General features: G+C 34.1%; 37 protein-coding genes, 4 long non-coding RNA genes and 1 pseudogene across 70 annotated transcripts; 21 read left to right on the forward strand and 21 right to left on the reverse strand.

Annotated features, from left to right (window-relative positions):
• Positions 1-847: 847 nt before the first annotated feature.
• LOC145726333 (scavenger receptor class B member 1-like) lies at positions 848-7122 on the forward strand. Its single transcript, XM_081975389.1, is given in 10 exon segments — positions 848-1599; positions 3005-3338; positions 5217-5335; positions 5338-5471; positions 5527-5629; positions 5632-5821; positions 5875-5993; positions 6049-6059; positions 6061-6297; positions 6356-7122. Coding segments are annotated over 10 exon segments (1665 nt in total). The 5' UTR covers positions 848-1394; the 3' UTR covers positions 6569-7122.
• Positions 7123-7405: 283 nt separating this feature from the next.
• LOC145726304 (scavenger receptor class B member 1-like) lies at positions 7406-14774 on the reverse strand. Its single transcript, XM_081975345.1, is given in 12 exon segments — positions 7406-7915; positions 8160-8288; positions 8353-8471; positions 8576-8716; positions 8771-8803; positions 8806-9013; positions 9071-9271; positions 9323-9464; positions 9522-9666; positions 9761-9871; positions 11311-11484; positions 14380-14774. Coding segments are annotated over 11 exon segments (1527 nt in total). The 5' UTR covers positions 11480-11484; positions 14380-14774; the 3' UTR covers positions 7406-7786.
• A 1974-nt stretch (positions 14775-16748) lies between these two features.
• On the reverse strand, positions 16749-24514 carry LOC145726302 (scavenger receptor class B member 1-like). The gene is given in 14 exon segments (XM_081975343.1): positions 16749-17677; positions 17790-17915; positions 19620-19741; positions 19985-20151; positions 20211-20238; positions 20241-20282; positions 20285-20435; positions 20496-20702; positions 20758-20798; positions 20801-20868; positions 20870-20896; positions 22323-22483; positions 24208-24299; positions 24358-24514. Coding segments are annotated over 14 exon segments (1572 nt in total). The 5' UTR covers positions 24452-24514; the 3' UTR covers positions 16749-17431.
• Positions 24515-37707: 13193 nt separating this feature from the next.
• Ald1 (fructose-bisphosphate aldolase) lies at positions 37708-41863 on the reverse strand. Of its 2 annotated transcripts, none has more exons than XM_081975355.1 (7): positions 41703-41863; positions 39656-39859; positions 38875-39181; positions 38659-38817; positions 38376-38596; positions 38189-38321; positions 37708-38117 (listed from the first exon to the last, which is right to left on the reverse strand). In XM_081975355.1, exons 2-7 carry the CDS (start codon positions 39832-39834, stop codon positions 38022-38024), a joined length of 1095 nt encoding a protein of 364 aa, XP_081831481.1. In that variant the 5' UTR covers positions 39835-39859; positions 41703-41863; the 3' UTR covers positions 37708-38021. The 2 variants fall into 2 exon arrangements, with proteins under 2 accessions (XP_081831481.1, XP_081831482.1); XM_081975356.1 differs by lacking the exon at positions 41703-41863 and adding an exon at positions 39909-39927.
• A 306-nt stretch (positions 41864-42169) lies between these two features.
• Positions 42170-52215, forward strand: LOC145726312 (calcium release-activated calcium channel protein 1-like). Of its 6 annotated transcripts, none has more exons than XM_081975360.1 (7): positions 42170-42377; positions 42468-42621; positions 50362-50516; positions 50761-50997; positions 51048-51254; positions 51313-51547; positions 51604-52215. In XM_081975360.1, the coding sequence occupies exons 3-7, from the start codon at positions 50382-50384 to the stop codon at positions 51852-51854; spliced, it is 1065 nt and encodes a 354-aa protein (XP_081831486.1). In that variant the 5' UTR covers positions 42170-42377; positions 42468-42621; positions 50362-50381; the 3' UTR covers positions 51855-52215. The 6 variants fall into 6 exon arrangements, with proteins under 6 accessions (XP_081831486.1, XP_081831487.1, XP_081831489.1 ...); XM_081975359.1 differs by lacking the exons at positions 42170-42377; positions 42468-42621 and adding exons at positions 43527-43812; positions 44843-44936; XM_081975361.1 differs by lacking the exon at positions 42468-42621.
• Positions 48680-53637, reverse strand: LOC145726309 (uncharacterized). 2 transcript variants are annotated; one of them, XM_081975353.1, is made up of 4 exons: positions 53480-53637; positions 49711-50008; positions 49401-49658; positions 48680-49343 (listed from the first exon to the last, which is right to left on the reverse strand). In XM_081975353.1, exons 2-4 carry the CDS (start codon positions 50000-50002, stop codon positions 48769-48771), a joined length of 1125 nt encoding a protein of 374 aa, XP_081831479.1. In that variant the 5' UTR covers positions 50003-50008; positions 53480-53637; the 3' UTR covers positions 48680-48768. The 2 variants fall into 2 exon arrangements, with proteins under 2 accessions (XP_081831479.1, XP_081831480.1); XM_081975354.1 differs by lacking the exon at positions 53480-53637 and adding an exon at positions 52945-52959.
• Positions 53638-55293: 1656 nt separating this feature from the next.
• On the forward strand, positions 55294-57810 carry LOC145726320 (peptidoglycan-recognition protein LB-like). Of its 5 annotated transcripts, none has more exons than XM_081975374.1 (5): positions 55294-55336; positions 56671-56867; positions 56917-57067; positions 57255-57368; positions 57431-57810. In XM_081975374.1, the coding sequence occupies exons 1-5, from the start codon at positions 55309-55311 to the stop codon at positions 57598-57600; spliced, it is 660 nt and encodes a 219-aa protein (XP_081831500.1). In that variant the 5' UTR covers positions 55294-55308; the 3' UTR covers positions 57601-57810. The 5 variants fall into 5 exon arrangements, with proteins under 5 accessions (XP_081831500.1, XP_081831502.1, XP_081831501.1 ...); XM_081975376.1 differs by lacking the exon at positions 55294-55336 and adding an exon at positions 55700-55745; XM_081975375.1 differs by lacking the exon at positions 55294-55336 and adding an exon at positions 56434-56598.
• A 494-nt stretch (positions 57811-58304) lies between these two features.
• On the forward strand, positions 58305-66424 carry LOC145726298 (uncharacterized). 2 transcript variants are annotated; one of them, XM_081975333.1, is made up of 15 exons: positions 58305-58548; positions 61306-61504; positions 61616-61705; positions 61868-61948; positions 62045-62175; positions 62229-62345; positions 63281-63447; positions 63499-63679; positions 63748-63894; positions 64000-64224; positions 64963-65131; positions 65196-65335; positions 65388-65534; positions 65589-65881; positions 65941-66424. In XM_081975333.1, exons 2-15 carry the CDS (start codon positions 61330-61332, stop codon positions 66023-66025), a joined length of 2148 nt encoding a protein of 715 aa, XP_081831459.1. In that variant the 5' UTR covers positions 58305-58548; positions 61306-61329; the 3' UTR covers positions 66026-66424. The 2 variants fall into 2 exon arrangements, with proteins under 2 accessions (XP_081831459.1, XP_081831460.1); XM_081975334.1 differs by having other exon boundaries at positions 63748-63888.
• On the reverse strand, positions 64231-67539 carry LOC145726322 (zinc finger matrin-type protein 2-like). Its single transcript, XM_081975378.1, has 2 exons — positions 67281-67539; positions 64231-64936 (listed from the first exon to the last, which is right to left on the reverse strand). Exon 2 carries the CDS (start codon positions 64919-64921, stop codon positions 64319-64321), a length of 603 nt encoding a protein of 200 aa, XP_081831504.1. The 5' UTR covers positions 64922-64936; positions 67281-67539; the 3' UTR covers positions 64231-64318.
• A 343-nt stretch (positions 67540-67882) lies between these two features.
• LOC145726323 (zinc finger matrin-type protein 2 pseudogene) lies at positions 67883-68694 on the reverse strand (annotated as a pseudogene).
• Positions 68695-69740: 1046 nt separating this feature from the next.
• Positions 69741-70463, forward strand: LOC145726327 (putative NADH dehydrogenase [ubiquinone] 1 alpha subcomplex subunit 12). The gene is made up of 3 exons (XM_081975383.1): positions 69741-69941; positions 69994-70112; positions 70177-70463. Exons 1-3 carry the CDS (start codon positions 69850-69852, stop codon positions 70383-70385), a joined length of 420 nt encoding a protein of 139 aa, XP_081831509.1. The 5' UTR covers positions 69741-69849; the 3' UTR covers positions 70386-70463.
• On the reverse strand, positions 70451-74147 carry LOC145726296 (uncharacterized). 2 transcript variants are annotated; one of them, XM_081975328.1, is made up of 14 exons: positions 73741-74147; positions 73554-73680; positions 73310-73488; positions 73119-73246; positions 72880-73052; positions 72716-72832; positions 72461-72639; positions 72283-72403; positions 72043-72227; positions 71560-71774; positions 71293-71457; positions 71052-71237; positions 70811-70993; positions 70451-70754 (listed from the first exon to the last, which is right to left on the reverse strand). In XM_081975328.1, exons 1-14 carry the CDS (start codon positions 73882-73884, stop codon positions 70583-70585), a joined length of 2274 nt encoding a protein of 757 aa, XP_081831454.1. In that variant the 5' UTR covers positions 73885-74147; the 3' UTR covers positions 70451-70582. The 2 variants fall into 2 exon arrangements, with proteins under 2 accessions (XP_081831454.1, XP_081831455.1); XM_081975329.1 differs by having other exon boundaries at positions 72716-72826; positions 73741-74142.
• LOC145726336 (uncharacterized) lies at positions 71674-72223 on the forward strand. The gene is made up of 2 exons (XR_014177561.1): positions 71674-71799; positions 71859-72223. It is a non-coding gene; the product is annotated as an uncharacterized LOC145726336 (long non-coding RNA).
• A 1176-nt stretch (positions 74148-75323) lies between the features above and the next one.
• Positions 75324-77147, forward strand: LOC145726314 (uncharacterized). 2 transcript variants are annotated; one of them, XM_081975366.1, is made up of 4 exons: positions 75324-75611; positions 75977-76387; positions 76439-76532; positions 76585-77147. In XM_081975366.1, exons 1-4 carry the CDS (start codon positions 75432-75434, stop codon positions 76851-76853), a joined length of 954 nt encoding a protein of 317 aa, XP_081831492.1. In that variant the 5' UTR covers positions 75324-75431; the 3' UTR covers positions 76854-77147. The 2 variants fall into 2 exon arrangements, with proteins under 2 accessions (XP_081831492.1, XP_081831491.1); XM_081975365.1 differs by having other exon boundaries at positions 75325-75611; positions 75977-76532.
• A 184-nt stretch (positions 77148-77331) lies between these two features.
• Sms (spermine synthase) lies at positions 77332-80708 on the forward strand. Its single transcript, XM_081975357.1, has 7 exons — positions 77332-77755; positions 78847-78958; positions 79015-79137; positions 79194-79280; positions 79334-79491; positions 79547-79738; positions 80125-80708. Exons 1-7 carry the CDS (start codon positions 77489-77491, stop codon positions 80278-80280), a joined length of 1095 nt encoding a protein of 364 aa, XP_081831483.1. The 5' UTR covers positions 77332-77488; the 3' UTR covers positions 80281-80708.
• Positions 80709-80787: 79 nt separating this feature from the next.
• Polr2I (RNA polymerase II subunit RpII15) lies at positions 80788-81586 on the reverse strand. The gene is made up of 3 exons (XM_081975385.1): positions 81330-81586; positions 81139-81267; positions 80788-81075 (listed from the first exon to the last, which is right to left on the reverse strand). The coding sequence occupies exons 1-3, from the start codon at positions 81401-81403 to the stop codon at positions 80886-80888; spliced, it is 393 nt and encodes a 130-aa protein (XP_081831511.1). The 5' UTR covers positions 81404-81586; the 3' UTR covers positions 80788-80885.
• Positions 81587-81676: 90 nt separating this feature from the next.
• On the forward strand, positions 81677-88427 carry LOC145726301 (apoptosis-inducing factor 3-like). Of its 4 annotated transcripts, XM_081975339.1 has the most exons (9): positions 81677-82030; positions 82084-82164; positions 83339-83617; positions 83699-83893; positions 83949-84097; positions 84149-84321; positions 86844-87061; positions 87125-87391; positions 87529-88427. In XM_081975339.1, the coding sequence occupies exons 1-9, from the start codon at positions 81955-81957 to the stop codon at positions 87861-87863; spliced, it is 1773 nt and encodes a 590-aa protein (XP_081831465.1). In that variant the 5' UTR covers positions 81677-81954; the 3' UTR covers positions 87864-88427. The 4 variants fall into 4 exon arrangements, with proteins under 4 accessions (XP_081831465.1, XP_081831466.1, XP_081831468.1 ...); XM_081975340.1 differs by having other exon boundaries at positions 81677-82164; XM_081975342.1 differs by lacking the exon at positions 82084-82164 and having other exon boundaries at positions 81678-81965.
• LOC145726337 (uncharacterized) lies at positions 82311-82635 on the forward strand. The gene is made up of 2 exons (XR_014177562.1): positions 82311-82450; positions 82514-82635. It is a non-coding gene; the product is annotated as an uncharacterized LOC145726337 (long non-coding RNA).
• A 677-nt stretch (positions 88428-89104) lies between the features above and the next one.
• sti (citron rho-interacting kinase sticky) lies at positions 89105-99996 on the reverse strand. Its single transcript, XM_081975309.1, has 24 exons — positions 99589-99996; positions 98812-99045; positions 98619-98756; positions 98404-98567; positions 97982-98155; positions 97690-97924; positions 97339-97598; positions 97050-97282; positions 96312-96422; positions 95651-96251; positions 95439-95597; positions 94728-95003; positions 94505-94671; positions 94290-94446; positions 94046-94235; positions 93122-93252; positions 92867-93061; positions 92654-92811; positions 92204-92467; positions 91121-91259; positions 90899-91061; positions 90563-90756; positions 90331-90507; positions 89105-90023 (listed from the first exon to the last, which is right to left on the reverse strand). The coding sequence occupies exons 1-24, from the start codon at positions 99848-99850 to the stop codon at positions 89232-89234; spliced, it is 5574 nt and encodes a 1857-aa protein (XP_081831435.1). The 5' UTR covers positions 99851-99996; the 3' UTR covers positions 89105-89231.
• A 709-nt stretch (positions 99997-100705) lies between these two features.
• LOC145726305 (chymotrypsin-like elastase family member 2A) lies at positions 100706-108761 on the forward strand. 2 transcript variants are annotated; one of them, XM_081975346.1, is made up of 9 exons: positions 100706-101024; positions 101588-101853; positions 106060-106223; positions 106833-106973; positions 107068-107209; positions 107378-107591; positions 107645-107854; positions 107914-108075; positions 108287-108761. In XM_081975346.1, exons 2-9 carry the CDS (start codon positions 101638-101640, stop codon positions 108493-108495), a joined length of 1458 nt encoding a protein of 485 aa, XP_081831472.1. In that variant the 5' UTR covers positions 100706-101024; positions 101588-101637; the 3' UTR covers positions 108496-108761. The 2 variants fall into 2 exon arrangements, with proteins under 2 accessions (XP_081831472.1, XP_081831473.1); XM_081975347.1 differs by having other exon boundaries at positions 101608-101853.
• ktub (Tub domain-containing protein ktub) lies at positions 101879-105922 on the reverse strand. Of its 2 annotated transcripts, XM_081975350.1 has the most exons (5): positions 105710-105922; positions 105442-105645; positions 105128-105384; positions 104807-105068; positions 101879-104734 (listed from the first exon to the last, which is right to left on the reverse strand). In XM_081975350.1, exons 2-5 carry the CDS (start codon positions 105635-105637, stop codon positions 104280-104282), a joined length of 1170 nt encoding a protein of 389 aa, XP_081831476.1. In that variant the 5' UTR covers positions 105638-105645; positions 105710-105922; the 3' UTR covers positions 101879-104279. The 2 variants fall into 2 exon arrangements, with proteins under 2 accessions (XP_081831476.1, XP_081831475.1); XM_081975349.1 differs by having other exon boundaries at positions 105442-105921.
• Positions 108762-109247: 486 nt separating the features above from the next.
• On the reverse strand, positions 109248-112232 carry Rab7 (RAS oncogene family member Rab7). Its single transcript, XM_081975377.1, has 5 exons — positions 111896-112232; positions 111106-111272; positions 110590-110684; positions 110324-110536; positions 109248-110060 (listed from the first exon to the last, which is right to left on the reverse strand). Exons 2-5 carry the CDS (start codon positions 111267-111269, stop codon positions 109906-109908), a joined length of 627 nt encoding a protein of 208 aa, XP_081831503.1. The 5' UTR covers positions 111270-111272; positions 111896-112232; the 3' UTR covers positions 109248-109905.
• An 815-nt stretch (positions 112233-113047) lies between these two features.
• Atg8a (GABA type A receptor-associated protein autophagy-related 8a) lies at positions 113048-114823 on the forward strand. Its single transcript, XM_081975386.1, has 3 exons — positions 113048-113275; positions 113802-113999; positions 114269-114823. Exons 1-3 carry the CDS (start codon positions 113186-113188, stop codon positions 114344-114346), a joined length of 366 nt encoding a protein of 121 aa, XP_081831512.1. The 5' UTR covers positions 113048-113185; the 3' UTR covers positions 114347-114823.
• Positions 114824-115682: 859 nt separating this feature from the next.
• On the reverse strand, positions 115683-119139 carry ATPsynbeta (ATP synthase, beta subunit). Its single transcript, XM_081975344.1, has 8 exons — positions 118968-119139; positions 118451-118608; positions 117503-117617; positions 117102-117419; positions 116837-117038; positions 116405-116780; positions 116021-116182; positions 115683-115953 (listed from the first exon to the last, which is right to left on the reverse strand). Exons 1-8 carry the CDS (start codon positions 119068-119070, stop codon positions 115837-115839), a joined length of 1551 nt encoding a protein of 516 aa, XP_081831470.1. The 5' UTR covers positions 119071-119139; the 3' UTR covers positions 115683-115836.
• Positions 119140-119274: 135 nt separating this feature from the next.
• Positions 119275-119906, forward strand: LOC145726328 (uncharacterized). Its single transcript, XM_081975384.1, has one exon. The coding sequence runs from the start codon at positions 119404-119406 to the stop codon at positions 119806-119808; it is 405 nt and encodes a 134-aa protein (XP_081831510.1). The 5' UTR covers positions 119275-119403; the 3' UTR covers positions 119809-119906.
• Positions 119892-122255, reverse strand: TSG101 (tumor susceptibility gene 101). Of its 2 annotated transcripts, XM_081975352.1 has the most exons (8): positions 122105-122255; positions 121664-121784; positions 121524-121608; positions 121215-121444; positions 121045-121156; positions 120766-120992; positions 120389-120699; positions 119892-120211 (listed from the first exon to the last, which is right to left on the reverse strand). In XM_081975352.1, the coding sequence occupies exons 2-8, from the start codon at positions 121700-121702 to the stop codon at positions 120022-120024; spliced, it is 1194 nt and encodes a 397-aa protein (XP_081831478.1). In that variant the 5' UTR covers positions 121703-121784; positions 122105-122255; the 3' UTR covers positions 119892-120021. The 2 variants fall into 2 exon arrangements, with proteins under 2 accessions (XP_081831478.1, XP_081831477.1); XM_081975351.1 differs by lacking the exon at positions 122105-122255 and having other exon boundaries at positions 121664-121951.
• LOC145726313 (sodium/bile acid cotransporter 7-B-like) lies at positions 122144-127663 on the forward strand. The gene is made up of 6 exons (XM_081975364.1): positions 122144-122255; positions 126249-126421; positions 126480-126699; positions 126778-126928; positions 127012-127381; positions 127437-127663. Exons 2-6 carry the CDS (start codon positions 126307-126309, stop codon positions 127598-127600), a joined length of 1020 nt encoding a protein of 339 aa, XP_081831490.1. The 5' UTR covers positions 122144-122255; positions 126249-126306; the 3' UTR covers positions 127601-127663.
• On the forward strand, positions 122602-124115 carry LOC145726316 (uncharacterized). Its single transcript, XM_081975368.1, has 3 exons — positions 122602-122803; positions 122893-123416; positions 123517-124115. Exons 1-3 carry the CDS (start codon positions 122710-122712, stop codon positions 123766-123768), a joined length of 870 nt encoding a protein of 289 aa, XP_081831494.1. The 5' UTR covers positions 122602-122709; the 3' UTR covers positions 123769-124115.
• Positions 127619-128840, reverse strand: LOC145726319 (uncharacterized). The gene is made up of 2 exons (XM_081975371.1): positions 128170-128840; positions 127619-128115 (listed from the first exon to the last, which is right to left on the reverse strand). Exons 1-2 carry the CDS (start codon positions 128473-128475, stop codon positions 127702-127704), a joined length of 720 nt encoding a protein of 239 aa, XP_081831497.1. The 5' UTR covers positions 128476-128840; the 3' UTR covers positions 127619-127701.
• A 2404-nt stretch (positions 128841-131244) lies between these two features.
• On the reverse strand, positions 131245-143872 carry LOC145726292 (uncharacterized). 4 transcript variants are annotated; one of them, XM_081975312.1, is made up of 24 exons: positions 143640-143872; positions 143492-143579; positions 143188-143406; positions 142931-143121; positions 142722-142882; positions 142533-142666; positions 142343-142473; positions 141447-141679; positions 141331-141392; positions 141218-141280; positions 140641-140692; positions 140534-140583; positions 139510-139608; positions 139386-139452; positions 139098-139184; positions 137130-139046; positions 136882-136908; positions 135504-135593; positions 135101-135427; positions 134881-135036; positions 134601-134733; positions 134350-134542; positions 132050-132167; positions 131245-131918 (listed from the first exon to the last, which is right to left on the reverse strand). In XM_081975312.1, the coding sequence occupies exons 2-24, from the start codon at positions 143543-143545 to the stop codon at positions 131779-131781; spliced, it is 4704 nt and encodes a 1567-aa protein (XP_081831438.1). In that variant the 5' UTR covers positions 143546-143579; positions 143640-143872; the 3' UTR covers positions 131245-131778. The 4 variants fall into 4 exon arrangements, with proteins under 4 accessions (XP_081831438.1, XP_081831437.1, XP_081831436.1 ...); XM_081975311.1 differs by having other exon boundaries at positions 136822-136908; positions 140641-140677; positions 143640-143871; XM_081975310.1 differs by having other exon boundaries at positions 136822-136908; positions 143640-143871.
• On the forward strand, positions 132717-133968 carry LOC145726335 (uncharacterized). Its single transcript, XR_014177560.1, has 2 exons — positions 132717-133558; positions 133616-133968. It is a non-coding gene; the product is annotated as an uncharacterized LOC145726335 (long non-coding RNA).
• Positions 143873-144710: 838 nt separating the features above from the next.
• On the reverse strand, positions 144711-156669 carry Cnot4 (CCR4-NOT transcription complex subunit 4). 5 transcript variants are annotated; one of them, XM_081975323.1, is made up of 14 exons: positions 156521-156669; positions 155597-155738; positions 151808-151924; positions 151500-151749; positions 150888-151064; positions 150373-150777; positions 149198-149695; positions 148949-149139; positions 148174-148320; positions 148029-148118; positions 147832-147976; positions 147663-147770; positions 146242-146376; positions 144711-145516 (listed from the first exon to the last, which is right to left on the reverse strand). In XM_081975323.1, exons 2-14 carry the CDS (start codon positions 155702-155704, stop codon positions 145164-145166), a joined length of 2724 nt encoding a protein of 907 aa, XP_081831449.1. In that variant the 5' UTR covers positions 155705-155738; positions 156521-156669; the 3' UTR covers positions 144711-145163. The 5 variants fall into 5 exon arrangements, with proteins under 5 accessions (XP_081831449.1, XP_081831453.1, XP_081831452.1 ...); XM_081975327.1 differs by having other exon boundaries at positions 150373-150774; positions 156437-156593; XM_081975326.1 differs by having other exon boundaries at positions 144711-145513; positions 156437-156593.
• A 156-nt stretch (positions 156670-156825) lies between these two features.
• On the reverse strand, positions 156826-157471 carry LOC145726332 (U6 snRNA-associated Sm-like protein LSm8). Its single transcript, XM_081975388.1, has 4 exons — positions 157299-157471; positions 157191-157231; positions 157012-157139; positions 156826-156948 (listed from the first exon to the last, which is right to left on the reverse strand). Exons 1-4 carry the CDS (start codon positions 157327-157329, stop codon positions 156858-156860), a joined length of 291 nt encoding a protein of 96 aa, XP_081831514.1. The 5' UTR covers positions 157330-157471; the 3' UTR covers positions 156826-156857.
• A 134-nt stretch (positions 157472-157605) lies between these two features.
• LOC145726331 (myotrophin) lies at positions 157606-159086 on the forward strand. Its single transcript, XM_081975387.1, has 3 exons — positions 157606-157814; positions 157900-158010; positions 158365-159086. The coding sequence occupies exons 1-3, from the start codon at positions 157743-157745 to the stop codon at positions 158533-158535; spliced, it is 354 nt and encodes a 117-aa protein (XP_081831513.1). The 5' UTR covers positions 157606-157742; the 3' UTR covers positions 158536-159086.
• Positions 159087-159415: 329 nt separating this feature from the next.
• Positions 159416-170495, forward strand: Prp40 (pre-mRNA processing factor 40). 3 transcript variants are annotated; one of them, XM_081975330.1, is made up of 13 exons: positions 159416-159630; positions 161309-161377; positions 163047-163268; positions 163325-163565; positions 163661-163765; positions 163820-164037; positions 164101-164445; positions 164499-164624; positions 166628-166790; positions 166844-167073; positions 167132-167326; positions 169816-170058; positions 170206-170495. In XM_081975330.1, exons 1-13 carry the CDS (start codon positions 159628-159630, stop codon positions 170305-170307), a joined length of 2262 nt encoding a protein of 753 aa, XP_081831456.1. In that variant the 5' UTR covers positions 159416-159627; the 3' UTR covers positions 170308-170495. The 3 variants fall into 3 exon arrangements, with proteins under 3 accessions (XP_081831456.1, XP_081831457.1, XP_081831458.1); XM_081975331.1 differs by having other exon boundaries at positions 163673-163765; XM_081975332.1 differs by lacking the exon at positions 159416-159630 and adding an exon at positions 159904-159925.
• Positions 170496-172330: 1835 nt separating this feature from the next.
• On the forward strand, positions 172331-173703 carry LOC145726339 (uncharacterized). The gene is made up of 2 exons (XR_014177564.1): positions 172331-173295; positions 173333-173703. It is a non-coding gene; the product is annotated as an uncharacterized LOC145726339 (long non-coding RNA).
• On the reverse strand, positions 173390-176942 carry LOC145726306 (uncharacterized). The gene is made up of 3 exons (XM_081975348.1): positions 176403-176942; positions 176192-176344; positions 173390-174353 (listed from the first exon to the last, which is right to left on the reverse strand). The coding sequence occupies exons 1-3, from the start codon at positions 176599-176601 to the stop codon at positions 173479-173481; spliced, it is 1227 nt and encodes a 408-aa protein (XP_081831474.1). The 5' UTR covers positions 176602-176942; the 3' UTR covers positions 173390-173478.
• Positions 176943-177012: 70 nt separating this feature from the next.
• LOC145726318 (mitochondrial potassium channel-like) lies at positions 177013-181363 on the forward strand. Its single transcript, XM_081975370.1, has 4 exons — positions 177013-177918; positions 179841-180062; positions 180595-180750; positions 180809-181363. The coding sequence occupies exons 2-4, from the start codon at positions 179853-179855 to the stop codon at positions 181238-181240; spliced, it is 798 nt and encodes a 265-aa protein (XP_081831496.1). The 5' UTR covers positions 177013-177918; positions 179841-179852; the 3' UTR covers positions 181241-181363.
• Positions 181361-192691, reverse strand: LOC145725972 (uncharacterized). The gene is made up of 8 exons (XM_081974897.1): positions 192333-192691; positions 190182-190399; positions 189866-190122; positions 188790-188903; positions 188430-188719; positions 185335-185546; positions 184904-185274; positions 181361-181653 (listed from the first exon to the last, which is right to left on the reverse strand). Exons 1-8 carry the CDS (start codon positions 192441-192443, stop codon positions 181385-181387), a joined length of 1842 nt encoding a protein of 613 aa, XP_081831023.1. The 5' UTR covers positions 192444-192691; the 3' UTR covers positions 181361-181384.
• Positions 186018-187966, reverse strand: LOC145726326 (uncharacterized). Its single transcript, XM_081975382.1, has 2 exons — positions 187025-187966; positions 186018-186962 (listed from the first exon to the last, which is right to left on the reverse strand). Exons 1-2 carry the CDS (start codon positions 187385-187387, stop codon positions 186888-186890), a joined length of 438 nt encoding a protein of 145 aa, XP_081831508.1. The 5' UTR covers positions 187388-187966; the 3' UTR covers positions 186018-186887.
• A 7999-nt stretch (positions 192692-200690) lies between the features above and the next one.
• LOC145725978 (uncharacterized) lies at positions 200691-201533 on the forward strand. The gene has a single exon (XM_081974903.1). The coding sequence runs from the start codon at positions 200691-200693 to the stop codon at positions 201531-201533; it is 843 nt and encodes a 280-aa protein (XP_081831029.1).
• A 1223-nt stretch (positions 201534-202756) lies between these two features.
• Positions 202757-208613, reverse strand: LOC145726317 (brachyurin-like). The gene is made up of 5 exons (XM_081975369.1): positions 208404-208613; positions 208149-208342; positions 205574-205800; positions 203611-203772; positions 202757-202976 (listed from the first exon to the last, which is right to left on the reverse strand). Exons 1-5 carry the CDS (start codon positions 208458-208460, stop codon positions 202801-202803), a joined length of 816 nt encoding a protein of 271 aa, XP_081831495.1. The 5' UTR covers positions 208461-208613; the 3' UTR covers positions 202757-202800.
• Between the last annotated feature and the right edge of the window lie 1157 nt (positions 208614-209770).

Genomic DNA, 209770 nt, shown 5'->3' on the forward strand with positions numbered 1-209770 from the left:
GCAAGCTCAGCTCATGTAACACAGATATTTTTTTTAGAGACTTATAAAATTAACGGAATAGATGCTTTTACGGTAATTTTTACTAAATGATAATTAATCAAAAACTAACATAAATTAACAAGAAAGAAGTTTAAACTTCTAAATAAATATATTCAACATAGATAAATCTTGTCAAAAAGAACAAAAACAAACAAACATAGACAAAATATTGAAAATGAAAAGCTGTTTATGTTTCACCTATACATTATGAACAAATAATACCTTGGAAACGGTGTAGATGTGTTCATAACAACCTGAGGGCATTATAGAAATCTTTTTTAATATTAGCAGTGGAATTTTTTATCTTCCAGTCATAGAACTACGTATTTCCTATCATAGGATGCTCTTTCCTTTTAGGTAATATATTTTCGTTACTTTTTGCTGCACTTTCTTTTATATTTTCTAAAATTTCGTCTAGCTTTGGCCATTTTCACTGACTGGCAGGACTATCAGAGTCACATCATTCAGGTAAAATAATACCTTACTTTTAAATGCCAGAAACAGTAAATAATTGCTGAATTAGGTGAAACATAAAACATTGTATGCACCACAAGTGTTAGGGAGAGTATGTGTATAATGTCCATCAGGCCAAAACCGATCCTTCGGGCCATAGGCCCTGTGGCTGTTTTGGCCTTCAGGACATTATGTTCTCTCTAACGCCCTTGGCACATAAATAGCTATTAAAACGTTTTGTTTTAATATTATTGATAATTTTGTACGCTTCTAAAACAATACCCTATCGTGTACGTTTAAGCACAGTTTAACACAGGGATATCCTCAGCTATACACTTCTACTGCTAAAGATTGGTATACGCTAGCATATTGTTTATTAACCAATTTTTACAGACATTATTACACACTAATTTATTGAAGTAAACAAATTAATTTACTCTATACATTTCATAACAATTAACTAGAAAAATCGTCTTCATTGATCTTCTCCTCGCTGAACCTGTTATCATAGCTTTGGCTAGGTTTATACGTTTCCTCTTAAACGCACTTACAACAAAGTTTACTGATGTAAATCCGTGGCAAATGCACGTCTAACTGAATTCATTTGTGTAAATATGGTATTGTTGTTTACGAAGCAATGCAGTGCAAAAAGGTCAGCTACTCAGAAACTAGTTTGACTGTCGCTGGTGTAAACCGAGTTGTCTTTCAACATCGCCTGATTCTTATAGGGCGCGATCGTTTCGTCAAATGAAAAACTGATAAACCCGTCGTTCTCATTGATAAAAATTCGAAAATATCACAAACATATACATCGTATATAATCTTAGAACCGGCTCAAACCGAGTTTAGTCTTAGACAAGTTAGTGTCAAGGAATTTTTGGCAAATTGTTTTTTATGTCAACATGTTGGACGAGACCAGCACGAGTGTCGCGCCTAGTTTCGAGACGAGGAGTCACTCAAACCTGTCAAATCTGGAGAAAAACTGCAATCAAATTTTCGTGAAAGCTCCTGCTATTACAAGAGAGTTTTTCGAGAAAATCAATCATGAAGTGGTGCCGCAAAAAACTGCTTTTTTTGGGTATCAGATGAACACTAGAAAATTGATGGGTATGTTAAACTTAATTAAATTATAAATTGCAATCTTAAAAACATTTTAAATTACCGTTAGTGTTAGTAGAATTAAACATGTAGTTTAAACACCGGAATGTTTAATCTTTTTGTCGAGAAAGACATAGATATGAATTTATTTTGAAATTGTCCAAGATTGCTAAGTATTAAAAAAGATTAAGAAAATAACTTGTAATATTTTTTTAGTGAGTGGCAAAAAAATGTAGTGTTATCAAGTGAAACTCTGTTAAATGTTTTACAGAACATTCAATCAAAACTTTTTATGCAAATAGTAAAATGATTTCTCAAAATATACTGAATTAAAAATATTAGCAACCCTAAATTAAGTTTGAAAAAATACACGACTTAAATTAATATTTCTATTCATCATGGTAGCACTAGAAAAGCTGTTTAAGAACATGTTGCATCAAATCATAAACTAAATTAAGATAAAAAAAAAATTTAATGGTATATTCTGAAATAAAAAGTAACTTGATTAACTTTTGATATTTGAAAACATTATATTTTCTTGCAAAACACAGTTATTTAAGTTTTCAATTTAAAAAATACTTAATTGGTAGTTAAATGGATGGCCCAGATGGCTAGTACTGAACTGACCTTCCAAGAAACTCTAATCAAGCCGCTAATTAAATTAAAAGCACGTTTTGCAACCGATTTACCTTCTTATCAATTAATAAAACCAATAAACAATTACAAATGTGTAGGTTCAATGATGTAGGTCAGGTTTTCCAATCTTCGAAATGCATCTTCGCATACAGAAGTTAATTTCGGACTCAAAAATTTTTGTTTTCTATAGTTCTGGCGCCGAATATAACATTTGCCAATAAAGTTTGTCTTATCAGCTATTCAATTGGTTAATATTTAAAAAATAATGTTATCTATAACAAAACCTCGAAACACGATTGGTTAAATGCGAATCGCATGATTTCTAATATTTTTTCAACTATTGGCAAAGTTTTGCAATTCGTTTGATCAAAACAAGGTGGTTTGTTTACTTAGTTGAGCTAATATTGCACGCATAAAAAGGTCTTGAAAACCCAAAAACAAAATGATTTTAAATGGTCCCTGAGCTGCGATCAGTCTTTATGGTTGCTGTATGTAATTGACACTTTTGATAACCTTTAACAAGTCTAGACGCATCGTAAACCGTTTCTTCAAGTTTATTGGTGATAACTAAGAGATTCTCTAAAAATAAGTTCAGATGTATTGGAAATTTTGGTGAATTTAACAAACTCGAATGTTACATCTCTTTTACATTGATTACTTCTCAATGAAGGAGAGTAATCCTAAAAGTAAACATGACCACTTCTTGGAGTTGTTTATAACAATAATGAAACGACAATTTTACAATTTTTACAATGCGTATTTCTTCTCGCAATTTCAGTGATAACAGGATTGATTCTCCTTTTCATCTTCAGTACCATGGGTACCATCACCATGTGGTTCACTGATGCATTCCGTAAAAGTATGGAATCTTATATGATAATTTCCGAAGATTCACCAGCTTACTCTTTGTGGAAAGCGCCACCGTTAAAACCCTTAGTAAAAATCTATCTTTTTAATTACACTAACGTGAAGGAGTTTGAGTCAGGCGTTGTCAAGAAGCTAAACGTCCAAGAAACTGGACCGTACGTGTATTATGAGGAGTTGGAAAAAGTTAACGTAAAGTTTAGCAAAGTGGATGGGACGGTTTCCTACCAGGAAAAACGGAATTACCAGTAAGTTGAGTTGTTTAATGATTATATGAATTATACAGGGTGGTCCAGTTTTAAATGTCAATAATTCATCAATCGATAGCCCATCAAAAAACAAGTTGACATGCATTATGTCATTTTCCTGAAGAACGCTTCCTAAGGAAGGCACAGACCTCCAAAGTTCAGTTTAAAAAATCGTTTTTTTGCTACAACTGTCAGACCAATTTTGATGAAATTTGGAACAAGTAATTAAGAAATGAGTACTCGTTATGTTATGTGAATGACATTCTTCAAAATTGTTTATATGCGTCGATATAGGGGGATAGTCTTTATTTTCTACGCTCCCTGGATATTATTCAAAATTGACAAAAATATCTACTTGGGTTATTGTATTTTTTACTTTAAAATGGTTCAAAAGGATTCAAATCTGGTCATCTGTGAGATTAACGAGTTAATTTTTGACACTGAAAATAGTAAAAAAACAGGATTTTTGGACTAATGTTTACTGGCGTTCAATTTTTTAGACTATAAGTAGTGTAAAACTGATCATTCAATCAATTTTTTTATTCATTTAAACGCTGGTAACAATCTGAATTTTCGAACTATTTTAATTCTAAAAATTAGTGTTCAAGACTAATATCGTAGCATTTATGCCAAAATTGTTTACTTTCATCAATGAAGAGTCTAAAACTTAACTTTTACTATAAAAATAGTTTAAAATTCGATTTTTCAGTCTTAAAGTACAGTGAAGCGTCTACCAGTCAATTTAATACTGACAAAGCGTGAAATGGCATGTTTAAGCCTATGGAAAATATAAAAACAGTTTTTTAAGTCTGCTATGTCAAAAACTTGATTTTCTAAGCTGAAGCCCTAAAAATAGTCCAGAGTTATAAAAAATTTAAAAGCAAAGTAAGAAACTTGAAAAGTTAGTCTTCAAGTCAATTTTCATAATCTAATGTCAATATCCTGTATTAAGAATATTTTCAAGACTAAAATATTGAAATGTATTTTCAAATTATGAAACTTACCTCAAATCCAAATTTTAAGCTTTTGATGTCACTTTTCATTGGTTCAGAGTCACTTTTTGGTGTCCAAGAATTTTCAAGGTTGAAATGTTTGAATTTGTAGTAAAAAATTCTCGATAAAGTAGTTTTTCATGGCTACAAGTCAATTTTCACTACTAAAGTTTTTAACTTATCTGAAAACTATAACGACTCACTGAAAGAGAGTTTTTAAGCCTCTCAAGTCAATTGTCAAGGCTAAAGTCTTTCAATTTGTCTGAAAACTGGTTACAAATACAATTTTTAAGCTTCTCAAGTCAATTTTCACCGTTTAAAAGTAAATTTACTGGTTTCTAAGTCAATTTTCAAAACTAAAGTCTTTCAATTTGTCTGGAAACTATGAAAACTGGCTTCAAAGACATTTTTAAGCTTCTTAAGTCAATTTTCACCATTTTCAAGACAATTTTTAAGTTGGGTTGAGTTGGTTTTGGGCCTTTGAACGTAATAACTCAATTATCTCGTAAACGAAGTTTTAAATCAGAATTTTATAAGAGATACTTTATTTGTCAAATTGAACAAGTAAAGTAAAAAAAAAAACTGAAATTTTTGCAAAATATCCAGTGACATAGAGAATAAAGCAGAACAATGAAAACCATTATTGCTCCAGCGGTCTGACAGTTATGACAAGAAACCGATTTTCCTTGGGAAGCATTTTTCAGGAAAATGACATAGTGTATGTTAACTTATTTTTTTGATGGGCTGTCGAATGGTAAATTATTGACACTTAAAACTGCACCACCCTGTATAACCAATTAGGATAAGAAATTCGACTTTATGTAACGAACCCTGTTCCGCTTAGAGGGTGAGATATTTACATCTTTAAGATATTTTGTTTTTTCAGATTTAGTCCAAGCTTGTCCAAAGGGTCCAAAGACGATTTGATCACGGTGCCAAACATCCCATTATTGGCTGGGGCTGCCAAGGTTAAAACTGCCAACTTTATGGTACGTTTAAGTTACCAACCCTATTAAACCTCTTGTCGGAAGAACCCTTTACGACTCAGAAAATGGACAATTTTGTAAACGGATACGATGATAAGCTCTACGACTTGTCCAAAAGTTTATTAAAGTTTGAAGACAAACGGGTGTTTGACAATTTGGTAAGAACTAGAAATGTTTTGGTGCGTTTTATCTGCAATGTTTTGGTAATAATTAGGGTTGCTGGTGTGGAAGAAAGGCATCCAACCTGAAGTCTATACAGTAAATACTGGAGCGCACGACATTAACAAGTTGGGCCAAGTGGAGAAGTACAATGGAACACACACTACGATATTTGGGAGTCAGAGTCATGTAACAAAGTTCAGTCTTCTGATGGAGTGTTTTTTCCTTCGGATCAAGTGAAAGCGAAAAAGAATATTTCCTTTTTTATTCCTCAAATTTGTCGTAAGATTCCTGCACTATTTGTTGAGGAAACTCGTATGTTAGATGATAAAGTGCCTGTATACAGGTAAGGGTTGCTATTTTAGCATGTTTTGAAAAATTTAACGTTGGAACTTTTAGATACAAAGTACCTTTTGATGTCTTTGACAGTGTGGACAACAAAGATAACAAATGCTTTTGCGAACACGGTGTTACTTGCCCACCTAAGGGCTTGTTTAATGCGTCTTCTTGCACTTTTGGTAAGTCGTTTTCACCTCAATGTTTATAAAAGTTTCAATTTTTTTTTCTATGCAGGAGCTCCACTGTTTTTTCTCTTTGCCTCACTTCTTCAATGCTGACCCAACTCTCAAAGAAGCAATAACTGGACTAAACAGCCATCCAGATGTGCGCGACACCTACCTAGATTTGCACCCCAAGTTTGGAACCATGCTCAGGGGCAAAATCAAGCTTCAAGTTAATGTTAGGGTGGAAAAAAGTTATGGTGTTAGTGCTCTGAAAAATTATCCTGATGGACTGATGCTGCCCCTAGCTTGGGTAGAGTTTGTAAGTTATACAGGCTTCATAACATAAAATCAAAGCATAATTTTCAATACCCTTGCAGAGTTTGGACGATAAAGACCTTCCTGATGAAGTTATCCAGATGATCTATCAAATCACATTTACAATTCGGAACTTGGAATTGGGATTGAAGTACGGGTGTCTGTTAGGCAGTATGGTAACGTTAACTGGAATACTACTGGTGCTAAAGAAACATCATTCATCCAGATCTAGAGCCCACAGTATGCTGGAGCAAGTTGAAAGGACTTATTTGTAAATGTTGATTTTAACCGACAGTTTTCTGTGATAACTTCTTTCGAGTTCAAATCGGGAGAAACCTTGAAATGAGCGATATTCGCTCGAAGGAGTACCCGGATTTTTTGTTAATCTAAAATCGTTGATAATTAACCAAGAATTAATTGTTTTGTCTTTGCCACAGCCTATTGCATAAACAAATTATTTTTGCGATTAAAGTTAGAATCGGCCATGTTGGCGCCATATGCAAGACGTTATCTGGATTCTTTCAGAAACTGCTATATTCGTACGTAAATCAAAATGTTGTATACTTTTGATGGTGATGGCGGGGTTATCTTTATCAAAGTTTTCGTGGCCTTTTTAGTCACTTGACACCTGTTGCCAATCGCTGATAAGTATTGTTTTATCTTTATAGGCGGGTCTTGGTGATAATTATATTAATTTATCCTGGACCGTTTCGATTTGGATGGAGGTAAACAATAAGGCAGTTTAATTATGATGCAGACTGTTTTTGAGACTGAATTTAGTATCTAACAAAAAAGTTTTCAGAAAATTACTGAAACACCTGGTATAAGTTATGTATTCAGTTATTTTATAAGGAATAACTTTGATACATAACTAACTAAGACAAGTTGTAAGTTTAGCTCTAATGCCCATTCATTTTATTAATAAATATTGTTAAAAATGCTCAAGCAAGTTTAAAAAGGCATACTAAAATTGATATATTTATGTATATTTTTATCATTGGTGTTTTTTATATAATTATTTATATTTGATGTTAGATTAGTACTTTTGAATTAAAAAGTGTATTTAAAAGGAAACAATTTATTTTATTCAGGGAATTATTCAGGACTAGATCTATTGCATTTTTTTTTTCACTTTTTATTATTGGAACACCAACACAGTATAATATTGTATCAATTGCAAAAATAAATACCTAAATTACTCTCTTATAAAGATATTAAGGAAAATATAACTTGATTAGGCAACTTTACACCAACTTATACTAAAATCTACATTTGCATATGGCCGCTCTAAGATTTAAATTCTATAAATAAGAGAGGCTATGGACTCTAGATCACAAGTTTAACAGTCTTTGGTTCTCAATTGTCTTAAACAAGCACCTTCAAAGAGGTTCAACACGGCGAGACGAACTGTTCCATCTGGTCCATGTTGTCCTCTTTGACTAATTGACATTTGTACAGTCTAGGTTTAGGAACTTCTTTGATCAGGAGCAGCCTTAATAATATGTAAAACATACGAAACCTATCACTAAACATAGTATGGTGATGGGTAATTGGATGGAGGGTACTATTACGGCAGCGACGTAAACCAACCATTGCATATACCACGGTAATCCAACTTGGTGCTACAAAAGTAGTAATGTTGTATTTCTATTTTATCAATGTATATTGGAAATATTGGTCTTTTTTAAAAAATGCTGAAAACTGAAATGCAATATCGAAATAATAACTTGATTTTCTTCTGTTTGTTCTAAACCGTGACAATAACGCAATGTTTCTAGCCTGTGACTTTGTCAATCATATTCCTGATACGCTGCATTATTTTTGATTATTTATTTATAGGATAGTTACGTTTCATTGTATACTTACGTATTCAAACCAACCAGTAGGAATTACTGTATTTTTCAATTTTTTAAAAGGGGCCGTAAACCCGTCCATGTTTTTCATCATCAAGCTCACCTGAGCTCTGGCTTTCCCTTCCAAAGGTAGTCCAGTAGTCTAAAATGTAAAAAAATAAAACTCTAAATCAAATTATTACAGTTTAGCCTAGACTTTAACCTACAGGTTCGATTATCACATATGAACCGTGATCATGTTGGTTGGGGTTCAATCCCTCGTACATTTGCCACACTTTTTGGTCAGCGTTTAAGTAGTGTGGAAAACTCACAACCATTGGAAAACCTACAATTACAAAATGTGAAAAACTGTTTCAAGAATTCGTTTTGCATCAAAACTAACTTTGGGGAATGACCATCAATCAACCTGATCTCAAAAAAAGAACTTACCCCAATAACATGGAGAAGCATCTGCTAAACCATCAGGCAATCTTGGTTGCCCAGCAAAGCAATCTTGGTCACCTTCCCTGTTGTATGTCCAGTTGGCCAGTTCAAACCTGTAACCATTTACCCCATACCGCGACTCGTCTCCTGTAAAACTACAATTGGAAAACACGTCCTAACTTGAGATGTTTAAATACTCACGGACATATCGGATATCAGATTGTTTACAAACAGTTTTCTCCAGTAAGACAATTTGGACTCTTTGCTGATCATTTGAGGATAGCACAGTCCTTCCGATGCGTTCTTAAATGGAACCTGACATTTGGGGTTAGAAAAATGAGGTAGAAACTCGGAACCATCAAATTTGTCCACAGTGAAAAACTTTGAGTTACCATGTTTCTTTCCTATGAACACTGTAACAGTGTTTTCGAACCCCATATACACCTAAAGATTTCCATTTCTAATAAACTAAGACAATGAGTGAGATTATCAATGACTTACAATATTTAACAAGCCAGCATTTTTGGTGGGAACCAACGAAGGGGCAAATGTCTCAGCTGCTGACAGAATAGGATCACTGGAATTCAACAAGTAGTTTCGAATTGTCATATTGACAAAGGGTTTAGCCTTGTAGGTTTTTAGTATAGTGTTTAGTCCCCACTTCACAAAGAACGGTGAGTTTTGAAAGTATGCAGGAATTAACTATGATCAACTTGTTTAGTTAGGTAGACATTTAAAAGTTACTGAACTCACCAGCACTCCTAGATTAGGAGCTATAATAGTATCTTCTAAATTTATGGTGTTCATTTCAGGTAAATACTCCACGGATTTGTTGGAAACGTATGTTAAGGTTCCATTAGGGTTATGATGGGGGTATCGATGCGAAATTACCTCTCTGTTGAGTCGACGTAGTATTCAGCGTTAACAAATCTTATAAATTAAAATGCGTTACCTATAGATAATAGGGCCAATTTCTTGCAGCTTCATTTTCTTGTCAGATCCTTCAAGAAAACTTTCGGCGTTGGTAACATTGAAAATGTAAGCCTTAAGCAGGGCTACTTGAGGTGGATTAAACCACCATTCATACGGGGGAAATCCTGGAAACTTAGTTTAGTCTATTTGCAACTAACATTTTAGAGGTTCTTTAATTTTGGAGTATCAACCAATATAGGTAATATCAAAAGTAATTACCAGGAGTCATTTCCAGTCGAAAATTTAGCAACATATCCAGAGGAGTGTGAATGGATGTTAGTAAACCCCATCCTACGCACAGCGTTGTAACGAATAAAAGAATAAAGCTTTCTGAAAAAAGTTTCAAAAGATTCAATTTATTAAAAACAGAGTAATTACACACATACGCTGAAATTAGCATAATTAAAATTAACAAAACGTCAGAAACGAAGCAGACTGGAATTCATACAAAAAGTATCATTGTGCAATTATCAAATTACGCAGATGAACACGAGTCAACAGTCAACATCTCAATTAATCAAAATAACAAGTTAAAAGATCGTATTGTTATTACAATGCAAGTGAATGGCAGGTTTCACATGAATCTAATTTTCCCATACAACTGGGTTGTGCGGACGGGAAAAAAATTATATTGACTAATCTAGAGCAAAGGCTATTCAAATGCACTTTTGCTATAGGTTTTCAAAACGAATACAGCCAACATTCACCTTGAAAACGTGACTGTTACACCGCAACAAGAATGGTTTTATCAATAATGAGAATTGCCACCAGACCAGGGTATGTTTATTATTAGTGTAGGCAAGAATAAATTATTGTGTTTTGAAACTAATTGTATAAAACCTAAAAGTTTGATACAGACTGAAGAAGACTTACAGGCAGTATATAGAATTTACTTGAAAAAAAAGTAACGCAAAAATTCTAAAACCCAAAAGTAACTGGTTTATTTTTTCTTGTTATACAGTGTGGAACAGCCAAATGGAATAAATTCGATAACGAATAAATGAGAGCGTGTTGGGAAAAACGCTTGGACACGTCGATTTGTATTTTTAGATGCGCATTTATTAAAAAAATAAAAATTATATAGGGTGTGTCATGTGACAGTGGCCGATACCAACTTTCTTATTTTAAATACAACCCCCTGTATATTATAATTTTTTTGGATTCTTCCGAAAATTCTAGACATAATTCATGTACAATGTCCCATACCTATCTTCAACTGTTTCGGAAATATTAAGTGTTTTCAGATGTATTACTAAAATTAATATTAAAAAAAGAAAATTATTTTATTTCACAAATAATGTAAAAAAAAACAAAAAAACATTAATTTCAATGTAAGAGATGTTCAAAATGTTCGTGAAAATAAGTATTGAGTGTAATGTAGCGAATTTGTGAAATAAAATAATTTTCTTTTTTTAATGTTAATTGTTGTAATACATCTGAAAACACTTAAAATTTCCGAAACAGTTGAAGATAGGTATGGGACATTGTACATGAATTAGGTCTAGAATTTTCTGAAGAATCCAAAAAACTAATAATATACAGGGGGTTGTATTTAAAATAAGAAAGTTGGTATCGGCCACTGTCACATGACACACCCTATATAATTTTTATTTTTTTAATAAATGCGCATCTAAAAATACAAATCGACGTGTCCAAGCGTTTTTCCCAACACGCTCTCATTTATTCGTTATCGAATTTATTCCATTTGGCTGTTCCACACTGTATGTATATTAAAATGTCTTGTAAGATAAAAAGTAGGTCCTACTTACTACATCTGGAAGCTCTGTGATTTATCCTTAGACGTCCATTTTTCCAACTAATCAGTGTTCGAGCTTTTGTTAGGATACTTGCGGATTGTCTAAAGTTAATATCTTCTAGTTTAGAGCCCCGTCTTGACTGGATGGTAGGTAAAACCACTATTTGTTTTTTGAGCACCATTGTACCTGCAACGAGTACCTTAATAACACGAAAGCTCTCCAGCTCGAATGAACATTTTAAAGTAAATTAGGTAATTAGGTGTTATCCACGATCATAATAATAGTTTAATTAAGTTTACGAATAATTACGCTGTGTTTGGACTGACTTTTTAATTTCACGTTTTTGGATACTGCTTGAACTCAAATTTTTCAATGTTTGCTTATTGAATTACTGTAATTTTGTCACGAGTTTCAAAATAGGTGATTGAAACATGGTACACGTAAATGTCTAATTGATAGTAAGATGTTTATGAGTGTTAGTTTTCACTTGTAAAATTAAAAACTACCTTAGAAATAGTGTTATAGTAAAAAAGGTAAAACTTACTTCAATATTGTGAACAAACTTTATACTTTTTGATAGTGGGCAAATTTACTCAAAAACTACCATCTATTTATTACTTAGCAAATACAGTACGCCGTACAGTTAAGTGATTAAAGTGGGAAACTCTTTGATCCGAACTGAAATTTGTATTGAGTTGTAATTTTTACATTTCAATCCTGATGCTATAATGCAAATTTAGGTTGTTTGTGTGTTGCAAACGCAACCCAGTATAACAATAACAATTTATATTATGCAGTTTCTCAACTGAAAACTCTGAAAAAATTTACTAATATACAAGGTGCGGTTAATATACCAAACAAAATTTAAAAAAAATTAAGATTTATTCTTCACTTTAATCAAAGTTTTAGAAAAAAACCGATTTGACAAGCGCCCACGCTGTTCTAAGTGGACACGCTGTATACGAAGTATACAGTGAAGTTGGAACTAAATTTTTTCATTAACTGATAATGTTTACACTTGGTTAAAGTTTAAATAATATCAATCAGAACGGAATAATATGAGTAATCCCGGTCTTCCATAAAAATGATAAGTTTGCTTATTAAGACCTTGTTGTACAGCGTGACAAATATTTTATTTAGATTTCTGGATTGATATTCTGTATAATAAAAACTGTAATATTTCACCATTAGAAATTATCCTAAATTTTTATTTCTGTACAAAGCCTGTCATTATACTTGTTGGTGTATCAGAAATAATGGCTGATTTCACTACATAGTTATCTATTTGATTGAAGGTACTTGTATTTTCTAGAAGCTTTATTAATGTACCATTCTATTTGCTCTTCAAGCTGGACTTTTATATTCACAATACGTTTTTTTGTCCTGTTTTAATACGACTTTCACTGTTTGAAGCAGGTTACATTCATAACAGAAAACGGCACTGATGAATGGCAAACGGAATTTTTTTGCAAATTCCTATGTCGTCAAATAGCTTTTTTTTATATGGTGAAGTCGTGACCTAACAGCACGTCTAGCATTTTACGGTTTCTAATTATCGATAGTAAATTTACGACCTTTTCTATGAATATTCTGAAAAGTTGCTACTTTTTTCGTTCGCCAAGATGAGCGTTTATTATTAAATACGAAATAACTGCTTATTTTCGTTGACCATCAGGAAATCATCAACAATAACCTTAGGTTTAGGTACCGCATCAATGGGCTTCAATAACTTACTGTTCTCGATCTTAAACTCTATAATCTTCATAAAGATAACTTTTAAAGTGAACAAGTTTAAATTTTAATAATAAAAATATAAAATACATCGTTCAGGTCAAGGTAAGTCTTGAATGAGTAACGGATTATACCCACTGTAGTTAAAAAAATAAAATAAATAATAAACACAATAAACTGAATTAAAAAAAGCACTACAACATACACCTATATGAAGAAACTTATAAGATTGCAGGAAATTTGGAACATATTTTTTTATGTAACCAATCACAGAAAGTCCAATTTTTGTGTAATGAATTAGTATTGTAAATTTAAGCTTTACACCTTGTATAAAATTTGGAAACGATATGCAGATATGAAAATTAGAAAATCATATTTTTTTACGACTATGTTATCACTTTTTTGGTACTACTATACAATTCTTCTTTATTGAAATCATTAATATTTCCTAAAAGCCATCCTTTTTGAAACAAAAGGTGTGGTAGAATATAATTATTATTATTTTGAGTGAGTGTTTTGTTATTTTGAGTTATCATCTCGAATGATAGTGAAAACGTCATTCTCAGAGCATAAAAGTCATACTTTTTGCGCATAATACATAAATAACTATTATGGCTAATATTTATTTCATGAATAAACAATTACGGAGTTTCCATTATGTATTAACAGAGTTGTTTTACTAATGATTATTATGTGTTTTACGACGTACAATAACAGTCATTATACCTTAGATCAATCATGACACTTATTTTAGGCAGACTCTTCAGACTTCTAAGTGCTCTAAAAATTTTTCAATAAAAAGAAACAATCGCAACAACAAAAAAAATATTTTATAATTTACAATAAGTGAAGGTAAGAACTGAAAAATTAGTCCACCGCTTCTAAATCATGTGCAAGCCAATTAAATTAAAAAACATACATTAAGTCATCCAAATTTTAGCATTGAGCATTAATTATTCACTTTTATCGATATTTTTAATTAACAAGTCAATAAACTTTACACAAAGCATTTAATAATGCTGGTGCAATTCTATTTAGTATACAAGGTGGCCAAGAAAGGTCGCAGTTAATACGTTATTACTGCGCTATAAACGAACGTTTACTAGAGTTTTGTAAGTCCGTTAATCATTGCAATGAGTTTTTATTTGACATTAATGGTTGTTTAAAGTTTGGTACAGAGACTACAAAAAGGGTAAAAATTATACGTATAAATCAAGTTAAATAATATGTAATTGAGTATTAACAGCACGTTTATTTGCGTTCACGTAATTCAGAGTCATTATTTTAGCTATTCAAAAAAATTTATGTAAAATTAGATGATAAAAAAAAAATCAAAAAAACAATACTTACAGACTGTATGTGACAGGAATAATTAAAATCACCAGAGAGCGTTAACGGTCATCACAATCAAACCCGGCAAATGGTACTCGCTTAACTTCCTCGTCGGTTTTATGGTTGTTTTAAAGCGACGCTTAATAATTTAATCCCAATCCGAGAAGTCAATAGTACCACCGACACCCACTGTTACCTTTCTGCTTGTAACGAACTTACATCAGTAACCTTCGGTCCCTGCCATTGGCCGTTAATTCTTAATAGTCTGAGGTATTGATTGGGCAAGACCTAATAATTAGCCACGACCAAGAACACTTAGCAAACTGCAATTTTGCTGACATAGAAAAAAAAAACTTGAATGCATTAAAAACTTTTGCGACCTCGTCAAACAACAGAAAGTGCGTGCTATTGTGATTGTTTATGACTTACAAGTGGTTTTGTGTTATGTAAAATACTAGTAAAACTAGAACCGATTGAAAATCTTCGCAGAATCAGCTTTGATTGTTTTTTTAAGCCATTAACATGTTATAAACTTTTGGCAAGAGTATTTGTCCATACTCGACAAATATTAGCGCGAATAAGTACTAGCGAATTTGCTATGTTGGAAAAGTACTAATTGTTTGTAATGTTTGTTATTTATTCTGTTCCGTTCAAAAGATACTTTAACATTATTTGGTATATTTAAACCTCATGTAAACGGCGGATTAGAAGAAACCTTTCCTTATTGACAGTAAACAGAAATGACTTTGTTCTGTAGATATTTGTCACATATCGCCTAATCAAAATTTGTGACGTTATTATTGTTATTAGTGTCAGTACAAACTGTATATCGTCTAAACACTAGGTTTGACTTGTCTAACACTTATTGCTTGTAACCAGTTTTTTTTCAAATTGCCTTTACGTGTTTTTGTTAAGTTTCTGAATACCTACTATATCAATATGTTGCTCAGACCTTTTGTTAACCATAAATTTTATCGACATATACAAGTCATACCAGGATTAGTAATATATTAGCTACATTTTCAATTAATTTGCGCTTTGCGAGAAATATTTTTCTCAAAACATTTGTTCTAAACTTGACTGGAAAACGGATAATTGCATTAAACTGTTACTATAATTGTTACCTTGTTGAACGTTTTTAGAAATAAACGTTGTCTTACCGCTTTATGAATTAGGTGACGATATCTGACAATTGAGGGCCAGATAAGATGGCTCATTTATCATACAGCAAATTTATTATCATCAGTCAAATTTCGTTCTGTCAATTGTGCTTTTGACACATTCTCTAACCTGATAAGAAAATTACAATAGCAAAAATCTAAACCTATTTTTAAAGCCATTGGACATTGTTTGTAATGTGGTATGTGGTAAAGTGATGTGGACACAATATAATAAAAAACCATTTGACTATGTTTCAGTACTTTGCTCGTTAGACAGATGGCAATTAAATTACAACCAAGATGGCTATGTTCTGACATTAGTAACGCAAGTTAAACTCTGAAAAGTACATACTGGCCGCATTCGTTTTCACGCTCCATGGAGCGAGCAGAGCGTTTTTGACGTCACGATGACGTAATTTGACAAAACCATAATTGGACCAACTGTCAAATTACGTCATTCTTACGTCACATCTTTGTTTCTCGCAGCTGACGACTCCTATTTCACCAACATTTCTAAGAAAATGTCGGTCAGTAAAACCAAAATAACCACTTTTAGGAAAAAAAGAAGTTGGTAATGTTAGTATGTCAAATTACTATTTTTGCTTTATTGTGCAAAGCACAATACACAACACAAAATCAATGAACATTAATAATATTTATGTTATTAGGAGTAGAAGAGATCTTTAAGTGAGTGCAAGCACACCTATTCACTGAATGAATGATGATTAAACTGAAACTCTCATGATCACGTGATTTTCAAGGCACAAGTTTCCAAAATTTTTCAAAGCATTTGTAGGTTAAAAATTTGTGGTCTAATTCCAGGCATGCGTGTTTTTTCACCTGCTTGACGTCATTCTCAAAGGGTAAAATTTTGACTTAGAGAGTAGTTTTTCTGTTTTTACCTCTTATATACAAGGCGTTTCAAATTATTCTATGATCTTTAAAAATTGCAAAATTGCTTCATTAATGAAATACAGGGTGATCTTCTTCTGTGAAGTGAACTGTGACAGATACAAAAAAAGTTGACAAAAAGAAGACAAGAAAAAAAAAAGTTTGGAAAGGAGAAAGGGCTCTCCTTTCTTTTGATATTGCTTTTAACAAAGTTATTTTGAATGTTCTAAGCATTTAGTCTTAATAAGTAACTATAAATAACACTAAACATTGATTTACTAATATATTCATAATGTAAAATATCATAAAAAGTAATCAATAAAATGACTATAACAACTTACTCAACTTAAGTAAAAAGTTAATGGTACTTGCTAAAAAAAATTGCTCTCCTTTTTGTAGCTTTTGTCACTTAAGGAAGGAAAAAAATTTTGAGAACATTTTTATAGACTTTTTCCTCAATTCCACACTGCGATTATTATTATTATACTAACAACCTAACTATACAAAATTACCCAATACTAGACGTCTATGACACTATTCACACACGTAAAGTAGATTATATAAAAAAAATATTTACATGTTTTTACTACTCTGAAGTAGTTTGTTAAGTACACCTACACCTAAAATTCAGCTTGTTCCTAAAATTTTACTTTGTCGTTGTTTTAATTATTGTATTATTACATTTAATTAGCTGTTACAATGTTTTGTTTTAAGTAAATAAATCCCCTAGGTTATTTGACTAACCAAAGAGTTAATGAAATTTATTAGACTAGAATTTTTATTACCCAAAAAGGGACCAACAAAAAATTCTTGCTACTTCAAACTATTGTTCAAAAAAATCTATCACAGAAGTACCTTCAATTTAGCCTATCGCAAAAAAATTTTGTTTTGGCTGTGTTGCCGATTACATCGTAAAAATTAAATTACAAAGAATTTGTCAATTGAGCAAAATCCACTCTTTTAGCGGAAAAAAGTGAATAGAAAAACAAAAAATAAATAATAAACTAGTCGGCGTAGTCTCAGTATTTAGGCACGTTTCCCAATTGTACATCTTTGCCCTTATTGGGCGGGGAGCCCACGTGACCGGTGGCCAATTGCAGCGAGTTTAATCGATTGGCACCACGTACCAACCGCCAGATGGCCACGATCAAAAGAAGAATACCGGCGGCAAATAGCACACCAGAAAGGGTGGCGTGAGCAATGGGCGGCACTGATGTGGCCAGTTTCATCAGTCCAGTCATTTCTTCAGGAAGTTCATCCAAACCCTAAAAAACATATTATTTTAAAAGTGGTTCCGACGATTTTCAAAAAAATGTATTTATACCATACTTTTGCAACATGCTGTGTAATTTTAATGACTTATTATTTAAATATTACCTCTTCGAACCACATAATGGGGAACACAATATCGGGGAAGGTGGCCACTTGCTTAATATCGACAACCTGAGATACGGCCAGGTTAATTTGGATTCTCGCTTTGGCTCTCATTGCAGTACCCATTAACTAAACATAAACCACAAATGAATTTGAACTTAATACTTTTTCCGTCGACCATGATAACGAATGCAAAATGCATTTTTCAATTTATTTAATTTACTTTAATGCACGATTTTATCATAGGCAACCAATTACGCTCATAGTATCCATCCTTCTTTATTTGATTAAATAGAGAGAAATAGACGCACATTATTTAGTTGGCATCCACCACCGCCTACTATACTAGAAAGCCTAGAAGGTGTTTGTCAAAAATTCCAATATGGCGGAAATAGTAGTGACAGTTTGCATTTGTTTCTATTGTGGAAATTGAGTTTTTTAGGATTAGATGAACTTTTACGGTTTAAAATCAAAACTTGAGCTTATTTGCGTAAGTTATTTTTGTTTGCTGCCGTTCATAAGTTTTTCAAGCCACATTCTAACAGCAATTCAGGATAAAGCTCAACCGTGTCAGTTTTTTACTTTACAAAAAACCGGATCTAACTCAACAGTGGTTGAACACTTGAAGTGGGATGATTTTACTCCAACACTATATTCAATGGTAGGTACAAGTGCTTTCGTACAGTAAACTTATTAGGTACTTGTTACATGCACAGGTATGTGAGTTACATTTTAAAGCATCCTTCATTGTGAGAGCAATAAAAATAATTTTGAATGAATGTTCTTGGTAATGACATAAGAACGATTTACCAGTTTTGCTTACCTAGTTTCAAAGATTTACAGATTTTCTTACATTGAACAGTGTTTAAACTAGTTTGCTGTGTGTTGTACTTTCCAGGACAAATGTTCTAACCAATTTGTTTAGGCTGGACTTGATTGTGTATAAAAAAGCTATCTATACATATCTGGATCAGGAATGAACCTTTTTTGAGTTTTCACTCACAACTTGCAATCAACTACACGAAACAATTAAAAAAAAACATTTTTTACCGAATCCGGATACGTTTGTGTATAAAACGAAAACCGCTAACGCCGCCATTAAAGCCGGATTTATAGATTTGCGTAGCGTAACACAACGCAATCCTAGCGCATCGTAAGAAAGTTGAATCATCCAGAATATGTTGATCAATTTATAGATGCACAAGCGTAGCGTAGCACAACATAAGTACAACGCAGCGCATCGCAAGAGTTGGTAATTTTCAACTTTTACGCTACGCTTGCGCTGTGCATTCAAGAAAAATGTCACTTGTCGCTTGTCAGTCTTTGTTTGACGCGCATGTATTCAAAGGAACTCACATCTTAAACAAATGAATCTATAAATTGCACTACGTAAGAAAATTGCGCTATGCTGTGCTACGCTGCGCTAGGATTGCGTTGTGTTACGCTACGCAAATCTATAAATCCGGCTTAAAAGTGACATTTTAGGCTTTCTAGTATAGAGGGCGGTGCATCCACCATTACCGACAGAACTAACTGTCACTGTCATTGTCAAGGGTGCCTATGATGGCCTATGGTTGCCGTGTTGCGTATACACAAAGAACAACTGACAATTAGTTTTTCAAACTTTCTAGGATAATAAACGTTCATTATAGAGTACAGTCGACGGAAAAATTTTGTAAACTCTTATATTAATTGGCGATTAATAATCTCAATTTTATTAACGCGTTCACTGCGTTCATGCGTTAAACCATTTCGATCATTAATTCATTAATACACTAGTTGTTTAAATAACTATTAATACAAATTGACAAAAAATTAAGAGAAAAAACTTACGGGCTGCACGTCAATGAAAAACTTATGTTTCTCTTCACTGGGCGGACTTATTCCTTCCACTGCCGTCCTGTAACTGTCATTGGCCATATAGAAATGCGGGAATGACAAGAGAATTGGAGAATCTAAAATCAAAAAATTGTTAATTGTATAAAATGATTTTACCAGCTTTAATCAAGCTTTTATAGCATTTTATAAAAAAAACGTTATTATTAATACTCAGTACTATAAGATATTTTTAATATAAAAAATAGATAAGGTAGATTCAAAAAGATCGTGAACAGCCTATAGAGTAGAAATTTCACTGATTAAAATAAATATATGCTACAGTTTAATCGAATATCAGTGATTATGTTGTCAATACTTACCATATTGGCAAAGAGAAACATTGAAAAACCCAGAAGGGGCACAAGGGGGTCCCTGAGGACAGAAACACAAATTATCCGGATTTTCTTCCACACTTCCGAACACATTTTTCGGTGGAGTGAATCGATAGGCTGGCACGTCGTTTGCTCCCATAACTTCTTTTTCGAATCTAAAACGTTCAGGTTTAGTATATGTTGCCAAATGTTGAAAAATATAAATCAAGCTTACACTAATGGTAGTTTTCTGCACAGATCTTGTCGAAAATGTGAATAGTCGATTCTTTCGTAATGTGAGGGGGAAGATGGACCCATCGGAAGCCATAATATCGTTGCATCTCTCTTCGGTATAGTGCGATAACTGGGAAGCGCCGTTGAACTTGTCGATTAATCCATATTTTGTAATGTCACCGGAGCCAGTAAACATAGTTACCGAATCTTTTGAGGTACCGTTTTTCTACAAAAAAACACTCACATTACTCACTTACCAAAAACTAATCTCAACCCAGAAACTTACATTATACATTAGTCCAAACTCCTCGTACGGTAATTTTTGTTCTTTTGGCACGACATCCTTGGCCAACTTCAGCAAAGGATCCTCGTAGCCCCATAACAGCTGACCGACGGACACTTCGACGAAAGGCTTAATTTTCAAAATGTCCATTATACTGGCCATGGCCAATCTAAGAAAACGTGCAGCATGTTTAGACTGTGACGTTGCGCTCTAAAAAACCCAAGTATAAGATCGTATTGCAAAATTTATCGAATTTCAGAACTACCAGCATTGGAATGTTAGGCACCACAACCACGTCATCTTCTGACCTACAGAAAGGGATTCGTCGAAATAATAGATCTTCTCCTGGTGGAAGGTTACAGTTTCGTTATCGTGGAATGTGTGTTTTCTTTTCCCATTTTTCCCTAAATCGAATAAAATGTTTAATTGGAAAATGTGTAAATATAGTGCTTATTTTTAACATGTGAAATAATTCTTGAAAAATGGCACATGACTTGACAAACTGACAAAGTCTATATAAAGAGATATTAAAAAAAGTAAATACTGTTAATGCATGAAGGCAATTTTTACTTTCACACTTAAGTATAAATATTTAAATAATCAGTTATTGAACTTAACTGTAAAACTTGTTCTGCTGTATTAATATTTTAAAGTCAAGTAAAAGTTAATTTCAAATTAAACAAACAATTCAAACTAAAAATTTATTTAGGAATCATTGAAAGTTAATTTTTCTTAAAGAACTGACTGGTAATTTATTTCAACCTCAAATTTAGTAGGAAATCACCAGTCCATATAAAAGCCTTGATAAAAATTTAACCGATATTTAAATGTCGGAAATGATGAAGATTGTAACCTAAAAAAAAGACTTTTGTGTTCAAAGTGTGTGTTGGAATTTACCGTATTCTTAGGTTGCAAAATTTAATAGAATATGTAAAACATCTGAGAAGGAAAAATTTGTCACTATGTGGCATAACAGATGAGTGAAGAAAATATTGCGTCAGCAGCTGGTCGAATGGCAAATTGTTCACATAACTGTCGGTGTAATTTTCTTCGACAACCCATATTATTGGGTAATCGCCATATTTGAAGAGCCATTACAACACACGTGTTATTTTATCTCTTTACGCGATATGTGTGTGTCGACTTTTTAGCTAAAATAATAATCCCGTAATAATTTATAAATAACACACTGGTTCAGATGCGAAGAGAAAGCCACTCGTAAGTGGGATAAGTCGGTTCACTTATGCTATTTCCATACCAGCAACTGCCCACTTACCGTCATAGTTGCATAATTATTCAGTATTGACTTGTTCTGATTATGTATTGATAGAGTGCCAATACTATGGTGTGTGTAGAATTCAATCTTATTGAAACATTTACTTATTCTATCATCTCTATTATAATAAACTTTCTAGTTAGTGGTGATTTTAATAACATATTAATAAATAAAATTTACGTAGTGCTGCACCCCGCAAACAAGAGTTCAGCGTGAAGATCGGTTTCATATAGCGAGTGTCGTTGGTTAAGTAACACATTTTAAGAAGAAAGTTATGGTTACATACGATCTTAACTGGTAAAGATGATGAAACAGATTTTTAGTTTTCATCTTTTATAATACCAGCCTAAAGGCTAGTATATGAGGAAACAACCTTTACTTGAGTATATTGACTAAGCGAAAGAGGGTTCAGAGAATATAATAAAATATACTAATGACGCTTTGATATATCAAAACAACATGTTAATTAACACATTCTGCCCTAGTCCATTTTGTTAACTAGCCCTAGTTAACTTTAATATTGAATCTATAAAAAGGAATTTATAAATACTTACACGTAAACATAGGGACCTAACTCGTCTAGAATGGGTTTAGTACCATTATTTAAGAACTCATCCGCATTGGTAACGTTATAGATGTAGATTTTGATCGTTGGTACCACCGGAGGTTTCGCCCACCATTCTGTAGTTTGCGATCCAGCCCTCAGTGTAACTTCCTAGAAAACATATTGCCTCATTCATTATTGTTGTATCAACTGCAAAATTCTTCTAATAACCTTCAAAGAATGTAAGTAAATAAGGTGGGTCCACCTGCTCCACAATTATTATTACTCACACTCCAACCAGGATTCTGTTGTAGGTATTGTGTTGATCGAAATCTTTAGCTTTTTTTTTCTGCTCTTCAGAAGAATAAATGTGCTGTATATTATTAATAATGAATTTACGGTTACCTCAGTTGTAATTCATGCTTTGGCGATACGAAAAAATGCCAAGGTCGCTTTTAGCGCCTGTGAATTAGACAATCTTACTATTAAGTATACATTATAACACTGTGTGACTGGAAATTGTGATTCTAGTATAAAGTTAATTTACATTATTTAACTTTGGTACGTTTTTCATATATAGAATAATTTGGGATTTCGGCAGAAACGAGTCGTTTAGACGAAAACAAAATTTGCATTTTAGATTTAACCACAAAAGTATGATGTTTAGTAATATACCAAAATAGTATACAGGAAGTAAAATCATGTAGTTTTTTTAGTCTCTGTTTAAATTGGTTCAGTTTCCGATATAATTATCACACAATATAATTATTAAGTAGATAAAGTATCTAAAACATAATAAAATCAACTTAACTTTAATATTATATTGATCAACTACAATTTTTGCGGATGGTAAAATAAAAACTCGGGTTTCTTCTGTTTTATATTGTAAATGAGCATTAAACTATTAGGGATGTGAATTAGGAGTTAGGCGAACAACCTTCTCTATGATTAAAGTAGTATTTCATTTAGCAGGCTGATATTTTATTTATTTTTGTCTTTACTTTCTTGGAACAGTTGACTTTAACCACTATCCGGTAATACCAGCTTTTTTGTGTATGTTTGCAGCATTGACAATGCCTTAGAAAAAACAATAATGTTAATTCCGTAACAAAAATTGCGGATTTCAAGTCTTCTGCTTTCACTTTCTTTTCGAAAAAACACAAAATTCTTCACACTGACTAGTCGAATTGATTCTCTTTTAATCAATCAAAGCCACAAGCGTCAACAGTGTAATTTTATTATAAAGCACACTGTTCAGTTCAGGTAAAGAAACCCGCCTTTTCCATACCGGTTTCAAATTTACTTTCACACAACCTATTTTAATTTTGCCGCTATTTAGTAAATTATTTTAATTAATATAATATTCCATATTATTATTATGTTTTTCGAATGTACTCGTGTGCTTGAGTTATTTAATCAGTAGATTGCTAATCACCAAGGATTTTACAGGCTTTGCTGTAATAGTAGTATAATGTTTTCTCTACTAATTTAAAGACCAAACTGACCAAACAAAAAACCATTCCGAGTCTTGTCTCGTGTAAAAATAAGGTTAACGTAGAAAACGCAAACTTCACAATAATTCTTGATTGCGGCGAATTGCGGAATGCGATAAACCTTGCGATTATGTATTTGTAACAAGCCAGATTTCAATTACATAAACAATCCTCACGGTTCTGTACAGTTATTATTAGCAATTCCAATTCAGTTTTTGATGAAAACGAAATACAATACCCCTTATTTGTTGATATGATTAACAGAAATAAGTCAGGAAGACGAGAATCATTCTTATTGTATTGCGTATATGGCAATTTTCCTTATATTGTATAATCACTGCCGTTTAAGTTGCAACAGCACTTTTAGAGTCTAATAGTAAAAAAAACATCAAAATTACTTACATGATTTACTACCAGATTGACCCAGTCCATAAAGAAAATGGCTACAATAACACCGAAGAGGATTATACCCACTGAGACTGCTACAACAAACCCTGAAATAAATAATTTTTATTAATGAGTTAGTTGTCACCATGAAATGGGTATGACAACCCCATTTAAAAGCATGCCGGGTCATTTTAGGGGACACGGTAAAAATTTCAGTTGTAGATTGGCTTATTATATCGATGCAACCAATCCATGCCATAGTATAAATTATTGTAAAGAAAGAGTATAAAAAAATAAAGCTAGTTAAAAGTCTAACTGACACGAAAATCATCCGTCAAGAAGTTTATTTTTAAACTTCAAACCCTGCAAATCAAAACTAAAATAAGCTGTTTTGTAGTAATATAAGTTTTCTACTAAACATGCTTAGAAAATCAAAAATTGAAAAGAAATATGTCAAAGTACGATAATAATTATTGATGTCGACTACTTAGACTACACATTTACTGCTAGTTTTTCGAACCGTTTACTCAGGTACTTAATATTTAAAACGTAAATTTTCCTTGTAATTACTTTGCAAATAACTAAATATCCTACGATTAGTGACCGATGACAATCATTAACTGGTTAATGAGCGTTACGCAATTAACAGCGCATAATTACGTGCAGTTTTTGGTAATTTTCAGAGGCAAAGTTTATATAGAAAGAAACCGCAAATCAATTATGTATTTTGACAAATTACACTTTTAAATACTCATTATAACTATCATTCGCCTTTGGTCAGGGCATCAAAATTTCTGCAATGAAATCAAGGGTACCTACATACATTTGGAATATTTGTGTTGCTTTGCCAAGTCGATAGTTGGGTGGCATTGAATTTTACGCACGACATCTGCATAAGTTAAGTGTACCAAAACCAAAATTAACCTTGTATCATCTAATCAAGGATTTTTACAATTTAATGAGTTTACATTTCAAACTGAATGACAAGACTATGAAACATGACAAAAATAAATTTTCGACCACCAACTCGCCTGTTGACATTCAAGACGCATCAAAGCAACGTCCGCTAATTAATCGAAGTTTAATGGTTTTCCTTGGAAATTGTATTTGGCTACACTGAAAAAGTATGTCTAAATGATACATCGAACCCATAATGCACGAGGATTTTTTTTGTAAATTATCGCTAACGTGTGCGCAGAATGTTTAATTTGCTAACTGATGGCTAAACGGTTTCAAGGTTGATACGAGCTTTGCATCAATCATTATCAACTGAACTTTTCTATCAAGAATAGTATTATCTAAAACTAGAAGAGTACAATGTCTTGGTTTATTAACCACCATTAGCATCGTACTACTTACAACTTAATTCACAACAGTTACGCAACTTTTTACTGTAACTTTCACATTCTGCTAGTCACGGTGCATCGTTTCATTGTAACAACTAAAACGTCCATTTGCCGCTTTAATTGCGTTGGATCCAGCCATTTTAACTAATTAATACTCGTATCTCGATTTTTTTGTCAATAAGTTTTATATTGCAAATCGTTCAAAACAAAAAGTAATGGAAATCAAATGTATATCAGGAAAAAAATAAACTGAACCTAGAGCAAGTTCCATTCCATTTAATTGAGCATACTGGTTAATGTAGTACCACATAGTACTGTAATGTCTACCAGAGTGCAGATTACTGCACCGTGTCGTTACTTCATTTGCATTTTTATACTTTTTATTTATGAAAGAATCTGTGGTGTTTTAGATTTTGTTGTTTAAATCATAAATTAGGTCACCATAATTGTGGTACATAGTAAGTATTAGGAGTACGGGTACAGGTACCTTTATAAAGTTTTCAAAAATCACTGCACGATTGGCTAATCAGCATTTCCATCAAATAAAATAAGGAAAATACTTTGGGAAGTTAAAATTATTGTGCCCCTGCTGATTTTTCCTTACTCTTCCAGGATGTCCATAACAGTTGGACTGATGAAGCCAATAAGCAGAAACACTCTGTTTTAGGCATTTTTAATAAATTCTTGTATACCCAATAAATCTAGCAATTTATTAACATTCTTAAAAACTCATTTTTTACGTAATTCTCAAAACATATAAATGCATTTTACTTGATTGTACTCTGTGCACAGTTAAAGCAATAGATTACTTTTGTTACGTGGATTGTAGTTGCTTCCAATAATGCGATCTAGTGGACTGTATTCAACTCAAAACTTTATTTCTACGGTGTTGCCGACGTTGCCACTAATTTGTTTTTAAATTAGGGAAACCCTAACAACTTTTTTGTTACATTGTCTAATAGTCAGTCAACATATGACGATCATTCACATGCCTGTGGATAATTCTAATTGTTGTGGTAGACTTTGATAAACTGAAAATCTGGTATAACTGATTTTTTTAAATTAATTAACCATGGAGCGGAATCTAAAATTAAGGTCACGAGGAAGTTTTTTGAAATCAAGCAACCTTTAATTTAAGATCCATGGACGTTTGTTTTTCTGTTGCAACTTTTATTTAAACATTTTTAACCGTAATTTTTATGAGTATCTAAACGGTTTTGCTGACGAAAATTGTGTAGTTTATTAGTGCAGAAACCGTTGCAATTATACTGATTAGTGCTCTCCATGTTACTACATGATATCGGACTGGTACGACAATATTATCAAAACATGCTATTAACTCACTACATGATATAATTTTTTAGTATTACCAACACAGTAATTGTTGATGAACGCAAAACCAAAATAAACGATTGCCTTGAAGTGGGTATAGTGAACGCTTATTGCAAAAATTGGAGAGTGTTTTCATAACAATAGTATGTATGACCATTGCAAGCTTTTAATAAAAATTAGATAATGTATGCAGAGACATTGGTCAGTAATTGAACATTCTGCTACGTTAAATTATGATTTCATTGCAAGTAATATCCGGTAAGGAATTGTACAACTAACGACACGGAAGCTTTTCTATTTCATTCTATACCTATACGAATAACTGGTAAAAGCTCTTTACTATTGTTTTATAACAGCTTAATATCAGGCATTTTTTATAATGGGTGTGTATGTGAGTGTGTGTGTATGATATCCTTGGTAATTGCACATTCTTTTTGATTGATCAACAGGAGATGATTTGCATACGTTCGTCATGCTTCTGATGACTACCAGCTTTTAACAGAAAACGTTTTAATTAGCAAAATTGGCATATTTCAATAAACCAATATAGCAGACTTATTCATATGTTATCACGCATTGTTCCTGTTATTCATATCTAAAGACAATAGTCAATTTCCACTGAGTTAGTTATTAGTCACTTGCTTTTATTATTGTTTGATTAACCGATGTTGAATGCAGTCGTGGACATATAAGTAGGTGCATTAGCGAAAGCTTTTTAAATTATACATTTATCTGGTTTGTGTAAATAAATTCTTAAAATAGACACAGGCAATTTTCAAAGTTTGAGCCCATAAAATAGTTCTGCAAATTTACAAACTGAAAATTTAAACTTTCTCCAATATTCAAGCCAAGTTTACTAATGTGTCCGAGTAAAACTATAACTAAAAATGTCTATTAACTGAAATCTGCACCAATAACACTATGACATGCTTTCTTCAATTTATTTTATCTTTGTCGTCATCCTCGAACGTAACAATGAAGTAACGGATTTGATATGCTGAAAAGGAAAATACTTACACCACTTTCTCAAAAAAGCACTCGACAGTTTGGCGCACAACTTTTCCCTTCCTTCATTGTAAAATCGGATTTTAGTTTACCCGGTGAACCAATAAGGCACTAACACTTTATCTGTTAAGACACTGGTTAGAACAAAAGCATCCTCAAAGTGCAGGCTGCTGAAATAGAATTACAAAACGATGTTGAAATTTGCTATTTAAAAAGTTTTATACAGCTGAAATGTGGATTACCTTGAAGAGTCGAATAAAGATGTTTTAGGTTTTCTTGACAGTAAATTTCGAGTCCGAGCTTCCTCGAGGGAAACTGATAGACTTAAGTAAAGGTCGTAATTAAAAGTAAATTATCGCGACTTCAAGGTTTGTAACCACTTTACTCAATAAACCAGTTTTGTATAAGAACTGGTCATTCACACATGCGACGTCATAATTATAGTTCAATATACATATTAAATTTCAATAAAAATAACTTAAAATGAACGTTGCTATAATATTTCTGGTTTTCGTAACATAAACGACCCAGATGAACACGCTCTTCCTGGTTGTTGCATTGAAACCAGTTCCACGCTCTGTCTAACTAAAGAATAACTTTCGTCTTCAAGATTCGAGATACTTTTAGAAAATTTCGCGTCACATCAATTAGCAAATCAGTTTCATGTGAAAAAATAACAAAGAATATTTGCAACAGAACCCACGATACATTCAAAGATGCTATAGCGGCGAATTGTCGTAACTTTGACCCAGATTTCTACATTTAAATCGTTATTAACAAATAAAATTTAATAACATGCTGATGCTAGTTAGGTGTCGAGGTTGACGGGTTATTGAATGAACCCTGGAGAAAAATAAACTATTTTTCATAAAACACAGGTTTTTGTAGTTTTTTAAAAGTTCTATGGTTGATGCCGCTGACTACTGCAAAGCTAAATTTTTATAGAATTTTTTCTGTAATAAGTTACCAGCTGAACACTAAAAATTGTTTCTAAGGTTATGTTCAAAGTTTTTAGAATGTGATTATATTATTGAAACAGATCCAAATTATTTTATAAAAATTGAAAACACAAATTAGAGAGTTCAAAGGGTATTAATTTCTAAAAATGGTAAATATCTGAGTCCTTAGTTACCACAGTAACATAATAAACCAACAAACTAATTACCCACATACAAAGCAATTTAATACCACCAGCCTACTTTCAGACTTCCTAAAGATTTCACTTTAAACTGCCATATAACCAATAAGGATTGTCTACTTGCTGCTGATCCAAATTAGGAGCTTTCTCATCAGTTACCATAGAATTGCTACAAACATAAAGAGCCTTTAATGCTATTAAAATTACATTAATAAAACCTTACAATCTTTTAACTACATAAGGTATTTTCTTAATCAAAAATAGCAGCTTGAGCATTCGCACAAGTTTCATGACCTCCACATTGCAATTTGCAATGCAAGCAACAGCCTCTGGGTCATAAAATATTCCGATAGTTGCTTCACGGGCTTATTATGTTGATTTCCCTGTTTTATTTAGAATATTTAGATGAAGACGATATTAAACTTTGATTAAACCTCGTGGTCGACAAAGAGGATCCCCAAGGAGACTTTGGGTTATAATTTCTGAAGGTCATAAGTACGACCAATTCATCTCGTCCTGAAGATCCTTAAGATAACAAGATTTGAAACCACAGCAGAAATAATTAATGGGACATCAAAGAGATGACGTTTATATACCTGTTTTTATAATCGTTGGTTAATTGAGCAAGTCTGTATGGCACTAATAACTTTTGGATATTCAAAAATGTGTTTAATAAGCCTTTGAAGTAGTCTTAATGTCAAAATAATGATGTCCCAAATTCTGAGTCTGATTTGTTATTTATTTATTTTGTGTATGGCATTAAATACAATGACAAACAATTATTACAAACTTTTAAAGAATTAATATAAGCTGGTTGCTTTTGGAGTCGCTGTCAGTAAATCTTTGGGTGTCCCTTCATAGGCTATTATAGGACATTCTTCTGTTCCAATAAACGCGGTTTTTTGGAAACTGTAAACTTCTATAATTTATATTTGCTCAAAAAGACATTTTAGCCTTAGAAACACCTTAAAAAACCAATTTACTAATTTACTACGATATTGATCAAGAGTTTCGTTTTTCATGTCTTAAAGGTCGTATTTTGGTTGTCTTGAATTGAATATTTTTGAAGCCTAAAACGTCAGCGAAGTACATCAAATAGTGTATTGTGCACAGCTCAAACAAGCCTTCTAGAATAGTATAAAAATATAAATATACATGATGCCGTTAGTGCTTAAGAAAAATTAGTAAAAGGAGTTCGATTTATTGAAAAAATAACTTCTGACACTCTTATTTTAGTTTACGACTCCTCTGTATACAGGGTTTTGATGCTGGCCCACCTAATTCACTAAGTAAGGGTTATGTCGTAAAAATATTTCGTAATGGTGAAACATCAAAACCAGCTTTTAGATCCGTCATTTAGACCAAGATGTAAGCTAAAGTAAAGTAGAGAAAGTTGCATATAAATAAGCGACTAAAGGAAACACATACGCACTTAACATGATTTACTTTTGCAGTTAATTTCCATGTCTGTTGAAACTATTAAAAATGAACTGACCATAGTTATAATAACTAACAAAAAACGGGTTAGTTACGTCAATTGTTAAATGAATTTAGTACATTTGGAAATTACTGCGTTTGCCTAATTTGTATTGTTGATCAAGATTGAAATAATAATGTCATCCTCATTAGCAATTTGTGGTTTTCTGTCAGACTTTGGATCTTTGATCACTGAACTGGTTTCTGAAACCTGTTAAAAACGACATCATTAACGTAGATATAGATATCGCAGCTTGAAATAGTCGTTTAGGAATTTCTCAATGCCTTCGACTTCTTCAAGCAATCAATAATGCAAAAATTAGTGTAAAAAGTAACACATTACAGTTAACAAATTTGTTGTTCAAATGTTATTTTAACCGCATTTTATAGGTGGTGTTACTTAAAGATAATATTTAGTCTATAGGTTGAAAATTTCGAATTTCAGGGTTATCAATACCTCTGAAAGCGTAGCATGAAACGTAAAAGTGCACCAACCAGACTAATTATTAATAAATATCTTACGTCCACGTTGAAAACGTTATCAAGCAAATAAAAAGGTTAACCCACATTTCAGCTGAACTTCTGCAAACAGTTTCCCAATTAAGATAAACATTTACAAAGAAACTTAAACGGGTAATACACTTACTTTCTTTTTCGAGCTCTACCAATCCAATAACGTAATCACCAATAGCACACCGTATTGCCAAATCCACTTTAGGCGACTCGCGACGTTTCGAATACCAGTCACCGTCACCACACACTTTCTTTTCAAGATGCGTATGTGTGTGTGTGATTACAATAATAACAAAAGACAAAAAGCGTCAAAGTGCAAACGCACGACCGCCTTCGTTGCTACCGCACTAAGTTACACCTGATCGAGTTGAACAAGTACCACCGAAGAGTGAGTTAGTGGTACTCCCCACCCCGTTGGTAGGTAAATGGGTGCTAGTACCGATAGTACGGAGGTTCTTGGGCGCCAAGCTACGGGGGAGACCGGAAAAGTACATTTAGATCCACCCGTTTTAAGTGTTGTGTTTAATTAACTCTCTTAGAAATGTAGGTTCTGCTTTTTATTTTGCAGGCTTCTCCTTTCTAAAGATATCAATAAAAGCTTCCGGATACAAAGGATCATGACCCTTTTTTTTAAATTCGGAAGTTTTATACTTAAGATAAGGTAACACGAAGCAAAATAATGTAAACGTAAAAGGATACTTCCGCATTTGAAGGAGATTTGGAGTTGAAATTCAAATTTTCCCACACAATAAATCACATGTTAACCGAGTTATATCATAGATTGCATTATTCGAGACACGCTTGTAGTTTGTAGTTGAATTTAATATAAAAATTGCCCCAAGAGGAATCTTTGATAATAATTTAATTACTTGCACGTTATATAATGTATAACATAGGTATACACATACATGCAGGTACGATGTAAATTTCCGTTGAAATCGAGGTTTGAGGTTCAAAAATGGTTGCCCTGTAGTGAACATAGTTGATTTTAACTACTTGTAACAAATATGTATGCAATAGGTATGTGTTGTGTGCGTTAATTAATGCAAATTGATTGTTAAACTACTTGGTTAAATTGAAGCTTCTAGTCTATTTTGATGTGTCACTGATGTGTCACACTGTAACGAGCAATATAAGAAGGAAATGCCTGAAAAATTCCACATACAAACGCAAGCCGTAAAATTAAGCAATCGTTTAATATTTTTTTATACTGTCACGATTATTATGTTGATATCGCTGTTTGGTTCCAAAACTTTCATCAGAACTAACGTTCTTGACACGTTTTCCGGTGGCATGAACACGTAATAAATGACTATCTTTTTTAAATTCTTTAAGGAGCTACAATGAATACCTACTTTAAGGTATCCCAAACAAGGTTTTTGTATTTTTAGTTGTCTAAAAAAAGTACAAGTTACAGTTCACTCATAAAGTAGCATATTATGAGCCTAGAGAAAAATGTTTAAACTTTTAAATACTTAATGTGACTTAATTGACTAGTAATATCGTTATTAACCATCATTGTGTTAAAAGCCATAAATCACATTACGAGTATGTAGTCAAAAATTATGTTACCAATTTTTATTCAGTAAATGAATAGCATTATTAACATAATGAGACGAGTTCACCTGATTAAGTTTTGTCATGTTTTCAGGTTTTTCATGTCCAGATGTATGATAAAAGCTACGAAAACACAAGACGTGCATGTGAATTTACGTCATTACCAACCTCGAACCTTACACGAGTAAATAGCAGTTTTCGTGACATCTGAGGAAATTTCCTCAAAAGATTCTTTAATAATAATGCTGCTCTATTGCATAATTTTCTTTGATCTCCTTGAATCTATGCTTTATTTAATGTTCATAAAACAAGGATACTTTGTTTTGTGGCTTGTGTGGTATTACGAATATTTATACTTATTCTAGCGTCTATCACTTCACACACATTGTTTATGCATTTTTTACTGGATTGTGCACATTAAGAATTTTCAATTACTTATGTTAATCACAGTTTTAATATTATAATAATTATGAAGTTGATTGGGGATAGTATACCTTGAAACTCCGTAATTAAACTAATGAAACATGATCTGTGTACTGTAATTAAAATGCAGATAAAATTTTTAAACATAGGACTTGGAACCAAAAGACAGAATAAATATTTACCACTATAAATTTTTATACGCAGATTACATTCAACTAAACTAAATGTGCAAAAATTAAATAAACCCTAAAAATATCACCCCCTACATTCCTGAAACTGTAATACACATTGAATACAACTATAATGAAGCTTACGTTTGCAACTCTTTGTATCTCTTAAAGTTTAAACATAATTTTTACGGTGAAAAATGAAAGAAGAAATAGGTATAGGAATAGACGTCAAAGTTTATGCCAACGTAAATGAACAACAAGAAAAACATTTTTTGTTGAAAAAATGTAAAACCTCAGAAGCGCTTCTCACTACATCTTTTTTAGGTAAAAATAAATGCCACTGAAATAATAATACAACCTCTAATATTCTTGATTTGTGGTGAATGCGCTGCTTAATAATAAAACTGATAAAAAAGGAAAACTGTATAATACTAAGTGTAATCACTAATCAGTATAAAAAAAAGTGAAAGACAACTGAAAAAAGAAAGGTAAAACCAAACTTACTTACCCCAAAACCGTTTTCGTACAGAGTAATGAAAATCATAACGGCAATCTCTCTGATGCTTTAAAGTTGATATCCCAAAAACAGACACACTATCACTAATAGGCAACTCACAAAGCACTCCGATTAATTGATTTTAACAATTTTGAATAATAAAAAATGTACCAACTGAAACTAACCAACAGAGTCTGTAGAGCTACTGTACGTCGGGACACACAATGATGCAGTACTTTCCAAAATACGTTCACTTCATGGTCCAACCTGCATTAAAAAAGCATTTAGTTTACTTTGGTTATGTAACAATATAGATACAGTTCGATGCGGTTAGAGAATTAAGAAGGTAATTAAATTTTGAAGGTTGCACTTGAAGAAATCTATAATTTGCGCATAAGAGTAAGTTATTACTGCAGTTTGCATAAATATATGTATAGAGAAAGCATGCCGTCAAAAAAAAAGATTTTATTTAAAATTTCAATTCTCTTTTACTGCAAAACTTTGAATCCATGGCGTTTTGCTCTAGTAATTTCCGCCAGGCACGAGCGTTGGTCCAACGGCCATTTTCCGCCACTTACAAAGTTTTATGATTAGTATTCTAATGAGAAAAAGCCGGACGTAATTTAATGTATTGCTATATCCAGTTGGCTGCGTTTTTCTTGTAGTTTGTTATTGCCAAACATTGAGGGAACAAGACCATAATTAACTTATCAAAATAAAATACAGAATAGAGCAGTTAAAAAAATGACTTAACTGTTTTAAAGGGCATTGTTAAATTTTTAAGTGCAAAATAAAGCATATATATAAGAATAACATACAATAATAATAATAAGAGAATCGAAAGAACAATGCGTTGAATATTCAACGCTTTTGAATGTAGAAGCTAAATAATAGATATACCAGGTGTCCCAAGAGCACCCTGGACATAGAGATTAACAGGAGAAAACGCGTAGTATGTAGTCCAGGGTGCTCTTGGACACCTGGTATATATACAAACGTCAAGAATTAATTACTATATAACCCATCTGTATAATGAAACTATTTTAGTTGGAGAACGTATTTCTGAGTAATAAAGAATTTGCAATCCAAATAAGTATGTAATTATAGAGGTACACTTGTATATTGGGAATAATTTTGAGATTTTCTAATTACATCAATAGTATGGTCTCGCAACTGAAAAACGAAACAATTGCAAAATTATTTAATACTGGTAACGCTTATTCGTTATTATATCTATACTATAATACAATATACATACTTTCACTCTACTATATGTTGAAACCGTAGATTATAATGTATAAATAGCTGAACTTTAATAAATACTGCAATTATACTATTCACTAACCATTATAACCCTTACTTAAAAAATGCTCTGCTTCATCACATACTTTTGAATAAAATCATTTTCCTATAGTGCGAATAAGAATTATAGCGTTTCCAACTTTGAAAATTGCAAGACTAATGAAGGTTTTGGGACAACCGAGTAAAACCTATGTTTATGAAGTTTTCTTCTAGTTTTGTAACCCTCTCACCTCTTCCTCTTTCATCTAAATCCATAATCGGCAGAGCCAATTTAGTAAATAATTTTAGAGTACCTATACCTACCTGTATTTTAGCTTTATAACACAACAATACCCAATAAAATAAAAGAAGCGTTATTAACACATTTGCAGCAAAAACCTAATAAAACTGAAATTTATTTAGTTTTCAGTTAATAACATATTAACCATTCAGGCACATCGATAAATGTAGGAAAGTGGTGTAAACCCACATATAGAAGGCATCAAAAGCGTAAAAAGTACTCGGCAAGCTCTAAACTCGTAGTATTCCACATAACTTTTTGTACTTTTATCTACTCCTAGCAGGTAATCATTCATTACATAGCTCATTTTGAGTTACGTAATGAGCGATTTACCGCACTAGTGCGATAATAATCGATTTTTATCGCATAGTGCGATAAACACTTTAAATGAAAATTTCTGCTGTTAATTGTTATTGACTTTAAACAAACTTTGATACATTTTTTCATATTCTCCTTCGATTGGCAGGCAACAAGCAGATACCAACGTTTGCGGGCAGCTTCTTCAATATCTGACGGAAGTTCTTCAGACATGTTCATAACGAAATGCACTTTTAAAAATTTGGGACTGACACTGTTAAATGTCGCTTAAGTAATATGTGGAAACAAATGGCCACCATAGCAACAACACCAAAACAGTACAGCGTAGATGACAAATTTAAGGGTAACAAATAACTACCCGTAGCAAGCATATACGAGACGTTCCTAAATAGTTCACATTGCACAAAATATGAATTTCTTCTTACTTTACGCTGCTTCTGATGGTCGTAGATAAAATGTTGTACATCACCCGGGGGTATGGCAAATTAAAAATAAAAAAAAAATGCTCATACCCCACTAGTAATGTAAATAACTATTAAATGTTGTAAAACTGTTTACTGAAACTTTACCTCCAATAATAACTTGTTATACCACAGTTTTTAGATAGTAAATTAACTTGAACATTAATTACGGGTACTCAGAAATCACAAACCATCACGCATAAATAAAAATGTTAGTTTGGTGAGACTTCGTCCGACAATAATTATTTTGTTCTGCGGTACATTTGTTTAAACACAGTTGTTAAATCTTTGTTAGCCAAAGACCTTCAACCGGATTAGTTTAAACAATAGTCATAAACATAGTTGGCCATACAAAACCATTAGTTACGTGTCAATCTTTGTTTTATTTAACTATTTTAGCTTATTCGCCTAGTGATACTTATTTAACCTTGACTTCCTAAAAATGCTCCAAGTTTACATAACAAAAATGCATTTTCCATCAGTATAGGTACGAACTGTTCGAAACATTAGCATTCAAGTAATATTGGATTCGATGAATTTATGACTCGTTGGACACTTAGTGGAAACACAGCACGTAAAACTTAATTATGCCAGGGTGAATATCGAACAATAGATACATATATGGTTTCAAATTATGGTTCATTCAAAGTCACAACCTTCAAAATTTGGATAAAAGTTGCCAAGTAATAATAATTGGTTAATAACTACAAATACTTACAAAGTTTCTGAAAATTCCGGCAACGGTACCACTATAGACCCAAAAAATCGCAAACCGACCGCGGCACACGTTAAATAAAATTCGATAACATGCAGAACTTGACCAACACCGTAAAAATCTGGTTCGGTCACCTATTGCCGTACCGCACGATGGTACCGTGCTATAATATTGGGTTTATACCGGCGGTACCGCTGACCGACAATGGTCTATTATAAAGACAATCTCCCTTGCGTTTTCGTTTTAAACGCTATAAATTCCTAATACACGATATTACAACACTACAGGTCTGCGAAAGTGGATGTTTATAATTACAAGCTTAAAATTCACTGTGCGTAAAGTAGTCATACAGTACATCATATACTTTACGAAGATATAACAGGTAATAATTATAGAATAGAGGAATTAAGGATAGCATTTTGTTGATACCAAATTATAGTAATTTGTCAGTTACAATTATTTGTTCTAGAGCATTTTGAAGTATATGTCGATATTTTTGGTTTTTAATAATTAGAAAACTGCTTTCATTGCTTTCTGCAGAAGAAAACTTAAATGCTTTGTACTCATATTACTTATATATTCCATTGAACATTTTCTTATTTGAAAAGTTCTATTTACACTACATTACATTTTTCTGAAGTTAGTATAGAAATATTGGAAAAAAAAATTATTCAATTCTCTTGGAAAGACTTTTGAACAAAATAACATACCAAAAGCAATCTTGTAGGTTTATTAAGGGGTAGTAAGAAATTCCTTTCTGGTTTCCCCAGGGATATTTTCTAGCTCTGGAAAAAATCTGACCCCATATTTGGTTGCCGCTCTACCACTACCACCAAAACGCATAAGTTTAAGTAGTTTTAGCTGAAAATATTAAGGGGTATACAACCCTCAATGGCAGCTTCTTTGTGTTCCCACAATACCGAGGTTGTCACAAAAAAATTACTTTTTATCTAAATAGGTAGAAGGACATTCTAACTAAGAACTTTTTATGGTAATTTTCCAAGTTTATTTAACTTCAATATAATATTACCAATTACACAATAATTTTACAGTAAAATGTAATCATTTAAAAAAGTCTCTAATGCGCATTTCCGCCCAGCATTTAAAAATTTAAAAAGATAGTAAGTAGGGACAAATCCCTCTTTCAACTGTCCGAAAAAATAAACGACCACCGCACGACTACATAGTGCCCCTTAAACTCCTGAACGCGTCAGACTAGCTTAAAGGACAATTAATTTAGCGAGTACGTAAATCTAAGTGCTTGAGAATCGGCTTAACCTCTGATAAAGATGGAAATCTAATAGGCGTGGTTTTTCACGAAAAGTCCTGCGTCGCCAGCCGTGCCCTGAATCGAACCGGGCTGGTATTTACCCAATGAAGCTTCGCTGTTGGCCTGGATGGTGAAAACAAACCCAGTTAGAATACTGAATGAAGAGTGGGTAAGTAAATGAAGGTATGTCTTACCTTAGCACGCTTTAAAAGTTCATCTTGTCCTTGTTTGACTTGTTCGTTTTTTCCTCCCCAAGCACGCAACACGGAAGCTTGCAATGCGCGACCATAACTGAAGGTCAACGCCCAGGGTTTCTTTCCTTGGTAGCTGCAAGATAAAAGGATATTACAAGTGTAACTGTAATAGTATGGGCTGACTTACGCATTAATCGCATTCAAGTTAACACTGGCCTCCTCTTCAGACTGTCCACCAGACAAGAAAGTGATTCCAGGAACGGCAGCGGGAACGGTACGTTGCAATGCTGTGACGGTTGCTTTGGCAACATCCTCAGGTGAAAACTTGACGGGGTGCGACTGGCCAGCAGTAACCATGTTAGGTTTCAACAAAGTTCCCTCGAGGTAGACGTTGTGGTCAGCCAAAGCCTGAAAATGTATATAACAGTCAGATGCGCTAAAGGGTTTGACAACTTTTAAAACAAACCCACCTTGTAAACAAAAGCCAAAACAGTTTCGGTGACTTTCTGCGCTCTTTCTAAGTCGTGAGTTCCATCAGGTAAAACTTCAGGCTCGACGATAGGAACAATCCTATTAGCCTGGCAGATAGAAGCGTAACGGGCCAGAACGTTGGCATTTTCAATCAAAGACTGCACACAAATAAAATATTACCACTGGAACCAAGCAATCTTTGACTTGTAAATAACCTGAAAAGATGGAGTGTGCTCGTTGATCTTAAGCACACAACGCCACTTGGCAAAGTGGCATCCGTCCTTTTTGTACTGGGCGCAACGTTTAGCCAAATCGTCCAAACCTTGGGTGGTGCTTTCATCGTTGCTACCGAACAACGGTACCACCCCAGTGTCAACCTTAATTCCGGGAATAATTCCTCTTTGTTTTAAAAGCTCAGGGAAAGGGGTGCCGTCGTCGGCTTTTTGGTAGAGAGTTTCGTGGAAAAGGATCACTCCTGAGATGTAGTCACCAATGGTGGGGCATGTAGTAAAGAGAAGTTGTCTGGAAAGTATGGTAATTTTAGATCAAGAAACCATCATATTTAATTTAGTATTTCTTTCCCATTTCTTGAACGAGCTTTTAAGTGTTACTCTACCTAATTAACACTTCAGTAACACACGTGATACTTGAACACACAAAATACTTGAATAATTAATTTCTCAAGTGTCTAGTCTAATTAAACTAGCACTAGAGTTCTGGTGTTTTCACTTCAGCAAACTATCACCATTACATCCCTATGGCAGTAACCAATATTTATCTATTTTATTTAGTTTAGTAGTTATTTACTCCAACAATCAGGTTGTAAGAATCTATAAATTCATTTTGGTAGTATTGTCACGTTATGAAAGTTGAGAACTTTCTAACGTTAGGTAGGGATCTTGTTTCCGAGGTAGAATCATATCACTTGGTAGAAAACACAGACTCAGAAAAGAGCAAAACTTGAAACTTCAAACTTTCAAGGTGGATAGTTTTTACCTGTATTTACGTCTGTTTTCGTCAGTATTTTCAACTCCAATATCAGTCAATCTTTTGCCCATTGTCGAGACAGATTCATCGGCGGCCAAAATACCTTTTCCGGGAGCCACAATGGCGTTGGCAATTTTCCGGAGCTCATCTTGAAGAGCTGGGTCGGGATAGTTCCAGTGGGTGGTCATTTTCTTTGATAAGCGATCTGGTAAACTGCAAGAAAATGTTTAAAATAAATGTACAAACATTGACCATAAAGAACCTGTAGCAAAATAAAAATATGCCAGGCAGACGGTTAGACCAATCGGACCCGTTAAGTACAATAACATATATTTATAAGCCTCAAGATTTTTATTATCTTATCTTATTGTGGTAGAGCATTGGTGTCCTATCCAAAGTAAATAGTATACCAATCAAGTGCCTATAACCATACGTCATTTAAACTTGAGATAGTATAATCAAAAGACAATATTTTTTACAGCATTGGAAAAGCATGTCACCATGTAATCTTGGAGGTTTGGCCCCAAATGTTAGTGTTCTAAAAACGGATAAATGTTTTTAATAACCAAATTGCGGATTACACCTCTTATCAGCAAACCAGGGAATCTCTTTAACAGTAAATAACTCCTGACAAACACTGTGGTGGAAGATTAAAGTTCAGAAATACCAATACATCAATGATAATATTTTACAATTTTCAAGAAGTTGAGCTTTGGAATCTGTTATGTGGAAATGTCCACTAACCAATACCGTCATTAGGACCATAACATAAACATTGACATTTTACATTAGACATTAGTTTGAAACTTATAATGCCAACCAAAACCTCTAAGTCTTTTAATCAATTAGAAGGTGATTACATATTGTAGTATTTTAAATGTATCACCTTTTTACTAGTTATTCTGAAATAAGAAAGTTATCCAGGCTTATAAGCTGTGGTCCACTGATCTTGAGGGTCCTTTCTATAATGTCAAACAGCAGCAAGGTGACCTTAGATAATTCTGGACAATACTGGAGTATTATGGAACTCTAGATTATTTAAATACTTAATAAATTTGGAAATGCTCCAATACAGTAAAATGGAAAAAATGTGTGGGCTTAGAACGTAAGTACCTAACAAGTTTAGTGTGATGTTTTATTTATTGTTGATTAGGCTGTAGGCTGAAATATTTAAGAATCAATCTAAGCTCATTAAATGGTACTTAGTTGCCAGAATTCCTCTTTACAGTTTAGCTATGTAGTTGTAAAATAAACTACTTTATATTTATATTGATTATTACTATAATGTGACATCTTCACAAAACTAATAATAAAGCCTCACATTAAATAAGGACATGCAAATAAAAATCACTGTTAATCCACACCCTTTTTTGACCTTCATACCAAAAATCGTCCTTGAAAAACAAGATAATATTGAGACAAAATTTTGTTTTTCCTAGTGCTACTCTACTTACTATCAAAACTATACTGAAGCAAAAAGTATGCAGTGAGGTACTTTTTACTTTTAAAAAATCTATTTTATTGACATCCTCACTTGCTAATCTTATTAAATCAAAGTAGAAGACAGTACTATAATGAAAAATCAAAGATTGTTACAGATCACTAGATTCATAAGTTTGTTACTAATATAGGTAAAGATTTCTTTAGATTCCTTAAATCCATAAATTACTTTGATAACTGGCTTGTTTCAGCACTTTGCACTTTTCCAGCTTATTGTAAACATTTCAAAGTAGGTACCTAATACAGGAAGAACTGGTTTAAAAAAGAAAGTGGAAAATTTGAAATCCTATTAAGTCTCCTTGAAATGTACCTTAATACCAAAAATGTCTATTAAAATCAGGCAAAATAGATGAAAAAATTTGTAATTACGTAATTTCAAGATACAACTAGAAAATTGGTTTTATTAGTGCATTTTAGAGATTTTTTTAAACTTTGCTCCATATCAAAGGTCAACTTCTACAGAAAACACGGTGAGGTGAGGGCAACACAAAACATTATACAACCAATTTTCCAACGTACATAAAGCTGAAATAAAGAAAATAAAACTACAACTTACGTTTAAAAACTGCAAATTTGTAAAAACTCAGCTAATCACACCCGGGAATGAGCTGGGACTGATTTCCAGAGGACGTTTGGAGGACAATTCAGTCAAACAGAAAACGACAATCGGTAAACGTCATAGAGAGTCGTGTCAGTTTTATACATAAAGTCGATTATTATACTCTCTCTTTCTGGCACGTACGCCACTTGATTATGTGTCATAATTAGACTAGTTCACGGGAAATTAAACCTAACGGATAGGTAAAATAAAGACGAAACTGTTGTGTTACATAAAGTTGCACAAGCTTGACAAGACAGGCGCGCACAGCGCTACCTGACAGATTTGAACTGTACTGAATTGAGCCTTCTTACAGTAATTTACCCAGACGAGTTTCAAAGTACTGGTAAGCGCTCACAGATGCCTCTAGGAGCGCTGTGCTTATGGCAACTCCTCCTTGAAAATGGATAATTTTTTCTATATTTTTTGTTCTTGTTTTGTGACTGTTCTCATTGAGGCTTCACTTAAGGAGGATCTGGACAGTTTATTTATTTGCTATATAACTTTTTACGTTGAAAATCAGATAGGAATGCAATAAACAGCAGAAAAGTGAGCCGGTAAATTAGCGACCACCAACTAATATTTTGTTTAAAGCAGCTTTGAAGCATCACAAAAATGACGATAATTACATAGGTAAATATAAGTGAGAAATAATAAACATAATGCTTATGGTACATCCGCGACAGCTAAACAAACTCTTCTACCATCGCTTTTTGATTTAAGGTGGCCCTGCATGTAAATATACAGGGTATCCCATAAATATACTAACAAATTTACAGAAGCGCAGAAAACGTCAAAGCAATCACTCTTTACCATATACTCATTATTTGTTAAGTATATTAAGTATAGTCCAGACTGTGACACGTTGCAATTGGGGGTAAGTGGAATTTAGTTTAGACTGTGTTATTTTGCAACTGTCACATTCAAACCAACTTATATAAGTTGTACTTAAAATCGACTTGAAAGTGTCGGGATAACCGGCATTAGAGAAACTATTAGGACTTACCTAAGTTGGTTCTTCACAATTTATTAGGAGCATGTATTTATACGATGATTTATAGACACTAATAATATCCATCAGCTCTAGCGAAATCATTATGCAATACCAACATATCCTGTGCACAATAGCAATATGTTAATATAATTTCAAAAATTACTCTAATAATTGGAAATCCCATAAAAAAATTCTTGTACCGATAAGTTTAGAGTGAGTTTATATTCTTGCAATAAATTTGCGTTGCAAACATTGATTTTCAAGATGCAATAGATCATTTTTTTTTTTGTCAGTTTAAGTTAAAGGATGTGTTTATGTATTTGAATATAAATACTCAAATTATTTTTTCTTAATCTTTATACTATTACTATTACTTATAAGTTTTTTAGATTTATAAAAGATATTATTGGACACTGGTATGATGAATGGTTACTAAACTCTAATTTGTAAAGTAATTTTTTATTTCGGAGGCGTACCTAGTAGAAACCTGATATTTAAGCTAGATGTGAATTTTATGATATATGAATGAATAAGGCCTTTTATTATTAGTATTATTATTATTATTATATCAAACAATCTACAAAAATTATTTAGAAATAACCTTCATGAAACAAAGACCCAGTTAATAATGTTAAAATTAAAAAAAAAAGTAAATATTCAAGTGGGTTTCTAAGTTGAAAAATAATCAATTCACAATAGTATTTTTAGGTTGAAAAAACCCACGACCCATCCAAACATCATGCAAATTAATAACCGAGTACCACACCAAGTACATACAATCATCGTGAAATTCAAAATGTGGGTACGTAACGTACCGTGGCGAATTTCGTGGGGAACCCAACAGCAATGGTACCCGTGCCGCACCATCAGTCGGTCGTACCTTGTCTCACGCTAAAACATTGGCGAGTCACACTTGTTATAATTTATTGAGTTTAAAAAAAAATTATATATTTTCGTAATGAACCGTGAAGTGGTACCGTTGATGAACTTGTGAACGTGATTGTGCCGGGTCCCTTTTACTTATTAGACACTATACACAAACCGAAAAAGAACCCAACGTATTATAGGAAAGAGGTAATAACACAGAGTTTCGTTTTGAATTTGCAGTGATATCAAATATCATATGATTGTTTTTCTTAAATTATGGAGTGTGTGTGTTATGGTCGCTAATTTAGAGGTGGCCTGTTAATCTATGAAGGTATTAGTGCGACTTTTAGCACTTTTACATATGAGATATTAAATATTTTTGGTCACAGCATAAAATTTACAAATATTCACAAAGTTTTCCATAGGAAAGATATTTTCATAAATAAAATTATGGGTCTGATACATATCAAAAATATTCTGGAAATTTAATAAGCAAAATAATATTCCTGTTGTCCATGTGCTCTAATATTACACAGAAAAATTGGCAAAAAAGCAAAAATTATACACCACATTTAGCATTAAAATGTTGCCTCAATAAAAATCCAAATTTTTAAAATTGTTCATACGTACTACCAAAGAGGAACCACAATTACACCAAAAATTTATTTATTGAGTTTTACTTTTATGGTTTTAAGGTTCAATGCACAAAAGACCTGACGTTGTTAATTTGAAAACTTATTTCCATATCAAAATGATCTATTGTTTATTATTGCTGCAGGATGTATAATGAATTGACATGTAGACGGCCTCTTCGACTAATTAACGTGAACACAACAAATACTGATATTTGGATAATTTAGAAACTTCCAGAATGAATCAAATGATTAAATATATCTCATGAAATTTGTAGTCTGACCATCAAAAACCTTAAAACCAAATTGGATTTTCCAGATCTAAAAATTTGATTTTATCAAGATATACGACCGAATTTATAATTTGACTACTACACTCCAATCATAGTTGAATTTAAATACAAAAGATTATCTATCAAAACAATCAACATATTATCAATATAAAATTTAAAACACAATAATTTAAAAGAAAGCCTTTCTATATTTATAAAATCAGGTACAGAAAAGGTAAATAACCTTTCGGTCTACTATTCTGATTAAACATACATACTTGCGCGATAACTTATAATGGTGAATAAATTCTAATATTTCCATTTTCCTTATAGGATTTGTAAACCCACCTTAACCGATTTGCATCAAGCGGAAGAAACAGCTAACTTGACAAGCGTTGCGCCAGTCTCGTGTAAAAGTAATTTTCAAGTAGGTTATCCCACTTAAGTTTGAAGACACGTACTTTTACAATTAAAATCTGGTTGGATTACATTAAAATGTCAATGCTTTAAATGTTAAAATAAAAATTATTTTAATGGTTTCAGGACTGCAATATTAGCAGCTCCAAAGTTGCCGATTTGTGACCCATAAATAACGGATTTTGCGAAAGGGTTTTCACTTTACATAGTTATGTTATTATACTTGTAGTCGAAAAGTTCAAGTCAATTTGTATACTGATATTCATAGAACATGAAAATACATTATTTGGTACTCTTAACCACCGAATTTGGATAAAAAATGTGGAAAACCTTTAACTTTTGTCAAATGACAATACATAATGGGTAAGGTTGTCGAGTCTTTAACATGACCTTACATCAAATTTAATGTTACAGTATGATCAGATCGATTTTATCTCCGATTTTATATCTGTACCAACAGTGTTCAGTATTTATATTGTAATAGCTTCGTGACATACCTGGCCATTTAGATCATTTTACTGCATTTTATAAATACCACAACGATCGTAAAACTGTTGTAATTAGGGGAATTACCTACCAAATTTAAATAAGTGGTTATAGTAAAAGTATAAATATTCATCACTTTTCACTTTGATTTGTTTGATTAAAAATTTTGAAAAAATTGTATTTGCATCTACAGTAAATGTACACTAGTTAGTTGTTTTTGGGTACCTGTTTATTTTACTTAACTCTATCATTAAATTTCGTTTTTAGACTAGAAAACCACCCTCAAAAATAGTCACGACAAAAATGTAAACATATACAGAATGGTCCAAAAAAATATGATATGTACATTACCTTCATATGCCTTCAATGCACTGAAATATGTAATGGGTTACTCCTGTATACTTATAGTATAGTGCTTTGGTACAAACTTTACAATTAAATTTATTAGTTTTACAGAATAAATATCCAAATACTAGTGTCTTTTTAACCAATACACACTAATGTTGCTTGAAATTCACGTACCTATATGTCTATAGATTAAACATCCGACAGCAATAAATTCAAACAATTGTGCATGTAATCAGATTAGTAAATGTGTAGTTACTCTACTTCTATTATTAACAACGCAACACGACGGTATTGTTTTGTAAAGTAAGGAACCTCAGACACAATTTCTCTTAAATTTTAAACAAAAATCCGCAAAACCCTTTATGTTGGTGTATCCAATTATACCTATAAGTTGCTACTATGGAAACTTTTTTGTCATCGCTAATTATTTAGAAAATATGCATTTGAAACTAACGAGGTCATGCTAAACATTCTTGACTATTATCTGTATTTTTACGTTTATAAAAGTCGCATGCCCGCAATTCCATTAGGTACATTATATGAAGAGCAATATCGAAATCAGTACCTTTGCCTTCTTATCAGAAAAGTCCGCTTGTTCAGCAACTTGCCAATCGTTGTGTCCAATTCACCCAGACAATGTTTGATTTTTTCTAGTCGTTCATTTAAACTATCCACATCACAGGTCTGCATAGCACTCCATTTTTTTTAGACAACAAAAATGTACTCTTTTTATAAAAAAAATATGACATTACTGTAAAAGTGACGAATAACGATATATTGTAGGTTAAATTAAAAGCAAAACATTACCAAGACAGACGTGTTTCAGCTTGTACTGTGGGAGTCAGAAGGCTTTCCACAATTTCCCTCTTCATTAAATTGATTATGCACTGGAAATTTTTACTGTCCCCTGAATTCATTATTTTTTAAGGCTTAAGTTTAAAATGTGTAGTTACAAAACGTTATAAATGCCAAAATGTCAATAAAATATGAAGTTTTAAGCCTAGTTTATAAAACAAAATTGTGTGAAAACCCATGTTCTATTTTTTTTAAAACTAAAATGAGCGGTAAAGTTACTTTTCCACACTTATTTTTTCTTCGCCTGAACATCTCATGAAAAGGTTGGTGCACATGGGTATTTTTGCTCTACACATATAAACTTCAAAATTGCAAGTATTATACATTTAGTGTAAATTGATCTTGAAATTTGGAAAAGTAACTTTACCCCACTCAATGCGGAAAAGTAACTTTACCGCACCCGAGTAGGAAAAAGCTAATAACATCATATGGAAGCTATCATTTTTGTGATAATATTCATCTGTCAATGCCGGTGCGAAAAACTCAAAAAGATTTAATTTTAGTATATTCTTACTACTAGTGCTAATACTAAAAGTTAAATATTGTTTTATAAACCAGGCTTTATTCTTTCTAAATTTTAAATTAACTATATTTAGGTAACCATTAGTTAAGAAAAAGTTCGACTTTGTGTAATGAAGAGATATTTTGTAAAAGCTAGGTGAGTTACATAAAATGGTAATTTTCAAACGATAATATACCAACCTACAAACTAGATTAGTTTCCAATATTTTTTAAGCAAAGTAATGAGGCACCCGGAAAAATATGAAATGCTACCTTATTATAAAGGGAATAATACTAATAAGCAGGAGGGACCCAAGAGGAAGAAGAACATCGTGGTTAAAGAATTTGGGGGCGGTGGTATATGGGAAATCTAGAGTTCAGCTTTTCCAAGCCGCTGTCATCAGAACAATTATCGTTAATATGGTTACCAACATGATAACCAACGATCGTTGAATGGTCATGGTACCAAAAGAAGAAGAAAGTAATGAGTAAAGAAATAGCATTAGTTGGCTTTCTGTTAAAATGACGTAAATTAACTTCCAGATAAGCTTGAGATAAGAGTTTCCAAAGTACTGAAATGTGGAAAATGCAATTAACATATTACCTGAAGTGCTTATTAACTTTTCTGTCTAATAATAGGCAATTACGTTAAAAGTATAATCAAGTTGAGACACTATAAGCAATTAGTAAAAGTCATAGACGTTATCTATTTCCCACTGACACAATAAATTATCAGAAACGCAATAGTTATGATAACAAAAAGTAAATTCGCAAACCGTTGGTGTTGAAATTGGACTGAACAAGCCTTCTTCATTTGGGTATAAATGATGGCAACCCGGCTTCTTGTCCTTGATAATTGCACTGGCATATCGAGTTCAATAGTCCAAATAAATATAAATGGACTTTGATTTCGCCGGGTATTTCCCGGCTTCAAGAAAATCAATGTAAATCAGATGGGGAATGGAATCTTCTTCTTGACTAATTAACATATTTGAGAATTTATGGAGCTCCAGGAAAATCGCACATTATGAAATTTTACCCAACCCAACCATTATTCTATTGTTTAGCAAATAAAAAATTCCCGGACTTCAAAACCGCGAATTCTTAAAATCAAATAAACTTTAGACTCTAGGTCGCTCTAAAGTAAATATAACTGTATGTATAAGAATAAATGTTGGTATCGTTATTAAATCGGTATACGAAATTTGCATGTGGCTGAAAAATAGTACTAATCGATCTTTGAATCTTTTCTTTGTTGGTTAATTAGCGGTTTTGAATATTAATCCCAATATGTAGAGAATATGCTGATGATAATTTATGAGTAATGACGAAGAATAAAATTTTTATGAGTAATTTGTTTTTTGATGTAAATCATTATACTACTGTAATTTGATAACGTTATGGCATTGCTGCTAGAACATTTCTTCAAAAGAACTGAACTTTGACATACAAACGTACACTCTGAATAAATTAAGAATTGCACATTTTGTACTAATTGTATGGGTTTCTCTAAGGAACTTTATCTCAACTATAAATATGCAAAGAAAGCACCAAAAAAAAGTCTCAAATTGTAAAAAATTGTATTTACAAAATGTCCCGTCCAGTGTCCAGACACTAGATCACACAAAAAAACTGCATGCGCCAGAACTAAATTAATTATTCATCTCGGCAAGTCTCTCCTGTTTCTCCCGATTCACATACCATGTCTTATATATTCGTAAGTATCTATCTTCCGGCTCGACCGAAAAATCTCCCAAGCAAAACATCCTGAATGCGTCTTCGGCGTACTTACCAACCCCGTACAGTTCCCCCACTTTGGTCCAGTCTTTGTGAAGAAAATCGTACGACATTTCCCACACTTGCTTCGCCCTCTTTTTTTGTAATCCCAGATAACCAAAGTAACCTTCCAAATCTTCTACATTCTTAGTCAGAACCGTAAAAGGATCGGGGTTGTCTTCCAAGAACCAGAACACGTAAGGCCTAGCTGCTCTTGCAGTAGTTTTATTGAGAAATATTGCCGCTATTAACACCGACCAAGGGTCTACGTAGAGTTCCTCTTCTAGGAGGTGATGGGGCGACTTTGGGGGAACAAATTTGGGCAGGCAAAACTCCTCCTTGACTTGAAAAAACGGACTTGTTTGCAGTATTGCCTGTTCTGATGCCGCTTGCTTAATTTTGCGTAGCTCGCTGAGCTCTTTATTCAGTTCCTGGATTTGTGAGATTATTGCTGCAAAAAGAGTTAATAAGTTGCAAGAAACTTAGAAACATTAAATCTATAAAGTACCATGTTCCCGATTTAGAGTATCTGATTTAGAACCATCTTCGACTTTAATTTTACACTCTACAGAGCACTTGTTTTCTAATTTAGTTTTAGACCAATTGGGAGCCCAATACTTAGACCGGACTACCTTCTTATCAGAGCTGTATTGTCTCAACAGTTTTCTGTTTATCTGTTTGTATAAGTCATATTCAAGTTTATGACAAATACTGGAGAGTGCAGACTGTCTCTCAATAGCATTTTTGCTTTGCCCAATGTTAAATCCTGCAATTAATCTTTATTCACATTACTTACAGACAACTAAACTCAAACTTACCTAAAAACGAAAAAGAGATAGCTGGTCGAGATATTTGATAAAGTAATTCTTTACTTCTTCTCCATGTTCCATTGGTTTGTTCATAGTCGTTTGAAGTAAATCCCCGAAAAGGTTTGCGCCAACTTTGAACACATTTTCGCCGAATATTTTTAGAGTATATTCCATTAAATTTGGTAAACCCTTTAAAATAAGGGCTAACTGGTCTGAACTGGTCAAAGTCTAAGTCCTGGTTGTGCTGTATGGCAATATTTGAATTGCCACTAAAGCATCTTTCTAAAGAATCTTCAGACATATTGACCTTAAAACCAGGTAGAAGAAAACCAAAATAAAGATGAATAATCTGACCGGTTGGATGGGTTAAAAATCTGGGTTAATGTTCGAAGTGTTATTTTGTATTCTATTATTATTATTTGTAAATCGAATGCAACCATATTACAATGAATCAAATGTGAAATATTTTTGTTATACCCAGATTACATATGAAAATCATAACTTGGTCCAATGTCATTAACAAAACATTTGCAAATTATATTATACGATCACAAACATCCGGAACGCTTTGTGTAAACTGTACAAAAAATTATGGGTTACAGGTCGGCGCAGAATAGAAAAATTAAATTTTCCGGTTTTGATAAAAGCTAGTAATTTCAGGTAATCGACGTGTGGAAAAAATGGATCAGTCCACGCAAGTAAATTTTTCCTCGATGGCTAGGAATCAACACGTCAAAATGAAACGCCACAATACTTCAGGCGATCTTCTATATGCGGCACAACAACAAAGAGCTCTTACACTCAGTCAGTCTTGGGTAAGTCATTTTTATCATTAAGGTAGGTTTACACAACAGTCAGTTACGTAATTTTGTTCTCCAATTAAAAAGGGAAAAAGGTCATCTAAATAAATCAATAAAGAAATATGTAGTGTCAATAATACGAATACCACCTGACGCCAGTCAGTAACCAAACGATTTGCCCAAAAGTAGAGAATTAAACTATTTGTAATAACATGATATTCTAGTAAACCAATACACACATCATTATTTCGTTGAATAGGCTACATTAAGACCTGTCAACGCCCGTCCCAAGTCCACAAACCCAACAGAAACTTTTAACAGACCAAAAATACTTTCAATGGAGACTCCATTGTGTTTATTAACTACTCCAGGCCTGGACTCACCATTAGGTTCAATATCAAGAGAGAGAACGCCCCCATTTTCGTGCAACTCTAGTACAGTATCATTGGGGACAAAACCGCCCCCTGTGTATTTTCCATCACCACCACTACATAGGGTAAGATAGTTATTTTGGCACCAGTTAAATAACTAATCTCTTTATTGTAGTTTCAGTCCAGCATTGACGAAGAAAGCACTGTAAGCTCAAAGTGCCACTGCAAATGCTATGATATAGAAACCAACCGAAATGGGTTCAAAACTGTTGCAAACACCCCTGAAGGTTTGTCTTGGAGAAGATTACACAAGTCAAGAGCTAAGCTAAAAGCCACCGCTACTACATCAGAATTGCTCTCTGGATTTGCCATGATTGCCATGGTAATAGCTGTTAAGCATTGTTATCTATTTACACATTAATAGTGCTAAGAAATTATAGGTGGAACTACAAATTAACAGCCCCACAAATGTACCAGAATGGTTGTTTGTAATGTTTGCAGTTTGCACTACAGTTTTGGTTGCAGTTCATATTTTTGCTCTGATGATTTCTACCTACATCCTACCCAATATTGAGTCTATTGCAAAGCTGGAAGTCTGTGAGCTGGTTGGTGAAAGTCCCCATGAGAGAATGAGAGGCTTCATTGAGCTGGCATGGGCTTTTTCCACAATTTTAGGTTAATATTTTATGATCAAACTTATGAGTGTATTATTAAGAACAAGCGATTTTCAGGTTTATTTCTGTTCATGTTAGAGGTGGCAATTCTTTGCTGGGTAAAGTTTTGGGACTACAGCTTTACAGCAGCAGTGGCAGCTACTGTGATTGTCATTCCTGTGCTGATAACATTTGTCTTATTTGCAGCACATTTTTATCATAGTTTAGTTGTAGACAAGTGTAATTCTTCAGTAAGTGACATGCAAAAATTGGAAGAAATGAAGCAGAACCTGGATGAAATTACCAAGATAAGCCACTCTCAGGTTTAGACAACATGCTCATTTAAATGCACATCTTATACTTAATGTATATTGTGTCATAATGCTAAACTAACTAAACCATGTCTTTATATTCAATAGGTATATGGGGTAAACTATGTAATCACCTGAAACCCTAAAACAGACAGATGTGATATTATGCAGTATTTCAAATAACATACATTTCTACTGATGTATATTTAGTTAAGTTTAAGATTATTGTAAAAAGTAAATGCCTAAATGTTGACTAGCTTTACTATTAAGGATATACCTATGGATGATTTTTCTTTAGTAAAATAAGCCATGTGACAAGCTCTGCAGCTAATTTTATCTTTACATCTTTAATATTTCTTGAATAAAGTCAAATAACATTTTTAGCAGTTTTATTTGAAATGTTCCTTGATTAATAAAAAACAGAAAGAAAAAAAACTACAACAGTAAATAACAATAAGAGCCTTGATAATCTTGTATCTGTACATACATATACATAATACATTCTCAGTAAAACTTTCAGGGTATTTTACAAACTTAGGTAAAGCAATTAGGCAACAATAGGTAAAGTGTTGACTTTACCTAATGTTAGATACATGTTTTGCATGGGTTCATGATTGTGAACTGTTCTGAGAATTATCTTGTACTGGTTTGGGTCATCTGCATGGATGGGATAAGTATTGTTGTGTACTGATTTACAAGACTATATTCAAATTATTATGCAAATGGTCCAAATCCATATTTGAAACCCTTCAGAATCAATAACCCAAACAAAGCTACAGAGTACTGCTGATGACTCAATATGACTTCTCAATTAATTTCAGGAAGTTGGTTTATGAGTATGTAGTTGTTGAATTAAGATTAAGTTGGAAAAACTTTTTCAGCAATATGTACAATCACAATGAGGTCATGTATAAGGGTATTTCCAGCAGCATAAGATTTTGGTTTTGTATTAAAATAAAGAAACTTTAATCTGAGCTTCAATTAATAAAAGTGTTGGTAATAATCAGTTATAGTACTAATTATTCATTATAATTAATAGGTGAAAATATCAGAATGAGAAATTGTACCCTAGATGAATATGGTAAGTGATCTATTAGGCAAGGGTTACCTACTGTGTGTGTGACCTACATGTTGGTAAAATTGAACAAATTAAATATCTTTGTATATAAAATCAGAGTTCACTCTATAAAAAATCAATAGAAATAATAAAAAGGGGTATTACAACTGTAAATCACAAAAAAGTGAAAAATATTACTTAGTGTAATTGTCTTTACAATCATGCAATCATAAAAACTAAAAACTGTTGGTTCTGTTGGAAGGTCTGATTATAGGGGATTATATATCAATTTCTCTTTTTATTCCTATTGTAAGTATATGACAATTAGCATATAGTTACATAAATCATTCAATCTTCATAAAACAACTGTGCAACCAAAGATGAACTGAAATTTATTTGGTATGTAACTATTCATATTTATGGTGTACCTTCAAAACACTTTATTATTTTAACATTATGGTATAGAGTATTTACTTTTATTTGGTGTGCTTTTCTTCAGTTCAGTTTGGAGGTGCATTTTCTTTATAGGCTATTAACCAGTGGGAAACAGAAACCATACAGATAAAGAAAACTTATTTTACGTTACCTTATTCAATCTATAGCATCAGTTAATCATTTATCCGGTCAGTCTCATTTGTAACATTATCTTACAATGATAAATTTACATCAATTAACTCAAAATTATATGTATTTAAAACACGGGTTTTTTTATTCTAATGATAACCTAAAAACTAAAGTTAAATGTTTACAATTTTTATTTTTAAAATATGTATTGTCAAATGTCAAATGTCTTTCATATAATACGTCAAAGGCTTTGATCACATGACCGTCTGAACTTTTCAAATAGAAGTACCATGTGATAAGAGAAACCTTAAAAGGCTTTATAATTTCATATTTTCTTATGATTTTTTTATTTCTAGTTTTTTTTTCTGGCAGAAAGTGTCATAAAGGACAAAGGGCCTGGCTGGATCAAGGACGGTAAACAGTACAGGAGTGCTTAATCCCATAAGCGCAATCTTGCCGGTATCGGCTCGGGCCGGTGACGATTTTTACGTCACCATGGGTCTCTCGCGTTTGCGCGATTGTTTTGCGCGATGCGCGATTGCAGTCGATCATTCACGAACATGATCTCGTACATAGCATCTCGGGCGAATATTTAGCGTATTGTGCACCCGAAGGCCCACTGTGACGTCAGAATTCATTCGCCGCCGGGAAACAAAATCGGCCGATCGAGCAATCCTGTACTGTTTAATATCCTTGTGGCTGGATATGGTCATGATAGTCTTTTAGCAAACTAATATTTAGAGTTTATAAAAAATTGCTAAACCCAGTAACATACAAAAAGGACCACTCAAAATATTCGATTATATTTTATTTTTGCCTTTAGATTTATTTATGTCAGTTTCGCCAACATTTCAAGTAAATTTTAAGTACAACCAGGTACAACTTAAGTTGAGGTTTGAATGTGACAGGTCAGGTGCAAAATAACACAGTCTAAACTAAACTTATTTAAGTTGTCCTTAAACTCAATTTAGCTGGGGAAACGGACATAAGATAAGTTTAGTTTAGATGTGTAATTTTGCAACTGATCTGTCGAATTCAAACCTCAACTTACCTTATTAAGTTGTAGTTTTAAAACGACTTGGATGTGTCGGGAAAATAGGCATTAGATTTTAAGCAATAGATTCTTAAAATAAATATAAACTGACACATCAACTTGGCACTGATGGCTACCACGCTACCAGTTTAAAAACCTCTTTTATATTATTTACTGCTAATAACAGAATATGAAGGAAATAGCTGAAAAGTAATTCCCCGTATCCGGCAATTAAGCCATCCTCTCAGCACCACATGTTCAAACAAAAATTATGGCAACAATAACAACTAATTCTTACTAATAACACAAAAGTAAAAATTAAGAAGTATTGTCGTTTTCTACTATAGACTCATAATAGCGAGTTTCTTTTTTACTGAAAAGATAAATGTAATGTAGGCCAATGTGATTTATGGCTAAGAAGTTCATTGAAATATGTATATTATGTATACATAGGTATGTTCATAATTGTTAACTAAACTAATGATGCAGTGTTATGTTATACCCTATAAACACTCTAGAGATTTATTTGTGAGGTCAATGATAGTGTAATAATGACCAGCGCTTTTTTGTACAAGTAGAGTGATTCCCCAGTTGTAATTTGCTCCCTCCATGTCTTCATGAAAAGAATTATCGTTGATATATAAAAATAGGTGTATAAAAGAGGTGTACTGTGAATTTGGTTAAACATATTAAAAGTCTATATGTTATTATAATAATTATATATGGATGTGTGTGACAAAGAAGCTATATAGTGACATAAATCTACAAAAAATAATTAGCAATTTTCAAACATGTTTTTGTCTTATGGATGTTGTACCATGCTAACTGGAGCATTGTTAATTCTAGGTAAGCCCGCCCCTTAACTTTTATTGCAAAACGATCAAATATATTAACGTAACCATATAGCAAATTACAAAAGCAAATGTTTAAACACAACGACTCATCAGTTTCTAAAAGTTCCTATTAACTAAATTTTTGTGTTTGAGTTTAATTTAGGAACATTCATTTAAATCGACAGTCCCAAATGTCTAATCTAGAAAATCCTCATTAATACACCGTTGGATGGATTTACAGTATATTGCAAGTAACTGAAATTTCATGGGGAATTACACTAGTAGAATGCATTAAAAATACTATATACACTCACATTTTGTGCCAATCCTATCCATATTTACTACCAGTATAATAAGGATTTGTTAGTATTGAAGGTATAAGACCCTAATGATGCACATCGATCAGTGGTTTATTAGAACTGGTGAGAGTTTATTGTTATTTACATTTTTGAAAAAATTTACAACGTAAGTATGTTTTTCTTCACCTGCTTCTGATGCAATTTGTTCGTTTAAATGCTTAATTTATTAAAACGGCCTTACTTGAACATCTATTTGCAGTGTCCACTGGTACACTTAAAGCTACCTCTATTATCCCAACCAACACACTCATGTTACAAAACTAAATTCCGATATTTTTTTAAAAAAGTATTTTATATCCAACTAATAGGTATGTTATTTTTTAAAAAGGAAACAAACACATTATTTTTGCATCAATAAATATAGAATTAAACTTATCATTCTTTAAGGGGAATCACAATAATTCTGTAACAAGGTTATTTTCGTCGCTAGAATAATCATATCATATAAGGTGTGAATATGGTTCAAAACCATACATATTTTGAAAATGTTATCAAAAACAATATAAATTATTGGCTTCTGGCTCATCGATTAAGATAATTATAATCAAACCATAAACGAGTATTTAAAGATTTTAATTTGATAAATATGAAACTGTTCCACATTCCTCACTACTAAAAATTAAAATTAAATAGGAAAGGGTATATCTTCTCTAGCTCCGTCTCTTAATTGACGAGCATCATTAATATTTAAAATAAAAATAGGTACGTAGTAAATGAACACTTTATTGATATAGAAACTTAGATAACATTATCTGGTATCAACCACACTTGTATAGGTGTATAATAACACCAAGTCATTCATATTATGATGTTCATACCTCTGATGGTCAAATTTACACAAAAGTTCTGAAACAGTTTTCTAAAATGCATAAGTTTACTAAGTGGGCTGTAGTGATTTGTTGTGCTGTTGCAGTTGGTAAGATTTGTATCATGTCGCTTCAAGTACAGTAGTTGAAGCAGTCAGTGTAATTAGAAATGCTTTGTGCAGGTGTCAGCAAAGGACTTTGCATAGCTGAGCCTGAAATTGTCACTAGAGATGAATGGGGAGCTCGACCACCTACAGCGGTGGAAAATATGACCAATCCAGTTCCTTTTGTTGTTATTCATCACAGTTATATACCGGCCGCTTGTGAAACTAAAGAGGATTGTATTGAAGCAATGCAGTGGATGCAGGATTACCATCAGGTAATGTACAAAAACAAAAATTTCAATCACAACATGTCTTTGTTTAAAGTTCAACCAATCTTGGAACGACATAGGATACAGCTTCGCAGCTGGGGGTGATAATAGAATCTATACAGGAAGGGGTTGGTCTGCTGTGGGTGCTCATGCCCCTGGTTATAACAATCAAAGTATTGGAATTTGTGTTATTGGTGATTGGACTGGTAAGTTGTAGAATCAGTTTATTTTCTCCTGATGAAGTTGTTGAAGTACGGGTACAGTAAAAACACAAATAGATATGAATAAAAACACGCATTTGATCTTTGAGTAGGTGTTTTGGCTGATGAACTGAAAACACAATATTATCGTCCTGATGTTGTGTAAATATCAATAGCATTTTTTTTATTATAGAATCGGTACCCCCAGAAGGACAACTTAAGGCAGTAAACTTGCTTATAGAAAAAGGGGTTCGTGAAGGATTCATTCAAGCAGACTATAAACTAATAGGACATCGACAAGCTCGAGGTAACTTTGATCATAATATAAAACTCACTTATCCAATAAGGTAACCGATAAAAATATTATAGATACAGAATGTCCAGGGGATGCATTCTACGAGGAAATTCAGACGTGGTCTCATTGGGTTGAAGACCCCACCGCAAATTCCACAGCAGCTCCTATAAATTATCTTTTGAACGTGAATGACTCAGAAAATGTCTCCGACGAAAACAATCTACTTAAGAATTTGTTGATCTAATTTGATTAAACACTGAAAAACACTACTAAAAGATCTTGTAAATGTGATATATCAATAGTTACAGTGGATATTTCTACACAGTCATCAATTGCTATACACGTTTATATGCTTGCAGTTTTTAAGCCTATTATACTCTACACACAAAGAAAAATGTTTTGAAGTTGACTTGAACAAACGTAGTGTTAATTGTTATTAAACTCGTGCGTTTTACAGGTTGACTACTTTTTATACGGTTACATTCAGAAAGTTTGAAAAAAGCCATAAAATGGTCCTAAAAGCACACGAATTCCCTTCATATCACTATACTACTACTTTTTGTTATGCGGTTAAATGTTTCCCATATGTATATGAAGGTATTCTTTTCTAATTCTAACTTAGGTAATTAATAAAAATAAAAAAAAGTTTTAAAAAAATCGGAAACTAAAATCTTCTTTGCTCAGGCTGTTCATATATTTTTGATAATATAAAAAGTTATTATAGGTCTCGTAATCTCGAATTAAAATTATAAGACGCAATTCATAAAGTGACGAGAGAGCGAGAATTGCAAAATCGCCATAATTACCCCCCAAAAGGAGCCCACAATCCACGAAATAGTAAAATTCGGCTAAAAAGAACGCCAAAAGTCGACGTCACGACGCCGACGACGCTGGCCAGAAATAGACGGCAGCTATTTTCGTGGTTCGCAGCATTCTCAAAATGTGAACGAGACCCGACGACCAAAATATACGCGCGAGACAAAAAGTCGCTCAATTTGCGAAAATAGTACGAAAATTATTAAAAAAAAACTGCAATTACAGTGCTTTTACGACGTCTAATCCTGACCGGAAGCTGCCCTTTCTGTATCGTTTCATTGACTTATTAGTGTTTCTTTTTTTGTTTTCTTTCGCTACAGCCAGAAAGGATAACTTAAAAAGTGCAGTTTTTGCTTGTGTCGTTTTCTTCTGTTAGGTAAGTACCACAAAACCGCTTTACTAGTTCAAAGATTGCATACCAAAAGCTCTGGCTGCAAAGTTCACAAAATATTATCATAAAATTACGGGAGACGGTAGAATTTCCGAAAAGTGGACGAATTTAGCGCAGATAAATCGAAAACAAAAATAGAATCGTGCGGCAGGTAGTCAAACGTTATTCAGTTGTTTTTCAGGTCTCTAAGCTTATTTATTTTAAAAATTGTTTCATATTTCCTGCTCAAAGTTTTTTTTGATTCTACAGTACGGCTTTATTTTGTAAAATTTATTTTTGTTACAAAAGTACCACAATAATCTAATTTGAAATTAGTATAAAAACCATAGTTAGAGATATTGCGATATAAACTGTTAGACAATAAAAAAAAATGTAAATTGAATCTGCCCAAACAGGATAAACTTGAAAAACCGTATCTGCAACTTCTTGATTGACAATATCATCTTATAGAGTCAATCCTAGAACAATCAAAAACACGTTAACAATATGTTATTTTGAACATTACTCACCATCGAGTAGCAAAGTTTTAAATACCAGGTGTCCAAGAGCACCCTGGACATAGGAGATTAACATGGGAAAACGGTTTTAATTTTTTTGCGCCTGTACGGTTGATTTGATTGAAAAATCGTATTAATGAAAGTTGTAGTACCTATCACGGACTAGTTTTCTGTATTTTTTTCGGATGTCTAACTTGAGCCCTTTCGTCGTAAAACACGAGCAAAAATGCGCAAATTTCAACTTTTTACCTGCACTGTATAAGCGGTTGTCGAGCAACCGTACCAGCAACAATGATTTGTTTACTCGTTGCCCGACAACCGCCTATACAGTGCAGGCCAAAAGTTTAAATTTTCTCATTTTTGTTCGTGTTTTACGACGAAAGGGTTCAAGTTAGAGATCCGAAAAAAATACAGAAAACTAGTCCGTGATACGTACTACAACTTTCATTATTACGATCTTCCGATCAAATCAACCGTACAGGCGCAAAAAATTCAAAACCGTTTTCCCATGTTAATCTCCTATGTCCAGGGTACTCTTGGACACCTGGTATGTCTAAATTTGAAGGTTTTAAAAATAATAAATTCCTCCCACGAGTACGGCTTACGGCATTGTCAAGTTGCCAATAAAATGTCAAATTAAACACGCGATCTTTCCAAATAAAATATAAAATTCGCGATATTTTCGACGATTACATCGCAATATTTGCCAAATAACTACAATTCCGAATATGCGCTCCCGCCAATTGCAAAAAGGAACAAAGTCATACAAATGACGATAGTAGAACAATAACAATTATTATAGTTTCAACCTGAAAGAAAAAAAAAACATTGTTGAAACAACTACACGTTTCCTTCATTTGTTCTGGTCCAGTTCAATAATGGCTGTTATTTTTACGATTATTTTCGGTGCCAATTTCGCAGTTCATCAGCCGTTCGCTTGCACATCTGGATTATTTGTTGACGTGTTAATTATGTGCATTTGGTTGTTCTTATCCCATGTCGGTCATTTTTGTTTCCAGTTTAAGCTGATGGGAACTTACTAAAAAAGACGATATAAGGATAACGTCACAAATGTCAAAATATTTATAAATAAACATAAATACAATGTGTTTTAGTTGTTCAAACAGTGAAGGAAGAATACGTTCAAGATTCAACAGAAACACTGTGTATACTGTTTGACAGAAAAAAACACCCTGTAAATAAAAATAACATCAGTTGTGTGCCTAACCATGTATAGGTTCTATTAAGGACTTGTAGTTGTGTTCCAAATTTGAACTCAATATCTCAAAAATTGATGAAACTCAGCCGCAGTTGCCTTTTCACAAGTTTACTTTTCAGTCCTATAAACCACGGCTGGCAATTTTATAAAACCTTTTGCCAAATTGGTGCAGCTGTTGTCCCCGTTAAAATAATATCTTACAGATTTTTAAGTAACATTTTTTGTTTGGTCAAAATACAACGAGTTTCAGCTTTAGTAAACATTGCCTAAAGCGAATCTGTGCCAGGTTTATCATAATTTTAAATTAATGATCTTATCTGCAGCGAATTCTATTTTTGACACCGTAAATCGCAAAGATCCATTATGTTTCTCTGATCCGAATTTAGTATAGATTTTATGACAAAAAAGTTTGCTGCTTCAACGCTTGCTGTTACGTTTTTTTTTCTCAGGAATTTGACGATTTGAATATTACCATATAGGTCTAATTGCAAGCAGATAAAACATGAAGACGCTTGAAAACAGAATTAGATGAGACGTAACTAAAGAAAGCAAACCTGGCGAACACAATATTTTCTAAAACGACTAACTGTCGGTTCAGCTTACTTAAATATGAGCATAAGTCACCCACACCATCTAAACATACTTTATTTCGAATGATATTCGGCGTTAAAGCATCAATCCTTGTCCGCACCTCCAAGAGGCAATTTACAACGACTACTCATAATCATCAACGTTCTGAAAATTGGGCCTTTCCACATACTCTTGGCATACTTCAATTTATCAAAACGAACAAATTAACGGATTAAGCGAGGGACATTCCGAGAGCTAACACATTGCCGCTACGTTTACTTTTCTCGATCCAGAAATAGTACCGCGATCCGACATAACACTTTGTATTGTAAACACATAGACGAATTGCTTACTCAGCCGTTTTACGGCAAAAAATAGTCCTTAGACTGAGTTGTTAAGTTCCACCATTCTATGTTTCTGCTTACACTGCTTACAACAACAGATGGACATTTTCAGGTAACCAACAACAGTAAATAAAATATGCCTGTCGGAGGCACCGCCAAAAGCTCAAATCCCTCAGGAAGAACGACCTTCAGACCTCCTTGGGTCAAAGAAGGTTCGGAGGTGACTGACGCTCTAATTAATCTTAAAAGCGTACCCAAAAAAATGGAAAGTCCACCAAAGGAAGATGATGATGGAAATAACAACCCCATAGGTAAGTCTAATGCATACTTAAAGTTTCAACTTCAAGCTTCTTTCACTGTTTGATCTATGTGTATCTAATCAATCACCCTCTTTTCAATTTTCATTGAAAAATCCTCAACAGCTGGTGTTCAATTAAGGAAAGTTCCAGTAAAAGAGCCGGAGCCTAAAGACGAAGATGATATTACACTGCCGGAAAAAGAAAGTCCGTTAGGTAAACCACCACATAAACTATGTGTTACTAACAATTTATCTTTACTAAAACACACAACTGTTATATTATGTACCATTTTGATATACAGAAGGTACAAACTGCCCAGTTATTGAACTTAACGCACTGCATGTTATCATTCATTAAGATCGTAAATTTTTATAGATGGGATTCAATTAAGGAAGGTGAAGAAGAAAGATTATGATAAGGAGAGCTTCAGAAAAGAGAAGGAAAATAATCCATTAGGTAATGTTCCATTGTCATTCCAAACTGTTTTCTTTTTCAAAATTGACCATCATATAAGCAATTTAAGTAAATAGCGATTAATGAAAAAATTTACAGCTCGCGTTAAGCTCCGGAAAACGTCAGTACAAACCAAGGAGCCTCAACAAAATGGCGAGGAAAAGGAAAGTTTTTTCGTTAAACCACAACTTAAACCGGTACCTCAAAGAGAGAAAACACCTCCAACCAAAGTAAATATTCTGGTTCCCCATGAATTAAATTTTAATGTATTTTGGGTTTACAGGACCATAAGCTACATGATCTGCCAAATCTAAAGAAAGTGGAAGACAGGAAATTGCCAGAAAGACGACCATCGATGCTGCGAAGAGAAAGTACCATAGAAGATCTAGAGATAGACAGGGTAAGGATTGTACAATGTATTGGTTTTATTAGTGATTTGTTATTCTTGCATACTTATTTTGATGCTAACCCCTTAATAGTCAAAGTAATGTATCAAGCATACGTTTGTATTTATTATAAGAATTGCATATTTATGAAACACAAACACTTTGAAGGAGATTTCAAGAATAATCTTTGGTGGACTATCAAATGCAATCAAACATAGCTCAACATGGTGAGACTACACCAAAAACTAATGTAGTGTATTTTTGTGTATATATCTATACACTTTAATGATATGTTTGGCAACAGTGAGCTATTTTAAAACAAATTGTTAATGAAAAAGCATTTTAACAAAATTCAAAACATATAAACAGGATGTTCCTATTAAGCGGGTTTGAATAACGACTTTCAAAACACAAGTGATTTTAAGTAATACAGATATAATAAGTTGGACAAAGTATGTGCCATTATTGAAGTTGTACGTTTGACAAAGTTTCTTATACACAAATATATGGCTTTTCTTTCTCCCTTTTGTGGGTTTATGTTCTTTCCAGATTGAAATGAAAAAATGTCTTCAAAATTTCTGAAGCATTCTAGATCTTTATTTGTTATCTTTCAGATGAAAGACCGCCTTTCAAAGGTAGGTTAACTACTATATGAGGGTCAATTGTTTTTTACTAGGTCTAAATTTAAACGGGATTCAATCAGTCCAGACAGCACAGGCACTTGAAGAACTTGTACGTGTTGATTCATCGATATCCTTTGCTATTTATAGACAATATTGGCTGATTTCTACCGTTTTGCAGCAGTTACGCTGTACGTTTTCAAACATGTGTTTGTGCAAATGTAGCTTAATAAACTAGTGACTAACCTTTAAGTTAAGGTCAGTAGAATCGTAGAACAATCCAATTAAAACTCCTATTTACTCTTATTCTAATGTACCTTTACCCACAGGAACTTCCAGCAAAACGAAATTCAGTAGTGAGGGCGGAATCTTCAAGGCGACTGTCTCAACAAGGACCTGCACCGCCACCAATGCCACCCCCGCCCCCCACCATGCCCGGGGCAGACCCAAAGAAACCTTTAAGTGATAAACAATCTAAACGGCTGGAATCACTAAAGTTAATTTCTAAAACTGTAAAGTGAATAGCGTTAACTATATCTCGTTACAGAGCTCGACCTAAAGTACGGCCAGATTGGTCTGCAACTTTAAAAGAAATTGAAGGAGGCAAAAAACTCAGACATGTGGAGTGTAACGATAGGTCTAGTCCTCTTTTGCCTGAAGGTAAAGCCCAAGAACACTATCTATATGACAGTGAAAAGCCCAATGTACATAACGAGTTATTGAAACAGGTAGGCATCACTCACTATAACTGTAGCATTACATAACATAGTTTTCTGAATTAAAATGTTAATTGTAGATTGAAGGCGGAATAAAGCTAAAGAGCGTAAAAACCAATGATAGGAGCAGGCCCATGCTTGATGGTTTAAGAAAGTTTAGACGCCAAATGACAATAGAGGAACAAATACAAAAATCAATATCGATGGCCAGTATACCACCGGTAAGTGTAAGTACCCAAATATCACACATAAAAAAACTTAATCAATTAAACGTGTACGCTTAAAAGCGCAAACCAAAGTAACAGATCATTCACAAAACGTCTACTTACTAGGATGAAATCGCTCCAGAAGAAGTCGATGAGCTAGACGACATCGATAAAGTCCGCGATGACCTGCAAAGCACCAAACAAATGCTCGCCTTAGAATTAAGGAATAAGGAAGCTCAGGAGATGGAAAACAAAAGGCTGCTCGCGAGAATAGCCAATTTAGAGGCTGAGTTAGAAAAAGCAAAATCAGGAGATAGCAAAGGAAAAACCACTGGAGGAGCAGATGACAAGGTAACCGTCATTTAACAAGTTTTATTCTACATCGTCTTCATTATACATCATCACAATTCATTATACAAGATCATCACAGTAACCACTCATTTATTCACTTGCTCTTTTTTGAGCCACCAAATCCTGAAAAACCCATAATACTCGCCATCTCACTAGGCATATCCAGCTCTTCTTCTCTCATTTCTTCGTGCTTTCGTTTCTCCTTCCTCTTCTCTCTCCGGTACTCTTTTAACTTCTCCTCTTCTTCCGCAATTTCTGACAGTCGCGCCTGTAAATCATAGTCCTTCTTCTTTTCCTCCATCTTTTTTTTATTCATCTCGAATCGTTTCTTAACCGAATCCAAAGAGCTACGTTCCACTTTCATGGACATACCCAAGTTTCTCTGGTGCTTCTTTCCATTAATGTGATCCAGAAAGTTAATCGAGTCCTTGACAACACAGTCGCACACATTGCAATAGTACCCGCCCGATTGTGAAGTTGGCGTATTTTTGTTGATTACTATACTTTTTCCCAACTTTGAATCAAGATCTACTTTATATTCTCGAGTTTTTAGCATTTCCCGTTTTACAGCCGGTCCTTTTTTCTTTTTTTCCGCATCATCTTTTAAATCCTTTTCAGCTTGTTTTCGTTCTTCAGCAAGTTTTTCGTACTCTTCACGGTCCCATTTACGTCTGTGATCGTCGGGTCTTTGCGTCATGTTGGTCAGGAAAGTCTGAAACAAATGATAACACTTTGCAGGTTATACAATCACTAAAAAAAGAAGCTGAACAATCAAGGAAAAATTCCGAACAAATCGAAAAGAAATACACTGAGGCCATGAAAACCTTAGACACCACTAAATTGCAATTGGAAGATTATAAAAGAAAGAACATTGAACTTGAAAAGAAACTTATAGATGCTCTTGGAGGTAATGTGTAACATACTTACTTACTTACTGTTCATCTTTTCCCTATTTCGACTTTTGAATGCAGGTAAACGGGTTTCCATTGGCGGTTCAAGACAAAACAGTGTAATAAACGGTGATGCAGACGATGAATTTGAAGAAGAGAGTGAAGAAGAGAGTGACGGCGAAGACACTCCAGAAAAAAGAGAAAAAAAGATGCAAAAAGAAGTGAGTATTGAAAACAATCCCCACTTTTATGAAACATGGTTATGTTGTGTAGGTCAAGCAGCTAGGAAACAAATTGAGAAACTTCAAGAACAAGGAGGACAATGCTAAGAAGGAACGGATAGCACTGAAGGAGATCATCAAAAAACATCAAGCTGCTATCAAAGAAGAGAAAAAACGCTACAACAAAATCAAAAAAGAGGTACCTTCAAATATAATTTCTCCCAATTAAACACATTTTAATTAATTAATTTAGGTTGACAAGATGGCAGCTTTACTAAAGGATGTAAGTGAAGATGAAGATGAGGATGAAGAAGAAAAGGAAGATAGTGAGGAAGAGGAAGTGGAAGAAGAAGAGGAGAGCAGCGAAGAAGAGTCTGAAAGCGAGAGTGAAAGTGATGATAGTGACTCAGAGAAAAGCATAAGTGAGCCTGAAGATGCTCCTTTGGACAAGAAAAAGGCTAATTTGTCTAGTAGGGCAAAACGTCATGAGGCTAGGCTGGGAGCATTAAAAAAAGGCAATACCATGCTTAAAACAAATGCAGAAAGGTTTGTTGATTTACTTATGTTTTCCATCTTGGACAGTTTGACAGGTGGACTATTTACAGGCTGCAAGATGATCTCAACAAACAGAAGGAAATGACAGCCAGTTTACAAGAGGAACTTGACTCTGTATTGTCAGAACTAGGATAAAAAACTTGAGAGTTTTAGGCAAAAAGTGAAAGTTAAGTATATGTTATACAATACTCATGTCTTTGTATTTTGTCAATTTGTATTATACCACATAAATAATTTTTTGTAATATTAAATTGTTGGTGCTAGTCAAATTATAATTTCTTTTCTAAATGAAACTTATTTAAAATTAAATATGTAAAAAAAATATTTAACTAGGATTGATTAAGTAAAAAAAGAGCCATACTTTTTATATTAGATGTATTTAGCAGCATCTTTTGCCACTACTTGTACATAACACAGATATTAAAAAAAGAAAACAATAAATTTAAAAACTTACAGAATGTTTCAAGCATTTCCATTTAAACTGGACATAACCACCCTTGTTATGATGAAATAATAAAAGTGTGATACAATCAATTTTGTTTTATTTTTCTTTAGCTGTATTATTTAGGAAGTACTTTGTAATAATTATAGTGTTTATAAATTTACTTTTCAATAATTATTGGTAGCGCAAAAATTTGTCAACCCACATGCAAAAAAAAAACAAATCAAATAGACATGCAAGACATAAAATATTGACTCCTTAGGACTTGTATAACTTTGAGTGATTACAGCACCTGTTTTGAAGGCAGGAAGGACTACTTCCTGTCTAGTTTCTGATTGCTAGGGCTTACAAACCAAGAAATTTTCAATTTATTTAATAATTAGGATGATTTTGTTGACCTCCTACAAAAAATAGTGTAAGCATCATGAACAGTAATAGCTTTACTGATCTGAGACAAACTAGAGGCTTTGCTTCCTTCGCTCAGCCTCCAAACTTTGTTATCCATCAGTAAAGCTTAGGTACTTACTGTTCTTGATACTTAATATACTATAATTTTTTAGTGCAACAAAAAGGTTATATGGATTCTAATAAAGAAAAAAATATAATAAACATTTGCTTAGATACTGCATAATACGCAGATGTAGAACATACAAAAAGATAGTAGGTATGTCATAGTAGTTTCTTATAAACACATGAAGGCAATATTATTAAATTTAGCATCCAGTTCTACAGTTCTCAGTTCTACAACAATCTTCAAGGATGCGTGTTGCTAATACCTACTTTAAACAAGTCTGATTTGCAAAATAAAATCAAAGACATTGGTAGTGGTTCAGATCAGGTGAACAGTTTCACCAATTACTATTTTTTTCTTTTTTCCATTCTGTAGAAATAACAAAACTTTGCAATCCAGAACAATGTTCAATCAAAATAAAACAAAAGAAAACATACCTGCTTATTTTTAGTTCTCTATGTCAAAATTCGATTTATGAAGAAAACCTTAACAAAAGGTTAACAAACAACGACGTATTTTAACTAAATTCACTTCATTTTTAAAGTAAACTATTATATTACTAGTCAAGACATGTGCAATTTTATATTTAACTAGACTTTTGTAGTTGGGATTAACCAAAATAAAAAAACTCAAACTTCAACATTCAACAACATAAAACACAAAACACAACGCCATGTGCACAACGCAACGCAACTTCTAACTTTTACTGTCAAGTGTCAAGAGTGTCAGTTGTCAGTACTCAACTGATCAAACTGATATGATAAGTGTCACTAGTCAGAAAAGCCAAGGCAGCATGCAGCATTCGTGTTCACGCGCGATGGAGCAAGCAGAGCAAATATGAGGTCACAATGACGTAATTTGGAAAAACTTTTATTTGACCAACTGCCAAATTACGCCATTGTGACGGCACATTCATAGCAATGCGAAAATTGTGGACTAGTGAATGCCAATTTAGAATTAGACTTGCAAGTTGATCATGTGGCAGCTAATAAAACCAATTTATGAATGGTCACGTGAAAAAGTTGTGTTGTAATTGTCATTAGTTTCATCCTTTATTTACAATTTATTTTTTCCATTCTTACAAATTTTAAACAATTATCCATCACTTGCTCTTTTTTGAGCCACCAAATCCTGAAAAACCCATAATACTCGCCATCTCACTAGGCATATCCAGCTCTTCTTCTCTCATTTCTTCGTGCCTTCGTTTCTCCTTCCTCTTCTCTTTCCGGTACTCTTTTAACTTCTCCTCTTCGTCCGCAATTTCTGACAGTCGCGCCTGTAAATCATAGTCCTTCTTCTTTTCCTCCATCTTTTTTTTATTCATCTCGAATCGTTTCTTAACAGAATCCAAAGAGCTACGTTCCACTTTCATGGACATACCCAAGTTTCTCTGGTGCTTCTTTCCATTAATGTGATCCAGAAAGTTAATCGAGTCCTTGACAACACAGTCGCACACATTGCAATAGTACCCACCCGATTGTGAAGTTGGCGTATTTTTGTTGATTACTATACTTTTTCCCAACTTTGAATCAAGATCTACTTTATATTCTCGAGTTTTTAGCATTTCCCGTTTTACAGCCGGTCCTTTTTTCTTTTTTTCCGCATCATCTTTTAAATCCTTTTCAGCTTGTTTTCGTTCTTCAGCAAGTGTTTCGTACTCTTCACGGTCCCATTTACGTCTGTGATCGTCGGGTCTTTGCGTCATGTTGGTCAGGAAAGTCTGAAACAAATGATAACACTTTGCAGGTTATACAATCACTAAAAAAAGAAGCTGAACAATCAAGGAAAAATTCCGAACAAATCGAAAAGAAATACACTGAGACCATGAAAACCTTAAGGTGCGTACAGACTTAGCGAGACGCGCGGGAGACGCGCTCGTGACGCGCTCGTGACGAGCTTCGTACGATACTTTTGACTAAAGAGCGCCTCGCGAGACTCTCGCGCGCTTTTTACAATTCCAAAACTTCGACGACACAAGGAGTTTATTTTCCATTTAGAAGTTGATTTATCCACATATTTTCACTTCATCCCAAGTTTTATTTAAATTTAAAGCTTGGGTTATTTCAACCCAAGCGTCAATATTTTTATTTTTTTCTGAAATAGTTCGGATCAGTTGGGTTCCAGAGAATTGGTTTCGATTCATACAGCTCAATCATACGGAGCTGTAACTCATCATTCCAGTCATCCATGTTTTAATAAAATCCTTAACTTTCACACAACAACAACACAACTTCAAATTCAGACAACGCTACCGCCGTTAAAACAAACCAAAAATGCAAACTTCCCGATTCCGTCCAGACTAAGCTCCTGCTTTCCTTTGATGTCTCGCGGAAAAACCGACACGAGACGGATAGCAACGCGCCTGCAACGCGACACTCGCGAGCCCCGTCCACACATTGAGAATTGGCATGTCTCGCGCGCGTCTCGGGCTCGTCTCGCGCGCGTCTCGCTAAGTCTGTACGCACCTTTAGACACCACTAAATTGCAAATAATGCAAATTGCAATGCAATTGGAAGATTATAAAAGAAAGAACACTGTCAAGTGTCAAGAGTGTCAGTTGTCAGTACTCAACTGATATGATAAGTGTCACTAGTCAGAAAAGCCAAGGCAGCATGCAGCATTCGTTTTCACGCTCGATGGAGCAAGCAGAGCAAATATGAGGTCACAATGACGTAATTTGAAAAAACTTTTATTTGACCAACTGCCAAATTACGCCATTGTGACGGCACATTCATAGCAATGCGAAAATTGTGGACTAGTGAATGCCAATTTAGAATTAGACTTGCAAGTTGATCATGTGGCAGCTAATAAAACCAATTTATGAATGGTCACGTGAAAAAGTTGTGTTGTGTTACGATAAATATCTGGTTATGGTTAAACCATCTGTCAGTTCTGTCATTGTCATTGTCATTAGTTTCATCCTTTATTTACAATTTATTTTTTCCATTCCTACAAATTTTAAACAATTATCCATATCCCTAATAATTGTTGGCTGCAGGCTCCAAAATGAGCTATTTCGGCATTGACCGTATATTCCAAGTACTCAAAACTATAAAGCAGTATGGAGGTTTAAAGGCCTCTTTATACAAAATCTACAGGTCAGTTTGGCATTATGTAATAACAATCCCAATTTCAAACTCTTTTTTACAGGATGGACTCACTGAGACCGGGCACTTTAGTGGGAACGGACAAATTAGGAAACAAATATTACGAAAACAAATCTTACTTTTATGGAAGAAACCGTTGGGTTGAATATGCACCCCAGTTTGGTATAGTCACCTAAAAACCACCAATTTTTTACAAAACATAAAATATACCTACCCAAAATTTTAGGTATGGATTATGATGGGAGTCAAGTTTCTGCTGAATGGTATGGTTGGCTGCATTACAAGACAGATTACTTGCCCACAGAAGATCCTAACAGGCCACATTATAAGTGGATGTTGGACCATACGCCAAACATGAGTGGCACACCAGAGCAGTATATGCCCTACTCAACAACTCAATCAAAGATTCATGCATGGGTACCACCAAGAAAGTAAACCACTTTATGACAGTAAGTCAAGGAATTGTATATAAAATATAATATATAGGAATAAAAGTTACATTAGTGGTGGAAATGTTACTATATTTCTTTCTAATTTTGAGAACCTAGACAATCTTCATAGGTCATATGCCCTGAAATGTCACATTTCAGAACCTCATCTTTATTCACTATAAAATATTGTCCTAGACTCCTTTATTGACCAACATGTTCTATAACCTCTTCAAGAAGTTCCACTTCCTGACATTCACTTACTTCATTAGTAGCTTCAGGTTCACTGTTTTTCTTCATTTGATCCAAGTGACATGACACTACATGTCTAGTTAGTGAGGATATGTAATGATAAGAACAACTACAGATAGCACACCTAAAAATGTTTCAAATCAGGCATAACAGTAGAATCATATCAAAAACCATTCATACTGATACATGGCTCCTTCTCCTTTATGAATTTCTATATGTCTCTGCAAATTAGAATACCTAGAAAATTGTCTGGAGCATATATGACAACAAAGGACTTTATGGTTGTTGTCCTGTCCTGTTGGGGCCACACTTAACTTTGAATGCCACTGCATATGCTTTTTCCATTCATCTGAATTGGCTAAGCTAAAATAGAATACCATTTTGAAGAGTCCTACTTAAAACACAATAATTGGGTTCATACACTTTTTTACATGTGGAACAGGTCTTTTTAGTGTTATGCACCTCCATGTGTTTTCGGATATCAGCTGATGTGATAAACTGTTCATTACACTCTGAACATTCAAACAACCCTCGTTTTTCTAGAACTAAATCTTCTGAAGTGGATGCACTCAATCTTTTATTAGTCTTCTGCATTTTTAAGATAGAACTGTATTTTCAGCTTTGTTAGAGTGGTCTTTGCATATTGTCAATTTGATCCTTACCTTTCTTGAGGGTGGCTGTGAATTGTGTGAAGTCTCAACAGAGTGCTGGTTTGGAAGCCTTTTGTGCACATTTTACACTGATAAAGGGCAGTAGGGTTAATGATGACTCTAGGAATGATTACGTTATCCTTGTTTTTTGTTATTTCAATGGTTAAACTGGCATATCTGCAAGTAAAAATAAGTTCAATATGTTGTATTTTATAAGAAAAATAATACTCTGAAATTTCAAAAACCATTCAATTCAAGTTTGTATTCATACCTACTCACTTTTTATAGTTTGGTTGCTGCTCCTGTTTACCTCCATCTTCACTGTTATGATTGCCGAAAATAGTTTTTCTGGTATTCGAGTCGGGAACAAAGTTCCAAGTCTCGGAAAAAATTCCTTGATCATCCGATTTGAATTCGCGCTCCATAAAACCACTACAGTATGACAGGGTTTTCGTAAAGTTACAAGTGTTCTCGTTAAACGTTTTTTGAACAACCTTGATAGAAGAAATACAATGTCAGGTGTATATTGAATGATGGTGGTAAAGTAAAATAATCGTCAAGTGGTTTTGTGGTTCTAGATGGAAAACATAAGTCCCAAATTGGAGTCCCGAATCAGGGCTAACAATAAGGGAACATCAATAGGGCAATCAGAACATGACCAATCAAATTGTGCCCTTTATTGCTGTACTATTATGTAAATTAACCAACTTGACAATTTTTTTAATCAAACACCAAAATGTACTCCTAGTTGAGCTGAATTACTTTAATAATAATAATCCTATTTTTTAATTTCTTAACCACACTGTCCATATTCATTAAACCTTTTAATGTTCTTGTTATGGTGGCAAAGCAGTCCTTGGAAACAGTTTTTTCATGTATAAGAATTTTGGAAGGTTCACTGCTGGTCGTTTTTTTTACTTCATCTCTTTGTTTGTCAGCAGCATTACCTTAAATATTATATCTCTTTGCTGATGGTAAAACTGTTAAGTATTTATTACTCACTTTGTATATTAGGCTTTAGGATCGGACGTGTCGTTTTTGGTTTACTATAAGTGTTAAAATTCTTTGCTTTGGTTAACAAGTTTTCATTTGGTTTATGCCTTGACTCTGAATTAGTCTCAATCTAAAAGTTACTTTGTTAAATACTACACTTTGCAGAAACTAAATCTATACATGATACCTGATTAGGAGTTGGAATTCTTTGAGTAACTTTAGGTGTATTTTTTATTTGAGACTTAACTGGTTTGGACACTATATTAATAATTTTTCCAACCAATTTTTTTCCCTCATTAGTCCGCCCTAACGGAATTTTCTTATTAATAAGTTTCATTAAGCTCTTATTAACCTGACTAGTCTTTTCTATAATAATAAAAATTTTATGTAAACTATAATCAATATACTCTTGGTTAAACAAAATCAAGCAGTTTATTGTTACCATTATTGGGTGGCAATTGTGTCATGACCTGCTCTCTGTGCTTATTATTATTTAAAGTTTTGTTCAAGTACTTGTACAAGTTTATTACTTGGCCAGTTTTAATATTCTTCCCTAAAACTTAATTATTAACAATTAATAAAATAAGTGGTTTACTACCTGGTTACCTTTAATGTCAGTTAACTTTAAGTCACTGCTTTGTACAGGAGCCTCATTACAATTTGAAATTATGTCACTGTCCTTATTTATACTTAGAAGACTATCAGACAGATCATCAGGTGATGCCAAGTCCATTAATTGAAGGTGAAATTTGTCATCTTTTAACACTGCATATTGAAAGCTTAAAACAATTATTGTGATTGATAAAATGCTGGTTTTTAAGTTATTGAAAAAAATATAATAGTACTTAGATTGCAGATCTGTTGTATTTTGATGCTGTAAGAACTGGTTCAAGTCAATCACACCATTAGTTTCACTATATCCTTCTAGTTGAAAAGTTTGTATTTGTTCAGAAGAGTCTTGGTCATGTATACCCTTTATAATAACAAAAAATCAAAAAACATGACAGCCTAAAGTTATAATATGCAAAGGACTCACAGAAATTGGCAGAAACATATGTGTGTCCTGTAAGTAAAGCAATTGTTGATCACTAATTGTAGGAGAAGTTATAAGAAAGTCTGAATTTCCCCTATTGATGTAGTTTGTTTCGTTACTCTGGTTTTCATTTAGGTCAGAAGACAGTACTTGCAGGTATTGTTGGTCATAGTTTTTCAAAACTAATTAATGTGTTAAAAAACTATAGTTAATGTTCACTCGCACTTCTCACTTTCATAACACAAACCTGTTTTGTGATCAATCATAAAATGGCTTAAGTTGCCATCATCATCTTGTAATAGTATAGTTTCCCCATCAGATGTTAGTAATGTGCCATCAAGAAGCATAGCTGTAGTACCATCTTCGAGAATTAACTAGAAAAGAGTTAAGAACAAGTTTGCTAGCGCCCACTACTTGAATGACCCTATACGTACATTTGTAAGATCAATTTGACAATTGTCTGCTAAAGGCAATTCATTATCATCACACTGTATATAGTGGATTTCCCCATTTTTATCCAGCTGCACATCCTGCAATTTTACATATGAGGTTCCTTCTTCTTGCAGGGTGAAATCCATTGTTGTGGTTTGTAGTATTTTTACAGGGTTTATCGGGTAGATTAAACGACAACCTTAAATTACAAGTGTATAAAAGGTACTCAAAATAAACATTAGACCGGGAAAATTTTAAACTGAATGGAAATTTAAATTTCAATCGGTAAAAATCTCATTTCCCAATCGGTAGGACCCTGTCGGTAAGTAGGAAATAAAAAATGGCGTTGGCGACAGCGTACTGCGTACCCCAATGAATAAACAAATATAGCAAGAAGGAGCAATAGCAATCAAAGAGAGGGATAAAAATCGTTCAGTATGGCGGCCGTAAACTGTCAGAAAATCAGTGACGATAATCAATCTGCTGTTGCCCACTAGAGCTCGAATCAGATGAGAAAAGGCCACCGCATCATCAATGACGCAGTTTTTAAAACTATTTCTTTCTCCTTCTACAGTTGCCGTCGCATTAGATATAATCAGAGGCGTCCTATTAAAATATTCCCGAAAATATATTGTTAAGCGGTCAAAAAGCCACTTGGCAACGTAGTACGGTTTTTACTTGGACACAATTAAAACAGATGCGGCAGCGGCCAGGGACATTTGGACCTTTTTATATGCTTTTACTAGCAGGCACTCTAAACGGTGTTGCCAAGTTTAAAAAAATGTAGTGGCGGACAGGGAGACTTAGGGGGTTAGGTTAGGTTCCGTTTTAGTCTGGTGTTTTGGTTGTATTGTTGATGGTCGCAGTTGAAGTTCACATAGTGTTATGAATAAAAAACGTTATTTTGTCAAAATGTCTTTCAAAAAGGTTGGAAAGAAAGGTGTTATCATATACAGCCAAGGCCGTGAAATCGTCAGTAACGTCTTACAATTTATGAAGAAAGAAGCAGAAGGAGTTTCCATTCCTTTAAAAAACTTGTTGTCTTTTATTTTCTTTATTAAAAACGACGAAAATGTTTCATTTTACTGATAAAATAATAGCACGCCACTGACTGGCTGCAACAACTTGGAAAGTAACGAGAGCAGCAATATTTAAAGCGAGACGTACAGAGATCGTGACATCATCGTTTGATGACGCCTGTGGCCTTTTCTTAGCTGATTCGAGCTCTACTCAAAAATCCACTCGTCAATACTAATTCAACTAATTTAAGTTTGCAAAAATTAACCTTTAACGGACCGAAAAGCAAAACAAACAACAACAAATCCTTGCGGTTTTTAGCTAACTTCACATACCACCAAATATAAACAAAACTATTTTACGACTAACTTCGGAAGTTTCATTCAATTGCGCAGTATACGAATGTGGGGGACAAAGATGGCGACTTCCTTCTCGGACGCTTTTAATGCACAAACGGGGTTTTGCTACCTCCTGATCCTTTTTTGTTCGAAGGTTCGATCAATTTTTTAATTACGTCATGGTGACGTCAGATTTGCTCTGCGCGCTCCATGGAACGCCACTGCGTCAAACCTGTCACAACCCTAACCTCAAATTTACTTCCATAGATAAGTTTACTTCAAAATTCAAAAATGTACATCTAATATTCCTAAAACAATAATAATAATTAAACAAAATAATGAATCACCTAAAAGTCTCGCAAAATTACATTTTTAATCTACTAGCTGCTGATGAGTATGAGTATCCTCTATTACAAAAAGAGGCTGTTGAGAAAATTACTAAGAATATTACTGATATAGTGTACACAACACTTAAACAGAAAAGTACTGCCAGTTCTGTAAAACGGTGCAATTTATTGGTAAGGTGACTAAATTCAAAATTGCATAATGAAGGGGTTTGAAGCAAAAGGGCAGCTTTGCAAGTGACATTGCAAGAAAATGTAATAAATGTAGGTATTTTTGTTTATTTGAATTGTACATATTTTATTGATGATTTCGTTGCTTTCTTTCAGTTTATTGTTTGTTATTTTCAACAACTTAGAATGTATATTTCTAATTTCTGTATTTACATACAAATTGGGAGCTTAAGTAAGTACAGCAATTTCTCCATTTTTTAATTGGCCACTTGCACCCATTCCATTTGTTTCTGATCCTTTCATATATGCACATTTATGGTATACAAATCAACCTAACACAGAGCTTGTATACCTATTTCTTTTTCTAGCACTTAATTAACATCACATGTGAAACTCCAGAATCTCATATAATGGAAAACAGCCCCCAAATCTATTTGAACCATTATGAACAGCATGTGTGTAACTCAAGTAGTCCCCTTACAGATTCACTGCTTAGCTCAATAAACAAAGAACAACAAGTATTGAGTGCTGAAGACATACATACTGAAGTACTACAATTCTACAAAATAAAGAACACTAAAAGAAAGGAATTTGTAAAAAGATTAGAGCTAATAAAACAAAATGATGTGGAAGAGTTGCAGAAAGTTAACATGTCTTTGATTAAGATGAGTGTTGCAAGTTATGAAACAGATCAGAACTTAATTGACAAACTTTTGAAAGTTGCTGCTCCTGATGTAGGAGTTCCACAAGTTGTTTCATTGGAAGTTAGAAAAAAGCAAGTGGGGTTTCTGTATTCTATAGTTAATATTGATAGTGATCATGCTAGGAAGAAAATAGTCAACTACATCCTGGATAAACTGGAATCATATGAAACACTACAGAAATATGAAGTTCAATTATTAGAAGATTTGTGGATGAATGAAGGTAAGAACAAGTTAAATTATTTGGTAAATTGGTAAAAATAATTCTATTCTAGAGTATACAAAATTGATAGTACAGAAGTTTCCATTTGTAATGGAAAGGATAATCCTAAGATTTTGTCAGGAAATTGTAACACTTGCTGCAAGTTCTGAAGTCAGTCAATACTTTTTGTCATTAACAGACAACTTGACCATTCACAAATTGCAAACAGTGTGTGCTGAAAACTTAGTGTTGTATGGTAAATTGAAAACTTTTATATTTGAGCTTTATGTGCATAGTTATTGCAATGAAAATGTTTATAAGTTTGTCAATTACATTATTTAAATTAGTTATTTTTGTAAAATTATATTTTCAAACAAACAAAAAATAGGTACTGGAAAATCTGGGATTGTATTGACCATTGTTTTTGTACATTGTTAGCCATCAGTGTTATTAGTGCTAAATTCATGAAGTGTCCCCCCCCTGTGATACTAGACTCGTAGATAAAACTGGACTGACTTGAACACTTAAAGGGATACCTTGGGGCCACTTTGTAGTAAAAAATATATTAGAAAAAGAAAGAGAGAAAATGTTTTGAAACATGTGGAATGACAGTAAAATAAATTGTGGTTAAGTTAAGTACTCTTCCTTCATTTACCACTCTGGATTATGAACTGTCAAGTGAAGTGAACACAAGCCGCATGGCAAAATCCTAATTTGACCAAGTGTCAAATTTAAAATTACCTCATTCTGTGCGTCAAAAACGTTCCGATCCGCTCACTCCATGGAGCGTGAAAACGAATGCGGTTTGTGTGTGTGTTCACTTGACAGTTCATATTAATTTCATTTCAATTGCTTGAATTTGAAGCTGAAGTCAGCTGAACTGAGAACCAACCTCAATCATTTTCAAACTGCTTTTACTGCTGCTCACTTCTAGTTTTTTTTGTTGTAAAATTCGTCCTATTCAAGGCTTTGGTAAAATGGCAGTTCTAGTTTTAAATTTCAATTTGCTTAATACCACATCAGAAAACGAGGGGGTGGTGGCAACACTCAGTAATAAACTGGAGCAAGCCTTAAAAAGTACTTTATCCCAAGTGAAATTGGTATCTTCCTTCAATGTAGAAGGAAGCTTGGTGAACATATTCACTGCTGATGGTGGGTCTGTGATAAATTTAAGACTCTTTCCTGATGGCTTGGTGTCCTTCAACATTGACTATCACCAAAGCAAATCAGGGACAGCTTATGAGGTAAGTATCTCAATCAAATTTGATTGAAGTCAATTAGACCATTTGTCTTTATAATTGTTTATTTAGATTTTAAGGGAAATTCTTTGTGGTATTTTAATTTAACAGTTAAGTCCATGTTGCCTTGCTATTGTTGAAGAATTCCAACCATATCCCTAAAGTTTTCAGCAAAAAATTGTTATTTTGTCCTTTTGCATACCTGCATAGTGATAGCAGCTTATACACAGCAAATTGAATGTTGGACTGGTTTTGGCTATGATGAAAATTTCAATTTTATATGAACACCATTTTGTGTAAAGAATTATTAACTTAACAGTTAACTACTTAATTATCAATATACTTTTATTATATTTTTGATAAAAAAAGTATTATTATTACAGCTATAGATCAAACACTGTGAAACAGTTTATGACTACTTCTATTAGTACAAATACCAAAGTATCTAAACCATTTGCCATGTGTGACTTTCAATCCCAAGAAACACTAAAAATGCTTAATGTTTGATCTGCCAGAATTTTATGAATAAAACAAATTTAATTAAATATTGCTACTGTTATTAGTCATAAAATTTTAGTGATCAAAGTAAAAAGGTAAAATCATAAATCACTATATTACTTCAGTAATAAAAATTAATGTTTCCTTCATTTTTTTAGAAAGGTGTAAAAAAAGGAAATGGGTTATTGTAAGTAAGTATTACATCACAAAGTTTTCACAGGCTGATAGGTCAGGCATTATAACAAGTTTTTTTTTGTCATACAGGTAGTAGATAACGTAAACAGTAAAGCTACTTTCTCTTGGACCAACAAGGAATGTTTTTCTATTAGGTATATTAAGAGTTTCAATTATACCTACCCTGTTGATTTAGTGTGATAGACCAGATAGAAAATTTTAGCTTGCCTGTTTAAATGTAGTAAAACAAACTTTATCTATTAAATAGTTGCTGAAAATGTATTGGGACAGAATTAACTACATATTAACATATCATTTAAAATTCAGTTTTCTATATATCTTTTAACTATGCATTTAGAAATAGTTTAGCATTTAAAGAAAAGCCAAATACCTGCTTATTATTGCATTTATTACAATTATTTTAGATAATTGAAAAACTAGAGTCAACGATTACTAAAAGCGTCCCTGATTTAAAATGGTCCCGTTCTTTGCCTGGCATAAAATCCCATGAAACTTTTAGATATTACGTCAGTTCAGGTGATAATCATCAAAATTTTAGTGGTAGAGTCATTTAATTACCAAGTCAATTTCAGATTGTAGATTACTAGAATATGACGTGGACAAGGTTGTCTTTGAGGCGGTTACACGCTACCAAAAAGTGCAGATTGTCCATTCTATCACTTTAGGGAACATTCTAGTTCTTGACAATCTTCAAAGTATGCTTTTTTATTATATTAAAGAAAAATAGTAAAACCCAGGTATATTGTTTTAGATCTTAGCGAAGCTGATTTAGTTTACACAGAGACGCTGATGCAACGCGGAAAAGAAAACTATAAAGATAAAAGTATTCTAATTTTAGGTATGTATAGGTTAACTGTTGCTTAGGAGGCTTTTAACTGATTTTAATGTCAGGAGGGGGCGATGGAGCTCTGCTCTATGAACTCCTGAAAGAACAACCTAAAGAAGTGATTATGGTGGAAATTGATGAAACGGTCATGTCTGCCTGCTCCAAGTATATGCGTTCAGCTTGTGGAAATGTTCTTGATAAGTTAGAAGGCCCTAATTATAAAGTAATCAGTAACTTAAAAGTTATATGTGGTTTGCTGTCAATTAAATCATTTTCAGATTATTGTTGAGGATTGTATGGTGATTCTGAGAAATGCCGCTAAAGAAGGGAAAAAATTTGATTACATCTTTGGAGACCTCACTGATGTACCTATTTCCATAGATCACTCCACTGAATTGTGGGCTTTTATCAATCAAGTTCTGGATCTAAGTTTTAAGGTTTTGCAGCCAAATGGAAAATTTATGACGCATGTAAGTCCTTATCTTTACCTGTACAAACTTAATAGCAGTGGCGACAGATATGAGGTATATCTTAGCTTGTTTATTGTTTTTTTCTCAGAGCTAGGTAAGTTGTCTCTAGTCTAACCATCAGTTTATGTGTCATTTTTACATACATATACATCAAAATAATGGAATTTTAACAGAGAAACCGTTAAAGCCTAAGATTTTCACTTTCTATAACTTCTTACCCCCTGCAAGTAAAAACTTGATATTATTTCCAGTTTTTAAGAAGGCAAAATTCAAACGGCAAGGGAAGTTTTGTAAAGTCTTATTTGCTAATTTCATTACGTCTTCAGCTCTGTCGCCATTGCTTATTAGATATTGATAGAGTGAAATATAAAACCGTATTTTATTAGGTGACAGGTACTAGTTCCCAAAGTGCCTTAGAATCCTACAAAAAGCAGCTGGAAAAAATCAATCCACCAGTAACTTTTACATTGGATCAAGCTTATGTCCCATCCTTTTATGAAGAGTGGATCTTTTGCCAAGTCAGTTTTGCAAACAAGGAATAACGCAACGCCCCGCCGGGCGCTGAAATTGTCATCGATCTGTTAGTTAGGCTTAGAATTAGGGCAGTTTTGGCTTTTTTCTTCTTACAATGCAAGCTGTCTTATGAACCAAAGCGGTGATTTAGGTTAGTTGGCTCTTTTGCTATGGTGTTAGAGCCACAATCAGGGCAATAATAGTATTAATTTTATCTACCTACACAAGGAGTGATTCAGGAATTTATCATACTGTTTTCATATTCAGAAGTATTCTATCTCAGTTGAAAGGTCATTTATTTGTTTGTACCTATTGGTGTTAAGTCATTTAAGTGTTTGTAATTAGTTCTGTTATTTAAGTAACAACTTCAGTAACAAGTTACATTGAGGATAGCCAAGATTGAATCTATTGTAGAATGTATTATGAAAAAAGTAAATAAATAGTTGTCACATACCTATTTGATCTTTTTAATAGTCTTATTTTTAAAGCCAAAAGAAGTTTTTTATTTAACTCTAACATTACGAAACCCAAACACACTGGTTTTCAAAACTTATATTACAAAATGTTTATAAAACAGGGTGAATTATTATATGAATATTGAAAGGAAAACAATAAACTGAGAAAAACAAATATTCTACTCAGTCCATCTATGTGCACAATGTGGATTAGTACATACATAATATAATCTCATTTCCTCCTCAGCCCTTCGAGTTTGAGCTTGGAAAAATACAGCTTCTCTATGTTGACACACTGGACAGTGATGATCCTCAGTTCTAGGCAGTGTTGGATCAGATATAACATCTGGATTAATATGGGTTAGTTCACTAAAATTATGTCAGATTGCTTAATTTCAAAGCTGTTTAGAAATATAAAGCAAATAGACTTACTCAATTTCGTGCATAATTTTGTTGACATAAATGCATTTGGAGTCAGCATGTTGTTTGTAGTCACAGTTTCTGCAAGCATACAGTAGGACTTTATTTTCCTTGTCTTCTTTAGGGTACAACATATTATTGCTGAAATATTTTTCATTGTTTTGTAGTGTGTTTTAAAACATCATCAAAGTGAATTAAGTTACCATTCTTGACAAAAACGGATTCCCACAAAACCTGGCCCCTCACTGTGGGATTCATAACCAGTGGGCTTGGACATACTTGAGAAACACTACCTATATTATGTTATAAGGATATTTAAACGTATTTTCATACGTTACAGCTTGTGTAGTTTACAATATTATTTATAATTATTAACGTTAATTGTTTTGTTTTTCTGTTTTTCCAGAAACCAAAAAAACCTACTTAAACTTAACCTAACTTTGTTGTGCCCTCTTGCTTGACATTCTTGACAAGATGATTTTGGGTTCTTCTTCTTCTCTTCTTTCTAAATAAGAATAGGCAAAGGACGTAAGACGTGCATTTATCTTTTGCAGTTTTTGCCATGTTTTTGCACTATTTTAATTTTAAGTTTTTGGTCTCCTGCGCTCTTGCTTTTAAACTTAAAACCCTATTGGACTAGATTGGTAGGAATTTTACCATCATGTGACTATACAAACTACAATCTAGTTAATTCAATCCTACAATCGTCTGAAAAAATAATTTACAGTATTCTGTATACACAGTCCCACCTACCCATTTCTTTTAACCTTGTTAACTTGCCGACGTAGAGTAGTCGAGTGCCGATAATCAAGATTGAAACCCAATAAAATGATTTCAAAGTTAGTATTACTGGAGATATTACAAAATTCCTTTTCCTTTCGCTGCTCGCACAGTAAACGCAAAGGTTTGCCTTGAATTGGTTCCGTGGAATTCATGTGTATAGGATTTCTTATAAAGTTAGTGTATCAATAGAGATAAACTACTGGCTGAAAATGGGGTGCAACTCTTCCAAAACAAAACTCAATGTAACCACCACAGGTAAATGTCTATTTAAAATTTTAGTCAAAATACCACCTTGTCTTTGTTTTGCTAATCACTAATCAGTGTCAGTATAGTATAGAGGGCACATTAGTAAATTAGTAATCTCCAAAATGTGAAGAAATATTCGGCCTGTTCAGTGTTCAGTAGACATATCTCTACATACTTAATTTCAAAGCCAAAAAGTGTGTCAAGGCAACTCAAAGAACTTCATTGTTGTTTGCTGTGTGGGGTCGATTCTGCAGAGTGACTGAGATATTTCTTCACATCTAATAATCCTGGGTTGGTAATATACTTCTTGTTTTTTAAATTATAAAGTTTATTGTTTTGAAATAATGCTTATACCTAGGCATTCATTCAAATCCATTCTACTCTCAAGTTCATATCCACAATGATGTTAGACTAAACATAATTTCTCTTTTTTTTTATACTTCTAACAAAATATGTAAGGGTAATAAATGTTTCACTGTTTTTCTTGTAGTCATTCCATACTCTTTTGTTATCAACCAGTATAATAAAACAAACAGACTTTTCCTTACTGCCCATTGCTTCATATAAGCAGGTAACAAACAAGTCAAGTAAATAAGCTTAATCTGCAATGCTCATGGAGACAACATCAGTTGTTCATTAGACTTAGTTGATATATAAATTACATAATTTGGATTACAATAGATGACATAATTATTGCAGGACCCTTAATTATAGCAAAAATCCTTATCATCCTTATCAATCATTTTATTATCAATCTAGCCACTTGATTGATCATAATGATCATTTTTTTCATCAACTACCTGATGATATTCCTAGACCTGGCAGTGGGATTTAATGTACTGCTCAGTCAACACCCACTTTTGTTACTTGGCGCCATCTGCCGCCAATTACAGTAATTTCTTGCACAATAGATATAGAAGAGAAGATATCAATTACTGAAAGATACGTTTTTCAACATGATATTTTATTCTATTTCAAATGAACAAGTAGGTATACCTATGTTATTTCCGAGGTTATTTCCAAACCGATTGACCAACTAAACTAGTCAAAAACGTGCATTGCCAAATATTAAACTTGATATGTGACGGGCAATTAAAATAAGCAAAACTTTAAGCACTTTTAACTCTTTGTGTTCTATCAGTGATGTGAAATTTACACTCAAAAAATTGAAAATTACTTACAGCGACTGCAGCGCAACCCTCAAACGACTCAGAAGATGAGTTCGTCGAAGACGTGGTGTGCGTCGTTCAAGACATCAACGAAAACGAAATGAAAACTTTCGAATTGGCAGAAGAAAAGGTGCTGTTGGTGAGACAAAAGGGAGAGATCAAAGCGATCGGGACCAAGTGCACCCACTACGGCGCACCTTTAGTCAATGGGGCTTTGGGAGACGGTCGGGTGCGATGCCAATGGCATGGAGCTTGTTTCAACTTGACTACCGGTGATATTGAAGACTTTCCTGGTAGGTCTAAAACTCAAATAGGTTACAGATTGGGTTATTAATCTTATTATGATTTTTTACTGGCCTGAAAATCATTATTAGGCTTGGATTCCTTGCCATGCTACCAGGTTACAATAAAAGACGATAACGTGATAGTAAGAGCTCGCAAATCAGAGCTGACAGCCAATAAAAGGGTGAAACCCATGACAAAAAAACTAGCTGGTTCTAGAGATCGGTACATTGTAATTGGTGGAGGACCTTCTGGTGCTGTTACCGTCGAAACTCTTCGTCAAGAAGGTTTTTACTAGTTTGCAAGTGGTTACAAACTTTTTATGTACATTGAATACCGCAGGTTTTACTGGTGAAGTCGTGATGATCACCAAGGAAAATTATCTACCATATGATCGGGTTAAAGTGAGCAAGCAAATGGATTTTGAAATTTCCAAGGCACAATTCAGGGACGATCAGTTCTATAAAGACAATGGAATAGATATTTTGAAGGTAAGTTCTGCTTCAAAAAATATCTGTGGTTACTATACATAGAATCTATAGGGTGTAGCGGCAACTTCTGTCGATACCGCAGCTAATATAGTATCGTTGTCCAATGGGTCTGAACTCACCTACGACAAGTTGTACATCGCTACCGGATCCAATCCTAGAAAGCCCGACGTGCCCGGTAAAGAGTTGAAAAACGTTTGCGTACTAAAGGACTATGACGACTCCGCGTAAGTTTTACATTAAAAAAAAAGAAGGGGAGAACTTTACCAGTGTAGATGATTTTGATTTTTTTCATTTTTTTTTTTCTAAAAAAATCTACAGTAAAATCCGACCCTGTGTTAATCTTGCAACCAATCAGAATAATGAAATGCTATATTTCGATTGTTTTTTGTGCATCTCTTTAACGTAATTAGACAGTATGGTATAGCGTACTGTAGAGGCTAGTGTGCCACGAACAGCCGCGATTCATTATGGAAAATGATGATTGACCATCATTCTCAAAATTTAGTTGATGGGGGCAGTTTATTTAAAATATTTTTAAAATTATGGCATTTCCGGTTATTCCTAACACCTTGTATATTGATTATTTTTTGGATTCAAAGTCAAATTTTAGACATATTTCATATACAGGGTGGTCCAGTTTTAAATGTCAATAATTCACCAATCGATAGCCCATCAAAAAATAAGTTGACATGCATTATGCCATTTTCCTGAAAAACGCTTCCTAGGGAAGACACATACCTCCAAAGTTGCTACAACTGTCAGACCGTTTGACTAATTTTGATAAAATTTGGAACAAGCAATTATGAAATGAGTACTCGTTATGTGATGTGAATGACATTCTTCAAAATTGTTTAGACGCGTCGATATAGGGGGATAGTCTTTATTTTCTACGCTGACTGGATATTATTCAAAATTGACAAAAATGTCTACTTGAGTTATTGTATTTTTTACTTTAAAATGGTTCAAAAGGATTCAAATCTGGTCATCTGTGAGGTTTACGAGTTAATTTTTGACACTGAAAATAGTCAAAAAACCGGATTGTTGGACTAATGTTTACTGGCGTTCAATTTTTTAGACCAATCCGAATTTTCGAACTAATTTAATTCTAATAATTAGTGTTCAAGACTAATATCGTAGCATTTAATGCGAAAATTGTTTAATTTTATCAGTGAAGAGTTTGAAACAACTTTTACTATAAAAAATAGTTTAAAATTCGATTTTTGAGCCTTAAAGCACAGTGAAGCGTCTAGAAGTCAATTTAATACTAACAAAGCGTAAAATGGCATGTTTAAGCGTATGGAAAATGTAAAAATAGTTTTTTAAGTCTGCTATGTCAAAAACTTGGTGAAGATAACCCTAAAACTCGATTTTCCAAGATGAAAGCAGTTTTAAAGCCCTAAAAATAGTCCAGAGTTCTAAGAAAATGAAAAGCAAAGTAAAAAAATTTGAAAAGTTAATCTTCAAGTCAATTTTCATAAATCTAATGTCAATATCCTGTATTTATGACTAAAATATTGAAATGTATTTTCAAATTATGAAAATTTACTTCAAACGCAAATTTTAAGCTTTTGATGTCACTTTTTGGTGTCCAAGTCAATTTTCAAGGTTGAAATGTGTGAATTTGTAGTCAAAAATTGTAGATAAATTAGTTTTTCATGGCTACAATTCAATTTTCACTACTAAAGTTTTTCAACTTATCTGAAAATTATACCGACTGACTACAAAGACAGTTTTTAAGCCTTTCAAGTCAGTTTCCAAGTCAATTATTGTCAAGGCTAAAGTCTTTCAATTTGTCTGAAAACTGTGAAAACTGCATAAAAGACAATTTTTAAGCCTCTCAAGTCAATTTTCATCGTTTCAAAGTAAATTTACTGGTTAATAAGTCAGTTTTCAAAACTAAAGTCTTTCAATTGGTCTGGAAACTATGAAAACTGGCTACAAAGACATTTTTTAAGCTTCTTTAAAGTCAATTTTCACCGTTTTCAAGACAATTCTTAAGTTGGGTTGGGTTGGTTTTGGGTCTTTGAACGTAATAACTCAATTATCTCGTAAACAAAGTTTTAAGTCAGAATTTTATAAAAGATGCTTATTTTGTTAAATTGAACAAGTAAAGTAAAAAAAATTGAAATTTTTTAAAAATAAGGACAAGGTAGAAAAATTAACACACAGAGAAAGTTTCGACAAACGTCATTAACATCGCCTAATTTCATATTTATTTGTTCCAAATTTGATTAAAATTGCTCCAGCTGTCTGACAGTTATGACAAGAAACCGATTTTTTAAACTGAACTTTTATGGACTGTATTTTCCTTGAGTAGCATTTTTCATGAAAATGACATAATGTATGTTAACTTATTTTTTGATGGGCTATCGAATGGTGAATTATTGACATTTAAAACTGGACCACCCTGTACATATTACATTTACCATTTTATGTGAAACTTATTGACGTTTGTAATACCTAAAACAACTGTAATATTCGCATATCAGAAAACGTTTTTCTCTTGATTTTTGTACTGCAAAAAAACGTCAAAAATAATTATACAAGGTGGTCAAAAGTTGGCCTCAAAAAATGAATTTTAAAAAGTGTAAAAAGTCAAGTTTTTTTAAGGGGAACACTCCTATTTTTAAAATTGTATCTTGTTCCCGGTCTAAAATTAGGGCAAGTTCTTCGGTATTATTGTGGTATTATGGACTACCCTGTATAGAGTGAGCCCAACTTGAAGTGTATTAAAGACATTCAACAGATATGCCTACCCCCAACTGAATCCAGAAATCGACGTCGTCGTAATTGGTTCGAGCTTTATCGGAATGGAAGCGGCCAACTTTTGTCTTGGCAAAGTGAATAGTGTCACCGTTATTGGTCGCGGAGCCGTCCCGTTCCGTTCTATATGGGGCGAACGAATTGGTGCTGCCATATTAACCATGTTTGAAAATAAAGGCGTCAAGTACATACCTAATAACGGTAAGTAATTGAAAATGTACTAATCAACATGTGAAATGTTGCTGTTATTCCGCATTTTTACAGGAATAAAGAAAATCAACGACAACGGTGCCGGTTATGTGTCGAGCGTGGAACTGAATGACGGCCAGATATTAAAGTGCGACATTTTGTTCTGCGGTATCGGCAGCACCTACTTTACAGATTTTTTAAAAGGATCCGGCATTGCTATGCAGCCGGACGGCTCTGTCGAAACTAACGAATTTCTACAAACCAACATTCCTAATGTTTACGCGGGCGGTGATATCGCGTACGCCCCAGTTTGGTCATATCACAATCGCAAAGTAGCCATCGGTAAGTTTTCGTTCGTTTTGTTACCAAATGAAAACTTCATTTTATTCGTGTTTTGTAAAAAAAAACGAATAAGAAATGACTGTTAGTATTTGTATACCTATAGGCGGTGAAATATAATATTATTTTTTTTATATTAGGCCATTATCCACTGGCGCAGTACCACGGACGAATGGCCGCATTGAATATGCTGGGCAAAAACACCCCAATTAAAGCGGTTCCCTATTTCTGGACGATGCTTTTCGGAAAAGGGTTCCGATACGCCGGTCACGGTGCATACGACGATGTCATTTACCACGGTGACGTAGAAAATCTGAAATTTATCGCGTTCTTCCTGAAAGATGATGAAGTGGTGTCGGCCACTTCGTGTGGGATGGACCCCTACGTGTCAGTATTCGCCGAGAGACTGGCTCAAGGCAAAAAACTGTACAGAGTGGATTTAAAAGACGACGCGATGGCTTGGACCAAAATGTGATACGCTTTATTGCCAATCTATAATTGAAACGGGTATAGTACTTTAATTTCCCGTGTGTATAACTATTTCACATAGTTAGTTATTGTTTTTATTAATATTTATTTATTTTTTGCTGTTGTTGAGATTGAGAATGATATATTTATATTTATGTATTTACATACTAAAAATTTATGTATTTATAGATATACAGAATTTATTATGTATTTTTGACAAAAGTTCATATTTTTTGTACAGTATTCTAATACTACCTTTCTCTCTCTCTATTTTATTGTTGTTGCCTTTTTTATGCAGTATTAAATATGATGTATTATTCATGAACTTAGTTATGTAGAGGTACTAGAATTTCAAAACTATCCATACGAAAAACGGTTATAAGAGAGGATCAATTACAATCCAATGCTCTCGACAAAATAGCTATTTATGTACTAGGGGTGTTACTTAATGTCCTGAAGGCCGAAACAGCCCGAAAAAAAATCCGAGATAAAAACATAAAATTATCACATTAAGTAATCTAATACTAGGTGTAGGGTATACTACAGTTAATAAATAAATGTTTATAAATCATATTGTGTTATATTTCAGTAGGTACTTTACTTTTCAATCAATCCATTCTTCTGGCAAAGACGACATTAAAAAAGTGCTTTTTAACGTCTTATACCATCAATTTTAGTAATAGTTTTGTGAAGGTATATTTTAATAAGTGTCACTTTGCGAATTTCTATATCTGTAATCTGTAAGTCCACATCATGTGCAGCTTTTGCTGACATCCGCAGCACTGTTCGTCGTTTCTGATTGGTCAAGAAAAAACAGTAAGTTACAAGCAGAGCTTTTTTAAACAAATTACAAACTACGAAAGGTGCTGCGATTTAAGCAAATGCTGTACATTTTCTTAAATAGATACATGAATAAATTATTTAAAAAAACTTGCGACTTGTATGAACTGAAATGGCCTTACTACGCTGAGCACTTCAACTTTCATGTTTCATCAGAAAGAATATTACATACTTACCCTAAAAATATACTAAATGTCTATTAAAATGGCTTTAAAAAAAAACAAATCTCTGATTTTTGGAAGATCAATTAAAAAAGTTTATTAAAATTATCTTGTAACACGTTGCAGGTGTTGATAGCCTAGAACACCCTGTACATGCAATTTGAATCCTTACAGAATGATTGTTTTTAGATATTTAACATTTAGCACATTTTCTTACACATGTTTCAAACCCACAAATAATGGCACATTCAGTTTAAAACACCCTGTATTTTTTATATATAACAAAGGTGAACAAAAACATTAAATAAGTATGTAAAAATATGATTAAGCAGTCAAATATGGCATAAAATAAAAACAGAATAAGTTAGGTGTCATTATAAATCAGTCTGATCAAATCTGGCCTTAATGCAGTCCTGCCGATCACAATTGTCGCTCAGGTTACCATCCAAACTGCGCACCATTGAACTGGTAAAACTAAACTGGCTACTGTTCGAATCGTTGTTAGTAACTTCGGTGCTGTCCGAAGCAACAGACAAGGCGTCAAAATCCGGCAAGTTCTTGACAGTGAAAAACTTTACTTCACCAGTTGCTTCCACAAAAATTCCTTTGGAATTCCCGCCCAGATACTTAAATTTGGTCAGGACCACTCGATGCAGTTCCGGATCTGTAGTTACACAAAGCTCCGGCGTGATTTTCAACACTTCAATGGCTCCAAACTGAACAATGTACAAGTAACAGCGATCAGCCAGATGAACAGCCAATGGCAGGTGATGATTGGAGATATCCTTATCGCGCGAGGCTCGTCCGAACTCGTCCACAAACACCAGAAATTCGTTGAAAACTAACAGGTACTCTTTGGGATTACTACAAGTTTCCATGATGGCAACCGGAAAGCTTCCGATCTTATGGCACTTGAGAGCTTGTTTCAACTTGATGTCAGACGCGTCGAGAAACTCTTCGGCTTGGAACAAGTTCAAGTCGATTTCAAAAAACTTGTCGGCGCCCACCAGAAGACTGTTTTGAGTAAACAAAAGACATGCGGTCGGTTGGGCGGTATCCACAAGTCTAACCGGTAAAAACTCGTTAGTATCACTGTAGTATTCTAGGATTAATAGCTGTTTAGGAGTGGCCACGGCCACTTTCTTTTGCACACGATGTTTGGATACCTAAAAAAACAAGTTTATTCAACGTAGTGAACCAAATATTAGAAAACACACAAAGGAAGAAGAAAGGCCAAGTAAAATTATACCACTTAGTTTGAGTATTTATGATATTTTCTCCCTATCTGCTCAAGCTGGCTGCTCTTCCGGTTTTAACGGAGATAAGTGCCAACTTGCTTATTTTAAATTTAATCTGCTCTATATTACCACAATTTTCAATTCTTGATCTAATTTTACGTGTACTTCTTATCTATTAAGATTAAATTTGGCGTTTCTGCAATTTACGTGTGAGTGCTTTTTGAGTCGTGTATACCTGTAGAATATGAAATTCGTTCAAATTGTTCACGTTGATCCGTTTGAACTTCAACGTAGGCTTAATACAAGAGGCACATTTGGACAGGTTTATCAGGTGATTAGTGTCGCACGCGATCAATGTGGATTTTGAACCTTCAATCATTAAAACTGCATTGGAAGGTTCAAAAATGGAAATCTACGACATGAAAAAATATTTTCAACCACGTAACCACAATATCAACTGTACCAACCTGTTCAACATTTTCAACGCCCTCTATATGTAACAAACTGTCTTCGTAGTAAGAAAATAACCCGCGATCAGTGCCCAACACTTTAATATTATCGTCCAGTTCAATCAGACAATTCACAACCACATTGGATGGTGATTTGAACAACGTCTTAAATTTCGAGTCCACCTGAACCGACGCAAAACACTTTTGCAACGCTGCAAATTCATTGAAATTTTTAGTTGTCTGTATTCTATTTGGTATGTCAGTTAAGGTGAATTTAGCGACACAGTCTTATCACCGTCAACACAACTCACTTGACCGTGAACAGACTGTGATTAACGTTTCTAAGAATTTAACCTGCAAACCAGCTATCCTTCTCTTTGACGCTCAGTGCCATTATAACCAAATACTTTGTGGGCCAACAAGTCGTTTTAGGGGTAACTTCCACTTTTATTACGAACGGTAAGTCGCTACTCGCTACCGGAATTCCAATTTCGGATGGTAATGGTTCCAATATTACCTAGGATTTTTAAAATCCACAGAAATAACACATGATTGAACTATAATAAGATTGCTTACTTTTCCGTGGGCTCCTTCTGGAGTAAACGAAAATCTATCAATTGGCGATTGAATTTTTCCAATAGGATTTTCTGTGTAAATATCCAAAGAGGAATCAGTGAGTCTGGCGTAACGTTTTACCCATGAACCAGACATCGTACTGTAATATCCATAATACTTTTTACAAAAAATTCTTATTCTGATAGTCAAAATAAACTAGAATAACGTCACAGCCCACAAAACTGTGTTCTTGGCATATTATAGTTGGATTTTTACCTTTTGAGAATGACGTCATCTTTTTACATCTTTGTTTCTCGCATATCAAACATGTGAAATAAACAATTTTAGCAAAAAAGGCACGTTGTTAATTTTGTCGTCCTGTCAAATTAAAAACGTTGACATTTACTGTCACTTTGATTTAAACGAATATCAAAGGTATAAAAATGCTGCGCTACAATGACAAGGCCCAAATGCTAATTCTAAATGTGCTGCTTTTTTTCGAGTACGAAAAGAAACAGTTTCCAGATGTCAACTGAAACTCTCATGATCACTCATTTTTCAAAGCATTTGTAGGTTAAAATTTGTGATCTAATTCCAGACATGCGTGTTTTTTCACCTGCTTGACGTCATTCTCAAAGGGTAAAAATTTGACTATAGCGTACAAAAGTCCTTGTTTAAAAAATGTGAGTTACTTTGGTGTCCTACATTTCAATTGCGAATATTTCTGTTCCAAAGCAAACAGAAATAACGACATTATTATATGTTACGTCAGATTAAAATTTACGTATATCAGAGATTAGTTTTAAATATTTTCTTCAACACAAAACTTATATCTAGTATCTAACCATTTAAAATTGTTTATTTTTCTGGAATGACAGAAATTTTAATTTATAAAATTAATTTATACCGCCAAAACCACTTGTTTTTCATACAGGAATTGTTGTTTCTGTTGTCGTTAATTTTGACACAAATTATTGAAATTTGTATTAACGGTGACGTCATCCTAATATATTTTGCCTTTCCATATAGTTTAAGACATTATAATGATCTATGTACATACGTAAAGTTAAACAACAAAACATTAGACAGACACTAAATACATACCAAACCATTTTAATCCACCCTTCGCAAAGCGCACTGTCCGATTGATCGTTTCCTATCGTATCCGACGCCTCAACATCCTTTAAATTCGACTTGTAGTGATCGGCCAGCTGCTTAGGCAACCCGCAAACTTTAGGTAAACTTTGGGAACACGTCACATGAGCAGTGACGTGACACTCCTTGCACACATGATAGTTTCGTCCCAATTGGATTTGATTGTGACACTGGTGGCATTTTTGCAACGTCTTGTTGAGCTTTGTTTCAAATCTACAAATAATGGCAGTAATTTAATCACCAGCGAGCTAAATCCGAAATAAAAGCTAATTTCAAAACTATCCATAGCAATTCAATGGTCCCGACAAATATGAAGAAAAACTTATAAGTGTCAGAAAATATCAATGATCAACTTTGTAATGAAATGGTCATCCAATTTTGTTAATCCGCTTGAGTTACCTGTGAGGAATATTGTGGTGCATTCGAATGGATGCCGATTTTTGGCGGCTGGGCGATGTGACAATCTGATCTATAGCAGCTTTGCTTTTCGGCGTCAAAATTTCCGACTTGGATTTATTCATTTTGCTGCCGGTTCGTTCCAAAATGTTTGAGTTCACCTAGAAACAAAAATGTTATCCAACCGACCAGATTAGCAAGTAAAGTACAGTTTACCTCGCATAAAGCTGACGCTTTCAACTTGAACACCTCCTCCTTCAATTTGCGATTATTTTCCTTCTCTTTGGTCAGTTCGGCCTCCAAATCTTTATAGTTCAAGGCCAGTGAAATGGGCGGTTGGTTCTCCTTTTTGTTAGAGCTACCAAACAACACTTCGGTAATGGTTTTTTTCTTATGGGACTGTTCCTCAATCTGTAATTTATATCAATCAGTTCAATAGTCTAATTTGGTCCAGTCCAATTACAGCTACACCTTAGATTGCAAATAGTCGATCAGTTTCAGATGCTGCTTGTCTCTGGCGTCCGCCTTCATTTCCCTCTCTTTATAATAGTTTAATTTTTCGTTCAGAGTACTTTCCAGTAGAATGTATTTATGTGAAAGCCCTAATTTGTTAAAATAATTACACTTCTGATGTACAGTGCGTTTTTTTTAACGCGCAACATAGGATTTTACGTGTTAAATTTTTAAGCCCATGTTAGACCATGTTATTTTGGAACTACAAGTATAAAACTTGACGGGTGTGTCTTTAGTATCCTGAAGCTTAAGTAAGTCTACCAATTTGGTCTAAAAAGTGATTTAAAACTGGAAAAAAATCTTTTTTTTTTCGAAAAGATTTTATCCTTTCATACTCCCTGTATGCATTGTTGTTCCTTGTTGTTTTTGATACTGGCAGGGCAGGTAGCAGGTAAAGTGACTTATTTTGACTGCATCACGACCCGACAACTTTTGAACGTCAAAAGGGCATTTTATGATTGTTTGGAATATACTGTTTGGCTTCAAACGGAGGTCAATTTGAACAATTCACTTATAAAAATACTTCTTTTGTTCTTAACTTTCTTGATATAAAGTTAATGATCACCCTGTTTTACTTTCTACGCCAAATTTTACCTGCTAGCTGCCGTGCCAGTATCAAAAACAACAAAGAACAAAAATGCATACAGGGAGTATGAAACGATAAAACCTTTTCGAAAAAAGATGATTTTTTGCAAGTTTTTTAACACTTTTTAGGCCGAATTGGTAAATTTACTTAAGCTTCAGGGTACGAAATAGCCACCCGTCAAGTTTTATACTTGTAGTTCCAAAATAACATGGTCTAACATGGGCTTAAAAATTGAACACGTGAAATCCTATGTTGCGCGTTAAAGAAAACGCACTGTATATGCAAAATGTACTTGCCTTCCATGGTTTTATTCAAATCTGACATTTGATGATTGAGTTTGTACTTGGATTCCTTTAAGTGATCAATCTTCGTGATATAATTAGACAGTTCTTCTTTTAAAGCGTTATTTTCCTTGGATAATTTTTCTATTCGTCTTTCATGGGTTTTTACTGTCACTTCTGCGTTGCTCAGTTTTTCCTCCGAAATCTACAACGACCAAACCTTAATATTCTTCATCGTGAAATAGCCCAATAAACGCACGGTTAATTCATCGGACAAACTCGCCATAAACTGTTTATACTCAGCGCATTGCCTCTTGTACTCGTCACATTCTTTTTCCAAGCTCTGCGCGTCTTCCTCCAACTTACGAACTTTTTGCTCCACCATTGCCCTTAAAGATTTCTCTTCGTTGACGTGCCTGGCCAATTTTAACGTTTTAAAACTGCATTTTATTACTTTAATCAAACCTAAAGAACCTTTTAGCTTCCTGAGTTTCTCTACGAGCGTCGCACAAATCGCTGATTAATTTTTCCGTGTTACCGCTCAGCTCGGCTTGTTTAACTTTACTGATTTCCACCAACTTTTCGTATTCGATCACTTGTCCTTCCAGCAAAGTGCAGGCTTCACGTAAAGCATCTAAGTTCTGTAAATGACAAATTATTAGTCAAACTTATGTATAAATGATAAAGTAAAACTTGCCAGCTTCATGTTCGATATTTCAGCTTGTCCTTTTCCAATCAACTCATTCAATTGCAATTTTTCTTTCTGTAGCTGCTCAATAGTAGCAGTTAATTTGGCCTTCTCCAATTCCTCCTTCTGATACTTTGAGTTGAATGTGGAGAGGTCAGTTTGTGCGTCACGCAATTGATACTCTAAATTACGAATGGCGTCTGCTTTGCTTTGCAAACTACTTTTTAATTCTTTAATAATCGCCTTCTCATCTTCAATTATATTGTTTTCGTTTTGTAGCTGTTCCTGAAAGCAAACAAAGCACTTATTCTAAATTTTTGATACTATAGCAAATAATATTTATAAAAATTAATCACTCTACAGGGTGATTCAGGTGAAGTGTTCTATTAAATGTTAGAGAATATTTCACGTCGAATCCAAATATCAAAAGAGTTGTATTAAACGTTTTAATTTAAGATAAAACAATAACGAAGTTAGAAAGGTGATCAAAATTCAAACAAATTACCCTGAACGTCCCCAGCCTTACTAACAAAATTAAACATTATGTCTACAAAAATGTAAAACAATATTTTTTTTTAACAAGTGAAGAAAATTATATTTTTTAGAAGACGATTCTCATTGACCCGAATAACGCGAGACGGATTTGGACACAATTCCCAGGAACTTACTCAATAAGAAACTTTTCTTGAATCACCTTGCTGGAATATACATAACAATCACCTGCAAAGTTTTAGCGCACTGCTTGGCTTTAATAAGCTCCAGTGAAAGATTCTCATTAATATTGGACAATTCCAACATGGCAGCCTCTTGGGTTTTTTTACTATCATCAAACACTAACTTTGATTTTGCCAGTTTATCTTCCAATTTTTTAATTTCCCCCTACAAGCATTTAATTTATACTTTTATGTGGAAAAGCAGCTTGTATGATTTACCTTGGCATCTTTCAACTCCCTCTCTAAGATTCTCTTGTCAATCTTACAGTCTGAAAACTCCTTTTGCAGTTTGTAAAACTCCAACTGTTTCTCTCTCAGTTCTTGCGTTTTGGTTTCGCACGTTTCCTTCTCTTCCAATCTTTTTTTTAATGATTTACATAGTTCGCGTTCCTGTTCGACTTCCTTCTCCAATTGACAGATCTGTTGCTCGAGTTCTCCCGTTTTTCGTTTTATTTCGTAGTTCTCCTTCTTGGTCTCCTCTAAATCTTTGCACTCGTTTTGCAACACTTGGTTTTTCTTTTCCAAACCTTTGATGGTTTTTTGACTGTTTTCAAACTGGTCACGCAGTGTCAACACTTCTTCTTTGTACTGGTCAATTTTTTGCAAGTCGCGTTCCAGTTCGTTTACTTTAGCGTTGAGCTTTGCAAGCAAACTTTCATTCTCATCCAGTTTTTCTTGAACCACTTTGTATTGGGTTTTGCTTCTCGACAGTTTATGGTGTATACTGTCTACTTCGTTTTCTTTATGCTTTAACACGGTCTTCAAATGCGCAATTTCGTTTTGGAGATTGGTTGTATTACTAACTTCCTCATTTAGTTTACTAGAAGTAAATAGGTATATGAATTAAGTGTGATATGTAATATGTATAGGATGTCAGTACCTTTGTAGTTCGGTTACTTGATTTTGACGATCAGCGGTTACTTTATCTAGTAAGTTTTCCAGACCTAAAACGCTGCGCCTACTTAGGTTTTTTTCAGTCTCTAAAGATTGCCTGAAAAAACAAAAATCACCACTACATAATAATGCAGTAAACTAGTGTTAAATGTTTTGAAACTTCCGGAATTCAAATAAAATGGATATGACATCACAAATACCAATAATTTTTGCCAAGATAAACGCGTCGGTAATAATGAACCCAAACAAAATGTCAGTGCTTTGTTTCTCTCAAACATTACAAAACCTCCTGCAATTTTTTGACAGTTTTTAGTAGTATTCGGAGAATTCCGGCGTTTCCAAAACGATTTTAGACATATCTGGGAATAAAAAAAATTGTAAGGTCATTCATCTAGAAAGCTTTGGTATTTCCCAAAAAGCTCTCTAAAAAGAAAAAAAAGTGAGAGATTGAAGAAGTTTTGAATGACTTTTGGCTTGGGGGTTTTATTTGTTTACAATTTTCTGTGCACTTTGGAAACATTGAAAATGTTTTTGGCTTCAATGTCATCATAATTTTGTTTGATTCTCGCATAATTAAAGCAATCTTCAATAAAATCTCCGGGTTATTTTCATAAAAAGGACTAAAAATACTTTTGCCATCGTTTTCTTTTTACAGATCTATTTCTACATGTTAGACCATTATAACAAAGGATAAATTAAGTGTAACTGAAAAAAAAACACTTACCGTTCTGACTGTTGTACTTTAATAGCATGTTGCAATTGCTCATTCAAAGTTTTATTTGTGTTAACCAGCTGCTCATTTTTCGATTTTAGTTGCTGAATTTCTAAATCGAGCGCTTCAACTTTGACTTTTTCAGCTCTCTCCCACTTCAATTTAGCTGCTTTGATCAAATCCAGCGCCTTCTTTTCCAAATTGGTGCGTTCTTTGCGTTCCACGTCCAAAGTTCGTTTGACAGCCTTAAACGTAATCACAAAGCTAACAATATTTCCACTGATTATCCTGTCCGACGTACACTTGATTCAGCCAAACTTTCTGCCAGTTGTTGTTCCAGTTTGTCTCTGAGGGCCTCGACGCTTTGCAATTTAATGGAACACTCATCCAGCTTGCGTTCTAAAGCCTGCTTTTCCTGCTTAACATCGTCACTTTTAGAGGCTTGCATTCTTAAAGTATCCAATTCGGTTTTAAGATTTTCCAGGTCGATTTTTTGATTTAAGGGTACCGTAAAGGGCACACCTTCCCTGTCGACAGCCGGCTGATGAGTGAATGTGAAACCTGACAAACGATAACGCAAAAAACCGTGTAAATAAGCGGCAAGCGAGAAACATAAAAAACTGGTATAATTCTAAACTACAACAAATCTTACCAATAAATGGCAAGTTTCGTCCACTAAACTGCGACCGTCTTTTAAAGTTTTCAATGCTCGGGTGTTTCTTTTTGACCTGAACGTCGCTAAAGTTTCTAGTGTCTTCCATGGAATCGATTCTAGGCACATATGGGGGCACTTGGTCTCTTAACGTATCGAAATTGATACCCTTAAAGACTGCATGATTTTTAACTTTATTCGGTTTCAACCTGTATTTTACGTCTGTAATTAAATCCTAAAATTGATCGGTTCAAATTGTTTGGTTTGATGAGAATATCTCCCAAACACTCACCTTGATAAAACTCACGTAGGCTAGACTTAAACTTATATCGGAAGGAAATTTCAAACTGTTGCGATGATTCATGATTTTAGAGTAAATAGTGGTGGAGTTTTGACCTTGAAATGGTGGATTGCCTATGGTCAGTTCGTAAGCCAGAACCCCCAATGACCAGTAGTCGCAAGACACCTAAAGTTTGAATTTTTCAAATAAAAAATCAATAAGTCTAGTCTTTTTTCAGACTACTTAAACAGTCAGTCCTATGTTACTACAGCTTAAAACTCAGGTTAACACTTCGGCTAAAATACGCCTATTGTAATATTAATACTATTTTGAGACTTTTTTGTCTTTGATATCCATTATTTTACTGTATTTGAGGCACACAATTATATTTATTAAACAACCCTCACCAGAACCAGGAAAGAACTGAAACTTACCCCATATCTTGTAAACTGTTCACTAGACTTGTTGTCTAAACATTGCAACACCTCAGGAGCTATATAATCTGGTGTACCAACCGGGAGACCCACTTTCACTTGTCCGTCATTGTCTAGCCGAGTCGCCGAACCAAAATCGGCCAGTTTGATGTGTCCGCACCGATCTAATTCACTTGGCTTGAATCAATCAAACTTAATTTCCGTTTTATTCTTACCTATCAGAATGTTATCTGGTTTTATATCCCGATGGACATAACTCATTTTATGCAAGTCTTCTAAAGCAAGAGTAACTTGGGCAATATAAAAAATGGCGGCACTTTCGGGCAGAGTACCTCCTTTCCGATACAAAAGACCTGAAGAGACACAAGGTTATAGCAAACACTAGAAAGGTTTTGTCCAAAAATTTACTCAAAAGATCTCCTCCAGGATGATACTCCATGACATAGAACAAATAGGAACTATCTTGAAAAGAATACTGTAACTTGGTTATCCAAGGTGAATTTGAAGAAGCCATAATGTTTCTTTCTTCCTGGAATGACATTCGTTTTGTGTCCTGAGCAAACTTTCTGATGGTTTTCATGGCATAAATGTCACCTGTTTGTTTTTCTTTGACCAAGTGCACCTCACCAAAATGACCACATCCTGCATATATTTTAATAGCAATTTTCACAAATTTTATTTATTTAAAAAGTTATTTATAGAGGCAAGCAAAAAGTGAAAGCTGGATGTTTGGCACCTTTGAAAAAAATTAACTTTAAATAAGTATATCTGTAACTAGCCAATTGTTTTATTTCAACATAAAAAGAGAAATCATGTAAATAAACAAGGCAAAATCTACCTTGTGTAAAAAATATCAGACATTAGAGTTAAATATAAAATTAATGTAAGTATGTACACAAATACTATAGGCATTACTGAATATAAAAAACTGCTTCATATAAATCACAACTAAAAAAATACCAAAAAATCAGCCATCATATTTTAAGCTAAGCTTAAGTTTGGTCTAGACTCTTTTTACCTGTATTGGAACCACACTTAGCTTAATATAGGTAAGTGATGGTGCAAATGTGGGGGTAAGATATACACTATAGATCTGGCATGGATAAAATGGCTGAGGCCCAATGAGGTGACCTTAATTACCTAACTATACCAATTTCTACTAACTAGTACCTAAATAAATCTTACCAATAATATTCTTTATCTCAAAGTCACTGGTGTTAATTCTAAGACTCTTGATATTCTCAATGGCCTCCTGATACTTTTTAACAAATTCAGTTATGTTGGAATCACCTTTCATACTTTCAATGTTACACTCATCGTACAGCACCTGCAAAACGTCCAGAAGGACTTCTCTGTTCAAAAGTAGATTATTTCCATTGGATTTTCCGATAATCTCAGAGTTTATACGCGCCACTCGTACACTGATAGCCTCTTTTAAGGCTTGCATCTTTCTTACCAAATAGAGGCCACTCAACAGTCCTCAGATATTATGCAAATATTTTAAAATTACTAGTTATTTTTTAATGCAAACTTAAAATATTGTTATTTAATATGTGCATTATTTCATGTCAGACCAGAGACGTTTTGAATTTGGAAACCGAAACGAAACGACCAATATCAACATTCAAGACTGTTGTCCGTTATACGTTAAAATTCCTGTAAACAAAACATTTAAATTTCTAATTTTGAAACATCTGCTGAATGACAGGTGACAACTGACAATAGACAATCCATCCGACGTTGCCGGATAAATCGACTCCTAATCGAAAAAGCATTACATAATCCAGAGACAAGCATAAACCGCATAAACGTCATTTTGTCCATCGGATTTAAAATCCGATTTATCGATTGCTAATCAATTTATGCCATTACCATAAATTTAGTCATGTCATGACGTTGCAAAACTAGAAAAAAGTAAAAAGAACAGAGGTGTAGAATGCAAGCAGAGCCCGTATAGATTCAATTACATATGGCATCAAAAGTATTTAATTATTTTAAATAAATTTTCTTCAGGAAATTGAAAGACTTTTATAAGATGTATGGGAACACATTTTTACACGCTTTTTATTTTATTCTAAATTTATATAGGTATTCCTTGACTGACTGGAGTTTCCAATGAATGTTCAAGAACCTAATTAAAAACTCAACCTATCTAATAAAGTATTTTTATTTTAACGAAATTATAATTACTACACAAATCCGGGGATTCCATATTATTGACCATGCATTTTTACATATTATTAACTATAGGTTGAAATCCTGCCCGACCTGTTTTGCCCATCGTTTTGTACATTCTGGTTTTCAAACTCATCAACCAAGGAATCGGAAAGTGCCTACCAAAAATTTTATTATTTGTATTGATTCATCCAACGAGAATGAATAAATCTTGTCAATTTTTATGTAATTGAACAGAATCTTAAGTTTATTAATTCTCAGAGTGTTTTTACCTATATGTAACGTTTTTTATTAAACGTATACCGATCGATTACCTAAATATTAAATATTAGTTGTAAAATAAAAATTACATTTAATTTCAATTAATCGGGTAGTATAAACTTTAAAAAGTGCAATAATTTAGTGGGTTTATGCTACTTAGTGTATAGGGACACATTTGGTGAGGGGTAAGTACCTATTTCGATCCAACATCAGGCTCTTATCAATACTATCACAGTAAACGGTTTTGCAAGATTTAATCTGTCAATTTACATTCAATAAATTAACTTTCTTATCGCTAAGTATTTCACGTACGGTTTACATTAATAATAATTTTTTTGCAGTGACTGTACTATCGAAATCTGTATAGGAATTTCAGTAAATATTTAAAAATATAGTCGGAATAAACCACATGCGCTTTTGATTTGACTTGACCGCAAAAGGTCAAAAGTTAACTGCAAGTAAAAAAGAAATGTTACTAATGCTTCTATAGTTATGTATTTTTATTAATATCAGAGGAATTAAATGAGACAAAAATTTGTCATGACAAACGCTGTATACTCGTATGTAAAAAAAATATTCAAAAATAAACATTTCATGTTAGCATCACTTATATTAGGTTAAGTACCTTTTGGAATCATTTGTTTATAAACAAGTATACTTTATGGATCCGTTCGCACATCACTTTTGCTATCAAAGTTTTGCGATGCTTATTTGATAAGTAACATAGACAACGATGATACTATTCTAGCACACCACCATTATTGATAGAGGTACCTACATCTATAGAACCAGCTAAAAATGGAGCGCTTAAATTACTGGATTTGCTGGATTTTCCTAGCTCTGGATTTTAGCAGAGGTCAACAGCTGATTTCACCTTGTCCCAAAATCTTCCAGTATGAACAAAAACCCAACGAACCGGACCGATGGTATGGTACTGCCACTGTTATGTCGCAACAGGAATTGTCTGGGGTCTGGTTCCGAGTACTGCTAGATTCTCCTAGTATTCAATTAGGGGTAAGTTATCATTTAGGCCAAAAACTGCATTTAAATGCTTATATATTTACTTTATTTCTGATACATCAAACATTTCAGACAAGGGTAAGAACCTATGCTATAATAATTATCTGGTCATAAATATATTACAGGGTAGTCAAATTGGGAAGAAGGAAAATGTAAAATTTCAGAATGCGACTGTAATGATGGAAGTATTATCTTATGAATCTCGTCAAATACTTGGATTTTACAAAACATGTACTTCTTCTAATCTTTTTTCACAGAAATTTACTCTAACACCCTGTATACTTGGCGCAATGACCAACCATGTATGTAAAGCATATTGACAAATTTCACTTTTTTATTATTACATACTTTAGAATAATTTATGTGGTTAAGGCTAATAGTAAACATCACCAGATATCACTTAAAAATCTAACTTGTCACTGATATATTGTAATATTTAAAGAACAAAATATCTCCAAACATTAAATTAGCATACGTACGTATTATTCAAGATTTTGGCATATTGTATCGACGACGACGGAATATTATTAGCATTTACCCTGGTTACTCTGTATATGATTATGACTTCGGACTATTATTGTTTTTATACATACCTATATCCAATTTTTATTGAGGGCAACAAGGTGTGTGCTTACTTTTACAAGGTGGTAGCTAATACTAACCATTAATTATTATTGTGCATGAGTGATCGTAGTAAGCAACGATCACTAAATACATATTGAGCAATCACTGATGATGTGTAATATGCTAGTCAAAAATGAGATTGTAATAAATATAATTAATAAAAAAATTTTGTTTGTACTTGAAAATGTCAAGTAAATAGTCAATCAGTCAACTTTAAATACAAATTACTTAAAACTATAAATAAAGTAGAAGGCACAATTACTAATAATAGCGATTCAACACGGTCCCCTTTACGCTATTTAATATAAAAAATTAATATTAAATATTTACTGATTAGGAACTTAATCTCAATGAATACCTTTTTACCACTAGGATGTCAAGTACTGATACATAAGATGTCCCAAAATTAATCTTCTACACATAATAAGTTAACGAAGTAGTTTAGGAGTAAAAGTTTGACGAAAAATGTATATAAATAAAATATTCAAAAAATTAATTAAGCAATAAGTCAGTGTATTTAGACAAGTACAATGTGAATTATCTCTTTATTTATGTCAGTAAAAATGCCAATTCAAAGGTAAATACTGAACTAGGAATTATTTATAATTTTTTTCATGTCCATAATTATGTTGATAAGACTTTTTTCCTCTCTTGCGTACGCTAATTTTGCAACATCCGCGGTATAAGTTTAGCTATTGAACCAGATTAAACTGATTGCAGCTTACCTTAAGCCAATTCTGCACTTGACAGCAGCCCAGTGTTGATTTTAAGTTCAAAGTCTGATAACGTCAAACAATGCGAAATAAACGTTTTATTAAAAATACACAAAATACATCACAAAATAAGTTCAGACCTGTATAAAATTCGACAGTTTCATAAACCATTATAATTAATAACTGCTAACGAAAATAATCGAGAGACATTGATAAACAAAAAAGTTTGATTACGTGTGAATAAAAATGATTTCTTCATCCTTATATAGGATATTGATCCATCCACTGCATTTGCTAAACACAATAAGTCCAGAACATTCTTTCCATAAAATGCAAAATGGGCTTAGATGATATCTCGGAGCTCGATGCATGTTTAGCGGTTTATCAATATTTGCTCTAAAAAAAAATGATGAAGTGTTTTGGAGAAAATTCAAAAATTTGCTGGGCCGATTATTTCCGTTAGCAGTTTATTTAATCATAATACAGGTAAGTCATACTCGTCATGGAACTGAGTAACTTCAATCGACATAGGAAAAAGTTTATATAAATTGTTTAAAATTGGGCAACATAAAGAACAGCATGTCAACTAAAATATTTTAAAGATTATGACACTTCTGGTTACACCGGAAGTCAACCAGAACTTTGCTATTTTAAATGGAACACCCCCTATACAGGTATAAAATTTTGATAAATTGTCCATACAAAATCAAGGGTAAGAAAACAGAACCACTAAAAATCAAAATAATAAAGATATGGTCGACTTCCGATATTAACCCAAAATGACCTAGAAAGTATTTTAGTGGAGATGGCCATGCCATTATTATGTCCTCAAATTTTTAAAACCATCCTTTGTATACTTTTTTTTAAATAAGTCGATGTTTTTTTGCCATGGGACAGGCTCTATAGAACAAGGTCAATATCAGACTAATATACTATTTTCTACTTTCTCACCTGATTAACAATTTTTTTTATGATGGTTTGTCAGTAGACACCTGCATAGTATTTGAAATAAGAGTGACAATTTTTTTTATTAAATAATCGCAACGCTCTTTTTTCTCAATAGAAATAATCCGTTAACCTAAATTATTCGCAAGCCAGCTTGCCGTCAAAACTACTCAAAGCGATCGCAAACGCCTGCAAGGCGCACAACGGATACCGATAGTCCATGGTAAATGCGTCGTCTGCGATTCGTCCGAATTGCATCACGACATAGTCTGGATCGCTGTCATGAACGATTTGAAAATTTTTAACGGACGCCTGAGTGACGCGCCCGTGGAAATTGAGCACGTACGATTGCGTGTCGTCGTTCCAAACGGGTGTCTTATTGCGCAGGACTACCAATCGATCGGTGCGACCCGACTTCCAAGCTTCCACCAGCGGTTCATCCGGACCTGCGCGGTGTCCTTGGGCCAGAGCCGGAATTACTACAGTCATCCGTCTAGGCCCTTTGAATCCCAAAACGTTAGCGTCATAGAGCACGGTGGCTAACTCTTCTTTAGGTGGTCCCTCTGTGTTATGTTCCTCTACTTTGTTTCCAACTGATTGTCGTCGTTTTATTTTGTCAAATTAATCAGTAATAATTAAATTGCATTCTATCCTTAAATAATTACCTCCACTTTTTCCTGCCCAAGCTTGAAACCGCGTTCCCAAGGCATTACTGCGTAGCTTGCCCACTGCACCAGTACCTTTACGGGATAAATCAGTGGGATCAGCACTTATTACATAGTGACTAGTAGCACTCTTTTTTCGCTTGCGCGCAGCCAGCAACAAGGCTCTTCTGCCTCGCGGTCTTTCTAGTTGCAAAAAATAAGTGGGAAATAGTCCTCTATCGACGCCACGTCGATCTCGAGCTATACGGCATCTGTACAGTACCTACAAGACAAGTGTTTCCTAGCACCAAAACTATGACTTAAAAGTTAATATAAATTTACCCTAGGTATAGCAGGTTCCAAAACAAAAGCAGCAATATCATCATTTGTTAAATCTCCTTCAATTTCCAAACTATCTGGACTGTTCTTTGCACCAGGCTGGTTGTCATTTGCAATATCACCATAGTCACCCAAAGGGTTTACTGCTATTGATAGATTACCATTGTGATTAGGAGGAACTGGGGAGGATTCATCATCCTCAATATCAAGTAAGTCACTGCTTGAAATATTATTGGTGGCAAAATCTTGAACATTATTATCTAGAAAACCACTTTTTCTTTAGTTCAGTCAATTTAATAAGCTGGCAAAACTCTTACCTAAACTGTCTATGCTGGACATAACAACAATTTGGTCCGGATTGTTATCATGACTCATTGCATACTGTAGAGGCCCATCATATCCCCGCAACTCTTTTCTGCTGGTGCTGTTTCCACTACTATCTCTGCTTTTGCTCGAACTGTTGCGAGCGTCTGTAGCTTGAACCATACCCGAAACGAGTCTCTTCTGCTTCATTTTCTGTTCTAAAATTTGCCGTTGATGTTCTAACTTTTGCGTCCTTCCCTCCATCACGACGTATGATCATACCCTCGCTCTGTCTCCTCACTATTTGTAATAAAATGTTTGTTGTTGCTCAGGGAGATACGACAAATCGATATTTCTGACGACGGTATAAATTGGTATCATTTTGGTTTGTATTTCCACTGCCCATTAAAACCTATATCAAATATCAATATTTTGATTATTTTTAACCTGACTTTTTTGTGATGTAACAAAACGAAATTGGATGTCATCTGTTGGATGTCGGCTGTCAATTTGGCCACTACCTCCGTTAGGTGGTTCTACTCACGTTTGGGCGTATACAGAGTTGCCTATTCGCGTTCGCGACTGTGGCTTAACTTATCCTACAATCTATAAAATGTATTGTTTATTTACAGAATTGGTTTGGAGAAGTGGAAATAAGAGACAACAAATATGGTTACCTGATCAAGAACCCCAACTACAAGCTGAAAGCCAACACTGCACTTCAAATCAAGTTTTATATACGTTACAATCCCAATCAACCCCCGCCAAAAGTAGTGTCTCTTCGCCTAAACGCTGTGTAAGTTCCTACATTATAAATATTGCAAAAACTCAAGTTATTTTGGTTAAATTATATGTTTGTGAAAATATCTATACATAGGGCAAATTTTGGCAAAAATATATACACACCTATTATACTCACCTAACAAGTGCGAAAAGTGTTACTTTACTCTCGCAGGAGATTGCAATTAAAGAACAGGAAAGACGCTTTCCGCCAGTGTTAGGTACAACATTTTTCCTAGGAGTACCAATTTTCATTAAATTGAACGAAAATGTATAGTAAAATTACTAAAATAAAAGTCTTTTTTTGCAAAGGTGTTTAATACTATATTCTTAATTGAGACATCAAATATACAGTTATTGTTTTTTGATTTAAATGTATATTTATAATTAAGTGAGTGCGAAAAAGTGCACTTTCCCCCACCCGAGTTGGAAAAGATATTGTCAAAAAATTAAAACTAATAATAATTTTCAATACAGCGGCGCGCACAGCGATGCGTTCAGAAATATCGCATTGCACATTACTCGTATAATAAGACATTACAAAGAGCGATATGTTTGGACAAATATCGAATGGTCTTATGGTAAAATGTAAACGAAAAACTAGTATTCTTCTCTATTAATTCAGGACAAAGTGTCCAGAAGAAAACACAGTCACCCCGGAAGCTTCACCTGTAGGACAATTATTTACCAGTGAAGTTGAAACGGATGCTTTGTCCGCGGGACAAGCTGCGGTTATACCTAGTGTGGTAGCACAAAACAGCAATCCGTAAGTTATTTATTGTAAATTTTATAAGCAAATTTATCTCTAGAAGTCTTGAACGCATATACCTAACTAATTACAAGACTTTTATTGCTTGTAGGAGACCAGGAGCAAGTGCAGAAAAAGATGATCACTATCCCAATGATTTTGAAGCCTTTTTACTTCATACTCAGACAGGGCAACAGAAACCTTTAACCAAACCGTCAAATATTCTGGATTCGGCGGTGTGCGGTACGATTGTGGTAAGTTGTCAAATTAACTTTATGTACCGCTGATCATTTAAGATAGGACATTTTAGAGCAGGCAATTTTGTCCCAATTTAAACTTTTTCGTATCTCTTGTAGTTTCCGAGATGAATTTGAATTATCCTGTATATATAGGTATATGTTCATTATTATATTACATTACAGAAAAACCCCAAACCTTTGATAACCTATGGTCAGGTGGCCCAAGAAGGACAATTTCCCTGGCATGCCGCTCTTTATCATTCTCAGGGAATCGATTTAAGTTACGTATGTGGAGCGTCTCTAATAAGCCTGAATCATTTGCTAACGGTGGCCCATTGCGTGACTAAAAAAAAAAGCCAATCAGTGATCAATCCCGACAATTTGGTAGTCTACTTAGGTAAAAATACTTATTAAGACTTCAATTTTATAATACACGCGACATTATTGAAGGAAAATTTTACTTGAGAGTTTGGAGAACCCCAGGCCTACAAGACAAACGGGTAGAGAAAATTTTCGTTCATCCCAAATATGTACCACATAATTTTTCCAATGACGTGGCAGTGTTAAAACTGACAGAACCTGCTCATTTGACCAATTTCGTTAGGCCAATTTGTTTGTGGGAAGGACCTTCGCAACTTGAACTGATTGTCAAAAAAGTGGGTAAGTGTCGTGTATTAGATAATCCAAAAAAAAAGTGGTTTATTTTAAAACAATTGCAGGAACTGTGGTTGGCTGGGGTTTTGACGAAACGGGTAAAGTTACTGAGCAGCTGACTAAGGCCCATATGCCTGTCGTATCCCAAGAAACTTGCATTTATTCGTTTCCTGATTTTTACTCCAGATTTACAAATAGCAACACTTTTTGTGCTGGATTCATTAATGGTAAGAGTAACTATAACAAAAAAAACTATCCATACCTTTTCATCAGTCTAAACGTTGAGTATACTCGTCCATCAAAAGTTAAAATTATTTGGAAATATACATAATTAAAATTTTGACTTTTTCATTAATTTTACAGTATATAAGTCACATTTTTGAATCTGATATATCTTACAGGTGAAATATTTATTGATAATATCGTCTATTTTTTAAGGTACCTCTGTATGCAACGGTGACTCTGGTGGTGGCCTTGTCTTTCCCAAACCAGGCTCCGACAGATCTAATCCCGTATGGCAAATTAGGGGGTTGGTTTCCCTCAGTGTAGCTACACGCGACCATTTCAAGTGCGATTCCACACATTATGCTGTATTCACGGACGTGGCCAAATACTTAGACTTTATTAATAATGCCATGAGGCAATAGTGATTATGTCCTCCACAAAAATATAGGCAATTAAGTTCGAATAATCGGAATAGACAAATTTTCTAACCCTCATTTGCACCGTCGTATTTTTTTAAACCGCAATTAACTTGAGTTTTGTTTTGGATGTGGCAAAAACGAGTGAAAAGTCACAGTCTGAACTGCGCTCAACTTAAGCTTGGCTTAAGTACAACGACGGTGCAATAATAACCCTTAATTTTCATATTTTTGTATTGTTTATATTATAATACATGTGTATTAACAAATTGTATGAGCGTTGTTATTTTAGTAAAAAATTCTCCTAATAAAATGTAGACTAGCTGAACTATCAAACTGTCAGGATGACATGACAAATTTTAAGTTAGTTCCAACATAAACGACTGCTTTAATACTTTCGTCGATTTCAAATATTTTTTATGTATCACGCCCTATATCTATCTGCAACTGTTTTCGAGACACTAGCGATTGAAATTTTTTTAGATTTTGTAGTGGCATATAGCTCCTAACCAGAATGAGATTGAGCAAAACGACCTGCATGTTCTTTATCTCATAACTTTACGAGATCTATAATCAAAAATTATATAACAGTAAAAAAATTGACACCTGTCAAATTCTCCTATGTGTGACTTTTCAAACGTCGATATCTCGAAAACCGTTGCAGATAATATATAATACATGAAAAATATTTGAACTTGATATAAGTATCATCCCATCGTTTCAGTCATAAAACTTAAGCCAGTTTATTAAAAAAATAGTTGATTTGATTATTATTTTTTATTAATTCCATGTTTACCATAATAATCTATAATAATGTACAAGTTTAAATATTATAAAGGATATAAGTATATTGAAGCTAATTGAAATTCATAGTAAATACGTATATGTACAGGGTCTGTTAATAAAAGAGTTCTGTAGATAGCACACCCGAAAGCATTTTGTACCTACATAACAGGCAAATATACTCAGCAGCTGTTGGTGTGGTAAATTTTTAATTTTTTCCTTCAAGATAGTCCAAGTACAAAAACTCTTGATGTTTGCGTAATCTTGTAGCACTTATTATTACAAGAGTGATTCCTTTAGCTCAGCAACTTAGTTAAAACCCATTGAAATGATATATTTATACACCAACTGTTTTTTTTTATCACTTTTTCTACTAGCTACAGAAAAAATACCGTTAAATACAATAAAACGGACTTACTCTAACGAATTACTTTAGCAAATAATAAAAATTAAATATCTATTATTATTATTACCTCTCCTTAAGCTGTTGGAACAAATTGGTAGGCGCTATACATACAACAAAAAGATCTAGAGTGCGGCTTCCATAAAAGTAAAAGTCGAATATTGAAGTAAAGACCATTGGATTATTTTAAACCAAACAAAAATACAAAATAAGCTTAACCCTTCAAAATCCTAGCACGCGCACGAATCGGATCCACCGCTAGGCCTTTGCGTGTTGGTTAGTTTAATCTGGTCGGGAAATTCGTTGTACAAGTCCACTGCCTGATTTTGTTGGGCTAAGGCATTTTTAGCAATTGCTAGAAAGGCTTGTTCAACATTAAGACCCTCTGAAATTTGATTTAACCAATATTAACATTAACTCATCATATGTAGCTGTAATCATATGATTACCACACAGAAACAGTTACTTTAAAGTGTCTAATATAACAAACTTCAAGTTTATCATTAAAAAAGGAAAATTCAGAATAAATTTTAATGATGATATTAAGAATATTTTATCTTCTTCCAATATTTCTTTTTTTAAAAAAGGTATTGCGGTTTTTACTACCTATTTTTACAGTTAAACAGTACAAAGGGTTGATCTACTCACCTCTAGCTGAAGTCTCAAAATAAGGGATGTTATTTTTGCTTTGGCACCACTGTTGTGCTCGCTTTGCACTGATTGCTCGAGGCTCCAAATCCACTTTATTTCCTAACAAAACAAAAGGAAAGTTGTCAGGTTCTCTGGGAGCAGCTTGAATCAAAAACTCATCCCTCCAGCTGTCCAAGGACTTGAAAGTGTTGGGAGCAGTTACATCAAATACTAGAAGTAGATGTTAAAATTAACATTGTGTTTAGTTGTATGTGTATACATACCTAAGACACAGCAATCTGCTCCTCTATAGAAAGCTACACCCAATGACTGAAATCTCTCCTGGCCAGCAGTGTCCCAGATTTGCATAGTAACCGTCCTGCAAGCCCATTTACATTATGTTTATTATTTTTATTAGAAAATGTTTAGCTTTTATTAAATGTAGAATAATAAAAGGCTGTCTGGCTTTCTAAATTGTGAATATCTGTATAAAAGAAGCCATTTATCTTAAAAATCTCTTGTTGCCACTATAAGCAACCATTGCATTTGTATATTAAACTGAGTTCAAATGTGCAGCGAGTCACAGATAAACAACATTACTTAAGTTACTTGGGGACCTTGGAAATGGTAAGACACAGTTTAGGTTAAAATATTGAGCTACTGCACTAAATGTGTCAATCTCAATTGAAAACAGTATTAGGGAATGTGGCCATCATTATCTATCCAAAAACAGAGCAAGATGACAAATTCAGTACCACAAACATACAAAAATAGTCTGTTATATAAGCTATCAAGCAAACCTGTCATCAATGGTGACTTCTTTTGTTAAGAAGTCTGCTCCTATTGTAGCCTTATACTGGTTGGAAAACTTTCGATTCACATACTGATTCATTAATGACGTTTTCCCAACACCAGAGTCTCCAAGAATGATAACTTTGAGGAGGACCTTTTTATTAGAAGCCATTATCTGGAAAAAAAAAATCTCTTAAAATATTGGATCAAGGTAGATGATTAGAAACATAATTTCTTCACTAATACCTAACACACACATTTGGGGTAAGTAAACATGGCAATTAATTTGGTAGTTGTTGAAACTTCAGCTGTCAAATTTACAAAAAAATAATATTCATAGGTAACTCAGACAATATCTAACTTTGGAATAAACTTAAGAAAGGTTACTTTAAACTTTAGCAATTCATTTTATCCCTAAATAAATTGTTGGTACCTATCATGTAAATGTCATATAAGTACCTAATGCTTTTCAATATTGAGTTTTCCAGTCAAAATCAAGTAGGCATTTAAAAAAATTTTAAACTAAAAACTATAAATAGTGGAGAGTTGAAATGTTTCATATTTTCCCAAACCAATATAAAAAGTAGTCAAACAAAGTACCAAAAGTCATATAAACAAATTTTACAAGGCAATATTAAAAAAAAAAAAATTTACCTACATTAGGGAGAGGAGCCCAACTAAAGATTGAAAATAGTAAATGACAATACAAGCATGCAGAAAAAATGAGTCATAACTAGCAGAAAACAAATATAACACCACAGTTTGGATAAAGAAATAATCATATAATCAGCTGATTACCTTTGAACCTTAAATAATCAATCTGTATTAGGTGTGGGTGATTAATAATAATAAATATTTAACTATAATCACAATCTCCACCAAATTAAAAGGCAGAACTAAAATCAACTCAAAACAATGACAATTTTTAACTACGTAGTAATGTAACATGTAAACGTAATGACACAGATACACACTACACAGACACTAGCTCTGACACTAGACACTAGCTCACTAGCAAAATAAGCAAATCCAAAATGGCGACTGCTTGTTTTCATAAATTTGTTGTGAGGAAAGTGAGAATTCTTGAAAGTTTTTTTAGAGCAGTTAAGAGTGTAGGGAGGGTAGCAGACTGCAGACTGATGAACTACACTTATTATCTTTTTCTGACGCATAGAAGAATGAAACAAATACTGATGTCATTTGTACAATGAATAAAAAAATATAGCAGGAAGGAGCAATAGCAACCAAAGTGGGAGACAAAAATCGTTCAGTATGGCGGCCGTAAACTGTCAGAAAATCAGTGGCGATAATCAATCTGCTATTGCCCACTATGCACAAATCCAGTCGTTAGTAATAATTCAACTAATTTAATTTTGCAAAAATTTTCCTTTAACGGAACGAAAAGCAAAACAAACCAAAACAACAAGTCTTTGCGGTTTTTAGCTAACTTCACTTACAACCAAATACTGTTTTACGAGTAACTTGGAAGTTTCAAATTCAATTGCGCAGTAGGCAAATGTGGGGGACACGGATGGCAACTTCCGTCTTCGTCTCTTAATGCACAAACGGGGTATAGGTAAGTATTGTTACCTCCTGATACTTGTTCTTTTTACTCGAAGCATTTGTATGTCCAAAATCAGCTGATTGTCAAAAGCACGTGATTGCGGGAGCAGCTACCATTGGCCTACAATCAATCATTAACTGTTGACCAGTTGTCAATGTTGTAATCCATTGTTTTAATTCGAACTAAAGAAACTCCTAGTTCCCGTTTACGTTAAATTTGTATTTGGTTTACTGCTGAGCATAAAAAATACATTAAAATCCGTAGTTGTTGTCTAAGAATAGCAAAAAGTAAACAAAACAAAGGTAGTTTCTGACTAGCGCCGTCTTGTAAACGTCATATATCCCACCAATCTCGTCGCCACCATCGATTGTTTTTGTTTCCCAGGCGCCTGTCACTAACAACACCAAACAATCAGAACCACACCAGAACCAGCCATTTTATAAGAAACGTCAGTCGTTGATAGTACAGTTTTAGCGTAAAAACAGCTAACTTTTGATAAATTTAAAGTGCAAATCTAGTTCAAAATGAGGTTCATGTACAAGGAAGAGTTTCCATTCGAAAGGAGGAAAATTGAGGGTGAAAAAATCAGACGAAAATATCCTGACCGTGTGCCTGTAAGTTCCATTACCTTTTCTTTTTATTTGAACAATGGCTGTCATAATGCAACTACATCGCAATTTTTCTATTTCAGTCATATTATTTATATTTGATGCACAATTGATTTATTGAGACATGAAACTTAATCACTATCAACTGTAATCAAATTTGGTCTGTAACCACCTACCTAATACCCAAGTATTTTTCAATTTTTCTCTCTAATTTCTATGGTGTCCGCTGTCCAAGGTCACCTGGAGTTAATAGAAATCTATTTTTTAAAATCCGTGTTTTGGCTCTCTTTACCAGATCATGGATGAGTTAATTGAGTAGGTATATGTCCCAAGATTGGATGTACTCCAAAATTCAATTAATCACTCTTAATTGCTTCATTCACATTTAAACTGTAAAGTATTAGTCAATTTTTATGAACTCTGTTTTCCTAAGCTGATGTTTTGTTCTTCAATTGTTATTTGCATTCACGAATTTATGTTTTAACCTTTAAATAATGAAACACTCAGTTGTTACACTCAAAGTGTTTTTCAGGTCATTGTTGAGAGAGCCCCACAAGCAAAAATTGGTGATGTTGACAAAAAGAAGTATTTGGTGCCTTCTGACCTAACAGTTGGTCAGTTCTATTTTCTTATTAGAAAGAGAATCCACCTAAGACCTGAAGATGCTTTATTTTTCTTTGTCAACAATGTGGTTCCTCCCACATCAGCTACTATGGGTTCTTTGTATCAGGTATACTTTACTGATTATGTACAGTAATTAGGTCAAAATGCTGAATATGTTTTAAAGCATAACATGTCATTTTGTTCTCATTGTTAATAATTTTGGATTTAATTATTGGCATACCCTGGGATTTTTTTTATTGTTTAGAAACAGTAACACATCAACAAAACATGAGTTTTATTATCTATTATAAATAGAATAATAATTCAGCACTATTTCCTAATTCCTGAATCATTATTTGTTTAATGATCTTAAACTGATTAAAACAATAATTTTAGGAATATCATGAAGAGGACTCCTTTTTGTATATTGCTTACTCTGACGAGAATGTTTATGGAACTGAAGGACAACAGTAAATTTGACCATATATTTTTTTTTTAGTCATGCAAACTTGCATGTTTACTGCTATAATATAGTGTACACACTAAGTTTTGATTTGTATATCTTATATATTAATAGACAAAAAAAAACATAAACTGCATTATCTATAACCACCATAGTTTATAATACATTTTAGTTGTAAAATATAAGTTTATTGTTAAGTTCCAATTTAGATAATGTTTTATGATATGTGTACTGATTGTAGTAGAGTTTTTGTTATTTTTCTTTTACGGTAAAGATTAGGGATGACAAGTTTTCCTTTTTAGTTACATTTATCACATACTCACATATAAATTTCAGTTAACTTATTTGGAAGCAGTTGGATTTTCGTATGTAATTCTTTCCTCTTCTCCACTGGTGTTTCTAGTTGACTTTAGATTTATGTTGCGTGTATGCTGATGATTAGATAAGGTAAAATGTGTTATAAAATATTAATAAAATTATGCTATTTGTTCTTTCTTTAACCAAGTAAGTGTCCCCTATCTATCTGCTATGCTTACTACAATGGGCCTGTCCCACAATTTTTTTTTATTTCATAACTACAACGACGGATTGAAAATATTACCCGTATTTTTTTGTTTTCAAAAATATTAAGTCTAAATAGAAAAAAAATGATGATAAAAACTACATTAATCTCATGTTTAAAACGCCCGCCGCCGGTGACGTACTATACTATCAACCAATCAGCGACAAGAAGTGAAACAGATGGCGTGCAACAGCCAATAAAATCGCCCAGAATTACGTACGTCATATGCGCGCCAAAACATCTTTTAAATTTAATGGACAAATTCAAACTAATGTAGGAACATTTACGATCATAATTTTTTCTTCAAGAATATGAAAAATTAGTTTTTTGATCCTATTCTTTCGATTCCAGTCATTAAAACAAAAATTTATGATATGTGGGATAGGCCCATTGACTGAATATTTAAGGCCCGTTTTTTACCTATCAGTATTATAATACAGGCTTTTTCATAAAGATTTATTCTCTTCCAAGTCAGCCGAAAGTAATGCATTTAATTTTACAGCCCAGCAGGGTATTTGCTTAAAATTAAAAATATACAAATTGTTAGGATAGGGCGATAAGATGCCCTTATTGCTCACAGGAAAGTTTGAGCACCCAAGCAGAGTGCTGAGTCGCACGAGGGCGATTAGGAATTCAAAGTGTACGTCAGCATCGTTCTCGTCTGATAACGATATAAAATCCTCTCTGGCAGTAGAATGTACTATTCACCTTAGTCTTTTATTAAGTAGGGCAGATATGAAATATAATATGCAGATATGAAAAACCCTAAAAATAAAACAAAAAGCTTAAAAAAAAATCTTTAATATAGGGTTGTAACAATTCTAGTCACATTATTGTGGTTGGATTGGCTTGGCCCATACTTTAATAAAACGAAAAAAAAAACGCCTATAAATTACACATTTAAATCAAAGTAGTCCACTTTATAAAGATAGGTGCGACTTAAGAACTCTCTGCTAGTTTTTCCGCTTTCTGTACTACCTCTTCAATCGGTCCAACCATGTAGAACGCTACTTCGGGTAGGTGATCATACTCACCTCCCAAGATTTGTTGGAATCCCTACAATTATAGAAGTACCAGTTAGTAATTATTTTGGTTCGCCTGTCAAGGCCTGATTTTTTTTCACCTTTATTGTCTCCTCAAGGGGAACCAATTTTCCGGCGTGACCAGTGAATACTTCGGCAACCTGGAAAGGCTGTGACAGGAAACGTTGTATCTTACGAGCACGTGCTACCGTTAACTTGTCGTCTTCAGACAACTCGTCCATACCCAAGATGGCGATGATGTCCTGAAACAATCATAATCTCATGAATAACAAAAAATTTATTCTATGGAGAACAAAAGCGAAGCGAAATATCAGTGCAAACGCGACGCAAACATTCTCAACACTGCAAGAGAAAATCCCCTTGAAAGATGCGTTTCAAGAAGCCTTTACACCTTTCGCAAAAAGAAGAGACATGTCGTATAATATGCTTAGAGAACCATAAAAAATTAGTAAAGAATTACTTACCTGCAAGGATTTGTAATCTTGCAAAATCTTTTGAACGCCACGGGCCACGTTGTAATGTTCCTGTCCAATGATATTGGGATCCATAATACGCGAAGTAGAATCAAGAGGGTCTACAGCGGGGTAGATACCTAATTCAGCGATAGCCCTGGACAATACAGTTGTAGCGTCCAAGTGAGCAAAAGTGGTTGCAGGAGCGGGATCTGTCAAGTCATCGGCAGGCACGTAGATGGCCTGCACTGAAGTGATGGATCCTTTCTTAGTTGTGGTGATTCTTTCCTGCATGCTACCCATGTCGGTGGCCAGTGTGGGTTGGTAACCTACAGCGGACGGGATACGACCCAACAAAGCAGATACTTCGGAACCGGCTTGAGTGAACCTAAATAAACAAATTCAGTTACCGCTTCAATTTACATTTAGATCCACTCTAGAAACCTGAAAATGTTGTCGATGAAAAGCAACACATCTTGTCCTTCCTGGTCACGGAAATATTCGGCAACCGTCAATCCAGTCAAGGCTACACGAGCACGGGCACCTGGAGGCTCATTCATTTGTCCATATACCAGCGCCACCTTTGACGTTTTGTCCTTCAGGGAGATTACTCCAGATTCAATCATTTCATGGTACAAGTCGTTACCTATAAAGTGTTTGATGCACGATTTAAAAATGTATATATTTTAAATTAAAGGGTAGAAATTACCTTCACGGGTTCGTTCACCAACTCCAGCAAATACAGAATAACCACCATGAGCTTTGGCTACGTTGTTGATCAGTTCCATAATCAATACAGTTTTGCCGACACCAGCACCACCAAACAGACCGATTTTTCCTCCTTTGGCGTAGGGGGCCAAAAGGTCAACAACCTTAATACCAGTGACTAAGATTTCTTGTTCTACACTCATATCCACAAACTCGGGGGCTTCGGCGTGGATGGGAGCTAACTTATCAGTAGGAATAGGGCCCCTTTCGTCGATCGGTTCACCAATAACGTTCATAATACGACCCAGCGTTTCAGCACCTAATATGTAATACAAAACATATTGTCTCTGATTTGTCATTTTCAAAATTTCAGTTAATTCAAAGAAAGGCCAACCCACTTACCCACAGGAATACGAATTGGATATCCAGTGTCCAAAACTCCTTGACCTCTAACAAGACCTTCAGTACCGTCCATGGCAATGGTACGAACAGTATTTTCTCCCAAATGTTGAGCAACCTGAATGTTTACTCATTAGAAATGCTGAAGATAAATGTCTAAACTAAAGTTTTTACACACTCATCAAATAATGAAAACATGACCAGATTAGAAGTTATGCCAAACTAATGAATATAAGTTTTTTTTATCTCCTCATTCATATTTTATAGAGACAGCATTGCTAGATCTGCACAAAATTAACTGAAAGTTTCTACTTTTAATTGAAACTCCTCACCCTCAGTTCATCAACATCAATTATTAATGAAATATAATATACAGGTGTGGTAAATCCAAAACCGACCATAGGAAAACCGTGTAACGGACGGAGAAACGTACATTATTGCATGCGCGGGACTAAGACAGAAAACGTCGTCCAATAATCGTCCTTGGCGTTTGGCAACAGGGCGCTGAAAATATGGCCTACTTGATATTTTTTTCGTTTCCTGTCTTAGTCCCGCGCATGCAATAATGTACGTTTCTCCGTCCGTTACACGGTTTTCCTATGGTCGGTTTTGGATTTACCACACCTGTATAGGTATATAATATAATACCTCCACATTATAATATTTTGTTTGTTTGTTGGGGCCATCAGAACTCATGAAACAAACAAACAATCAAAATATCATAATGTGGAGGTATCACCTTATTATGTGAAATTTACTAAAAAGACAAATTATTGTTTGTAACAAAAAAAAACCCAATTCTAAATAAAAAAGAACTAGACAACATTTGTTACATTTCAATTTTGCAAGGTTTATTTAATTGAAAAACCATTAAGAAGCTTTCCAACCCTGAGTCTTGCTAGTACATAATAATAAAACCAAGTGAGCATAGAATTGAGACTAGATTCTCACCTCAAGAACCAGCCTGGGACTGCGATTTGACACTTCAAGTGCATTGAGAATTGGGGGCAAATTATCTTCAAACTGTACATCCACAACAGCACCAATTACAGCTACAATCCGGCCCTTAGCAGCACCTGCTGCTGCAGCTTTTGCCGCAAGACCCCGGTCTGTAAAATTAATTACTTAAACTTAGTAACACAATTAAAATGCATCTTAAAACACTAATACCTACAAGTGCTATGTGCTATACTAAAAATCAGCAGATCAATTTACATAATTTCTAACATGGCTGAATACTGTTATGTAACTAACCTTTTAAGTAAAAAAAACTTTAAATTTAGGAAAAGGTATCCTTTTTTTTAACTATGGTAGAATCACAAGGATTTAAGACTTCATAAGTTTTAATGGTAATTGGGATCTAGTGTAAGAAACGTTACGTAAGAGAACATAAGTCATCCGCTATGGCCGGCTTTGAGAAGCAAAAATAAGCCAACAATATACGGAAATTGTATAAAAAACCACTCACTTTGTTGACTGTAGCATGACACTACTTTCACGGATTCTTGTCCAACTTTTTCGACGGTTTTTCCAGCCAAAAGGCTGGCGGCTCTTCCCACTGCACCCAACATAGCAACACACTGACAGAGAAGTGTGGACGATGGACGAGGACGACTGGATGACGGAATCCGGAATGTGCCCCTGCCGTCCACTGATCATTCAACTTGTGGTGCCATCTACTTCCTACTTTTTTAAAGTCATGCGCAGGGTGTGACAGTTTCAATGTCTACTGTCAAAGTGCGAATTGTAACATATGACAATTGAGTATTGACAATGACAATGGCATCAATTGTGCGTTATGGTTGGCTGTGTGTTGTTTCTATGTCTATGGTGTTCTTGTGTTGGTACAAAAACTGGACTGAAGGGGAAGGCTGAAGCAACATCCTAGAAGCAGCAATAGCATTATGAGCAATGAATACGCGTCTAGGCTGTTACCACCTGATAAAGAAACCACCAGAGCGGCCTGCAAAAAATGCGGGTATGCAGGCCATCTCACCTATCAGTGTAGGAACTTCCTGAAAGTTGATCCCAATAAAGAAATTGTATTGGATGTAAGTAGCACAAGCAGTGAGTCTGACATGGACTATATTACCCCACTGACTGAGATTCGAAAGAAGGAGTTAAAAGAAAAGTCAAAGAAACACAAAAAGAAGAAACATAAAAAAAAGAAAAAGTCATCAAGGAAGAGTGAAAGTTCTAGAGAGGATGACATAGCAGACACAAAGAAACGAAAACATGACTCATCTGAAGACAGTTCAGATGATGAATGTAGGAAAAAGAACAAGGAAAAGAAAAAAAATAGGCATTAACTCTGCAATTATGCTAATCACTGTTTTATTTAAAATTGTTTATGGGGTCCTTAAATAAGTTCTTCAAAAAAATTAATTAAATAAAAGTTTTAAAAATATATTTAGTGTATTATTTTTCTAGAATTCATACATATTAAAGCAACACAAAATGATCAGAAAACTTTGCCTAATTTAGTAGTTTATAAACATAGTAGCCAAAATTAAGATTGAGTGTTACTCTATAGGCAGTCCTGCTTTTTGTCGGCATTTCTGCATTAGGGCTCTTAACATAAACTGCTTTCTGGACAAAGCCCTAACTTGGCGCAAAAAAACATCCAAATCTATTACTCCACATCTAAGAGCTTCACCCATATAGTAAATGGCATCTTCATGGGCTGCTTCTTCTGCAAATGCATTGAGTAACCTAAAACAATAAAAATAATTTAAGTGGCATTCTTAATAATTTTTCAGCCGCTATACATGTTGTTAAAGTTACTACTTAATAATTATTAAAATATCTATAACTATATAAGTTTAATGTCCTCAAAAGAACATATTCTGTAACATCTATCAGATGTTTTGTTTATCCAAGACTGCTTACTGTTTGTACAATGGAGCTGTTGTGGTCACTGCATCATCAACATCAATTGACTCTTGCACACCAATTTTCTCAATGGCAGTATTTAACTCCTGTTCTTTATCCCGCAGTAAAGTGATGTTTTTTTCCAAGTCCTTCTTTTCTTTTTCCAGCTTATTCAACATGACATCTAGTTTAGCCTTGCCCTGCCTTAATTCTTCTTGAGTTCTTTTCAGTGTTTCTAGTTCTGCTTGATTCTGTAAATACTGTTCCTTCATTCTTCTCACCAGTTTCTCTTCTATGGCAGTTAAGAGAGACTCTCTAATATGTTCATCCTGATATTAAAACGCATGATAGGTCAATAAACCAAACTTTATTATAAGCTCACTATAAGAGCTTACCTTTATAGTTCCTCCACTTATAATGGGTGCAGGGGGATTGAAACTGCCTCCTGGTGGAAGGTTAGGAAAAGGAGAGTTGGGATAAGAAGGAGGAAAAGCTTGAAAGGGATTGTTGGGATTTGGAATTGGGTATGGATAGTTTCCAGAGTATCCAGATGAAATTGAAGGGTATGGTGGCTGGCCTATATAGGAAGGTCCACCAAACACTCCTGGTTTAGGCATAAATGCTATTAAACACACTTAGGTTAAGCAATAAATTGTAAAACTGACAAAACTTACCTTCAGGTGGATAAGGAGTATTAATGCCAGATTTTGGTTTTGCAAAAACTGGTGGTTGTTCTCCAAAAGTCACTATCATCACTTGTATTAAACCAAGTAAATCAGATGAACTCTATTTAAAAATGAAGATTTATCTGAAAGTGTTAATTTTAATAACTATACCTACTCACAGGCACCCAATCATGTAGATAAGGCAAGTAAATTTTTCCATTTTGGTCCACAAACATAGAAACCTTAATTGACATATCTGCTGTTGGCTTTACATAACATATTGGGGCATTTTTTGGGTGTGTGTCAATAAGCCATATGCAAATTGGAATGTTATAGCTAGATCCTCTGTAACTGACAGGTATTGTCCCTGTTAAACTAACTAGCTCCATTGTGGTACCATCCACAAAAGCTAGAAATAGGTGAAATGATATTCTAATCTTTATATTACCCAGATAGTCACTCCATAGTCATACAGTAAACAAACTTACTGTAACTGTCTTGTACTGGCTGCAAACCTGTATAGTGATTCACCACATTTGATATATCTCTGAATGTAACATCAGGATTTTGATACTAAAAAACAGTAACAATAACAAGTGACTTTACCATTGGAAACATTTATTATTACTTTTATTAACCATCTCCTTAATGTTGATGCTTCCACCATTTTGGGTTTACTTTTAGCTGAAGGTCACTAAACCAGAAAGGGTACAGTCAGAGCCTGACAAAGCCTTGGAACTTGGTCTGCACTGAATAAATAAAAATATTTTATTATAGGGTCTCTGAGTCTCTGTTGTCACCCTTATTTTTAATGAAACTGGGCATTGTCTCAATCAATTTGTAATGTGTATTTAGGAATTTAGGGACTTTTAGGATACTGATACAGAGAAAACTAGAAACACTGGTTACTGTCATTATCAGCTGTTTTATAGGAACGTAGGACGTACGACCAAATTCGGTTAGGTTAGGATCGAAAACTGGTTACTTATTTTCAGAACTTTTCAGCTTTTTAATTAAAATATTGGCTAAATGCTATTAGTATACTACCAACTAGAATTAGTAGAAATACCTTTATTGACAGGGCTATTCTTCTGTGTCGTAGTTAAGTGGTTTAGCGAAATGCAGGTTAATAACGAGTTGTCCTATGTCCTACGTAAACATCAAGCATCAACTACAATCGCTACATAACAGTTTGAGTGGTTCTTGAAGTTGAAAGTTATACATAACAAACGGACTTCGATTTTCAACTCGAAACGTATCGCACGTCTGTTTCGTGGGCGCCATTTTTGTCGCTAAGAAAACGCGTATTTTTAAAGTCAACAGTTTAGGTATTGTTGCCAACACAAGCACCACAATTTTATAAAAAGTGTTCTTAAAGTACTGATGAATTAATGGTGGATCCAACTGTCACTGTCTTTTAAGTCAACATAAATCTGTGATGAAAACAACATAGCCTCAACTTTCCACCAAGCCTCAGAGCTGATGGATTTGTTGATTTCATGTTGGAAGTGAATTTTGACCAATGACAATGTACGCTTTTTTGAGGTTATGTATTAGCCTTTCCGGCATTTGTTATTATTTGTTGATTAAGGAAAAGAAAAGGCGTAATCCGGATTCTCGTGAAAAGTTTTATATAGGCTTTGTTGATTGTTCTCACTTGTCATTTATTAAAACATGGAGATGGTCACCGTGACTATTACTGACATTGAAACAGGAGAGCTGTACCAAATAGATTTGTTTCCGGAAGAAGTAGAACAGATTTCTAATGGCAAGTTAATTAAAAAAAATTATGATTTCACTCAACTGTGTAGTCTTTTAAGGAATGCAATTAATTTTTCAGTATTTGTACATTTACAGATACCACACAGTATAATAAACTCCTCTGTCAGCTGAAAAGGAATAAAGAGAGATATCTGGTTACTACAACTGACCAAGCTGAAGTTGCTGAAGTTGAAGAACCTGACGCATCAACTTCAAGTGGCGCTTCAATTAAATCTAGTCGATCCAGTGCCTTTAAATGGAGTGAAAAAAGCATAAAGCTACTTATTAACTTGAGACATGAAATGGAATGGAGATTTGTGAATCCACAAAGCAAAAAGAATAAACTTTGGCTTCATATAGGGGAATCAATGAGTAAAGAAGGATTTAATGTATCAGCAACAGACTGCCATATGAAATATCGAAATCTCCTTCAAACATATAGAACTAACAAAGAAAAAAGATTAAAATCCACTGGGGAAAGCAGTATTAAGTGGGAGTTTTTTGATTTATTTGATTCTGTTCTTGGATCAAAAGCTTCTACAATACCCCCAGCAGAATTGTTGTTGGACAATGTGACAACATCCAATGAAGAAAATGCAGACAATTCTTCTGGAAAAAATGTAAATAGTTCTGCAATTATTTAATACCTAATCACATTAAAAATTTTTAAATTCTTTGTTACATTGGTTTTAAAATTATAAGTTATAATCTTTTTTTTAGAATGACCTGCAAGGCTTGATGGATGGAAGTAATGGTGAGCCACCCAAAAAACAAAAAAGAAAAGAAAAACAATTAAGTGAGAAAATGTCAATAGATGAATATTTATTCTTAAAAAGTAAACGTGAAGAAGAAAAGAAAGAAAATACCCGTCAGAGATGGGAAGAAGAAAAAAAATTAAAGGAGGCAGAAATTGAAGCTATTAAGGACTTAGCCAAAGCAATAACTATGCAGATTCAGAGCCAACAAAAATAGTAATTACTTCATATTTTGAAACTGCAGTTATTTTCTAGGCAGTAAGTAGAACTAAAGATGCAATATCCTGTACCTGTCTGTTATGTGATTTAGGTATAACTGTGTTAATTATTAGAAATAAGATTTGACTGAGCATTATTTTTTTAAACTAAATAAGTTCATTTTTGTTTCCTTCATTCGCTTAGAGATGTAATAACCTGTACCTGTCTGTTATGTGATTTAGGTATAACTGTGTTAATTATTAGAAATAAAATTAAGTTATATTTTTTTAAATTAAATAAGTTTGTTTTGGTTTGTTTGTTAAGTAGATTTTGTTGTTTAAAATAAAAATGTCAACATTTAAATAAGTAGTTTTTTTATAGATTCAAAAGTATTATTTTACAAATAACAGTTCAATTTTCAACAAAAAATAACTCTACTCTAAATACAGCACTGAATAAATAAATCAACTAAAAGGAACAAAGACAAAAAGTAATATTCTAAATAAGACAACATATATCAAACATTACTAATAATTTTAAACTACAATTGAGCCACCAAGTTGTTTCTTTTTTCTTTAGCTGCATTGCCTCCCTCTAAAAATCTCAGATCAGCTTGTAACTGTTGTAACTCCTGAGCATCACTTTCAGGTTGGTCATCTTCCAAATTGTCATAGTTAATATGCCCCCTGATACATACATTGTGTAAAACACAAGCCGTGGCAATTACATACTTGCAATATCTTTTTTCCACAACATTTAAGTATTTTAGCCTTCGCCACATGCCTTTCAATCTTCCAAATGCTTGTTCTATTACTACCCTAGTACTACTGAGCACTTGATTATAATTTTTTTGCTGTTGACTTAAAACACCATTGTCCTTAAAAGGTACCATTAAAAAAATATCCAGTGGGTAAGCAGTGTCCCCTAATAAATGATAGGAGCTTGGTAGGGCATGATTTTTTAACTTTGCATAAATAGGAGAATTTCGCCAAACTCTAGCATCATGTGCAGACCCTGGCCATCCTGTGTAGATATCTAGAAATTCCATTTGGGCATTGCATATTCCCTGAAAAGTATAAAGTTTATTTAAAATTCATAGTAATATGTAAGAATTAAAATTTGCAAAATGTCCAACCTGCAAAATAACTGAATGTACTCCTTTTCGATTATAGAATGAATCATCTCCTCTTTTTCCAAGAATCTGGATATGACTTCCATCTACACATCCAACTACTTGTGGAAAACTTCTTCTTCTCATTTCATCAAATTGCTCAACAGTTTTCTCAATATTTTGAGGCCATTTGATAAACCTGTCTCTTCGCGATGTTATAAACATTACAGTCTTTAAAAATATGGTGTGAGCATGACCAGGGCTAAATTGGAAGCGATCAGCTACTGTTCGGAAACTTTCCTGGTTTGCCAGAAGCCACAATGTCAAAAGAAAACATTGTAGGGGTTTGACAGCGGGTCTGCCCATGGTTTTAACTTCTACCAAACCATCCATTTCCTTTAAAAAGTCCTAATACCAAAAACAAATTTCTAGTTTATGAATATAATAATAACAGATTATTACAGCCTTTACCTCAACAAGGGTCCTTGTTAGGCGAAAATGAGCCTGAAAATCGTCGTCCGAATACCTCATCACCACTCCTAAATAATTATTAATTTTAATGTGACGCTCCCGTGTTTTATACACATTAATTATTATTTCATCCTCATCAGAAGAACTTGAATCTTCATCAAGAAATGTAAATAAATTATGCTGCAATTTATTAACAAAACGTAACCCTATTGCTGCTAACATTATAATAATTCTCTATAAATTTCGATTCAACTAAACGTGGGACAAGCTCATAAATCACAGAATCACACAATGGTAAACGCAAAAATACTCAGCAAAGGTTCTTTAAATGTCAGTTCTGTCAGTAGTGTCATCGATCACAAAATCCCGTTTTTTAAGTCAACAAGAAAAATGTTGCCAACCAGCTTAACAGTTCCAACACAATCTCAACACTACTTCAACAAAACCATTCTCTGACGTCATTCACCACAACTTAATGTTGACTTTAAAAATACGCGTAAACCACGTTTCTTGAAACGGTGTTCAGAGAAATTTGGAGTTGACGACCGAATTCCGCAGCCGGTCGAGTGGAAATGTGGGGCCTCTAAGTGGAAACGTGGATTCCTAAAGGTCTACGGGGAATTGTCTTGTGCGGTGCACTTCCAGGAGGCGGAAAGGGTGAAAACCTAGGTCAAGACCACGTGGATGTGACAGTGACGGTTATAGTTTCCACGAGGAATGACTATATTTTTCACTCGGATCGTGCCTTTAAGGCGATTTTTAGTCCTATTTATGCAAGCGGGAGAGATGAGAGTTTCTCAGACGCACGCAAGTGCCTCTTCCGCGGATCTTTCGTAATCGTGAATCGCGTAATCGCGTTATTTAATCTGGCTGAACGTCTCACTGACGAGTGGCCATCGTAACCACAACACACACACACATAACAAACCTAACCAAACCACTGTAACCACGACTGGTAAATAAGAAAAAAAAAACATGAGAATTCAAAGAATAAATTCCAAAGACTTTTTAAAAAAAAACTGGTTGTTAAGTGGTATTTTGTTCTGCGTTTGCCTTGCTGCTCTCTACCCTAAGTTGGGCTCAAAGGAGGGTAAAGACATATTTAATAAAACTGTAGGTACACTATTGCCATGTCAGATATTTTTTAGGGCCTTTGAAAACAGAGTATTCTGTAAAATATGGAGCAGTATCATTGATGTTTTTAATCAATGGGTTTTCTTTAAGAACTGATAGTGTGGTAAAAACATTTAAAAACTACAATCTTCACCTGCTTATTCAGTTGTTCACCTTCATTTTTATCCCAATTTTCAGTCAATTTTTTATAAAAGTATTGTCGGTTATTGGAGTTAATACTTGGGTGCTTAAAGGGTATATATTATTTGTAGAGTCACATACTATGTATACTAGGTACCCTTGATTGTTTTAATTTTATTTCAATTTTTGCAGTTTGGTTACTGTAGCCTGCATGCCTCCACCTGTCAGCAGTGCAGTCATTTTAACTAGGGCAGCCCAAGGAAATGAAACTGCAGCTATATTCAATTCAGTAATTGGTAGTTTTCTAGGAATTATTATTACACCTTTGCTGTTATTGTTAAATGTAAGTTGTTACTTTTTGTAACTAAATAGCAATTTGCTGAGTAACTGATGTTACATCTTGATAAATAAGATGAGTTGTTTCAGTTAGGCTACACAACGATAGTGCCTCTTTTCACTACCATAATGCAGTTAACTGTAACTGTTGTACTACCCCTATTGCTAGGCCATGCAATAAAATATTGTACCAAGGTGTCAGCTCATAAAGTTCCATTGAGCTCCATAAGCCAGTGTGCTTTGTTGTTTGTGATATATACCACTTTCTGTGATACTTTTATTGTTCCAGAAACAGAACTTTCAGCTTTAGATGTGCTTTTTACAATATTTTCAGTTTTAACATTACAAGTGATATTGACTGTGATTAGTTTTAAAATTTCAAGGTTTTTGAAGGATTATTTTACCCCTGCTGATATTATTGCAGTGGTGTTTTGTTCCACACATAAGTCTCTTACTTTAGGTCAGCTTTTGTTACTTTGGTCTTTAAACTTGTATGTAATTTTTCTGGTTTTTAGGCATTCCCATACTAAAAATAATGTTCCATGGCTACTCACACTTAGCTCAGATAAGTTTGCCACTTTTGGTATATCACCCTACTCAGATTATTTTAGGAGGGCTTATGGTATCACAGTTAAAGGAATGGTTGCATTCAGGAAAACATGGAAACCTACCAATATAATTGAAATAATTTAGGCTATAGGTAACTTAAATGTATACTAAATAAATTACTGTAACAGTAGCATATTATTCTTTCTGTCTTTTAATATTTCCAAAGTAAACTCAAAGTTTTATGGGTAGCATGGGCCAGTGTCCTGCAGATCCTTCTTCCACTAATCTTTCGTAATTCAATTCTACTGCAGTCTCCATCCCCATGATCTTGGGTGCCACATTTCCATATATTTTTTCCATTTCCTTTAATCTATTTTTGCCATCCGGATTTTTTAAAAGTACTTTGTTTTTGCAAACCTCAGCAGATGTAGAAAACAAATCTTTAGTGGAGTCTTTATATTCAAGTTTCAATTTACTCTGTTTAGAGTAATTATCAGTAGTATTGGCAAACAATAATTGTTGACAATTTTTGTTGTTCTCATTAACATGTAGGTCTTGTGCATAAACATCCCTCAAATGTTGACGAAGCATTCTGTTTTCAATCTCTAAACTTATAGCACGAGACTTCCAGTAAATCAGTTGTTCCTATAATAATAAAAAATTAAATTGTGTAATGTTATGTTTTATTTGTATCCTTACATGTTTCTGCCATTCACTAATTTCTCTGGGTAATTCACTCAAATCCTGTGTAGTTATCACATTCATGTCCATAACACTGCACTCATGAATGCTACTACAAAGCTGTTCCGTATTTCGGGCAGTCCGTTCGCCCCTCAGCATATTCAAATAAGTTTTTCTACTTCTTTTTCTTCTATTTCTACGCTTCAAGTTTTTGGAATTGTTTTTGAATTTTTTCACAAAAGTTCTAGTACGCGAAACGGTCCTTTCAAATTTAATTTTTTTTATTTGATCAGGTCCAACCGGCAATAGCAATTTATCACACATATCCAATTACTGCATTGCTGCTATTCCTTGTCTGTTTTTTTTTCAACTCTTAGCCCAATTAGCGATTTATTAATATTTTGTCCAAAACAAATTGTCAATGGATAATGGACCATTTGTATAAAAATAAGCACTTCCTTGTTGAACAAGTGACAATTACTACAATACTGACAAGTGACAATTGAATGATTGAATTTTCAAAAAACCTCCTACCCTACAGGACTGGCAGTTTCGTTTATTTCATTACAGCGCCCAATAAACATTGGTCTATATTACTCATTTTTTAGTTATTTTTTAATGCCACACGATGATAACGTATCACAAGCACAACTGAACTCGATAGATGTGAGATTTGAAAAACAACACAGCTTTTGTCAAAAGTTGTGAAATTTGACAATCAACGTTAAGTGAAGTTGACGTCTGTCAATAGCGACGACAACATGAGATCTGAGATCAAAAAAACGTGATTTTACTTCGCAATTCATTTAAGTTGAATAAAGTTGATCTTTGGGAAATAAAGTTTAAGACTATTGTGTGTAACATGGGTTTTTATTAAATAGTGTTACCACGTAAGGAACGAAGTTACACAAGTTGCGGTTTTGGGACACGCTATTATGGATCCTAGGCTAAGCACCCCGCAATTAGCACTTGTGTCTGGTATTAATCGCCGAAGTGTACAAAGAATACTAAAAAGTAATCATTTTCACCCGTATAAAATAAAGCTGGTGCAGGAGCTCAATGAAGATGATTATGACAGACGCTTAGAGTTCTGTGAAACAGTAAGTGAAAGAGCATCAAATAATCCGAATTTTGTATTTAATACTTGTTTCTCGGATGAATGTTCATTTTTCTTAAATGGCACTGTAAACCGACATAACTGCCGTTATTGGTCTGACAGCAATCCACGAATTTACCGCGAAACACATACGCAATATCCACAAAAATTAAACGTTTGTTGTGGTGTCTTCGGAAACTATATCGTTGGACCATTTTTTATCGATGGCAATCTTGATGGGGACATGTACCTTAGACTATTGCAAGAAAGTATCAATCCAGAACTAACAAATATCATTGCAAATGATAATAATCTTCAATACGTCGAAGATGAGGTGATATTTCAGCAGGATGGAGCACCTCCGCATTATGCAATGGCTGTCCGCAATTATTTGAACGAGGTATACCCTGGTCGCTGGATTGGACGGAGAGGCACTATCGAATGGCCTGCACGATCACCAGATTTGTCACCTTTAGATTTCTTTCTTTGGGGTCATATTAAAAGTAAAATCTAGGCTACCCAGCCAGCTTCACTAGAAGAATTACGTCAACGAATAACTTTTGAATTCCAGCAGATAACTCCTGAAATGTTATCCAACGTGCGTGAACGATTTGTACAAAATCTGTATTATTGTATGGAAGTTAATGGAGGACATTTTCAGCATCTGTTGGACTAGGTTTAAGTTACGTTTGTAATTAACTTCTTTTAAATTACGATTGCTAATTGTAAATATTTTTCATTAAAATACCTAATTTTACGTCATGAAGATTCAAGATAGTGGCTGGTAGATATTTTGTTCTTCTTTGGACGAGTCTTTGGATCATTTACTTTTGATAAATTACTTTATGGTAAATAACATTAATAATCATTAATAAACTAGCTTTGTTACTCGTCGTCTATTTTTATTTGGATTTGAAATACCAACGATACTGTTTTGTTTTGTTAGTGGAACCATAAAGAAGGTTTGCAATGGTCATTTTTTTGCTGCGGCGAGGTAAAAAATATTTCTTCCAATAAAATGTGTAAATTAATAAAATAGTCTGTTGTTTGAGAACCGCTGAAGTAAAAGTCCTTAAACCAGGTATTTTTGTAAAGAGAATCGAAAGACCTATCAAATGATGTGTAACTCGACCTATCATTCCATTTAAGATTTTGGGGGTGGATTCCGCCCTGACCAGAGTGTGACAGGTAGGAACCCCTTTATAGTCTAAAAATGTTTCCCCCTCGAAAATAACATTGACGTGTCCGAGCGTTTTTCGAAACAATATACCGGGTGGCTGAAAACGTCGCTGTTTCGTTTTCGTTGCGCCACCCTGTATAACAACACTAATCGTAAAATGCTAATGTTCTCATTGCAGTTTTCTGCAGGATCGTAGGAAAAATATTGTACCTAATACGTGCCGGAAGTGTCTTTTCCGCACTCGATAGCGGACCGAATCATCAACTGCAATCAGCGTGCGGAAAAGTGTCACTTCCGGCACTTGTTAGGTAAATAACTAAAACCAGTATAATGTCGGTTACGGTACACTTTGAGAATTTCTGTCTTCTTAAATAGTTATTTGCGCAACTAGGGAGGAAAGTGCAACTTTTGCTCCCGCGAACAATTTGAATTTAAAGTTCAAGGGTGCAAAAAGCTAATTAATAATAAAAAAAAAGTCAGTTTTATTGGTTGGTCATTCAGGTTGTTAAAGAACGTTTCCATATCTAAGACCACATCAAATATTTGTTTTAAAACATCAGTTTAAAGTTATTAATGATTTGATATCTTCCTGAATGATTAAGAGGCGAACTTAAAACACTATGACCGCATTCGTTTTCAAGCTCCATGTTGGTCAAATTATGATTTTGCTAATTTATCGTGACGTCAGAAACGCTCTGCTCGTACCATAAGCGTGAAAAAGATTTGTAGTACTTATACTTATATAGCCATTTTTTGGTTTAATACAGCAGCAAAATGTGAAATTAGATTTAAGGATCAGCAATACACAAAACCTAAAACTGTTTAACAAACATAGATTTAATTATGCATTAATGATAATAATAAATAAACAGCTAGTTAACAAAAACCAAAGTTAAATTTAATTGAACAACAATAATCATATTTTTATACTATGGGTCAGTACTTTCACTTTAGAATAACTTTATTCCAAAGTTTATTTTCTCACACTATACCGGGTGTTCCTAAGAAGTGGCTCACCCCTATAACTTTTTTATTTTATGAACAAAACAAACAATTTTTTGTTCAAATTTACGAACAAATTACGGAAATTTAACATTTGGTTCAACCCACTAGATCAAAAAATGTTTTTTTTCTTTTTTTCAAAAACTTCACTCTAAATATGACAAAATGGGTATGGTTGGATGCGGAATGATAAGCAGAATCCGAATATCAAAAAATATACACGTTGTCCCATTTAAATTTTTGAGCCAGGGGTGAGCCACTTCTCAGGGACACCCGGTATATTAAATACCCTACTATAAAATACACTAAAATACAACAATCATTTTACTCACATTTTGAATTGTAAATTCTACACATCACTTACTCCTTCCTCATGGGGTAAACTTTTTATGAACTCTATAACTTTTTGAACGTTTGTTTTTTTACCCTGCACGATCCACGTAGTAATTTTATGCATAGCTTTCCAAGCGTCACGCATTAAATTGTAATCTAAAAATTAAGAAAAAATATTATTAACGTTATTACAAAAAACTAAAAAATGGTTAGATTTGATATTTACTTTGATTGTCGACAAAATAGTAACTGATTTGCCTAAAAAACATGTCAACTGCAAATGTTACCTGAATGCTCAGATGGCACGTGCACAGATGAAAATTCATCATCTTGATCCAGTTTAAGCTTTTTTGGTGGAGGTTCGTGACATAATTCAGCAACAGGAGGCGATTGTCTTGGTTGTGCCTGTTTACATCGAAAATTTGATGTGATCGTATTCGACAGCGTTTTAACACGTTGTAACTGACATTGTTGTATTGCTGAAGGCACTTTGTTATAGTTATGCAGCAGTTTGTTATAGTACCTAATTTAATATGGGGTAGTTAACATGTGGAGTATAGTCAAAAAAAAGGCAGCAAACTGTAAGTTGTTTTTTTTTTTACCAATCACCAACTATCCCTGAATATTATAACTTTAGTTGCACGTCATAACACAGGCGATTAGGAGAGGACTATTGCCAACTTAAAAGACATGAAGAACAATAAATCACCAGATGACGAAATTAGCACCGAAAATATAAAACTAGGAGTATAATACTGTGTAAGCTATACAACGCTTGTTTAAGAAACTCCATAACGCCTGATCAATGGAATAAGTCCACCATAATACTTTTACACAAGAAAGGAGATATAGCCCAAATAGAAAACTATAGACCAATTAGCCTGCTATCGCAGATATATAAGCTGTTTATGAGAATAATCACCAAAAGGCTGACAGCTAAACTCGATCTTTACCAACCTATTGAGCAGGCAGGATTTCGTAAAGGCTATGGCACAAATGATCATCTTCATACAATTAAAATCCATTAGTATAAAAAACCATTAGTTATCATGGAAATGGAAAGAATATCAGGCTTATCCCTGAGAGATAGAGTTCCAAACACAGAGGTGAGAAGGAGAAGTGAAGTAACAGATGCCATTACAAGAATATCGACTCTAAAATGGAACTGGGCGGGTCACCTAGCCAGAATAAACGGCGGCAGATGGACTAGAAAAATAACTGTTATGCCAAAACTGTCGAATACTGGCTATAAACAACTTTATTCTATTTTCCACTACTAACATGATAAACATGCCATTATTGACCGATTAGTAACTTGAGAAATTAGTTTTCTCTACCTTAATGGTCATTTGTCTATTAAGACATATGAAATATACTTCACTTGACAGTTATCATCATCCGGATTGTGTCCTTTATATGATACTTTTTTGTGTGTGTTTTTGACATTTTTGTGAACAATTTTAGGGGTTCAAGGGCACAGAAACGCTATACTGAGCTCCTTCTCAAATCGAGCTGGCAAATTGCTGAGTGCAGAGCCAAAGAACAAACAAGTCAAGTCAGGTATCTTTAAGGTTGAAGAAAACTCAACAAAATCGTGAAAACAAATCTATGGTAACTGATGTCTTAAAATTTCGTAAATGTTTTTTTGTAGAGTTTTTCCGTGGTTTTCCGTATTCGTTTTTAAAGATTTTGCAATCGTTTGTGTTTCATGGTCGGAAAACTAAAGGAATTTGGGTTAACCATGTCTCCTGTAGAAAAATAGTACATTTTAATCTGATACTCCTAAGAACGACTAGGTAAGTTCCAACACATGAGTTAAAATAAAATGTTTTTACCCACCGACCCATTATTAGGTGTTTATGTTGACCTGTCTCTGGAAGTAACCAATTAAGTGCCTCGGGGATGGTTAGAAAAATTTTAAAGATATGTGAAAGCAATTAAAACACTCCTAATTCTCCACAAGATGGATTCCAATAAATTCCACCCAAAAACTAAGCTTTCAAACATTTGCAAACTTTTAAAAGCCCAAGGGCCACAGAAAACGGCCACTGAGAACGTCGTGTTTACCTATATGTGTGTTATTATTTATTATTGTAACCTTTTTTGATGCCTTGTGTCTTGCACCAACTTGCTGACCCAAAACCATATTAGTTTTGTAGAAAATGATGCATTGTCCTTTCAGATGTATTAATATATACTTTTCATATACTGAGCTTTGTTTTAATTACTTTTTTTTGTATATTATACCGGCAACTCAGGGTCTTCTAAATACGCTTCTAACTAAGCTTCCCTCACTCTCAATACCCCAAAAGTTTAATTAAAACAGTAAAAACCACTCAGACTTTTTTGCAAATGAAATTCAAAATGTAAACATTTACAGTTCTGACATTAAAGGTCACATTTGAAAGTAAAATCATATTCTTCAATTTCGGTTGGTTATTTATAACATTGACAACGCCGCTCATTTTCACCTTGATGACGTGCAACTAAAGTTATAATAATCAGGTATAACTGCTGTGATTTAAACATGTTAGTGTCTAATCTCTTCTCGAATCCGAACAAACCAACCATGACTTGAAAAACTTACAATAACAATGTTCTGCAACACTCTGATTTTGGGAGATTTTCTCTGTTCATCGAAATTGAATCCAATCGGTTCAATTTCTAATTCAGGTAATTTTTGCGGTGATGCTGTTGAACCGTCAGTAAAAAATGGTGAACAAGAATCACTGCTAGCCCGAATACTCGTAGACTTTCCAGCTGGAATATCGCTCAAATCCCTGAAACAGTTCTTCTGTTAGAAAGAGAATCAAACTGCCGCAACAAAATCGAGTGTACCTTGCCACTGCGTCCCAAAATGGATCGTATTGGAAAAACGTTGGTGTTCGCGGGTTTTTTGAAACAGGAAAAATGTCTTCTGTTTTCTTCTTATGTGATACATCACAGGTCAATTCTTGCATAGAAGATTTAACTAAAATGGATGTTATTAAATGTAGGTACAGCGGTTGTCACTCAAATAGCAGAGAAAAAGTACGTACGTAAAGACAAAAATTATTCCATAAAATTTGAGGTCTTGTTATATTATACCTATGTACTATAGGAAAAATGAACTACTTACGTTTCATTCTTTTTGGTTTTCTTTTTCTTTGCTTCTTCTTTTTCTTTGAGGTATTGTTATTTTTCAATTTTCTGGTTTTCTGTTTAACCATCTTAGTTTTTTGGTGGTGATTATCCTGATGGCTACCGCTCTCGTAATCTGGCGTGGACCAGTTCACTTTAAATCATCCACATAAGTTATTAGTTAGGAAGAAAAAAATCAATAAACGCGTACTACTTACAAGTGTCCATATAATCCAAGTTATTCTCATTGAAAAGTATTCTAGGTGGTGGTGTCTTTGGTTTATTTTCTTTTTTGGCGGGTTGATCTTTTTTCCGTTTTTTAGAAAGGCGTTTTTCCGCCAACGATTTTTCTTCTGCTTTCTTGTTGTCTTCCAAAAAGTTGATTAATCTTTTACGTATATCCGCAGCGCTGTTCGTTGCTTTTGTATCGTTATAATTGGCAATAACTTCCAGTTCAGGTTGTTCCAATATGGTTTTAGGTTCTTCTGTTGTTGGTGAGTTGATTACAGTTATTTTGGTCATGTCTTTCAGCATTTTGCAACTTGCTGAAAATATGAAAAATCAGTGACAGTTAACAGCCAAAAAAAAATTGAAACCAAATAACAGTATAATCAGTTTTACCTTCCTTTTGATCTTGACTTTGTTCTATTTCGGCTGGTGCACATTTGTGGACGGTTGACATTTCCGCCGGTTTAGTTGCAACAGGAGATACTAAATAATGGAGATATGTTCTATATGTTTGTTGAGACGAGTTACTCATTTTTTCTTTGTTTATTGGGTCTTCTGTCTCACACAAAAAAGGTTTGTTGGGAAAATGGAATTTTGCACTATTTTCAAGTAAGTTGAAAATAACATTAACCTAGTCGTCCCAACACAAGACCACTGACTTAGGCTCGGTCTTGATACCTAAAAACGCTGACGTTTTGGTGGAAAATCTACCACCGTCATCAGAGAATCTAAAAAAGAACACAACGGCAGAACACAGAAAACCACAACTTAATAAATATTAAACCTGATAATGTTCAATTTGGAACTCCGAGAAGGGTTTTGTCAATAAAAATTTAAATGTTCTTTTTTAGATTCTCTGAAGACGGTGGTAGGTTTTCCACCGAAACGTCAGCATTTTAAGGTATCAAGACCGAGCCTAAGTCAGTGGTCTTGTGTTGGGACGACTAGGTTTCAACTTAGTTGAAAATAGTGCAAAATTCCATTTTCCCAACACACCTTTTTTGTGTGAGACAGAAGACCCAATAAACAAAGAAAAAATTCTAAATAATATTTAAAAAAACTCAAAGCAAATTCAAACAAAATTGGTTAACACATCTTCAATAATTTATGTCAACAAAAACGATATTCAGAATTGTCAATATTGAGCGATGTTGTCAGTTGTATACGTGATTTGTTTATTAAAGTATAACATTTACAGGGTGCGGTGTATGCGGCTATTTCTCGAAAACTACTGGCCTTTCAAGATAAGAGATACTCCCTCTGGTGACCAGTTTTGAAAACAGTTTTCTGTTTCTTCTAAAAAATCTGTCTAGTAAATCTGGACACGAGAAAATGCTGGAAATAATTTTCAGCTTTCTAAATCCCGCTAGGGGGCGTTTATACCACTAAAATGAAAAATATTGATTCAATTACATGACGTTTATCATTTTGACGTTGCCAGGTGCCGCCATACCGTCTCTTGTGCATGTGACAAGCGTCTGTCAAAGCTGAATTTATATTTATATTGCAAAATAACTCTTGTGCAAAGTGTCTTGTCCGCACTTGTCTGGTGCGTACAACAACAAAGTAGTCTAGATTTTTTGTTTACTATGAGTTGTAATGGACAAAAATTAAGTTTATAATTACGATTATGACTATAAGAAGTTGAGAAAACCCGGCCGACAGTGTTTAGAGGCCTTTGGCAACTTCAGCAATAGAAAACAATTTTTACCTTTTATAGAATGAATGTCCAGTAAAGGATCCAATTTCAACAAAAATGGTTTACACGCACCTGCTTCACTAGATGCGTCCGAGGCACCTGAAACAAAAAGTAGTTATTCGCGTCGTTCGTGCACATCCAGCCATCGGGCGTACTAGATGAGGCAGACCAAATATGACGTCATTTGACAGCTCATTTGCTAACAGTACGAGTTTTGTAATGTTGGCATTTCTGTCATAATATTTTTTTTTTAAATTTTACACTGAAACTCTTTTACGACTATCATTAACATAACATTTTCAAATAAAACACACGCTTACCATAAAGGGATTTTTGTGAGATAGTCTTATCAAGTACGGTAAGGAGCTCCTGAGTACTCAAATGTCGATCCTCCATCACCTCAATCTCAGCCACATTATCCTTGGTCAAATCGATAAAAATCTCCTCAACAGCCGACTCCACTTCTGTGAACCGTAAAACGTTCTTATCCACTGTTGTCTCGTTAGTAAACACTCCATCATTGACTTTCAAGCTCAAGTCGCCCATAAATTTCTGAGTTTGAAGATGGAAAACGTCTTCGGATGATTGTTCAGGAACTGTTTGACGTGTTTGCGGGTCTGGCGAAAGTTGAGTGAACAAGTCCTGCGTTGTCTTGTCAAAATCTGGAGTGAGGAAATGCTCAACTGTTTCTACGTTATTGGAGGTTAAGTCTGCTGGAACTGTGGTCACATCTTCAGCTATTATAGTCGGGTCTTTAACTAAGTTTACAGTAAGATGTTTCAAGCTTTCTGCTTTCTCGTTGGGCACTAAATCTTCAACTGGTTCCACCATATTGGCCTCCTCCAATTGTGAGTCAGAGTCTAATTGGAATTGCGTCAACCTTTTAGCCACATTTTCGAATTGGGTGTAAATAGATCCTTCAGATCCACATTTGGCTTGGTTTAAATCGGATGGAATAAACGAATTAGACTGTTTCTGGACTGGACTAGCAGTATCAGTGACTCCACTGTCTATTTTCTCGGTTCGAATTTTGACTAAAGGTTCTCTTACTAGATTAACTCGTAAAAGTTCTTCAGTGAGTTTTAGAGAGACTGGTAATTGAGTAGACTGACTTGATTCTGGTGACACTAGTTTCTGTTCGACTTCAATTCTCTCTGCAGCATCTTTAGTGCTTTTTAAAGGTGACAGATGAGAAGACTGAGAGTCTCTTATTGATTCGTGTGCCATTACTTCCTGGTTATCGTCAACTGTATCTAGAACTTCTTCAGTGATTTGTGGAGCTAATTTCGCTTTCAGATCAGTCAATTTTATCTGAGAGTGACTTGATTCTTGGGACATACTTTTAACTTCTTCAGTGTTGTCTGTCACAGATTGTTGACTAGGTACAATGGCATCCATGGGATGACATTCCTCAATTTCGCCCGGACTATTTAATTTAAACTGTGTCAATCTCTGTGCTACGTCTTCATTTCTTAATTCAGTTTTATCTAAATTTACTGCTCCCTGATCTAAGTTTCGTTTTTCGACTACAGTTCCTACATCAGTATTTTTCCAGTTCTTTGTATCATGAGTAAATTCAGTAGTCTCTTTTAAAGCTATCTGAACTAAACTACGCTTCTCTACCACGTCAGTTTTACTCAAATTATCCCAACTATAATCCGGATCTTCTATTGCAGTTTCAAAGTCGCTGTTGGTCGATTTAAAAGCAAGTTGAACTAAGCTTCGCTTGTTGTCTACAGATTTTCCGTTAGTATATTCAACTACTGGCTGTTGTTCACTAGACTGAGTGTTTAGTTCAAACTGGGTCAATCTCTGTGCCACTTCGAATTCTTTATTGCTCACGTTTAGATTATCCACGTAAATCTGGTTTTCAGTGGCCGTCTCAAACTTAGTGTTAGTGGCCACGCTATATTTTTCTTCTACAAAACTGGATTCTTTCACTGAATCCACTTCTACAATCTTAGGAGGCTCTAAAATAGACTGTTTCCCACTAGGCCCATCAACTTCCATTACGAAACTCGAATTTTTCTCAATTTTCTGTGAAGCATCAGAGTCCAAGTTAAATTGCGCATGTCTAAGAGCGGCAACTTCAAAATCTTCTTTCAGGTTCTCGGTTGCGGTTTCTAGAAGTTCTTGAGTATTTACAGAGCGTTGGAATGGAGAGGATGAAAAGAGTTCGGACGACTGGAAATCAACACTTTCAATGATCGAAGGTAAATCGCGAGATTTGGATTGGCCTGAAACTAGGATAGATTAAACCGGGAATAACGAAAATGGTGTGGTATAACCTAATGGAATATCCGAGGATGATGCTATTATTTCGTCTTCAAACATATTGCTGGAGGTGACAATGTTATCTTGCAAACTTTCAATTCCTGAAATAAACCCAATTGTAAAAGTACGAAACAGAAATAGAAAAAAAAGCGGCATTTGTGTAACGTGTGTGATTGCTTAAAAAAAATCACAAACTACTAATTGCAAAGCTTTGTTGTTGGCACTTTTTAGCTAATTTATCTTTAATGAAATCAACCTAACGTTCTATGGACAAAAAAATATAACGTAACGATTTTACTTACTTTCTAGAGCCGGTGTTACTGGCCTACTGGTAACCGCATTGGAATCGGTGCGGCTAAAGGTCATATCCTAAAAAACAAAAAAAATATTGCTAAGGTCTAAGTTTTTGCATTTTATATGACAAACCAAAGAACTGTTGCTACATATTGACGCAGTAGGACCGTACGACAATTTTTCTTGTCTGTCTGTTGGTTCGCTTTTGGTCAAATTCTTATCGGCTACCACCTGTACACAAATGATTCTTTTACTACAGTGCGTCCAGGATAAATAGGGCCACAAAAGGAATCTTGAAAACTGTTAGAGATACAGATTTAGTTAAATTGGACAAAAGTTGCGTAATCATGGACTTAATAAAATGACATCTAAAAAATCATCGATTTTTTTTGTTGTATTGATAAAACTTTTTTATTTTGTTTTTTTGTGACGTTAATATTGGACCTAGACCAAAACTAATAACACTTTTACACAGCAATTTTTAAAGCTCTTTAAAGTGACATTATCTGTTTTTCACTCCGAAGTTTCGTCTTTGCGGAACCATCATCAACCTATTTTTTTTAAATGCGGTTATTGTTTTTTAATATCAGATTCCGAAAGCCCGTTTTATTCCGAATTCAATGATGTATGACACTATGTTTTGAATGAGTTTTACTACTACTGAGTTTTTTTACCTTAATAAAGAAATGTCCTATCACGGATCTAAAAATAATTAAATATAAGACAAAGAAATAGTTTTCTCCAATTCCAAAAAAAAAAAGAATAAAAATTAAAAAAGTCATACATTATTGAATTAGGAATAAAAAGGCCTTTTAGAATCTAACATAAAAACAAGGACCATATTTAAAAAAAATTAGTTGATGATAGTTCCGTAAAGATAAAACGTTGGCATGAAAAACTGATAATGCCACTTAAAAGAGCTTTAAACGTTGCTCTACGGAAGTGTAATTATTTTTGGTCTAGGTTTAATATATATTGTCGTAAAAAAGTCGATATTTTCTGTCATTTTATATGGGCCATGATTACGCAACTTTTCTCCCATTTAAACAAATCTGTATCTCTAACCATTTTCAAGATGCCCATATAATATCCATATAATATGCCCATAAAAAGGAAATTTACTAATAAGTTAAATAATAACTACGAATATGCTTACCGTTTGAGTAGACATTTGGTCACTAATTTTTGAAGTAACACTGGTTTGACCTAAAATCATACAAGAACAAATAAGACAGTTAAGGTGAAATAATTAATAATAATTACCGCCAGAAGGGGATTTTTCCGCAGATCCGAGACACTCCTGAAAAAATAACACCTGCCTCTATTTGCGCCGTCATACTTTAAGTCAAGCTTAATAAGTTGTTCAGACTGTGAAAATACAGGTAAAAAATCACAAGTCTAAACTTAAGCTCAGCTTAAAATACGACGGTGCAAATGGCGGTTAGTCAAAATTATCTAGTCTATTTAAAAACTAGGAGTGATTGTAAATTAGGTTGGCAATAGTGGTCAAATGTGATTAGCCAGTTGGCGGTATGATTTACACAGCAGAAATCATAATTAAACAGGTTATGTCGAGAAAACACCGGCTCGGCCATTTGACACTACATGCGGGAAAAATGCGAAGTAGCATTTTTCTGCGCACACTGCGGGAAAATTGCCAATAAAAACTTAAAATTAAAAACGAAATGTATAGTTATTTCATTCGTAGAAAAAACATTGTTTCCGCATATAGTGTGTGGGAAAATGCAACTTTGTGGTCATTCGTAGAAAAAAGATTTTTTGACAAAATATTGATTTTTTTTTTAACTGGCTCGACGAGAAGGGTATTAAGATTTCTTACCGTTGATATTCCGCTAACATAATCACTATTGTGAGTCGAAGACCTGCATTTACTTCTCGATGCCTGAAACCCACTATTACTACAATAAATTCCTCAAATTTTACGGTTTTTACCTGAGAACTTCGAGATTTCGATAACTGACGTTTCCTTAACGGTCTATAAACTTTCTTTTCCTCTGGAAACAACGTTTTCGCTGATTATCAAAAAACACAACTCTACCAGCTCTTACTTAAAGTAATCGATCTGCGTATCGAAGATCTGTGTTGGAAAACTCTACCAAACATTTTTGGTAAAACGTGGGAAATGAGCCATGAGGTTGGTGCGTCTTTCTCCTCACTTATTACTATTTCGAGGGTTTTGTCTACCGTATTCCAATAAGGTTGATTATTAGTGCTAATGCAGGGTTTCGTTAGGATGACGCTAACCACCGTGGTTTTTTCAATTTCAACGAACGACTGCGACCTGCATTAAACCACAGAAAATAATAGTGTATTAGACTTAAACATGCTTCTTTAGTACACAGGACGATTTGAATGGAATCAGAGTACTGTTGGTAGTTGTGATTAGTCAAATAAAAGCAGCAAACTAAATACAGCTTTTTTCAATAATTACAAACTATCCATTAGATTTTTTTGACATTTTTTAGTCTTACTTGGTGGACTTTTATGCTAGGTCCACATGTGCATTAATTGCGCATCTCACCACAATGGGTAGTTTGTGATTAGTCAAAAAAAGCAGTATTTGGCTTTTCTTTTTGCTTTTCTGCACATACAGTATGTCCAAGATTCGATTCTCTATACAGGGATCTTGCTTCCCGTAAGAGCTACTGCAAAGGATAAATAGGGAAAGTTTTAGAGAATTTAATAGGCAATCCAACACCGTTTTAAATATATTTAATTTTTGCTTCGTTTTTGAATTATTTTCGCAAAACCAAAAATGACCATTTTCAAAAAAGTGGTGTATTTTCGCTATTAAAACTTGCCCCATTTAACCCTTGCAGTAGCTCTTACGGGAAGCGAGATCCCTGTATAATCGAATCTTGGACATACTGTATATGAAATTCATAACTATTTAGTACTTGTTCCATACTACGTAATTATTAGGACTAAACTGTGAGCTACTCACTTGCATACTTCAACCGATTTAACATACTGAACTGGAAAATACAACAAATTCCATTCACAGTTGTTTACACTGGTTGCAGTGCTGAAACTGAACACTTGATCTTTTAGGTTAAAGTCCAACCAAATTATATCCTAAAAATATATTTTGCTAAAATATTAAGAAATACTAGCTAAAAGTACCAAAATAATACCGCCTGATGTGGAGTGCAAAGGACATTTCCTAGAGTAACTTTGGTGGCTTTTATCGAAAAAATATGTGTTGAATTCTTATTGAGTTTACTTAACCAGGCTCTAATATCAGAGTCAAAGGTGTTGGAGGATATTTCTGCATTACAACATAATTTCAATAAACAATATAAAAACCATAAAGTGTGATTTACCAGTTAACAAAGCTGCACTCAACTCAGGCATTTCAGGCAATATACTATATTTCAAGTCTTTGTTCTTAATCAAATGTGGATACAATCGAAACACCGTTTCCATAATGTCACATTGTAAGGAGTAGTCTCCATATGTAGTTAGTAAATCGAACAACTTGTATCTAAGGTAATAGCTTTAAGGAAAAACACATAAAAAGGTAAATGCTTACATGTAGCTAACATTCTCAGTGCCAGTAGCCTCTTTGGTCTCCTGGTCGCATTTTTCAAGATTACGATTAAACACAAATAGTAAATGCCGTTTCGCAAAAGTAGAAAAATTCATGTAAATCAACAAGTTTAGTACTCCCGTAGTGCTGGTTGTAACAAAAAGATTACATAACTTTTGAGCATTCAGTGCTTCCTACAAACCAAAAAATGATGTACCTACCTAATAAGTGGTGGGCTTGAAAGAAAAAACTTGACTCACAGGCAGAAAATACAACAATTTGCTAAAGTACTTCATCTGCAATGCATATTGAGTTATTTTGAAACTGGACAGGTAGCTCAAAGCCAATTCAATGTACTTGAGTAAAAATTCTATAAACCGAATTTGAGACTTTTCAGGGATCTGCTGATTTAAGGTAACCTGCAGGTTGATTAGTAGTGCCTCAATTTCGCTCCATTGTAATTCAGGATAAGTTTGGCTCTAAAATTTAGAATAGTGTTGTGAAGTCAGATATGAGTTTCATATTGGTGAATACTATGTAGAATTCCTATGAAAAGGTACTTACTTGCTGGGTAGAGTATAAGCCTTCTGTTAACTCAAAAAACTTGGCTAAAGACATTTTTAAACTAAAATAATCGATTTTGCTTGTAAACCTTAAAATATGTAGATTTTTAGGAAAGCTGAAAGTGTAATTAATGTCCGCCATTACTCACCTCTGGGACGGCTTCACCTACAAAAAAAAACTATCCCAAATTCACTTCCTCATCACTTTTTTAGTAAATCAATATTTTTAATCAATAACAATAATAAACCATCACACTCCATTTTACATAATGTTACTGATTTTTGGTTTAAATTTTAGTGCTAAAATTACGGCGTCACTTGGGCAGACATTTTGAACACGCGAACATTAAAAGCATTAAATTCATAGCCTACCTAAAAAATAAACAATTTGTAGTGTTTTTTATTGGGTATTATTTGTAAACAAAACCGGCACGATTCAAAAGCCGCGCGTTAGCCGTTGACATATGTCAGTGGTTTGAACAGTAAACTAAAACGTACTACTAGAGACTAGAGGTGACACGAGTTTAATTTAATAAAAGCCAAATCTCTGTTTAAGCATAATTCAGAAACAAGGGCTTGTCTCTGCATAATTTTGAATCCGCTTTTAACCTGTAAAGTAAATTACCGGTAAAACCAAATTCAAATACGTAGATGTCGTGGAACGCGCTCTTCTCGAGGTCATCACTGCTTGGCGCAGTGCTTCCAGGCCTATAAAAAGCGGTAGATTTGATATTTACTTTGTTTATTTCGCTTCTCTAACCCAGATTAAGAATGGATTGGATTTAACCTTAATCCATAACAGGTGACAGTTTATTTCCTATGATTTTAGAGGATTAGGATTGTATCTCAATCCTATTTTAATCCAAACAACATAACCAACAATTATCAAATGTTTTTTTAAATAAAAAAATGCCTTTTTTGAGGTTGGTTTTTATTAAGTCATCTTCAGGGCTAAAAACCAAAATACATCTCATGTACATATGGGAGAAGTTCAAGTACAAGTTCGCTTCAGCTTTTGATAATTAGTTTATTTTTTATGTTGTTTAAGGGCATGCAAGGGAATGGTTTTTATTTTCTTTTTCTCAAAAAAGAGGCAAGATACGAAAAAATATCAAGACACAAAAGTTGTATTTTTTTAGGTTTAACTTACTATATTGCAACCATAACATTTATCGCTAAAAGAAAAATTTGCACTCTCATGAAAAATAAAACGCAATACAATACTGTAATACATTATATTTAGCTGTTCAAATATACTGAAACGGATAGAATAATGTTTTGAATAATTCTCTTCCAAGCACCCGCGTTTATTTTAATGTGAAACCCAATTAGCAGCCTGGCTCCCTGCAAAACAACCACTAGCTCGGTTTCTCTATATGGATCTGACGTTTTTTTTTTCACTCTGGAAAATTAGTCAGTTCTCAAAAATTAAATGACAACATAAAGTTACGGTTAGTCCAATAAAGTTTCTTCGTTTTTTTTAATGAATTAATTTCAATCAGCCGACGACGACGACGATAACAGCAAACACAATATTGCACTTAAAAAAAGCGATAAACAGAAAGAAACACGAATCATTTTATTTAAATTTTTCAAATAGCATCTGAATAATAATTCTCTCTCTGCGGTTTAAACGCGATCCACATATGTATGTCGGCTACTGGGAATTCTGCTTAACATTCCTGCTGTTTGGTCGTTTGACCGTTTCGGAATCCGGGCGGGCTGGAAATCTGAGCGCTGACGTCATTGGCGGCGAACCAATTGAGGTTGGTCTGTGCGGGGGGCGTGAACGTATTGAAATTTGGCGGCAGCTGCTGCGCAAACGCCGAAAAGGCGCCATTCCCTGTCGGGTAGTCGAATGACCTTAAGTTCAGCCCGTTTGGCGGCTGCTGGTGGTTGTTGATTTGTTGCTGCTGTTGAAACGACATCGAGGGCGCCATCTGTTGCGACAACTGAAAGCTCTGACTCGATCTCAGAATTGCCGGGTCCAGAACTTTCCAATCATTGCATGTGTTGGAGATATCTACTGGCGCCAGAATATTTGTATTAAGGACCGGTAATCTCATCTCCGGATAAATTTATTCTTAGGATAATGGGGTCAAGAACCAATTTTTCAATTTTTTTTATTTTGTTAATCGATAGCTCTTCAAAAAATATTCAACACGTATTTTTTGTATTCAGCTTTAGAAGCATTTAAACCTACAAAATACATTGTATCCCGTTTGACGTCATAAGGGGACTAGTTTTTTTGACGTAAAACGGTGTTTGCTGGTTCTTTTCAGCTTAGCGATCCTCGAGCGAAATAGAGTATATGAACGTACGTCGGATATTAGCAGTCGCCAGTCGACAATGAAAGCACTAAAAACTGAAGTAACATTCACATAACATGCAGTGCATTTGTACTGTTAACGGCAAGTGCACTGCAAGAAGTAGACAAATGACATCATTCACAATAAACTCAAAATTTAAATTAGAAAATTGGAATCCGGTTAAGTTCAATTTAGTATTTAATCAGTTTTTTATAAAAAAAACTAGTGACGTAAAGTTATTATTATTATTATTATTAGTTATTATCAGTTAATACAAATTTTTAAACAGGAAACTTTACAATATTAATGTTTTGAACGGAAAATTGGACTATAGTTGATGACCCCATTTTTATAGAAATTATCCTAAGCATAAATTTATCTGGAGGTGAAAGTACCGGTCCTAAGTATTGTTTACCATAGAGCTTATAATTAGTGCACTTACTTTTTTGCTGCTGCTGTTGTATTTGCGAACTAAGACTGCTACTAGGCCAATTACTCACTGAAGAACTACTATTTATTTGATGGTTAATTTGTTGTTGACTATTTGACATACTAAGAAAAGGTAAAATTTTACTACCTGAAATTAGAAAATGTGTTTCGAGTTAGAAAAATAAAAATACTATAGTCAGAGCTGTCAACCTCAATATTGATTTTAATAAAATATAACCAATTTTTGATCTTCAGCAAATTAAATAAAAACTAATTTTACCTTAATAGGCTTTGAGTTACTGAGAAGTTTTATGAAGATTACTTGACAGTATTTGTCACATGCAATTGGTTGGGCAGATGGTGATCACTTTGTTATTTAAGTCATCGCAGTATGAAAGTTCACAAAAACTGCGTATGGATAAATATCATTTTGACATGCACATTTTTAGCATTATGATAATAATTAAGAAAAAAACGGCCGTTGTTATGATAAAAGTCAAAAGAACACGCTTGAGAACACACAAGACTGTATTAAATTAAAATGGGCAAAATACTTAATGAACAGTGACAAATAAGGACCATATTGAACGCTCAAGAAATTTATTGTGCTAATTTTTCTTCAATTTGGATGAATAATATGACATAAATGCATGGTATATTATGAAGATTCACAAAAACATCAGCGCTTGGACTAAAACAAAGCCTGCAACGCTTATTTCTATTTCGCCCAGCTGATGATCTGAATGATGACAAACCTTAGCATTGATTAAGCTTGGTAAGGCAAAATAGAACTGCGAGGCAAACAATAATTGCAAGCAAGCAAGCTAATTGTAATGCAATATGCAGAGATTTATTTTTAGAGCATTTATGTCAAATGATTTAAGTTGATCATTTAATACTTGCATTTTCATATTAACGTATTTATCCTCTCTTGGGAGAGGCATTTAGTTGCGGACATTGCTTCCAATTTTCGTTAAAACAAACTTCTCCAAATGAATTTGAAGTTAATTAGAGACGGTTAATGTTTCTGAAGTTTTCGAAACAAGCAAATACGTTCTACTTCCCATAACATGAAAACTAGAGCGTTTTTATACTTGCAATTCAAACATTTTGGTTTCAGTACCGGATTCCTGATTATAATTTTTTTTGCATGTCAATTAACTTAATAAAATATTGCATAGTAGTCTCCGGAGTGTATTTTAATATAGTCATTTGCTTTGTGAAAATAGAAACAGATTTAAGAATAAAAATTGTCTCATACTTTTTAGTTTGCAGCCCACAGATTACTGACCCCAAAAATTGTAATTAATTGAGGTCGACTGCTTTGTCAGCAGTTCACAACATCTTTTTGTCTAAAACAGTAATTTAAGAAAGACAGCTCTGATTATCCTAATAGCTGCAAAAAAATTAAAAAAGAAATATAGAAAGACATACCAAAAGAATTCATATGTGTTTGTTGCTGCTGTACAAAACCTGGCGGCGGTGGTGGTATATGTGAACCATTCTGGCTGTGAATTAACCCGTTTGTGTGTCCAGAACGTCCTGAAGTCCAATCGAACTATTGCTTAAACGAAACACAACAATATATTTTAAAATAACTAACCTGCATGTAAACCGGAATTATGCGATTTATTTATTTGTTCTGCCGCCATCATTTCCGCCAGCGCCTTCTGAGTTTCTTGGAACGGATCAAAGTCCAATTCCGCCTCTGAGTTCCTTGGATTGTTTGTTTGTGATGATGACACGCCCTAATTATACAAGTTATAAATACGTCACACTGGCTGAATTTTACACACTAACCTGGGGTTTCGAATATATGTTGGGAACACCTCCATTCAACAACGACATATCCCCATTTGAGTAACCGGAAATTCCATTCTGGTATACCGTCTAGAACAAACCAACAATTAACCCTGTCAATGGAATGCGACAGTGTAATATTTACCGTTTGGGCCCCGCTGAAATTCTGCTGCTTTAAGCCGAGATTCCGGAACTGTTCTTCTAATTGTTTCTGTTGTAGTATGTGCTGATACGGATTGTGTAAACCATTGAATCCGTTTTGGTATGGCGAAGGTGACAGACTAGGAGTTTCCTGAATAGAAAAGTACTTTGTTGAATTTTTCGACAAAAAATATGGAAAAAACTAAAGTCGAACAAGCGACGTTGGATTTATTGCAATGCAAGTTTTTACAATAAATTGTACTATAAGGAAACAAAGTGATTTTTCACCGACGTAACGTAGGTTGTGCTAATTTGTTTACAGGCTGACTGTACTTCTGCAGATGTAGCAGAATGGAATAAGGTTGATAGCTTTGACAGTAACTATGATTTTTTGAATAATCCTTTAGAAGAAAAATGTGACTACCAAGTGATAGATGATCGATGTTTCTGCGCCGAAGATAACACATCAAAAAGCCATTCTTGCCAAATAAGCATGATACCCTACAAGTGTCAAAAATGGGACAACCTGTACAGTTTGAGTAGTACACCAAATTATTTATCATTGTCAAAATCCAGAAAAAAAAATCAGTTTACACATAAGCGCAATTAATCAGGAAACAACTTACTAGTATTATACCAAAACAAATAAAAATAACAAATAGGAACCACAGCCACTTGTCTAAAGCAAAAACTATTTAGAACGCAAGATTTACGTTCTCTAATAGTTCTCTTTGCACAGTGGCAAAACCTAAAGAATAATTTAATAAAGACAATCTTACCTGCTTGGAATTATATTTATGGAAATCACTAAAGAACTTGGACATGTTCTGTTCCAATCCGTTTGAAAGATGTGTTTGTGGCTGTTCCGGTGCTGGCCTAACATGAAACCCGTTCGTTTTATTGGCCAACGCGTCCATAAGATTTTCCTGAAACTTGGACATTTCGTAGAACCCGCTGAAGCCATCTCGACCTACAAGAGTAACCATTTCTCACTGTCTCCTTTGAATCCTTATCGTTAACAGTACTACCCTTCGCAAACGATTCGGTGGGTTCTATAGGTAGAAAATCGCACAATTTTCCTACATCCCGCTGCTGTTGATGTAGCTTTGACTGTAGCAACTCATGCTCTCTAGATTGCGCCGCAAACCCGAACGCAGCTGCCCAATCTTCGCTCGTGTTTATATTAGGTAAGGCGTCCGTTAAAAGCTGATGATTGTGTTCATCCTGCAGCACTTCGTTAAACGACCTTACAGACTCTATATCGCCACCCAGCCTTTCTTCTTCCTCCAAAACGTCTTTGTGTGACACGACCCCGTCCAACGCAAACCCACTAGAACTGAAGTAGGAATGGTTGTCTTCCAGTTTACCTACGAGACTCGATGGCAGTTTGCCCGCGAACGATGCGGCACTACCGTTCGTAGCCGCTGATGAATCGGAAGGCGTGGACGACCGCTGCAGGGGTGGAGTGCACGCCGGGCTTGGTTCGCTGGATAGTTCCGGCGAAGGGTATGTATCTGAATCTTTTCCTAGATAAAGTAAAGTTCATTATCTCATTTGTTTCGAGAAATACAAAAAAAAATGTTAAATGCAAAAGTTTTAGAGAATATTGAGATGCATAGTTTAAAATTACTTTTGGATATACGCGCCACGCCTTTATGGTTCATAAATTTATGAAGAGAAAAAATATATATTTTTTTTCAATGGACCTTTCTATTTTTTAACACATTTTTATTTTTAAAGGTGGGGATTTTTAATTTAGGGGATAATACATATTTTTGTGGAGAAGGTGTGGCGTGAAGGTGTGTTCTTTCCTTTCATTTAAACTGTAACTGAGTGTAACTAATCCAGTTGATGGGTTCAGATCTGGCAACGCTGCCGCAGAGTCAATAGCCTACCAGATATTGTATTGCATTTTATGTCTTTGTCTCGCGCATCGAATTATATATCATCTATGTGTCTCTGTCAGTTAAACGGTTTTCCTATGGCCAGTTTTAGATTTTCCACACCTGTATATTTGATCCGAGAAAGCCGCAATCGTTTTATTTGATACCTGTACCAGCAAACGTGAATACTGATACCACCTGCCGTGCAATGGATTGGTTTGCACAAACTACTTTCTTATAATTAGTAGGACGCTAATCAATATTCCAGATTTAAGCATGTTGACAGATTACATACTCCGCCTTATAATAAATCAACTTACCGTCGGCTTTGCTACTGCTACTAGTCCGCTGACTACTGCCTGTACTACTCGTGCTAGTGGTCCTACTGTCTTGCGACGAACGACTTTCGCTGCCGCTTCCCTTTCCTTCCTTCTTCGTACGTTCACTTCCACTTTTCGTCTTCCCTTTCCTGCCCTTCTCCTGTTTCTTATCTTTATCCAGTTGCGGCCAATTCTCCTTGCTTGTGCTCGCACTACTCTCCTTCGCCGCCACCCCATTAGTAGCCGCAACCGGAGGCGTTCCTGCCTTCGGCGTTGTTGTACTCGCCTTGGAATCAACAGCCGGCGCTTTGCTGCGCGCTACCAGTTCCTCGTGCAGTTTCTTTTCATACTCCTGGTGCTTGCCCAGGTGCATCTGCTCCCGGGTAAAGCTAGCTTCGGGATCTCCTTAAAACAAGGCAACGAGAAACTATTATGGCGAAACCGGTATGACTGAGATGGGTTTACGGTAACACACACACATAAAATGGCGATCAAACCTTCATAAAGTTGCTTACCGTACTCATGTAGATACATGCAATCCCCCTTAGGGCACGGCTGGTTTTTCATGAAATGCGAACAGTACTTCGTCGTGCCGAGGCTCGACTTGATTACCCTATTGTCTATTGTGACGTTATTGACGGCCTGGATGGCCCTCAACGCATCGTCACTCTTCAAATAAGTTACGTAGGCACCTAGTAAAATCAGAGAAGATAAATGCCTCGGAGACAATTTATTAGTTTAAAATTATAAGTTTAAATATTTCACATGAAAATACAATTCAGAGAGTGTGTTCAAAAATGCAGTTTTAATACAAATGACATACAGTATTTTTCTACAGACAGCATTAAAAAAATTAACCAGCGTAGAAATAAATAAACTCAAATTGGAGGAATTGTGGACATATGCGCTTTGGCATGGACGGCCCCCAATTTAAAAAAATATTTGAAGCAAAACAGGATCTAATCAAATGCCTGATTGACCTGATGACCAGAAACCAAACTGATCGTTTTAAAGCAATATGCTGCTACAAAAGACTGAAATCGTATTTTTTACGTGTATGTAAAAAACATAATATTTTCATTGAGATGTTAAAAATTATAAATGTTTGTAAACAAAAATAACCTTACTTGCACTAGGACCTTGCGACCCAGCATAAGACGTCGACTGATTAATCACCACTTTGTGGATTTTCCCGAATTTCCCAAAATACTCGTGACGTTTCAGAATCTCCGGGTCGGCTAGCCGAGGAGGAAGACCCACCACAAACACGAGATTTCTCTGCACCACTCGAACGCTAGCAAGGTGCTTTCGGCTCTCGCTTTGCTGCGCCTTTTTCTGCTGGATGCGTTGCTTCTTCTCCGCTTTCAGTTTCGCCACCTATCATACATGACAGACAATTAAATTTCTGTACTTTTTTTTAAGTTTAGGTAGATACCTGTTCTCTCGACAATGGAATAAAATCGGCGGGATTCTCGGAGTACGCTTTGCGACACGCAGGGCAAAGTCCGCCGTTTTCGTCCAGCCGAATACGATGCCAACAGAACCGGCATATCTATAAAGAACGATTATTTCAAAATAGCTTTCTTAACTGACTTGTAGCGTCAAAAATTTGCAGTTGCATTCTGTTTGTAGTAATTGTTTTAATCTGGATTAACGCAAAATATAATTAAATCGGTGAGTGGAAAGTGGACACACGACATAACTCCAAAATAATGTCTTACCGGATTTTGGTACAGATTTCATAAATTTTTAATCAAATTCTTACACATAACATTATCCATTATAACTCCTAGGTACATCTTATTATAGTAACATGTACACTTGTCCCACAAAACAATATTATATCGTTTCTCTCAAAAGTATGATTTTGGTGTTACATCTCATCTACAAACTGTTAAAAATATAGTAAACATTCCTATACAAGAAAACCAAAAAAAATGGGAACCTTTGGCATTAATAACTTAGCCATATTGATATTCTTCAAACTACTCAGATTGTAGTATAACCAAAAAATGCAATGCAAAAATTTCTTGAAACATGAAACTAGTGATAAAATGTTTATTTCATCATTCTTTCTTATCATGTGAATTTTTGTAAAAACATAAATAGTCAATCATGACATTACATGTACTACGCTTCCATGCAAATTTAAAACGTTCTCAAAACGTTCTGAATTTTTCCATATTTTCAATCTTATTTCACCTTAAGGTCCATTCGCCAGTTTTTAGCGCCAAATCGGGATTGAAACAGCATGGAAACTCCTTAAAAAATGAAAAGGACTTTGAAATCGAGAAAATACATCACAATTTGTTTATTGTCAACTTGTAAATTGTAAATGTCAATTTACCTGATTTCTCTGAGTTAGAGAACAGTACAAACAATTTCATTTTTAATTTAAAATTAAATTTGTTGTTGATTTTTAGTAAGTAACAGATTAATGCTCGATTGCACCATTAGTCTTAACGTTGATTAAACAAGTGATGTTGGTTAGTGAGATGCAAATGTCCAAGAGCAGTGATTAGATTTTAAACGTTGTTTGTAACTAATAAAGTAAAAAAAAACTGACGTTCTTTTGAGTTTTGTGAAAAGCTCAAGCTGGTTCAAAACGCGGAATTAAAAATTAGCATATAAACCCCAACAAATTTAAATTTTGGTATTTTACAAACAATTTGCATGGAAACATAGTATGTGGTGTTGGTGCTACTATGGTATCATATTTGAAAATGCAGTGCAGATGCCGCATAAATTTTGTGAGATTAAAATAGCAAGAGTAAAAGTGTGAAATGTTGAGAGCTGAAGATTTACCATTAAAGGAAATTATATTTATTATAAATATTTTTATTTATTTTATTTTTATTATTATTACTAGTTACAAAATTAAAAACAGGTTAGGTTAGGCTATGAAAAATAATATAAATTTAATGTTTACTTAAGTGCAGAGTGAGTAGCTATTATGTGAAAAAAAAAACTGTTGTAAAAAACTATTGAAATAATAATTACTGTTAAGAAAGTAGAAAGTACACATACTAACTTGATTATTTAAAATAACAAATTTAATTTCAAAAAAGTACACTCTATTTCTCCATTTTCTTATAGTTTTGAGTTTCAACACCATATGCTTTAATTTCAACAAAACGTTGTTTGCTAGAACTAGTTTTGCAACTTTGTATCATTCACTACATGGAAAGTTTTTATTTTATACTAATAAGAGTAGGTGTAAAGTAAACATAGGCAATAATGAAACAATCAAATGTCAAAGGTGTAGACTCGGGTGTAGATATTATTATTACTTAATATTTAATTATTATTTATGTGAAAGTATTCACATAATTTAGCCATATTAAATTGACCACTTTGCATGTATTAAATGTTGTTTATACTCTCAGTTATCAATTCAATTAACAATCATTCTATGTTGCTACTACATAAGATGACTGAATATACAGGGTGATTGATGCTTTATTTCTAGAAAATAAGAAATAAAAATGAAACATTTTTGAAAACCAAAAGGCTGGTTACTTACAGATATGGGTAAAATCACACAAAAACAGGATGACGCAACAATGCAACAGACAGGTACATCGTTTTGAATGTGAATCATTTCACCTATAGAGATTATGAATCCTAATCTATCAATGCCAAAGTTTGATATCTAAATGAGACACCCTGTATATTATAGTAACTTATTTTGCTCTGCTATTTGATTCTAATTATTTTTGTATAACCCTTTCCTACTATACCTAATTCTAATGGTTTGGGAGTTTACTTTTTTACTTCAAACATAGCTTCAATTAAAACTGTATGACACTCCACTGGGATTGATAAATAATGTAATCTTAGACTCCTAAGAAATTTTGTTTACACATTTTACAAGTTTTGTCAAACTATTAGCAATATTTTGCTAAACATAAAAATGATAGAAAGTTAATTTATTCAAATGGAATCCCTGGTCCCTGTGTTAAATGTTAGTATATTAAAATTTGTTTTAAATGGTATGTCATGTTCCTATACCTAAAAAGTAAGGTTTTAGAAGAAGAAACATATTTTTGCAAAAGATTGACTGTTTGATTTTAAATATCTTGTGATATCAAATAGCTAAGAATCTGTAAATTAAAATATCCTAAATTTTTTAATTTATGCATTAGCGCTGATAAATTTGAGTATAAACTTACATTTATAGTAATAATTGGCTATTTTAGGTGAAAATCACAAGATAATACAATTCTTGGAGAAATTTGTTTTATTTCCAAAACCTCACACTTTATGAATAAAGACTGGGAGATTTTAAAGGTCTTTTAATTTATGTAATAAAACCAGAAGGTTCCATAGGTTCCATTAGAAAAAAAAAATCTTTCTATCATATTTATGTTTATTGAAAAGTCACTAATTTTGACAAACTCTGAATAATGTAGAACAAATTCTCTTACTCAAAACTAGTGCCAGGACCCTTTCCTAATAATTCCAGTGGTGTGGCAATAAAAATTGTATACTAGTTTTTTAAGGAAAAGAAATATAAATTACTAATAACTAACTCCCAATACATTAGAATTAGGTATATAAAAAAATAATTAGAATCAAATAGCCAAATGAAAGACACAATAATAGAGAGACTGTCTCATCGAAATTGACACCAGTTTTTGGTATTTGGTATCTTTTAACTTAAGTATTCAAATTCTCCAAAATTATACACATCTTGTTTTCTACAAACCTCTAAAGTAACTTGGACTATCAATCACCTTATAGCAAATCATATATTGAATATAAAAACTAGTTTTTATTCTCCATTGTTAATTCACATTCAGGCGTTTAATACACTCATTAACTACCCCTAAAATTGACACTAATTGTGAGTTAAGTAGGAAGTATGTATCACTGAAAGCATGGCAAAAGGCGGGTTCTCAGTGTCAGTTTTGATGACGCAAATTAACTGATTCAGCAATACTGAACAAAGAATGAAAGTGAGAACACATTTTCATTTAATATGATCAGTAAATTCATACATTCAGTAAAAATTAGAACTAGTTCTCACATTTATTGTGTGTTCAGTATCACTAAATGAGTGAAACTGTGACAGAAAAACTGACTGACTGATGTGAGAACCCCCCTAAAGGAGTTTGACATTGGCACATTAATGAACAAAACCTCTTAAATTATTTTCCACACACTTTTGTCCTTTGGCTATAGAGAAAAACACTACCATATATTAAACAAAAATGTTACTCACCTGGTATCCACAAGTGCATGGAAAAAAGTTCAAATCATCTACTTCCAAAGGTTCCATGCATAGTGGACACTCCACCTGTTCTTCACCACTCTGGTTTAACACTGACATCTTGCTTTTACTCACTGCTCACTCAACTCTTTGCCTATAAGAAAACAGTTTTAATTAAAGAATACCAAATCAATAGACAATGTAGATAGCAACTCAGTTATTTTTTATCTACATTACAATGATAATAAACTAGCCAGATTATACTAAAATAAAAACAAAGCCTATTATTCCTTAAAATGAATTTAAGTGGTTTAAAGATAGTACCAGCTAAAAGACCATTTTTTTGGTATACTATAATAGGGCAGATATTTTTACTTGATGATTATTGACACATCTACATTCCTAGAATCCTTTGTTCATCTAGGAAGTACATGAGGCAGTGACATTCCATTACACATGAAGTAAATTGGATTCAACTTAACTGAATAAGCTTTTAGTAAAGCCCTTTAATAAATATTACATTGCAAGTGGTCTTTAGGAAGAACACCCTCAAAATTCCTAATATTGAACGTCAAAAAAGTGTAACATCTGTCAAACTCCTGCCAACTATTACATTTTTGGTAAACCTTCTAACCAGTTTGAAACCGAGTGTAAAAAACGATCAATCGGAGTTACTGCCCCAGAGACACAGTCCATCCACTACTAGCATAAGTGAAATCCGCCCTTATAAGCCCCAGAAAAATCGGGGCCACAAAGTATTCTCCGATTTTTATGCAATAATTTTGCAATTTTCCCAGGTGCTATACGCGATGTTTTCTGCCACTAATCCGCGCCCTAAATACACCTACTTACGCCTGAAACACTGCCGTTTTCTTTCGAAATCGAAAAACCAGAAAAATCTCGACCGATACGTGGAAAATCCCTGTATTTACTTACTTTAAATTTCTGATTAGACAGTTACCAATATGGCGACTTTGATCTGGAAACCCAAGCGCATTCTATTGACGCATACTTCATCAATGAATTATCTTTTGTTTGACCTAATCTAATCTAATCACCTGGCGTGTTTGTACGGCTCTTTCTATCATACCCAGTAAAAGAACAAACTATATGATCTGAGAGTGACAGAGAAGACATTTCAGCTTGAAATGAATTCATTGTTACTGATTTTGGTTGTGGCTCACTACCGCCGGTGTCACTTTAAGAATATTACCAAACTCCACATAAATAAAAGTACCAAAACTGATGGAAAAATTTATTCTACTTATAAATACTAGTGTACAACAGGATTTAGAGGTTCTGCTTTAATATTTGATAAATTCAGTCGATTGTCTATCTCTTCATCAATGAGTCCTATAATGGCACTGAAAATAGTAAATCATTTACATTATAACAATGCACTAAAAGTAAGTTATTCTCACACTTACACATTGTCTCCTCTAATAATGTGAAGACCCAACATGACTTGCTCTATACCAGTAGTGGTAGAATATACCCTCTCATGAGATTCATCTAATATGATGTTTATAGTTTGGTCAAAGCCTTTTAATGTCCCCTAAAAAAAATATGTACAGGTTTTTGCTCTAAATCTGCTAGGGAGACTCACTATAAAGTTCCTTCCGTCTGAAGTTATGATTGAAACAGTATCTAACATAACTTAAGGAAATATCAAACAAAACCCTGTTAAAAAAATCAGCTTAATATAAAAGGATACGGTTTACAAAACTGTCCAGTCCAGATGCCATTATGAAAAAATTGTAACAATGTCACAAAATTTCAGTTTTTCTAAAATTACCCTGATAAATTGTGATTTATGTATACAGTCATAAACAAAAAACTCAAAATGGTCAAAAAGCTTCAAAACACAACTACTGAACTACAGCTACAAATTAGGTTATGTCCCTCAAGGTGTCAAGGACAAGGTTATGTAATGTTTAGCTTCTTTTCTTCTTTTGCATATTTTGGCGTAAAGCTTCGTTTGTCTGTTGCAGCTGATTTGACGTTTACTGTCAACCTTGTCATAAGTATTTTTTGTAATCTACTAGAAAAAAAAATAAACTAAAAAGACAAACAGCCAAGGCCCCTTTTTGATGTCCGGTTTAACCGCACTTTGCAGGTGTTAAAGAACATTAAATAATTTAATAAACATTAATCGAAGATGAGCAGCGCGTTTGTGTGGGCCATAAAAAACGGCGACTTAGAACAAGTAAAGGACATCATAGAGAAACAGGTAGTTATTTGCTGATCCTGCCAAGCAGGACATTTTATGCAAATAAATTTACAATGATTGAAACTGTATTTGAACTTGTTTGTAGTCCATAGATGTGAATCAGGAAGTTGAAGGTCGACCTCTAATACTGTATGCTGCAGATTATGGTCAAAAGGCTGTAATAGAATATTTAATTGCAGCAGGAGCAGATGTAAATGTAAGTGAACTTTACCTCAATATCATTTGATTACTAAAATTGTGGGTAGGAATCTCATTTGTCTGCAATAGGCTGGAATTAAAATAACTGTTGTCAAGCTACACATCCACTTTTTGAATTTATTTTAATACCATTGAACCATATAAGTAGGGTTGAAAGCTATTCTAACAAGCCTTCTTTTACTTGTTACTTCAGATCTGACCAATGTATGGTACATCAATAACATTTTAGTAGGTAGTTTTAAATCAATTAATAATATCAATTCCACATAACAGTGTATAATTAATTAGCTGAATATTGACTAATCAATTATTCAATAAGCATATTGATCTTACATCTACAATTCTATTTCAGTCAAAGGATAAACATGGAATAACTCCTATCCTGGCGGCAATTTGGGAGGGTCACACAACATGTGTGGAGCTGTTGCTGCAAAAAGGAGCCGAAAAGGATGGTGTAGCTCCTGATGGTAAATCATACATAGACTCTGCTGAAAACATTGAAATTCGACAGCTGTTAGCTTAAGTTACAAAAGTGATGCACTTCTGACTAAGTCAACAGTGTGTTTTGTATTATTCCGGTACGTTCTAGGTTAGTTTATGAAATTTTAAAACTAAAATATTTATTTTTATCAAATATTTTTTTACATATTTTTTGTCATTGATTTTTAATTGAATAATAGGTATGTGATTTATTGTGGATATTAATTACATTTTAGTTTAAATGAAAACTCGTCCAAAATAAAGCCTCTAGATTATTTAAAAAGTATTTACACTTATAATTTATATTAAGTGGTTTTCCATTAGGGTGCTATATGAATGTCAGATGTGGACCCGTTTTTAAATCTTCCAATTGCATTTAACCCCAAAACAATCCAACCAATTGCCCAAATAATTTTACCGGTACAATGAATATTGCTGTCTCTGTTTTGTCATAGATTGAAAATATAATATATTTATTCAAAGAAAATGTGTGCTACTATAAGATTTTAAAGTTTGGTTTTAAGTTAGTTTCACTTGTGAAAGCATGTGTGATTATTTATTGCCCATTTGTAATAATAAACATATAAAACAAGACATATCTTTTATTTTAACTTATTTTTTTTTTCTACTCCTGCAGGGATATTGGTTCATTCCTTAAGAGTGTAGAGAACGGATAAGTAAGCAATTGCCAACGGTTGCCTTTAATTTTCAGCGTGCGATATGAAATAGACCAATCATAGACAATCTTCAGCGTGCGATATGAAATTGACCAATGCTACAAGCAGTGTCTTGGTCAAAAGTGAAAATCGGAATAGCAAATAGCAAAGCACGCTATAAGTGCTTAAAGCATCATAGCGGAACGGGGCCGGTGTCAGCAGTGACAGCTAAGAAGTTGAAGTTTGACAGCCACGTGACGGGTGAGGGTGACGCACGCACTCCCAGCGACAGGGACAGCGTACATATAAACAAAATTGGTCTTCAGTTTCGGTAAATTAATTGAAAATCTTCTACTTTCAGATAGTCTCCAAATTTGTCTACAGGTAGTCTGTCTTTGTGTCTAAAGGCTTTGTTTCATGGCATAATAATATGCGCTAGTCCTTGATAGCGGCCGTTAGCTATTAACAAAACTGTGAAAATGGTAAGTACATGTCGGTTTAAGGTTATGTTGAATTTAATTTGTTTTGTTTTTTTCTAAAAAAGTAAATTTTGTACATTATAGTTTTTACATTTTATATTGGAAGTAATATACAACTGTTATACTCAGTTGTACAACTAATATATTTTATAAACACTTAAATTATTAATGTGCATTTTTGTAAAAGTAACTTGAGCATTAGTCTAGATCTCTAGATTCAGAGAATTTAAGTGATTAGAATGTGATGTCTTTTTAAAAAATTGCTCACTTTGACTGCCTTTTGGAAAATGTATACAGGGTAGTCAATTTTGTATAATATCAAATATCGACTGAATAGCATCATCCTAAGCTTATTATTTTTTTTTTGTTTGTGTTGTTTCTAAATTTTTCCAAAGATAAGGATTAGAGGAGGAGGGTTCTGGTATAATATAGGTGACACCCTAATTTTGGTTCTTTTTTTGATGAAATTAATGTCAGATTGTATATTTAACTTAGTTGTACCCAACAAATCAGTGATGCATGTTTTGACCACATTTACAATGAACAATTATTGCCATTTATATGTATCAGCCACTAGCCATGCATTTCTTTAAAATTCAACAAAAACACTGTACACTGAGTGCAATATATTGCATGCAGAATACTAAGTGTTTCTGATGAATCCTGGATTCTACACTGTGCACACTGAGTGACTCAACTCAACCTTTTTGGTCAAACAGGTCTTGTGCAGTTAAACCAAAAAGAAAATGTTCTAGGACAAGCATAAAAATTATCAGGCTAAATCTGAGCTCTTATGGTATTGCCCCCGAATATTTCTTATGTTTGGAGATGTGAATGTTTGCTGTCATCATGTCTGACCATCAAGAGTAATGTTAATACTTGTTCTCTTTTATTTAATTGAACTATTTTCTATTCAACTTGCAATGTAACTTGCCACATTATAAATGTTTGACATGAAATGTCAACCTATTTTGATCGACTTTCTAATTTGATATTAACAGGTTTTTTAGTCAACAATGAAACCTACAGTGGAACTATAAGTAAGGGAATAGAAAAGAAATTTCTTTCTTCATCTCACTTGCATGTCCTACTATAAGTCTGCCTTGTTTAAATCTCTGTTTCTATCTCTATCAAGTTATATAGTACCCCTACTGTTTGTTGTTCTTTCTTCATAATTTAAACTCAGATTTATCAAAACTGGCTGGATAAAACTTTATTAAACCTTAACTGCTGATTACAGGAATTTTGGTAAAATGTAAAACCAATTTGATTTTTGTTTTGTCCTCATGTTCTTAAAATGTTTGCATAAGATCATGGATCTTCTATTTCTAGTTCCTTCTAAAAAATCTGATTGATGCTTCCAGATCGTTTCTTCTTAATATCCAGGATCTAACCAACCACCTCTTCTGTTTCAACATCTGTTCACACAACTCTCTAACTCCAATATTTAACACACATCTCAAAAACACATGATGACATCTTGCACGCACCCACACAATGTTTCAACAGCAACTGTACTAGTGGCTATTTACTTATAATGTGAACCCTTCAGATCCCCTGGTTAGAAGCGGCTGATTACCAGCCTAGTGTGACCGCATACTGAAAAAAGTGCCAATTATTGTATGATTATTTTAGATCTGCTCAATATGTATAACTAAATATAAAACTTTTTTTCTTACAGGATCCAAATGTTCCACCTCAAGGTTTTGTGCCACCTCCAGGTATGGGCACACCTCCTTTAATGTCTCAGGTAAAAAAATAATTCACTAGTATATTACTATAAAAAAAAAATAAAATAAATATAAATATATATAATTATATTACTGTAAATTATGTATACAGGGTTAATCTGAAAGTGGGCTTTTAATGGAACATATCTCCTCAAAATTAGTTTTGCAAAAAAAATAATATTTATACTAACATATTAATATTGTGGTAACATCGAGGGTAACATGGTAACTTCTTTTCTTAAATGTCAGTTTGCTAACCGGAATTTTACTTTTTGCCTTTTGCTAAAACGTCATGGCGGATATTAAGACCCCAGACGAAAAGTTAGTGGTGGTCTTGTGTTTGGCTGACTAGATTTATGTTATTTTCAACCCAGTTGACAATCAAATTCCATTTTTCTTAAAAATATTTTTGGTGCGCAGACGAAAACCCGGACAAACGAAATCAAATGAATAACTCGTTTCAACCAACTTACAGAACGTATTTTCAATGCTAATAATTAATTATGGGTTGATGGGTAAATTACCGGTAAAGTAAATATTTTACTTTACCACGAAAATTACAAACACGGTGTTTCTGGCAGTTCAAATTTTGACTCGCGCCCTTACTACCAAATTATGTAGTGTTTTTTTCAGGATTGAATTTCAGAAATGTGCTTAAAACGGTAATTTTCTCACTCCAGGTGGGTTTTACAGGCGATTTTGGCACTGACTGTTATATCAAACTGTGTTTTTGGAAGCTTAAACTTTGACACTGCTTTTCTCACTGACTAGCAAATTTTGTACTGTTTTTTCATGTTATTGTATAGGGAATTTAATGACGATTCTAAAAATGTTTTTAAAACAGTCATTTTCTCACGTGGGTTTTACAGGAGATTTTGTCTCTGACTGTCTTTTCAATTGTATTTCTGGCAGTGCAAACGGGGACAACGCTTTTCTCCCTGACCTCCTTTTAGGTTATTGGATAAGAAGTTTAATGAGTATTTCAAAAATATGCTTAAAACAGTCATTTTCTCACTCCAAGTGGGTTTTTCCTGACTGTCAAACAGCTCAAAAGTTGGAAAATTCAGGGTTTAGTAGTTTAAGTTTTCTTGCAGTATGCGATACATGGCGATACAAAACATGTGTCTGAAATTTATTTTGACAGTGGTCACGTGACTGCCTAGCTAAATTATCTTCCAAAAACCACGTGATATCTGTTACTAATGTCAAAATTTGCCTAGAAATTTCGAAACAAGACATGTTCTCAGATTTATGACACTTATCTTGACAATTGTCAGTAAATTACTGGTAAATTACCAATTGTTTAAATAATAATACTTTCAGATTTGCGTCATTTTTCTCATCTCAAAAACATATTATTTGTCATAATCTAAACATGCAATTATAAAGAAAAGTGACAAAATGTAGAAAATGTTATTTTTTTAGAAAAGGCTAACTTGCTCATAAACAAGTTGATAATTTGACAATATTGACCGAAAATTACTTTAATGAAACTAATGACAGGAAAATTATATCTTTCAAGCAAATTTCAATTAGATCCATAAATTTGCTGGTTAAATTGGAATTTACTGGTAAATTTTCCAGTCAAACAGAATTTTACTTTTCCAATTTTTCAAAAAACGGAAATGTGACACAAAAAAACAAACAGCAGTCTTTTGATGTCCATTTAAACTCTAATTATCACTGTAGGTTCCGATGCCTGGTATGCCAGGCTTTCCTCCAATGATGCCTCCAGCCTTCAGCGTACCTCCACCTGGTTTTGTACCTTCAATGTCAATGGTCACTGCTTCAACTGGATCAAGTGGGGATTGGTCTGAGCACAAAGCCCCTGATAACAGAATTTACTATTATAATAATGTTACAAAACAGAGTTCCTGGCAGAAACCCGATTGTCTAAAAACTCCTGCTGAGGTTAGTTGGATAATTAGTTTTAAAGTTTAGGTTAAAGCACCTGGTGGAAATTGCAGCTGTTATTATCTCAGTGCCCTTGGAAAGAGTACACCACAGATACTGGGAAAATATATTATCACAATGTGACTACAAAAGAGTCAAGGTGGGCAATTCCGCCAGAACTAGAGGAGATAAAAAAGAAAATTTTGGAAGAAGCAAAGCCTAAAAGCACTCCAGCGACACCTAATGATGTTTCAAGTCCATTAACAGCATCTGCACCAATTTCTGGTACTACTTCTCCTAATGTGTCAAATGCAAGTAAGTAAGAATCATATTTTTAAAAAACAAAAACCTAGAGAAAAGTGATGTTTGGCGGGGATTTACTATTAATCTATATAACTGATTTAATACAGGTTTTATTATAGCATCTAGCCCTGGAAAGAGCAATGCTTTGGAAGCTGCAATGGCGGCAACATTGGCAGCTATTGCCATACCGACACCTCCTTCGCGGCCCGACGGTAAACCGAAAAACTTTCAAAAATTAGTATCGTAAACTAAGTGGAATTTTATAGATGATGACACTGAAACAAATCATAGCGATAAAAAGGACAGTAAACCGGCTCTTCCTGAAGTAAAAGTGTATACAGACAAGAAAGAAGCTATGGAAGCTTTTAAGGAGCTCCTGAAAGAGAAAAACGTGCCTTCAAATGCGTCTTGGGAACAATGCGTAAAAATCCTTATGAACGATCCGCGATACGAATCATTTAAAAAATTAAACGAAAGAAAACAGGTGTGGTGTGCTTATAGTGATTGATCAGTTGATAGATCAATAAAAATATTTTTGCTTTTTTAGGTATTTAATGCCTACAAGACTCAAAAACAAAAAGACGAGAAGGAGGAACAACGTATCCGCGCCAAACGATCCAAAGAACAGCTCGAGGAGTTTCTGTTACATTCTGAAAAAATGACTTCAATCACCAAGTATTATAAGTGCGAGGAGTTGTTTGGACACTTGGAAGTGTGGCAAAATGTCAATGATTCGGATAGAAGGGACATCTACGAAGACGCTGTGTTCGCTCTGGCTAAGCGTGAAAAGGAAGAGGGAAAAACCATGAAAAAACGTAACATGAAAAGACTGGCAGAAGTATTGGAGTGCATGACAAAAGTCAACTACGATACAACTTGGACTGAAGCTCAGGTTAGTGCAAATCAAGTACTTGTTGAACAGACTTTAGGATAAGTTAATGCTAGGTTATGCTGCTGGAAAATGCAAACTTTAAGAATGATCTTAGCTTACTGGCTATGGACAAGGAAGACGCTCTTATTGTATTTGAAGAGCATATTCGTTTACTGGAAAAGGAATACTTGGAGGATAAAGTAAGTGATCTTATCAAAAGAATTGTTTAAATTGAATATGTGTACTATCTGTTCAGTGACTTCTGACTGACATTTCATTAGACAAAGATGTGTGTTTTATAACATCGTACTACCAGTTATACAGTCAGCTTGACGGATCAATTAATGTCAAGCTATTTTTATCAGTTTCGTAAATAAACAATGCGAATCTTCTTAAAGAGAGTGGTTCTGTGTTCAAAATAGCTTTCAAGTATAATGAAAAGGGACAAATCCAGAAGGAAAAAATGGCTAGAAAAACATTAATAACGGTAAACGCTTTAAAAAACAAACTAGCAAAGCCGTTGTGCTGTCCAGTAGTTTTTTGAATAAAACGTAAATATATAAGTATGATAATTTCATAGAAAATCAACGGTATGAAAAGAGAACCAATGGAAACATCAAAGATAGTGAAAACTTTCTGTTTTTGTATTTTACACCCATCAAAATTCCAGTTTTAAGCTAATGCTGTAGAAGTACAACTCCAGCTTAATATACAGGGTGGTCCAGTTTTAAATGTCAATAATTCATCAATCGATAGCCCATCAAAAAACAAGTTGACATGCATTATGTCATTTTCCTGAAGAACGCTTCCTAAGGAAGGCACAGACCTCCAAAGTTCAGTTTAAAAAATCGTTTTTTTGCTACAACTGTCAGACCAATTTTGATGAAATTTGGAACAAGTAATTATGAAATGAGTACTCGTTATGTGATGTGAATGACATTCTTCAAAATTGTTTATATGCATCGATATAGGGGGATAGTCTTTATTTTCTACGCTCACTGGATATTATTCAAAATTGACAAAAATGTCACTTTTCATTGGTTCAGAGTCACTTTTTGGTGTCCAAGAATTTTCAAGGTTGAAATGTGTGAATTTGTAGTAAAAAATTCTCGATAAAGTAGTTTTTTATGGCTACAAGTCAATTTTCACTACTAAAGTTTTTCAACTTATCTGAAAACTATAACAACTGACTGAAAGAGAGTTTTTAAGCCTCTCAAGTCAATTTTCATAGTTTCCAAGTCAATTGTCAAGGCGAAAGTCTTTCAGTTTGTCTGGAAACTATGAAAACTGGCTACAAAGATATTTTTTAAGCTTCTTAAGTCAATTTTCACCATTTTCAAGACAATTTTTAAGTTGGGTTGAGTTGGTTTTGGGCCTTTGAACGTAATAACTGAATTATCTCGTAAACGAAGTTTCAAATCAGAATTTTATAAGAGATACTTTATTTGTCAAATTGAACAAGTAAAATAAAAAAAAAACTGAAATTTTTGCAAAATATCCAGTGACGTAGAGAATAAGGCAGAAAAATGAAAACCATTATTGTTCCAGCGGTCTGACAGTTATGACAAGAAACCGATTTTCCTTGGGAAGCGTTTTTCAGGAAAATGACATAGTGTATGTTAACTTATTTTTTTGATGGGCTATCGAATGGTAAATTATTGACATTTAAAACTGGACCACCCTGTATAATTTATTGTAGCCTCTGCCTTAATTATAACCTAAAACTATAATAATTTTTACAATCAATCAATATCCCATTTAATTACCAACATACGTTTTTTGCTGGTGATTGTGCAACTGTCAGAAGTCGCTGAACAGAGAGTATGTTCTTTTTTTGACTTTTGTGAATGTAAGTGGTTTTAGGAATTAAAAGTGCACTTTCTAATGTTATCCGTCTCATATATTTATTGAATAAGTAAATATATGAGACGGATAACATTTGGTACTGTGAACATTTCACTTCACTTCACAATATTGATTTGAAATCGTCAATGATTTTACTGCATAAGGCCGATTATACACTTTTTTAGACTTGAGCTTCTCGAAAATTTCCTTTCATTCATTCGAATTATTATTAGTTTTCTCTGAAGTTGAGAATTATTATTCTGTTTATTGATAAAATCTTAACAGTGGTTTCAAAATTCAAATTAATCCACTACCTTAAAAACATTGCAACAAGATGGCACTTAAATTAAACTTTCAGGAAAAAGAAAAACGCAGACAGAAACGACAATTTCGCAAAAACCGCGATCAATTCCTGGCGCTTCTTGACCACTTGCATGAAGAAGGTAAACTCACTTCAATGTCATTGTGGGTGGAGTTGTACCCTATTATATCAGCTGACATCAGGTTTTCTGCAATGCTAGGTAATCAAATTCACTATAAACGGTTTTTATAGTACTACACTGTAAAATTATAGGGCAGTCTGGTTCGACGCCTTTGGACTTGTTCAAATTTTACGTAGAAGACTTGAAATCACGATTTCACGACGAGAAAAAAATTATCAAGGAAATTTTGAGAGAAAAGGAGTTTGAAGTGAAAGCTTCCACCACTTTTGACCAATTTGCGACAGTTATTTGCGAGGACAAGCGCAGCGCCAGCCTGGACGCTGGAAATGTTAAATTGACCTACAATTCCTTGCTTGAAAAGGTTTTTTTTTTTTATGTTTTGGGAGGTGAGTAAATTATTAAAAATGTTCTACTTTTAGGCTGAAATTAAAGAAAAGGAACGTTTGAAGGAAGAGTCGAAGAAACTAAAGAAACTGGAGTCAGCTTTTAAAAATTTACTAAGAGAGTTAAATGTTGACTTTGAAAAATCGTGGGAAGAGATTAGAACTAAAGTGGAAAACGAGGACGAGTTTAAGGCGTTTGATAGCGACACCGAACGAGAACGAGTTTATAAGGTTAGTAATTCTTTTTGCCACACCAGTTTTATTACATTTTGGAGTATCACTCATTTCCTCTGAAATGTACTTCGGTTTCCGCTTTATGTTCTTAGAAAGTTGTTTATTGTTGTTTGCTGGTTATCTGTCAGAAACATTTTCAGTTTTTTTGTATACGCAAAAATGAAATTGGACGACAAAGATTTCTGTACTTCTTTCGAATTAAAAGAAGCGGTAAATGGTGCACAATGGTCACATGGAGAAATCATAACTAACGAGCTTAATAGTAGACAGTACACAGTGATTGTTAATTTACTTTTTCCTTGTATTTTTTATTCTGCAGTTGCTATTAGTGCTAGTGGCCGTAAAAGTGGATTTTTCGGCTGTAAACGGTAATAGATAGAAAAAAAGTAGCATACGTGTTCCGAGCTGAGATGACTGGCGAAGAATTGGCGGCGCAAAGTTTTGTTTTGTCTTGAAAATAAGGATTTTTTTTCAAGAAAATAAAGAAAATTTATTTATTTAATTTATAGAAAAGGTACATTTTTGTAGGGATGTCAAGTGTTTACCATTAGAGTTAGTTTTAGTAGGATTGTATGTAGTTATTAAGAATGAACTTCAAAGGAGGTGAAAAAGGTGGTACGTGGAGGTAGAAGGTGGGAAAAAAGGTTTTTTTGTTTTTGGTTGTTGATTGTCAAGAGAGACTTTTAATGAGAGCTGGAAAGTCAGTTTTCTAAAAAAAATCGAGCAAAAATCAGACTATTGAAGATCAGGGGATCTTAGAAAGCTGTTTCCTTCCGGAACGGAAGTTACTGAGTGTAATACCGAGTGCTACCAGCAATTGTACCGTCTAGTCCACGTTATGACATGGAGCAGATTGTGATAGAGGACCTATTCCAGAAGTGGTTAAATCGATAACCGAGGAGGCCTCCCGGCTGTTACCGAGATACAGCCTTTGCAGTTAAAATCCACCTCAACGGAAAAGAAGAAAATTGGTCAACTGACGGTTTATTTTGGACAATTTGGACTCTTTGACGAAGAGTATTAGTTGTAAGTAGTTTGTAATTTTTTGTGTTAAAGATATTTGTAGTTTCAATGATATATTTAGAAGCAGGATTTTTAGGTAGAAAGTAAGTTAGATAGGTTTAGTTATTTACCTTAAAAATAACTTGGCATCCCTATAATAAAATTTTTATTCAAGCTTATTTATTTAAATTTTCTTTTTTTACTAGAATATTAGAATGAATAGTCAGGGTGAATCTGATGCCAGTTATGACGATATTATCATGCAACTAGGAGGTGAGGGAGATTTGAGTAAATCTCATTTTCAAGATGGTAATAATCATGACAGTTTCAAAGATATGGGGGGTTTTTGAAAAATGGTCATTTTGGAACCTCCTCTGTATTTCATTTGCTATTAAATTGAGTGGATAAGTGTAGCGGGTAAGGGACAAGAAATCTTCTTCAACATTTTCAAAAAAGTGCCGACGTTTCGAAGTTTATTTTACTTCATTTTCAAGGCTATTTTTTTATCTTTGAAGAGGCTTCGTCAATAGTAAACTATCTCCATAATGTGAGCTCCTGTACTTAATAATAGGAAGACACCATACATTTAGGCAAATGTTGGGCATGGCAAATTATTTTTATAATTTACTTGGAAGGATCTCGACGTTTAACGAGTTGTGTGCGTTGTTGCCAGATTGCTAGTTGGCCGTTTGCTGTTTTTGTTTATGTTGTTGATGACTCGACTAAAAACTGCTTACAAAGAGACAAAAAAAACCTTAATATTGACTAATATTGTTAATCAAAATTCTCTGTTAAAAAACTGCGTCAACTTCTATGTAAGAAGTAAATAAAAACAAAATGTATAAAGTTCGGGTTTTAATGAAAAAACTAAACATCTGGCAACGTGGCGCGTTAAACGTCAATGACGTGCATCGGCCGATTTATTGCCGTCTAGTGTAGTTACTTTCGTAAAGGGTTTCTGGAGGTCTAATAGATGTCCGAACAATAATTTGTAAGGACTGAAACCATGAATTTTATTTTTTGGGTTGTTATATGAAATTACAGTGTATGGGAGAACATTAAAAAAAATGTTCATAGGGATGCTCTGTTTTGTAAATATTTATCATTTATTTGTCTTGTCTTGTCTTGTTTTTTGGCGCTACTACAGGGCAATTTGCCAGCTCAATACGTAAGAGGCTCAGAAATTCAGGCCTGTGCCCCTGAACCTCTAACACACTTTTTTCTACCAGCACTGTTTTCACAATTTTCACATTTTTGTTCGTGTTTTACGATGAAACGGCTCAAGTTAGAGATCTGAAAAAAATACAGAAAACTAGTCCGAAAACTGAAAACTGACCGGTACTACAACTTTCATTAATACGATTTTTCAATCAAATCAACCATACAGGCGCAAAAAAATCAAAACCGTTTTCCCATGTTAATCTCCTATATCCAGGGTGCTCTTGGACACCTGGTATACATAGATAATTATTATTGTTCAATAGGATTTCCAACATGAAATGGAAGAATCATGCTCGCATCATCACTCTCGCTCCAGAAAGTCCAAGAAGAATAAAAAAAACAAGAGCAAGTACCGTAGCACCAGCTCCAGCGACTCTGAGGAAAAAGAGAAACATCGAAAAGCGAAGCACCGATCCCGAAGCGGCAGCCCCGAGTCGGAAAGTGACCCGGACCATCAAAACAAAAAGAAAAAAAATAAAAAGAAGCACAAGAGGAAAAGTCGATCTGTAAGTTGACCAGAATTATTTTTGTTAGAGTTTTAAATTGAATTGTTGAATGAAATGAAATTATGTAACTTAATGTTTTAAGTTGTTACTAAACTTAATACCTTATTAAAAAATAGACCATATTTGACTTGGAGATTTTCTTGTCAGAATACCCCGGCCGACAGGGCCAGGAGTGGGGAGATAAGCGAGAGTGAGTTGGAGAAACAACGCGCTTTACTTCTAGCGAAATTAAAAGACGAAAGCGATTAGCGGCAAGTCCACAGGCGCCGCGGGACCTTCAAAATGTGATTTTCTGAATTTTTCCTTCATAATTGTCGCAATTCTGGCGGGTTTCTGTATGTGTAAGTAACAACAATTGACATCAGAGAGTGAATGTAATTCAGAAAATCCACACTGCGTGGTTAGTAATATACCAGATCTTTTGTATATAGACACGACGCTGATTTGTTTCGTTTTTGACCTTTTTCCTCTCAGAATATCGTAACCATCAATAATCTGAACCATCAGACCTCATTTTATCACCAACTTTAATAATCCGTGTTTTTTTAAATTTATTTAGATTACTCTTGACGAATAAGTAATACTGGACTGCATGAATGATGTTGCATAATTCGTTATTTTTCATTTTGAATTTTTTTTTGTACGACTTGTTTAATTTTGAGTGTTTACAGCACCTGTTTTGAAGGCGGGAAGGACTAGTTTCTGGTTGTTAGGGCTAACAAACAAACCGGGAAGTAAATACCTGCTGTACTTACCGTTCAACTGAACGGGAAGTAACATACAAGAATTTGTTAGAATATTTTCATTTTTTTATTATTATATTTAGGATGATTTGGTTGAAGTCGTACAAAAAATAGTGTAAGCATCACAAACAGTAATAGCTTTACTGATCTCAGACAAATTAGAACTCCAAATTTTGTCATCGATCAGTAAAGCTTACTTACTGTTCTTGATAGTTAACATACTATTTTTTGCTAACATGACTTGGCTTTTGGCTTCTATCAGCGCCTAAAATTCGTTGGTAAGAGAAACAGCTACGCCACAAAATCAACCTCCCTTATAACACAAAACTCATCAGCTAAAATTTAAATTGAAAGTCTATAGGGATAAAAAATTCTCAGAAATTTTACTACTACATGCACCTCAAAAGCAACAATTCAGGAAATGGAGTTTGAACTAAACTGTCAACCGGGACGGGATGTTTTTGGGTCGTTTTTAAAACTACGCCATTCTGAAACGAATCAACAGATTTTAATGCGGTTTGGATCGTCATTGAGCTTGGTTTATTGGCTCTTTACTGATGTAAAAAACTTTTGCTTTAATGCACTCTAACTGTCTTATAGAGGGTGTGAAAGAAGTGCGTGCAAAAAAGTGAAATTTTCAAGTAGTCCCCAATTGACCAAAAATTTTTTTGTTTCAACATAAGGAAGTCTTATTTAGGTCAATATCTCGGGACGTTTTTGGCAGTTTCCCAATTAACGTCCCATGTCTCAAGAAATATTGATTTATCCAAAAAACACACACAGACAAAGTTATGACAGCAGCTTTTTATGTGTCATTTTAGTTGGGTGTAGATCCAATATTATCTTTTACATAATTTTTTAAACAACCCCATGACCAATAAGACCATATAAGGTGGCTAAAGACAATCAAAGTGGGGCAAGAACGTGCGCCAAAAAAGAAAAGTATTAAATTACAGCCACTTTACTAATAAATATACAGGGTGTCCGGAAAATACGTGTACAACGTTTGACGACAGACTCCTGACGTCAAAATATGTCGATCTAAGCCGACTTAGTTATATCCAAAATTGTCTCGTTTAGCCGGTAGAGGGCGTCAAAAATTTGTAAAAATATTGGTTTTTTACTAAATTACGTGAAAACCTGCTAATGGATTTTAATGAATTTTAGTATGTAGACTAATACTATAAAATGATGTTTTCTAGTAGTATAGTCACCGGCTGTAAATAAGTGGAAGTGTTATAAAAGTGATATAATACGTCAACATTTCTCCTCATTTTTTATATGAACGGCGTTATGACAACCCAGATATTTTTGTCGAGTGACCGGAAGTATTTTGAAGCTATTTTACCTCTTTAATATTTCCCAGTGGATGAGCTGTTTCGCCAGAAAAAAAAAATTTACAATTACCTGCATACATCAAAGTAGGTATAATAAAGTTGAAATTATTTATTGTAAGAAACTAAGTAAACCAAAAACATTACTTAAGCAAATGTGTAAAATGACCGCCATCTTGCTGAATACACTTATCAATACTCTTTAAGAAATGAAATTGTACCCAATATTTTTACAAATTTTTGACGCCCTCTACCGGCTAAACGAGACAATTTTGGATATAACTAAGTCGGCTTAGATCGACATATTTTGACGTCAGGAGTCTGTCGTCAAACGTTGTACACGTATTTTCCGGACACCCTGTATTTAACTTTTTTCTTACATAGGAACTTGTTGTCTATGGTATTACCTCGGCACGTTTTTGGGCGTTTTTTAATTAACGTCATATGTCCGAAGAAATATCGATTTTTCCGGAAAATACTGTTCAATATTGAAATAAGCCATATTAGCTTGTTTGTATCTATCATTCAAATGCCGATGTATGTTTAACATTATCTGAGTACTTTTCAGGACAAGCCCTATATTTGGTAAGACCTTACAGGGTGTCCAGCGACAGTGAGTAAAACTTGAAATTATTTGCACAAATTGTTCTTCCACTTTAACTGTCGTTAAACACCCTGTATGGTTCTATCGGTTAAAAGAGTTGACTTAAAATTATGCAACACATAATATGGGACCTACACGTGATTTAAAATGACAGTTCAAAGCTACTCTGCCTTAATTCGAGATTGAGTACGGCTATGTCGCATTTTTTGGATACATTGCTATTTCTTGAGTCACAGGATGCTAATTGGGAACCGCCAAAAATGTCCCGAAATATTGACCTAAACAACACTTAAAACAAACTATTGATCAATTGGGGACTACATACTTGAAAATTTCACTTTTTTGCACGCGCTTCTTTTCCACCCTTTATAGTACAGTTGCGGTGCATTTAAGTCAGAGTTTTTTCCATCAACCAAAATCTCATAAATTAAGCTCAATGATAGTCCAAACTGCATCAAAATCTGTCGTTTCGTTTCGAAATGGCAAGGTTTTAAAAATGACTCAAAAAAATCACTGTCTCACAATTACTTATACAATACAATTACTTAAGTTGAAAGTTCCATGGAGCCAAATTTGACAGTTAGAACGTTAAGGCCGATTCAGAGTTTTGCAACGGTATGAGGTAACAGTAAACCGTAAAAAAAAAACACTTTTTATGTTCTTATTAATAATTCTATTCTCATAAATCATTTTATTAATACTTAAATCAACAGTTCTATTTACAGTACACAATGTAAACTTACAGAATCTGTGTGGCCACGCTATTCGTGAAATAAATAAAAGCGCCCGTCAAATTAACAAATGTGGCCGATAAAAACACGCCCAACCATTTACCGTCCGACATGGTCACTAAACTGGCTGTAATGTGACCACACAAAATTCCCGGAATCGTCGCGATAGTGTTGCTAACCGCGAAAGTGGTACCAGCGTGATTTGGTGCTACGTCGACGTGGTTGCTTAAATGTCCTGCCGAATTACACGCGCTCAATCCCATCGAAATGCTCACCAAAACTAACGCGAACGCTAGATGCTCCACTACTCCAAACATGGCGAGAAACAGTGCCGGACCCACCAATCCCACGCAAGTCATTAGTCTACGCACGTTTAGTACGCTCCAGCTCTTACTCAGCAGTAGTCCGTCGGCGACGTGGCCCGACACAATCCCGAAAATTGAATTGACAATATATGGAACGGCCGTGAGACTTAGACTGTGTGCGTTTGCTCCCAAAAACGTGTGCATATAAGTAGGCAACCAGTTCATTATAATATAGGACGACCAGTTCATTGCAAAGTGAGCCGCATAAATTGCCCAGAGTGGCTTACTCAGAACGAAGTCTGCCCATCGAGTACTGTGTGAGATCACCTTGGGCATGTGCAGGGGTATAGTCTCTTCGCCGCCAAACACGTCCCGAGGATAGAAACAGTACCATAGAAAGATCCAGACGAATCCAAAGGAGCCAAACCAAAAGAAGCAAGTCTCCCAGGCAAAGTGTGGACACAATACTGATGCAACTGTTTGTCCTACTGAACCTGAGGCCAGCAAGTAGGAAAATGCTCTGGAACGTTCTTCAACGGGGATGCTATGAGCGAAAAGGTGGAATATTGTTGGAAGACCTGAAACATAATAATTAGTATTAGAAATCCATTTAAAACAAACCTAACATAACTAATTAATTGACCGTCATCGTCATGTTAAAAAAGAACGTGACATACAGGGTGTCCAGGAACTATTACACGAAAATTAAAACGCGCACAGGTGAGGTTATGAGGTTATAATCTGAGTACTTTTCAGTACAAGCCCCATATTTGGTAAGACCTTACAGGGTGTCCAGCGACAGTGAAACTTGAAATTGTTTGCACAAATTGTTCTTCCACTTTAACAGTCTCCAAACACCCTGTATGGTTCTATCGGTTAAAAGAGTTGACTTAAAATTATACAACACATAATATGGAACCTACACGTGACTTAAAATGGCAGTTCAGTGCTCATCAAGATTCAGCACTGCTATGTCACATTTTTTGGATACATCACTATTTCTTGAGTCACAGGATGCTAATTGGGAAACGGCCCAAAATGTCCCGAGATATTGATCTAAACAACACTTCCTTAAGTTAAAACAAACCCAAAACAAATTATAGATCAATTGGGGACTACTTGAAAATTTCACTTTTTTGCACGCGCTTCTTTTCCACCCTGTATAGTACAGTGGCGGTGCATTTAAGTCAGAGTTTTTTCCATCAACCGAAATCCCATAAATTAAGCTCAATGATAGTCCAAACTGTATCAAAATCTGTCGTTTCGTTTAGAAATGGCAATGTTTTAAAAATGACCCAAAAAATCACTGTCCCGGTTGAGGTGGCGCGCAGTTTAGTTTCGGAAGGTCTGTAGCTACTAAAAAACGAAATAAAAAGTCCAGGTCCGTATTTGAAGGATTAAAGTTGATGATGGTAACTGAGAACTAAAACTATTTTCTTGAAGAGCATAAAAAGTGCCTTCAGATGGTGCCATTGATTTTCCAAAATTAATCAATAATAAAGTGGTAAAAAAATAAAATAGAAATCTGACTTTTTCGCTTTTGTCGGATATCTCCAGATGTAATGAAAATTTGTTGAATTTTTTTTACCAAATTATTTAGCAATAAAATGCGCAAGTTTGCCTCCAAAGAAAAAGGTAGAAACTTGTTGGGCTGATTTAAATTACCTGATTTATTTAAATAAAATTCAAATCGAATCAAAATCATGTTTTAAATCAAAAATCCATTTTCTTTTATTAGACTCACAAAATAACCTAAATCAAAAATTATTTAAAAACAAAACTGGAATAAAATTCATTAGGCACTTAGCTAGGTACTAAAAACTATATGGTTAAACAAAAACTCACTTTTTTTCATTTTCATTGTAAAGCTTAAACATAAAAATGAATTGCCCCCCTCCTTTCTCTGTGTACAAATCTAAACTTGGCATAGATATTTTGATCAACAGGAAACAACAGAATCACACTTATATAATATACAGAAAAGAAAGGATAAAAATGATAACAAAACATGTTACAAACACTGAAAAATTGAGAAGAAAAATTAAGTCTCCAGTTTTTTCAATTAAAATCAAATTTTGCCCACTCTGGACTAGAAAATAAGTCTCTAAATTATGTTATTGTGTATGTTTGTTAAAATATTTATTTTTTTACTTTTGACTAGTGAATAACTCAACTCACAAATTAAAAACAAAATGTTTATTTAATTAGGTATACTATTTTATTATACTCTCAATTATACCTTTAATTTAAAAGACCTGTGGGACCCATAACTGGAGAATTGTTTTTTGTGAACTTCTTATTTTATTAATTTCTTGTACCATCATAAAATTGAAACTGTTTATTTAAGAGCCAAATTGAAGAACATCAAAAAACAACACACATTTTGGTATCAAAAATCTATTTGCACACTACTTACCAAGGCCTTCAGCAAATCCAAGAACAATTCTACAGCTTACTAAAGCTGCAACACTACTTGCTAGAAAGGGGGTTATGAAGGTGGCTACACTCCATAAAAATACACTAAAAATTAGCACATTTTTGGCACCCAGTTTTGTAGCCCAAAAGCTACCTAAAAATTATGGACGTAAGTGTTTGTGTATATTACCTACAACACTATAAAAACTTACCAATTATCTGGCTGGTAAAGTACCCTAAGGCAAATGCGGATAATATCCAGCCCTGCAAGTGTAAGTTCCAACCAAACACTTTTGTCATTGGCACTATCGCTATGGGCATTATTACACGATCAGCACTGTTGATAAAGTTGGCAAAGCTACATAGAGCCACAATACGAGAAGTTCGCGTAAACCATCGTATTCTAGCCATATTTTAGTTTCTATTTCCAATTTAAAAGTGCAGGTCAGATGTTTTATGTGTTGAACTGAAAAGGTTATACGAAAAGGTGATGTGGCAACATATTTAGTTTTTGGAAAAACTATCTACTTAAATCTATGACCAAAAATTCAAAGCAACCATAATCCTTTTCTTAAAAAATAACTTGTTGGGTATGTTTAGTGTTTACGTTGGAGTTTAGTTTTTTTAAAGTGAACGGCTGGCAAGCTGTCAAGTCAAGCAGACGGTCCTTTTCCTTTTACTGCTTTTGACAAGTGACACTCACGTTTCAGGTTATGTTTCAACTTTCTTCTTCAACTGGAGGTCACTGGCAAATACATTACTGTTCTCGCGGTCTGAGAGGTTTAACCGTGCGTCATCATTCTATAGACCTTTCTCTTGATAACTCTCTTCCCTCATTTCAAGAATACACACCCTGGAAGTCACAGACGGACCTCAGAATGTCTTGAGGTCGTCGAGAGGTTTCAAAATAGCGTCACCTGTGTTGCGGCATACTGAGGAGCAGACATTGGGTCAGATCACAATGCTGTTATAGCCGATTTGGTACTTCGATGTAAGTAAATAACAGGGAGGCCCAGTCCACACAAAACCAACATCAAAATTTTGAAACAACCTCACATCCATGCAAAAAGGACATGCGGATGACACTGCGATCCTGGCTAGTAATCTGGAGGATCTACAGTACATACTAGATAGAGTTACCGAGGTCGGCGAGCAGTTGGTTCTGGTTTTTGCATCGGAAATTTTAGTATTATGTATACTTTCTGTGCAGCGATTGGCAGTGATAATTAATTAGTGCGGAATGTTCAGTTCAAATAGATGTTTGTCCCGCGAGAGTTTTGATCAGCTGTTTTTGACATTTTGTTCGATTGGATTATTATAGCCGAATTTTTCCGAACGTAATACGTCAGTTACATTGTGACGTCATATGTTTATTAATCACAAAATCAGATTGATTCTTTTCCGTCAACGTCAATAATTACTTGATTATTTTTCATTTTAACAATAAACAAAATAACAACCATAATTGTTTTTACTGTCCTAGCCCTACTCTTTTATGAACACAGCTTTTGAGTTATTTCGCTTTGCTTTCATCAAATCGGGTTTAAAAATGTGACGTGACGTAGTGTACGTCGGGAAAATTCGGCTTATAACCTATAAATTTTATCATTTGAGTGTTGTTTGTTTACCTTTTTGAAGTGGTTTTATGTGAATGTGGATGTAATTTTTAATTTTTTTTATATTAATATAATGTGACTTGTAGCAGGTAACAGAATAGTTTGATAAAGAGTAAGTATTTCAAGTTTTGAGGCGTTTTTTGCTTTACCTTCTTACCTTCTTGCTCTTGAGTTCTATTGTAATCTCGATTTTAATCATACTTATTTAATGGTTCTTCAAATAAATCTCCTATAACATATTTTGATCCCAAGGAATACACTTTAACTGATAACTTTCTATTAAGGTAATTATTGTTCTCTGTCCATTTCATATATCTGAATGCTAGAGACATTTTTTGGGTTATTGTTATTGAAGAGTTTTAATTCAAATTCCACAATCTTTCAATCTAGTTGGATGAATATCAAAGGGAGTACTAAACAAACAATTGTTGCTACACTCTGTACAATACTTTAATTTCAGTGTCAAAAGCCAGTTCAATTGGCACTAGTGCATGGCTGTCTTTCTATAAAAGAAGAGTTAGTGAGACCCATATTATTATTTCAAATTTAGAATAGCATTATTGTGAAAGTTGAAGCTTGTTTTGTAGAAAAAAAACACTAGCACATCTTAATAAGACTAAAATTAAAAGGCTACTTGTTGGGTTACTTAGAGGCTATGAGATCTCATGACAAACCACTTTCTTCTGGTTCTAGAAGAGATCACAAAACACATTTGGGTACCTTATAGAGGTACAGAGCTGAAGATAAACATGGTGAACTTAGAGGGCAAATTAAATGAAAAACAATTTAATTTGCCTCCTTTTGTATTAAAAAAAGTCTATCTTAGAATGAGAATTGTAAGAAGCTAGAGACAATGGTCAATGTAGAAACTTATATGCCTCATATCTTAACAAAAATCTAAAGTTATTCTTATGGCCTAATATTTTCTCAAGCCTGGGTGTCTTAAAGTCCCATGAAGGCTTTTCTTGTATTAGAAGGCTTAATAAAGTAGTAGCTTAAATAAGTACTGGGAGATAAAGCTAATAAGGGTCTGAAAGCGATTTTCTTAACAAGTCATGTAGTTGCATAGCTAATATTTTTAGATGCAGGTTGCAGCTTTGTTGTACTGTGCAAAAATAAACATATTGTTGGAAAATTGGAAAAATATAAACTAATTCTCTACCTCCTATAAAATGTTGTAACTCATCAGTTCCAGGCATAGACATAGTAAGCTTTGAAGCCTTGTTTGGAGTTCTCATCTACAAACATTCAAATCAAAGAGAGTGAGTCTGTCTCAAAGCATGATTGTTAATGCTGTTTTCTGATACTCTTTGAGCTAAATACAAGTCAAATATACATCTAGGAAAAACTCCTACAGTCTCAACTATATTCTTTATTAAAGGGTCTTAATGTACTATATGTTTTGCCTAAAAATCATCATCAGGCCTATGCACTACTATAAAAACAATGAAAGACAGAAACTCACATCATTCAAGTTACATTTCAGCCATAAACTAAATAATTGAATATTGATATCAAATCCAAAAATGCCGAAGGTCAGTGTTATAATATTTACCAAAATAGGACAAGGTCTTAAAATTCTTGTTTTTATCTGGTCAGAAAGATCATGTAAAATATTATGAGATAACTTCTATTTATTTAAGAATTTAAAATAAAGTTTATTAAAAGTCTTTAAGGGAAACCCCTTGCCTATTGCCATGCCTTCCAAAATTTTAAGTTCTTTATTGAAAGCCTGTCTTGAAAGGGGTAAATCCGAATTGTATACACAATACATACTAATTTACGTTCCATGTTTTAATTTTTGTACATATACAGTTTATGGTATTCAAACCAAGAACATTGTAGAATTTGGTATGTATGACTCATGTAAGGTCAGTTGTGTAATAATTTCAAAACACTTCTATTAAGGATAGCTACTGATGAATACTTACAAAGCCGAAACGTCTAGAATGAAACTAACAAAAATGCTGCCCGGCCTTTACAAACCCAAGAAAATTTGTCTAGTAAAGCATATTTATTTTTTTATGTTCCTAGAAGTACCTACCCATGAAGCGAATAATAAACAATCAGACCTTGGAGGTCTTAAGAAAATCTGTATTAAATACCATAGCAAACGCTTCACCTCATATTCAGGCGGCTAAAGAACACCAACTGAAGACAGTTAGCCAGAAGTTTACCAACCTTAATAACTGGTATATGCGACTAACGGGTCTGGATAAAGTAATTTTGGCTCAAGAAAAGGTTACCGCTTTGCAGGTGAGTAACTTATTGACTATCTATATTGAATAATGATTTGATTAATTGTAAATTGTAAATTTGTATCATTAAATGATAAAAAAATGCAAATTTTGCTTTCTCATATAATGTAAGTAGATGTATTTATTTTTTAATTGAACACTAACTGAAACTTGAACGACTTTTTCATTGCCTCAAAACATCAACTAAAATGCAATGTGTTGATGTCCTTTGTCAGTGAGGATGACAATCAAAAGAATTAATTTGTTTACCTTCAAAATTAGCTGTAATTGGTCTATTTCATATCGCACGCTAAAAATTGCCTGTGACTGGTCGATTTCATATCGCACAGTTGCGCAAAGTCTAGGATTCTATATTCGTTCAACCGGTGGCAATTGCCTATTTATCCGTTCTCTAAACTTGACGAATAAGACAAATTTGTGTTTGTCAAACTTGATGTCAAACTAAATGTTATGTTTTAAATTAGCTTTGTCTTCCAAAATAACTTTTTCTGAATAACTAATTTTTGATCGATTTATTTTGCATATTTTAGAACCAGTTGCTGCAAATCCAAGATAAAAGACGAGAAGTAGGCAGGCACTTGTCTGAGGTTCGTCAAAAGTCCATAGAGTTGCAAGACGAAATCCATAAGGTGAAGCGCCAAGACAATTTGGAAATGTTTTTAGATTTAATGAAGAAAGAAACTGAGGTAAACGTGATTAGAATGTCTTATTAGAACTAATTGTAACTTTTACAACTATTATCAGATCTTAAAACTGGAACAGTCAGTTTCGAAGACATTTCAAGAATATGACCAGGCAGAACGCGAGCTTTTCACTGCTTTCACTGACTCGATAAGAGACTCACATGAAAAACAACGAGCACAAATGGAGTATACTAAGTATTTCGGTATTATTTTAAGTATTACCGGGTCATTTTTAGCTTTTGTTTATTCAACTTTAAAAAAAGATCAGCTAAAACATATGATAGATGAGCGGCTTCAATTAGTAAACAAAGAGATTTTGAGTGATTTTGCAAATGTAGTATCAACTAAACTGAGTCAGTTACCCAAATCGACTGTTGAGTTTATGCCATTTCGTGAAACCGAAACTAATAATGATAAAATTATAAATTATGTTGTAATATTTGGTGCCATTATTGGGTTGAGTCTCTTATTGGGTAAATTAGTTTCTGGTTAGGAGTTGGAATTCTGGCTTAAATTGGGTATGAACTATTGTATTAATTTATGGGGTGTGCAATTAACCATCACTTATGATAAGATCGAATATTAAAGCATTTTAAAAATAAGCAAAATGACATGATTTGAGATTTGTTTATTTTTATTAAATAAGTATTGCATTTACGTAAGTAATACATGAAACAAGACAAAAGAGTACCATGTTCATAGCGACTGTAGATCCTTTACTTTCGGATGTGTCAAAGCGGTCTATAGTTTCGTTAATCCAGTCGTAAAACTCGCTGACTCGGGTATAAACTGAAGGCCATCCTGCAGAACAGTTGGTAAGGCCGAAAGATACAATTCCTACTTGAGTTCCATTCACTACTAAAGCTCCTCCAGAATCCCCGTTGCAAGATCCGATAAATCCATCTCCTAAAATAGTAATAAATGTTGTTGTTTTTTAGTGCTGAACTACTACTGTACCTGAAGTTTGGACAAATAAAAGTAGTCGAAGCAAAGGACATATTTTTTTAACTTATACCTGGTGCTAGGAAAACCCTGTACTCTGTACTGGGACTTCGTGTGATATAAGTAGAGTAGAATTCTATTTATCTAGGTGTCGGACATTCTATGCACAAAGACCTAGAAAGCCACAAAATCGCGTGAATTTGGCACCTCTTAAAGGTCTCGAATTCTCGCCATATTTTGGCTTTCTAGCTCTTTGTGCATAGAATGTCCGACACTTAGAATATAGTCGATAAATAGAATTCTACTCTACTAATATCACACGGAGCAGGCCATAACAGATTAATGTTATTGATTTTGTAGTTGGTTATGCCATTGTCCATACGGAGACTATACCCTCAGAAATAGGTAATAGCTAATTATGTGCCAAGGGCGTTAGGGACAGTATAATCTCCATCAGGCCGAAACAGTCCGAGGGACATATGTTCCCTCTTACGCCCTTGGCTATAATAGCTATTATGTTTCTATATTACCTATACCTATACATTATGAATAAATAATACCTTGGAAACGGTGTGGGTTATAGTGTTTATAACAACCTGAGGGCATTATAGGCGGGCGTTATTATAAAGGTCCTTCAGGGCATTATGTTCTCTCTAACACCCTTATTACATAAATAACTATTTTGCCCTGTACAGAGTGGCCTAATTTGCTTGTTTTTGTATGAAAACTCGCAGAACCATTATTGAAATTTAAAAATCAAAAAGTTTCTTATACAAAAAGTGTCATGTGTATGTGTTTTAAAATATTTTCTTAATAAGCTTTTGTCTGCAAAGTAATAATTAATAACAATGGATATGCTGTTAATTATTAATGTAAAACTTTTGGTTGTTTGAAAACTTGCTAAATATTTTTTATCTAAATAAAATTCTTTTCTTCTCTTTACTTTTGTCACCCTTTCTCCTAGTTTTCAACAACCATGAGCATTATAATATAATAAATATATAAATTTATAATTCGTAACTTGATTTAAAGTAGCTAAAAAATATAGTCAGAATACGACTTTCAGTAGATAACTACTATGCAGATAATTTATTTTTTGATATATTAGTGAACAAAAATTGTACTTTTTTCCTTTAGCCTGTAGGTACCACAAATAGAAACTATTTCAACCACTTTTATCCCGAGTCATCACGATAGAATGAGGAAACTTGAGCTGAGGATTCTGACTGGGTATTAACAATTTTATTAGACTTTATAGGATAGGGACAAACAAGTAGATTACGCTGTTTTTAGGCCTTTACCTACTTAATATTATTCTAGAATCATTGTTCCTGTAATTATAATTATCTTAACAATTAAATAGTTTATTGTCGTAAAGATTAGTAGATATTCTCGAGGGATTTCAAATCAGCGGTTAGTTCAAAGCTGATAGTGATTACAAAAATAATTCCGTTAAGTATTAAGAAATCGTTTCCAATCAGTTATCGTTTTTGTAGTAAAATTTGGTACAAAATGTGTTAATTACTTGGAAGTTATATTAAATTAAATAGTAAACTAAAATAGGCTTTTCACAATGATAACCAACTTCTTAATAATTGCTGAACTTTTAAGAAAATTATGTCTTGCAACTGATAATGATGATGTTTTTTACTTTCTTAGATTATAAATTCAAATGTCAATATCTTGAAAACCGTTGTCGATGGGTATAGGTCATAATACATTTCGAAAAATTTGAAATCCATACGAATATGCTGACTAAAAAAGACTACAATTGAAGCTGACGACTCACCGAGTATTTCACCAACATTTCTAAGAAAATGTCGGTCAGAAAAACCAAAATAACTACATTTATGAAAAACACAATGAGAGATCAAATTAATGTATGCAGTATCAAAATACTATAGCAGAATTATTATGTAGCAATGGACATTTTGCAAAATGAACTATTGAACAAAGTTGGAGAACATTTAAAAAACTTGCAGAGCCATTTCTCTGCCTTGCAATAATGATGCAAACTATTGGTTTTGAATCAAAATAGACCAGTAACTATAAATAGCCACAGAAAATTATCTCCGACTGGAAAATCAGTCAGTAAGCAGGTTAAAATTTGTGATCTAATCTAAGACAATCGTGTTTTTCACCTGCTTGAAGTAATTTTAGATGAGTAAAATTTTGACTATATTCCTGTCAAGATCCAAGGAAACCGACACCGGGAATACTCCATCACTCTGAGGTTCAAAAAGCACTAAGAGAAATAAAAACTAGAAAAAGCAGCATGTCTAGATGACATCTGCCCAGATATTTTAAAACTTATTGAGGAGGAAACATTTTGGTACAATTATTTAATGATATCTATAATTCAGGGTAGCCCTTGTGATTGGCTGAAATCAACCTTATTCATACCCATACCTAAAAGACAGTCAATGGAGAACTCATAAACAACTTAAGATATGCGGACACAGTGATATTTGCAGACAGTCTTGAAGGACTTGGGACTGAGGATTAATATCCCAAAACATGGATCATACAAATAAGTCACAATCGGAACAACTACATCAACATTAATATACGGATTACCAAATGAGCAAGTCACAAAGTTTAAATAAAGTCAGCTTCTTCTGCCACATTCTATCAAAATTTCTCTTGAGAGTCATGCTCCCTGCTTTCAAGAATTAGGACGCTGGAGTCAAGGCCTGGACGCCATAAGTCAACAGTTGTAACAAGCGGGCAGCATTTGAAATGTAGGTATTTTGCAAAATGTTGCGCGTTTCATAGACCGATCATATCAATCAAGAGATCTTACAACAATACAAGGATCGAATAATTCTCGAAATCTTCTTAAAAAGCGAAAGATGGTTTAGACAGGATAGGTACAAATTCCTGCAACTGATTACGGATGGCAGTGCCCTTGGTTGAAAAACATTAGGGATTGGACAGGTTCCCTGGTAAGAAAAGTTCAAGGCAGATACAAATTTGCCAGAATTGTTCCCGATCTTCATTAAATGAAGAAGGCACTTCAAAAAGAAGAAGATACCAACTTCCGGTATAACCGGAGGTGTCATTAGTTGGATTGGACATGATGATTGTACTATGTTAAGTACTAAATTTTCAAAACTTTTCTATCGGTAGTTTCTTTCTATTGTTCATAAAAAACAACACATTGACTCAATCTACTTGAATCTTTTGTTCTAAAATAGAGAAGTTTTTACATTACCTGAGGTGCAAAGATGATGCGGCACAATGTACTGGGTGTATTCGACATAGGCACTGCATGCATCATTGGAAATAATCGCGTCGTCCACATATCTAAGTACGTCCGAATAAGTTCCGAAGCTAGTGATGCCCCATCCCAGGCATCTTCCAATATCTCCTGTAAATGAGTCGACACCAGAAGCAATAGGAACTACGTTGATGTAACTGTTCAATTCCAGAGTTTCGGGTAGTTTTATTATAGCCACGTCATTTTGGAGAGTTCGCGAAGTCCAGTTCTGGTGAACAACGTAGGTTGAAGTGTTTAACGCTAACCTGCTGTCTTCTTGGGCCGTTAGGTTGTGAACTCCTAGTACAACGACTATATCCGTGGCGCTATTAAATTGACAACAACTACTATAAAATAACTGCGATTGTAGACGAGTCATAACATACAACTCTATACAGTGGGCGGCAGTGAGAACCCAATCAGGAGAAATCAAGCTTCCTCCGCAAAAGTATCTGGTGATATACACATAGGGATACAGAGCCACCTGAAAAGGATAACTATGGGGTGTAGCAATATCACCCCCGATTATTCGCTTTACTGATGACGGGGTGCGGTCCTTATTGAAGGAGAAAACTGGCGGCTGTCTGATGAGAATATCCTAAAATTAAAAAAAAATCAATTAATAAACTTAAATGGATGGTTTAAGCGTTACTGTGGTTCCTAGAGTCGTGGCAAATTGTTCGTAATCCAGGCGTTGAGTTGGCAGACTTGGAAAGCTGCAAAGTAGCACCAGTAGCATCAACATGTTGGATGTTCTTTATTTACTAAACTTTACTTATAAATAAACTGGTCATAAAAAGAAAAATATTTGGTTTATTGTTCTGATTATTAGGGTAATCTGGCTTTATTGATGCATTATTGGAAGCTTTAATTAAGTTATAATTATAAAATCGTTATGGTAGTATTTATTTGGTCAAGTAAGCCGTCTGGATTTTATATTCCTGGTTGTAAAATTAAGTCCAAGTGCAACAAACTCATCTTCAATAAATTAATAATACTCGATTGTCCACAAATAATGCGTAGTTTAGTTTCTTTAATGTTATCAGAAGAACATTAAATTAAGGTATAAACCGGTATAAACTAGAACAAAGGCATAAAAAAGTTGTTTACATAAAAATTATATTGTCAAATGCTTTGTTAAATGAGGCGGAGAGAAGTGAAATTAGGAATATGAATACTTAATAACATGTGACAAAGTATGAAAGTTTAATAAAGCTGAACTTATAAACAAACTGTTGCTTTTGTTCATTATACATGAATTTCAAAAATGTCATCCCCATTATGCAGCAATTTTGCTTTATTCCTTGCATTACAAACTTTTTATATTCACAACACAATGAACATAAATTAAAATATCAATTTATAGAAAAATGTAACTAATAATCTACACATTTTCTTTGTCGGTGAACCGTCAGTTTAAATGAGCAATTTTCAAATTTACAATTCTGCCATAAATGAAATTCCTGCCCTTTTACTTCATGGTCTACATTTAAAGTAGGTTGTTGTTGTGGGTTTGTTGAAATTACTGGTTCTCTAATATCATCTGTGGTATTGTTCTCCATTGGTATTAAATTACAATCATTTACATCCATAATTTTCATTGCTGTGTCATTTTTATTTCTTGCCTTCTGCTACAGTTGTAGACCTCCAACCACCGTGTCTTTTCAATGAGCAAATGTCTCCACCATTATATCTACCAGTATAATCTTTGACATCTGCCAATTTCAAAAACAACGCTCCTTGGGAATACTTGAGATTTTGTGAATACCCATTACACCTTTGTGGCAAACTCCATTTTGATATTTAATGAAAAAACGATCTGTATCAATAACATCTGGACGAAGAGACAAGTATTTTTTACAAATATTTATGTAAAATTCTCTAACAATTGTAAATGGTCTGGGCTTGTAATTTTTCGTGTTTGGAATTTTAACCAGAATTAATTTTTCCAATATCTTGAATGCTCATGTTTACCAGTTGCCTGATTACCTGATATGCCGTATATTAAAACAACCTAAAAATGTTGAATATAGGTATTAAAAAATCTCATAAATTCATTTTTGTTTCGGATCTTACCTTCATGGCTAAATACTTTTTGTCAGGTGCTTGGTTTTTGGTGAAAGTTTTAGACTTTTTAGCTGCATAGTTTTCACTTTTTCGCTTTAAAAATGCTTGCACCTTTTTATACGATAGAATATTTATACTGTCTTTAATATTTAGCTCAGCTTTAAGCATGGATTTACTTAAATGGGCAAAATAGGCCAATACAACATTTTCGGTAAAATTGACCGCTTGGTGTTCTCTGGCCCAAGTGGTGAATTTATTGTACGCTCGTTCATACATTTCGCGGGACCTGCCAGGAATCAAATTATTTAGCGTATTTGACGCTATTGCTGCTAAAGCAGGTGGTGTACAACTTATTTTATCACTATCACTCATTTCGGCGATTTAGGTCGCTTTACGGCTTCACTGAAACTTTATTTGATAATACAACAACGCAATTAGTAGTATTAGTACAAGGTGTTTGAATTTTGAATTAGTGTGCCATGGACATTACACGATTTTTGACAGATGACACAGTGAAAGCGTAATAAGGTAAACATAGGATGTGTATCATTTCCTAGCCAGGTTAACCGATTAATTCGGACTGGTAAATATACCTATATAACGGTTACTGAACAAATATCAAGAGCAAATGGCCGATAACATTTTTGAAAGCCTATTTTCAAGAACCGCGTTCCGTGTAAATTCGGAGCGGGTAACCGTAATCGACAGATGACGCTAGACAGCCATGATACGCCCTCTGTTAGACAACTTTGGAAATAGCTTCGTGTTGTTATCGTATTAGCCGTGTTGTGTCAATCAGTTTTTGTCTTTTTGTGTCAGTCCGTTTGTTTATGTTGATTTTGAATTTGATCACAAATTTAGCCCTGACACCTTCAGGAAAACTGTATTTCAGAATAAGAACATGAAAGGATTGTATTGCAGAGCCAAGCCTGACAAGCCAATCAAAGCAAAGTAAGTGTTGCATTAATTTCATGTGCTTTTTTCTAAATGCAACGCTTTTAGTCTGGATCAAGTTTTGGACATTATTTTTTTACCTCCTAGGATATGAAATAGCCTTTCTACGCCTGCAGTACAGGTACACAATAGGCTTAGACCGCTTTAAAAAAAAAGTATTAATAGGAGAGTTTTGAAAATTTGGCAGGATACTGATGCATTGGGCATGCCCAATCTAACTAAAATATTTTCAAGTTCGTAAATTAATCAAGTACATGGGAATTTTTTGATGTATGATGGTATCTCTTGGACAGGCTCTATATAAAAACAAGAATTTTGAAGATTTTAAGATAGTATACTACTGATGCCTATATCTTAACGTCTTTAGTCGAATTAGAGACATCATGAATAAATAATAAAAAAAAACGTTAATATAGAAAAATAGTTTTAATGTAAAAAGTCAGTGTGATATTCATAGGAAAGTAGCGGCAAGAAAAACAACAACAATAGTTCCCAATACGAAATCCAGAGTATGGTAAATTCCTCCAGCTTGCATTGGCTCATAGATACGATCATCATCAGTCGTCTCGTCCGTTTGGTAACTGGCAATGGTTGTGTTAATCCAACTGTAGAAATCAGTAACTCTGGTATATACAGAAGGATAACTTGCTGCGCAATCATTGACACCAAATGAAACAATGCCCACTTGGATACCATCTACCAATAAAGGTCCACCTGAATCTCCGTTACATGAACCCACCGTTCCGTTACCTGAAAGATATTTAGTAAAATAAAGCGTTGTTTTGCTTCCATTCAATTGTTTTGTATCAAAGGTTTTTACCGGCTGTACAAAGATGATGCGAAACAATATAACTTGAATATTCTTCGTAAGCGGCACAGGCTTCGTTTGTCATTACCTCGGCGTCCACATATCTCAGAACATCGGAAACTGACCCTGTAAGATTGATTTTTATAAATTAAAGAATTGCAAATGTTAATATACCTATTATGTTTGTTTATTAAACTTTGTCCTGTTATTAGTCAATTATTCAACACTTAGCAACGATTTAATAGTATATTACGTAACTAGTGCTGTAAGAAGCATTTTACGCCCGATATGGAAAAAGTTGAAATTATATGGTTGGCAAATAAAAAGACATGCCTGTCTTTGGATTGAAGACAGTTTCTTCACTACGGTGCTCTGGAGGTTCTTGCCCTACCAGACTATGGCCCCGTAGGTCAGCACAGGTATAATCGTGCTGGTGTAAAACCAGTATAGCTGCTGGGGCCCTAGACCGCAGGATTTTCCGCAGATGGTTTTGCATTTCCGTAAAGTAAGTGATGAGGGGAGTGCATTGTTAAAGGCACCTTCTACATCTAGAAAGATGGCAACTGCTATTCCTTTACTCTCGAGGGACTTGCTTTTCAAAGCTGTCGACCAGCTTTTCAAGGGTTTTCAACAGATATTTCGGGCTCTGGTCTGTTTTTCCAACTTTTGGGATGTACACCCATAGGGGGATGTCGCACACCCATAGGGGAATGTGTCAATGACACATTTAAGTCATCAGTACCGGGAATGTGTTGTCCAGGGATGTAAGGGATAAATTTGTAAATAATATATTTTTTTAAATTCATATTTTTTGGTTATACAATATTTTTCCAAAAATGGAAATTTTCCCGAAAATTACCGCTTTTACATCTCTGATCCTATCCTTCAGGACATTATGTTCTCTGTAACTCTGTAACGTCCTTGGTACATAAATATCAATTTTTTTCTGGACTTGCTATCGGCATGTTTCTAAACCATCTATATGCAATATGATAATCTTTAAAGTTTTAACCAAAAATAAATTTGGTGAAAAACCCCTATTGAATAATTGATTGAAAATGAGGAAAAACATACATTAGTTGACCTACCTAAGGTAGTGACTCCCCATCCCAACACTCTGCTGGTATCTCCACTGTAGGTATTACTACCAGAAGCCAATTGTACAGTGTTAATATAAGAGTTCAAAGTTACTGCTTCTGGTAATTTGATTAAAGCTACATCATTTCGCAGCCAATAGGAGTCCCAGTCTTCGTGAATCACATACTCCGTGCTGGTGTAAGTTATCCGATTATCTTCCACTGCACTCAGATTATGAGCACCCAATAGTAACACAAAGGAAGTAGCGCTAAAAGGTTAAAATTATGAAAGTCAGTCTGGTTGCAATTTCTCGTAGTAGACACTTACTCCTCAACACAATGTGCTGCGGTCAGTACCCATTCGTTGGTGATAAGACTAGCGCCGCAAAAATATGTGGCGCTGTTTATGTAAATGTACAGAGCAACTTGGAAAGGATATTGGTTTGGTTCGGCAATATCACCTCCGATGATCCTTTTACTAATTAGTGGAGGAGTGCGGTCTTTTATGAAGATAAATGGAGATGATGGCTGTCTAACTGTAACTTCCTAGAAACATAAAGTTTTTTTTTGTAATTGAGTTTAGCAAGAAAAGTGTATAGGATACCAGTTTTAGCATTTATTGTTCTAAAGTTCTGAACACAGTTTCTTTGAATTATACTAGAGCGTTTTAAAAAAATGTGGAAGACAAAATCTTACTTGTTGTAATATTGTTTAAGATTTTTATATGGCGTAACAAGGAAAATTGGAAATCGTCTAAATTCATTTCAATACAGACTCTGTATCTTTTTTACATTTCCAGTAAGGACTTAATATTATCCTAATTTCTTAATATACAGTGTGTCCAGGATAAAGAGGGACACTATGGGAATCTTGAAAACGGTTAGAGATGCAGATTTGGTTAAATGGGAAGAAATTTGCATATTTTTGGCCTTAATAAAATGGCTGTTAGGGGACGTTCGAAATATTTTTTTAGTTTTTAAAATATTTTGAAAAAATTGAATTTCTTGATTGTACGTTTTAGTTTTATTTTCATCCACATGTTTTTATGTTAAATTCTGAAAGCCCGTTTTATTCTGAATTCAATGATATGACACTTTATGGTTTCATTTAGTTTTACACTGTTTTTCAGCATTAATTAAAAAAAATATATTACGGATCTGTAATCGGTTTTTGAATTTTTTAAAATAAATAATTAGTTATGTCAAATTTAGTTTTTGCCAATTGGGTGTTTATTACTAATATTAGATTAAATACTAATTTAAAAAAATAAGAAGACACAAAACATTTAAACCACAAGTAACAAAAATGTCAACAAACAAATTAATACACATGAAATAAAAGTCAAAAACACATTAATAATAAAAGTGCGAATAATACACATGAAATTTGATTCAAAATTTTGGTTGCTTTCAATCAAGTTGCTAAAAAATTCCAGAAAAGTGGTCCAATTTAATCAAATTGATAGCAATATAATGGTTGCTGAGTTATTTTTGATTAACAAGCAATTTCATTGTTTTTCTTCGTTGCTATAACAAAATGTCTAGTGAATGAGGTTCATTATTCACAGATCTATTTTCAGAATATTCTAGTTGTTACACAGAATTCATTCCTCACTATCTGTATTGATCAGGAATGCAAAACTCAATTTGTAAATATAATATATATGATTAGGTAAAATAATGTAGTAAATGATTGAATTTGTATAATGTGTTTATTTATAGTCAATACGATATCAAAAGGTGGTATTACACTAAATTTTAACTGAGTCAAAGTTTGGAATCATTATTACACGTTACGTAATGGGGAATTTTACAGTCACTAATTGATTTTATCTCACTAGTCCTTAAAGCACCTTAAGAGTACAATAAATACTCGTGTGGTATGTTTGTGCTGGGGATGCTAAAAATAAAATTGCAAAGATATGCAGCAGAACCTGGACTTCTGGAGAAACCTGAAATTCTGTCAACCAAACAAGTTAAGCAAGTTTTCCGTACTGAAAAATAACTGAACGTCATTATGTTGCATTTATTATTGCTACTCTTTTTAATGCTTATGATAAATCCCATTGAGCAAACGTTTTGTTATAAGCCAATATAAACCATAATTAACTATACCTATTTGAGTTTTTGTACACAAAACCACATGGAAATATTTGTGATAGAGCTCTTGATAAACTAATCTGATTGAAGCTTGGCACATCAGTAAAATACATGAAATATTTACAAAGTAGGTTCACTGCGGCTTTTATTGCATCATGTAGCTCAGCTGCTAAAGAAAATCCATTTATTGCAAGTGCCATACTGAACAAAAACTTGGGTTAATGAGTAAAACAAAATTAGATACTCTGAATGGCCCTTTCTACGAGATCAACTTTGTGATCGGCTATGATTATGCATTACTAGCACTTTAATCAATATTAGTGATAAAACAATAATAAAGTAGAAAAGGGACACAGAAAATGAGTAATATTGTTACTTACGTCTACGTTTAGAGATGTGGTGAATTCTTCCAAGTCTATTTGCTGCGCCGCTGTTTGAATCACAGTAAAGACCAACACGGAAACGAGAACTTTACAAATTACAGTTTCCATATCGCGTTGTGATGTATGTCACGGTTAAGATACAATTAATTGATCAAAATTGTCGTTGGGAAATATGAATTTAATCTGCCAAAGCATAATTTAATCCTCGTTTGGTATACGCGACAGTCCGATTAGCGCTAATCCCGATGTAAAAGAAAACTAGCTGGATGTCATGGTTTGCGAGTTTATGATATTATTCACGCGTTCAGCTGATCTGCTTATCAGCAATTTTGAGTATCGCAATATTCCTGATAAACCGTTTATTTATCTAGTAGGTAATAAATCGAAACACTGAAATAATTATTAGGAAAATCAGGATAATTTTACTGTAATCTACTGCTGCAAAACCAAAAGGTTTCACTTATTCGGTATCATTTTGCTAAATTTATACATGATAAGAAAAAGCATTAAGTGACGTTCACTACTATGACAATATAATATCATAATGGTGGTTAAACAACACACAGCCTAAAGATTTGAGAAAAATGATAGGAATTCTAATCTTACGCTTATTTGTTAAAAGTTTACGGAACATGTGATTCATTATTGTCAAATTTTATCTTAACTGGAATCAGGACTTACACACGCTATTTCAAGCGTTAATGGGACAACTCACAACTTATTGAATCAATATGCAGTTTAGTAGCAAAATATTTTCACAGCCTCACAAAATCATAAAGCTATCAAGAAAAAATACTTAAGTTATAATAATAATAATAATTACAACACTGATTGCATAGATTCGTTTTTATGGATTATCTCAATATTTATTTAGTGAACACGGAATAAACTTTGGCTTAATATTGATTATACCTGATGTTATTAATGGCTCATTGTTATAGCACATTCTTTGTTAATGGTAAATATATTGCTTACAATATCCGGAAACTATAAAATATTTGGAGATTAGACATCATCACTAAGAAGTGAAGCTAACATACAGGGTGGTCCAGTTTTAAATGTCAATAATTCACCAATCCATAGCCAATTAAAAAATAAGTTGACATGCATTATGTCATTTTCCTGAAAAGTGCTTCCTAAGGAAAATACAGTCCTTCAAATTACTGTTTAAAAAAATCGGTTTGTTGTCATAACTGTCAGACCGTTGGAGCAATATGGATCAAATTTGGAACAAGCACTTTATTACACGTTATTACGGTCAAAGACCCAAAACTAACCCAACCCAACTTAAAAATTGTCTTGGAACCGGAAAATTCACTTAAGAAGTTTAAAAAATATTATTGTAGCCAGTTTTCATAGTTTCCAGACAAACTAAAAGACTTTAGTTTTGAAAATTGAATTAGAAAAGGTAAACATTTCAGAAGCTAAAAATTGTGTTTGTAACCAGTTTTCATGCAAATCGAGAGACTTTAATACTAAAAATTGACTTGTAGACATAAAAACTACTTTTTCAAGAATTTGTTACTACTAATTCATACATTTAAACGTTAAAAATTGACTTGAACCCCAAAATGTAACTGAACTAATGAAAAGTGACATCAGAAGCTTAAAATTTGCATTTGAAGTAAGTTTTCATAATTTGAAGACAAATTTAAATATTTTAGTCTTGAAAATAGTCTTAGATGCAGGACATTGACATTAGATTCATGAAAATTGTCTTGAAAACTAACTTTTCGTGCTTTTTACTTTGCTAATTCTGGACTATTTTTAGTGGTTCAAAACTGCTTTCAGCTTGGAAAATCGAGTTTCAAGACTATCTTCACCAAGTTATTGACATAACAAACTTAAAAAACATTTTTTACATTCTTCATAGACTTAAAATGGCATTCCAAGCTTTGTCACTATTAAATCGACTTCTAGACACCTCAGTGCTAAAAATTCGGGTATTTCTTAATAAACTAGACTGTTTTTAGTGTTTTAAGGCAGTTTTCAGTGCCTCAAATCGAGTTTCAAGACTATCTTTACAAAGTTTTTGACTTATCAGGCCTAAAAGCTAGTTTGTCCACTGACCATAATCTTGAAAATGTTATTTCAAGCTTCTTCACTATTAAATTGACTTCTACATTCATAGGTGCAATAAATTGTAGCCTCTCTAACAAATTCAGACTGTTTTTAGTGCTTTTTAAGACTGAAAAATCGAGTTTAAGACTATTTCCAAAAGGGAAGTTTCTTCAGTAATAAAAGTAAAAAATGTTGGTACCAAATGCTACAATAATACGTCTTGAGAACTAATTTTTAGAAATAAAATAGTCCGAAAATTTAATTTACTTCTAGACTTGTTGTCCAGTCTTGAAAATATACTTTTGGACTCTCTTTAGTCCTAGTAAAGTCAGTTCGAGCATTAAAAGTCAACTTATTTTTTGATTGGCTATCAAATGGTGAATTATTGACACTTAAAACTGGACCACCCTGTATACAGTGCACGTTTTTAACTTGAAATAAATTAAGTAAATTGGGTCTTCGTTTGAATCTAAACTGCTCGTCAAAAAGAATGGGACAGCAAAATTTAAGTACATTCTTGTTGCTATGGACTACTTTAGCAAATGGCCTGAAATATTTGCGATTCCAAATCAAAACGTCAGCACAGTCGCTGATTTTCTCGTCAAAAATGTCTTCAGTAGATTTACAGAGAGAGTTACATTCTGACCAGGGACAAAGCTCTTCCAGAGGCTCAGTGACCTGCTACTCCTGCTGGGTATTAGGAAAACCCTAACAACACCACTGAATCCTCAGTGGGGCGGTATGGTTGAGAGGTTCAATAAGACCATAGAGCAACATCTCTCAAAAGTTGTCGACCAACCAGAACAGCATATTTTGCTTTTCTTGATGGCGAGTCCACAACTAAATAGGACAGTCACTGTTACGACGCGAAAGTGATAGACAAAAAGTCACAGTGGCAACCCCGCGATCCCGACTGAGAAGAGAGAGACGGGACGTGTGTGTGTGTGTGCCGCAAGAACAGAAGCGATACGACTTTCGACAAAAGCAACAATCACGCGTTTACTATTTTTCACGTTCTTATTTCGTTAAATAAACCAAAGTTTGTAGTTAACAAAGATCATTTTTTTTGTACACATCCACGAATCATAGTGGTCCTTCGTCAGCCAGATTCCAAATTGAAGTTTGGAGAATCAAGCAAATTGCATCGAAACAGAAACAGAACCAAGAAAAGCAGCCATTTTGTACGTCGATCGCCAAACCACAATCAACAAGAAACAAAAGGTGAGCGCCTGTATCCTTTTAATCATTCCTACCGTACTTATTTTGATAATCGTTAGAAAAACGTTTACATCGTTCGCCACAGTTTACGTTATTTTTTATGGATTTACACGTTTCGACCTGAAAATAATAGCAAAGTGTACAGTAATTATCGCGAATTTACACGTCCATTCTCGTATTTTAATTACGTCACGAATCTCGATTAAGTTTAGGATTTATTCACGTTGCAAGAAAAGGGAAATTTGCAAATTTCACACCCAGGCAGTACTCGTATATACATTTGTTTCGAATATTCTCGTTTTGTTTAAAATATCTCGTCTCGAATCATCACGTGTTTTATTTTTGTGCTAAATAAGAATGCCAAAAGCAAAAAAGCAAACAATGCAGAGTTCTAATTCAACAGAGTCGGTCGACACAGACATTTTGGAATTAAGGCATGCTCGTAAAGTAATATGTCAAAGATTAAATCGATTTAATGATTATTTATCGAATGCTATTGATCGGTTTCAAACGGAAACTCGGCTTAAGAGCGTGGAAGAAGATTTTTCAGAATTCGATAAAATTCAAACCCGTTTAGAATTTTTGTCGAATGAGGAACAAATTAATAGACTTGACACGGAAACTGCTTTTTATGCGGCTATTTCATATGCAAAAAAATATATTGCAGATGCAGACAAAGTTTGCAACCTCTCGGTAAACAACTCTTCTTCCTCTCCTACCACGTCATTATCGTCACAGCCGGCGCAGGCGCACATTTCGCTGCCACAGGCGGGCGCTGTTGCCAAACTCCCAGACTTAGGGTTACCATCTTTTTACGGAAACTATGAAACATGGTTTAGTTTCAAAGACATTTTTGACTCTTTAGTGGACAATAGAACCGACTTAAGTGAAGTAAATAAGTTTTTGTACCTAAAGGTATGCTGTAAGGGAGACGCGCTAAAGTTAGTAGAGTCTTTAGATGTAACCGCCTCAAATTATTCTATTGCCATTGCGTTATTAAAAAAACGATACGAAAATAAACGAGCTATTATTAATTTTCATGTTAATAACATTCTTTTTAATTTACCAATTGTCCATAGGGATTCGCCCTTGCAATTAAGAAAATTAATAGACATGGTAAATCAGCATATCTGTGCGCTACAAAAATTATCTTTACCAGTTGAACAATGGGACACGTTGTTAATTCCACTAATTTTGCATAAGTTAGACAGTAGCAGTATTCGAGAATGGGAAAGCAAACAAACTAATGATTCACTACCAACACTAAGTGAATTTATTGAATTTTTGACAAAGAAGTGTTGTACCCTTGAAGCAATAAATCATGAATTTTCAAAATTAAACGTAAATCAAAGCAAATCACGAGATCAAGTACATACAAAACTTCCATTTAAAGGTACCAGAAACTATTCGAATAACAATTCTCACGCCAATTTAAATCAGCAATGTGCATATGGACTTACTGACAGGAGTGATAAGTCACAGTCTGTAAAATGTAATTACTGTAACGAGAATCATTTTATTTATCACTGTCCCAAGTTTTATAATTTAAACCCTTCAGAAAGGTTTAATGAAGTGAAAAAGCTTAAACTTTGCAGTAATTGCTTAAGAACAGGACATTCAAAGTATGATTGTAGATCTGGTGGATGTAGAACCTGTAATCAAAAACATAATACATTACTACATATTGACAGAGGTTTTTCGCAAAATTCAAGCAGTCAGAATAATGTCAATAGGACACAGACAGATAATTCAGGGGAAATCACGGATGGAAACACACGACAACTTCGAGAATATGTAGCTTCTTCTGAAGCTGGGCAACATGCAATGCTTGCTACTAATCCTAACGATATAAACCAAGTTTATGACAGTTCGATTCTGACAAATACCAATCAAGTTTCAAATTGGAAAATAAACGAAATTTCAGGCGAGTTGTCGTATGTTGCGTCTCACACTAATCAAGTATTATTATCAACAGCTGTCATATTGATAGCGGATAATAAAGGACATTGGCACGAGTGTAAAGCATTACTGGACTCAGGTAGTCAATCAAATCTGATTACTAAATCACTTTGTAGCAAATTAAATTTGCAACTCGAAAACATTAACTTACCACTTTCAGGTATTAGTCAAAGTCTAACTCGAATAACGCACCGTGCAAAATCTTTCATAAAGTCTCGCTTTAATCAATTTCAAGCAAACTTGTCATTTCTTGTATTGCCAGTCATTACTGAAAAACTACCACTTACTAGATTTGATGCTTCAGCAATCATTTTTCCAAAAAATATTAGATTAGCAGATAGTACTTTCAATGAACCACAGGATGTTGATTTACTTTTAGGAGCAGGAATATTTTACGATTTGTTAATGACAGGAAGAATTAAACTCGGAGACAAAATGCTAGGATTACAAGAAACTCGTTTAGGTTGGATTTTGACCGGTACTTTAAACTTTTTGGATTTTCAAAAAACAGTCTGTAATTTTTCCGCACGAACAACCAATAAAACATTACAAGAAACTTTGAGTAAATTTTGGCAGCTAGAGGAGTTACCTAACGAAACGCATCTTTCAAAAGATCAACAATACTGCGAAGACTATTTTAAAGAAACGACAACACGGCATTCGAACGGTACTTTTATTGTAAAATATCCATTTAACCAAAATCAAAATTCTCAACTTGGCAATTCAAAAACGACGGCTCTAAAACGTTTCTATTATTTAGAGAGAAAGCTTGGTCAAAACGCGGAATTGAAGACGGCTTATTTAGATTTTATGCGAGAATATGAGTATACATTAGGACATATGAAGTTAAAAGGCGAACTAGATTCGATAAACATTAATGATTGTAACTCATATTTTCTACCCCATTCAGCTGTTTTGAGGAACTCTTCTACTACAAAATGTCGTGTAGTATTTGACGCCAGTGCAAAAACTAGTTCAGGTATTTCCTTTAATGACTTGATATTAGTTGGCCCGACTGTACAACCAGACTTGTTCTCGATTTTATTAAGAATGCGCTTACGTAAATATGTATTAAGTGCTGACATCAAAATGATGTATCGTTGTATTCTAATCGATGAAACTGAACATCGTTTCCAACAAATATTGTGGAGATGGAATCCGGAAGAAAAAATTAAAGTTTATAATTTACAAACTGTCACATACGGTACTTCAAGCGCACCTTTTCAAGCCACACGCTGTTTACAAGAGCTAGCATTACAAAACAGAGCTAATTATCCAAGAACATCAAATTTAATTGATCAAGCATTTTACATGGATGACTTTTTAGCGAGTTTTGATAATGAAACTGAATGTACAGAAGTGTATCAAGAATTTTCAGAAATTTTGGCTCAAGCAAACTTTAAACTACGAAAATGGTCATCGAACAATCAGTCGTTCTTAAACAACATTTTGCAGTTAAACGGAAATAAAAATGAAGACCATTTAGTTTTGTTTCGTGATAAAAAACAACTAAAAACGTTGGGCATTTTGTGGGATCCTGTCGATGATACTTTGAATTATATAGTTGACGTAAAATTTAGCTTAAATAAATTTACCAAACGAACGATTCTCTCAGCTATCTCTCAAATTTTCGACCCGCTTGGTCTTATAGGCCCTGCCACGATTAAAGCAAAGCTATTAATACAAAGTCTTTGGAAGCTAGATCTGGATTGGGATGACAATATTCCACCAGACCTGGTTGACAATTGGCTTGAATTTTCATCTCAGATTCAACACTTGAATAATGTAAAGGTACCAAGACACGTGACGTTACCGAACTCGACTATAGAGCTATACGGGTTTAGTGATAGCTCTGAGAAAGCATATGGCGCATGTATCTATATTAGTTCGACCACTCAAACCGGTGAGAAAACCATTACCCTTTTAACGGCTAAATCCAAAGTAGCTCCTGTGAAAAAACAGACACTTCCACGATTAGAACTTTTAGCAGCTCACTTATTGTCTAAACTCATGAACCAAATCAAAAATATTATTGACTTACCGATTTGTCGAACAACTTATTTCACCGATTCGACCATAGTACTAGCATGGCTAAAAATAGAACCTCAAAATTTAAAAACTTTTGTAGCTAATCGGGTTGCAAAAATAACCGAACTTAGCGACGTCACAAATTGGAGACATGTAAAGAGTAAGGAAAACCCGGCAGATATCATATCACGAGGGCTAAATCCCAAAGAGTTAGTGGATAACCACATGTGGTTTTACGGACCTGACTTTTTACAGATCGACCGTCTTGACGTTGAGCTCGAAGATAACTTAACAATCATAACTGATAATCTTCCAGAGTTAAAGTCAAACGTACAATTTACGAACAATAGATGTGCAGCTGTAAATTTAAGTACTGAGTTACCAATCAATCCAAGTTTCAACGACTATCTGTTCAACAAATTTTCTAGTTTAACAAAACTAACTAGAGTAGTTGCTTACATTCTCAGGTTTAAAAATCGATCCTTGTTGAAGAAAACCTATGAATACAACACTCTTACTGTAGACGAACTTGACAAGTCTTTATTGGTTTTGATAAAATTAGTTCAACATAGCGTGTTTAAGCAAGAGTTAGTAGATCTCAAACGCAAAGGAATGACAAGCAATACCAGCAAAATATTAAATTTAAGTCCATTTCTTGATTCAGAATGTATAATTAGAGTAGGAGGTAGACTAACAAATTCAGAATTAAAATACGAACAAAAGCACCCTATTATACTGCCATATAAGCACAGATTAACCGATTTAATAATACGAGAAGCACATTTAAAAAATTTGCACGCTGGTATTCAAAATCTTTTATCTATCATACGTCTGAAGTTCTGGCCTATTAATGGAAAAAATGCCGTAAAACGTATAATCGGATCATGTCAAGTATGTTATCGAGTCAACCCTAAACCGACAAATTTCTTAATGGGTTCTCTTCCTCGCTCAAGAGTAGTACCGAGTAGACCATTTTCCAAATGTGGGGTGGATTATGCCGGACCTATTTATGTAAAGGACGGAACTCTAAGAACAACCAAGCTAATTAAAACGTATATCTGCATATTTGTTTGTTTTGCTACTCGAGCTATGCATCTCGAGCTGGTAAAAGATTTGTCAACTTCTAGTTTTCTGAATGCATTAAAGAGATTTTATTCACGACGAGGTAAACCTCACGACATCTACTCGGACAACGGCTCGAATTTTGTAGGCGCAAACAACTATTTTTTAGAGTTGTATGACCTAATCAACAAAAAAGATCACAATGAAAGCGTGACAAAATTCTTAGCTGACAGCCAAATTCGTTGGCACTTCATACCCGCGAAATCACCCCATCTAGGTGGGCTTTGGGAAGCTGCTGTGCGGTCTTGTAAATTTCACCTTCGGCGCGTATTAGGCAATTCATCTCTAAGCTATGAGGAGATGTACACTCTGCTTGTGCAGGTTGAAGCGTGTCTAAACTCGCGTCCCTTGGTACCAATTTCTAACGATGTCAATGACTTTTTACCTTTGTCCCCCGCCCATTTCCTAATAGGCGACTCACTGTTAAGTCCACCGGAAGAAGATTTAAAGGATATGCATATTTCACGGTTATCCAGATACCAAAAATTACAACAGTTGTTTCAACATTTCTGGAACCGTTGGTCCCGAGAGTACCTTGCATTTCTCCAGGTCAGGAACAAGTGGAACACCAAAAACGACCTCAGAAGTCAGCTGCCAGTTGGAAGTTTAGTAATTCTCGTTGAGGACAACCTTCCCCCTTTAAGATGGCCTCTAGCAAGAGTGACGGAGCTACATCCCGGTTACGATAATGTCATTCGAGTGGTCTCAGTAAGGCTGCCCAATGGAACCATTACCAGACGATCCTTAAAGAAGGTGTGTATTCTCCCTATGCAGGACGAGCTGGTTCAATGCGAAGAAAACGCTCAGTAAGGAACAATCGATTTCGACAGTTCAGTGCGTGTTTTTTTTTGAAAAACTTTAATTTTTCAACGCGGGCGGCATGTTACGACGCGAAAGTGATAGACAAAAAGTCACAGTGGCAACCCCGCGATCCCGACTGAGAAGAGAGAGACGGGACGTGTGTGTGTGTGTGCCGCAAGAACAGAAGCGATACGACTTTCGACAAAAGCAACAATCACGCGTTTACTATTTTTCACGTTCTTATTTCGTTAAATAAACCAAAGTTTGTAGTTAACAAAGATCATTTTTTTTGTACACATCCACGAATCAGTCACCATCCAAAGTTCTGTTTGGTCGAGAATTTCGACATCGACCTCCAACAGGCCAAAGCAAGGACATTGAGGATTACGTGAAAAAAACTTTGCTGAACATCCATGACCTTGTCAGGGAAAGTTTTAATGTAGTTTGTGTTGAGATGATTTTATGATCTTAGGGCCAATTCGGGAGGGTTCCAGAAGGGTGGTAAAGTTTGGTTGTTTAATCCTCAAAGGAAGAAGAGTAAATCACCGAAATTGACACTGGTTTAGGAATCACATGAAATCAGCTGACTTTTTAATCATAAAGTATCTTAGAATAAGTTGTAATTATCATAGAGCGCCTACTAAGCAACTAATTTGGTTTAAAACCGCTGTAACTTTTTTTTTTGTAAAACGAAGTGATTACGGAAACGCGAATATCTGTTATCCAATATTTTCTAAACAAAAATACCTAGTTGGTATTTCTGAGATTAACGGTTTTTGAGATATTTGGTGAGATACAATATTGCAATTTGCAACCTTCTTGAAGACTCATTTCTCCTCAATAATCCGTTTTCGACACATCTCTACCTGTAAAATTCCTTTGAAAAAGGTTTAGAAAAACCTAAACATTATTTATTTATTTATTGTGAAGAAGAATGTGTGTACCTAACTGTTTTCTAAACATACAAACCTAAATTAGCAAAACGTGAGTATCAGCAATTAGCAGCTCTGCTGTTGTCATATTATCAAAAATTCATTACTGAATTGAAGTTTGTAACTGGTAGTTGAATAGAAATTCCTCATTTTCCAAAATTCCAAAACCTGTTTGCTAAACAGGTAGCGATTGTTTGGCCAACAGGACAGTAAATATTTTAATATTACATGGACAAGTAAATATTAGCTTTGATTTTAACGCCTGCTTAAGCCCAAATAATAATTATACAAAATACAACGTTAACTCTAAAAACAGCCTTTAATTTCTATACAGATGTGACAAATCATACAATCACCACATCAGAGTTTTCTTGAATCCACTGAGTAAATTCGCTGATTCTAGTAAATACTGAGGGTTTGCCGGCTTCGCAGCTTTGGTAATTGAACGAGGTAATCCCCACTTGAAGCCCATCGCTGACCAATGCACCGCCACTATCTCCGTTACAAACGCCTTGATTACCTATAAACACAACAAACAAATCTTAATTTTTAAAAGAAAATAATGTAAAACTATTATTTAATTTCAATAGCACTATTGAAAATTAAAAAAACACTTTTCTTTACATACTTGGAATAAACCAGAAACTGCCTGTAGTAAGAATGTCAACTGTTTTCAATTTTGAGCCTTCTTAGGCTGAAGAAATTGGGGTTTAAGGAGGTATTAAAGGAGCACTGCATAAATAATTAAAAAAAAATGATAAAAAAAATTACATTTCATAAAACTAATTTAAATAATTACGGAAGTTCTCAATGTAGGCCCAAACAGAAAATAGTTTCAACAAAATATCATAATAAAAAGACACAAACTTTTTTTTGCAAGTCTAAAAACACAGATTGTATTTTGTCACCCATCTTATTTAACGTGTACTCAGCATACATCTTTTGGGAAGCACTGGACAACATTGAAAAAAGGAATCACTATAAACGTCACTAAACTTAATTACATAAGATATGCAGATGATACCATCATGTTTGTAGATAACCTTAAAGGAATACAAAGTTTGATGGATAGGGTGTTAAAAAGTTTTCTGAATTTTATTGGCTGCCAATACAGTGCAGGAAATAACATTTATTAATAATAATAAACTACAAACCTTCTCCAGATAAACACAGATGGGTGGTTTGTATAACGGGTTCGTAATCAGCATCAAAACTTTTGCATTCCGTATTGGTTAAGATTTTGTTGTTTTCATATTTCAAAATGTCGGTGACTTTGGTCTCGTCATTGCCGGTTAAGCCCCAGCCGCATACGGTTCCTAAAATCCTCATCAGAGTTCAATAATAAAACCTACAAAGATTAAATACACATAACCTGCTCGTCACGTCAAGAATTGATTTTTTAGCTTATTTTTAATTAAGTCTCATTATTTAGAAAGAAAAAACATATAGAGATTTCAATGTTTTCAACATTCTGGATCTTGTCCTGGGACACCACTAAGTTTCTTTTAAATGTCAGCAAATATTCAGATCATCACGCGGCTCTTTTAACAGCACTACTTGCGGTAGAGCTACTGATGGTACCTGGGGGCCCAGAGGCCTCAATCCCAGGATGATCTATCTATTCTCCCTACTGCATTGCAGTCAGCCCTATTAAAACTTACGAGGCCTCGTGTACTGAACCAACTCTAAAGAATAATATAATAATAGGAACTATGAGAAATACTGACAATAGTTTAGTCTACAGTCATAATCAGTGTCATTGAATGCCTGATGTAGAACAATGTGGTAGGGGTGCATATTTTTATTTTGCAGAATGTCGTGAACCATTGTTTTTGGAACTCCCAAGCAGCCCGTTTCAAACAAGGTACAGAAAGAAGCTCAAGTGGAAGAAGATAAGCTAAGACAAGGGCCAGAAGGTACACAGTTGCTTGAACTGAGTAAGGCAATGCCAAGAGGGACCTGTAGGACGCTCTTAAAAGGCATTTTTTAGTGCATAGCAACACATTATTTTCGTATTACATTGGATAAGGTAAAAGGCAAATTTTCATAAAAAGGTTTCATAGAATAAGTATAAAGTTAGCGCAATCTCGATTTCTAGGCCAGTGTGACCTAGGTGTAGGTATGTGAAGTATTATGAAGTTTTAGGTTACAACAACAAAGTGTACTGTATACATAATGGTTTTATTTATGTTTTAAGAGATGAATGGTAAACAAAGTAATAATTGGAATCTTACTTGGCAAACTTGTCGCGTCTATCGATCAACTGCGACAGCCTTGTTGAAAAGCGAACTAGCCTTATGTCACGGAGATTGGAGAAGTTGACATCTTCAGATGGGACCCGTCACGACGGGGCTACTTACACCCGTGTGCACCCTGAGTCTTTAATAAGTCGAGCTGAAGAAGCATCTCCAAATGGGCTCATGTTAATAAGGAAGAAATATACATGTCCAAAGATAGGTGTGCTAAAAGAGCACGCAAAGGACACAGTATGCAGAAGTGAAGCTAAGCAATGAAGGATGCCGCTTAGATGATGGTGCCAAAGAAGGGTACAATGAGCAGTTTACGTGAATTTTGCTTAATAAGGAAGAAAATAAGATGAACAGCAAGGTTGAAGGGTGACCCAATATAACATTTTTTGTGATTACATTAAGAATAGGACTAACTAATAGGATATTAAGCTAACTTATTGTAATCTGGTGAAGAAATAAAGGCCTTTCTTCACCCTATAGCATTGAAGATTAAAATTAGCAGATGTAACCTTTAGCTATAAGTTTTGCTTTTAGTATTCGGGGCAAACTCCGCGCCCTCTGTATGTTTTAGTACAATAAAGCGAATTATCTATGGATTGCTGAGTTTTCTTCCCTCTGAGCTACCCCTTAACGTGACAATATTAATTTGACTGTAATGCAAATTTAGTTTTATTATTAATTTGGAGGTATAAACCGGGCATTTTATAAAAATAAAGAAACCAATGTCTAGCAGTAGATCAATCACGCCCCTATACTATGAATAGTATACCGTCCTCACAGTCAATTTTACAGCACCTTAAAAATAAGCTAAACAAATTTCTGACTTAGTTGACGCGATATTTACCGTAATACTGGCTTACAAACTTACCGTCTTGGTTCTCGAACGTGTCATTACCAAACGCTAGATTTATCAGTTGCACATAGTCATTTAGCTCAGCTGGAATGGTTAAGTGCACTAAAGCGATGTCGTTAGTGAGTGTTTTTGAGGACCAATCCGGATGGGTGGTATAGTTAGTGGTAGTTTGGCGTTGTCTAGTTGATTCTGAGTCGTTTGTTATGTTGTAGGCTCCTAGTATAACATCGATGGATGTGGCTCTGTAGTAAAGGTCTTTTTTAATTATTAGGCTTACTATTGAGACTTTTTTAATTAAGGGTTCTATCCATCATATCCATTCACATTCAACATATCTATCAAACTAGATTTACGGTGTTCGACATTTTGCAATTTTTAAGAAGAACAACCAAAAAATAATTCAAGTATAGTTTGGTTTTTAAAAATATTCACTTTAAGTCCAAAAAAAAAAAATATTGAAAAACTACAGTATTCAAAAAGTCCGGCAGTATGTAGTAATTTTCTGTTTTTCTTGTTTTTTTTTTAAAAACGTTCTACGTCACTGCAGATCTAACAATAAAATTACCACGACTTATTATAACCAATCTCTGATTTGTCTATTTTGACTTTTGAGATGGTTGGCCACTTGTTCCGGTTCGTGTTTCTTGAGTGTAAAGCTGGGAAATTAGCAGAGTACATCTTAGATTAAAGTTCTTTGCTGTTTCAGAAATCCATTGTTTTATTCTTTATCCCTAATAAATTAACTTTCAAGGTTTTATTATAATTTTACGTTACGTTTAACAATAACGTTTTAAAAACGTATTTTCAAAACGTCAGTGTGACGTATTTTTTGGCGACAAAGAACGTTTGTAACACGTTCTGTACGTTTTTAAGAAACGGTTTATAAACGTTTCTGAAACGTACTTGTGTTATAAGGGTAATAACGAAGATATGTTTGTTGCGCCAATTTTCAGGTAGGGGCTTATCACTTCAATGTATTTTATTGGTTGGATAAACATACTTAATATAAATAAACATACATAAGTTTAGTTTATTGTCGCCATCTTTGTCTACCCTATTGGTTTCTAATGGTTGTTGTTTTGTTTCTAAGTGTTTATACGGAAATTTCAGTATAAAACTGACATACCATGTTTAAAATTTAATTTAAAAAACCTACTCAAACGAACTGTGAATGAAATGCTACTGCTACTTAATTAATGCTCCTTGACACGATGTGTGACAGCACAGACTGAGCCGTCCAGAGATAACATTGTTGAACCGCAAAGTAAACATACTTATTATAATTCTTTAGTGATTAAATTAAATTCCGACAGAAAAATTGTGCTTTCACTTGAAAGTTTTATTGAATTAGATCAGACAAAAAAACGTAAAAACTTATTTTATGAAATATGTATTGAAGTACCTAAATTAATTCCTAAGAGAAATCTTGAAAAAGTAAGTATCGTCCATATAAAATATAATGTATGTATTCCGAGATGGTAAGTTAGAAAGATCATGTTTTAAAAGTGCAGCAAAATGCCCAATAATAATAATAAAAAACAAAGCAGCTAAAGTGTAAAAAAAAAAATCTTCTACTCCGTATACAACACGCAGTATTACATATTTTTGACAACTTAACTGCATTGCAATAACGTAAAATTTTACACAATTACTTAGAGTAGACTTTAGAAAAATTGCGTCTTCATGTAGCCCAGATATGATGTAATTTAATCAAGATGCGACAACCTTTGTGTTCATAACTGACAAATCAAATCACCAAAATAGAAATAAAACAATCTGAAATAAGACCCTCCTCAATTAATTAACACGTTCCTAACCTAAAATTATAAATAATATGACACTGTCACTTCTTCATATCAACGTAAACAAACGGAGAAATGACAGCTGGAATGCCCGAAACTGTTTTCAAAACTCATCACCAGAGGGAGTATCTCTTATCTTGAAACGCCAATAGGCATGAGATTTCGTGAAATAATTTCGCAAGTAGAAAAAAGAAAACAGGTGGAATATTTGTATAAAAAAGGCGTTCAAAATGTTAAAAAATTAGTGTAAAATGTAAACTTTCCCAGAACCTTTAATAAATCCTGTATATGCTTTTGAATAAAATCGTGCAAAAAACTACACTCTTTTTTAATGATTTTTTGTGCAAAAAGTTCTTTTTCTACGAGGAAATTGATTCACCCAGACTTAATTCATTTTGCAATATACAACATATACACATGCACTTGCGTGCAAAAAAGATGTACTTTTTGCACTTGTTGCATAAATAACTATTTGTTTAGTAGAAAAACAAATTGTCAACGAATAAACATCTGATTTCAAGTTGCAAAACCGAACTTCAAAGTAACAGACTTTTACTAGATAATAATTGTTGTTTACATTGTTTACGTTGTTGAGTTGCTAAACGCATTATCGTTTAAATAACGATCGACACGTTTTTAAAGTGTGTGAACGTTTATAAAGTTTTTTAAAAAAACTTTTTGTCACAGATTATTTCACGGTTTTTTAATTCGTATTAATTTACAGTTAAACTCAATTTTTAATATTTGCCTAGATGTATGAGAAAGGTTGTTTGATTCACGTGACTTACCCTAGTATGCAATGAGCGGCAGTAAGAACCGAATTGGGCGAGATCAAAGAACCGCCGCAAAATACTTCATTCAAGTCCATTTGAATATACATTCCCACTTGGTATGGAAACTGACCTGGTGAAGCCTGCTGCCCTCCCACAATCTTTATTATGGGTTCCTCAAGTAGTGCATTAGGAAACCGAAAGTTACTGGTCTGTGATAGTTTAACAACCATTACATATTTATAAAAATAACTATAATACTTTACCACTTACATCAGCAAATGCTCCAGTGAGGAGAAAAAGCACTAAAGTCACAGAGTGGAAGAACATTTTGAAAGATGTTACGCGATTTTGTGCAGCGTGGAAGTTTCTATTGTGAAGTAGTCAGTCAGACAACGCGAACGTTTACTGAACTATAAGCATATCGTAAAAGTACTCGAACTTGAGCCACTTGACTGTAGGACCATTTCATTTAAGGATGAAGATGGTTTATTGATGAGCGGAAGTCATGATGTATTCATCGTGATGAGAACAATAATTTGATAAGAGAGATTACTAGACATTTTTTTGATTCATTGGAATTATGCGCGAAAAATGCGAAACATGTAGGTATTGGTATAGCAGATAAAGAAATAACAGGGGAAGCCGGCTTATACTTATAGCTAAGTATACTCTCTGTTCAGCTCATGTAATAGCATTATTTCTTATGTGTAAACCAGGTGGAAAATGAAAATTACCTGCTCTTACTTTTTACCCTGCTTCCTACTTCCTTTTTAAATGCCAAGGCGGTCTGCCATTGATGACCCGTGGCGACGGTCTGGTAACACCTGACCTTACCTCAGCAGACCCCAGCGGGCCTATTCTTGAAAGCGGGGAACGGAACTCTCAGGAGAAGTGTTAATAGAATGTGACAGAAGCTGACAATGGCGGCTTCCTGTAACATTCTACAGGTCTTTCTCTTCAAGAATACGCACCCAGAAGCCTAATTCTTGAAAGCAGGGAACCGAATTCTCAACCGAAGTGTTGATAGAATATAGGCATTTACGAATATTCTACCGGTAGATACCTGTTTAACCTAGAGCGTTCGAAAATTGTTTTTGGTAACTACTATTGGCGTTCTGAAATTTTACCCATATACCGAATATATGTACCCGGTTTATGATTTATGGATCGAGAAGTTCCGTCGGTAAATTAAGAAAAAAGTGACTTTTGACAGGTTTTCCCTTAAAATCTAGAATCATAAGCTCAAAAATTAGTTTATGTTTGACGGTTTGTGGGTTTGTTCCTCAGTTTAGCTAGCTTATGAGATTGACCTGTTAAATTAAAATGGATATTGGAATATGTTCTGTTTGCAAGATGGAGGGAGAGTATGCCGATATTATAAAACATTTCAACAATGAACATCTGGATCAGATGTCAAAGACATATCAGGAATAGGAATACCAATCGCGTTCTAAAATTCATTCAACCGTAATGTACCAGATCCTTAAAAGTTACACCGATTGTGGTAAACGGTGGAATTAGCCGGTATAATTTTCGTAAATGCCTTATATGACAGAAGCAGCTGACAATGGCGGGCTCCTGTCACATTCTACCGGTCTTTCTCTTGATAACTTCCTTCCCTTGTTTCAAGAATACGC

This window comes from Ips typographus, linkage group LG3, assembly GCF_016097725.1.
Source record: "Ips typographus isolate SLU linkage group LG3, UJ_Ityp_2.0, whole genome shotgun sequence".
NCBI classification, from domain to species: Eukaryota; Metazoa; Arthropoda; class Insecta; order Coleoptera; family Curculionidae; genus Ips; species Ips typographus.

What these genes read in the sequence shown, in the direction of transcription:
- Ald1 (XM_081975355.1), bottom strand. Translation starts at nt 39,834, where the DNA reads ATGACCACCCACTGGAACTATCCCGACCCAGCTCTTCAAGATGAGCTC. An exon ending in AACTTGAATGCGATTAATGC is followed by an intron (nt 38,322 to 38,375) that starts GTAAGTCAGCCC and finishes TTTATCTTGCAG; the next exon opens with CTACCAAGGAAAGAAACCCT. An exon ending in AACTTTTAAAGCGTGCTAAG is followed by an intron (nt 38,118 to 38,188) that starts GTAAGACATACC and finishes TTCACCATCCAG; the next exon opens with GCCAACAGCGAAGCTTCATT.
- LOC145726309 (XM_081975353.1), bottom strand. Translation starts at nt 50,002, where the DNA reads ATGTCTGAAGATTCTTTAGAAAGATGCTTTAGTGGCAATTCAAATATT. An exon ending in TATCTCTTTTTCGTTTTTAG is followed by an intron (nt 49,659 to 49,710) that starts GTAAGTTTGAGT and finishes GATTAATTGCAG; the next exon opens with GATTTAACATTGGGCAAAGC. An exon ending in TACTCTAAATCGGGAACATG is followed by an intron (nt 49,344 to 49,400) that starts GTACTTTATAGA and finishes CTCTTTTTGCAG; the next exon opens with CAATAATCTCACAAATCCAG.
- LOC145726312 (XM_081975360.1), top strand. Translation starts at nt 50,382, where the DNA reads ATGGATCAGTCCACGCAAGTAAATTTTTCCTCGATGGCTAGGAATCAA. An exon ending in GATTTGCCATGATTGCCATG is followed by an intron (nt 51,255 to 51,312) that starts GTAATAGCTGTT and finishes AAGAAATTATAG; the next exon opens with GTGGAACTACAAATTAACAG. An exon ending in GGCTTTTTCCACAATTTTAG is followed by an intron (nt 51,548 to 51,603) that starts GTTAATATTTTA and finishes AGCGATTTTCAG; the next exon opens with GTTTATTTCTGTTCATGTTA.
- LOC145726320 (XM_081975372.1), top strand. Translation starts at nt 56,547, where the DNA reads ATGCATAAGTTTACTAAGTGGGCTGTAGTGATTTGTTGTGCTGTTGCA. An exon ending in TTGTTGTGCTGTTGCAGTTG is followed by an intron (nt 56,599 to 56,655) that starts GTAAGATTTGTA and finishes CAGTGTAATTAG; the next exon opens with AAATGCTTTGTGCAGGTGTC. An exon ending in TGTTATTGGTGATTGGACTG is followed by an intron (nt 57,068 to 57,254) that starts GTAAGTTGTAGA and finishes TTTTTATTATAG; the next exon opens with AATCGGTACCCCCAGAAGGA.
- LOC145726298 (XM_081975333.1), top strand. Translation starts at nt 61,330, where the DNA reads ATGCCTGTCGGAGGCACCGCCAAAAGCTCAAATCCCTCAGGAAGAACG. An exon ending in AGAAAACACCTCCAACCAAA is followed by an intron (nt 62,176 to 62,228) that starts GTAAATATTCTG and finishes TTGGGTTTACAG; the next exon opens with GACCATAAGCTACATGATCT. An exon ending in AAGATCTAGAGATAGACAGG is followed by an intron (nt 62,346 to 63,280) that starts GTAAGGATTGTA and finishes CTTTACCCACAG; the next exon opens with GAACTTCCAGCAAAACGAAA.
- LOC145726322 (XM_081975378.1), bottom strand. Translation starts at nt 64,921, where the DNA reads ATGACGCAAAGACCCGACGATCACAGACGTAAATGGGACCGTGAAGAG.
- LOC145726327 (XM_081975383.1), top strand. Translation starts at nt 69,850, where the DNA reads ATGAGCTATTTCGGCATTGACCGTATATTCCAAGTACTCAAAACTATA. An exon ending in TCTTTATACAAAATCTACAG is followed by an intron (nt 69,942 to 69,993) that starts GTCAGTTTGGCA and finishes TCTTTTTTACAG; the next exon opens with GATGGACTCACTGAGACCGG. An exon ending in TGAATATGCACCCCAGTTTG is followed by an intron (nt 70,113 to 70,176) that starts GTATAGTCACCT and finishes CCAAAATTTTAG; the next exon opens with GTATGGATTATGATGGGAGT.
- LOC145726296 (XM_081975328.1), bottom strand. Translation starts at nt 73,884, where the DNA reads ATGGATTTCACCCTGCAAGAAGAAGGAACCTCATATGTAAAATTGCAG. An exon ending in AAAGTTAACTGACATTAAAG is followed by an intron (nt 72,833 to 72,879) that starts GTAACCAGGTAG and finishes TTAATAATTAAG; the next exon opens with TTTTAGGGAAGAATATTAAA. An exon ending in GAATTCCAACTCCTAATCAG is followed by an intron (nt 72,404 to 72,460) that starts GTATCATGTATA and finishes AGTAACTTTTAG; the next exon opens with ATTGAGACTAATTCAGAGTC.
- LOC145726314 (XM_081975365.1), top strand. Translation starts at nt 75,432, where the DNA reads ATGAATCACCTAAAAGTCTCGCAAAATTACATTTTTAATCTACTAGCT. An exon ending in TAAAACGGTGCAATTTATTG is followed by an intron (nt 75,612 to 75,976) that starts GTAAGGTGACTA and finishes TTCTTTTTCTAG; the next exon opens with CACTTAATTAACATCACATG. An exon ending in AGATTTGTGGATGAATGAAG is followed by an intron (nt 76,533 to 76,584) that starts GTAAGAACAAGT and finishes ATTCTATTCTAG; the next exon opens with AGTATACAAAATTGATAGTA.
- Sms (XM_081975357.1), top strand. Translation starts at nt 77,489, where the DNA reads ATGGCAGTTCTAGTTTTAAATTTCAATTTGCTTAATACCACATCAGAA. An exon ending in TAGATATTACGTCAGTTCAG is followed by an intron (nt 78,959 to 79,014) that starts GTGATAATCATC and finishes AGTCAATTTCAG; the next exon opens with ATTGTAGATTACTAGAATAT. An exon ending in AGTTCTTGACAATCTTCAAA is followed by an intron (nt 79,138 to 79,193) that starts GTATGCTTTTTT and finishes ATATTGTTTTAG; the next exon opens with ATCTTAGCGAAGCTGATTTA.
- Polr2I (XM_081975385.1), bottom strand. Translation starts at nt 81,403, where the DNA reads ATGTCCAAGCCCACTGGTTATGAATCCCACAGTGAGGGGCCAGGTTTT. An exon ending in ATCCGTTTTTGTCAAGAATG is followed by an intron (nt 81,268 to 81,329) that starts GTAACTTAATTC and finishes AAAATATTTCAG; the next exon opens with CAATAATATGTTGTACCCTA. An exon ending in AAAATTATGCACGAAATTGA is followed by an intron (nt 81,076 to 81,138) that starts GTAAGTCTATTT and finishes ACATAATTTTAG; the next exon opens with TGAACTAACCCATATTAATC.
- LOC145726301 (XM_081975339.1), top strand. Translation starts at nt 81,955, where the DNA reads ATGATTTCAAAGTTAGTATTACTGGAGATATTACAAAATTCCTTTTCC. An exon ending in ACTCAATGTAACCACCACAG is followed by an intron (nt 82,165 to 83,338) that starts GTAAATGTCTAT and finishes AATTACTTACAG; the next exon opens with CGACTGCAGCGCAACCCTCA. An exon ending in ATGGAATAGATATTTTGAAG is followed by an intron (nt 84,098 to 84,148) that starts GTAAGTTCTGCT and finishes TAGAATCTATAG; the next exon opens with GGTGTAGCGGCAACTTCTGT.
- sti (XM_081975309.1), bottom strand. Translation starts at nt 99,850, where the DNA reads ATGCAAGCCTTAAAAGAGGCTATCAGTGTACGAGTGGCGCGTATAAAC. An exon ending in TCGACTATTTGCAATCTAAG is followed by an intron (nt 93,062 to 93,121) that starts GTGTAGCTGTAA and finishes TATAAATTACAG; the next exon opens with ATTGAGGAACAGTCCCATAA. An exon ending in CACCACAATATTCCTCACAG is followed by an intron (nt 92,468 to 92,653) that starts GTAACTCAAGCG and finishes CATTATTTGTAG; the next exon opens with ATTTGAAACAAAGCTCAACA.
- LOC145726305 (XM_081975346.1), top strand. Translation starts at nt 101,638, where the DNA reads ATGGAGCGCTTAAATTACTGGATTTGCTGGATTTTCCTAGCTCTGGAT. An exon ending in CTCCTAGTATTCAATTAGGG is followed by an intron (nt 101,854 to 106,059) that starts GTAAGTTATCAT and finishes GTTTATTTACAG; the next exon opens with AATTGGTTTGGAGAAGTGGA. An exon ending in TCTCTTCGCCTAAACGCTGT is followed by an intron (nt 106,224 to 106,832) that starts GTAAGTTCCTAC and finishes CTATTAATTCAG; the next exon opens with GACAAAGTGTCCAGAAGAAA.
- ktub (XM_081975349.1), bottom strand. Translation starts at nt 105,691, where the DNA reads ATGGAGGGAAGGACGCAAAAGTTAGAACATCAACGGCAAATTTTAGAA. An exon ending in GTCCAGCATAGACAGTTTAG is followed by an intron (nt 105,385 to 105,441) that starts GTAAGAGTTTTG and finishes GTGGTTTTCTAG; the next exon opens with ATAATAATGTTCAAGATTTT. An exon ending in TGGAACCTGCTATACCTAGG is followed by an intron (nt 105,069 to 105,127) that starts GTAAATTTATAT and finishes CTTGTCTTGTAG; the next exon opens with GTACTGTACAGATGCCGTAT.
- Rab7 (XM_081975377.1), bottom strand. Translation starts at nt 111,269, where the DNA reads ATGGCTTCTAATAAAAAGGTCCTCCTCAAAGTTATCATTCTTGGAGAC. An exon ending in GAAGTCACCATTGATGACAG is followed by an intron (nt 110,685 to 111,105) that starts GTTTGCTTGATA and finishes ATGGGCTTGCAG; the next exon opens with GACGGTTACTATGCAAATCT. An exon ending in AGCAGATTGCTGTGTCTTAG is followed by an intron (nt 110,537 to 110,589) that starts GTATGTATACAC and finishes ATCTACTTCTAG; the next exon opens with TATTTGATGTAACTGCTCCC.
- Atg8a (XM_081975386.1), top strand. Translation starts at nt 113,186, where the DNA reads ATGAGGTTCATGTACAAGGAAGAGTTTCCATTCGAAAGGAGGAAAATT. An exon ending in AATATCCTGACCGTGTGCCT is followed by an intron (nt 113,276 to 113,801) that starts GTAAGTTCCATT and finishes AGTGTTTTTCAG; the next exon opens with GTCATTGTTGAGAGAGCCCC. An exon ending in CTATGGGTTCTTTGTATCAG is followed by an intron (nt 114,000 to 114,268) that starts GTATACTTTACT and finishes CAATAATTTTAG; the next exon opens with GAATATCATGAAGAGGACTC.
- ATPsynbeta (XM_081975344.1), bottom strand. Translation starts at nt 119,070, where the DNA reads ATGTTGGGTGCAGTGGGAAGAGCCGCCAGCCTTTTGGCTGGAAAAACC. An exon ending in TCCAATTCGTATTCCTGTGG is followed by an intron (nt 117,420 to 117,502) that starts GTAAGTGGGTTG and finishes ATTACATATTAG; the next exon opens with GTGCTGAAACGCTGGGTCGT. An exon ending in AAGATTACAAATCCTTGCAG is followed by an intron (nt 116,183 to 116,404) that starts GTAAGTAATTCT and finishes TGATTGTTTCAG; the next exon opens with GACATCATCGCCATCTTGGG.
- LOC145726328 (XM_081975384.1), top strand. Translation starts at nt 119,404, where the DNA reads ATGAGCAATGAATACGCGTCTAGGCTGTTACCACCTGATAAAGAAACC.
- TSG101 (XM_081975352.1), bottom strand. Translation starts at nt 121,702, where the DNA reads ATGGTGGAAGCATCAACATTAAGGAGATGGTTAATAAAA. An exon ending in TAAGGAGATGGTTAATAAAA is followed by an intron (nt 121,609 to 121,663) that starts GTAATAATAAAT and finishes ACTGTTTTTTAG; the next exon opens with TATCAAAATCCTGATGTTAC. An exon ending in ACAGCTCCATTGTACAAACA is followed by an intron (nt 120,212 to 120,388) that starts GTAAGCAGTCTT and finishes TTATTGTTTTAG; the next exon opens with GTTACTCAATGCATTTGCAG.
- LOC145726316 (XM_081975368.1), top strand. Translation starts at nt 122,710, where the DNA reads ATGGAGATGGTCACCGTGACTATTACTGACATTGAAACAGGAGAGCTG. An exon ending in AGTAGAACAGATTTCTAATG is followed by an intron (nt 122,804 to 122,892) that starts GCAAGTTAATTA and finishes GTACATTTACAG; the next exon opens with ATACCACACAGTATAATAAA. An exon ending in ACAATTCTTCTGGAAAAAAT is followed by an intron (nt 123,417 to 123,516) that starts GTAAATAGTTCT and finishes TCTTTTTTTTAG; the next exon opens with AATGACCTGCAAGGCTTGAT.
- LOC145726313 (XM_081975364.1), top strand. Translation starts at nt 126,307, where the DNA reads ATGAGAATTCAAAGAATAAATTCCAAAGACTTTTTAAAAAAAAACTGG. An exon ending in TAAGTTGGGCTCAAAGGAGG is followed by an intron (nt 126,422 to 126,479) that starts GTAAAGACATAT and finishes GATATTTTTTAG; the next exon opens with GGCCTTTGAAAACAGAGTAT. An exon ending in CTTTGCTGTTATTGTTAAAT is followed by an intron (nt 126,929 to 127,011) that starts GTAAGTTGTTAC and finishes GAGTTGTTTCAG; the next exon opens with TTAGGCTACACAACGATAGT.
- LOC145726319 (XM_081975371.1), bottom strand. Translation starts at nt 128,475, where the DNA reads ATGTGTGATAAATTGCTATTGCCGGTTGGACCTGATCAAATAAAAAAA. An exon ending in TTAGTGAATGGCAGAAACAT is followed by an intron (nt 128,116 to 128,169) that starts GTAAGGATACAA and finishes TTATTATTATAG; the next exon opens with GAACAACTGATTTACTGGAA.
- LOC145726292 (XM_081975310.1), bottom strand. Translation starts at nt 143,545, where the DNA reads ATGTCTTTAGCCAAGTTTTTTGAGTTAACAGAAGGCTTATACTCTACC. An exon ending in ACCAAATGTCTACTCAAACG is followed by an intron (nt 139,609 to 140,533) that starts GTAAGCATATTC and finishes ATTTGTGTACAG; the next exon opens with GTGGTAGCCGATAAGAATTT. An exon ending in TGTTGCAGAACATTGTTATT is followed by an intron (nt 132,168 to 134,349) that starts GTAAGTTTTTCA and finishes CGATGTAAACAG; the next exon opens with GCACAACCAAGACAATCGCC.
- Cnot4 (XM_081975323.1), bottom strand. Translation starts at nt 155,704, where the DNA reads ATGTCAGTGTTAAACCAGAGTGGTGAAGAACAGGTGGAGTGTCCACTA. An exon ending in CATGTATCTACATGAGTACG is followed by an intron (nt 150,778 to 150,887) that starts GTAAGCAACTTT and finishes CCTTGTTTTAAG; the next exon opens with GAGATCCCGAAGCTAGCTTT. An exon ending in TAGCAGTAGCAAAGCCGACG is followed by an intron (nt 149,696 to 150,372) that starts GTAAGTTGATTT and finishes TACTTTATCTAG; the next exon opens with GAAAAGATTCAGATACATAC.
- LOC145726332 (XM_081975388.1), bottom strand. Translation starts at nt 157,329, where the DNA reads ATGGCATCTGGACTGGACAGTTTTGTAAACC. An exon ending in CAGACGGAAGGAACTTTATA is followed by an intron (nt 157,140 to 157,190) that starts GTGAGTCTCCCT and finishes TATTTTTTTTAG; the next exon opens with GGGACATTAAAAGGCTTTGA. An exon ending in ATTATTAGAGGAGACAATGT is followed by an intron (nt 156,949 to 157,011) that starts GTAAGTGTGAGA and finishes TACTATTTTCAG; the next exon opens with TGCCATTATAGGACTCATTG.
- LOC145726331 (XM_081975387.1), top strand. Translation starts at nt 157,743, where the DNA reads ATGAGCAGCGCGTTTGTGTGGGCCATAAAAAACGGCGACTTAGAACAA. An exon ending in AGGACATCATAGAGAAACAG is followed by an intron (nt 157,815 to 157,899) that starts GTAGTTATTTGC and finishes ACTTGTTTGTAG; the next exon opens with TCCATAGATGTGAATCAGGA. An exon ending in CAGCAGGAGCAGATGTAAAT is followed by an intron (nt 158,011 to 158,364) that starts GTAAGTGAACTT and finishes ATTCTATTTCAG; the next exon opens with TCAAAGGATAAACATGGAAT.
- Prp40 (XM_081975330.1), top strand. An exon ending in ACCTCCTTCGCGGCCCGACG is followed by an intron (nt 163,766 to 163,819) that starts GTAAACCGAAAA and finishes GGAATTTTATAG; the next exon opens with ATGATGACACTGAAACAAAT. An exon ending in ACAATTCCTTGCTTGAAAAG is followed by an intron (nt 167,074 to 167,131) that starts GTTTTTTTTTTT and finishes TTCTACTTTTAG; the next exon opens with GCTGAAATTAAAGAAAAGGA.
- LOC145726306 (XM_081975348.1), bottom strand. Translation starts at nt 176,601, where the DNA reads ATGGCTAGAATACGATGGTTTACGCGAACTTCTCGTATTGTGGCTCTA. An exon ending in CTTTACCAGCCAGATAATTG is followed by an intron (nt 176,345 to 176,402) that starts GTAAGTTTTTAT and finishes CATAATTTTTAG; the next exon opens with GTAGCTTTTGGGCTACAAAA. An exon ending in TGGATTTGCTGAAGGCCTTG is followed by an intron (nt 174,354 to 176,191) that starts GTAAGTAGTGTG and finishes ATTATGTTTCAG; the next exon opens with GTCTTCCAACAATATTCCAC.
- LOC145726318 (XM_081975370.1), top strand. Translation starts at nt 179,853, where the DNA reads ATGAAGCGAATAATAAACAATCAGACCTTGGAGGTCTTAAGAAAATCT. An exon ending in AAAAGGTTACCGCTTTGCAG is followed by an intron (nt 180,063 to 180,594) that starts GTGAGTAACTTA and finishes TGCATATTTTAG; the next exon opens with AACCAGTTGCTGCAAATCCA. An exon ending in TAATGAAGAAAGAAACTGAG is followed by an intron (nt 180,751 to 180,808) that starts GTAAACGTGATT and finishes AACTATTATCAG; the next exon opens with ATCTTAAAACTGGAACAGTC.
- LOC145726326 (XM_081975382.1), bottom strand. Translation starts at nt 187,387, where the DNA reads ATGAGTGATAGTGATAAAATAAGTTGTACACCACCTGCTTTAGCAGCA. An exon ending in AAAAGTATTTAGCCATGAAG is followed by an intron (nt 186,963 to 187,024) that starts GTAAGATCCGAA and finishes CAACATTTTTAG; the next exon opens with GTTGTTTTAATATACGGCAT.
- LOC145725972 (XM_081974897.1), bottom strand. Translation starts at nt 192,443, where the DNA reads ATGGAAACTGTAATTTGTAAAGTTCTCGTTTCCGTGTTGGTCTTTACT. An exon ending in GCCGCCCACTGTATAGAGTT is followed by an intron (nt 185,275 to 185,334) that starts GTATGTTATGAC and finishes TCAATTTAATAG; the next exon opens with CGCCACGGATATAGTCGTTG. An exon ending in GCATCATCTTTGCACCTCAG is followed by an intron (nt 181,654 to 184,903) that starts GTAATGTAAAAA and finishes TTACTATTTTAG; the next exon opens with GAGATGGATTTATCGGATCT.
- LOC145725978 (XM_081974903.1), top strand. Translation starts at nt 200,691, where the DNA reads ATGCATCTCGAGCTGGTAAAAGATTTGTCAACTTCTAGTTTTCTGAAT.
- LOC145726317 (XM_081975369.1), bottom strand. Translation starts at nt 208,460, where the DNA reads ATGTTCTTCCACTCTGTGACTTTAGTGCTTTTTCTCCTCACTGGAGCA. An exon ending in TCACTGGAGCATTTGCTGAT is followed by an intron (nt 208,343 to 208,403) that starts GTAAGTGGTAAA and finishes AAACTATCACAG; the next exon opens with ACCAGTAACTTTCGGTTTCC. An exon ending in GCCGCTCATTGCATACTAGG is followed by an intron (nt 205,801 to 208,148) that starts GTAAGTCACGTG and finishes CCTTTACTACAG; the next exon opens with AGCCACATCCATCGATGTTA.